Here is a 243,793-nt window from a genome sequence, read left to right as displayed (position 1 = left end):
GGAATTCAGCTGAAATTTATTCCAGACAATAACACCCACCTTGTTTTTACGAACCCACTTTTTACTGGAATCAGTTGCTGTGACAAAGTTGTAAATTTGTTTTTCATCTTTCACTTTCTATGCATTACATATATATTCAACATCTTTTTAAAACATTTACAAAAAAAAATTAACCCACCCAAAGCTGGCTCTACTCGCTGCAGCTAGACCAAAAAATATATGTGCAAGTAAATAAGGGCAAAAACTCACCTATCAGCAGCGCAAGTTAGGGCAGGATTGCAGCTCAGCGCTTCAATACTGACTTATTTCCAAACCTGAATCAGAGGTTCAAACATGGTGCTCTTTCAGCGTGCATGTGCATACATGTTGTCTCAACACGCATGTGCGGGGTACAAACAGCTTTAAACCCACATTCGGCCCGGAAGTTACTTCAGTTTGGTTTAGGTGAATGCATGGTAATTAGGGTTTACGACATGAAAGCAAACGGGGAAACTGGGTTGTTGCTTAACAAAACGGGGCTGCTCTAGGACAGAAGATGCTTTTGAATTAGTTTTAAACTAATGTCAGAGAAGCTAGACACAGCGAACAAGATTTCCCCCCAAAATACTAAAAGGTCCCAAAAAACCAGAGAGTGGGGACAAAAGTATGTCAGGAGGGCAGTTAAGCTAAAGCAAAGAGCAAGAAGTTGAAGTAGTTTATGTTCAGGAGAATTCAAATAAAAAACAGACAGTTGCAAGAACCAAATTTAAAGGCACTTCGATGAGAAGCCCGACATCCAAGGTGAATCAAACCAGAGAGAAAGCTTTGTTTGAGGGAAGGTACCAAGCACATTCTTCGACAGTGGAGTTTGAAAGTACTCACGTGAAAGCCTGTGAGGCTTTCCAGTGAGTCAAGTTGGCTCACAGTGTGGCACCTGTCACTTAGTTTCAGAGTGTGGTGTGTCTGATCACAGCTGGCCTATTGGTTTATATGAACTGTCTACTTACTGAAAACATGAGTAAAAGGTAGATTTTGTAATTTGTGTTATCCTAACAAATCTGTTTACATCTTTAAAGATATCGGTGGTGTGAAGTAGTGTATGATGGCTAATATTTTCTTGGTTAATTAACATTTAACAAAAGAATAAAACATGTGTCAACAGTCCTGCAACTCCACATCTACATCTCTAAACAAAAAAAAATCATGAGGTACTCAGCCAGGGTTCCACTCTGGAACCTGACTGTCCAATATCAGCTAGGAGATAACATGCCGAATGGTACACTGTTGTTCTCATCTTTCTGTATGCTATGACACAGTTGTGTAGGTAGCCGTGAGTGTGACTAAGCAAGTCATTGCAGAAGGAAAAAGGTTGAAAGATGGAAAAAACAAATAGTGGAGGCATGTCAGGGTTAGTTCAAGTAAAGGCCAAAGCCACTGAAATGCTGATACCTAAACTACAGCAGAGGTTAGGAAGCAAGAGATTATGGTGAGAAGTGTGTCTGGAGGTCAGATTCAAAAGGTATCCTTACAACAACTGTTTTAGCAATTCTTAGAGTTATTTTCATGCACATGCTTTTCTTTTATTAAAACACAGTTCTAAATGCACGATTTTGGCATTCAACATATGCATCGATGCAAATGAGGTGCAACATTGAAATGGTTTAAAGAAATTCAAATGTCTGATGAGCAATTCCTTACAAGTTTATTTAAAATTAAATCCAAATTAAAATCACAGCGTAATCTTACCAACAACAATGTAGGCGCCAACAGATTTAAGGACAGGAAACTGCTCATCATGTTTGTTGAGAATATGAAAACTTTGTAAAGTAGATTGACAGAACAATGTTCAGCTACAGAATGTTTACAAATGGATTCACAAACAATGAGTTTCTGGCATACTGATTTTATAAATTACCTCCAGAAAAAAAACACTTGGCAAATTGGTGGAAGATACAAAATGGACATTTATTTCTAAACATTATTAGAAATAAAACGTAAAAAAAATAAAGTTTATTTATTAGTCACAAGTAGGCTTACATTAATACTGCAATGAAGTTACTGTGAAAATCCCCTAGTTGCCACACTCTGGCACCTGTTCAGGTACACAGGGAGAATTTAGCATGGCCAATGCACCTAACCAGCACATCTTTCAGACTGTGGGAGGAAACCGGAGTACACGGAGGAAACCCACGCAAACGTGGGGAGAACGTGCAGACTCTGCACAGTGACCCAAGCCCGGAATCGAACTCAGGTCCCTGGTGCTGTGAGGCAGCAGTGCTGACCACTGCGCCACCCGAGAGGTACTTCATCAAAACCTTTGAGCCGATCTTTGGACGTGTCTCCTTTTATTTATAATTTATCATCCTCTTTGCTCTCTGCCCTCAACTGCAACTAAAATGTTCCACATGCAGCTAGTTCCTGGGCTGCCTCTTTAAAAAGCTATGGGAAAAAGGCAAGAATTCTCCCTTCTAATGTTTTCTCTGTTTTGCGCTCTTCTCTCTCCCGACTCTCCCAACAAACTGGCAGAATATCCATACTCAGCTCATCATCTAACTCACAATGACTCAGACAGACACTTCAATTGTGTTTATTCCTGCTTGATCTCCGAGCACAAGCACATTATTTGTAATCTTCAAGTTATAGATAGCATCATTTCTTACGGATGTGCAAACTGGATGCATGAATTGTTCACAGCGTAGTTCACCTAAAAAAAACCTATGAAAAATAAACATCTCTGCTGGAGTCAGAGGAGGAAGGGAAAGGGTAAACTTAATATTCAACTGTACACCAAGCATTATTGCTGGTAAAAGGCACACCATATACACAACCACTTGAGGGAGCTAAAAGTATTGATTACACAGCCAATGGTTTACCAATATCCAAGTTATGCTAGTTCTTTCACAAGTGAAATGCCAGAAACTCAAGTTAACAATGAATGCTTAGTAAAATGGATACAGCCTCTGGAAGAACCGTAAACATATTTGAGTGTAATCTAGAACACTGCACACTGCCAATTAAATGTTATTGAACACCAATCTTTTTATCCAAGCAAAATATTGATGCCTTAAATAGCAAAGTGAGTCATCACACACTGCGATAATGTTATATATTAAAATGTAACAATTTCCAAAACACCATGCAAGTAAAAAAAAAACTTGTGGTTGTGATTTCGGATTGTGATTTACAGAAACCTGTTTAATGCTCAGCACAACTTGGAATAAAACACACACACACGGACAACTGACAAAGTATCCAGTAGTGAAAGAATTCAAAAAAATACTTTAATTATATGGATGATGCGAGTAACATTATCCATGTATCCCTATTTTGTAAATATTGTTATCCTTTAGTCCCCAGGACACTATCAAGAATATTTCTCCTTCCCGGAAGTTAACATTTGCAACATTTTAATTTAATCAAAAACCCATAATTCACAAAGGAGGTGCAATACAGTATATGCATTTTGTACAATGATATTTTCCCTCTTAGGAGGAAGCTTACAGAAAAGTCACTGAATTAGAGAACATTGTACAAAGTTGATAATTTTAACAGTAAGTAACATTTGCTTATAGAATTTAATTAACATGCAAAAAAAGTTACCAATAATAAGCAGGTATGGCCATGTGATTGGTGCAAAAGGTTCTGAAGGACGTAAAGAGGCAGAAGTTACAATCAGAGCTGACCACCCATGCCTTTTTTTAAAAAAATTACCAGATAGTTATAAGTGACTTCCAAGCATTTTGTATTTTTTTTTTAAACTGACAACTGCATGTCCTGCTTGCTGCTGAATACGCTTGTCAAAACATTCTCAGTTTTATCAGGGCACACAGCACACGACATAATAAGTTTCGCATCTTTTCTGCAAACACGTGCCGTGTCCCATATTAAAGAAACTTTAGCTGACAAATTCTACTGCAAAGTTTACAAAGTGTGAGTTGTTAATTTTTTTTGATAGTCTGGAGATTTCATCTTTAAGATGGTGGGATTTGCTTACTTTCCAAGAATCCAAGCTTTAAGCTGCTGAGCACATCCGATTTACAGAAGATTTCGGTTTCCAAAGATATTGTTGGGATCCACATACTGCTTAACAGATTTCAGCATCCCAACACCGACATCAGAGATGCTCTCCTTCAACCATCGTTTTCGTAACTTACCCACTAGAAGAAAGACACAAAATGCTTGAGTACACACTTTATGTTGAGAGATCAATCTTTTGAGCATGGCAAATAAATAGTGTGATAAATGATTTTATTTAGAAAAGGAGAAATGCAGTGTGTCATATGATTTATTGAGCTCCACGGACTATCAAGCTCATTAAACTCAGTGCTCCCCAAAAGAGTACAATGCTGCACAGTCCACAAGTTTGGTGCAAAATGCAGAATTAATATGTAGAAAATGCAAAAGATCTCTGAAGGATTAATGAAAACAGCAACACTTACTCAAACAGATGAAGCCACTATTTTACTACGGTGCATCTTTTGGTCACTGGGCTTGGTCTAACCAGCTTTTAAATGATTAAACATGGGTGTTTATTTTGGTACTCCTTACTGATTTGCAACTCGCCCAGCTGATTGCAAACCTATGTTGTACCCTTCAGCTGTGCAATTTATTGAATTTTCTTGACTCAAAGGCACAATTTTGTACTTGGATTTAATAGAAATGCATACTAAAATAGTTGGTGTGCAACAATGTCAATTTTAATCAGGTAAAAATTCTTTAAAAAAAGAACTCACTTTTTCATTCATGCAGCACAATAACTCATGGTGTTCTCAGCAAATCACCTTAAAACATCACTGCACAAACCATAATGCTGAAACTCTCCTCTCCTGCAGTGTGTAGAACAGTGTGTAGAAAAGAGAGACAGTTCTACACACTGCAGGAGAGGGGAATTTCAGCATTATGCTACTTTCAAGAGCAGACATAAATATCACCAAATAGCTACTGTAGTTACAAATCTGATTGTCCAAAAAAAGAACACAGTACTTGACTGGATGCAACATATTATTGTCACTATAGGGTGTACAAACTAACAGGCGTGCTTGACTGCACACCTCCAACACAACTGAACTCCATGTGGAATTGTACTGACGTTTGAACAGCCAGAAAACAAACATCCCTGCATAAAAAATGAAGCTGCTCAGAGCTCCAAAAGCAGAAGGTACTTGGGAGTGCATCATTAGCTTTGTCAGAGTGTTAATTTGCACATCCATCTTGTCATATTTCTTCAGTTTATATTTTTATCATAGTAAATTGAATATTCATTTGACTAGTGAGCTGAAAACCTGCAGGTCACGTGGCTGCCATATTTGCAATCTTGCTCAAAATGTCTTTACCCCATCACCTCTAATAAACAAAGTCATGTCCACTTTTCACTAAATCAGAGACAATAGAAGATCAAGTTTACAACCTGGTAAATGATCTGGGTTTTGGGGGAAAGAGTGCAGCGGTGCTGGGTAAGATAGAGGCTAAATAATAAGTGAAATTGATGCTTCTACTGTATTGTTACAAGAACAAACTCTATCTCAATATGACCAAGCCTAGTTAAGCACATATTTCATGAATACATCCTAATGTTAATCGGAAGTGACTCTATTGGCCAGAAACTAATAAAATGATTGAGCACTTGAAAGCACAAAGCCCCATATTAGCTGCAACATGACAAGAGTTCCTAGAAGAACTAATTGTTTGCTACATTATATGCCAATGCATACATTTTTACTTCAATACTTCAAACCAGTGAACATTGTTAAAAGGTCAAAACATTAGACGGCCTAGATATTTTGTTTTGCCCCAGGAATAATTATCCAAAGGAAAACGCAGAATCTTGTGCTATGAAATAAAACACAAGAGAATTGAGAGCTAAACAGTCAGCAGGAGCACCTGGCTGTCATGAATTGATTTAGCTTTCCACCCAATGTTGTGTCCATCAAAGTACAAGTAATGAGTTCGTGGCTTGAAATTTATTGCTATGAAAGTCATGGTTCTTTGTGACATACCAGCAACAAGGGCCATTTAAAGACCTGTTTCGTTCACAGAAGTTAGACTGCCATTTTTGGATGTAAGCATTATTTTCACAATTCCAGGATGGCAGCCTCTACTGAAAATTTGCTTCCCCATATTTGCTTTCTAATCTTTGAGCAAGAGCTCCAGCTTCCTTCCCCGGTTAATATACTTCACTCATTATTATTTCTGCAATAGGCTAATTATTCAATGTACAGAATACCCCAATATCTATTTGCACTTGGATGATAACAGAATGCAATTTCACACAGCATTCCTACAGAACGTGGAAGATACTAAATAGTTGCTGATCAATCCCATGTTATTTAGAATTAGCATTCTAAAATGATCCTTTGTTCGTGTTGGTTCTAAGTAACGTGGTTCAAATTCCACAAAGGGACAGCAGCATAGCTCTACATTGCTGGAGGTGCTATCACTCAAACTAGACGTGAAAAACAAGACGCAGCGGTTAATTCAAGTGTGCATTAAGGATCGCATACTGTTATTTGAAAGATATGGAGTTCTTGCAGTATTTGTGCCACTACTAAAAAATAGATTAGTTTGTGCAGTTTGCCACGTTAGCTGCATGCAAAATGGCTGTTGTTTTTGCCTAAATAAAAATGCCCAAATAAAACATTGGACACAAAGAATTGGGATTTCACATCGTGCTTACATAAATCCAGCTTTCAACAATACTCACTTCAGCATAACAGACATCTTATGAGTGAAGTTTGTACTTCTTCCAGTCTTCAACCTTAAATTACATCAGTTTTCTTCAATGCACCAATGGACAAGTAAAAGAACTCCATTTATCACAAAGTAATTGCAAGCAGACAAACTAGTCTGCCTCTCCCCAGCTAACTATTATTAATCACAATTACAGTTGAGACAGTGCAAGAGAAACAATCAATTTTTTAGACGGCATTAAATTCTCAATAGAGTATACAAGGGCAAGACCTCAAGGTCAGTAAATGAAATGGATAACAATAAGAAAATTTGGCACAGTACATCTTCCAGAATAATTTATTATGGCCGATACAATTGTGCAGTGAATATTTGTCATATTGTGTTCCCAAAATAAACCCTCAAGTTCAACAACCATTTAGTTTCATGGCTGCAACGCATTGCATGCATCTATGGTATGCATCTTCCTTTAACTGCATTAATTCAGAAGGATTAAATCATGTTTGAAAAAAAATTCATTTGGGATCAATGTTTTAAAGTGGCTGGGGGAACGGAAAGCTTTATTAATCAGTTTACAGTTTCAGTGACTAAAATGGGAAATCGTGGCAAGAGTTATGCGAGTTGGGTGTAGGAAAAGGGAAATAATGTGCAAAAGGTCAGATTCAGAAGTCTGAAGGATGTGGGAGGAGACATGGTTGGGATAGTTGCAGGAGTTTAGCAAGACCATGAAAGAATTTGAAGAGTTTTTTTTAAATTTAATATGCTGAAAGGCATTAACCTAAATTGTTGATGATGAGAGTGACGAATTAGTGGAACTTTGGGCGAGACATGGCATGAAAGGCCACGTTTTGGACAAGTAGAAATATATGAAGGGAGGAGGATAAGCAGCAAAGGGCATTGCCATTCGAATATCAAGGTGACAAAGCATGGAAAAGACTAAGTAGAGATGAAAATAAACTTCAGTGATGGAGAGGAAAATAATTAAAACTCAGCTTTGCAGTAGAGAGGACAGTGAGGTTTGTGTCTCTTGGTTCATTTAGCAATGAAATGAAGTGAAATGGATTTAGCGGCAAGGGAGTGAAATTTAGGGCCGGAACCAAAACTTACATTCTTCCTGATGTTCAGCTACTACTTATCCAAGATATCAGACATGCATTAAAGTTTTCATAGGGTGGTGGGGAGGTAGAACTGCCATTAGCATACATATGGGAGCAGATAATGTTACTGATGGGGCAGCATTTAGGTAAGGAAGAGAAGGAGATTTACAATGAATTATCGGCAAACTCTCCAGCTGATGGGACGGTCAGAGGTTCTTTTTAGAGACGTGCTAAATGCATCAATTTTAGCAACCAAACTCACTTGCAACCACTACCATAATCAAACAAACAGGCAAGGTCATCTAAAGGTACCTAACGTTTCTTGTTTCCTGAAGCAACTTCGAGACAGCTGCAACCAGTCTCGACATAAGCCTACCCCACACCAAGCTAGGGTTTTCTTCTTGTTGATATAGTTTCACTGCCTGCTTCTCTTCAACAAAAGTTAGGGTTTCTGGCTGACAACGAGATTAATGGTTCTATGTCCCCTCCCCACATACAGGTTTCCTCGGCAGAATCCAACTGCACACTGGCTCTCACAATCCCCTCCACTCATTATCTTTCCCCTCGCCCTCCCCATTATCTAATTAACCCCACCCTTAAAGACCTGGCCTGAATACAGTATTCTTCCCAACAATCAGCTGGATGAAGTTACTACTCATCCAAGATATCAGGCAAACATGAAAGTTTTCATAGGGTGGTGGGGGAGGTAGCACTGCTATTAGCATACATGGGAGCAGGTACTGACAGCAGATGTTACTGATGGGACAGGATTTAGATAAGGAAGAGGAGGTGGTTGACAATGAATTATTGGCAAACTCCATCCCAAGTGCAATGACATAGGTAACCAGCTCATGTATCACATAGATATTACAACACAAAGAGGCTAATGCTGCTTATTTATTATGAGCAGCATTGCCAGTCCCATGTACCTGTACCATGTCCTGATCTCAGCCCTTCATTCCCACCTCAACCACGTACCTAACTTATTCTGAAATATGTCTCTGCTTTAATCTCTTTCATTTCATCTTGGATATAGTTCTGGATTCCTCAATCATTAGTGATAGACTGCTTTGATTTGGTACATTTCTTTCATAATTTTAAAAATTTTGATCAAATCACTCTTTTACTTCCCCTGAATCAATGGAAACAGTGCTAACTGCTCAGATTTTCTTTGTATTTTTATTTCTTCATACTAGGCAGCATCCTAATGAATCTGCACCATTCCAGTTCTACTACCGCAATGACTTTCATATTGAACTGTGCATGTTGCATCATTATGGTCTAGCTAAGGTGTTATATAGGTCCACAATTACACTCGGATGTATATTCTTGGCCTTATGCAATTGAGATGCTGCTTTTAATATCACATGAATCTGAAACCCCAAATTTCACAGCTTGCCTGCAAAGTGCAAGTACTTCTTCTAAAAACAGAAAACTACAGGCCAGTTAGCCCAACATCTGTTGCAGGGAAATGGTTAGAATCCATTATTAAGGAGGGTACAGCAGGATACTTAGAAAATCAAATGTGATCAGGCAGAATCAACATGGTTCACTGATTATAGGTCCTTGAGGAAGTAACAAGCAAAGTGGATAAAGGGAACCTGTAGATGTGGAGCTCTTGAATTTCCAAAATCCATTTGATAAAGTGCTACCACCAAGGTTAAAACACAAGGTAAAAGAACATGGGTGTAGGGAGTGACATATTAGCATGGATAAAGAATTGGTTAACAGGAAGTAGAGCATGGGAATCAATGGGTCTTTTTGGGTTGGCAAGCTGCAATTAATGGAGTGTCACAGGGATCAGTGGTGGGGCCTAAATTATTTACAATCTACATCAATAACTTGGATGAAGGAGCAGAATGTATAGTAGCTAAATTTTATGACCACAGAGGTATATGGATGGGTTAAATGACTGGGCAAAAAATTGGCAGATGGAGCATAATGTGGGAAAATGTGAACTTGTCCATTTTGGCAGAAAGAATAGAAAAGCAGTATACTATTTAAATGGGAAGAGAATGCAGATTTTGGTGGTACAGAGGAATCAGTCCTGGTACAAAAAGTTAATATGCAGGTACAACAATTGATTGAGGTAAATGGAATGCTGTTTATTGAAAGGGGAATGGAATATAAAAGTAGGGGAGGGCATTGGAGAGACCATTTTGGAATACTGTGTATACTTTTGATCTCCTTATTTGAAAAAAGATATAATTTTCTTAGAAGCAAGCTTAGAGGAGGTTCTCCCAACTAATTCCTGGGGTAAAGTGCTATCTTATGATGATAGATTGAACAGGTTGGGCTTACACCCAATGGAGTTTAGAAGAATGAGAGCTGATCTTAATGAAACATGCAAGGTCTTGAGGGGACTTCATAGGTAGATGTTTCCATTTTTGAGGGAAGAATGGGGGGGCGGGGGGGGCAGTTTAGTAGTTTCCATTTTGAGATGGCGATGAGGAGAATTGATTTTCTCAGAGCCGTTAGCAAGTGGAATTCTCTTCCCCAGAATGCAGCGGAGGCTGAGTGATTGAATTTATGCAAGCCAGAGTTCAACAGACTTTTGATAGTTAAGGTAGTCCATGCTTAGTGGGGGCAGACAGGAAAGCAGAGCAAGACGACAACTAGATCAGTCATGTTCTCACTGAATGGAAGAGCAGGTTCAAAGAACCAAGTGGTTTAATCCTGCTCCTAAATACCATGTTCCTATGTTTATAAAGCAAAATATACCACCTTTCATCTACTAATGGTGAATTCCATTTGCCAAATTTTTCACATTCCATCATTATCACCTTATCCAGATCATGATTTTTGTTGCAGCATTGCCTGCAGATTTGAACAACATTCCATTTAGCACTACCTCCAACTTAATGTACACATTTCAGTCACAGAACAGAAACTTGAGGAACACTACTACCTACGTCCAACCACTCTGAGAAACTGCTTTTAACCTCCATTGTTTGTTTCCTCCCCCAAATAGTTTGTTAAAAAATAAAATTTACTAACATGCCATAATTCCGCCCCATCCACCTGCTCAAAACATTTAGAACAGTACAGCACAGAACAGGCCCTTCGACCCACGATGTTGTGCCGAGCTTTATCTGAAACCAAGATCAAGCTATCCCACTCCCTATCATCCTGGTGTGCTCCATGTGCCTATCCAATAACCGCTTAAATGTTCCTAAAGTGTCTGACTCCACTATCACTGCAGGCAGTCCATTCCACACCCCAGCCATTCTCTGCGTAAAGAACCTACCTCTGATATCCTTCCTGTATCTCCCACCACGAACCCTATAGTTATGCCCCCTTGTAATAGCTCCATCCACCCGAGGAAATAGTCTTTGAACGTTCACTCTATCTATCCCCTTCATCATTTTATACACCTCTATTAAGTCTCCCCTCAGCCTCCTCCGCTCCAGAGAGAACAGCCCTAGCTCCCTCAGCCTTTCCTCATAAGACCTACCCTCCAAACCAGGCAGCATCCTGGTAAATCTCCTCTGCACTCTTTCCAGCACTTCCACATCCTTCTTATAGTGAGGTGACCAGAACTGCACACAATATTCCAAATGTGGTCTCACCAAGGTCCTGTACAGTTGCAGCATAACCCCACGGCTCTTAAACTCCAACCCCCTGTTAATAAAAGCTAACACACTATAGGCCTTCTTCACAGCTCTATCCACTTGAGTGGCAACCTTTAGAGATCTGTGGATATGGACCCCAAGATCTCTCTGTTCCTCCACAGTCTTCAGAACCCTACCTTTGACCCTGTAATCCACATTTAAATTTGTCCTACCAAAATGAATCACCTCACATTTATCAGGGTTAAACTCCATTTGCCATTTTTCAGCCCAGCTTTGCATCCTATCTATGTCTCTTTGCAGCCTACAACAGCCCTCCACCTCATCCACCACTCCACCAATCTTGGTGTCATCAGCAAATTTACTGATCCACCCTTCAGCCCCCTCCTCTAAGTCATTAATAAAAATCACAAAGAGCAGAGGACCAAGCACTGATCCCTGCGGCACTCCGCTAGCAACCTGCCTCCAATCCGAAAATTTCCCATCCACCACCACCCTCTGTCTTCGATCAGACAGCCAGTTACCTATCCAATCGGCCACCTTTCTCTCTATCCCACACCTCCTCACTTTCATCATAAGCCGACCATGGGGGACCTTATCAAACGCCTTACTAAAATCCATGTATATGACATCAACTGCCCTACCTTCATCAACACACTTAGTTACCTCCTCAAAAAATTCTATCAAATTTGTGAGGCACGACTTGCCCTTCACGAATCCGTGCTGACTATCCCAGATTAATCCGCATCTTTCTAAATGGTCGTAAATCCCATCTCTAAGGACCTTTTCCATCAATTTACCAACCACCGAAGTAAGACTAACCGGTCTATAATTACCAGGGTAATTTCTATTCCCTTTCTTAAACAGAGGAACAACATTCGCCATTCTCCAGTCCTCTGGCACCATCCCCGTGGACAGCAAGGACCCAAAGATCAAAGCCAAAGGCTCTGCAATCTCATCCCTTGCCTCCCAAAGAATCCTAGGATACATTTCATCAGGCCCAGGGGACTTATCGACCTTCAGTTTATTCAAAACTGCCAGGACATCCTCCCTCCGAACATCTATTTCCTCCAGCCAATAGCCTGTAACACCTTCTCTTCCTCAAAAACATGGCCCCTCTCCTTGGTGAACACTGAAGAAAAGTATTCATTCATCACCTCGCCTATCTCTACTGACTCCATACACAAGTTCCCACTACTGTCCTTGACCGGCCCTAACCTCACCCTGGTCATTCTTTTATTCCTCACATAAGAGTAAAAAGCCTTGGGGTTTTCCTTGATCCGACCCGCCAAGGACTTCTCGTGTCCCCTCCTAGCTCTCCTAAGCCCCTTTTTCAGCTCATTCCTTGCTAACTTGTAACCCTCAATCGAGCCATCTGAACCTTATTTACTCATCCCTACATAAGCTTCCCTCTTCCTTTTCACAAGACATTCCACCTCTTTCGTGAACCATGGTTCCCTCACTCGGCCATTTCCTCCCTGCCTGACAGGGACATACCCATCAAGGACACCCAGTATTTGTTCCTTGAAAAAGTTCCACTTTTCATTAGTTCCTTTCCCTGACAGTTTCTGTTCCCAACTTATGCCCCCTAATTTTTGCCTAATCGCATCATAATTACCTCTCCCCCAATTGTAAACCTTGCCCTGCCGTACGGCCCTAACCCTCTCCATTGCAATAACAAAAGACACCGAATTGTGCTCACTATCTCCAAAGTGCTGTCCCGCAACCAAATCTAACACTTGGCCCGGTTCTATTCCCAGTGCCAAATCCAATGTGGCCTCACCTCTTGTCGGCCTATCCACATATTGTGTCAGGAAACCCTCCTGCACACACTGCACAAAAACTGCCCCATCCGAACTATTTGACCTACAAAGGTTTCAATCAATATTTGGAAAGTTAAAGTCCCCCATGACAACTACCCTGTGACTCCCACACATATCCATAATCTGCTTAGCAATTTCTTCCTCCACATCTCTATTACTATTTGGGGGCCTATAGTAAACTCCTAACAACAATTTATAGGATTTATTGAAATCAACATTGTTTAAAGTTCATTTATTAGTCACAAGTAGGCTTACATTCACACTGCAATGAAGTTACTGTGAAAATCCCCTAGTCGCCACACTCCGGCGCCTGTTTGGGTGCACTGAGGGAGAATTTAGCATGGTCAATTCACCTAACCTGCACATCTTTGGACTGTGGGAGGAAACCGGAGCACCCGGAGGAAACCCATGCAGAGACGGGGAGAACATGCAAACTCCACACAAACAATGACCCAAGCTGGGAATCGAACCCGGGTCCCTGGCGCTGTGAAGCAGCAGTGCTAACCACTCTGCTACCATGCTGTCCCGGTAAAGCATTGGCTGCTTCAAACTATTTTCCTATCATTTAGGTAATTCATTATTTCATTTGGAAGCCTCCAACATTTTCCCTAATACAGATATTGAATCAACTGAGCGGTAATTACTCTCTTTGAAAATAGATATTACATTGGAAACTTGCCAGTGCTCTGGCACATACCTATTCTCAACAGAACTCAAACCAAGGCCTCTGCTGTTTCTTACCTCATTTCCCTCAGGATCCTGGGATGTATCCAATCATGTCCCAGCACTTTTGTCATCTTTTAGCTTAACTAACTTCTCAAATATTAGCTTTTTATTTTGGAATCTATCATTTTGATTTTAATCTTTAAATTAATCCCATTAATCTTTAAATTAATGTAAAATTCCAAAATAGCAATGCCATTGTGGGAGTATATAACGAGAGATCTAAAGTACTACATAAATTATGATCTGGTAGCACTGCATGTAGTTATCCACGTACAGGAGATACATTGCACATCCCAGGTGCCCAAAGCAAATCAGCCCAAATACTCAGTCATTTTAGCATTCATTCAATTTTAAAGACATCAAGATACATTTTAGATACAATTTAAAACATTTTCTTTTATTATTTAATTCAAATCATTGGTTCCTACAGAATGCCTCCTTAAGTGCAAATTAAATGATAGTGAATTGTAAATTAATTGGAATGAATGTCACAATCATTCTTAACCAGGTTTCAATGAGGCACATATCATGGATTAAATGATCAGAAGCTGATCAAGTACAGTTGCATTGCCTTATTTGCCTTACTGTTGATTTGAACACAGGCACAGTAGTACAATTGTGAAGTACTTTTACAAGAGGTTTTCACAGACAATGGGCCCCAAATGTAACACTGTAGATGATGGGTTTTGTGTTAGAAATTGGGCCCAATAAATTTAATTGTTTGCAATTAGTTTGCCTAACCATCATTGAGGTTAGAGATGAGGTGATCATCCCACCTGTTGATCTTTACATAATCAATTTAACGATTTTGCCAACTGTTAAAGTTTGCATATTTCTTTTCAATAAGACTTGAACTCTTGCTAAGGTTTTTAAATTCAATACTTTTCTTTTGCCAGTCAAACCACTTGCCCAGTTCCCAAATACCTATATTTTTGAAACATTCCAAATCCCTTGCTGCTGTCCAAGTGTTTTCCTGAAGTATACAGCTGTTTCCATTGGAAATATTACATTTGTAACTTTGAAGAAAAAGCTCCATTTTAAGTGCTAGGGCACACTTGGCTGGATATGCTTTTTAAAGTTCATAATGGCAAGTTTCTACAAGATGCTTGTGTGGAAAAAATGACATTTTACATAGGAAAGCAGTGCACTGAAAAAGATACAGCAATCTAATGAGCTGGTCCCAACTATCAATATGCCTCAATCATCCACTTAAACATTAATTCAATTTTCCTATTTTTCAAACATACACCACTTTCAAATGTTCACTCTCAATGTAAAGTAGAAAAATCTAAACTCTCCATGATTGGACAGCACTTACTGAACAATGCTGAGTGTGCTAATTATAGTAACAACCAATTTAAAATCAGTGAGGTTTGTAATGTGGTTTACACTTGCTAGAAGTTACATGCATTCATATGTAGGTGGTACCTGTCCACTAGAGGAAAAAGAAACACATCCAGACATTGCTCCTTTGCTGAATTAAACAAACACTTGGGGACAATAGTTCTCTAGTGCATTCTGCATGACAACGTACATTCTCCATTGCAACACCTCATCCAGAGTCCACTGGCCAACCAATCAACACCTTTTCCTCAGATAGCATGAATTGTTGCTCCTTTTGAAATCTGGCATTCTTGCATCTGTTGTGATGACTACAAGTCGAAAAGCTTCGATAGCATGTCTTTTTTTTTAAGCAATACTATCAAAACAGCACAGTTCAAAAGGCTATTTGTTCACAGTAAGTAAGCATGTTGTCACACTGTGTACCTTTGCAAGTTTGATCTCCCTGCCATTAGCTGGCCTTAGCTACTAGGGTCCTAAAGTTAACTTAACTTCAGCGGGCAAGATGAAGAAATTAATAAGGGTGCTGTCCAAAGATAGATTGGACTTGAGGCACCTCTGCCTCCATTTGCATTGGGAGGACAGCTGCTTGACTGAAGCATCGGAAGCCTCTGGAATAATATTATATTACAAACCTGGAAGAACAAGGGGAAAAGCACATGAGGAAGTGGACTCACCTCCATGATGATGGGAAAGGCTTCCTCCATTCTCAAGTATTTCCTCTCTGGCTGAAGCCTAATTTAATAAAAACAAATAGTTACCATTAGTTAAGTACATTCAGCAACACATAGCTCAAGTCATTTTTGATTATGTAGAATCAAAGCTATTAACACTGCTATCCTTCAAGCTTTCCCTGTATATTTTAATATTAATTATAGCTAATAGTTATAGTTTGGTAGTATAGAACTTGAACTTTGTTGAAAAGAGAGATATTTTGTCAAAGTTTTTCATCTTGCACTATTTAGGACAAATGCAAGAATGCCAAATTTCAAACGATCACAACAATTTATAACACAGGAGAAAAGGAAGCCATCCATGGCAACACCTCAGCCAAAGGGGAACTATAATCTCCCAGGTAATTAAAAAAAAACAGCACCAGTTGAACATATCCCTTTTAATAACAAAGGACAAGTACCTGCATAGGAATGTAGGTCACTCCCAGCAAGCATAGGTGAGCCATGTTGCCAATTCGATTGATTATCTTAAATTTGCTGTTAGTATAGTTATTAGCCCACTCAGGATTGTTCGTCAAATTGCCTAATCGCAAAATCACATCTAACAGTAGACCGTGTATTTTGGATTTTGAAAAATGGGCCTGTTGAGTGTGGTCTGTATTCCGCCTATAACAAACAACCAAAGGAACCTATTGTTTGAATCAATTAGTCAATCGCTGGCATGTAGAGTCTATGTAACTAGGCATCATATCAGCACCAAAATTCACGCACATCATTGCTGAATTGTGTGGTACGCAGAACGTCTTTTCAAATGATGGTAGCATCCTGTTCGTGAAAAATACATTTGCATAACCACTGCACAGTAACAGCATGAAACAGCTTGCATAACCTATCCAAATTTTTGAGGTGTTTTACCTTTCCAGGGTAATTTAAATTAGACAAACAGCTTTCCAGGTCTGACAGTGGCAAATTTTGGCGCATTTGCACAACACAATTAGTTACCAAGTTCAAGTTCAATGAATGTTGATTCAAAAAATGGTGTCATGTCTATATAACCACGAGAGCGTGACACGGCACAAACTTTGATGGTTTCCTTTAGTGGCACGTTCATAAATAAGCTTGGTTGAGCTAAACTCAAGTGGTTTAGTGAATGTTGACAGCCAGTTCTTAGTGAATTTTCAGCATACACGGTGAAGGATTCCTTCATTTTTGCAAGACTGTACTTAGCCTACATACTGATGCCTTGTCTACGTGCTTATTCAACGTTAGGAGCTTATTTACAAATGTCCAACTGAAGGAAATCATTACTGTCTATCATAAACGTGCCCTTGCTAGTCAATGCACACATTGGGATTTATACAGCTCCACCTATTATAAGATTGGCCTCATCAGTAACCCTGTTAATAGGACCTTAGCCATTTGCTCAGATTGCAAGGTTGACAGAAATAGGTGTTTCAGAACTAACCTGCAGGCCAATGGCCATCTTGTTCAGATCATATTTTACTGTGTATCGTGCAAACTTGCAAGTGGGCCTAAGGCCACCAGTTTTATACCCAACAAGTATCCAGTCTACCTCAAATTACCCTGGAAAGGCAAAGTATCTCTCAGGTTAAGCAAGCCATTTGTTTTACGTGGCTCCAATGCCATAGATATACATTTGCTATTTTCCAGTAAAAGGATAGTGTCATCAGTCCAAAAAGATGTTCTGCCTACCACACAATATAGTGTCATGTATGAACTTGAGTGCTGGTGTGATGTCAGGTACGTAGGCCATACATCCCAATAATTAGCAGATCAAATCAAACAACATGGAAATCCTTGATGGAAAAGGATGAGTGGTGTCCCAAGGGTAAGGTGTTGGATTGGGGGAAGGCTAACTTTATTGGGATCAGGCAGAAATTGGCAGCTCTTGATTGGGAGAGGCTGTTTGAGGGTAAATCCACATCTGGCATGTGGCAGTCTTTTAAGGAACGGTTGTTAGGGCTACAGGACAAGCATGTGCCTGTAAAAAAGAAGGATAGGAAGGGTAGGATTAGAGAACCGTGGATAACCAGGGAAATTGAAGGACTGGTCAAAAAGAAAAGAGAGGCGTATGTTAGGTCCAAGCAGCTAAAAACGGAGGGAGCTCTGGAGGAGTACAATGAAAGTAGGAAAATACTCAAACGGGGAATTAGAAGAGCAAAAAGGGGTCACGAAATGTTCTTGGCAGACAGGATTAAGGAGAATCCCAAGGCATTTTATTCATACGTTAGGAACAAAAGGGTTGTTAGGGAAAAAATCGGACCTCTCAGGGACAAAAGTGGGGACTTATGCTTGGAGCCCAAAGAAGTAGGGGAGATCCTAAATGAATACTTTGCGTCAGTATTCACAAAGGAGAGGGATGTGTTGACTGGGAGTGTCTCGGAGGGGAGTGTTGAACCGTTGGAGAAAATCTCCATTACAAAGGAGGAAGTGTTAGGTTTGTTAGAGAATATAAAGACTGACAAATCCCCAGGGCCTGATGGAATCTATCCAAGGCTGCTCAGGGAGACGAGAGGTGAAATCGTTGGGCCTCTGACGCAAATCTTTGTCTCGTCACTGGACACAGGTGAGGTCCCAGAGGATTGGAGGATAGCCAATGTGGTCCCGTTATTTAAGAAGGGTAGGAAGGATAACCCGGGTAATTATAGGCCGGTGAGCTTGACGTCCGTGGTGGGGAAGTTGTTGGAGAAGATTCTTAGAGATAGGATGTATGCGCATTTAGAAAGGAATAAACTCATTAACGATAGTCAGATTGTGAGAGGGAGGTCATGCCTCACTAACCTGGTGGTATTTTTTGAAGAAGTGACCAAAATGGTTGACGAAGGAAGGGCCGTGGATGTTGTCTATATGGACTTTAGTAAAGCGTTTGACAAAGTCCCTCATGGTAGGCTAGTGAAAAAGGTTGGATCTCATGGGATAAAGGGGGAGGTGGCTAGATGGGTGGAGAACTGGCTTGGTCATAGAAGACAGAGGGTGGTAGTGGAAGGGTCTTTTTCCGGCTGGAGGCCTGTGACTAGTGGTGTACCGCAGGGCTCTGTATTGGGACCTCTGCTGTTTGTGATTTATATAAATGATCTGGAAGAAGGAGTAACTGGGGTGATCAGTAAGTTTGCGGACGACACAAAACTGGCAGGACTTGCAGATAGTGAGGAACATTGTCAGAGGCTACAGAAGGATATAGATAGGCTGGAAATTTGGGCAAGGAAATGGCAGATGGAGTTCAATCCTGATAAATGCGAAGTGATGCATTTTGGTGGGAATAATGTAGGGAGGAGCTACACGATAAATGGAAGAACCATAAAGGGTGTAGAGACGCAGAGGGACCTGGGTGTGCAAGTCCACAGATCTTTGAAGGTGACATCACAGGTGGTGGTGAAGAAGGCATATGGCATGCTTGCCTTTATAGGACGGGGCATAGAGTATAAGAGTTGGGGTCTGATGTTGCAGACGTATAGAACGTTGGTTCGGCTGCATTTGGAATACTGCGTCCAGTTCTGGTCGCCACACTACCAGAAGGACGTGGAGGCTTTGGAGAGAGTACAGAGGAGGTTTACCAGGATGTTGCCTGGTATGGAGGGGCTTGGTTATGAGGAGAGATTGGGGAAACTGGGGTTGTTCTCCTTGGAAAGACGGAGGATGAGGGGAGACTTAATAGAGGTGTATAAAATTATGAAAGGCATAGATAGGGTGAACGGTGGGAAGCTTTTCCCCGGGTCGGTGGTGACGTTCACGAGGGGTCATAGGTTCAAGGTGAAGGGGGGGAGGTTTAACACAGATATCAGAAGGACATATTTTACACAGAGGGTGGTGGGGGCCTGGAATGTGTTGCCGGGCAAGGTGGTGGAGGCGGACACACTGGGAACGTTTAAGACTTATCTAGACAGCTATATGAACGGAGTGGGAATGGAGGGATACAAAAGAGTGGTCTATTTGGACCAGGGAGCGGCGCGGGCTAATTGTTCCTTGTTTCTCGTTTCAAGGCTTCATTCTATGATCATCTTGCTGGTGCCAGTACAGAGCGAGACTGCGGATAGTTGGGAACCTGTCTCGGGGGCAGGGAATTCATATGGTGTTCGTGGAAGTGGAAATGACTAGGGTTGGGAAGCATTTTCCGATCAGGGCCAGTGTGATCTCCTGGACTCGTTTCGATCGCCTCAGGGGGTCGGAGAGGAATTTCCCAGATTTTTTTTCCCCCACATTGGCCCTGGGGTTTTCACTCTGGGTTTTCGCCTCTCCCTGGAGATCACATGGTCTGGAATGGGGGGGTGGGGGTGAGTTAATAGGTTGTGATGAACAAAGCATCGTAGCTGTGAGGGACAGCTCGGTGGATAGGATATTGGTATGTAGATAGGCTGGAAAATTGGGCGGGGATCCTGGATTCAGGATTCAATCCTGGACCGGGGAGCGGCGCGGGCTTGGAGGGCCGAAGGGCCTGTTCCTGTGCTGTATTGTTCTTTGTTCTTGTTCTTTGTTCAACATGTTCCTTCGGTTGCCACAAAAGGCACAATACAGACCGTACTCAACCAGCCCAAAACAAAATGTCTGCAAGATGAGATTCCACGATTGGGCAGCACTTGATGAACAACCCCAAGGGTGCTGACAGCTCCACTAAGAACCCATCCAAGATATTCAGCCAAGCTTTGAACATGGTATATTTATGTTTGCTAGAAGTTAAATACATAGAGAACCATTATCTGCAAACAAACAAAAAATGTCCAAGCTCTGCACCCTTTTTGAATTATCTTGGAGCTTGGGAAGCCTATGGTTCCCCCTTGCTTTCTCCATGGCAATGTCTCAGCCAGAGTTGACTGGCCAACCAATTGGCATCCTTTTCTCCTGTAGTATAAATTGCTGTGATCATTTGAAATTTGGCATTCTTGCATTTGTCCTAACGAGTGCAAGACGAAAAGCTTTGGCAACATGTCTCTTTCTAATATTCAATTTCTGTACCACCAAGCAACTGTTTGTATACTGCAGTTTGTTTCCTTTAGGAAAGCTCTTCTGGGATAGGATAGTGGAACTTTTTAATTGCTCAATATTAGCTTCAGTAAGGATAGGCCAAAATAATTACCTGGACCTACAAGTCTGTTTTAACAATTAGATTATGGACCAACAACAAATCTTCAATTTTGTGTAACCGTAGCAAACTTTATGTATGGCCTTCAGAATCTTACACCCATTGTAAACATACATGTAGGTGATCAGATGTATTTCAAAGAGTTCAGGAAAATGACATGGGCAAGTTGCACAAAATAGAAACCTGTCACCATATTACTGTTCTCATTTTGTAAATTATCATAGAATCAAACAGTCCGCACCGAACACAATCCCTCCCAGGCCCCATCCTCATAGCCCCATGCATTTACCCTAGCTAATCCCGCTGACACTAAGGGACAATTTTTCATGGCCAATCCACCTAACCCACACATCTTTGGAGTGTGTGGGAGGAAACCGGAGCACCTGGAGGAAACCCACGAAGACACAGGGAGAATGTGCAAACTCCACAAAGACAGTGACCAAAACCAGGAATCGAACCTCGGTCCCTGGTGCTGTGAGGCAGCAATGCTAACCACTGCGCCACCTTGTCGCCCTATTTAATAAATCAATAAAACTTTACAATCAATTCAAAATATCTTCAAACAAAAGTTGATTTTTTACATTACACATAGCCTTCAAATAAACGATAGCTCAGAATAAGTAGGAGGGTGCAGGAGTACTTAGACAACGTTACCTCAATTTGCTCAAACACAGTAATTGGGTCACTTATACCCCTGTAATTAAAAGCAAAGTAGAAATAGACACAAGCCCCAGCATCATATGTTTGGGTAACTCTGGAAGAGAAAAGAAAAAGTTATGTTGTATAATCACACAAATAGCTTATCATATTGTTCTTGCATTTAATACAAGTTCATTGATTGAAATTTAAGACCTGGTTCTGTATGGGGGTGCTGCTGTAAAGCAAAACCCAGAAGGATGAGTTTCTTGCGAATGCCCAGAATTTACCTGTTGGGCTGTTTACATTTCTTTTCTGTGGAGTTCCCATCCACAGACAGTTGAATTGACAGGCTGAAGGCCTCTTGGGCTGGAAGTGGGGAGCGGGCAGGGGGGAAGAGACAGTAGTCAGATTGAAGGAGGCCAGGGTTGGGGCTAACATGGTAGCATGTTGGGTCTGAAGGAAGTATTCCTGCCCAAAAACAGTGCTGTAAAGACACTCATGGATTTTTTTTCCCTTCTCCCCTCCATTCAACTGTCGAATTTCATGAGCACAGGAAGCCCAGCTGCCTGTGGTTGTTGCCTCATTATAAACATTTAAATGTTCAAGCCACTTCCAATGATCAGGATGGATGCCTGCCCCTTGTCCCACCTCTAATAAAACCAGAATTAGACAGGTTTGGTTCCTGTTCCAGATTTTTCTTAATTTAAACCAGACAGCCCCAACCATCCATTTTTGGGGAGCTTACATCTAAAGCACAGACTGATTTGCAGTCGAAATTAATGGTTTGACCAAGTTGAACTTCAATGCTCCATCTTCTAGTCACCATGACCACCTTAGCCCTTTCTCACATTGCCAGTGAAACCCTTGAAAGCTTGATGACTCTAATCCTCTACTCATGGGCCTCTGAATTTCCATCCTTCAAAAAACTACAACTCAACTAAACTCCACTTGCACATTCTATCCAACACTAATTCCTGCCCTTCCATCACCCAACCCTAATTTCTTTAACAAGTCCCTTGGTAGTCTTGCCCCACGTTACTTTGCAAGCTCTTCTAGCACCATGTGTCAGCACATCTTCCACTCTCATGGCTCTGGTCTCCTTTGCATCCCCCTCAATTTACACTAGCTATCGCCTCCGAACTTTTAGCCACTCACACCAAAATGCTTTTCCCAAATTCTTTCACCGTCGTAAAAACCCCTGTTGTTTTTTGTCACCTACTACAATCTCTCTCTCATCATGGTTTGGTATTCAGTTGTCTCCTCTGAAGTTTATGATTAGAATTGTGCTGAATTTTATGATTGACTCCATCTCTTATAATATTGCAACAGTTACTGTTGGTACCATGTTAGCAATTTTCAAAAAAAGCTGCAGTAAGGCATTACATCACTACTACACAGATATTATAAAAGGTAAGCGTGCACCATTTCTGCCTTCAGAGTAAGCAGAACTCACCTCAAGATGTGGTTTTCCCCAGTCACCTATGGAGGTAGTACGAGTAAAGCAAAATTAACAGCCAACCTGGGAGGGGCAGGTAGCCATTTGTCCTATTCAAAAATGGGCAAAGCACTCAACTTGCTTATTTCAGCAATACTGTTTGCCACAAAACCTTCACAAACATCAGGGAAGGTCTGAGGGCTGATTAAACATTGTAACTGTGAATTTAAAATACTTAAGAGTGCCCCTGTTATTTATTGTACAGCTGAATAAAAATAAATGCATCCAAATGAATTTTTGTTTATTCAGAGTACTGCTTCTCAATGCAAGTTAAAGAATAAAGTAGAATTCTAATAATTACTACTACAAATGCTTGTTCAGGACTGGGCTTGGTAACACAGTCCCTGACTCACTGCAGGCAACACTTGCAGAGCTCAAATGATCAAACACATCTTGCCTTGTTGCCCGATAGGTACATAGAAAATAAGTTCCATCAAATTAAGTGATGCATTTCGAAGTGTTTTATTCATCAAAGTCAAATGCAAACATGTTGGCCAGTGAGTTATTCCCAAGAAAGGACAAGATAGCCAATTATGCATTCACACGGACAAAGGATAAAACAGTTGTAAATCATAGGTTTGGGTATTTTAGAGGACTGAAACCACAAGAACCAAACATTTCTGAGAGCAGGATTTAAAAAGAAATACTTACCTACACGTAGCAAGAGGGGGGAACTGAACACCTCTTTCTTTACATTCTCTTACTAGTTTCTCTTTCACATTCCTGCAGAGGTCAATCACCCTAAAATACATATTCAGAGTAAAACTTTAGGCCTATTTACAGGTGGAAACAGTTCTATCTGCTTAACACATGCTGATAAAAGACGGTTTAAAAATTGTCTGTCTGAACCAATTCTTCTGCAATGCCAAAAGTAACAAAAATAAGTGATTTTTTAAAAAAAGATCAAAATACTGTGCCATGTACACTCATTTTGTATTGTATTCATTCAACAGCATGCATCACATATGCATGTTAATTATATAGTAACATAGTTGTACCAACATAATTGATCACAATGCTGGACAACTAAGTGAATAACTATACTAACTATATATAACTAAGTTAATAACTATTAAGTTAATAACTATACTGGTTGATACTTTGTGATAATGATGATCCAATATTAAATGCAGTCTTCAGGTCTAGTAGGATGAAAGAGCAGAGCATGCAGACTTAATTAAATTATAAATTTATATATTTTGTCCTTTTTATATATTTTAAATACTTATAATAGCAAAATGCTTTGCAATTTTGTAAAGTTAATTGAAGCAGAGGAATTCATGCAAAACTAGCCAAGGAGCTTAGAAACGTGAACGGAGTCGCTACCACACCATTACTGGCAAGGTTTAATTATAGTACAAGTTTACTTGAGTAATTTTCAATATGAGTGTGGACATATAAATTTATAATGGAAAAATCTAGCAAAATGTTTTGGCAATAAGTTGACAAAAGGTAGTTATATAGACAAAAAATTCATACAGGTGTAAAATTTAAAATATATTATTGATAATGCATTGAATACCACATACGGTTTCACTTTTATTCCCCAATTCTTCATAATAACATTGGACAATTGTAACTGTAAAAAACTGTGACTGCTAGATCTAAACTGAAGAACTTTAGGGGATGCTAGTAGAGGTGGACAGTTCAGTTTTAAGGGCATGATATCTATTATCATATTTAAGACAGTCTCCAGATCATGAGAAAGTCTGCCAAATTAGATTATGTATTTGAGACTAAACACCTCAAGAGGTACGCAAGATACCATAATCACTGTTTTGACTAGGTCACGTGACAAAATTAGTACCAAAGATCAATTTAAATGTTCTTTTCCTCAGACATCCTTCTGTAAAGAAAGACTGCATTTAAGTAGCATCTTATTACATTCTCAAGATGTCTCAAAACAAGTGTAGCAACTCATTTGCACACTGCAAAAGGTCCACAAACAGCCAGTTTGTGGTTTTTTTAAAAATTAAAAAATTCAATGAAGAATGATGGTCTGGATAGAGAACAATCCCTTTTCTCCTTAGTGCCAGAGCATCGTTTACGTTCACCTGAGCCAACAATAGTGCCTTATTTGGAAGACTATTCCTACAATGATGCAACAATGTCTCAGTATTGCACTGAAATGCCGGCCCACAAGTTCATTGTATGGTTTGAATGAAACTCCAAAGCAAGAATGTTAGAAATTGAGCCAGACTAAAACTTAGACTATTTCCATAAATATAAGTTTAAAGAGCCTATTACTGCTCTTAATTCTGTTGTTTGCATGCAAGAAAAATAAAAGCATCAGAAAATGCAAAAAATACAAAGAAAGAGCTTTCTGGTGGCCCTAGAACATTAAAAAAGAAAGTGGTAAGAGATTGGACACATGAAAGTTAACAAATTTCTCAAAAGCATGCTTGCTAACACAAAAGTGCACTAGCACACTGAAATAGATAGTAAGTGGACAACGGGCATTTAACATGTATATATGTATCTAAATTTACCAACCCTTGGTAACTGATAGGGCAGCACAATAGCACAGTGGTTAGCAGTGCTGCTGCCTCTCAGCACTAGGGACCCAGTTCAATTCCAGCCTTGGGGGATTGTGTATAGACTTTGCACATTCTCCCCGTGTCTGCGTGGGTTTCCTCTGGGCACTCCAGTTTCCACCCACACTCCAAAGACAGGTTAGGTGGATTGGCCACATTAAATTACACCTTAGTGTCCCAAGCTGTTAGAAGGATTGACCATGGTAAATGTGTGGGGTTACAGGAATAAAGTGGGGGAGAGAGGGCCTCGGTAAAGGTTAAGGGAGTTCTCCAACCCAGCTTGCCACACCACAAGTAGCTGAAGTATAGAACAAATGTCTGTTGATCCTCTATGAAGTGGCTCGCATGACAGTAACTGGCATGTTGAGAATTTATAATCTGCTTAAACATTCCAACAGAAATTCAACATTAAGGACTGAATTTTATGGCCCCTCTCATCAGCAGGGTCTTTCGTTCCCACCAAAGTCAATGGAGTTTGAATACCGCTTCACATTTCATGACCCCACCCCTGCCACGACAGGGACGCAAAATTCTGTCCTAAGTTTGGGTTCTGTGTTATCAATAATAGTGCACGATAACGGTAGATATTTATTCCTAATGTCTGTTCCTGGAGAGACTGCAGATTACCAGAATGCCATGGTAATTTTAAACTAGCATTGGACCTATTTCAGTGACTATCATCATGGCCAATGAAGGAATATGCAACTTGGTCTCCTCGGCAATGGATGCAACATGAACAGATATTGGTGGTGTTGCAGAGTTTAAAAATGAACAGTTTTCTTTAGAGCTGTAGAAGCTAAAAATTGCATTTATAATAAAGATTAACCAACATATAAATACTACAGAACAGAATAAAAATGCTTTTCAGTAAGAAATGTTTACAAGAATTCTTTACCGGTCCCAAGGAACAGAGGTTTCAAATGATTCTCCTATAATGTAATAGTCCATGCCCAAGTCCTAAGGAACATAAAATGCAGTATTAGAGATGATATTTCTTATACTACTAAACAGAACCCAGATTCTAAAACATTAAAAAAAAATTTCCTCATTATCAGAATAAGCAGCACTTTGGCACCATCAGCTATCAAAATAGTGGCAGCCCCATCTTGTATGATGATGGCTTGCACCATACTGGGCGACTGTGTTAACCATTGCCTGAGAGCCCGAATCTAACATAGCAGTCTCTGCCACAATTGTTACAGAGGAACATAGTGGACTGAGAAGGTGCATGATTCACTGGCCTCTGTTTTCTCTAAGCCTTCTTCTTGTCCAGCTGAGATTTTCATTTCTACAAGCCATTTCCAACGCCCTTCCAAACAGCCTACCTCCAGAGGTAGCAACCATCTCCTAGTTTGCCACGTCAAGATCCATTATCTCATATCTCACTACAAGTGCTCTTGTAGCAGAGATATGAACTCTGGAATTTGACCCAGTCGCCAGTTTAATGTACTGGTGGTCTTTGGGAATACGACTATCACTCATCTGATGAACATAAAGCCAGTGCAAACATAATTCATTTAGCAAAAGTGCATGCTGATGGAATTAGCACAGTCCAGGATCTTGGAATTGGCGATGTTATCCTGCCAGGAGACAGTGAAGGTGGAAATTTTAGCCTTTTCTCCTGCTTGGCATTTTGTCCAGGTCTCACCACAATGGAGCATGTGCGCTGAGGATGCAGGCTTGCTAACTTGCAGCTTGGTGTTCTCAGTCAGGTTGCTGGTGTTCCACTCTCTTACTCAGCTTGGATTTAAAAGCTTAGCTTTTGTGATGTGTTGATTTCAGCATCAAGTGACAAATTGCTGATGATTGTAGAGCATAGATTTGTGAAGCTATCAACAAACTCCAGTGTCCCATTGTCAATACTGATAATAGCTGAATGGCAACATCCTGGACCATGATGTTCGTCTTTCTGATGTTAATGGTCAAACCAAACTCTTTACAGGTGAGAGAGGCTGTCCATTTGTCACTGAAGGCGTTCCTCAGTATCATCAGTGCAGAGCAACTCACTGAATAGGACTTGCCACACTTCTGTCTTGGATCTCAGGCAGGCAAAGTGAAACAGATTTCCTTCTGTTCTGGTGGGTAAGTAGACAACCTGAAAGCATATGACAGCAGCAAAGAGCGACCAAAGAGTGTCAGTGCCAGAAAACAACCATATTTGACACCACTTGCACAATGTTGACCCATCATAGTTGACTTTACTCATGTTGTCATAGAAAAAGGAGATCACATTCAGCAGTTCAGCAAATTTTCTCCAAAACTTAAATAGATTACCTATGCCCACATGGTCAAATGCCTTGGTGAGGCTGATGGAGGTAACACAGTGGTTTCCTTTGTTCACAGCGTTTATCTTGCAGTTGTCAGACTGAGAAGTTCATGTCAATTGTAGATCTTCCAATCATGAAGCTTCACTGGGAGTTCAAATGAATGTATTCTGCCGTCTGACACAGGCAACATGGGTAAATGCTTTTTCCACAATAGTCAGCAGGGAGATGCATCAATAGTTGTTGGAATCGCTGTAGTTGTCACTGTTGTATACAGGGTCACTCATATCCTGGGGCATTGCCTGCTCCCTCCGGCAAAGACAGAGGTTTGTCCGGATGCTGCAGGAGTGCCGGTTTCCTGTGTTTGATGAGTTCTGTGTTGAGCGGTACAGCATCAGCACTGTAGCTTTGCCCATTGCAATTCAGACAACAGCTTTGCTCAGCTGTTCCACTGTATTCAATATCCAGCTCTACCATGACAGACAGCTTACTATGTTGTCTAGTGTCCTCGGTGGCAGCGTTCTCCCGGAGTACAAGTCAAGATAGTGTTCCACCCATTTCCCCAAGTATTTACTGCAGTCGGTAATAACCGTTTGTTTGCAAATGGACTTTTCGTTTATTTCTCCTTCGTACATGCCCCTTGCATTTCCTGTGTTGATAAACATCTGGATATTCTGGCAAAGTTGTAACTAGTAGTCACTGGTGAACCACCTAGCAGTCTGTTGGACTTTACTTTGAGTGGCTCTTAGTGCATTCAGAGTCTACTTGCTCGGATCTCTCTTGTAATTAACAAGAGCGAACCACATGGATTTAATGACAGGTTCCACGAAAATGACATTAGCCTTGAACCAGTCAGCATTTCTATGCTTTTGCTTCCCATGTATTGAGAGTGTGGCATTGTGGGTGGTTTCTCAAATACATTCCATTTTGTTTCTGCACTGTGCTTGGTTATTCCAAAAAGGAAATGTTCAATCAAATCAAGGGCCTTTGTTTTTTTTATCCGAGTAGGTAGTATGATTGATGTTGAAAGGTGGGCAGCTATGAAGAGAGGTGGTTGTTTTCCTTGGAACAGAGAAGGCTGAGGGGAGACCTGATTGAGGTGTAAAAAATTATGAAAGACATAGATAGGAAGAATGTTTTCCCCTTAAAGGGGTCAGTAACCAAGGGGCATAGATTTAGAGGGGATTTCAGGAAAACATTTCACGCAGAGGATGATGGGAATCTGGAACTCACCACCTGAAAGGCTGGTAGAGGCAGGAACTCTCAACTTTTAAGAAACATTTAGATGAGCACTTGAAACGCCTTAGCCTGCAAGGCTATGGACCAAGTGCTGGAAAATGGGATTAGAATGGATAGGTGCTTGGTGGCCAGGTCAGACACAATGGGCCAAAGGGCCTCGGAATCTATCTCGCCATTGAATGCAAAAACTTATAAGGGTTACATCCTAACACTGGTCCACACTAGGGAGTAATCTACATCACAGTCTGTGCTGTGGTAGCTGAGGTGTGTTGAGAATGCCGTGAGTCACGTCTGGTGATAATCAAATCCAGCTGGTGTCAAAGCTCTGATCTTAGATGTCTCCAGGACATCTTGTGGCATTTTCTTTCTGAAAGGTGTAGTTACACAAAGCTCAACTAGTCTCTGGCTGTTCTCACTGATCTTTCCCAAGCCATAATGTCGGAGGCAGAAGGGTTATGCCTCATAGTTCACACCAACTCCTGCATTGAAATTCCCCTGTAGGTAGATGTCCTGACTTAGGAATTCTGCTGATAGCAATGGCAAGATCGTCAAAGAACTTGTCATGGAGCACAACATCAGGGTACAGATACTCATGAGGTTAACTGCACCAGAGTTGAGTGGTGGATGGAGGGAACGCATTCTGAACCATTTGTTTGGGCTGGGAGGCTTCTAACATCAAGAATAGCAATTTCTTTACAGCAAAACCTGCACCACGCTCACACATTTCCTCTGGACTCTTCCCCTGCCAGATCCTAGAGGAAGTTGCCAATCATAGAATCCCTACAGTGCAGGAGGACATTCGGCCCATCGAGCCTGGACCGACAACAATCCCTCCCAGGCCCAATCCCTGTAATCCCATGTATTTACCCTGCTAATCCCCCTGACACTAATGGGCAAGTTAGCATGGCCAATCAACCTGACCTGCTCATCTTTGGAGTGTGGGAGGAAACTGGAACACCCGGAGGAAACCCACGCAGACACGGGGAGAACATGCAAACTCCACACAGACAGTCACCTGAGGCCAGAATTGAACCCGGGTCCCTGGTGCTGAGGCAGAAGTGCTAACCACTGCCCCGCCCACAAATGAACGTGTAATATCTTTCTTTCAATGACCTGCTCTTGGCAAGCCTGGTCTCTTGTAGAAATACTGGTGTTTGTTTTTCCACTATCAAACCAGTAATCACAAATAAGTTTTAACAATTCACATCCTTTGCACTAGATGGGACATCCATGCTACGAGAAATAAAATTGTTTACACAAAGAGAAATGACCACCCTGCCATCCTCGATGAATAATTAGCTTCTAGTTACAACAAGGAACTTTCAGCTCCTCATCAAGTTAAATATTAATGGTGCTTAAAAAGTTAAGAATTTACACCAAAGAAAACATTGTTTTAAACTAAACAGGCCTGTTAAAAATTGTTGACTAGAAGCATGTTAATGTGAAACTGTTAGTGATGGTTCTGTATTGAAAATTGCCATCAGGGATAGACCTAGGGGCAGCACAGTGGTTAGCACTGCTGCCTCACAATGCCAGGGACCTGGGTTCAATTCCCGGCTTGGGTCACTGTCAGTGCGGAGTCTGCACGTTCTCCCTATGTCTGCGTGTGTTTCCTCCGGATGCTCTGGTTTCCCCTTCAGTCCAAAAGATATCCTGGTCAGGTGCATTGACCATGCTAAATTCTCCCTCAGTGTACCCGAACAGGCACCAAAGTGTGGCGACTAGGGGATTTTCACAGTATCTTCATTGCAGTGTGAATGTAAGCCTACTTGTGACACTAATAAACAAACTTTTTGAAAAACTTTAAACTTCTCAACCAGTTACATTTTTAATTTTTCCTCAAATTCATCTCTAAAAGTTTTCACTGTCTAAGGGGAAAATACACCAAAATTACTGAATTGAAAATGAAAATGCAAATACATCTACAAGCAACATACCCGGATGTAAGCAATAACAAATGTTAGCATGTAGCCCCGCTGCCCGTTATCTTCTCCAGCTGCCAAGCCCCTGTAATCAAAAACATTCATTTTACCAGAGACAAGGCAACAACTCATCAAAATCAAAAGTAGTATTCATGAAGATATTAGGTGAGTTCATCATTTTAATTGGAGGGGGGCCAAGTAATCAGTACTCTTTTTGCATTTTAAAACATATGCGTGGGCCTCTGTTTTTCTATACTTGACATTGGTGAACAGATGATAAAAAAAAATCACTGGGAGATAATTTTAAAAATGCAAAGTCAGTTTGATTGGAGGAGCAGCGAACATCAGCAGCAGTAAGTTCAAGGTTCAAGGCCTGGGGAGCCAATAGCCAAGGAGCGGGCCCAGGATGAGATGGGCATGGGGTAGGGGGTGTGCACAAGGTGGAGAGGAACTAGAATGTGCCAATGGGTGGGTGGGGGCACATGCGTGTGGACAGAGTGTGTCCAAAAGTCTGCCTCGCTCCCAGTATCAGGGCCCTCATTTATCCCTAACCACCCACACTGTCAGGCACTCTGATTCACTCTCACACTTGGGTGTGGATGAGAGAGAGAGTGAGCACCCTGATACTGGGAATGAGCCAGAAAAACACGCACACCCTATTACACGCTCATCCTCATCTTTACTTATTACTCTTTTTTTTGTTCATCAAATTGATGTCAGGTTTTTTTAAAAAATCACAGTTAATGTTGCACCAAACTTTATCTGTTTGAAATTTGCTCATTGGGCCCTTGAATAAGAAAAACTTTGAAATGTCCCCTCCCCAACACAATGCACCCAACCTTCATCGATCAAGAATCATCATCCACCCAGAGTTAATTGAAAAACAGTCCAGGTAGTAATCCTGCTCATTACAGGCAATTAAAAATTCCAACTGGGGTAAGTAAAACTGTAAATTAATTAGTAAGAATAGTAGCACAGAACAGCTTCACCCAAGTACATATTTCACCATAGGGTAAGGAAACTGCTAAAGTGAGATTAAGAGGAGCTACTTGATATATTTTAAAAATCTACATTATAAAGGGTTCAATGAGGACTGTGGATTAGATTACAATAAAAACCTTAATCATCTGACTTCATTTAATAAAATAAACAAGATTATGCAGATTAAAAACAAATTGACAATTGAGTGACATTTCAAAACTTAAAAACATAATTAGGTAAAGAAAAAAGATGATGGAGCAGTTATGTTTTGCTGAACTAGCATGTGGGAATTGGCGACATCAGTGTGACTCACAATAATCACATCTGCATTAAGTGTCTGCAGCTCAAGGAACTTTAGCTTAGGAGTCGGTAAGGAGTCACGCTTTGGACTCTGCAATTCATCAGGAAGGGAGGACGTTAACAGGACACTCGTTCTCGGAGGGAGACATACCCCAAAGATTAAATGCTTCAGATCTGTGATCAGGGACAGTGGAGGGTGTGACTATTAATGAGGCTTGATGTGGAGATACCGGCGTTGGACTGGGGTGGGCACAATACGAAGTCTCACAACACCAGGTTAAAGTCCAACAGGTTTATTTGGAATTGCTCCTAAAACTCACGATTCCAAATAAATCTGCTGGACTTTAACCTGGTGTTGTGAAACTTTTTACTATTACTGAGGCAGGCATGGGGACCCTGAATGTAGCAACGTAGGAGTTTCATTGCTTGCACTTGTTCAAACAGGTATGACGTTCTTGCAGCTTGTTTGGATGAGACAGGACTGCAGGAAGGACAAGCAAACTGACCACCCTACTTGTGGTACAGGGGACCATTCAAGCTGTAGGGAGTAAAAAGCAATGTAGTGGTGATTGGGGATGATAGTTGGGGGGGGATCGATTCTGTTCTCTGCATGATGCCCAAAGGCTGCACTGCCTGCCCAAGGTTAGAGACATCACTTCCGGACTGGGGAGGAACTTGCTGGAATTTAGTTGTCATATTCCACTTTGTACCAATGACAACGAGGTAATGACATGAAGCAAGACTATGAGAGCACCGACTCGCTGCACCCCCCCCGCCCCCCCCACCCAACTCCATTCCAATCTTCCTCAACCCAACTAGCACTCCAAACTCTCCCCCCTCACCCACCCCAACAACCCCTGATCTGACCTGACTAGTCCCCACACCTGAAAACACATCACCCTATCTGCCTACCTCACCCACCCTACCCCCTTCACACCTACATCACTGACCCTACCCCTTCATACACCCTAGCGTCTTGCAACTTAAATTTGCTCTGTAGTTTTTCCAAAGCAACTTTGGGACATTTAAACTCTTACTTATCAGAATATGACAGTTACTGCTGTAGTTTCCATGTGGTTCCTCTCTGTTCCTACGCAGACTGAATTCTTCAGGAGCCTCCATTGGAAAATTGACCAGAAAAATCAGAGGAAGGTAAGTGTTATTTATTTTTGTCTGACCAGGGTTGGGAATAGGGATCTGTCCCTGAGCAAAAGATTTGGGCCTATAGTCCAGTTAACCTAACATTCCCCATTGGGAAAATGCTGGAACTGATTATTAAGGAAGTAGTCGTACTATTTAACACTGGTCATTCAATATATTCAAGGCTGAGATAAACAGATTCTTCAACTGCCCGAAAGCTGAGGGTTATGGGGGAGGCACAGGAAAGTGCAGCTGAGTTCAGGATCAGATCAGCCATGTTCTTATGAGTTTGTTGACTTGCTGATCAGGTTCAAGTGGCTAAAAGGCCCATTCCTGCTCCTATTTCTTATGCTGTGTTTATGCAGCAAAGATTAAAGCAAGCGGGATGCAGATATTTGTAAAAAGGCCAAAGTGGCTGTGGACAACTTTAACAGCTATTGATTTTATTCTCCATCTCAGATACAATAACTTCTCCTTTATGTTCACTTCTCCATTGTATGTTATTATAGAACTTTATAGATTCTTAATGTCTTCATGGTAGTCATATGTAACAGTATCGTATATAATTGGAAATAGAAAAGTAACCTTTTGAACTCACTAGACAGTCTACTTTTATTTTTTGAAGTCTTACCCAACTTTGGCAGCAATATCGTAAACATGCTTTTCCTGTTGAAGAACCTTTTCTCGACTACCCTCAAAAAGTAGGGTAGCTACACACAACTCATTGGGATCAAATCCCTTGAACTGTGGAAATAAAAGTATGAGATTATTAAACAAAATTTGAAGGCGTAAGGATGCTGCATCTAAAACCAGATATATTTTAAATATTTACACTTGAATAGTGTAATTAAATGCATTTTAAAATAACCACCAGGTTCTAATGACACATTTAGGAAGGGGAAACATCTCCAATTCCATGAAAAGGGATTAAATCAAATCTGGAAGGAAATCTGCCATCCTTACTCTGTCTGGCCTACCTGTGACTCCAGATCCACAGCAAGATGCTTGAATCTTAACTGGCCTCTGAAATGGTTTAGCAAGCCACTCAGTTCAAAGGTAATTAAGGATGGGAAACAAAAGCTGGCCCTGCCAGTGGTGCCCACGCCCCATGGAGAGAATTTAAAAAGTGCAACAACATTGAGTTTTTAAACCAAGATCATAAAAGATGAATTATCAAGTTAATCACACATTGGAGTTATTACACACTAACTGATAACCAAGAACTTAGTTCCTTTGACAGATTTTTAAAAAATAAATAGGTGGATAACAGGTTTTGCTGAGCACCTTCGGTCTGTGTGCAATCAGGACCCTGACCTTCCGGTTGTTTGCCATTTTAACACACGATCCTGCTCCCATGCCCACATGTCTGTCCTTGGCCTGCTGCAATGTTCCAGTGAAGCTCAACGCAAGCTGGAGGAACAGCATCTCATCTTCCGACTGGGCACTTTACAGCCTTCTGGTCTCAACATCGAATTCAACAACTTCAGATAATTTGCTCTACCCCACCTTGACCCTTTTGTTTTCATTCTATTTTGTTTAATTTTTTACTACCTTTTATTTTTTTTAATTGTCTTTCTTCATTTTTCCCCCCCCCCCACCCCCACAACTCTTACCCCCTACCTTGCCCTCCTTCCCTTACTTCTCCTTTTCTACATCTTACCTCTGTCCCATCTACTTTCCTCCCCCCCTCCATCTTCCTTTGAGCTTCTCAGATGTTTGTTCATTCACACCCTTTATTCTCTCTGTGGACAGCTATTCGCAGTCTTTTCCCCTTGTTTCTGTGGCTATGACTCACCTTTCATTCCCTCACCCTGCAGTATAAATATCTCCCACTTTCTATGCCTTTTAGCTTTGACAAAGGGTCGTCTGGACTTGAAACATCAGCTCTTTTCCCTCCTTACAGATGCTGCCAGACCTGCTGAGATTTTCCAGCATTTTCTCTTTTGGTGGCTAACAGGTGGTGGTTTTCTCATACATTTGCTTCCCTTGTCCTTCAGTGAGGTAGAAGTTACAAATTTAGAAAGGTGCTATCAAAGAAGCCTTGGTGAGTTACTGTAGTGTTTCATATAGATGGTACGTAATGTTGTCACTGTGCACCAGTGATGGAGGGAGTGAGTGTTGAAGGTGGTGGATGGGCCGTGTTGTCCTGAAAGCTGTCAAGGATCTTGAGCATTGTTGGAACCGAGGAAAGAGGAGACTATTTTATCACACTCCTGGCTCATGCCAGGAAGTTTGTGGAAAGGGTTTAAGGAGTAAGGGCGAGAGTTTTCCATTGCAGAGTAACAGGCCTCGGACTTGTTCTTGTCGCCATTATTTGCATAACCCATCCAGTGAGATTTGCGGTCAATGGCGACCACAGGATATTCATGGTGGGGGATTTTAGCGACAGTAAACCACTGAATGTCATGGGGAGGTAATTAGATGCTCACTTATTGGAGATGGTCATTCGTACCATAGTAATTCCAGGTAATGTTACTTGCCACTTATTAGCCCAAATCTGACTTATACAGGTCTGAGTGAGAGCACAGACAGTTTCAGTGTCTCAGGAATAGAAATAAATACTGTGCAATCATCAGTGAATGCTCCCACTTCTGACCTAATCATGGAAAAAAGGTAATTGATGAAGCAAAGGAAAATGGGCTGAGGACTCTGACCTACGGATTCAATTTCACTCGGGCTTCTCGATGTCCCACACATTCAAATGTCGCTTTGGTATCAAGGGCAGGGCAGTCAACTCTCACCTCAACTTATAATTCGGGGTCGGGCAAAGAGCAAGCAAGCTGTAGTAATAGGGGATTCGCTAGTTAGAGCCACAGACAGGCATTTCTGTGGCTGCGATCGAAACTCCGCGATGGTGTGTTGCTTCCCTGGTGCCAAGGTCAAGGATGTCTCTGAGCGGTTGCAGAACATTCTTAAGGAGGAAGGTGAGCAGCCAGAGGTCGTTGCACATATTGGTACCAACGACATAGGTAGGAAAAGGGATGAGGTCCTGAAGTGTGAATATAGAGAGTTAGGCAGAAGGCTAAAGTGCAGGACCTCGAAGGTAGTCATTTCTGGACTACTACTGGTGCTACGGGCTAGTGAGGGTAGGAATAGGAAGATTTGGCAGATGCATGCGTGGCTTGAGAGCTGGCGCAGGTGGCAGGGAATTAGATTTTTGGATTATTGGGATCTCTTCTGGGGAAGGGGGTGACCTGTTCAAGAGGGACGGGTTACACCTGAACTGGAGGGGGACTAATATCCTGGTGGGGAGATTTGCTAGAGCCACTCGGGAGGGTTTAAACTAGTTTGGCGGCGGTGGCGGCGGCAGCGGGGGGGGGGACCCAAAACAGTAGGGAGACAGAAGAGGAGGTTGAGGACAGCAGATTAGTAGTAAAGGCAGTGTCAGTAATCCTAGTACCAGATAGATCAGGCAAAAGCAGGGCAGAGAGCAAGGAAGTCCAGATTAAACTGCATTTATTTCAAAGCAAGAGGCCTGACAGGCAAGGCAGATGAACTCAGGGCATGGATGGGTATGTGGGACTGAGATATTATAGCAATTACTGAAACTATGGCTAAGGGAGGGACAGGACTCGCAGCTCAATGTTCCAGGGTACAGATGCTATAGGAAAGATAGAACAGGAGGTGAGAGAGGAGGGGAAGTTGCATTTTTGATTAGGGAAATCATGGCAGTACTGAGAGGGGATATATCAGAGGGTTCGGCCACTGAGTTTATATGGGTAGAACTGAGAAATAAGGGGGAAATCACTTTGGTAGGGCTGTACTACAGGCCTCAATAGTCAGCAGGAAATTGAGGAGCAAATATGCAAGGAGATTACAGATAGCTCCAAGAAAAATAGGGTGGTAATAGTAGGGGATTTTAACTTTCCCAACATTGACTGGGACAGCTATAGTATTAGAGGTTGGATGGAGAGAAATTTGTTGAGTGTATTCAGGAGGAATTTCTTATTCCGTATGTGGTTGGCCTGACTAGAGAGGAGGCAAAACTTGACCTCTTCATGGGAAATAAGGGCAGGTGACAGAAGTGTTAATGAGGGATCACTTTGGGACCGGTGACCATAATTCGGGGGGGGGGGGGGTTAAACACATTCCTCTTCGAGTGAAGGAAGGGCAAGGCTGGCAGACGTCGGGAACCCTGGATGACTCAGGATATTGAGGCCCTGGTCAAGAAGAAGAAAGAGGCACATGACATGCATAGGCAGCTGGGATCAAATGAATCCCTTGAAGAGTATAGGGGGTGTAGGAGTAGAGTTAAGAGAGAAATCAGGAGGGCAAAAAGGGGACACAAAATTGTTTTGGCAAATAAGGCAAAGGAGAATCCAAAGAGCTTCTACAAATACATAAAGGGCAAAAGAGTAACAAGGGAGAGAGTAGAGCCTTTTAAGAATCAACAATGTGCGGATCCACAAGAGATGGGTGAGATCCTAAATGAATATTTCTCATCAGTATTTACTTTTGAGAAAAGCATGGATGTCAGGGAACTTGGGGAAATAAATAATGATGTCTTGAGGAGTGTACATATTACAGAGAAGGAGGTGCTGGAAGTCTTAAAGCGCATCAAGGTAGATAAATCCCTGGGACCTGATGAAGTGTATCCCAGGACATTGAGAGGGGCTAGGGAGAAAATTGTGGGTCCCCTAGCAGAGATATTTGAATCGATAGTCACAAGTGAGGTGCCTGAAGAATGGAGGGTGGCAAATGTTGTGCCTTTGTTTAAAAAGGGCTGCAGGGAAAACCCTGGGAACTACAGGCCGGTGAGCCTCACATCTGTGGTGGGTAAGTTGTTGGAAGGTATTTTGAGAGACAGGATCTACAGGCATTTAGAGACACAAGGACTGTTAGGGACAGTCAGCATGGCTTTGAGAGTGGAAAATCATATCTCACAAATTTGATTTGAGTTTTTTGAAGGGAAAACAAGAAGGTAGACAAGGACAGTGCAGTTGTTGTCTACATGGACTTTAGCAAGACCTTTGCAAAGGAACCGCATGGTGGGTTGTTGCATAAGGTTAAATCTCATGGGATCCAGGGTGAGGTAGCTAAATGGATACAAAATTGGCTTGATGACAGAAGCCAGAGGGTGGTTGTAGACGGTTGTTTTTCAAACTGGAGATCTGTGACCATCATTTATATTAATGATTTGGATGAGAATATAGGAGGCATGGTTAGTAAGTTTACATATGACACCAAGATTGGTGGCATAATGGACGGTGAAGAAGGTTATCTCAGATTGCAACGGGATCTTGATCAATTGGGCTGACAACTGGCAGATGGAGTTTAATTTAGATAAATACGAGGTGATGCGTTTTGGTAGATTGAACCAGGGCAGGACTTACTAAGTTAATGGTAGGGCGCTGGGGAGAGTTACAGAGCAAAGAGAGCTAGGGGTACATGTTCATAGCTCCTTGAAAATTGAGTCACAGGTGGAGTGTGGTGAAGAAGGCATTCAGCATGCTTGGTCTCATTGGTCAGAACATTGAGTTCAGGAGTTGGGATGTCTTGTTGAAGTTGTACAAGACATTGGTAAGGCACACTTGGAATACTGTATACACTTCTGGTCACCCTATTATAGAAAGGATATTATTAAACTAGAAAGAGCGCAGAAGAGATTTACTAGGATCCGACTGGGATTTGATGATTTGAGTTATAAGGAGGCAGGATAGACTGGGACTTTTTTCTCTTGAGCAGAGAAGGCTGAGGAATGATCTTATAGAGGTCTATAAAATAACGAGAGGCAGAGATCAGCTAGATAGTCAATATCTTTTCCCAAAGGTAGGGAGTCTAAAACTAGAGGGCATAGGTTTAAGGTGAGAGGTGAGTGATACAAAAGGATCCAGAGGGGCAATTTTTTCACACACAGGGTGTTGAGTGTCTGGAACAAGCTGCCAGAGATAGTAGTAGAGGCAGGTACAATTTTGTCTTATAAAAAGCATTTAGGCAGTTACATGGATAAGATGGGTATAGAGAGATATGAGCCAAATGCGGGACTAGTTTAGGGGTTTAAAAAAAAAAGGGCGGCATGGACAAGTTGGGCCAAAGGGCCTGCTTCCATCCTGTAAATCAAAAAAAAAATTCAGCTCTATTGTCCATGTTTAGAGGTTTGAGGAACCGAATGAGGTTTGGAGCCAAGTAGTCCCAGTGAAACTCAAGCTGAGCATCAATAAAGTGCTTACTGATGATTAAGTGATGCTCAATAGCAGTGCTGATGAAACTTTCCATCACTCTGATGATTGGGAGTAGACTAATTAGGGTGATGATTGGCTGGGTTGGAGTTGTCCTGCTTTTTTATGCACAGGACATGCCTGGGCAATATTCCACTTTGTCAAATAGATTCCAGTGTTGTAATTGTATGGGAATTGATTGGCACGGTGTGAGACTAGTCAGGAGAACAGGTCCTCAGCACTACAGCCAAAATATTGTTAAGGCCCATAGTTTTTGCTGTATGAAGTGTACTCAGCTGTTTCTAAATATCACATGGAGTGAAACTAATTGACTGAAGAATGTCTTATAAAAATGATGTGATGATAGGGACCTCAGGAAGAAGCCAACATGGGTCATCTACCTGGGACTTGTGGCTGACGATGGTTTCAAATGCTTTAGTTTTGTCTTCTGCACTTACATTCTAGGCCCCATCATCATTGTGGGTAGAGATATTTGTGGAGTCTCCTCCATTGTTAGTTGTTTAATTGGAGGTGGAATAAAGGGAGTAAAGCTGAAAAATCACAAATTGTTTGATCTCAACTTCCCATTAGTAAACAGGAAATAGAATGAATGCATTCAAAGCAAGGCATCACTTTTAAACTATTCAAAACGTGCAAAAACGACATGCTTTTCAATATAATTTAGACAGACTACAAATGCCGCAGTAGCAATTTGTACTTTCACATGGGCTGGATGTGGATGTGCCATGATCTCTACTGGGACAAAAACCACTTGACTTTTATGGAAAAAACACCTTTCTTTAAAATTCAAGAATATTGTCAACAATAAAGTTAGTTCTGCATGTTTATGCTAAATGTTGCTCACTAGCTTCTGCTGAAACGTACTCACTTCACACTTTTCTGCACTAAATTTCACCTGCCATTTGTCCACCTATTCCACAAATGTGTCTGGGTTTTTGAAATTCTACACTATCTTCTTCATAATTCTTTCAAGTTGCATATCATTTGAATTTTGAAATTGTGCCCAGTACATCTAGTTGTAAGTTGTTAATATGCATCAGAAAGAACAGCAGTCCTAACATTTATCCCTGGAGAACTCTACTATATAAGCCTTGTTCCAGTTCATAAAACAACCATTCACCACTGCTGTTTCCTGCCACTCTGCCAATTTTGTATCCATGTTCCTATTATCCCTTGTATTCCATAAGCTCTATCTTTGCTCACAAATATGTTGTATGGAACTTCATCAAATGCCTTTTGGAAGTTCATATACACCACATCAACACAAAAATGGGCTGGATGTGGATGTGCGCGAAAGGGGATTTTGTGACAAGGTCATTAGATACCATACTATATGCAATGAAAGCAAATTATTACGTTTTAGTAAGGTTAATGGTGGGCAGAAGCTGAGACCGTCTGACTCACCTTAAATTGTTCTTCTTGGTGGTAATTTACAAATATCCTAACAATTTTGACAAAAGCTGCATAATGATTTAGAAAACATCATTGTTTGTGCTGAAATTTTAGCTTCCATGAGTTATTCCTATCTTATTTTTCTAAATTTATTTAGAATTACTTTACAATGTTAAGAACTGAAAAATTGAACATACCTTAGTAATGTAGAACTTTTTCAGTCCATCCAAAAATGAAGTAAAAATTGAGGCCACTTGTGGTTTTAGTGCATGTCCTGTTTTGAAAGATCATATTTTAATTGGAAATGCCACATTCATTTGGATTTTAAATAACAAACCCATCTATATGGGCTGATAATTTGACCAACATATTTACAGTGCTGATAATGAATTTTGGCAATTGCAGCTTTTCCATTTGATTGGGAGCACTTAGCTGACAATTTGCAAGAATTGAACACAAAAATGCTTACAAAATTGTCATAAATGAAATATTACAAACCTTCAAGGAAGCACAAAAAAATAAATTTGATAAAGCTCCATTCTCCTAATTCATATTATTTGTTTGGACATTGTTCATTATTGGTCTCCAAGTCCTCCTCAAAGTAATATCACACTTTACTTAGTATTAATTATATTCTGGGAACGCCCAGAAAATACAAATACAACAAAGCTTAAAGGAATAATCATTCATAGGGACAAAAGGCACATTAAAGTTGAAAACCCATTCTTGTCTGCCTAACTATTACAGTACTGAAAAGCCGACGAAAAGGTGAAAGCAGTATAAATGTTCATTAACTGAGCCATGTCAGACATCTATGTTTTAAATATACTGCAATGATTGACATTACAATAATGTAATATTCAGAGTTGATCATTGCTTAGCTCAACTTTAAACACAGTACAGGTAGTGAGCAGTTAGAGATTAATCAGCTTTTCAGTCTATTTAAACATTCCAGCCCAGCATTTTAGCATAACATGTGCAAAAGACCACAGAATTAAATGTAAATTTAATGCAATGAGTTTCCACAATCTTTCACGTCAGCTTTAAAACAGTGTGTTAGAAGCAGGCTCACAAAAACTGGCCATGCCCCGAGGTGAACCATCAGCATTGGAGCTCCCTGTAATTGCACTTTTTAAAAAAAAACAGGCCTTTGAGTAGGTTCAAAAAAACTATTGGCTGCAGTGACACCAATACATGTGTTATGCATTTTTATTTAAGAAGCTCACTACTGTACTGTATCCAACTAGAAAATGTTTTGGTCTATTACCATTTTTAGCAACTTAAAATAGTATTTTGCGTGGTATTGCACGGATTTAAAAATCCTTATTTCTTGTGATAAACTCATTTTCAGCTGTATTAAACAGCACCAAGTTATCACTCTTAAATCCACAAGGAACATTTCTTAAAAAAAGCAAAGATGACATTTTTTTAAATTAAGTTTTAAAACACTGCTGATTGCTGGTTTGTGGGAGATTTTGTATTCAATGATATGCAAATTAGTGACTAGAAATGGGGGCAGGTGAAGACTTCTCAACACAATTTTAGGTGCGATCACTGATGGTACCCAAAGCAATAACTCTACTTTTAAAACCACTGTTAGTGTTATATATTTAAACGGGTTGCAGGTTCATTTAAGAGTGGATCACATGATTTGATGGTGATGTCATTAGGGCGTTTGCACAGGCTGCTGTTTTACTTTGTTTTGTATTCTGTGAAGAGCCAAGAATATCTCTTTCAATAAAACCTGCTGTGTGTTAGTTTGAGTCTACGTGTGCAAACCACATCTTTTCCTTTTGTGCAAATACACACATCCCTAAATGAAGAAGTTTCTCTTCATGCTGCCTTTGAATATTTTATCAGTCATTGTGTCTTCTGTTACACTCGCCCTTCCATTTATGGGGAAAGTTTCTCTCGATCTACTTTGTCTATGCCCCCCAAGATTTTCAGCATCTCTATCAAACCTCCTCTTTCCAGAAGAGCAATTACCCTACCTTCCCCAATTGAGCCACATAACTGAAACTCCTCAACCCCAGGAGCATTCCAATAGATCTTTTCTTCACTCTCTAAAGCCTTTGCATCCTTGCTATTGCATGGTGTACAAAACTTGACATTGTACTCTAGTTGAGATCAAACCAGTGTTTCATAAGTATTTGCTTTCGTACTCTATGCCTCCAATTAGAAAACCCAGGAGCTGATTTGTCTATGTGCACCGATTTGTGCACTTAGGTCTCAGTGTTCTTGCACCCCTTTAGAATTTCACCCTTTAGTTTATATTACCTATCCTCTTTTGTCCTTTGTTTTTATTGATTCATGTGATTTCAGCATCACTGGCCAGGCCAGCATTTATTGCTCAACCCTACTGTCCTTGAGGTGGCGGTGATGAGCTGCTTTCTTGAACCACTGCGGTCCATGTGGTGTTGACACACCCACAGTGCTGTTAGGGAGGGAGTTCTAGGATTCTGACCCAGTGACAGTGATGGAACAGCGATTAACTTCCAAGTCAGGATGGTGGGCGACTTGGAGGGAAAAATCCAGTTGGTGGTGTGCCCGTGTCTTCCTATATGGTAGCAATCGTAGGTTTGGAAGACGCTGTCTGAGGAGCCTTGGTGAGTTCCTGCAGTGCATCTTGTAGATGGTAGGCAGCGTTGTCACTGCATGATGGAGAGGGAGTGGATGTTTGTGAATAGGGTGCCAATCAAGAAGCCTGCTTTATCCTGAAGGGCGTTGATAGTGGAGCATTCAGTGATGGTAAAGGCACTGAATGTCAAGGGGCGATGGTTGAATTCTCTCTCGTTGGAGATGGTCATTGTCTGGCGCGAAGGTTACTTGCCACATGTCAGCCCAAGCCCAGGTATTGTCCAGGTCATGTTGCATTTGGATATAGGCTGCTTCAATATCTGAGGAGTCACGAATGATGCTGAAAATTATTCCATCATCATCAAACATGATCACTTCCAACCTAATGAGGGAAGGTCCCTGATGAAGCAGCTGAAGATGGTTGGGCCTAGGACACCACTGTGAGGAACTCCTGAAGTAATGTCCTGGGACTGAGATGATTGAGCTCCAACATCCAGAACCATCTTCCTTTGTGCCAGGTCTGATTCCAACCAGCCGAGAGCTTTTTCTCTACCAAAATCCATCAGTTCACAGTTCCTTGCTTTAAAATTCATATGCCACTTGTCCACCCATTCCACCAGCCTATGTCCTGATGGAGTCTATCGCTGTCCTCCTCACAGTTCAACACTTCCAAATTTTGCATCATTTGCAAATTTTGAAATCATGCTATGTCCAAGTCATGAATATGTATCAAGAAAAACAGTGGTCCCAGTACCAACCCCTGAGGAATACAAAGGTATACCTTACTCTGGTCTAAAAAAAACAACTATTCACCACATTCGATTTCCTGCTCCTCAGTCAACTTCATATCCATGTCCCCTTTATTCCTGGGTTCCAACTTTGCTAGCGAGCCTGTTATGGTGGCACTTTATCAAACACGAACATGAAAGTTTATAACATTATTAATTACATTGTTCTCATCAACCCGCTTTGTTGCCTCATGATAATAAAAAAATCAAGTTGCTTAAACACAATTTGCCTTTAACAAGTCTTGTGCTAGCTTTCCTTAATTAATCTGCATTAAACGAGATTGCTAATTTTGTCCTGGATTATTGTTTCTAAAAGCTTCCCCTCGCAGAGGTTAAACTGACTGCCCTGTATTTGCTGAGCTTATCCTGAGGCTTCTCTGAACAGGGATATTTGCAATTCTCCAATCCTCTGGGACCACCCCTATATAAGAATTGGAAGATTGTAGCTAGTTCTTCCTCAACTTCCACTCGTTTCCCTCAGCATTTCAGATGCCTCCCATTTGGTTCCAACTTTAAATACAGCACGATTTTCTAATACATCCTCTTTATCGATGTTTATTTAGCCCATCCTGCACCACCATTCCCACTGATGTTTGCAGCATCATCGTCCTTGGTAAAGACAGATGCCAATTACTCATTTAGTACCTCAACCATACCCTTTGCCGCCATGTTCAGGTCTCCTTTTTTGGTGATCATGCCCTCCTCTTGTTATTTATGTCGATAGAAGACCTTTAGATTCTTCTATGTGTTAATTGTAACTATTTTTTTCCCTCTCTCCTTGACTCAATTTCCTTTTTCACTTCCCCTCTGAACTTTATATCAATTCAATCTGGTAGCCACATGTGTTATTAAACTATAAACTGTAATACACGCCCTTCTTGTGTTTCATCTTACTTTCTATCTCTTTCATCATCTAGGAAGCTCTGGCTTTGGTGACCCTACCTATTCTCTCATGGGAATGTACCGTGATTGTACCTGAACCATCTCCTCTCTAAAGGCAATCCTTTGATCCGTTACAGTTTAGCCTCCCTGTCATTGATTCAGATTTATCTGGGCAAGATTCATTTTTAATATACTGAAATTCCCTTCGCATCTTTTTACACTAGATTGCTCCTTGTCCTTTAACATGCCCTCGGATCCTAGTCTCTCCTACTAATGAAAACAATATCTCCATGTCCACTCTATCCAGGCCTTTCAGTATTGTATAAGTTTCAATGAGATTTTCCCCTCATCGTTACAAACTCCATTGAGTACAGACTCAGTCCTCAAACGCTCCTCATATGTCAAGACTTTCATTCCCAGGCTCGTTCTTGTGAACTCCTCTGAAGCCTCTCCAAGGCCAGCACCTCCTTCCTTAGATACGGGGCCCAAAATTGCTCACAATATTCCAAATGCATCTGACCAGAGCCTTATAAAGCCTCAGCTTTTGTATTCTAGTCCTCTCAAAATGAATGCTAACATTGCATTTGCCTTCCTAACTACCAACTCAACCTACAAATTAACCTTAATAGAATCCCAAGCCCCTTTGCGCTTCCAATTTCTGAATTCTCTCCCCATTTAGAAAATAGTCTGTGCCTCTATTCTTCCTACCAAAGTGCATAACCTCACACTTTCCCACGTTGTATTCCACTTGCCACTTCTTCCGTCTACTCTCCTAACCTTTCCAAATCCTTCTGCAGCCTCCCTTGATCCTTTAAGCCATTTTGCGCAACTTTTAGTTACTTAGACAAAAACAAAATAAAAACATCAAAAACATGAACTTGGAGTTCATTTGTTCAGTGAACCTTTCTCCTCACCAATCTCAATCAGACAATACCATCCAATACTGAAATAAAGTTTTTATACTTGACATTTTAAACACTTAGTGCTCATATGCAGTATTTTTGCTCTGTAGTGATGGAACACGAAGCAATTTTGGGCCCCTATATCATTAAAAGTGATGTGCTGTTTTGGAAAACTACAACGGAGGATAATCGAAAATCTCCGTTATCATATTTTGAGAAGTAAAAAGTAACAGAACACTGATTATTTTGTCATTATGGATTATTCAGATTGGGTAGAGTCTGGTAGTAATGTAGACTCAGTAACTGAAACACAGTATTCGGTAACTATTGAATGGTTTTATGTATTCATTTATGATGTTTGCCATTTTATATCACACCTTACTCAATATACAGAAAGCTGTTCACACCAGGAGTCACGTCACTTAGAATAGGAGAATATGGTGTTCGTGAATGCAGTGTCTAATGGATTGCCTGATCACGTTTCTTTCCTTCATGCATGTTGGTAACAATTTACAGACTTCCACACACAATTTTATGAAGTGGAAAAAGTTCAGAAACTTTGCAGAGATTACAGTCATACAGTGCTTTAGCGTTGCATTGATCTGGAGGCATAAATTAACAAACCATAGAGAGTCCTTTAAACAACAAAATGTATAAACCAATTCGACAAATGACCAGCACTTTGACGTTTGGGGGGCAGCGCAAAATTGAATGGACAGGCTTTCCCGCCCCCAGAGAACCTGCCCACCCAAACCCAGATGCGATTTCACACTAGGGCAGGCAAGGCCTTGGATGGGAAACCCACCCATTTACCTAACCTATTACCTTTTCCCATCCAGCATCAATTTTTAGGCTGGTGGGAGTAAGTGGGGTGGGAAAGTGACATTTACAATTATCCCCATCCAATCAACGCTCACATGGCAGCGAGAGTTTGAGAGTCAGTGGTTGCACGTTAGATGCCGACTCTCAGGCTGGCAAGCTCCGATCGCTCCCCATCCTTAAAATTCCACCCTTAAATATCTTGAACCCTCTGCAACCAGTGCTGGATCTGACGTCAGGTAATCTCAACAGGATGCAATTTAAGTCAATAAAACTAAGTTGGGATCGTAATAAGCCATTGAACAGCCTCAAGACAGATTTCAATGGATTAATATCTACTATTCAAGGAAGATACTTGTAGCTTAAAATGGCTAGATTGGCTTTACATTTTGGAACTGAAGGCTCAAAGCCAGAGATGAGAGCAAAAGCAATTTTTTTATTTTAAAGAAAATATGTATTTATTAAAAGAGCATAACAGGAGCTTTGTCAATGTGATTAGTTGGATTTAGCCACAATTTTAGCCCATGGCTAAAACAAAACAGATAAAAAGGATTCCTGATAATCAACAATATGCATTATGTTTGACAGTATCATTTAACTTGGCAGTCTCGGCCTTACGCTTTCAATGTCAATTCATGTAGTACTGAATTATTACATCCTTACATCCGTAGGTCATACAATAAACTAAAATACAGACTTAAAAATTAATGTATATCATTGCAAATAAAAATCTATTTCAAGAATTCATATTTGCTTACCAAACTGGAACTGTGTATTGTCCATTAGACGGATTGATGCAGGGGCACATCTCTGCAGAAATGAAAATATAAAGCAAATTCATTCCCACGTAGATATCAAAATAAACATGATGATTTTGAGGGGCAAGAAATTTGTGGTTTTACTCATGCAAAATATACAATATTTCAATTTTTGGTACAATACTTTAGCATTGGACCTAGTATCATACCAGTTCCTAAACACAAACTTCTCTTCGAAACAAAAAAGGGAAATGCACAGCAAGTCAATGAACAATTGTGAAAAGACAATTCATGACCAGAAATTATGTAACCAATCTTTTCTCTTTAACTGATCTACATATTTCCAGCATTCTCTGATTATATTCCAATCGACAATTTAATTTGTGAAGAACTTCTTAAAAGCATTGCATCTTACCTAGCACCCAGCTTGGCACAATACAAGCAAAGTTTGAATGTACTACAGTTTATGGAGGGTGAAGAATGCCCAGAACATTGGAAGAGTCAAGTTTCAAGACAACAAAGATAGAGACCAAGATTTCAGCAGTTGATGGACTAAGCCTTTTTACATGTAGAATCGTCGTGACAGTAGACAATTACCATTTGGCTTGTTGTATCAGTGTAGTTCTCTGCCTTTTCTCTTTGGCTTAGCAAATCCTCTCTTTTCAAATAATCTGATTCCCTTTTTAAGGCCACTTAAAACCTGCCTCCACCACGCTCAGGATGTGCATTCCAGATCTCATTATTCGCTGCATTAAGCTTTTCCTCATGTCGCCTGACTCTTCACCCAATCACCTTAAATTGGCTTCCTTTGGTTCTTTATCCTTCTGCTAAGGGAAAGTTTCTCTATCTGCTCTGAATAGACCCCTCATGATTTTGAGCATCTGTATCACATGTCTTTCCCATCTTCACTCTTGCAAAAAGAGTAGCCCTAGCTTTGACAATCTATCCATAACTATAGTTGCTCATCCTTAGAACCATTTGGTAAATCTTTTCTACGCTGTCTCCAAACCCTTCAGCCTCTTTCCTAAAATGTGCAACACAGAACTGAACACAATCTTCCAGATGAACCCAAACCAAATGTTTCAAAAAGATCCACAATAGTTTTCTTGCTTTTGTACTCAATGCCTCTATTTATAAAGTTTAGGGTTCGATTTGCTTTTTGAATTGTTTTCTCAACCTGCCTTGCCACCTTCAATGATTTGTGCACAGAAACACCCAGGACCCTCTGCTCCTTCCTTCCCTTTTGAACAGATGCTTTATCTTGTATTCCCTTTCCTCATTTTTCCTAACAAAATGAGTCATTTCATAATTCTCCACGTTAAATTTCATCTATCACACCATACTCCTCCAAAAATGTGTTTTTATTTGCCCAACATATTGGGATTGCTCTTACTTGATTCCACTCTCAATCATCCAGTGATAGCATCCACAGGGATGGTTGAGGTTCCTGCCCATTATCTCCACAGTGACCCAAGGAGTCATCCCCTCCTCCTCATCCATGTTATCCTTTGTCAACTGCATCAGCAGACATGGGGCCAACTTCCACATGTATGCTGACAACTCCAAACACAATTTTTCCACAATGTTGCTTGATCCCTCCTCTACCTTAGTATTGGAAAAGCAGTTTGACATTACAAAGTCTTTGACTAATCACAATTTTCTCCAGTTAAATAATTGAAAGACTGAAGCCATTCCCCATAATTCCTGCCACAAACTGTGATTTGCATCCTATCCCGAAGTTCCACTCGCCCAACATCCCTGTCCAGTTTTTCCCTACATTTCCTCTACATCTTTTAAAGTTTAATACAGTCACCATCATCTTTAAATCTCTTCATGCCTTAACTCCATCTATACCTAATTTTCTAATATTTATAATATGCTTCCCCACAAAAGTCTCCATTCCTTTCATCCGGGCCTTTCAATCAGCTTAAAATTTCAAAACTGTGACGGCAAGGGTGTGAGGGTAAAGGTAATCAAGATGGGTAAATTAAGTTACAAGAACCATGGTGCAACAGGCTCAAAGCACTTCTATTCCTATCATCCATATAATACCTTGGAACTTTTTTTGTAAAAGAGCAGCAATATGAAGGCAATTTACTGTTAAGCAAGGGAATATCACATCCATCATTAACTTTTGTATGAGGAGGAAATGAGATAGAATACTGGAAATACTTTCACAAGTACAGCTAGAAAAGGAATGCAATGATGGATGATTAACATTAAGGATTGCACAAATAAATAAAATATATATAAATGGAATGTACTGGTGACCAGAGCATCATCTTTTAAATCCGATTTAAATTCAATTTGGAATTTGAATGCGACCAGTCCACAGCACAAGATTCTCAAGGGAAACTGTCTTCAGCACAACAGTTACACATTTATACAGATGCACAAGACAAATCTGTCACGTGGTACAGTTAGAATTGTAAAGGATGGATTGCTGGCATGGTCACCGTGTTTGTTAAGTTACTAAAATTATTCATTGTATTGCTGTCTATGTTTCCATAAAGCATGATTTCTAATCCCTCAGAAAGGGATGACAAAACTTGTTCTGCAATTGCCAGATTTCCAACTGTTCAGTACTGGGTACAAATATAGCTGTTTAGTTGGAGTAAATGTTCGGGTGAATGCAGGAATGAAGAATTAATTAATTACCTGTCGTGCTACCTCTCGTAAACAGGCCACTCCATGTTCAAAATTTGGAAACACAATAGAGCCATATTTCTGATATTCAGGCAAAGCCCTGATTTTTATTGTGACCTCTGTGACTACACCAAGTGTTCCTGAAATGAGAGAAAATAATCTGAAAAAAGGGGAAACATACAGGAATTACAATGTTTTTAGCAGTTAAAGAACCTTATATCATCATCTACTAACTCGGTTCCAAGCTAAATGTACAGTTCCTATAATATCCCTTTTGGTCTAAGTCACATAGTACATAATACAAGGTTTTTCTATATAGTACATTAACTGGCTTCCTCAGAATGCTTGAATGTTGGGTCTATTAAGACAGCTATACATGGCAATTATTTTAAAATTAACAGAATAAAATTATTCAAACTGTCAGCATTTAAGTCTGCACATCCAAATATTTGGGTCACTGCACACGAGTGCCAAGTAAGCAATTTACCATCAATAATGTTAAAACGTTCCAATCTAGTCACTTCAATGCCTTCCTGAAATACCATTTATGCAAAATAGGGTCAGCTATTGTTTATGCAAGTGAGATATTACAATGCCACAAGGTCAAGAATATTACTCCAACCACAAGAACTCTAACTGACAAACTATAGATTTAAAAAGGAGAAAAATATAGTCTCCCTGGATATATTAAAAACAGAATGACAGTGAACAGAATAAATCTGTTAGCAGCACTTTATTTCCCTGTGGCAAGCTTCCAAACTTGATACCACGAGGATAGCTGCCAAATAGAACACAGACAAAGTATCTCACTGCTCCCCTTCAGGGAAGACCAAAAAACAGTGGGTTATCCCCCCAATCCTTGGGCTACTCTTATCTACATCTAACTAGGCCAGGAGAAATGTATCAGCAGAGGCTTGTCAGACTTCCAACCAACTTTGTTGCCTTGCAGGGGATCACAATTCACTCTGGCGATGCAACATATAGCACTGCAAACTATGGACATTTTCAAAGCAAAAGCAGCCAACAGATAGCTCCATATACCAAATGCTCAACATTTGTAACCATGGTGTACAACTGTCTGGCATTTATACCTAAAGTCATGTACAATGGAGACAGGAAAATATCAAAAGTAAAAATCTTTTAAGAGAACATTTCTGATGAAAGTTCCCCACCAGGGCTTTGGGTTCTTTGGACTTTCTCAACAAAATTGCCTGAAAGACACTAGCACCATACTGAAATGGTGGACACAGGCAAACAAAAAGCAATTAGATTTGGCTAGGACAGACCACAGCCAAAGCTTCTGCTAAAAGCAGACAGATACAATTAGTCAATGACAACTACTGCTGATACTCTTTCTACACAGACATCAAGCAATGGCTAATTTTCAGCATTGCAGTGCTCAGTGGCATAATTCAAACAATAGAACTCCTAAAATCTTTGTAAGTCATGATCCTAGTTATGCCTTGCAAGTAGGCAACAGTCAGGAATAAATGCAAAAAATGCTAGACAAAGTTAACAGGTCTAGCAACAGCTTTTGGGAGAGAAGTTAAAGTTTCAGGTCAATGACCTTTCACCAGAACTAATGAAAGGTCAGACAAAAGGACATCAACCTGAAACGTCAACTGCTAAGCTTGATCAGCATTTCCAACATTTTCTACTATTTCAGATTTCCAGCATATGCAGTATTTTACTTCTGTACTTGGTCACAATCGGGATTGGAGCCTTCATAACCTTGGAGTTCCTACTCCTCATGCCTAAAGTGTCACTAGTAAGCCAAATAAATGGGCATGCACACTGGCTGGGGTTGACAACCCTCCCGGAATGGCTGGGAGCTCCCCCAGAATTGGCCTCAAACTCCTGGTGGCCAAACAAAGCATTCTGGGACCGCGTCAGTCAGGACCGATTACTAGCCAATCACAGCCCATGCTCAGGTACCACCTAACCTCTCTTATGCCAGGAACCTTTCCTCCCACCCACAGAAATAGACCTACTCCGCATTAGCGGACCCCATTTCATAGAATTCTTCGAATGGCTTCCAGGCCACATAACCAATTGAGGTGATGCCCAGTCAGACTACAGAAGGAGGAAAGGGCGCTGAATTTGAGCCAAGGTTAGACTGGGCTGAATCTGGCCAGATGTTGGGATAATGATTAATTAGCGTTACTGATGTTCATTATTGTCAGGTTGAATTGTTGCTAACTGGCCAGACGGCAGTGTACTGTGGATTTCCATTCCCCCGAGAGCAACTGGAATTTAGTGAAGACAACTTCATTCCCTCTCACTCATTGTCACACCGAATCATGCTGAGTTTATGGATACTGCCAACGTGACCATGAAACCATTGTCAATTGTCGGGAAAAACCCATCTTGTTCACGAACGTCCTTTAAGGAAGGAAATCAGCCGTTCTTACCTGGTCTGGCCTATATGTGAATCCAGATCCACAGTAATATAGTTCACTCTCAACTACCCACTGAAATGGCCTAACAAATCTCTCAGTTGTGCCACTCACTCATGAGAGCAGCAGCGTTTCAAGACGACAGCGCACCACCTTCTGAAGGGCAATTAGGGATGGGCAATAAACGCTGACCAGCCAGAATGACTTCCTATACAGTGGTCCCATGGTCAGTTCGCTCATCCACCCGACTGTCCCCACTCCCATCCATACAGGTTGCAAGAACCTTGAATCTGCTGGACAATTGCAAGGGCTGACGTTCCTCCACATTTACCTTGTGGATCCCCTTACTTGCCTCATGCGCAGTCACACCCTCCTGTCCCTGACCATGGACCAAATCAGATGACTCAACCCTAAAGGATGTGACTGTTTTCTGTAACAAATGTCCAGGTAACATTTCCCTTCCCTGATGTGTTGCAGTGTAGTCTCCAGTTCAATGATTCTGAGCCGAAGTTCATACAGCTGCACACAGATGTTTTTGCCTTGAATTACTCAAGTGCCCATGAGCTCCCATGTTCTGCAGTCACCACACATCATCTACTCTGCCATCTCTATTGTATTTGTTTAATTATTTTACTGATTAAATTTTAACATCTCTGGTCCTGTATGTGCTTCTATTCTTATTATTTCAATAAATGTTCTACTTACCCCATTGAAATTCCCTAGTTGGAAGGCAAGTAGGAAATACTCACCAGCCAATCTAATAAGCATTACTACTATTAGTAAATGATACAACTACAAACAAAATGTTACAATTATCAAAATTAACTTGAATTTTGATAAATGAGAAAAATACTCACCAATCAACTACCTCTTTTCCCATAAAGCACATCTTGATTTTTCTCAGAATGTGGACAGTCCACTGTGGAGCCACAGATTGGATAACTCTTTTAGATGCTGCTGCCTGTCTCCAGATCCTCAAATATATACAAGGAGGACATATTCCTCCTTAAATAAGGATATCAAATTGCACGCAGTACTCTAGGTGCGGTCTCACCCATGCCCTGTAGAGTGTAGCAAGACTTCCCTATTTTCATTCCTAACACTCATGCAATAAAGGCCAATTTTCATTTGACTTGCTTGCATTAGCGTACTAACTTATTGTGTTTCATATACGAGGACACCCATATCTTTCTCTACTGTAGCAGTACGTAGTCTATCTCCATTTAAATAATATTTTGCTTTACTATTCTCCCTGCCAAGCGTATAATCTCACATTTTCTACATTATACTCCTCTGCCAGATTTCTGCCCACTGACTTATCTAATTTGCAATTTCGGTGTCCTCCTCACAACTGTTACCAAATTTGACTACAACACACTTAGTCCCTTCATCGTAGTCATTAATATAAATGATAAATAATTGAGGCCCCATCACTGATCCCTGTGGCACTCCACTCAGATTGCTAATCTGAAAATGTCCCATTTATCCAGACTGTTTGGGCAGAATTTTACAGCCTCGTTCATTCCGAAACCGTAAAATCCCACCCGAGGTCAACGGAGCTTTCCATTGTCCGCCCCTTGTCCACACCGATTCCTGTGGCGGGCAGGGCGGTAACATTCTGCCCTATGTTTTCTGCTAGCGCGTCAATTCTCGATCATCGCCGATATTAAAAAAAACCATAAAGTCTTTCTCGTGCAGCAATCTTTTTACGCAGCACTTTATGAAATGCATATTGGTAATCCAAATACCGACATCTATTGATTTCCCTTTGTCGACCCTGAAGTCCAATAAGACTGTATTACTACTTCAATGATGTGGAGATGCCGGCGTTGGACTGGGGTAAACACAGTAAGTATCACAACACCAGGTTAAAGTCCAACAGGTTTATTTGGTAGCAAACGCCACTAGCTTTCGGAGCGCTGCTCCTTCGTCAGGTGAGTGGGAGTTCTGTTCACAAACAGCAAACAAGCCCCGTTTGCTGTTTGTGAACAGAACTCCCACTCACCTGACAAAGGAGCAGCGCTCCGAAAGCTAGTGGCGTTTGCTACCAAATAAACCTGTTGGACTTTAACCTGGTGTTGTGGGACTTCTTACTGTTACTACTTCAATGTCATGAAACTGTGTTGATTCTGCTTAATTGTATTGATTTTCTAAATGTCGTGGAACTACCTCCTTAATGACGGATTCTAGCATTTTCCTACGACAGATGTTAGACCCATGGTTTCTTGCTTTCTGTCTCCATAATTTCTTGAATATAGGTGTTACATTCGGAGTTTTCCAATCAGCTGGGACCTTTCCAGAATCTAGGAAGTTTTGGAAGATTATATCAATGCATCCACTACCTCTGCTGCCACTGCCTTTAAAACGTAGGATGCAGGCCATCAGGTGCAGGGGACTTGTCAACCTTTAGCCCTCAGTCTTTATTAGTTGGCCTTGTACTCATTCTCTTGGGATAATGCTTTGTGTTAAGATCTTCCTTCTCTCCTGCCCCGATTTTCTACTTTTATTGGGTTACTATTGTCATCTTTTATGAAGACAAATACAAAACACTTGTTCACAGTCTCTGCCATTCCCTAATTTCCCTTTATTAATTCCCTAGTCTTATCCTCTAACGAAGCAATGTTTACTATAGCTATTCTCTTGCGTTTTATAAACTTGAGGAAGCTCTTACTATCCATTCTTGTATTTCTTGTTGGTTTACTTTCAATCGGTTTTCTCCCAATTTTGTTTGATCATCCTTTTCTGGTTTCAAAAATGTTCAATCTTTTGGCCTACGACTGTTCTTTGCAATATCGTATGCCTTTTCTCTCAATTTGATTCCTGGTAACCATACAGCTTCATAAGATGGAATTAACGCCTGTAAGGGAAGACGGGCCTCTACGATGACACTGAAGCTGGAAGATTCTGATAGATCCTACTCCACCCACTACTGGGGTGTCTTCGTTGGTGTGCTCCATCCCAAACTCGATATGCAGACCCAGGTGTTTTTCCCAACTCCTGCCCACCACATTGGTCCAGATGTGTTCAGGAATCAAGTACAGAAAGCAAGGAGGAACTGATCACATTCTCCTATGCATTCAGGAAAAGTCCAAAATTGGATTTTACATTTTTTTCCCTAAATCAGACACTGAGGATGTTCAAAATAACACATTATGCAAAATGTTTTCCAATGCTGCCCAAACTCAACTACCAATTGTCAATATTAATAAAAACAGAATTACTCAACATTACGCTTTAAGTTACCTAGACTGTTAGTAATGTGCAAGAGTTAGACCAAATTTCAAAAACTACTTATCATGCAGAAGACATCCTCAAATCACTTGTTACAGAATTTTACAACACAAAACAGGCCATTCGGCCCAACAAATCTATATCACTGTTTATGCCTCAGTGAATCTCATTACACCCATTAACATATTCTTCAATTCGTTTCACTCACTTACTTAATTTTCCCATATTGAAACCTGCACAGGGTAAAACTAAAATGGTACCTTCAGATCCCATAATGAAGTGGTAAATATCAGGGCCGGTTGACATTCTTGGACCTTGACAACTTTTCTCTACTATGCCCCTTGGTGTAATCATTTTTATATGCACAACCTGTTAACACAGTAAAAGCCACAAATTATTTGCTATGGTCCACTTCATGAAAACATTGTGAAGTTAAATTTGATATTCAGTGATGACTGAAAAGGAAAGCATGTTATTAAAATGCTTCATCTTGTAATTACTGGGCCAAATACAAGAATGCCAAATTTCAAATAATCACAACCATTTATACCATCGACAAAAATGCTGCTGATTGGTTGGCAAGTTGACTCTGATTGACTGAGGCATAGCCATGGATAAAGCAATGGGGAGCTCTTGGCTCCCCCGCTTCCGGATAATTCAAAAAGCGCAAGGCTTGAACATTTTCCTTTTGTTCAGAGTGGACCCTGTGTATGAATGTAGGTCACTTCTAGCAAATGCAAGTGAGCCACATTACGAGCTCAACTGATTATCTTAAATTGAGTGTTAGTGTAGTTATTAGCACATTCAGGATTATTCAAGAAGTATGGTCCAATAGTGGAATCACATCTGACAGCAGACATTTTGTTCTGGGTTTTTCAAGTGCGGAATGGTTGAATACAGTCTGTACTCTTCCTATTACAAAAAGCTGTTGCTTTTTCCTGAGCAATGCCTCAGTCAGATTCACCAACAGATCAGCACCCTTTTTCTCCCGTAGTACAAGTTGTTGCAATCGTTTGAAATTTAGCATTCTGGCATTTGTCTTGATGAATGCCCTATGAAAAGCCTCAGCAACACATCTCACTTTTCAACAATATTCAAATTCTGTACCATCAAGCAACTATTCAGTAATTTTTCAGAGTCATGTTTCTTTTCAATTCATTGACATGGGCATTTACGATAGTGTAATCCAAATGGTACTTTATTATTCCCTGACCAATTTGAATTTTAGGACAGAACATGCAGATATCAAGTCAGTTTTAGATTTGTTTCGGAGCTACAACTTCGTAAAGATCAGACACGGAACAGCCATCATTATTCCTCCAAGTCATACAGCATCCTGACCAAGACACCTGTCCCAATGTTTTTGTCATCGCTGAATCAAAATGCTGCTATTTGCTGCTAAATCCACTGTGGGAATATCAACAGCATAAAGTCTGAACTGGTTCAGGGCACCAACCCAACATAGCCATGTCTGGACAAATGGAGATGAGCAATAAATTCTACACCTCGATAACAAATTAAAATATTAAAGTTCTGCTTGATTACAGCCAATCAAATTCAATGTAATTACACAGTTTCAAATACTCACCAGATCTTCAATGTTACCGTAGATATTTTTTTTCATGCCGGATGCCCTCGTCGCTACCCAGCCTCCAAGGCTGCTGAACTCCATCGAATCTGGTTCATGTCCTGTGCAGTAGCCATGTTCACTGAGCTTCAGCAAGAGGAGTGAGTTGGGTTTGCAAAAATAAGAGCAATGGAATGTTACAACAATTTGTGTTTCCTTGAAGCAGCTTTTATGTATACTCCATATACAGCACGCTATCCTTCACTGTTTGTAGAAGTCAATTAAACAGTCCAGCAAATATGTTATATACAAATTGGCAATGACTATTATTCAAATGTTTATTTTTTAAATTCAGCCTTTACATTAATTCCTTCAATTGAAATGCAGTTTTTTCCAACTGAAAAGGGTTCAGAATTCATCATTAGCTATTACAGGAGAGTTTTTAAGCTATAAAAATGGCTGCCATCTCCAACAAAATGTCAGATCCAATTCAAACATGAAAACTGCTAAAAGGAGATATATATTGCCAAAACATTTCATCTTATACTCATCAGGACAAATGGCAGAATGGCAAATTTCAAACAATCACAACAATTTATACCACACGAGAAAAGGGTGCCAATTGAAACAAGTCTACTCTGGCGGAGATGCTGCCACGGTGAAGCAATGGGGAAATCAATGGCTTCCTATGCTTCTGGGCAATTCAAAAAATGAAAGACTTGTGGGAATTTGAAGTTTGGCATTCTTGTGTTTGTCCTGATGACTGCGAGACGAAAAGTTTCTCTTTTCAACAATATTTAAGTTCAAATAATAAAATTTTCATAAAGCTACTGCTTTCAGAACAGAATCAACAGCTTTGAGAATTATTTAACTTCAGAATTATTAATAAATTCAACAATGTCGATATTGCACTGCACTAAAATTAAAACCGAACAATTAAAGATAACGATTACCACAGCATAGTAACCACAAAGTTACCGTCAATTAAAGCAATTGGCCAATAAAAATGGGGACAAAAGTACTTTCAATAAGAAGGTTCTCCGCCATACAATTTAAATTTATAGGCTCCTCCTGCAACTCATTCTTATCCAGCGTCAGTGTGGATTATACACACATGTACAAACCCAAGATTTTCCCTTGGGCAATATTATTTTTCCCAAGAGTCATAAATAACGCAAAACAAATTCCACACAAGTCTGATCGGATAAATAATAGGCACGGAAGTTTTGCATGTTATTCCACATGGATACTCAAAACTGAATCCAGAGCATTAAGAACATAACTAGGAGCAGGAGTAGCATTTGGCCCCTCGAGCCTGCTCCACCATTCAATATGATCATGGCTGATCTTTTCGTGGACTCAGCTCCACTTAGCCACTCGCTCATCATAACCCTTAATTCCTTTACTATTCAAAAATCTATCTTTGCCTTCAAAACATTCAACGAGGTAACCTCAACTGCTTCACTGGGCAGGGAATTTCACAGATAAATAGATTAAAGTTAAATAAACGTAACTACAAGGGTACGACGACAGAGTTGACCAAGTGAAATGGGAAAATAGGTTAAAAGGAAAGATGATTTAAGGAGATATTGCATAACTCAAAGATACATTCCACTGAGAAAGGAAGATTCTATGACAAGGGTGCACCCTCTATGGCTAACTAAGGAAGTTAAGCATGGTATCAAATTGAAAGAGGAGATGTACAATGCTGCAAGGGCTAGTGGTAGACCAGAGGATTGGGAAAATTTTAGCAACCAGCAAAGAATGACAAAAAAATTAGAAAGAAATTGAAGAAAGAGAAAACTAAGAAGAAATATTAAAAACAGAGTAAAAGCTTCAACGGGTATATATAAAAAAAGGAGAACAAGCAATGGAATTAATTATGGAAAACAGGAAAATTACAGAAATTTTGAACAAGTATTTTCTGTCTTCGCAGAAGAAAACACTAGAAGCATCCCAAGGAAATTAAGAGGCAAAAAGGATGGAGGAACTTAAAACAATCACAGTCACTAGGAAAAAAGCAGTAGGAAAACTAATGGCACTAAAGGTTGGCAAGTCCCCTGGACATTATATCCTGCATCCTAGGGTTTTAAAAGAAATGACTGTAGAGATTGTGAAAACATTGGATGTATTCTTCCAAAATTCTCTAGATTCTGGAAAGGTCTGAGCGGATTGAAAAATTGGAAATGTAACACCTTTATTCAAGAAAGGAGGGAGACAGAAAGCAGGAAATTATAGGCCAGTTGGCCTAACATCTGTCATTGGGAAAATGCTAAAATCCATTATTAAGGAAGTAGTAGCAGGATACTTGGAAACTCCATGTGATCAGGCGGAGTCAACATGATTTTGTGAAAGGGAAATAGTGTTTGACAAATGTAATAGTTCTTTGAGGATGTAACAAGCAGGGTGGATAAAGGGTTACCAATAGATGTGGTGTATTTGATTTCCAAAAGGCATTCAATTAGGTGCCACATAAAAGGTTACTGTGAAAGAAAGAAGTTTGTGTTGGGGGTGATATATTGGCACGGATAACTAGGTAGGCTAACTAACAGGAAACACAGGAGGTTGGGATAAGTGGGCCACCAGGTCAATTCCTGGGATGGCGGGGCTGTCTTTTGAGGAAAGGTTGAACAGGTTGGGCCTATGCTCCTTGGAGTTTAGAAACATCAGGTGATTTTGGCAAAGCACAAGATTCTAAGGGGGTTTGACAGAGTGTATACTACGAGGATGTTTCCCTTCATGGGGAATCTAGAACTTGAGGGCCTAGTGTAAAAATAAGAGGTCATCCAATTAAGACAGAGGAGGAGGAAGAATTTCTTCTCAGAGGGTTGGTAATCTTTGGAATTCTTTTCCACAGGAAAACAGAGGAATTTGGGTCATTGAATACATTCAACGCTGAGTCGGACAGATTTTGGTTGAACAAGGGAGTCAAGGATTATGGGGCGCTGGCAGGAGAGTGTAGTTAAGGCCACAATCAGATTAGCTGTGAGCTAAATGGCGGAGAAGCTTGATAATGTGAATGGCCAAATTCTGCATCGATTCCTCACGACTTTATTTCATGTCTGACCAATCTTTTGAAATTAACAATCTAAATTTAAGCAGATTAAAATGTGTTTTCATATTTTCTATGCCAAGTGATCTGTTCGTAATAGTTGAAGTCCATCAATTTTATAAAGAAAATCTGCTTACCATATGGTGGATTTACAGTAGCAATATGACCCTCACTTGCAGAATTTGTTTAGTTTTTGTTGTCTACAGTAACCAATAGCAAATTTCACAAGTCTTTTTCATGGAATCCCTACAGCGCAGAATTCAACCCAGCGAATCTGCACTGACTCACATCCAGGTTTACCCTATAACTACATTTGTTTACTCTGCTAATTCCTCAAACCTATATATCTTGGGACACTTAGGGGCAATTTAGCATGGCCAATCCACATTACCCGCTCATCTTTGCATGTGGGAGGAAACCGGAGCATCTGGAGGAAACCCACACGGACACGGGGAGAATGTGCAAACTCCACACAGAGTCACCCAAGGCCGGAATCAAACTCGGGTCCCTGGCACTGTGTGGCTAACCATGATGCCACCATGCTGCTCCTATGCTTAATTGAGTCACATAGTTTAAAAACTGAATTACATTAGCTCCATTACGATAGCTGAAACATTCAAGACAAGAAAATCTAACTATTACAGATGCTAGTGGATCAGGGGTTTGGATAGTTAATCTTTAGTTGAAAATACTGAAGAACTAATCGGAAAATGGTCTCTGCCTCTGTAACTAAAATAAGTGCTGGCTTCACTGGTGAGAAATTATTGAAACACTGCTCTTGGATACATATATACTGCAACCCCTAAATGGATTTCTGAAAAAACTCCCTAGTACAAGACATTAATACAGATGTGGGTGGGGGAGTAAGGTATATGCTCTCACTGGAATAACTGGCAAAATTCCAGAATTCTATTCAAAAAATGATGAGTTTACATAATAGAGCTATAGTTTAACCAGCATGACAGCAGATTACCATCCATAAATATTTATACATGTTCCTAGATACACATCGCTATTGGTTGTAACCAATAGAAGTCACCGAACAGCAAAAGTCCAAAAAGAGCTATGCTGCAAAAATGAGTGGTTAAGCCAAATGTATATGGCTATCACGTTTAACTAAATTGCATTAGCAGTATCACATTGCATGAAAATACCACGGTAATGTGTGCTCTGATCTGTAAAATGTCACAAACTACTTCCAGATTAAAAATTTATAAGAAAGTAGCACTTAGAATTCTTTTGCATATTACATTTTGCAAGCAGGATAGATTTGTGTCATGGCAATTGGCAGAAAACATTTGTAAACTGCCTGCAGTAAAACCTCTTAAGAAGTGATATATCTTGGAACCATCTGGCAGGAAAAACACTGATCCTTTATGAAACGCATCAACATCTACTTGAGATGCAGCGCAAGTATTCTGGCACATCGGCTGATTACTAATTCCTAATTTTCAGAATTTACTTTGTTATTCCATCTGCTCAACACCAGAGTCTAATCACCTCAGAAATTAAAAGGAGCATTTGGGCATTTTCTCAAAGATAGTTAAAAATGCTGAGATCTTGCCTATGTTTATATTCTGGAAGTGCTGTATTACACAAAAATACTGATTTACAATCCACTCAGTACTAAACATGCTCTGCAATATATACCAGTGTTTTCCCATGCCTTTAGAAATAGAATTTTGCATTGCTCGGATTCCCATGATAAATGGGTCGACTGTGGTCTTAGTTAACAGCAAATTTCGTCCCAAAACAATATCAGGCACCCAATTAAAACCCAAGTTCAAAATGCTTGGTTTGCTGAATCCAAATATCGTGTCCTCTTTTATTCAGCAGGGTAAGAGATGCTAACACCACAACTGAGATTCAACCCATAACAATAAAATTAACAAAGTTGGTGCAGTGATTTTCTTAATGCAATGAAACTGCAGATAGAGGGCTAACTTCAGAACTACCTTTCATTATCCCAGCATTTTCCAGATTTAAATGTCATAATTCAATCTTTTTAAACTATAGAAAACTGGACTTTAATACAGGATGGCTATGATTTACAAATTTAACATTTAAAATGCAAAATTGTCTCAAAGTTTGATGGCACGATACCCATGAATGATGTTGTGAGCCTAAAGATATATTTAAATCAATGGAACGCAAGTTTATGCCCTTCTAACTGTTGTACTTAAACTTGGCCACAGAGTGGCACTGTAGTAATGCATTTTTATCAAGAATTGTAGAGGCTTGCCAAAGACAAGTCTGATGTTCTGATAAGCCCATAGGAACTTTTTCACATGTTCCTCCCATGTTTTGAGTCAAGTGACTTGCCAGCCTATTCAGTTCCTGCTAAATTAATGCTCCATCTGTGCATCTCTTCTCTTGCTCAAATGTCTTCCCTGGCCACTGGACTGTTCTGCCGAGCACTGTTCGTTGCTCAGCTACCCTTCCAGGTGCTTAGTGCCTGCCCAGTTCACCAGCCTTGTAAAAATGCTACGCGGTCACTATTAACGCTGCCCCAGAGGGGAAAACAGTCGTCCATGCTGCTTTGCCTCATCACTGTCAGTTTGTCGACTATTTCTCATTTGCTTTTCTTTCTGAAGCATTAAAATTTACCATCCCAGACCTTGAATTGCAATCAGTTAACACTATTTGCAAAGCATGTTTTGTAGTTTAATGGGCTGGAAAGTCAGCATGTGTTCCCAGTACAAAGACACTGGGTGGAAGTACTCATCACAGGAACGCAAAAGGACAATAGGCAAAGAGTCAAAGAGTCAGAGGTTTACAGCATGGAAACAGGCTCTTTGGCCCAACTTGTCCATGCCGCCCTTTTTTTAAAAAAAATCCCTAAGCTAATCCCAATTGCCCGCATTTGGCCCATATCCCTCCATACCCATGTAACTATCTAAATGCTTTTTAAAAGATAAAATTGTACCCGCCTCTACTACTACCTCTGGCAGCTTGTTCCAGACACTCACCACCCTCTATGAAAAAATTGCCCTTCTGGACACTTTTGTATCTCTCCCCTCTCGCCTTAAATCTATGCCCTCTAGTTTTAGACTCCCCTACCTTTGGGAAAAGATATTGACTATCTACCTTGTCTATGCCCCTCATTATTTTATAGACCTCTATAAGGTCACTCCTCAGCCTCCTACGCTCCAGAGAAAAAAGTCCCAGTCTATTCAGCCTCTCCTTATAACTCAATCCATCAAGTCCAGGTAGCATCCTAGTAAATCTTTTCTGCACTCTTTCTAGTTTAATAATATCCTTTCTATAATAGGGTGACCAGAATTGCACACAGTATTCCAAGTGCGGCCTTACCAATGTCTTGTACAACTTCAACAAGACGTCCCAACTCCTGTATTCAATGTTCTGACCGATGAAACCAAGCATGCCAAATGCCTTCTTCATCACTCTGTCCACCTGTGACTCCACTTTCAAGGAGCTATGAACATGCACCCCTAGATCTCTTTGTTCTGCAACTCTCCCCAACACCCTACCATTAACTGAGTAAGTCCTGCCCTGGTTCAACCTACCAAAATGCATCACCTCGCATTTGTCCAAATTAAACTCCATCTGCCATTTGTCAGCCCACTGGCCCAATTGATCAAGATCCTATTGCAGTCCAAGATAACTTTCTTCACTGTCCACTATGCCACCAATCTTGGCGTCATCTGCAAACTTACTAACCATACCCCCTATATTCTCATCCAAATCATTAATATAAATGACAAATAACAGTGGGCCCAGCACTGATCCCTGAGGCACACTGCTGGTCACAGACCTCCAGTTTGAAAAACAACTCTCTACAACCACCCTCTGGCTTCTGTCAAGAAGCCAATTTTGTATCCATTCAGATACCTCACCCTGGATCCCGTGAGATTTAACTTTATGCAACAACCTACCATGCGGTACCTTGTCAAAAGCCTTGCTAAATCCACGTAGACAACATCAACTGCACTGCCCTCATCTACCTTCTTGGTCACCCCTTCAAAAAACTCAATCAAATTTTTGAGACATGATTTTCCACTCACAAAGCCATGCTGACTGTCCCTAATCAGTCCTTGCATCCCTAAATGCCTGTAGATCCTGTTTCTCAAAATACCTTCCAACAACAACCACAGATGTGAGGCTCACTGGCCTGTATTTCCCAGACTTTTCCCTGCAGCCCTTTTTAAACAAAGATACAATATTTGCCATCCTCCAATCTTCAGGCACCTCACCTGTGGTTACCGATGATTCAAATATCTCTGCTAGGGGACCCGCAATTTCCCCCCTAGCCTCCCACAATGTCCTGGGATACACCTCCTCAGGTCCCGGGGATTTATCTACCTTGATGCTCTTTAAGACTTCCAGCACCTCCTTCTTTGTAATATGTACACTCCTCAAGACATCACTATTTATTTCCCCAAGTTCCCTAACATCCATGTTTTTCTCAAAAGTAAATACTGATGAGAAATATTCATTTAGGATCTCACCCATCTCTTGTGGATCCGCACATAGATGACCTTGTTGATTAAGAGGCCCTACTCTCTCCCTTGTTACTCTTTTGCCCTTTATGTATTTGTAGAAGCTCTTTGGATTCTCCTTTGCCTTATCTGCCAAAACAATCTTGTGTCCCCTTTTTGCCCTCCTGATTTCTCTCTTAACTCTACTCCTACACCCCCTATACTCTTCAAGGGATTCACTTGATCCCAGCTGCCTATGCATGTCATGTGCCTCTTTCTTCTTCTTGACCAGGGCCTCAATATTCCAAGTCATCCAGGGTTCCCAACTTCTGCCAGCCTTGCCCTTCACTAAGTGGAATGTGTTTACCCTGAACCCTGGTTAACACACTTTTGAAAGCATGTCACTTACCAGATGTCCCTTTTCCTTCCCATAGACTCTCCCAATTAACTTTTGAAAGTTCCTGCCTGATACCATCAAAATTGGCCTTGCCCCAATTTAGAATTTTAACTTTTGGGCCAGACCTACCATTCTCCATAGCCATCTTAAAACTAATAGAATTATGGTCACTGGTCCCAAAGTGATCCCTCACTTACGCTTCTGTCACCTGCCCTTCCTTATTTCCCAAGAGGTCAAGTTTTGCCCCCTCTCTAGTCGGGCCATCCACATGCCGAATGAGAAATTCCTCCTGAATACACTCAACAAATTTCTCTCCATCCAACCCTCTAATACTATGGCTGTCCCAGTCAATGTTGGGGGAAAATTAAAATCTCCGACTATTACCACTCTATTTTTCTTGGAGCTATCTGTAATCTCCTTACATATTTGCTCCTCAATTTCCCGCTGACTATTTGGGGGCCTATAGTACAACCCTATCAAAGTGATTTCCCCCTTCTTATTTCTCAGTTTTACCCGTATAGACTCAGTTTGTTAAAATGTAAGATACTTTGAGAAAAAAAACCAAACATAATGCAGTTACCCAAAATTAAACCTCTTCAGCTTGACTGCAAAAAGTCACCCATTTGCAAAGTTAGCTTTGCTAAATTTCACTTCTCATTCCCCAAGGTTGTCAAACACTGAACAGAGCCAATCTTACCTGTCTTTCAAGATCTTGCCCAGTAATGCCAGCCTCCACATGAGCTGTCAAATTCTTTTCATCAATCCACAATATTCGATTCTGTTTTTTGTGAAAAATTAGAAAATAAATACACCTATTTCAGTCTATTAACACTTTTAAAATCTAATGTTCAAAACATTTCACAAGCTTCTCCTTGTATTTGAATCTAATATCAATATTTACAATTAAAGAATTACATATTTTCTTGCTGGATAAGGTTCCATAAATGCACAACACCCTCCAGTATCTTACATTCATTACTCATTCTTAAGCATCTGCAGAGAGACTTCCTGAGAGCTGGGAGGGGGCACATCACGGCCAGGTTCAATTCTTTCCCCACCCGCAATCCAAACAAACACTTCCAGCAAGGATCAATAGATAAACAATCAAGAATAGGAACCAATCATTACTTCAGGGGCACAGAGGATAACTAACAACGGCAGTACTACACTTGGTTGAAGTTAGTTGACTCTCAGACCACAAATCATTGCCTTCAACGGCTTAGCCATGGTAAAGCCTTACAGGTCATAGCAGTAACATTACATACATTAAACTTCAGATGTCCAAAGGTTTAAACACTTTATAATAAAACGGTTGATTAGAAGCAACAGTAGAATTCAGTTGACCAGCATCGACTGATGTCACCAACAGACTATGTGGTCTCTTCCACTCTGTAATCAGGATGTCTGTATGCAAGGCGAGTGTATTGCCTTATCTTCAATGACTTTTCCTAATTTTAAAATAAAATCCAGCAGCAGGCTTTTCTGATTTTAAAAATAAGGAAAGTTAATTAACACATACTTTCCCCAGGTGTTCAGATTGTGACATCTCAATCACTCCTCTGACTCATACTATCACACACACACATTATATTCAGATGAAGCCAAAACTGTAACTTTTAAAATAAAATTTATCACAGTCTCTATATCGACGCAGGTCCAACATCTTTGTAGTTGAGTTAATACTCCTGTTGGCGTAATGGCCTTCGAGGGAAAAGGACTCATGAAGCTGCAAGCCTCTTGTGGATGAATAGTCAGAAAATTGGTTCTCAACTGGACTTGGAAGCTGGATCAAGTACAGTATTTGGGTTGCAGCTATAATAGCTCAGCTATTTCTTGGTGCTCCTGATGTTACCCTGCTGGATTTGCTTAGCTCAGGTTATTTTAAACTGCAGTCCCTAAAAGTTAGTTTCAGTCACATGACTGAAGGATTAATACAACTGGGATCCAGACCACCATGATACAATGGCAGTTGACAATGGTTATTCACCCTCATATCTGCCCCAACTCGAGCTCAAATATTTTCCTTTGTTCCATATGGCATTCAGAGACCAGAAATGCCATAATCCTCAAATGTCAATTTAGCCTTAAACAATGTGATGTGTAAATATCACAGGTGGCTGCGAAGTACCCTAATTCAGGTCCAAGTCAAGCTTTCAGCCACAGAATAAAATCATGTGACTGTAGCCAGTAAAGGTTATAGCCATTTAAAAATATTTTGTAGCTGCTTTCACAAGGTATGGTCTTATAGTCCATAATAGCCAATATCTTCATGCTTCTCCTGAGCATAGCACTGACACACAACAGTAACACAGCAAAAATAGATTAATGCCATTCGTGCAACTTCACTGCATTCCAAGAAGTAATCCTAAAGTGAGAACATATTAAATCACCTCCCTTTAAAAGGTTTTGTGACATCATGATATCATATCAGCAGAGCTGTCCCTATAGGAATCCTCCCAGTAGTATACATCATAAAGTATCTTCTGACTCTGATCAGAAGCCATTGTTGTGCTTACACACACACCCATATTGCATCTGCCCACACATGCTTAGTTTGCCCATTGGGACATCAACAAAACGCGCCTGCCAGCTGGTGCCAGTACCAGTTTTGCACAGCTAGAGTGCATGCATAGTGATGTCAAAAGCACCATCAAGTGCCACTCACTCACGGTGCACTCTGAGGGGCACGATGTTTGAAACTTTCCGGCTGCAAACTCCACCAAAACATGGAATTGTTTCAGAAGTGAGTATTTCTAAACATTCATCTACAATTTAGAGTTTTCAATAAAATACTATGTTACTTGCAAGAGGTTCTAAGGCTCTGGAGCTGGTGTGAACCTTTACTGTGGATCGGAATTCTTGCCCATAAACTATGTTCCCCTCTGCCCTCTCCAATTGTCTCTCTGCCATTGCCCAAGTTCTTCTGCTTCTAACCATGGGTGTATTTTAACCACGTGTTACTTTCACTGAGCTTCCACTGCTGCTCATCCACCGACCATACAGCAGCTTTATCTTCCTATGGTATTGCTGCTGCACTAAAGCAGCTGATGACAGCTTGGACACACTCTGGAGGAGATTTAACAGAATGGAATGATAGCAAACCGCATCAATTTCTTCACACTTATCATACCAATTAATTCCTATCTGAAAGCTTTTCCTGGACAGCTTCTCATTGAGCAACAAATATGGTTGTCCTCTGTCAGGTGGTGATGCAGGATAATTTTGGCAGGGGTACAGCTGTGTTCTGCATTATGTTGAGGAATGAGATGGCTGAGATAACGGATCAGATTGAGAGTGTGTTCGTTGCAGGATCCTATCATTTCATCAATTACGTGAGGCAATGGAGAGGGACATCAATGAGATAAATGCATTCAAACAGCATCTCCCAGCTATCATGCTGCTTTTGTGACAATTCCATGTTCATCAGAGCAGGAGGATATCAGCTTTAGATCACCATCCCTGAATGATAAGGATCCAACCCTTGGCTTAATGGGAACTTGGACTAATATAAATGCCTGCCTGCACATCGCTCCACTTCCCTCATCTGAGGTCTCTTCTCAGTACCGTCACACTGGGAGAGCAGGACATGTTACAGACCACAACAATGGAAGAAAACAATGACAACAGTTTCCTTGTGGGGTCCCACCTCTGAGACAATCATGCAAAGTCTCCCAATTTTCCAGTTTGTCAGCTGGTGTCCATCAAATAACAAAGACGGCTGAAAGGATGTAATCTGGGGAGCATAATCTATGCAATCAGCCTACTCAGAGTCTGGTTTATAACTGATCGATTGGCTTTTAAAGACAAAAGTATCATTCAAAGTTACTGCTCGAGTGAGTGCTGTTTGGCCAGTGGGCATTCGAGCAACATCCAGCTTAATTGTAATTCTCCGTAAAAAGTATACAGATACTGATAGAATGTCCAGTATATATGCAGTAAGAGGATCAAAACTAGAGGGAAGGAGGAAATCAAAAAGGGAGCATTTTTGTTGGAGAAAGTCCATATTTCACACTTCACATTTGCCAGAGTTCAAGTTGGAACAAAAAGGGGATGGTTTTCACCATCATTAAATGAAATGTGGAAAGTTCCAACTTGTCAAAACAACAGATGAGGGAAATCAAATGTAGTGAGCTTTGAATAAGGAGTTAATGCATATTGCTCACTACAAAGCCCATGTTGATTTTATTAAATAATTCACTTTCTTTGTTGCAGTCCTCCTCAGTACTGACTGGTTCACCAATTTGATGTCTTCTGCAAATTTAGAAATTGTGATTATGATTCCAAAGTCCAAACTTAATGTAAATTATGAACAGCCGTGGTCCCAACACTGATCCTTGTGGATCATCTCTCACCTCCTACTACTGAATAACTACCCTTTAGTTCCAATCTCTGCTTTCCATTTTGAAGGCGGCTAACAATTTTGTCACCTGACTCCACATTCTCTTATCTTATTCATTAGTCTATTATGGGACACCTTAGCAAAGGTGTTTCAAAATCCAGATAAATTACATCTAATTTAGAATTACCATGTCTTCTATCTTACTTCCTCAAAAAACTTCATTAAGGTTAGACGAGCAAGATCTTTATGTTGTAATCCATGCTGGCTAATAATTATAGCTTTCCTTTCTAAATGTTCTTCAACTCTCAGCTTTGGTCAGGATTCCATTATTTTTCCTCCCATTTGTAACAGATTAACTGGTCTATAATTCCCAAGTCATGTTCTCTCCCCCTTCATAAATATAGGAATTATTTTAGCTATCCACCAGTCCTCTGGTATTAAATATTTCTCTAACCAATTATTAAAATGTGCGTGTCGTCACGTCACTGCTATATTCTGTGATGGAAAGGGTATTATTTTGATATTTTAGGGGTTTGTGTTTTGCTGGGAAGCAGGCTTGGGTTCAGTTGTTGTGCCTGTGTCCGTGACTAATTTAGTTAAGCTGGGGACTGAGTATCTACAAAGTGAGGACATCACAGGGGCTAGGTGTGGAAGGCAGACATTTGAAGTGAATAAGATGCAGAAATTAGGAGGAAAAAAACGTTTGTTGTATTGAGTTGTTAAATTTCAAAGGGAAGTAAAAAGGGGTTTACAACTTGGAAAAGATCATAAATAAATATTGCAAGGTTATTAAACTTTATTTTACTAAAAGTGGCGATCATAGAAAAACATAAAAGTTGCTTATATTCTGGGAGAGGAGGATAAGGACAATGGGAAAATACAAAAGAGAAAGTACACTTGGAGAGAGATGAGAGAGCTATGTTGGAAGTGGCCACATGAGACCTCTGGGGCAGAACTGCAAGTGAAGAAAGTGAGTAGCCTTCAGCCAACCCAGGAAAGCGCCTGTTTTTCAGACAAAAGTGTTTTGCTTTGAAGTTCTTTTGACTTTCTGCAGCAGAGGTGGAAGAGAGACAGAAGCTTGTGACATTGTTCCCCTACAATAACATTGTAGTTTGTGACATTGTTCCCCATCATCGTTCCCCTACAATACAATGTTTTGTAATATTACTGGAATTGTTTTGTAGATTAAATATCTGTAAGGGACTGTTGCCGACAAGGTATTTATTTGAGAGTCTAACCAAGAGGAGTCTTTTTGGAGGAATGTTCTGTAAGACTAATTTTAACTGTGTAAATGTAATTTTGTGTGTTTAAGCTTTCTTTTAATATTTAAAATCTCCAAAATACTGAAATTTGTGGATCCTTACTTTAGTACACATACCTTCACATTATAAATTTTTTTTAAAAATTGTTGTGATAGCTTGTCAAGTTTCCATTTATGATTTGGTTTGCACACCACTTGCCACCTGCCAGATCATAGCAAATCTTTTAAAATGTGCGATGCAATCCACTTGGACCAAGGTTTTTATCCTGAGTTTACTTGGTTTATTTAATATATCTAATTTTTATTTTAAATCCATTTATCTTATTCGCCTCATCACCCATCCCATTATTCAACCTCATGTCGACCTGCTCTACCTTCCTGATAAATACGAAAATATAATCATTTTTCTATCATTACCTGTGGTATTTATCCTGTTCATCCCTTAATGGTCATATTCCCATCACAACATGGTTCTTGAAAAATATTTTACTATTTTGTTTAATGTTCCTTAATTTAATTTTGTTGTTCCTCTTTCCCTTCTGAATTGTTTTTTGACTTCTCTCCCAGTTTCTTGATATTTCATTAAGCCAAACCCTTCCAAATCTGGTTGGAGAATTTGGTGTAATATTAAACCTCCCCGCATAATATTTTGCTATGCTTTCAGAATCAGGAAAGTTATTGAAAAACAAAGAAATTTGATACTTCACAACACAAAATCGTTTAGCCTCCAAATTGATTTATCAATGTTCCTGGAGCAGAAATATTGAGCAGCTGATTGCCTAAGGGTGCAAAGGGGTCTATGGAATGCAAGTCTGGAAAATGCTCTTCATATCCCATGTGAATTTTTCATTTACGTAAGAAAACACAAAGTTACTCAAGAGTTACAAATACATTGTTCATTGCAGCTAAGTGCTGAGTGCATTGCCCTGGTTAAAATGGACAAGTAGCACTGCATCTTAACTAATCAATGATCAGGTCAACCCCATTTCACAAATCATGGTTTGGACAATTTTAGAAATCTCCTTTAAGAAAATGGTTAAATCTTTGGGACAATAATTATGTGCCACAATCAAGCAGAGAACATGGAACGGTTGATTTTCTATCCTGACTGATCCAAACCCAAAGAGATATATTTCTTTTACATGGTAACAGACCTATGCTTAGTCAATAACTCATTTAAACCAGTTTTCCAAGTGAATTTTTCAAAACAATTTCAATCTTTTGAAGAGGGAGCACAAATTTTCACTCAAAGTCCTCCAAACAGACAGATAATCCGTCTTCATCGAATCATAGAAAAGTTATGGCACACAGAGAGACCACTTGGCCCACTGTCTCTGCGCTAGCCAAAAAACGAGCCAGCCAACTTAATCCCACTTTACAGCATTTGGTCTGTAGTAGCCCTGAATGTTACAGCACTTCTGGTGCACATCCAGACATCTTTTCAAGGAGTTTAAGGCTTCTGTCTCTCCTATCCTTTCAGGATCCCTACAACCCTCTGGGTTAAAATATTTTTCCTCATCTCTTCTCTAATATTTCTACCAATCAACTTAAACCTATCCCCCCCCCACCCCAAGAGACTGAGTGAGCTCTTTGCCAATAGGCCCTTCTCCTTCACTTAATCCAGGCCCCTTACAATATGGTACACCTCAATCAAATCTCCCCTCAGCCTCCTTTGTTTCAAGGAGAACCACCCCAGCCCATTCCATCTTTCCTCATAACTGTGTTTTTCAAGTCCTGACAACATCCTCAAATATCCTCTGTACCCTCTCTAAAATTACATCCTTTCTGTAATAAGGTAAGCAGTCCAAAGATGTGTGGGTTAGGTTGATTGGCCAGGTTAAAAAAATTGCCCCTTAGAGTCCTGGGATGCGTAGGTTAGAGGGTAAAATATGTGGGGGTAGGGCCTGGGTGGGATTGTGGTCGGTGCAGACTCGATGGGCCGAATGGCCTCCTTCTGCACTGTAGGGTTTCTATGATTTCTATGATTCTATGATCTGCACATAGTACTCAATGATTTGTATGTGTCCAGCATAATCTCCCTGCTCTTGTATCTATGCCTTGGCTAAGAAAGAAAGGATTCCACACGGTTTCTTAACCTTATTGAACTTCCAATAATCTGTGCACATTCATTCCAAAGTCCCTCACTTTCTCTACCCTCTCAGAATCCTCCCATTTATTGTGTATTCCTTTGTCTTATTTACCCACCCAAATGCATCACTTCACACTTCCTCGGGTTGCATTTCATTTGCCAATTTTTTGCTCACCTTACCAATTGATTTATATCTTCTTGCAGTCTACAGCACTCCTCTATGCTACCAAGCACGTGGCCAATTTGTGTGTTATTTTAGTGATGCTCATTGAGGAATAAAGATTGGGCAGTATCCACTGGGAAAACTCTTTCGCGAAAGTGACATGGGATCCTTTACGTCTACTGAAGAGAGCAGAAGGGGCCTCTGTTCAATATCTCATCCAAAAGACAGCACCTCCAACATAGTCAGCCTAGATCGTTTGTTCTCATCCCTGAAGTGGAACTTGAACCTACAACCTTGTGACTCAGAGGTGAGAGCGTTATCACTGAAACATGACATCAACTGAAAGCTCAACTGAACAATGGGTTTTGAAGAGGCATAATGACTACAGACATTTGAGGGAAGGGATTGTCTACTTGGTCTGAAAATCCAAATGCTACTTTGTCTTTCCCCTCTCCAAAACGAGATATTGAGAAGTGCTTATAATTAAAGTGTATTTAAAATTAAAAACTAAAAAGATTAAAGAGAATCTCCCACAAGCTTAGCTCTGTTTGTGCAATAACTATAATCTCCCCACTCAGCTTGTCCTGTACTGATGTTTAATGTCTCTGCAATACAGATGAAGGAATGCTGGACACACTTACAGCATAAATTGCAAATTCTCTATGTATTGATTTGTCCTCATGTCACAGGCTTATAACCAGAACTGTTCAATTCAGTGATCAAACATCACCTAAGCAACTAAGTTGTTTAATACAATCCCCACAGAGCAGAAGGCGGCCATTCAGCCCATCAAATCTGCGCCAACTCTCTGAAAGAGCATTTTACCTATTTCTGTAATCCCACATTTACCCTGTTAATGGCCCTAACGTACACATCTTGGGACACTTAAGGGGCAATTTTACCACGGTCAGTCCACCGAACCTGCACACCTTTGGAGTGCAGGAGGAAACCGGAGCACCCAGAGCAAACACACGCAGACACAGAGAGAACGTGCAAACTGCACACAGACGGTGACCCAAGGCCAGAATTGAACCTGGGACCTTGGCACTGTGAGGCAGCAGTGCTCACCACTGTGCCACCCTGCATGAGCAGTGCTGTCGCTTGCCCAGTCCTGTTCATACTCTGCCCCCTTGCCGTGCTGCTCACTGGCTGCTGCAAACCACCTCGCTCTCCCAGTTGTTGCTATTTACACTACTAGCAATTCATACTCACAACCACCTTATAGTTACCAATCCTTCTGGGCACTATAATATTTCAGCATTATTGCCTTATATATATTGGTCCCCCAGCACCTGGTTAATGGTCACAGGGTGAACTGTATCAGTCTCCCTGGCAGTGGTGATGCCCAGTTATTTCAGGATAAAAGATTTTTTATAATTTTAGTGTGTTCATGAATTCAGAGTAATATCATCAAAATAACATCTCAATTGATGCGTGGCAAACATGGCATCTATCACGTCAGAATTATTGACAAAATTCTAGTGCAGGAAGTTGCACAGCAAAAGTTTGTGAACAGGTTTTCAGTCTGGGAAATAGTATACAACAATGTTTATCCCTGTCAGCAGAGTTTACTGACTGCCATTTGGATTGTTTCCAACTGGACTAACGTGACACTAATCCAGAGAATATTCTGTATATCTGCTTCAACTTTTCTATGGGTCTGCTGTATTTTAATAATTTAGAGTTCTTCAGACGTTACAGGCAGTTCACCTACATTGCGCAAGAAGTGCGCCCCCTGCAGATGTGGCATCACCAAACTCAATTTTAAAAACTCACTTCCAATTGCACGAATAAAAAACACCAAACGAATTAACGTTTTTGGAGTTCGTCTTTTCAGGTATCAGCAGCAGAGCGAAAGTTCAAAATAGTGACACAAAAACTCAAGCTAACTTCAATTAAACCCAGGCCTGGTGGCACAGTGATTAGCACTGCTGCCTCACAGTGCCCAGCACTGCTGCCTCACAGCACCAGGGACCCGGGTTCAATTCCCGGCTTGGGTAACTGCGTGTGGAGTTTGCACATTCTGCGTGGGTTTCCTCCGGGTGCTCCGGTTTCCTTCCACAGTCAGAAAGACGTGCCGGTTCGGTGCATTGACCCGAACAGGCGCCGAAGTGTGGTGACTTGGGGAGTTTCGCAGTAACTTCACTGCAGTGTTAATGTAAGCCTTACTTGTGACTAATAAATAAACTTTAACTTGAAGGAGCAAACAAGGATTACACAGATCTCCAAAAGCATGAAGTTAGTGATCATGCAGAAACTAAAAATTAACAGGGCCATGTGCGCTTGTGATCATGTGGCAGATGCAGATATCATCCAACACATTCTCCATCTTCACTTTGCTGGTCACTACCATTCTGCAACTAAATAAAACATTTGTAAATACACAAGTTATGCTGTGATAAGCTTCACACAAGGATACCTCAGGTATTCTGACCCACTGTGTCATAATTTGTTGGCAAAACAATGGTGTTTAATGTGCACACAATTAGTTTATGTGCAAATCGTAATTTTTGATGAAGAAATACTCCATATCCACAAACTAATGAAAATGGGATTTGACTGTCCCCCCTGCGCGAGTTATTACTGCAATTGCACAGTAATTACTAATTAAGCTGGTCACAAAGCTAGGGCAGCGACTCAAACACTCCAATAAGAAAGGAAACAACTGAAACTGCGGACTGTCATTCCTGAAGTAGAGAGATTTTAATTATTACTTTTACTATTTGTCTCTACCTTAATCTCTTTCCACCTACCTGTCCTTTCTGTACCTGAATTGCCTTCTCTGTAATTCCTCTATCTCTTTCCCAATCCTCAAATGTCATTGGTTAAGGAAATAGACTCTCATTCACCAGCTCCCAGACATCACCACACCAAAACCACTTGCGCTTCTAGCCATTTGCAGCACAAAGGGTTCAAATTAAAAGATGAGGGGGAATAGACTCACTAACAGAGCCTGCAAGAGGCCTTACCCATGAAAATTCTAGTCATTAACTTCACAAAAACACAATGGGAAGTGACCCCTTTTATTTTCTTCCTTTTCTGAGTTGGTGCAGGTTCACTGCAGTGGTGGTGGTGGGGGGGGGGGGGGGGGGGGGAGAAGTACGCTGAAGAATAAGCAGCTAGTTGATCAGCTCCCCAAAGCATGGTTTTGATTCTCTTCCCTCATTGTCTAAGAATCTGCTCCATTAATGACCAATTCCACTCTGTTGAAGCTTCACCGTTCACCTCTCCTCACTCAAAAGTGCCTCTCAGCTCTTACTTCCTCATCGGAAAAAATGATTTCTATTGACACGCACAGTATTTGCCAAACTAAAATTACCATGTGAATAAAAGGTGTTTTGTCTGGGTTTTGAGGAAACAATACAAAACCTATGTTTGCAAATGCAAAATGTTGGGCCTTAGTTTATTTTCATACAACAGATCTGATGGACAATTACTTTTTTTAAACAAAGTGCATCACACAATAACTGTGGATTAAACTCCTTCTTTATAGGTTTACATTCTGATTGGCTTTAACAATTGCTATTTATTCAGTTGAACATACAGATTTATTTGAAAGCTATCACTAGATTGGTAGTGCTAAATTTTCTACCCCATCTAAATAAGAAACAAGCAGTCCTCTGCATTCCCAACTCTACCTCTGTTACTGCTGCCAGATCCCGTAACTCCAGTGCTACCAGATCCCAGACCCACCCCCACACACTCACTTCTCCAACAACTGTCAAGTACTAACAGACCTCATGACTCCACCATGCTGTCTGATCGCAGCACTTTCACCCGGCAGACCAAAGAATTCCTAATGCCCTCCGGTTGGGAGCTGACACAAGCAATCACAAGGATCAAAGGTCTTTTGGTGCATTTCCAGATGCGCCAATGTAACAAAACCTAAAAGCAATCAGTGGGTGATTGATATATGGATGAGCAGGACAGAGTCAAGCTGCTGATGTATCCAAATGCTTGAAAGACATTATCTTTTGCTCATGTTGCATCTACAGCACCATAACAAATTTGTCACTGGTCAGGCAAGGTCTTCTTAAAAGGGTTTTGCACTTTTGCTGTTCAAATGCAGAAAGCTAGTGAATCAAAACATACCAGTTGTGCACACAAGCATAGAACAGAATTAATGAATGGAAATGTCATGGAATATTTATTGAAAGTAACTACCTCAAAATGCAAAGCACAAGAGACTGAACACAAATGCTAACTTGTCTCCTGGAAGCTCATCAAGAATATGGGCAATGTGGCAGTAGGCATAAGCAGCAATGGTTGTTCTCAAGAAACCAGAAAATGCTCTTTTACATGTAATAGATCTAGAAAGGAAGACTCAGACCACAACAAAATATACCTGGAAGAAACAAATTTCAAAATAGTCCAAATGTACTACAGTCAGGTCTATGTTTGAAAAAAGACCTCTTTCAACATGTAAGCATTGAAACTCATCTCCAAACTCCGTGGCCTGGGCCTCTGCACCTCCCTTGCGACTGAATCCTGAACTTTCTAACTCACAGAGCATAATCAGTAAGGATAGGCAGCAACACCACCTCCACAATCATCCTCAACACCGGTGCCCCACAAGGCTGTGTTCTCAGCACTCTACTATACTCCTTATACACCTATGACTGTGTGGCCAAATTCCCCTCCAATTCGATTTTCAAGTTTGCTGACAACACCACCGTAGTGGGTCGGATTTCAAACAATGACGAGACAGAGTACAGGAATAGAACATAGAACAGTACAGCACAGAACAGGCCCTTCGGCCCACGATGTTGTGCCGAGCTTTATCTGAAACCAAGATCAAGCTATCCCACTCCCTATCATCCTGGTGTGCTCCATGTGCCTATCCAATAACCGCTTAAATGTTTCTAAAGTGTCTGACTCCACTATCACTGCAGGCAGTCCATTCCACACCCCAACCACTCTCTGCGTAAAGAACCTACCTCTGATATCCGTCCTGTATCTCCCACCACGAACCCTATAGTTATGCCCCCTTGTAATAGCTCCAACCACCCGAGGAAATAGTCTTTGAACGTTCACTCTATCTATCCCCTTTATCATTTTATACACCTCTATTAAGTCTCCCCTCAGCCTCCTCCGCTCCAGAGAGAACAGCCCCAGCTCCCTCAACCTTTCCTCATATGACCTACCCTCCAAACCAGGCAGCATCCTGGTAAATCTCTTCTGCACTCTTTCCAGCGCTTCAACATCCTTCTTATAATGAGGTGACCAGAACTGCACACAATATTCCAAATGTGGTCTCACCAAGGTCCTGTACAGTTGCAGCATAACCCCACGGCTCTTAAACTCCAACCCCCTGTTAATAAAAGCTAACACACTATAGGCCTTCTTCACAGCTCTATCCACTTGACTGGCAACCTTTAGAGATCTGTGGATATGGACCCCAAGATCTCTCTGTTCCTCCACAGTCTTCAGAACCCTACCTTTGACCCTGTAATCCACATTTAAATTAGTCCTACCAAAATGAATCACCTCACATTTATCAGGGTTAAACTCCATTTGCCATTTTTCAGCCCAGCTTTGCATCCTATCTATGTCTCTTTGCAGCCTACAACAGCCCTCCACCTCATCCACTACTCCACCAATCTTGGTGTCATCAGCAAATTTACTGATCCACCCTTCAGCCCCCTCCTCTAAGTCATTAATAAAAATCACAAAGAGCAGAGGACCAAGCACTGATCCCTGCGGCACACCGCTAGCAACCTGCCTCCAATCCGAAAATTTTCCATCGACCACCACCCTCTGTCTTCGGTCAGACAGCCAGTTACCTATCCAATCGGCCAACTTTCCCTCTATCCCACACCTCCTCACTTTCATCATAAGCCGACCATGGGGGACCTTATCAAACGCCTTACTAAAATCCATGTATATGACATCAACTGCCCTACCTTCATCAACACACTTAGTTACCTCCTCAAAAAATTCTATCAAATTTGTGAGGCACGACTTGCCCTTCACGAATCCGTGCTGACTATCTCGGATTAATCCGCATCTTTCTAAATGGTCGTAAATCCCATCCCTAAGGACCCTTTCCATCAATTTACCAACCACCGAAGTAAGACTAACCGGTCTATAATTACCAGGGTCATTTCTATTCCCTTTCTTAAACAGAGGAACAACATTCGCCATTCTCCAGTCCTCTGGCACCATCCCCGTGGACAGCGAGGACCCAAAGATCAACGCCAAAGGCTCTGCAATCTCATCCCTTGCCTCCCACAGAATCCTAGGATACATTTCATCAGGCCCAGGGGACTTATCGACCTTCAGTTTATTCAAAACTGCCAAGACATCCTCCCTCCGAACATCTATTTCCTCCAGCCTATTAGCCTGTAACACCTTCTCTTCCTCAAAAACATGGCCCCTCTCCTTGGTGAACACTGAAGAAAAGTATTCATTCATCACCTCGCCTATCTCTACTGACTCCATACACAAGTTCCCACTACTGTCCTTGACCGGCCCTAACCTCACCCTGGTCATTCTTTTATGAGATAAAGAATCTGGTGAACTGGTGCGGCAACAATAATCTCTCCCCCAGTGTCAACAAAATGAAGGAGATGGTCATCGACTTCAGGAAGCGTAAAGGAGAATATGCCACTGTCTACATCAACGGGCACAAAGTAGAAAGGGTCGAAAGCTTCAAGTTTTTAGGTGTCCAGATCACCAACAACCTGTCCTGGTCCCCCCATGTCAACACTATAGTTAAGAAAGCCCACCAATGCCTCTACTTTCGCAGAAGACTAAAGAAATTTGGCATGTCAGCTACGACTCTCACCAATTTTTACCGATGCACCATAGAAAGCATTCTCTCGTTGTATCACAGCTTGGTATGGCTCCTGCTCTGCCCAAGACTGCAAGAAACTACAAAAGGTCGTGAATGTAGCCCAATCCATCACGCAAACCAGCCTCCCATCCATCGACTTTGCCTACACTTCCCGCTGCCTCGGCAAAGCAGCCAGCATAATTAAGGGCCCCACGCACCCCAGATATTCTCTCTTCCGCCTTCTTCCTTCGGGAAAAAGATACAAAAGTCTGAGGTCACGTACCAACCGACTCAAGAACAGCTTCTTCCCTGCTGCGGTCAGACTTTTAAATGGACTTATCTTGCATTAAGTTGATCTTTCTCTACACCCTAGCTATGACTGTAACACTACATTCTGCACTCTCTCATTTCCTTCTCTATGAATGGTATGTTTTGTCTGTATAGCGCACAAGAAACAATACTTTTCACTATGTTAATACATGTGACAATAATAAATCAAATCAAAAAGGTGAAGCTGTTGCAGAACACGGCATAGTAAGATTTAAACTGGGACTGAAAAAGAACATACTGCGAAAAGAAAAGACTTTACTGGAATGATGAGTTCTGTATGAAAAACACACAAAATATGAAACGAATTAAATACTTGGATAATGCACAAATTCCAAAGGAACATCCTTCAGAATCAATAATAAATCTCTTTGCTGTCCTGATCAACATCAAAGGAACTCGTTGTGCATACTTACAAATGATATTATTCTTGGTATCTGCAAAATATTCTTAAGAAAATTTCTTACTGCACAAGAGTAACCAATTAAACAGGATGCTGAGCTAACCTAATTTTCCTTCAGGTGCGCCAACAAGTGCACTATTGCCCCAAAGAGGACACTTGCTTCCATATGTTTCAACTGTCAATCAATAAATGTTTAAACCTATAGATTTGGAATGAGTTGTCTTTTGATGAACCCTCCCTTACAGTGGAGAATGCTCAGATTTTCATTAAGTACCTCAAACAAAATTGTTGATGCTGACATATATGTAACTAGAGACACAGCCCCACATGATACTAATCGATCAATATGGATCGTGTTGCCAGATTCCAATTAAGGGACTATAATTAATGATAGCCAAATAAAAAATGTTGCAGAGCTACAACCTAATAGCAATGTCTGCTAAGACAGGAAAACTTTTGATAGTTAATCAATATTTCTAATCTTAAAAAAGAACATTTTAGATTATTCTGAAACTTGAACAAAAAGAGGTACATTTCTGAATTTTAAGATTTTAAATGGACTGTATCATTGAGAAAATCCAATGGTTTCAATGGCAATGATGTCCTATATTCCTGATTGGTTATCCAGTGTTTTCATTGAGCAAAGAGCGTCAGGTTAGATATTCTTCATTTCTTTGAACACTTGTTCAGAAATCAAGTTGGAAGAATGTTGTTTCTAGCTAGAACATTTGAAACATTATTTTACGCAGTTTGATAGGCCATGTAATTGTCAAAATTAATCAGAGCACTTAACCAGTGGGAAAAATGTTTGGAGGAAGATGGCAATATCCAGATATTGAACACCTCACGTCACAAGGTGTAGGATCTGTACATTTCATGTCGAACATAAAAGAAATCCATTGACGTGAATCATAAAACTCGGGTTACTCCACTTCAGTTCACTGGAGATCTAAACTCCATTGAAAATTCACTTTGGAAGACTTGCATCCAAAGACCCAGCCACTTTGTACAAAATAGATTCTAAAAACACTTTTTAAAAGGATCCCATTTTTATGAATTGTGCTAGAGTACTTTGCAGTATCAGACTGTTTTGATGTAAAGGTAAAATTACCATAGTCCCAGATGACCATTGGCTGCTCTCCCCTTTTGAGGGAAGAGCTGACCAATGGTGATTTTAACCTGAGGATCAGCACACCACAGGCGAGGGGCAAGGTTGAGAAGATAGGGCCTTCGTGAATAACCTCAAACCCGTGCTGGCTGTCATCCAGCCAACGAGCACAGAGTGAGCTAATTTGGAGATATGACTGGTTTACGGAAACTTTCCCTTCATTGTCAATACAGGACAAAACAAAAACAATTTCCATTTCAACTTGCACCCGAAAGCAGTGCAAGTAGTTTGCTCAAGATTGAGTTGGGGAAATTCTTCCATTTTTAAAAAAATCAAAATTTAGCACTCAAATTTGCCCGTTTGAAGAGAATTCCTGCTCAGGGAGATTACAGCTTGCTAAAATTCACATTTAGAAATTCAGGCACAGGTTTTGAAAAAAATTACAAAGAATTGCTCTCATATGTATAATCTAATACTTCAGCTACAGTGTGTTGTGATCCTGCAGTACATTTCAGGCTGTTTAATTAACTTTGGAAACTGTTCACGAAACCGCGTCGCGTGCTGGATTTTTTCACTGGGAAGATTTATGGGTTGGAATGTAAAAGTGACAGCTTTCACATAGCAGAGTTCTGGGAGCAGTTTAAGCATTTCTGAAAGACAATTATTTAAGAAAAGCATGTTCAACTACCATAACCCTTTTATGATCTCTCATCAATCTAGTCAAGGAGGTTTTCCCATCTTAAGTGACGAAGCAGATCAAATTATTTTGATTTCGTGTGTGGAAAGCCATCATAGATTAAAATTCACCAATGTAAAACAATAGATGACATTAGTTTAATAAATGCACTTGAGCTTACAAAATCTGAAATTATACGGAAAGGAATAGCTTAAAGGAATAATCTTGCTTTATCAGTGTTTTGTTCAGGTCAGTGTGCTCAGTGCATCTATAATGTGTTTGCTGATTCATTAGCCTCCATTCAAAGGTTTAAAAAAGAGCAACCCCTGTTGCATCCAACAAATCTCACTGTGCTCAATTTAGTTTTAACATATAAATAAAATCAATTAGAATTATTTCAAATATAAAATGCTGACATTTATGAGGCCACGTCAGCTGTGGTTCAGTTCATAGTACTTTTGCACCAGGTTGTGGATTCAAGTCCCGTTAGGACTTCAGCGCAATGATCTAGGTTGGCACTCCAGTAAATGACTGAGGGAGTGCTGCAGTGGCAGAGGTGCCACCTTTCAGATGAGATCCCACATTTGTCACATTACAATAGTGACTTCACATCACGAGTATATTATTTCCATCAACCATTAAGTGGTCATGAAAAGCACTGTACATATGCAAGTTTTTCTTTATGGGACAAATCCAACAAACAAGGAAAACCACATGATTCACTTTTGATCAATATTCAAGGATAATTTAAGAGTCTAATAATTTAATATTTTACTAGTGTTCAATTTCTTACACTATATAAAGCAGATTGATGCTGAGAAAATAAGACCAACCAACACCCATGTTTTCACAAAGACTAACCTAATATACCTCAAGTTAACATACTTAAAAAAAACTCTAACAACCTACACAATCCAATATAAAAGTCAAGCTTCTTAATCAATTCAGTACCTGTAATCACATCAAATGGAACACAAGATATGTTCTTAGCTGCGTGAGGAAGGTACAAAGCTTCTTATGGATGCTTTGGTCAAAATAAGCATGACAAGAGGGTTGGACTTGGAAAGGTTTAAATTAAATTTTTACTTTTATTGCCATCAGGAGTCTTTTCCCGAAAACTTTATTACATACCATCTGTGAAGTATCCAAAGAAAGTATGGTTCGTTTTTCATCTGTGGGACACTCCAGAGCATCGGAAACACTTGTCCCTCCTGCAAGTAAAGGAAATTAAATGACTGATTTTATAGTGGTTTTGCTTTTCTTTGTTTTACAAACACTTAACACTGATGGTCTCCAGACAACTCACGCAGATGTGCTCAGCAGGACATGGACTGCCATTCAGACTGTGATAATATTAGGGAAGTGTTGACAGAACTGCACATTGAATTACTTGTGATATATGCAAAGTATTGGTGTTATTCAACATTTAATACAAGAGATCACTGCAAAAACAGATGTCACGAAGTATGCAAAGAACATTGAACTTTCAATTTATATCACTCAACTCAAAGGACAAGATTTCAACTATAAAAATAAGGCCAGACTATTTATGCACGGAAATAGCAGGCAATATGGAAGCACATCATATTATAGAATGAATATGTGCCATTCAATGGAGCATAGTCAACCTCAGGTTGCTCATCTCTATGGAGAAACACTGAAAATGAACCAACAGCTTTCCCAAATGTTTCAGGAGCTTCAATGCAACTCTACACAGGTACATAGGTTTGTTATTCCACCCATTATACTTTGAAGATGTGGTGGAACAAAGTAGTGGGAAAATCTCCAGGACACTTAAAGAAATTGAGCAGCACTATGCTAAAAACAGGTTTGGTTCCATTATAAAAAGAGTCCTTTTCAGTCTGTCCCAGAGAACTCTGCAAGCCAATATCCAGAATGTAAGCTATCTGCTTACACTGTTGCGTAGCAAGTTAAACTGTATAATTTTGACTGGTTAATGTTATCAGGACCACATGCATGTATTTAGGAGTTCCAAATGTCGACTCTTATCAACCAAAGTCTAATCTCATTTCCCTACAGGAACAATGTATATATTCCACATCAAGCAAAGTAAAGCTCTCATGTATGAATTTCTTAATCTTGGTTTGAATCTGCTGAGCATCATGATCAGTTCTGTCAGACATTCAGCTGACCAAAAAGTAGTGCTTACTTTACTGCAGTATAGTTTCATGGGTCTCTAGCATCACAATCAAACAGCATTTATTCATACATCAGAAAAAGGTTTAGACAGAGTCCTATCCTGATGTCGAAACAGGCACATTTTCAGCAGCAGTCACTGGCCGAGGATCAGGAATGAGGACTGTGATCCATTTTCTCCCTGCCTAATCCAGAAGTGCGAAAGTATGTTCCTATTACCCCAACTGAAATGAGAGGGGAGGACATTAGTGGAGTACTGGCAGAAATCAATTTATTGTGTGATTGTGAAACTGGGATAATCCTAGACATTCTTGTATGCAAGATTTTCTGAAAATGCCAGTGTATAATGTCAGAGATCCAATGCATCTAATTTTCTTCCTTTTGTACAAAATAAAGGTAAATTGCACATCGTTGTCCCGCTTTGTACACTTTCAAGTGAGCTCAAGCAATACAAAACACCACCTATAGACCTCTCCATCCAATATTAGTTTAATTAAATCGGCAACATACATACATTTTAAAATTTAAAAATATACGATTTCAGATTACATAGGTCATTATCTATAATAATGCTCAATTTTTGTCTTTCCAGACTATTTTGGTCAATTTAATGGTCATGTCTGTAGGTGGGTTTATTTGATTGGCACTACCTGGCACATGCAGAGGAGTGGAATGAGTGACTCATGTGCAGCTAGTGAAGAAAACAAAATACAGCAGAAGAGATAGGTGCCCAAAGTTGCCCTAGCTGGTGACCTTGGGCAGGATTCTCCAGCTGTTCAACCTAGTGGGATTCTACCATCCTGCTACAATGAACTGAAATTTGGCTGAGCACCAAACTCTCCGCCCTCTCTGGCAGCGATGGCAGTGTGTGAATGGCCGGAGAATTCCAGTCCTTATTTCTGTGAGGGATGGGGTAGATTAATAGGAGGGATAAGGATGGCAGACAAGGGATGGGGATGGTATCACAGGGATGGATGGAATGGTACGAGTATGGCATAGGAGTGGTGAATGAGATGATTGAATTGGTTAAGTGTGGCAACATGGCAGGGAAAACTACTTGATAAAAATTTTCGAAAGCTATCTGAGCTAATATTGAAAATTCACTAAATTTGAATGAAATGGTTTTAGAAAAGCTGTCAGATGAATTAAAAGAATATATCAGAATGGATTCTATAGGTGAAGAATTGTCTATATCCTATGTGGTTTCTATACAGGCCAATTCCAAAGGGGATGCCATTGCACAAACTGCTCATGTATATACACAACTGCTCAGGAAGCAGCAGTTCTATTACTGCTACAAAACATGAATCCGAAACAAGGACTTTGTCATGAGCAAGACTGGTAGTTTGGAACCTGTTTTGTTTGATGACAGATTTCAAGAGAATTGAGTGTTTAATTCTTGAATAATAGAGTCCATCAGATGTTAACCTCCTTTTTCAACTGAGAAAACAGTTCCCTTTTTCTGTGACTAGAAACACATCATAAGGTCAGACTCTTGACAACGTTTGTGTTTATATTCCTAGGCAAGCTTTTACACATTGACAGCTTTAGGTAGCTTTTCCGGAGAAATTTTGATCCTGTTAAGATCTTTGGCGAAAGAATAACTAGAAATCCTCTATTTAAAGTAGTACTTTTGCAATAAATGTGCTAATGAGACAGCAAATATTTTGTAGGTCTCTGCTAGTTCCTGTGTATACCTTTAGATATGGGCATCCATTCAAAGATTAGCTGAAGTTCTTGAGCAGGTAGGCTTTTTTGTCAATTCTACAGTTTCCCACATATCACTTAAACAATCAGCAAAAAAAGATAAATTATTGGGAGTACCAAGTTTGAAGATTAGGTAGCTTCAAACTTAAATCCTTATCTATCTGGTTCAGAGATAAGTATTCTATCATTTCTGCTGCCAGGTCATTCAATCAAACTATTGGGCTTCGAAGCCAAAACTAGTGAAAAAGGGTATATGTAACAATCATAGATAGTGTCCACATCACATGCATCAATAGAACTGCTACAGAATGCTAGTCTTCCTATCAAATAAATTATGAAATGTGGCGACAAAAGACAACAAATTAACACAGGAATTATTTAACTCTTAGTCAAAACAAACGTTTTTGAAAACAAGAGTTAAATTTTACCCCTCCACACGATGTTTCATGGGTACGGAACGTGACTAAGCCAACCATAACTACATAATGAGAACAGAAGAGTCCAGAAAATATACTAACCAAAACTTCAAACAGTTAATGAAAAATAGATTGCCTACAAGAAGCTGACTGGCTACTTCAGTGTCCAGCGGAGACACAAATCAGATTAATGTAGATTCTGAATAAATTTGAGAGCAGGATTTTTAATTGTGCTTTAAGAATTAGATGCACTTTAATTGAAAACTGTAGTGTTACCCATTGAAACAATTCTTTTTCCATTAATTTCCTCTCCTCCCCTCCTAAATAAATTATTTCTTCATTATTGCACAATTCCAAGGAGCTTTGATTAGGGGTTAGCTTCTAGTATACCCAATGTGATCATTCTTGTTAGCTTAGGTATAATATAGTCAAACTCAATTCTGTCCCCATCTGGTCTCCACACTTGCATATTGACAATAATCAAAACTGCAAACATTGGCTGATTTTATCCTGCTTAACACTATTAACTTAGTAAAATTAGCCACCTTTGCACAAAGCAGTGACTGAACATAACTTTCTTGGTTTATATTAGTTGTTAGCCTCGGCTCAGTGGTAATTCCCTTGTTTCAGAGTCAGCAGATCCTGGTTCAAAGTCCCACTCCAGTGACTGAAGTACATAATTTAGACTGTCACTTCAGTGGTGTGTTAAGGGAATGCAGTGTTAGAGGCAATACTTTTCAAATGATATGTTAAACCAAGATCTGTCTGCCCTCTCAAGTGAATATACAAAAGCTTTGTGGCATTATTTGAAGAAATATATCCTAGCCAAATCAAACAACATGCACCAGTTGATACTCAAGTAGTTCCACATTTTAGTGTTTATATAGAACCTGCCAAATCTTAACATGCCACTTCTCAAATTTGCTCAAAAGCTGGATTCTTTACAAGCTTGCATAAACCTCACCTTTTGTAGGTTTCATTATTAAAAGCTGAACTGATACCAACTTTCAATCTAACCCAGTAGCAGCTTTACTGGTGTGCTGTTATACTCATTACTCCCAAGTGCCTGAAATAAAATCACTGAAAGCACTGCAACCAACAGCAGCAAGTTACTGATCCAAATGAATAGATTGAACACTCTCGCTAATAAAAACAGATGTTATAAACCCACATTTGTTCTGAAATCTCCTGACTTCTTTTATTAGCATTTCCTAAAATAACTAATTGCATTCAAGCAGACACTGATTTTCTTCATTTGCTGACTTCTGAACAAGCTACCTTTCAATGAACAAAACTTTGTAGTTCACTGCTGCATGCTTAAGTTTCACTTCAGACTCAGAGCTCCTGTTTCTATACCCTGCTGTTGGAGCCCAGAAACCCAGTGATACCATAAATCTCTCCAGAGTCTACATTTGCTATTTTCTGCTGTGTTACCCAAGTCACAAGCAAAGGATTAGAAACCAACAACAATAGAACATAGAACATTACAGCGCAGTTCAGGCCCTTCGGCCCTTGACTTTGCGTCGACCTGTGAAACCAATCTAAAGCCCATCTAACCTACACTATTTCAATATCATCCATATGTTTATCCAATGACCATTTAAATGCCCTTAATGTTGGCGAGTCCACTACTGTTGCAGGCAGGGCATTCCATGCCCTTACTACTCTGAGTAAAGAACCTACCTCTGACATCTGTCCTATATCTATCACCCCTCAATTTAAAGCTATGCCCCCTCGTGCTAGTCATCACCATCCGAGGAAAAAGGCTCTCACTGTCCACCCCATCTAATCCTCTGATCATCTTATATGCCTCTATTAAGTCACCTCTTAACCTTCTTCTCTCTAACGAAAACAGCCTCAAGTCCCTCAGCCTTCCCTCATAAAACCTTCCCACCATACCAGGCAACATCCTGGTAAATCTCCTCTGCACCCTTTCCAATGCTTCCACATCCTTCCTATAATGCGGTGACCAGAACTGTACGCAATACTCCAAGTGCGGCTGTACCAGAGTTTTGTTCAGCTGCAACATGACCTCATGGCTCCGAAACTCAATCCCTCTACCAATAAAAGCTAACACACCGTACGCCTTCTTAACAACCCTATCAACCTGGGTGCCAACTTTCAGGGATCTATGCACATGGACACCAAGATCTCTCTGCTCATCCACACTACCAAGTATCTTACCATTAGCCCAGTACTCTGTATTCCTGTTACTCCTTCCAAAGTGAATCACCTCACACTTTTCCGCATTAAACTCCATTTGCTACCTCTCAGCCCAGCTCTGCAGCTTATCTATGTCCCTCTGTAACCTGCAACATCCTTCCACACTGTCCACAACCCCTCCGACTTTAGTGTCATCTGCAAATTTACTAACCCATCCTTCTATGCCCTCATCCAGGTCATTTATAAAAATGGCAAACAGCAGTGGCCCCAAAACAGATCCTTGCGGTACACCACTAGTAACTGAACTCCAGGATGAACATTTCCCATCAACCACCACCCTCTGTCTTCTTACAGCTAGCCAATTTCTGACTCAAACCGCTAAATCACCCTCAATCCCATGCCGCCGTATCTTCTGCAATAGCTTACCGTGGGGAACCTTATCCAACGCTTTACTGAAATCCATATACACCACATCAACTGCTTTACCCTTATCCACCCCTTTGGTCACCTTCTCAAAGAACTCAATAAGGTTTGTGAGGCACGACCTACCCTTCACAAAACCATGTTGACTATCCCTCATCAAATTATTTCTTTCTAGATGATTATAAATCCTAAGTCTTATAATCCTTTCCAAAACTTTGCCCACAACAGAAGTAAGGCTCACCGGTCTATAATTACCAGGGTTGTCTCTACTCCCCTTCTTGAACAAGGGGACAACATTTGCTATCCTCCAGTCTTCTGGCACTATTCCTGTAGATAATGGCGACATAAAGTTCAAAGCCAAAGGCTCTGCAATCGCCTCCCTAGCCTCCCAGAGAATCCTGGGATAAATCCCATCTGGCCCAGGGGACTTATCTATTTTCACACTTTCTAGAATTGCTAACACCTCCTCCTTATGAACCTCAATCCCGTCTAGTCCAATAGCCTGTATCTCAGTATTCTCCTCGACAACATTGTCTCTTTCCTGTGAGAATACTGACGAAAAATATTCATTTAGCACCTCTCCTATCTCTTCAGACTCCATGCACAACTTCCCACTACTGTCCTTGACTGGCCCTAATCTTACCCTAGTCATTCTTTTATTCCTGACATACCTCTAGAAAGCTTTAGGGTTTTCCTTGATCCTACCTGCCAAAGACTTCTCATGTCCCCTCCTGGCTCTTCTTAGCTCTCTCTTTATTTGTAACTCTCAAGCACCCCAACTGAGCCTTCACGTCTCATCTTTACACAAGTCTCCTTCTTTCTATGCACAAGAGTTCAACTTCTTTAGTAAACCACGGTTCCCTCGCTCGACCACTTCCTCCCTGCCTGACAGGTACATACTTATCAGGGACACGCAGTAGCTGTTCCTTGAACAAGCTCCACATTTCAATTGTGCCCATCCTCTGCAGTTTCCTTCCACATCCTATGCATCCTAAATCTCACCTAATCACATCATAATTTCCTTTCCCCCAGCTATAACTCTTGCCCTGCGGTATATACCTATCCCTTCCCATCGCTAAAGTAAACGTAACTGAATTGTGGTCACTATCACCAAAGTGTTCACCTACCTCCAAAACTAACACCTGGTCTGATTCATTACCCAGTACCAAATCCAATGTGGCCTCGCCTCTTGTTGGCCTATCTACATACTGTGTCAGGAAACCCTACTGCGCACATTGGACAAAAACTGACCCATCTAAAGTACTCGAACTATAGCTTTTCCAGTCAATATTTGTAAAGAGCCAAGCTTTTAGCTTAAAATGCAAGTTCACTAATTTAGAATTTACTTTATTTACATGAAACAAATATTACAATTAGATTAAAAATGATATTATGGCCTCTATTAACCTAGGTATAGCTTAAAAGAAAACAAGATCTCATTCAACTGAAATACAAAATACACATTCAAAACATTCTAATTTATGCTTGGATTATAACTTTCATGCAATGGGAAATCTGAATTAGGTCAATATATGTACATAAACAAATATTATCTAGATTTATGTTTTCATGACTCTCTCATGGAATTCATAAAGTATATAAAATGATGAAAAATAAAATTACAGCAACTAAAACTTAGCTTAACACTTTGGATAAGCGTCACTACTAACATTCAAGAAGCCTCACAACAAATTCTATAAAGTCAGATTTTTTGCTACTTTCCTGTAATTAGCTGTAATGGAAAACAACTAAAATTACAATTAATAATCTATGAAGTGAAACTTTACTTCCAATAAATATAAAGTGCCATTCCACATATCTAGAATTCCCATCTACTTTTTTCACTAAAGTGTGTGATCAGGCATTGCCATAACGCTTTTCGCTCTCAATTACAGATATACACTAGCAAAGCTACACTTACTGCCCACTCCTACTTGCTCAGGTATGGCAATGGCCTTTGCTGAACTATTGGGAGCTTGCGTGTTAATTGAGCTTCCATAATGTAGGGAATTTGGGGATTTGGACCTGATGATGTTAAAGGAATGCAGAATACATCCACGATAACATGACAAGATTTGGAAGAAAATTCAAGTGATGGCATTCCCAATATCTTTGTTGCTTTTGTCTTGCTCAGCATTTCAGGAGAAATTAAATGTGATGAATTGTTGCAGTGCATCCTGTGAATAGCAAATCTTGGCAACTAGTCTGCTGGTGGATATTGAGTTCAGTGGGAGAGCTGATCGAGTGAACCGTTTAATTGAATTTCAGCCAACATCACAGATTCATCTATAACATCCCTGGGTTCTGTACTGTTCTACCACCAAGACAAACCATCAGAGATGAAGGTATAGTGCTAAGATTTGGGTAGATATGAATGTGGAGAATCCTTAACATGGGCTCTGGATCCCCATGGTTTCAGATCAAATAATGCCAAAGAATTTTGTTGATTACGACTTACCTCCCATAACTGACAGATCAGTATTCCTCCTTGTTAAACACCAGTTGGCAGCACTGAGGCAAACAAGGTACAAAATACACTGCGAACTCACTATCAAAAGTGGATTGGTTCCACCACCACTGGCTGAATATGTCATGTTGTAAACCACGATGGCATTGAATAGCCTCAGGTGAAAACAACAAACAAAATGGAATAACCTGCTTCACCTCCTCAAATCCAATCATAGAAGAGACCACCAAATAGTCCTTAAGAAAAAAGTATATTTTTTGCAGCGAGATCTTGCTCCCTCAAGTAGTGTAGCACTAGCACACCAAGTTACAGGCCTTAAAACCAAACATCCAATAGGGGATAACAACAGAATTGTGCACCATCACAATCTGTCACTTCAGGGCTCAACATCCCTCATTCCTCCAGATCAATCAAACCAAGATATCAACTTTGGTTCAATGAATAAGTTTACAAAGGCACATCATGAGTAAAAGCAGGCATACCTCAAAATAAGGTGCTACAACATGGGGTTAGCTGCACAAACACTAAAAGGAGATGCATAGAGCCAAATGATTGCAAAACCAAATGGATCAACACAGTGCCTTACCAACTCTAGATGAAAATGGCAGTGCTCTATCAGCCAAAAGAAACTCAATGAAAATCTCAACTTCAACCATTTTAAGGTTTTGCATGAATGCAAGAAACAGGACATGGGTTTGCAAGCACCTTGAACAAAAAAAAACCAATGAATGATTATACTCAGCTTCTTCCTAAGCCTCGTCACCATGGATGTTAGTAGCATCCAGCTGATACAATTCACTATGTAACAGTAAGAAGTTGAGTACACTCAGCTGGGCTCAACAAAAGTTATAGGTTGTGGTAATATTCTGACTGTAATGAAGACTTCCATATTAAAGTTTGCTTGCCAAAGTTTATAGTGCACTTATGCTTCCGGCAACTATGTAGCAATGGCATTGCTGACCAGTGGAACCTATTCACAAAAAAAAAATCAATCTAGCCATAATATAACAATCCTGTCAACCTCCACCCAATCACATTGTAATATTTCTTGCATTAAAGGGTAAAGTCACCATATTCCCAGATGACCATATGCTGCTTTTCCCCTTTGAGGGGGACTTTACTGGTAGTGATTTAATCTGAGGATCACCACATCTCAAACGAGGGGCAAGGTTAAGAAGGCTGGCCTTTATGAATAACCTCAGCCGGTACGGGAATGGAATCCACACGGTTGGCATCACTCTGCATTACAAACCAACTGTCCAGCCAACCGAGCTAAACTGATTTGGGATGATCCTGAAGCTGTGAAAGATATTATATAAATGCTGGGCATTCTTTTCAAGGTAGTACACCATGGAAAAATGGCCAGCAGTGCCACCTCATAACTCCAATAGCCTTACTTCCAAACACAGTTTAGATTCCACTGAACTACTTGGTTAGACCTTGTCATAGACTTCATCCAGAAATAGACACCAGATAAATACCAAGAGAGGCAAGGGTAACTGTCCTTGACACGAAGGCAGCAACTCAACCAAGTGTGGTTCGAGAAGCCCTACTGTGATTGGAGACATGCAAGATGATCATTGTGGTTGTCAGCAATCAATCACCACAACTTCAAACATCTTTGCTGGAATTCCTCAGGGTAACATCATTTTCCTAACCATCACCAGCTGCTTCAATGACCTTTGCTCTGATACAAGGTCAAGCATGGGACAGATCACTGCCTATTCTATTTCACAGCGAGATACCCTCAGACAATGACACAATAGGACATAGGACAACATTCATGTTGGGCTGATGGGCAGCAAATATTACCAGACATCCAAGTGCCAGGGAACAGTGATCTGCAACAAGAAGCAACCACATTTTCTGACCTGCAATGGCACCAGCATCAGGGTTCCCATAACCATGCTACAGAGCAGGCAACAGACAAGATACATTGCAACAAGTGGCTCACTTCCTAATCTTTGAATGCCTCTGTAGCATTTACATGGGTTAAGGCAACATGGAATGCCATTGACTAAGATGGGCGCAGTTGCAACATTCTAGCAGATTGACACCATCCAAAATAAAGCAATCTGCTTGATTGAGCAACTGAACACCACATCCGGCTCATTCAGCAGAGGTGCACAGCGATTGAAGTACATAGAGTCTACTGCAAGCTTGTCTAAACTCCAGCCTACAGACTGGGTGCGGTCCATGAAGTCCCCCAACCCGGTCCCCAGAGATAGTTTTCAAAATGTCAGTAAGTGCAGTGGGAGGTTCTTAAAGAAACTGCTCCTCCAGTCACAGGCTGCTCCGCTCCAACATTTGCTGCTCATAGGCTCAAACATGCCTGTTGGAGACTGCCTGGTTAGGGAAGGAGGGAGGGACATGATCCGGGCCAAGGGAATAGAGGGTGATTGAGAGCGAGACTTGCTCTGGGCCAGGAGGATCATGATGTGGAGATGCCGGTGTTGGATTGGGGTGAACACAGTAAGAGTTTTAACAACAACAGGTTAAAGTCCAACAGGTTTATTTGGTAGCAAACACCATTAGCTTTCGGAGCGCTGCTCCTTCGTCAGATGCAAGATTCCACTCCATCTGATGAAGGAGCAGCGCTCCGAAAGCTAATGGTATTTGCTACCAAATAAACCTGTTGGACTTTAACCTGGTGTTGTTAAAACCCCAGGAGGATCAAGCATGAGAGCCTCACCCTGAGAACGCCGCTCCAGGCCAGAAGAGGCTGGACACATTGATGTTGACCAGGCGTATGGGTGAGAGGAAGAGAGCAGGAGAGCTCTTGTCTCGCTCACTCTTTGTCTCAGGATTCTCATTCACTCTTAGCCCCAATTATCAGGCACTCTTACCCTGGATGACGATGAGTGAGAACCCGGAGACTGGGAGTTATCTGAACATTCACACACTCACTCTTTTACCCTCTTTATTATTCTTTTTTTTAAAAAATGTATTATTGTGACTTTTTTTGCTGAGCAAGTTGATTTTCTTCATACACAGCTCTTTAAAAAAAAAAATCCATCTTTAATATTGTGTTAAACACCATCTCTCTGAAATTTGTTCATCGAGTGTGAGAAAAATTGAAATGTGGCCCTCTACTTTAACGGTTGGACAAGCCTGGTCTACAAGATGCACTTCAACAAAAACTCCCATCCTCTTGATCTCTACCAAGGGCAAGGAGACCAGGGAAGCCACAAGATCATCAGCTCTATATTCTTAAATATTCTAATTTGGCCACATTCCACCATTAGTCTCTACTGGGTCAAAATCCTGCCATTCCTTGCCTAACACCACCAGATGAGGAACAAGGAATCTGGCATTAAAAGATAATGTACCATTACATTCTGAGGATAATCTGCAATGAGCAATAAATGTGATCTTTCCAGAATAACTTACAACCTGGGCACAAAAACTAAAATAAAAACTTGGTGAGTAACTATTTGTGGCCAATATGAATGATCCAAACCTGCAATTCTTTTAGCCGTGGGGAGAGGAAATATGATACTTCATTGCAGAGCCCAACATGTACAACTATGGGTCTGGCATACTTGAAAAGGGTATCAAGTTTTTCCTTCTGAATTGTGAAGCCATGAATTTAACAAATTATTTAGTGTTGGGGAGGACATGCATTAACACTGTTGGCTTCCTGAAGCACCAAGCTCACACAGAGAAGTTTTATAATTAAATGCTTACCAATAACCTAAGTGCCAATATACAGCAGATAAAAACATTTAACACAAAATGGAAAGCCACAGGGGACTCACCAAGAATGACTGCCAGGAAGACCTGTTTTAGTAGTCTCTCTAAGTGGCTGCTGGTTTTAACGAGTACTGGCTGTTTTGCATTTGGCTTGCAGCCAGCTACATGAATCCCTCACTTCAGAAACCCAACAGCAATGATGCAATAGAAAGTTAGAATCTCTAACTCTTAAGAACAGTCAGGGTCAGATTATTTAAGTCATCAATATTACAAGGTAAGCATATGGATTCAAGGAGCCACTGCTGACATGACTTGATGAACATTGGCATATAGCCTCACTTTCCTACTTTGATGCACGCTAACATCTGCCTAAATGTTTGTTTTTTGATCCTTCTCTTTCCAGTTTATTCCTCCATTTCTCTCCCAGTCAGTCCCCATCTGTTTTCTTCTCCTCTAGTTTTCTTCTGGCAAAACAACTTGTACTTTATCTTTTCACTTCAGTTCCCCGTAAACAGTGTGATTCACATTGTGACCACATAACACAGACATGCATGGACCCAGCATTAACAGCATAAAGCTGCCAGCCACTTGCATACAAGAGAATACATTAACCACAGCAGGTCATATGGCACAAAACAAACACGTCACAATTAGCTGGAAGTTATGAAAAACATTGTGATGCTGCCAACATTACATACTGATGTTTGCGCAGCTCAAGTTAAACAGCCATTGCCATTTACTTTCCTTAACATAAACATGATACTCTTCCTGTAATTTGCTTCAAGTCAAATGGCACAGCTTAACTACAATACATTTTTCAAAATTAGAAGCTAAAAGCCTCCAAACAAAGGGATTTGAAAATTATTAACTTATCTGACAAGGGAATAGTAAACAAAGATTAAACAGAATTATTGGCTTTATTTAGAACCCAGGTGGTCATGAGCAGTCTTTTAAAAAGTCTGACTGAATGGACTTTTTGCAGTGGTACGTTGCAGCATGAACAGTGAAAACAAATGGCCAACATTAAAACCATTTTAAACACACTGACAAATTAGAAACAACTTAACAGTAGATCTCCTAAAATGTAAGATGGAGGAACATGACCAATCAAGAAGAATGCAACTGAAGTATCGATTCCAACCTGCGAGAGAACAGGAAACTTAACTCGGCTGTCAACCACAGTTGTATTTTTCTGCACAATTACAACGATTGATGTTGATATAGTGCCTGTAACACAATTAACTTTCCAGCGGCCTTTTAAACAGGCTCTAATGTGAATGGTAAGTGTATGCAAAAACAGGCCGAGAGAAATCAGAATAAATTTCATGTTTCAAGCTACATGAAGGACGTTGTAATACAGTGTCAGTCTTCTGCCTCTTACAGATACAGTGTCTCAAAATCAGCAACTTCAGGACCCAGATTTCCGGTCTTGTTAGTTTTCTGTTTGGGTGGTCTGACTATGCAGAGTGTTCAGAGCATGATTTTTAAGTAAGGATTGCAAAGGGCAATTTTGAAAGAAAGAAAGACAATGCTACAAGAAGAGCTACAAAAATCTTTGAAGCTGCTTCAGATCAGTATTTCTTTACCAGAATTGTGGCAGAAGCTCTGTTTATTCATTTAAATGGAGTTCCCGCTGCATTTCAGTGAAGTGTTGGTGGTGAAGCGGGAGCAGCTCCAAGGAATTTCCCAGCCAACATAGAATCATACAGTGCAGAAGAGGCCCTTTGGCCCATCGAGTCTGCACAGACACATTTGAAACACCTGAACTCCCACCTAATCCCATCTGCCAGCACCTGACCCATAGCCCTGAATGTTGTGATGTGCCAAGTTAAATGAAAGATATCGGTGAGAAGGCAAAGTCAGGTTGGCAACTTTAAAAAAAGTCCGGTTTTCCGATAGTTGGACTTGAGACACAGTATCTGGATTGACATTTGGTACTGCAAAAACAAAATCCAAGTTAGATATCTGGAAACACATTCTAGTTCAAAATATCTTCAGGCTACAATACTGCATGTTCAAAGCTTCATAGAACCATCACAGAATTCCTACAGGGCAGAAGGAGGCCATTCGGCTCATCAAGTCTGCACCACCAACAATCCCACCCAGGCCCTATCCCCAGAACCTCTCATATTTACCTCACTAATTCCCGTGACACTAGGGGGCAATTTAGCACATCTTTGGACTGTGGGAGGAAACTGGAGCACCCAGAGGAAACCCACGCAGACACGGGGAGAACGTGCAGACTCTGCACAGACAGTGACCCAAGCTGGGAATCAAACCCAGGTCCCCGGAGCCGTGAAGCAGCAGTGCTAACCACTGTGCCACCATGTCAAAGCTTAATTCGTTACTTCCTTGAAAAATTCTGTGAAATCAATTTCTCTTCAGTAAATGAACCTTTTTCAAGATTGATTCTATCTGAAGTTCAGTTAATTCAATATAAGTAAAGTCGAGCAAAACTACAATTTAGTTTTGTAATTAAGTATTTAACATTAATTCAAGTATACAATTAAAAATACTTACCACCAAATGGAATGATGCAAACATTGTGCTTAGAAGCCAGCTGTACTATCTTGACCACATCAGAATGACAGCCTGGAATACCAAGGAACTTTGATATAAAAACATATACTGTACAGGGCTAAAGATGCAACACTCCTGGCTGCAATTAGTTATTCAGACAACATAGAATATTGCAAGAGAAAAAATGCACATGTAATCTGAGCAGAGTTGTCCTTTAGAAACATATTTTTCATGTTTAGCGAATTCTAGGTTCATTCTATATATTTACCCAAACATATGCCAGTTTGTGTTTTTTTGCTGTCACTTTCAAACTACTACACTTACTTGGCCAAATTACAACATCTGGAACTCGTTCAACTTTGCCTTCACGGAGAGCAAAAATCTCATGTAAGCAATGGCCTGCATTTAAAAGAAAGTGCAATGGTTGATCACAAAATAGTTTGAATATTTTATGTCGATATTTTTAAAAAAAAATCAGATTTCTTACCGTGGGACCGTATTAATCTATCCTCTGGATCTTGTGAAAATGGGATACCCAAGTCCTTTAGTTCCTTCAGGCATTCTTCATTTAGAATGGACAATGGGAGATCTTCCAAATTTGGTGTAGTCTTCAAAGTGAAAAGTGTCATTAGCTTCCATAAATTATTTAAAGTTTTCTAAAGTTTAAAGTTTATTAGTGTCACAAGTAGGCTTACATCAACACTGCAATGAAGTTACTGTGAAAATCCCCTAGTCGCCACACTCCGGAGCTTATTCAGGTACACCGAGGGAGAATTTAGTATGGCCAATGCACCTAACCAGCATGTCTTTCGGACTGTGGGAGGAAACCGGAGGAAACCCATGCAGACATGGGGAGAATGTGCAGACTCCACACACACAGTGACCCAAGCCGGGAATCGAATTCTGGTGCTGTGAGGCAGCAGTGCTAAAGACTGTGCCATTGTTGTTCAACTGCAAAAGAGCATTCACTCAAGTTAGCATTCTTGCCAAAAACTAAGCACATCTTAAAGCAAGAATGCATTTTTTTTAAATTGCTAGGCCAAACATTTTCTAATTTTTCAAAATTTCTCACTTAAATACCTAAAAAGGTTCATAAATCAGACCAATATTTGAGCACCAATATTTTGTACTGGGAAAAATAATTTTAAAAACCAAAACCCAAGTTGGGCACTTCTTTTGCTTTTTCAGGTTCAATAAATCATACAGAATCTGTTGCTTATTGTATACGAGATATCAAAGGAATGTCAAAGAACTCTCGTGCGTAACTTTCTTACCCTTGGGGTCGTTCTGTGCTCCAAACTTGCTCCAAAGGATTTTTCCATCCACTCCTTCAAAGCTGGCAGTACCATGCCACTAAGTCGATATCTGAGCAAGAAACTTTCACTTATCAGTTACCATGAACTGAAGTGCCATATTTTACACAAACCCTCATGTCCAACAAAAGAATCCTGACCCCATGCATTGTAAAGAAATTTCTGAGTAAACGATTAATGTAACAATGTATTTGAATGATCCCATGTACACAAGGAGGAAATGGTGTTTTTGACAAGTTTAAAATACTTTCCTATTTTTATGAAATTATGCTTTAAGTGAATTTGGAAGCTAGACATAGCCCTGCAGAACTTTAAATGTTCAATATTTTAAATACTTACTTGTTCTAGGGAGAAAATTCTAAAACCTACAAAATATAGTTCTGGATTTAGGAACTATCTGATACGCTTTAAAAGTCAATTAACAGATACCAAATCAATTATCATAGAATCCTTACAGTGCAGAAGGTGGCCATTCGGCTCATCGAGTCTGCACCGAACACAATCGCACCCAGGCCCTATTCCTGTAACCCTACATATTAACCCTGCTAATCGCCGACACTAGGGTCAATTTAGCACGGCCAATCAACCTAACTTGCAAATCTTTGGATATTTAATATTAAATGATGAAGCTAACTCTCTCCAGTTTCAAAAAATATTCTAAAATCATATTAACGCAAATTGTACATCAATTCCAAGAAAAATAAATATACTTCACTGGAACTCTTGCCATATTCATGTTTAAAGGATTCAAAGCATAAATGTCAGGTTAGGAAAATGCAGATAATTATTCAATTGGAAAACAATAAATACTTCCTTCCTCGACTCCTTTTCAAACTGTTAAAGGACTGGGTTGGTTAGTTATTCATTCTGATCTAAATTGAGCTTAGCTGCTGTATTCCTTGTTAGAACTTCAAAAGGAAAATTGTTAAGAAGAAACAGTTTGAAGACAATCACTTGGAGTAGTAGAGGATAATTTCAATTTGTTCCAAAGATTTATAAATATTAATGTGCAGGGTTTACTTGAACAGCAATAACTATAACGTTGAATGCGTAGTGAGAGAACTTCACTGAATAAATTATTACAATCTGTCTCAGACATGCAGATTTAGAAAAGTTAAGAGAAAATGAAATCTTAAATACCATGATATCTACTTATTGTAGTGCACAGTCACAAAAGATGTGAATTTCTCTCCAAAGGGTTTGCTGAAGAGCATTGATACAAGGCACTAATGGAAATATTTCACCTGTTCCATTATGAAGTCTGACTTTAAACCGTGCGTTAGTCTGTGGTTGTCATTGTGAGAGTGGTGTCAAAATTGCCTATTAGTGATTTTGGCCTGATCTTAGAACAATCGAGCTGGAGACCATGGAGTCCTTCCAGTCATTTCCACAAAATCCACTGAAGTTGTTAAAGAGAAGGATGAATCAGCAAGATCAATGGACTTGAAAAACACATACCTGTCTCTGAATCTATTGTAAAGAACAATGGCTTGACTCAGGTAGCGTCCAAAGAGTCAAAAACTCAAGACTTCCAAGATCAAAAAGACACCAAAACCTCAGATTGACAACAATAAGTTAAAAATAACTTGAACAGTCTGAACTAAGCTTGCTGAAAGAACCTAAGCTACAGGTGCACAAAGCAGAATACAGAAATGGCAGTCCAGGTTGATGGAGAAACAAAGGAAGATAGTGCTTTGAAACAAATGACTTGACTGCAATTAATGCTGATCCTGTGGAACTACAGAAAAGAATTCAAGTTCTGGAACATAAATTAAATCTTCAGAATGACAAAGTGGTTGCTTGTGAGGGAAGAATTGAGCAAAATGTGTGCTGAGCGGGGGAAAAATTTAAAACAATCCATGACCTAGCTAGAAAAAGAGTATGAGGATTTCCTGACTGAGCATCACTGTGACCATAAGGCAAACTCCTGGAACAGTGAGAGAGAACCATAACCCTGCATTTAAAACAGAAGAGGGCAATTCAGTTATTTGACTGGCTGAGATTCTTTCTTCCAATTTGGATAATAAAAATTAATATCCAAATTTAACTCCAAAGTTAAAATCCAAAGATAGTTATCGACTTCAGAAGTGTAGTGGAGGACATGCCCGTCTATATCAATCGGGATGAAGTAGAAATGGTCGAGAGCTTCAATGTTTTTAGGTGTCCTGGTCCCCCCATGCTAATCTATAGTTCAGAAAGCCCACCAAACCCTCTACTTTCTCAGAAGACTAAGGAAATTTGGTGTGTCCACTATGACTCTCACCAAATTTTACAGATGCAGCATAGAAAACATTCTTTTTGGTTGTATCACAGCTTAGTATGGCTCCTGCTCTATCCAAGATCGCAAGAAATTACAAAGGGCCATGAACGAAGCCCAGTCCATCACTCAAACCAGCCTCACTGGTTTGAGTGATGAACTGGGCTTCGTTCATGGCCATTGCCCATTGCCACTGTCTACACTTCCTACTGTCTCAGAAAAGCAACCAGCAGAATTAAGGACCCCGCACACCCCAGACATGCTCCCTTCTACCTTCTTGTCGGGAAAAAGATACAAAAGTTTGAGGACACGTACCAACCAAAATACAAAAGTCTGAGGACACGTACCAACTGACTCAAATACAGCTTCTTTCCTGCTACCATCAGACTTTTGAATGGACCTACCTCGCTTTAAGTTTCTCTACCCCCTAGCTATGACTGTAACACCACATTCTGCACTCTCTCCTTTCCTTCCCCATGTACAGTATGCTTTGTCTGTATAGCATGCAAGAAATAATACTTCTCACTATATACCAATACATGTGACAATAATAAATCAAATCAAAAACCTGAACAAAGTGGTTTACAGACTGTTAAAATCAACAGTCTGTAAATTAGATATTACATTGTCAATATAACAATGTAATATCTAATCCTAAAAAACAAAAGGGCATAATTAAGCCACCAAAGAAATGGAGTTGTGACAGAGAATTTGGTCTCGATTTACAGTTTATACCTAATGGAATGCCAAAATCACAGGATTGTCAGCAATGTTACGACATTGTAGTGCTATACAAAGTGACCCACATTGAACCATTTGTGCCACCTTTAACCAAGGATACCAGAAAAATGCACAAACCGTGCAAAAGGATGATGTTCTGTGATGCAGAACGGAAAGTGAAGCCACCAAGAGTAAAGCAAATTCTCACTTATTAAAGAACTTTAAAGCTTGGGACGTGGGGCGGCATGGTGGCACAGTGGCTAACACTGCGGTCTCCCAGCGCCAGGGACCCGGGTTAGATTCCCACCTTGGATCAGTCTGTGTGGAGTTCGCACATTCTCCCCATGTCTGCGTGGGTTTCCTCCGGGTGCTCCGGTTTCCTCCCACAGTCCAAAGATGTGCAGGTTAGGTGGATTGGCCATACCAAATTGCCCCTTGTCAGGGGGACTAGCTAGCATAAATGCATGGGATTATGGGGATAGAGCCTGGATGGGATTGTGGATGGTACAGACTCGATGGGCCGAATGGCTTCCTTCTGCACTGTCGAATTCTATGATTCATAAAGGTGAACTTTAAATCCTGTTACATGCAGGTGGTCGTGATGGGTTAATCCATTTAATAGCATTGATATGAATAGTGTACTGATCAAATGGGACAAAGGGAGGAGACATAAATATACTGGCTGGAATTTTACCGCCCCGCCCACCATGGGAATCAGAGTGGGCGAGGGGTGGACCATGGAAAGGTCCGTTGACCTTGGAGCTGGATTATAGGGTTTCGGGACGAGCGAGGCCATAAAATCCCCCCCCTCAGTATGCAAGAGCTTAGTTACAACTACATTCTACACATTTTTAATTGGTTATATTGTATAGCTTTTTAAAATTTCATTATTTCGGTGATGACATTTTGTATTTTGGGAGAGGCGTTACAAATATGAAGTTTGTCAGATTGCCATGTCTTGAGGGATTGCCTTCTTAATTTAGAATGAAATGGTGGTTAAAAGATAGTCATGGGACTGGTTTTTGAACTTAAGCAGCAGCTTGGGTGGCTTGGTTGTTAAAAGTTAATGGGGAGCCCAGGTTGTTTTACTGGGCAGAAGTTGCAAAACTATTCATGCTGATCTACAAACCTAACAGGGATTGCCAGGAATATCAGGTGAGCAGTTACATTTTTGTGGGCGGCACGGTAGCACAGTGGTTAGCACTGCTGCTTCACAGCTCCAGGGACTTGGGTTCGATTCCCGGCTTGGGTCACTGTCTGTGTGGAGTTTGCACATTCTCCTCGTGTCTGCGTGGGTTTCCTCCGGGTGCTCCGGTTTCCTCCCACAGTCCAAAGATGTGCGGGTTAGGTTGATTGGCCATGCTAAAAATTGCTCTTAGTGTCCTGAGATGCGTAGGTTAGAAGGATTAGTGGGCAAATATGGGGGTAGGGCTTGGGTTGGTGCAGACTCGATGGACCGAATGGCCTCTTTCTGTACTGTAGGGATTCTATTTTAAAGCTTCTTACAAGAAGGCATTATAGGATTAGGCATCCAAATCGGGTGGGCAATACTCAGTTGAGGAGCTGGGGAAGCAAAAAAGCTGCATAGGAGTAGCATAGGTTGGAGGAGATGCAGCCAGAGAGAGGCTAGCAAAATCCTTGTCCCCAGGGATCAATAGGGGCACAGAAAGCTCCCGGCAAATTTAAAAAGCGCACACCCGTGCTGGATGAGCAGGAGATCAGGCTACTCAAACTCACATTTGCAAAGGGGCGGGGGGGGGGGGGGGAGAAGAAGAGAGAGAGAGAGAGAGAGAAGATTTGCTACCAAATAAACCTGTTGGACTTTAACCTGTTGTTAAAACTCTTAGTGTTTACCCCAGTCCAACGCCGGCATCTCCACATCATATTGTAACTTAACCAGCTCTTTAACAATAAGAGCAGTTCTTTTGTCCTGTCTGTCAGCTATGACATGGTCAACAAGGGTACAGATGTTCCTTCTGCCAAATGGTGACTGGTGTCACCTTTAGTTTCTTTTTTGAGATAGTGGCATTGGTGGGATTCTTGCCAGCCCACTGTCCAGGTAGGTGAAGTGGACGACGTTGAGGCCACCTTTTCTCCTTCAGAGGAAAAGCGAGCAGTGTGGTCCTGAGAAGAGCCTCTCAGTCTCTAAGGGAGCTGCCGAATTCCATTTCTGCTTCCTTCAAATCAAAACATAACCCTCCGGCCTGAACCACCTGTGTGCAGGTTCATGGCTACAGCGCCCCGTGATCCACACCTGCTGCTACATCGCTTGCCCATCACAACTTGTGACAGACTGGTGATAGATGACAGGTGATACAATGATGGACATGACATTCACATGAATTAGATTATAGCATGGGAATATTTCACATCAGCCTCAATCTCTTGTCCTGACCTATCTTGGCCCAGTGGCATGACGAGCCTAGATGGCTAAAGATAGATAGAGATAGTGTGGTTGAGCAGAACATCTCCCATGAGCTCCACGTGTTCCATGACTCAATGCTGACCCATCTTCAAGACCATTGGGTATTTAGATTGGTCTCATCCACCCACTCCCCAGAGGCAAGGAGTGATGGAAGAGCAAGGAACAAGGTTTTGTCAGGACCACAGAAAGAAATGGGCAATTAGAGATTGCATGCTGACTGGAGAGCTCACTAGTATTTTAGATGTTGCAATTTTAGCAGGTCAATTTAGCAGACTCGCAAGAAAGGTAATTGTTGATAACATAAACGATTGGACCAAGGACCTCATTCAAAGGAACTCCCACAATACATGCTCCAAATGGACCATGTCATTCACCTGCATTTTATCAACAAAAATCTTTCTTGCAGTCCATCTAAAAACCAGGGAAAATAAACCAAACTTACAATAGGTTGTGGCATTTGGGTGGAAACCTTATAGAGCCTCAATTTGTCAAGTTTAGCAAAAAAAAACACACTGTGCATTACAATTTGCCATTAAGGTTACACTTCTTCTCTTGCAAATTTTGAAACCCTCTTCAGTAAGGGATGAATGCTATCAGCAGATGTATGGTTCTATAGCTGCTCGTTACCCTCCGAAACATTGCCCAAGTAACTGCCATCAAGAGCGAGTCTCAGACTTGTCTTTGGGCACCAATGAGTCATGAAGGCACAGAATCAGTGCTTCCATCTCATTTCAAGACAACCAGCAAGTTAAAGAGGCATGCAATCTGTTGGCACCGAGTGACATTAGAACCATAAGTTCAGCTCTTTGTGCACATTATAAATGATTATTCTGGCAGCAACAAATCCAGATACAAGCCTGAACCACATAATTAAATGGCTCTCCCAGTCTCAGGACCCAGAACACCTACAGAATACTTTTCCTTAAGCGCTTTGGAAACAGATGTCACAGCTTCTTCCACTTAAGATTTAAACTGTTCATCCAAAACATGACCATCACATCACGTTAAAGCAGGTTCTGACTCCACCAGATCAGAAGTTTCCTTTTTTTAAAAAAGAAATAGTAAAACTTGCAATGGTCTACTTTCTGCTTGAGTTTAGAAAATACATTCCAATGAAAAAATAACCACTGGAGTGCTGTCAAACTTCATTATACATATTTGATGAACAGATGAGTGCACTTGACTCTGGCAAACTCAGTTTGCAAAGGGATTACAACAAATAAAATTTCTTATTTCTCTTGTAGCCATTTACAACCAGTTTGTAAACCCTTGCAATTTCAAGTTACACAGGCTTAAATTCTACAATGGAAATGACAGTAAATAATTCTGTTCTACTCTTATGAAAACAATCTAGGATTAAAGTTTGGAAAAAATGCCTTCCCTCGTGCATTTTTACTTTCACTTGCGTATTTTGCATAGCATGCTTCTAAACACTAATTAATCACTAACTCTCCAGCCAAACAGCACTGCAGCAGGCAGTACCACAGCTCGAAGGCTACAGTGATTATGACTTGTTTTTAAAATCACTTTTACACTGCAAAAATCAATGTCTTCAGGTCATATGCTAAAGGCAATAGACGACAACATTAGTGTCTGGTCTCTGTTGAGGAAAGCTGTTGTCAAACATTCAATTTTCTGTCGGAAATCATTTTTCACACTGCTTGAAAACAAAATGATAACCTTCTGCAGAATTTCAACTTGAAGCAATTCTTACAGATGACGGGGAAACAAGGGGGGCTATTCTTCTAAAGCTGTAAAGATAATTTTAATATATTTTTCTGCCATTATAGTATGTTAAACATTATTTCAAACATTTAGGGCCAGGTCTTTGCAGCACAGTTTAAAGATCGAAGCCATGAACTGGGTGGCACTTTAACTGCAATGCCACACACTAATGAATGCTGTGATACAAGTCTGTACTCTGATTATTTATGCAAGTTCCAGACATCATCCATGCCAATTGTGAGGAGGAGGAAGAAGAGAGTCAAAAGCAGAGCCCACCTCTTTCCAAGTCAATTTCATATGCTTCCTGATGAGGGAAAGCTAAAAAATAATCATACTGGGAATAAGGTTTGAAGTCCTACACCTAATTCTAATAAGTTTCAGTCAGTTATCTTTGGTGGATGTGTGAAAACTTTATTAGGGAAGGAAATTTGCCACTCTTGTTGTCAGTTTAGCAAATGTTCTATTATCTAGGAATGATTTCAAATAAAGCCAGCCTTGAGGTATCATTGCAGCAACTTCTTCCTGAAAATTCAAATGTCGGTTCTTTTGGTTGGAAAGCTGCTACTTCAATACAAACATATCCCAGCTGCATAGACTGGGGAGATTACACGGCTTCTAATCAGACATATTTATGAAATATATGAATGAACTGGTACTGACCAAGTGAGGGACAATGTGGGGCTTTGTAAAGATTTTAATGCATTGAATCTAAACAAAGTGATTAAATATCTATTACTTAGCATGATTTTGTGAGAATATTCCATCCATTAATCATTGTAAAATGTGAGGATGTTATTCAAGCGCAACATATAACTAAGGTATTATTTGTAATAGAAAAATCAGCAGTATTATTTTGAGAATATCTGTAGACATGACTGAAAGAGTAAACAATGCTGGGATTCAGACATAGGAACTTGACCCTCCAGGCTCTGCAGTTGAGTTTATTCATCTGCAGGCCAACAATTTCATGAGTTGGCAAGTGCATAAATTGCATCAAGATCAGTGCATCTGTGACGTAACTATGCTTTATCTTCATAATCTTGTCTTACCATTCACTAGAAAATTGGTTTCCGATCGATTAAATACATTGCTCTCATCTTAGTTAGATAGTTGGCATAAGAAAATAGATGTGCAAATTGACATATGAATTGCTAAGTATTGCCAAATGCAAAAGAAAATCCTTACCTTTTGCCTGTAAATTCACCTTGCCCTTTCTTATTAAATGTAAACTTGGAGTCATTGTATCCCCATCCATTCCACTTCAGGATCTCCTGCCTTAAAATAAAGGAATAACTTCAATAAGCAAAGAATTAAATATTCAAGATTTCATGAAGCTAATTAGCTTGGTATTTAAAAACTATATTAATGCCCCTGCAGATCACGTATCTGACACATGGTGTACTGAGAGCAGCAAAAGAACAACTTGAACAGAAGCTTAAAATTGATTCAACAACTGATAGTTATAAAGAACCTTTAAAGGATTCAACATTTCACAGGAGCATTATAAAACAAACACCAAACCACATAAGGAGATATTAGGTCAAATAACCAAAGGTTTGGTTAAAGAGGTAGGTTTTAAAGGAGACAAGCAAAGTTGAGAGTTCAATATGTGGAGGGAGCAAATTCCAAAACTTTAGGGCTTAAGGTAACTGAATGCAGAATTGTGACATTAAGCTTACATCTGGTAGAATATGGAAAACTAGCCAGGAACGTGTTAGAATAGTCAAGTCTAGAAGTAGTAAAGGCACGAATGGGGGTTTCAACAGCAAAAGAAGCAGGGGTAATTTCAGGTGTCATTACGGAGGTAGAAATAGGCAATCATGGTGATGGCTTAAATATGTGGCTGGAAGCTCATTTCTGGATCAAACATGACACCAAGCTGGTGAACAGACTGGTTTAATCTCAGACTGTTGCAAGGGAGGGGAGTTCGGAGCTGAGATTAAAACAATGTCTTAAGAATCCAGCTTAAGCTAACAATTTAGCCTTGTGTAACATTGCACATCACCAACATAGACAAGACAGAGTCAAAATGGTTCAAGTTGCTTCACACAACCAATCGCTACTCATTCATCTGCAAAGTTCTTTCCATTGCGTTCACTTTCCACATTTCAATTGCAGGAAATTTCTGCTTATCCCTTACTGGATACCAGATCAGCAATCTGATAAATTAGCAACAGTGAATGAGTGGAGAGGGGTATTTTTTTTAAAAAATGTTTTCATGGGATGTGGGCGTTACTGGCAAGGCCAGCATTTGCTGCCCATCCCCAAATGGCCTTGAGTTAAGAGTCAATCACATTGCTGCATGTCTGGAGTCACATGCAGACCAGACAATAATGGCATATTTCCTTCCCTGCTGAACAATGACAACCATTGTTTAAATGGCAAAGGTAGTTTAATGGTTACTAATACTGAGACTAACTTTCCATTCCAGAATTTAATTTCCACCAGCTGCCATGAACAACTGAACCCATGTCCCCAGAGCCTGGGCTCTGGATTACCAGTTCAGCAACATTTACCACTACACCACCATCTTCCAAGGTAGTGCTGGGTGTCATTAGCATACAAGTGGAAACTTATACTTGCTTTCGGATTATAGCGTTATGAGGCAGCCTGTTGCTGAGAAATAGGAGAAGTCCAAGGATAGACCCTTGGTGAGTACAGAGGCAACAACTCAGATTAGTGCATTTAGTTTAACCTTTTCTCTTGACCCTCACATTGTATAATAAATTATAGGTTTAAAAAAAATCAAATTCTTAGTCCGATTGATAAGATTGTATAATTTACAAAATGGGAAAGCCAGATTTAACTTTTGATTGATGGGAAAAAAGCTAAAGAGCTAAAAGTAACAGTATAATAATATTTTATTTTACCTTTTTAAATGGTAGTTTTGATTACCAATTTAAAATTAGCCAAGTCTGAGATTTTAATTTGACTTTGTATATCACTTTTCAATTTTGTAGCAATCAGCTGGCATTTGTCGCACTGAAGGAAGCAGCAAAAATAATAACTTTGAAACTAATTAGAACTTCATATATGCAAGAGATGCATTTCCCTCAAGAATTTAACTGCTCTGGAGAAAACGACTACCATTAAAATTCAGTATTTTCCTTACTTGGCTTGTTACCATAGTAGTTACGCAGGACTAGCAGCCTTTCTTTGCAAGGTTACAGCCAAAGCAAAGTATGTTTGCATGGCATTGAGAAAGTCAGAACACAGCAGCTATCACAAATTATTTCCACTAGGTCCACAGCTAGTTTTTAATGCTTCAATGAATAGGTGCTGAATTCATATCTACACAGTACTTGGAAAGGCTCAACTTATTTAGAATGACTGTTCAGAAGCAGTCCAACCCATCTTTCTCACGTTGAATAGCAATATTTAAAGCATGCACACATGTAACACCTGTGGAAGATCATGGATGACAATGTTCTGAAGTGTTTTTGAATTTCACTGCTATACTTCAACACAAAGGATTGCTTATAACATCTGCCTCACAGCTGGAGAGCTAATAAATAATGGATTATTGAAATCACAGTAAGGAGTCTAACAACACCAGGTTAAAGTCCAACAGGTTTATTTGGTAGCAAACGCCACCAAATAAACCTGTTGGACTTTAACCTGGTGTTGTTAGACTCCTTACTGTGTTTACCCCAGTCCAACGCCAGCATTTCCATATCATTACTGAAATCACACCAGTGAATAATAAGCAATTCTGAGTAAAGCACCATTGTCCATTATTCACAAGGCACTGATTTACAAATATTTGTTACCCTGAAATTTTGGATGTTTCCAGCATGTCCTCATCTATGCCTCTACAGCTCTGAGGACACAATGAAAGTTTTGACGACTGACATACTATAGTCTGTTCTAGTGCTAAGAAGCTAGCTTGACTGGGTCCAAGTTTAACTGAAATAAGCTCCAAAGAAAAGTGAAAAGGAGGGGACCATGTCTAGGGAAAAAAAACGAGCAGTACAAGATTGGAACACCTCACTGAAGAATATTTGCACCTACTGTGAAAAGCTTTAGCAAACTGCTTTTCCCACACCCCTATTTAACACCTCATGGAAAATAAATATTAAAATGTATTGGGTAACTTTTGACTAAAGGTTGCTAATTGGTAAGTAATACCAGTTCTGTGTCATAACTGTAGCTTAGATATTGTCAAGAATTTTAACTCGGCAATAAATCTTCAGTATAACGTCAAATTTTCAGTGTAATATATTAAACTGTAGTACTGTAAACTGTAGTTTAATATACAATGTTACTTTTTTTTTTAAAACAAGTTATGCTGATGTTGCCTGGTCTGTTAACAGGTCACTTACTGCATACAAGACCTAGAAATTATGAAGCTGAAGGAAGAATAGGTTTTAATCTTTGCTTTTCCAAACTTTACTAATAAACACTGCTTTTTACAGTAAATTGCTTGGAATAATGTACCTAATTAACTTCCAGTCATTGATCTCCCTTGATCTTGCTCACGCTGTAAACATTAGGGGTTAGTAACAACGGATTAAGCACCTTCTGGTCCGTTTGCCTGACAAAAGTATACCACTTAGTATGTCTGAATATGCTGTTGGGCTCCGATGTCTCTCTTACTCAAGTGGCATTGGTTGAGAGCTTCGGAAGTGCAGTATTGGAATTAAATATATTTAGAGGGAGTAGCTTAAATATATAACCGGGTATTTTTCATTTTTCACAACTAATTTTTAATTTAATGAACATGTACAATGTTATATTAAGTAAAGCAAGCAAAAACATGAAAGGGAGCTCAAGTTATTTGGCATCAGAGCCTCATTTCTGGATTTTTGTGTTTGTATTCTTTCATTCAAATCTTAGTTTTTGAGATAGAAAAAAAATTAAATTTGCATTTTAGCTTTGCATGTTTGTTCTAGTTAAGTTTATTTTTTTAACAATTAACAGAATTTCACTTCTCAATTGAAAACCCTACATGAAAAACATATACGTTGCAACAGTTTGAGTCAGCTCAAGAGTGTGGCCAGGGAGGTGGATGGAATCAGCACCAAGGAAACAGAGCTTGTTGTAAGGGCCTAAGACAAAGAAGGACATTGAATTGACAACGTTCTTTTCTAGAGGTTTTGAATTGAAAAGCAGATGTTTACTTAGCCTTTAATTGAAGGAAATTGTGGCTAATCCAAGATTGGATGTTGGGCAAGCAATGGAACAACGTGGAGGCTTGCACATAAATAAATGCTGACAGTGTTGCCAAAATTCATATTAATGGGCGACATGGTGGCACTGTGGTTAGCACTGTTGCCTCACGGCGCCAGGGACCCAGGTTCCATTCTGACCTTGGGTGACTGTGTGGAGTTTGCACATTCTCTCCCTGTCTGTGTGGGTTTCCTCCCACAGTCCAGGAATGTGTAGGTTAGGTGGACTGGTCATGTTAAATTGCCCTTCGGTGCCCCAAGATGTGTAGGTTAGGGAGATTAGTGGGGTAAATATGGAATAGGGCCTGGGCAAGGTACCCTATTGAAGAGTTGGTGTGGACTCGATGGGCCAAATGGGCTCCTTCTACACTGTAGGAATTCTATGATTTCCCAAAGTCGTCTGAAATGGTACTAAAGATTTCAGGTCATTCTTGATAACTTTGCCAAAGCGAAGCTGAAGGTTTGAGACTTCTTTTCAGACTTGAGCACTCTTGAGAAATGTGACAGAAGTCAAAGTCATAAAACCACTGGGAGGATGTGTGCCGGACAGTAAACCCAGCAGAGGTCAGTCAATCTTTATGAAGTTAGGATATAAATTAGAAAACAGGAAAATATTCTGAAACATTTCTTTAAAAAATTGATATTACTTGAATCCGAGCCCAAAAATAATTACTATCATTTGTGCCCAATATCGCAATGAAAATGACATCTGTTCCTGAACTACGGTAAGCCCATATTTGGATCTCAGTTTACCACATACACATAACAGATTAAAAACCTGAATCAGTACTATATCCTAGATAAATTTTGCAAAGGCACATGAAGGTTGGGAGGAAGGGATTTGATAGTGTAATTCAATATGCTGCTCTGACAACCAACAGCAATTTGGTTACAGTCATAAATTTATAACTCAATATTTCTTATTCTTTATAATTATTCCTCAATTTAAAAATAAACATGCACAATACTACATATATTAAGCAAACAAAGCAGAAACATCGAAACAGATGAGGGAATTCATAGAATCCCTACAGTACAGAAGGAGTCCATTCAGCCCAGAGTATGCACCAACTCTCCAAAAGAGTATCTTGTCCAGGTCCATCCCCCTTCTCTATTCCTGCCGCCCCACCCATTTACCATGGTTAATCCACCTAATCTACGCAATTTTGGACACTTAAGGGGCAATTAGCATGGCCAATCCACCTGAGCTGCACATCGTTTTGGACTGTGGGAGGAAACCCATGGAGACACAGGAAAACATGCAAACTCCACACGGTCACCCAAAGCTGGAACTGAACCTGGGTCCCCAGTGCTGTGAGGCAGCAGTGCCACCATGCCGCCCATTTTGCATCAAAATGTTGTATTTCTGGCAGAATATAATGAAATTCTGGTTAAATGCCCCAGGTTCCCACAAAGGTTTTAGGAAATTGCCACCATTTGTAAAAATATCGCATCATCTGTTGAGATAAGATGGTGGGTGCTCACGCAACAGCATCCAAGTGTTTTGTTGCTTTCTAAAAATTGAGATAGGGATGTCATTTGATAATAAATCATTACTTATAGCAAATTACACTTGCATAGTGCTTCAGCACAAAACATTCCAGGGCATTTCAAGGCGGCAAAAACAAATAAAAATCAAGGACTGATGAGAGAAGATTCAGGTGCAGAAGCTAAAGTGCAATTTCAAATTTTATGAATGACACCAAATTGATGTTGCAGTTAACAAAGGAAAGATGCAACACTATACAAGACAGTATTAATAAACTAGCAGAATGTCATTAGTGGATTCATTTCAATATCAGTTGTACATTTTGGTAGGAAGAATGAGGCCACATACTGCTTGGATTAGTCTAAATGGGGTAAAGGAGGGAATGAATCCAGCAGCATAAATTCACAAATCACTGAACTAGCAACGCAGGTTAATAAATACCATATAAAAACAAACGAGCACCAGAGTTCTTTTCTAGAGGTTTTGAATTGAAAAGCAGATGTGTTAAATTTGTATCAACCCGTGATTAGACCACACATGGAGTATTGGGCACAGTTGTGGTCTCATGTAATAAAAGGGAGGGAAAGGCACCGAAGGTGGTAAAAAAAAATTACAAGGATGACACCAGAGCTTAGGGGGTATAACCTCCAGAAAAGGATGAAAAGGTTGAGAGGTGACCTAAGAAAGATCTATAATGAAAGAGTTTAGTAGGGTACACTGAAAGAAGTGGTAGTGAATTCCATATTCTAACCAAAGGTGTAACTAAGGCGAATTACATAGATACATTGAGAAGCTGGATAAAACACAAAGTACTAAGGGATCAAAGAATAAACCAATAGGTTTTAGAGGAGGGAGGCTAAGTGGAGTAGAAATGTTGGACCGAATGGCCCATTTGTGCTGTCGACCTGATTACCAGCTATGTCCCTCCCAACTTCATATGCATTTCTTTAATATCAAAAACTTACTTCTAAAATGGCCTTGAATAACCCATAAAAAGTGCAAAATCTAACTCCAATGGGAAATCTTGGCACCATCCTATGTGTTTGCTTAGACAAAGACAAAAACTAAACCAAATTTGTTGCACTCCCAAAGTAGTAGTGTTGAAGTTTCAAAAAAAGCAAAGGGTTTTACTGAGACAGACAAGCATGCATTTTAAATAGAGTCAGAAACACATGACTAAGAATTGCAAGGAAAATAAAGCCAGAGGCTGTTGGTATTAATTTATGGAATAGACTGCCACCCAGTGGGAAATAGGTGACAATCCTTTTACCTCCCAGCCACAGGTCCAAATCCAATCCCAATAGACTCTTTTCCTCCAGTAAATTGAGATTCAGATACTGTTCAAAATCAACATGACTATCAGACAAAGCTGTCCACTACTCAACATTAACCATGAATCTGATCCAAGAAGGTACAAGGATGGCTGGTGTATATAACTGACTGGTACAATTGGTCCAAAGATGTGCGGGTTAGGTTGATTGGCCAGGTTAAAAAAAAAATTGTCCCTGAGATGTGTAGTTAGAGGGATTAGCGGGTAAATATGTGGGGGTAGGGCCTGGGTGGGATTGTGGTCGGTGCAGACTCGATGGGCCGAATGGCCTCCTTCTGCACTGTAGGGTTTCTATGATTCTATGAATTGGACTTTGTCAACAGAGCAGGAACTTATGATACTGCAAAAAGTAACTCGCTTTAACATTTCTCTGACACTTAAAAATGACTGCAGTAATTGCTGAATTTAATCTAATTTTAAGCTTCTATATAGTTCAGGCAAAAATCCAGTTTCTACATCCCAGAAATAGGTTAAAAAAATTGTGCTTTCAAATTTGAATCTTGACACTAACATCTTAAATTTGCCTTTGACTGTATCAACTTTTTCCAAGAGAATCACTTTCTTTCACCTTTTTGGTTTTTTTTCAGTTCTGCTAAAATCACTGCATTGATTTTAACTTCATAATATTATAATATATTGGATTTTCAACTTCATTAAGATACAAAGTCCATGAATTAATACAGAAAGTCTTCCTTTGCCTGCTGGGGTGGATTAAATTGCAAGTGCGGGTAGGAAAGAACGAGTCCTGTAAAATACTGCTCATTTTTCCATTTCAAAACACTGGATAAGAGCAGGAGCAGTAACGTTGAAAGAATTTAACGTTACTGCACTGTTGCATATTAGTCATATAAACACCATTAAACAGAAGCAGCAAATGAGATACAGAGCACCAGAAGAAGGGCAGGTTGCCAACCCCTGGTTTATGCAGATAAGCCTTTGGGGTTGGGCAGTCAAAAAGCAGAGAAACAAAAAGTACAGAAAGGTCACCATGGTGGCAAAGGAACTGGAGGGGCCAAGTTTTACAAGTTTCAGGCGTGAACCGCATTGTATGAGAGGGGGAAGCAAATTTCACACCATACAAATAATAATCTCTAACCAATAATCATTGTCTAACCATCACACCTGGAAATATGATGACATTTATCAACATTGAACCCCCGAGCAACACTGTGGAGGTCACTATTAGCCAGAAGCTTAACTGGACCGGCCACACAAATTCTGAGGCTACAAGAACAGCTCAGAGACTGGATATTCTGCAATAAGTAAGCAACTTGCCTTCAGTCCCTCCTACTAAGCCACTGTATGACATGCAAGGTGTAAATGAGGAATGTGATGAAATACTCTCCAATGGCCTGGATGAATCCATCTCCAACAACACTCTGGCATCCTATTCACCACTAGCATTGTATATGAACACCATTTACAACGTGCCAAGACTTCAACAGCAAACCATTCTACCTAGAAGGTCCGAGGGCAGTCAGTGCATGGGAACACCACTACCTCCAACTAAGTGATACCCCATGACTTGGAAATATATCACAATTCCTTAATTGACACCAAGTCAAAATCCTGCAACTCCCTCTCTGAGCATTGTGGGAGTACCTTCACCGTATAGATGGCAGCAGGATTCAACAAGATGAATCACCACCACCTTAGAGAGCAATAAATGCTGGCCTTTGCCTGGTGATGTTTCAATCTGTAATTGAATGCAAGAGTCCTACCTGCTTTAGAAACTGACATTGGAAAAGGAATGCAAGAGTGAGATCAAGAGAGAAATTATAAATTAATAAGTTTAAGTACAAGGGGCAAATGTGACATAGCAAACAGAAATTAACTGTCACACTTACAGTAAGTGCATACCGTTGCAAGTAGAAGGGGGACTGATTACATTGCTCACAGGTGATCAACCAATGTCCAACATGACAATTGAACAGGTCAAATTATCTGTTTAGCATTGTAGAGTATAGTGATGCACACCATCGAACTTTGAGTATATTTGTGCAAAAACTTCAAATCAGTAGCTTTGATTATTAAAAGTTTAACACTTATGTTTTTAAATCTCAGAAGGTCAGAAGAAGGTTTAATTATCAAATGGAATATTGGGTGATGTGGATCACTGGTGTGAGGGATGATAGTACTCTGCTCAAGTTGGTGTCAGCAGGTGTAGAAGTAATGGATTAGGATGCAAAAGTTAGGGAGAATTTAGAGGCAAGTTATAAAATAATAGGGGTCAGATATGATATTCAAATGCACGGTGAAACAATTTCTAGGTTTAGGAAGTGAGGGAGAGGAGTGGTGAGCAGAGTAATATTGGGAGCAGTTTTTTGAAGAATCAAGGACAAAACTACACTAATAGGGGTCTGGGTCAGATAAAAAGAGTAAAACCTGCCTTAGTACTTGGTGCATTTTTTCTAAATTATGCTATTTATTAGTAGGTACCCATATGTTATATCCACCCCTCATTGAGGTGCTCATAATTATGATCAATTTTGACAGGGTAAAGGAGGATATTCTGTTGATAAGTCAGCAACTAGTGGGTCACAATTTAGTAGGTCAGCAAGACAGCTAGGAATGAGAGGAGGAGAAACTTTTTTATGCACTGAGTTGTTGGGATTTGGAATTTGTTGCCTGGGAGAGTGCTGGAGGCAGATTCCAAAAAATATATTTGAAAGAGATGATTTTAAAAGGCTATGGACATAGGGCTGGAGAATGGAGCTAGCTGGGTAGCTGTTTAGGAAGCCAGTGCAGAGACGATGGGCCAAATCTTTCCTTCTATTATGTAAAATTCTACGATTCTATGTTCAGTTGATTTTTATTGCTTCATGTATATTTGAGCAATCAGCTGCATGTGGCACACTTCACATAAGAAATATTTTCAAGTATCATGGATATGTTAGATGTACACATATTTGTAACATAATAAGGGGTACCGTACTTTCCGCATTTCTGACAGGCAGGTTCTGTGGAAAAATAACTTCTCTCAATTGCCATTGAAATCAAATGGCTGCAAGTAGCTAAAGAGGCAAACTATTTTGTACAGCTTCACCTTAGCAGCAGAATAATGCATTGTGAACTACAGTGCGAAACACTCCTTTCTCATCATCTTACTTCCCAAATACAATTTATAGAAGATTGCAGTGTTCATTTTCTTTTAAAACCTTGTAAACCCCAAACTATAATCATAAAACACAACAATTCTCAGAATATAAGACAACTTTCTTTTACAGCCAGAGTTGAGAAATTACTTTCCTTCACTTCGCTTGACATTTGGGTAAACAGAATTTGCCATGATCTTAAGTCGCTGATTACTTTGGCATTAACGTGCGTTGCACTACGGCATAGCAGTATCAAAATATAGTAAAAGTTACATAAATGTCGACCTAGCATTTTAAACAGCAACATCCCTCTACTTATCCAGACGATGGCAGCGTTGCACTACTAGATCCGACTCAGTTCCCAGCTTCTTCACTTCAAGATTAATGTGTGCGTGTGTTTGTGTGTATGTGAGCGTTGGGGGGGGGGGGGGGGGGGGGGGGGGCTGGTGGGGAGGAGAAACAAATCAAAGTAACCTTTTCTAGACAAATCAGGTTAATAGCTATTTAACCAAATCCTAGATAAAGAGCTTTAACTTGTCACAAGTGCATACATTATAAACTTAATTTTTACAAAGTATTTCCAGTGTGAAATCTTTCCACATTAAAGCTGGTACTTCAAAAGTGTGCTTCATGCTTACAAGTACCAGAAAATTATTTTAAACTAAGTTACTGCATATAAAAGAACATTAAGTTCAATTTGTCATTTGAAGGACAATCTAAATATATTTCACAGACAGTAATCCAAGATTAGAGACAGGGTTAAAAAGTTACTTAAAATTTGGGCAATTCAGTTAGTTAGGACACTACTACTGATCAACAATTTAAATCAAGTCCAATCTGATTAAATAAAAAAGTTTATTTTTCATTGCTGGTCAAAAAAGTAATGGATGACATTAACTTCGATATAGTTGTTGAAGCCATCCATTGCACAAAGCTGCTAATTTATACAAAATTAAGAACAACCTTTGTGTGGACACAGGTCTGGTTGTTTCAAGAAAACTTGCACAATCTGACAAGGAAGTGTCACAAAATTAAAGATATACTATCAGGATGAAATAATGGAAACGTGACAATAAAAATCACATTCCTGCATCTCATGCTATCATCTTTTCAAAAATAAGGACATTCTTAAAAGACAAGTTCAAGCCATACAAAGTAGAACACAAAAATGCAGTGTTTCAAGGTAGATTCATATTGGACTCGAAATGCGAATTCGGTTTCTCTCTCGACAGCTGCTGGGGTTAGGGGTGATTTATGATTATACGGTGCATTGAGCAAACTTCTCTCTTTAGAGTTGGAATGCTTTTACGAAGATTACAGCAATTTTAGTATGGATTTATAGGTTCCCTCCAAGGCAATATCTAGTTTTTAAAACCACAACTCAAGATCAAAATTTCCCCAGAAAGAGATCAATGCAGCATGCTTACAGTCCAGGCAGACAATTAAACTTTAATTATTTTGAAAACACATTTCAAAGCAATCATACATTTACAGTCATCACTAAATCATTGTGCAGCACAGAAGAATACTTATCTTGTAATTGCCTTAAAACAAATCAAAGAATGTAATGACCCAAGTATAAACCTGTTTTTGTATTGCTCTTTGGCTGCAGACTCTTTTAGTGCAGTTTCTTGGGACCTGAAATTTAAAACTCAAATTTATTTTTTTTAAAAAGCCATCCACGTTTTGGATAGAATCGGTCAAGTTTTTCTGGAAGTAGTAGCTATTATGTCTGTTTCAGATTTACATCATGACATTGTTTCATGATGTCACTGTGTAGAAATGTTTCTACTTTAGTAATCATGACAAGCTGGCAACAATGTCAGCATCCACATGCATTAAATATTGAGCTTGGAACAATTATCTGTCTCTTCACCCAGCCAACAACGTAACAGCAGCCACAACAATGTAACAGCAGCCAGAGATGACAGTACCAAACACCCTAAGCTCTTTAGCTCCTAATCTCAGTTTATTACTGTCCTCTCAACAGTACCTAAAATTTTGACACTTACATTCCCAATCTCAAATTTCTCAATTTGTACATGTAATGGTGGTAGAACTAATTGCAAAATAATTGTTTTAATTTTCAAACTCTAGTGAAACAGTGACCATGTAAATTCCCGGAAAGCAGGAAATTTGATTTAATGAATACACATTAAGATAGACAGCCAAAACACCAGAATTACTTCAATTAATGCTCAGAGTATAAATCTGCATCCTTTCTTTTAGCAGAGAGTAATGAGTGATAAAAAGTTAATCTTCTCTTGTGATGCTCAAATGTAGCATTATACTTTCTGGCTAACTTGCAATAAAGTGGCTAAATACAACATCACCAGTACAGAAATAAACAAGAAATCCTAGAAACAAACACTCAAGGAGAGCAAGGTAGGGTTAGCATTTAAAATTCATGGCCCATGTTTTGAGCTGGAAGTTGTTATGAACGGTTGTAAAGAACAAAGCCAGAAGGCCAGACAGAAGTATTCCCAGACAGCAAACATGAACGCTACCTTTATTTTTTTCTCTACAGATGCGGCCTGATTTTCTGAAGACTTCGAGCATTTTCTGTTAAGACGCCCGGAATCCTTTTGTCTTCATTCACAAGTACAGAACTGCATCTGGAGCAAGTTTTATTCGCCATCGTTAGTCAATGTATAATATTACCTCACCTCATCAGAATGCTCCCTAGTTCCACCCATCAAAAGACTGAGTGTTCCAAAAATCCAGTACATGTGTTAAAGGGAATGCACTGTTACACTCCAGACAATGGGCCAGGTGAATCACCTCCAAAATGTAAGTGTGTTGGGATCTGCTGACAGGGATCACTAACTCCACCAAACCAAAGATGGATTTGTTAGGAATTTGTATCAATACTCACCTTATTGTTTAAAAACATGGAAAATTCTTATTTTTCAGTAACACTCCATGCAGCACACAAATTAGCATAATGTGTTACTTGTGTCATATACAAGACTGTGTGCATGTTTGTGATAACATCAAAGCATGGCACAGGCTATGGGACCTAGTTTACAGTAGAGTTCTCATTTGCAGGTCAAAGATGTTTTACCTGCGCTGCTACTGCCCTCAAAACACCAAGCCTGGTCAGTCATGAACAGTTAGGTGCATTGATGAACAGTGAATATAGAATAATATACTTACTTGCTGTGGTTTGTGAACTCTCATCAGCACTTCGCATCAAATTCTATTGTGGTAAGATTACTGTTCATACAAGATTTCTGCAGGAGGTTTACCAAATGCAAAAACAATTTGGGTATTTTACAAAAAAAGGAGAAAACTGAATAAATAATTTGGGGCTGCAATTTAACTGTGCTTTTTTTCTGTCTCTTACTCATTTCCTTTTCAACAATGGTCAAAATAGAAAAATGATCTTTGCTTTTTCTTGCTCCAAGGTCCATCTCACCCTCAGTTTCTCTCATGTTTGACATTAAAACATGAACCAACCATGCAAACCAATTCACCAGATCACAACATCGTCCCCTTCCAAATCCATCCCAAATGCTAGTGACTAGAGAGATTTATTGTAGATGTTAGCAAAATTTACCCCAATAATCCATTTCATTTTGTCATAATTAACTGAAAACAAGACTGATGTGTCTATAAGTTTGTGGTGGCGTCTGCTTCACCATTTATGAATATGAATATTAGCCCTTTTCCAATTCTAAATTACCAGAGACAGCTCATATACATTAGCTATATATATATACAAAGGACAATAAGTTACAAACATCTCGGATCTAAAAGCAAGACATCTGGATATAAATTGTCCCATTGGCAAGACGCAGCATGGGTTCATGAAGGGAAGATTATGTTTGACTAATTTGGTGGAATTATTTGAGAACATTACATGTGCAGTGGACAATGGGAAACCTGTGGATGTGGTGTATCTGGATTTCCAGAAGGCATTTGACAAAGGGCCGCACCAAAGATTGCTACATAAGATAAAGGTGCACTGTGTTACGGGTAATGTATTAGCATGGGAAGAAGATTGGTTAACGAACAGAAAGCAAAGAGGGGGTAAATGGGTGTTTTTCTGGTCGGCAATCAGTGACTAGTGGTGTGCCTCAGGGATCAGTGTTGAGACCGCAATTGTTTATGATTTACATAGATGATTTGGAGCTGGGGACCAAGTGTGGTGTGTCAAAATTTGCAGATGGCACGAAGATGAGTGGCAGAGCAAAGTCTGCAAAGGGATATAGATAGTCTGAGTGGGCGAGGGTTTGGCAGATGAAGTACAATGTTGGTAAATGTGAGGTCATCCATTTTGATAGGAATAACAGTAAAATGGATTATTTAAATGGTAAAAAATTGCAGCATGTTGCTGTGCAGAGGGACCTGGGTGTCCTTGTAGCAGGTAATTAAGGAGGCAAATGGAATTTTATCCTTCATTGTTAGAGGGATGGAGTTTAAAAGCAGCGTGGCTATGTTGCAGCTGTATAAAGTGCTGGTGAGGCCACACCTGGATACGGTGTACAGTTTTGGTCTCCTTACTTGAGAAAGGATATACTGGCACTGGAGGGGGAGCAGAGGAGATTCACTAGGTTGATTCCGGGGTTGAGGGTTGGCTTATGAGGAGAGACTAAGTAGACTGGGACTATACTCATTGGAATTCAGAAGAATGAGAGGAGATCTTATAGAAACATATAAGATTATGAACAGAATAGATAAGATAGAAGCAGGGAGGTTGTTTCCACTGGCCGGTGAAACTAGAACTAGGGGGGATAGCCTCAAAATAAGGGGAAGCAGATTTAGGATCGAGTTGAGGAGGAACTTCTTCACACAAAGGGTTGTGAATCTGTGGAATTCCCTGCCCAGTGAAGCAGTTGAGGCTACCTTCATAGAAATCATAGAAACCCCACAGTGCAGAAGGAGGCCACTCGGCCCATCGAGTCTGCACCGACCACAATCCCACCCAAGCCCTACCCCCACATATTTTACCCGCTAATCCCCCTAACCTACACATCCCAGGACTCTAAGGGGCAATTTTTTAACCTGGCCAATCAACCTAACCTGCACATCTTTGGACTGTGGGAGGAAACCGGAGCACCCGGAGGAAACCCACGCAGACACGAGGAGAATGTGCAAACTCCACACAGACAGTGACCCGAGCCGGGAATCGAACCCGGGACCCTGGAGCTGTGAAGCAGCAGTGCTAACCACTGTGCTACCGTGCCGCCCAACCTTGTTGAATGTTTTTAAGGCAAGGATGGATACATTTTTGAACAGTAAAGGAATTAAGGGTTATGGCGAGTGGGCGGGTAAGTGGAGCCGAGTCCACAAAAAGATCAACCATGATCTCATCGAATGATGGAGCAGGCTCAAGGGGCCAGATGGCCTACTCCTGCTCCTAGTTATGTCATGTTCTTAATACAATCATGTTGAAAATACACTCAGCACAAACTACACACTTAAATACATTGTCCCCATCTTCAGAATAACTGAAATACACCAACTTCTTCCTATCAAGAACATTCATGATATAAATACAAAAGCTTTGCAATCCAGCAAATTAGTTTAATCTACAAGCTGCAATGGCATGTAGAGTAATTTGAGGACAAGAATCCAGTCCTTCAAGATTTGTTTTCTTTTTGTAGAATAAATTTTCTTACAGAAATTGCCTTAAAATGTTTTTTCAATAAAACATCTATAAGTATTTCTGAGAGATGTATTTTTGTGGTATTATTTGGAGCAAATTTTGAGAATGGATAAGAAACTGGATGAAATCTGGCTAACTAATTAGATGAGTTATATTCAAGTTGGAGAAAAGAATACTGACTGCAATTTTAAGTGCTGAAGCCACCTGGTTCTGTTGTCGACAATCACTAGGCAAGACTGTTCTCTTCCTATTGGGGAGCACTTCAGCGGTCACGGGCATTCGGCCTCTGATATTCGGGTAAGCATTCTCCAAGGCAGCCTTCGCGACACACGACAGCGCAGAGTCGCTGAGCAGAAACTGATAGCCAAGTTCCGCACACACGAGGACGGCCTCAACGGGGATATTGGGTTCATGTCACACTATTTGTAACTCCCACAGTTGCGTGGACCTGCAGAGTTTCACTGGCTGTCTTGTCTGGAGACAATACACATCTTTTTAGCCTGTCTTGATGCTCTCTCCATTCACATTGTTTTGTTCCTTAAAGACTTGATTAGTTGTAAGTATTCGCATTCCAACCATTATTCATGTAAATTGAGTCTGTGTCTTTATAAGCTCTGTTTGTGAACAGAATTCCCACTCACCTGAAGAAGGGGCTTAGAGCTCCGAAAGCTTGTGTGGCTTTTGCTACCAAATAAACCTGTTGGACTTTAACCTGGTGTTGTTAAACTTCTTACTGTGTTTACCCCAGTCTAACGCCGGCATCTCCACATCATGACTACCATCTATTTTCTAAGACAGGCAGGTTTGTCCAAAAAAGTCAATGTGATATGTCAAGTGTGTGGATGAAGGGAGTTAGCATGGTTTTTAGTTGTATGTGCAAGTTTGCTTATTTTCAGCCTACACTGCAGGCTATCTGCAGTGTGAAAAAGAGAGCAAAGTATGCAAGTCTCTCTCTATCACTACACAGCCTCGCCATCTTCAACTCCTCAACTGCACAGAATAACACTGGAATAAAACAGAAGACTGCTTGTATTTATAATCTGCTGCTGTTCTTTGCTCTGTAAGCTGTGGAAAAGATCTTTAAAAATCTGGATCTTGATCTAGATAGTCTATCAAACTTGGCTTCAAATACCTGGTCTTCTCCTGACATCACAAAGATACAACTTCCAATAACTGAAAAGGTAATAGAGATAGAAATTCTCAAAACATTTAAAAATACTTAAATTTGCATTAGAAGTGCCATAACCTACAAATTTATGGACCAAGAACTTAAGGTGGGATTAAGTTAATAACTAATTGTCTATCAACATGAACAAGGATGAGATTTTTAAAATTAAGACGTTGCTCCACCAGGAGCCAATATAGTAGGTCTCTGAGCACGGGTAGATGAATGGAACCTGGTGCAAGTTAAAACACAAGCAGCAGAGTTTTGGATGATCTTAAATTAACAGGTAGTAGAATGTGGATGACCAGCCAGAAGTCTTGGAATAGTCAAGTATAGAGGGAACAATTTCATGAATGACAGTTTTGGCAGCAGATGAGTTGAGACAGGGGCGATGTTCTGGAGTGGAAAATAGGTTCTCTTACATAGAGATAGCACAAATGAGGTTGGAAAGCTATCTTTGGGTCAAATATGACATCAGGTTGCAAACAGATTGGCTTAATTTTAAACTGTCACCAGGGAAAGGGATGAAATTGCTAGCTAGAGAATGAAATTCAGAGGGGGGGCTGGAAATGAAGGCTTTGGTCTTGTCAATATTTGAATGGAAGAAATTTCTGCTGATCCAGTACTGGATGACAGCTAAGCAGTCTGAAAATTTAGCAACAATGGAGAGGAGATGGGAGGTAGAGATGGGGTCATCAGAATACAAGTGAAGCAAAGTTTAAATTAGTTTGGGAAATGTCAGTTCAACTCTCTGTGAAGATTGGTTAACAGTAAAAACCTGCCCATAATTTGGCTCCAAATTCCTATCCCAAATATGCATTTTTGGATAGTTAATGTGGAAAACGGAACTGTCCTACTAGTGCAAGTGGATTTCGAAAATATTTGCTGCAGTTGGGTTAAGGCATACTGATGGAAAAATAAATTTCGATGCAAGTGACTTGTTAACCAATTAAAATATAGAATAGGGCACATTCTTAATGCTGCCAAGCAAGGGGTGGAGGTCCAAAAGGATCTTGGGGCTACCACAGACCCAGACATAAAATTAGGAAAATACCAGGTGATGGAAAGCTTTGGGAATCATTGGTTCAATTTCAGCTATTCCTTCCATGCATGCTACATTTGTCATGTCTCAAGTTACTCATACTCTATCCCTGATTATCTACTGAAACACAACTTAAATCTGTATTTGAATGAATCTATTCTCGGCTTTTGTTTCCCTCGGGAGTATCTGTAAAGACTGATCACTTACTCCCTGAATGCTTCTACAGATAAGTTTTAAATGCCACTACATCAAAGGTAAGCTGCCATTTTTCCACCCAATTAGCAAGAATATTCAAATTCTACAATAACACAAGAAATAGAAGGAGTCGGCCACTAGGTCCTATAAGCCTGGTGGCCTACTCCATTCAAGCCCTGCCATTCAATACAATCATGGTTGATGCTTGCTGGCTTCAACTCCTTTTCTGTGCCATTTCCCCATCGCCCTCTACCCCTCGATCCATCAAATATTTATCCGCCTCCACTTTAAATACTTCTAATGATTCAGACTCCACTACCCTTTGGAGCAGAGAATTCGAGATTCATTACTCTCTGCGAGAAGACATTTCTATGAACCTCAGTTTTAAGTGACTTGCAGCTATGTCTCCTTGTTCAAGACCTCTCACTAGTGAAAACATATCTATCCTGTCAAGCCCCCTCAGGATCTTGTGTGTGAGAGAATAAGGTCACCCTTCGCGCTTCTAAACTCCAAGGAACAACAAAGAATATTTAGTCTCTCTTGATAGGACAGCCCTCTCATCCCGGGAATTAACCTTGTGAACCTTACAAATTTGGTGGAGTTTTTTGAGGAAGTGACAAAAACGGTTGACGAAGGAAGGGCCGTAGATGTCGTCTATATGGATTTCAGTAAGGCATTTGACAAAGTCCCTCATGGCAGGTTGGTTAAGAAGGTTAAGGCTCATGGGATACAAGGAGAGGTGGCTAGATGGGTGGAAAACTGGCTTGGCCACAGAAGACAGAGGGTAGCAGTAGAAGGGTCTTTTTCCGGCTGGAGGTCTGTGACCAGTGGTGTTCCGCAGGGCTCTGTACTGGGACCTCTGCTATTTGTGATATATATAAATGACTTGGAAGGTGTAACTGGTGTTATCAGCAAGTTTGCGGATGACACGAAGATGGCTGGACTTGCGGATAGCGATGAACATTGTCGGACAATACAGCAGGATATAGATAGGCTGGAAAATTGGGCGGAGAAATGGCAGATGGAATTTAATCCAGATAAATGCTAAGTGATGCATTTTGGAAGAACTAATGTAGGGGGGAGTTATACAATAAATGGCAGAGCCATCAAGAGTATAGAAACACAGAGGGACCTAGGTGTGCAAGTCCACAAATCCTTGAAGGTGGCAGCACAAAGGAGAAGGTGGTGAAGGCGGCATATGGTATGCTTGCCTTTATAGGACGGGGTATAGAGTATAAAAGCTGGAGTCTGATGTTGCAGCTGTATAGAACACTGGTTAGGCCACATTTGGAGTACTGCGTCCAGTTCTGGTCGCCGCACTACCAGAAGGACATGGAGGCTTTAGAGAGAGTGCAGAGAAGGTTTACCAGGATGTTGCCTGGTATGGAGGGTCTAAGCTAGGAGGAGAGATTGGGTAAACTGGGCTTGTTCTCCCTGGAAAGACGGAGAATGAGGGGAGACCTAATAGAGGTGTACAAAATTATGAAGGGTATAGATAGGGTGAACAGTGGGAAGCTTTTTCCCAGGTCGGAGGTGACAATCACGAGCTCAAAGTGAGAGGGGCGAGGTATAACTCAGATTTCAGAGGGACATTTTCTGACACAGAGTGGTGGGGGCCTGGAATGCGCTGCCAAGTAGGGTGATGGAGGCAGACACACTGGCATCGTTTAAGACTTACCTGGATAGTCACATGAGCAGTCTGGGAATGGAGGGATACAAACAAATGGTCTAGTTGGACCAAGGAGCGGCACCGGCTTGGAGGGCCGAGGGGCCTGTTTCCTGTGCTGTACTGTTCTTTGAATCTCCTTTGCACTGCATCCAATGTTACTATACCCTTTATTAGGTAAGGGGACCAAAACTGCCCACAGTATTCCAGATGAGGCCTCACCAACACTATACAATTGCAACAAAGCCTCCCTATTTTTAAACTCCAACCCCTTTGCAAAAAGGCCAAAATGCAGTTTGCCTTCTTTACTTGTTGGACCTGCCTGCTAGCTTGTGATTCATGAACTAGAACATCTAGATCCCTCTGTACTTCATTCACCTACAGTCTCTCTACTTAGATAATATTCTGCCTTTTGATTCCTCCTATCAAAGTGCCTGACCTCACCCTTTCCCACATTAAATTCCATTTGCCAGGTTGTCGCCAAGTCATCCAATCTATCCATATCCTGTTGCAGGATCACAAAATCCCCTTCCACCTATCTTTTTAATCAATTGGCAAATTTGGAAACCTTAAAGTGAACAATTGAAGTCTGCCATCCTCATCAGCTCTGCAGCATCAGTAAATTTAGTAACTGTGTTCAATACAACTATCACCCACTTTAAAAAAGAAAAGCATGTACTTTCAAACAACACCAACAACTTTTATTTAGATATGTAGTATCTTTAATGCACTTCACAGGAGCTTAAACGAAATTTTAAACTGAGCCACATAAGATGTTAAAATAGATTGCCAAAAGCTTAGTCAAAAAGTTAGGTTTTAAGGAGGATCTTAAAGATGGAAAGAGAAATGGGAGATTTAAGGAAGGGAATTCTAGAGTTTAGGGTCTTGACAGTCAATGGCACAGCAGTCAATAATGAGCCAATTGCAAACCGCGGGATGCTTAAAATGCCAGAATTGGAGAAACGCACATCTTAGAAGATTGTAAAGCTGAAGGGCAAGGCCATGGAGGAATATGAAAATAAGGATAAGAATTTTAAAATCAAAGTGTTGCTTAATGGACACAAGTTGATCTGGTGAATGGGACTTACTGAAGTTAGAGCGTGGGTTGCAGTTTTGGGTTACCTCAACTTTACAGTGAGTAGGATGCAGGAGTTCAATCAGGAATGTGCTAAAATAATCAACTCTAGAAGTAACAAACAAATGGATTGAGGGTTTTAGCCTATGAGCTGAGTCAGAGGCAGAATTGAGCATTATTACAGAGATGGAAATTAGCCATTTTGTTGATGGTGCAAACATGCAGTCAGTAACGCATCCAAGTTGTCTTGTCACACATCAGACAGTTACCAAAGACAGAGACAGTCAGTAACTAGGGAACGGAGTTTGGGGCGAGGATCAGGAAAAAAATTAGCTTCAGTCTTCCCAATAGTTAATTGGCAGAAATTTCTGCTCAAAATACTGGATGGCAGATGAGCAGTTTGACAATGAGAGCGGAGAGAGGTGGTGGTGGAATGGCAGTCACCACAAGCAGTACAGACTCTGAACAGAGTGGTGAGAAATGTTTAAACAAAATATATGCAAAACTGTTTTGTTTAATGTAATTTAATAGAATGACTTGTAATAATGTAATGCAGTGTCCATACATCGAAATTAATACAATCACTTCAAAACCTCAAGTTTTTTTTATATAGGCATTGAAATTTATTTTCCTGCAAAGTTATGATATAAATAGTAAGTTGGCACATTCTCAGGTGTTTCAGTGAGAACAGTGAAAGTGTACACAAAGCTGCTTTAGTCAAGGTGATCAGACAATTGAAACGCAACAAGATAGAAAAAGTTCAGGAGAAGAATTTCAGAATGGGGGGGGCGGGGGAAACAAGTTTAGTCCATTTTTGAGATACAAACATCATTACAACTTGAGGACAGTTTTCATTACTAGCTTATCCTTTAAAAAATGCTGCAATGAAAGGAACATTATTCATTTTAAAATTAGACTTCAAACATGTTAAGCAACAATCTAAAAAGGGAGCAGTCGTTAACAAGTGTGGGGTTCCCCAGTTTAGCATAGACAGTTTATAGTTAATCTTGAAGATTTACCCAATTACATTATTTTAGTTATAGAAGGGACAGCTTCCTCATTTTATTGACCTCAAGCCCCTTTCCGCAAAGGATAGCAACAGTCCAAACCAAGGAAAAAATATCGATTTTGAAATGGCAAAACTGACAATACACCAGCATTGTCTCAAGTCACTGTCCATAGTATATTTACCATAAACGTTACCTACTGTATTGTAAATGTAAATTAAGGCCTTTGCTTACACTCAAATTTCCACTGTAGTTAAGATATACAGCACCAAAGTTGGGAAGGCAATGAGAAAGAGACCCAGGGCAACAATCCACAACAGACTCTGACCAATTAATTTCAGGCAACTATTATTTTCACAACTAATCGCCAAAAGCGTTTACTGCAATGTTGCCAGGGTCGTCTTAGAACATAATGTACTATTAACTGATACATCCCAAGCAGAGAACAAAGGGGATACTTGAGATAATAAACTTGATAAGGTGGCATAAATCCATAAATATGACAATGTTAGAAAATTTAATTTCATGTTGTTAATGACTATTGGCTCTTCCATATTGTTGCTCATGGTAAGTCAGAGGATATATATTGGCTTAGAATGATGGGAGCATTAACCATGAATGAAAATATGTTCAGTTTATTAAAATATAAATGCATGAAATCAAAAGTCCTATGATTGAACTTACTGAAAAAAATACAAATTGAAGACAACTTGAAAGCAAGGGGTAAAATCAGAGAAAAGCTATGAATGCAAAAGTGCAGGGTAATGCCACACAATTGGAAATTATAACTTTTCCCCGTTGTAACTACTCAAGTTAAGAATGATGACACTCCAACTCAACTATTAAAATGTCAAAACAAACTATAGGATTTAAAAATACAGATGAAAGGGAAAAGTAAAAGTTTTTTTTAAAACTATTGAATTTGAAACAACGTAGCATGCAAAATCAAGATGGTCAAAAAGCAGCACCACACGAGCAAACAAAGCAGTAAATAAAATTGAAGGAAAAAGTTGAAAACCATGAAATAAGACAAAAATAAATCAGCTGACTGAAACTGCCACCTGACCCTAAAATATTAGCACATCAAGAGAAATGTTACTACAGCATACCTTACTCCAGTCCTACAGATCCTCCCACTCAAACTCATGTCCAGTAAATGGTGTTTTTTTAATATGCATAAGCTTATTGCTTTATGAAGTTCCGCAGTATACGTTACATCATACAGAAACGAAGGTGTTTGACAACGTAAAACTTCTGGCAGATGTTTTGCAAAAGCCCAAATGGACTACACGATGCTGCAGCAAAGGCCTCATCCAACTTCCAAAACAAAATTTAAAAGTACAATGGCAACTCCATCAAATTCAGACATTTGCCATAATTGAAAGGAAAGAACTACCCATTGACAGTGTTAACACCCCAGCACATTGCAAAGCACTTCATAGCCAATCCTGAAGCGTAGACGCTGTTATAATCTATGGAAACACAGCAAACAATTTGCAAAGTCCTATCAACAATGATGTACATGACCAGATAATCTATTTAATGATGTTGGCCAAAGGAAAAATATTAGCCAAGACACTGGGAGAATGGTGAATAGTGCCATGGAACATTTCAAGTCCACTTCATGGGTGACTGTTTACTGCACTAAAATGCTAGGTGGGATTATATGCTCAAATCTCTGGAGTAAGACTCAAACACAAACTTTTAAATCGGAAGCAAGAGCACTGAGGCCAAAACAAGTACAATGAGTGATGCAACAGGTCTAAATATTTACTGTGAGGGAACAGGCTCACAAACTAACCCCCCCCCCCAAAAAAAGTATTGTTTTGAACAGCCATTGACAATGAGAAACATGGAAGGTTAGTCAGGACGTACTCCAGGAATCAAGTCAAATAGATTGTTAATTAAGCCCAACAATTGCCTTGAGCATTGAAATAAATAAGGAAAGATGACCAAGGATGTAAGTGCAATGTCTGCAAGACAATTCTAATATTGAACAGATTCTTTTTGATAGAATAAATAGTAAACCAACAATAGAGGCAAAACTTCCAGGAGAATTCAACAATTCTCTGGTCAGTGTAATGAAACACAGACTATTACATAGCAAATAAGGGAGAAAGCAAGAAAAATGTCAGTGAGACTAGAGACAAATATTTAAAATGTGCCCAGCTATTAGGTCGCACTTTTGTACAATCAAGTACATAATATTTACCTCCCATTAAAAAATTGCCAGGTCTCCTGATCTCAATCAGAGGAAAAGTTGATTTTCAAATCCTTAAGGAAATTCCATTTTGGTTAACAATTTTCTCCATTCATTCTCTTACCTATATACAACTGTATTTGCAAAATGAGAAACTAACATTTTTAGGTGCTGCTCTAAGTTGAGCAATATAGCCAAGAAGCTTCCTTACTGAACATGATCTTGTTCCATTCCCACTGATTGTAACTCCAGGTAATTTAAAACCTTTACTCCGTATCTATTTTTTATTACAGGTCATCAATAAAACAGTAATTAGAGGAAATCGCTCTGCATGAACCATATGTGACTGTGAATGAAGATTTAGCTTCTATTTTAAATGTATAAATGTGCAGAAATTTGAATCAAAGATTAGAGTCACTTATTCCACATATTTCATGATTCCATTCGTCAAGGAGACCAGGACCAGGCAGAAAATACTTAATTAGAAGTCATTTTCAAACTATTGTTTTCCAAACAATTAGTACTTTTACATGAAATGTACTTGCAACCTGAAGTTAATACATCCTTACAAACTTGTGAACATTTCTATTGCTCGTTTTAAGTATATAAGGAAATGCACTTTAACCATTTACGAGGAAAGAAGTTTTATTTGAAATCTATACACAAAAAGTAACAGATTACAGTTATATATTTTTGTTATTCATTCTCAGAATGTGGGCACTGACAAGGCTGGAATTTAATGCCCATTCCTAGGTGTTCTTGAGCAATTGACACTGAGTTTGCCTCTTTTAACCACTGCAGTCCATGTGGTTAAAATGCTCTCAACGCAGTCAGGTGAGGTCTTCAAGGATTTTGGCTCAGCTACTATGAAGGATCAAGTGTTGAATATCCAAGTTAGAATGGTGAGAGGCTTGGGGGGAAGTTTAGATTAATTTGTTCCCAAGCACCAGTTGCTCTGCTTCTAAGTGGTAGAAGTCATGGGATTGGAAGATGCTGCCAAAGAAGTCTCACTGAGTTGTAGCAGTGCATTTTGAAGATAATTCACACATGCAAACATGGTATTCCATTGATGGAGGAAATGGCTGCTTAACCTAATCGCATAGATTCTGACCAATTATTGTTTTGTTTATTTGCTGGGATATGGACATCCTTGACAGGACAAGCATTTGTCACTCAGCCCTAATAGCTCTTGAACTGAGTGGTTTGTTAGGCTGATTCAGTGAGCTGCATATAGGCCAGACGTGGGAAGCGAGGACATTAACTAATTGGATGGGCTTTATTGACATTGTCAACAGTTACATGGTCACATTATTGAGACTAGCTTTCAAATGCAGATATTTAGTGAATTTTAATTCCACCATCTGCTGTGGCGAGATTTGAACCAGTGTCCACAGAGAATGAACTGAGTCTCAGAATTATTAGTCCAGTGACAAATCGAGCAGATTATTTTGTCTTATATAGTGTCAACGCTTCACGTGCTGCTGCAACTGTATCCATCCAAGCAAATGGACAGGATTCATACACCAGGCCTATGCTTGCAGAGGGACTTAAAGGAGTCAGGCGGTCAGCCCTCAACAGTCACTTGGGACTAAGGACGATTTGTTTCTATTCCAGCTCAATGGGTTCTGAGATTCCTTGAAGGTCAATACATGATATGCAAACTCTGTCCAATGCAGGCAGGCGGTGCTTGAAGGGTTATGCAGGTGTGTGTGCACTCCTTCCAACATCTCAACTCTGCCTCAATATGCTCCTGAAATCTTTCCACATGTTCAGCGACTTTTCGAATAAACCTTCTTCATCATCAGCGGTGTGCCTCAGGGATCAGTGCTGGGTCCACTGTTATATTAATGATTTGGATGAGAACATAGGAGGCATGGTTAGTAAGTTTGCAGATGACACCAAGGTTGGTGGCATACTGGACAGTGAAGAAAGTTATCTCAGATTGCAATGGGATCTTGATCAATTAGGCCAGTGGACTAACGAATGGCAGATGGAGTTTAATTTAGATAAATGCGAGGTGATGCATTTTGGTAGACTGAACCAGGGCAGGACTTACTCAGTTAATGGTAGGGCATTGGGAAGAGTTACAGAGCAAAGTGATCTAGGGGTACATGTTCATAGCTCCTTGAAAGTGGAGTCACAGGTGGGCAGAGTGGTGAAGGTATTCAGCATGCTTGGTTTCATCGGTCAGAACATTGAATACAGGAGTTGGGACGTCTTGTTGAAGTTGTACAAGACATTGGTAAGGCCGCACTTGGAATACTGTGTACAGTTCTGGTCACCCTATTACAGAAAGGATATTATTAAACAAGAAAGAGTGCAGCAAAGATTTACTAGGATGCTACTGGGACTTGATGGATTGAGTTATAAGGAGAGGCTGGATAGACTGGGACTTTTTTCTTTGGAGTGTAGAAGGCTTAGGGGTGATCTTATAAAGGTCTATAAAATAATGAGGGGCACAGATCAGCTAGATAGTCAATATCTTTTCCCAAAGGTAGGGGAGTTTAAAACTAGAGGGCATAGGTTTAAGGTGAAGGGGGAGAAATACAAAAAAGTGTCCAGAAGGGCAATTTTTTCACACAGAGGGTGGTGAGTGTCTGGAACAAGCTGCCAGAGGTAGTAGTAGAGGCGGGTACAATTTTGTCTTTTAAAATGCATTTAGATAGTTACATGGGTAAAATGGGTATAGAGGGATATGGGCCAAATGCGGGCAATTGGGATTATTTTAGGGTTTTTTAAAAAATGGACGGTATAGACAATTTAGGCCGCAAGGCCCGTTTCCATGCTGTAAACCTCTATCTTGGTCAGTTGTCTGAACTGTCAGGGAGGACATCCATGAAAAGATTCCACTGTCCTCCTGAGAATCTTTTGCCACGACCAAGTTCAAAGTAAAACCACCACTTCGGGAGTCTGGTGTCAGGCACATGAACAACTTATCCCAATCAACTGAGCTGACTCTGAGTGATCATCGCCTCGATGCTCAGCAAGTTGGCTTGGGAGAAGACGCTGCTGTTGGGTTCCTTTTTGCCACCAGATTTAGAGGATCTTGTGAAGGCACAACTGCTGGTACTTCTGTACTTGGAGGTGCGTGTAGTAGCACCTGCTCTAGTATCCACAGCATTTAGGAAGCTAGTTAGGTTTCTGATCAATAGTGACTCACTATGTTGATAGAGGGAAGCTCAGCAATGAAATGCTTATTAAAAAGGGAAGATTAAATGCTTTCTCTTGGAATTGACAAGTATATGATCCGTTACTCATTGATTAAGAGCAAGAGCCTAATATTATCCAAATCTTGTTGAATGTGAACACGCACTGCTTCATTGTATGAATATAAATAGAATGCAGTTTTTTTTGTTCATTCATGGGACATGGGTGTCACTGGCTGGCCAGTATTTATTGCCCATCCTTAGTTTCCCGAGGGCAGCTGAGAGTCAACCACATTGCTGTGGCTCTGGAGTCACATGTAGGCCAGACTAAGTCAGGATGGCAGATTTCCTTCCCTAAAGGACATTAGTGAACCAGATGGGCTTTTACAACAATCGACAATCATTTCATGGCCATCAATAGACTTTTAATTCCAGATTTTTATTAAATTCAAATTTCACCATCTGCCATGGTGGAATTTGAACCCAGGTCCTCAGAACATTAGTTAAGTTTCTGGATTAATACTCTCGCAATAATACCACGAGGCCAGTGCCTCCCCAGTTGGTGAACAGCCCACATTTCTGATCTTATGAGGAATTAAAATTATCTGTTGAAGCAGTTGATAGTTTAGCCAAAAATGTTGCCCGAGAAACTTCTGCAGTGATGTCCTGGGATTGAGATGCCTGAACCTCTGCCAACCATATTCCTTTGGGTCAAGTATGACACCAACTACTAGAGAGCTTTCCCTTTCAATCCCACCGACGTCAGTTTTACTAAGGCTCTGGTACCATATTTGATCTAATGCTACAACTCATCTTGTTACTGGAAATCAGTTCACACTTGGGTTTGGATCAAGGCCTGGAGGGTGTCACTGTACTTGAGTGCTGTTGGGGTTTCACTCATGCAGGCAAGTGAGAATGTTCCATCACACTCCTGAATTCAAACGCTGCCTTGATATCAAGGGTAGTCACTCTCACCTCACCTTTTTTGTCCATGTTCAGACCAAGGCTGTAATGAGGTCAGCTGAGAAGCACAGGCATATCATGAACAGAGGGTCAGAGAGCAGGTTATTGATGAGCAAATGTCACTTGCTAGCACTGTCGATGACACCATCCATCATACCACTCATAATTCAGAGTAGACTGATGGGACGGTAATTGGCTAGATTGGATGTGTCCAGCTTTTGCTGGAGCAGACATAGCTGGGAAATTCTCCACATTTCTATCCCATTTAGCCCAGTGGTAGTACCACACAATACGACGGTGGATATCCTCAATGTGAAAGCAGGACTGTGCCTCCACAAAGGCAATGTGATGATTACTCCGACCAATACAGTCATAGACAAATGCATTTGTAACAGGTTGGTTGGTGTGGATGAGATCAAACAGGCTTTTCTCACATTGGATCTGTGGCAGCTATGGAGGGAACCAGTCAAGCAGCTACATCCTTTAGGACTCAGCTAGCCTGGTCAGTAACAGTGCTACGAAGCCTCGCTAGGTGAAAAACATTGAAGTCCCCCATCTGGGGTATATTTGGTGCCTTTGCAACTCCCACTGCCGATGGGACAGGACATACTCAGAGATGATAATGGTGGTGTTGGGGACATTGTTCATAAGGTACGTCTCTGTCAGGCTGTTGTTCGATGTCTGTGGAACAGCTCAGACCCCACTGAAGTGTGGAATAAATTGCTTGTGTGAAAACATGCTAGCTCAGTAAGTGAATTGAAATATGTACCATGTCAATTGACATGAAATTATGTTTTATACTGAACCTAATGCACAATTGATTAAACTACATTGCTAATTCTCAATGTTCTTTTAATTGTTAATCCCAATATATAATAATTCAAGACCGATGAACTGAAAAACCAATGTTATTATAAAACAAACTGGAATCCAGATTTTTGACATGCCAGAGTATGATTATGTGATTATCAGGATTTAGTTAGGAACCACAGCATCCTCACATCAGTCAGCTGAATGTTGCATGCTGTATTTTTGTAATTAAAGTGAATATCATTTCATTAATTACTAGTCATTATGTTACAATTCTTTATCCTTCACACATCAATTACAAAGTAGCACTGACCACATATCCATCACAACAGAGGCAAAAAAGCAAAATTAATCTGACAAAATTTGTGCACACTTCATTATAGAGCTGTAAAGGTTTAACCTTAATCCACAAAAATGAAACTCAAATAATGTCAACAAACATCTGAACCTTGGAAGATTTTCATGCCTTGAAATGCATATAAAATTAAGTGATAATCTACATCATAACTGAACAAAGAAACCTTGCCACATGCATTGTTTTTTGCCATTGGCCCGACAAGACCACAAATAACACCAAGTTCATTGGTTAATGAAGGGGCTTCCATCTATTAATGCAAATATACCACATAAACAATATTAAATACAAGATTCAATCAGTCTATAAACTACTCTCCTGTAGTTTATCCCAACATGTATTTTGTCATCCCTATAAATCCATTTTCAGCTTAATCATTTTATTAATCTAAGTAGATACAATGTCGAAATGTTAATCTGTGTTTAAAATCCCTGTCCAGCTTTGTGGAAATACATTTTATAGATGTATCCAATTAACAGTTAATTTGTTTCATAAATAGCTTATTGTTAAATCTTCTGAGCACGAAATGTGCATCTTAGAACAGCACTAGTGCCTACTTCCAGTTGTGATTAGATACTCCAGGGGAATCTGAAGCGCCCTACTGTTTCAAAGAAAACAAAGTCCCCAAAGAGAATGTACCACTAGATGTCACAGCGTAATGTCAGAAAAAAAAGTTACGTAGGCTGGAGAATCAGACCACCAATCACCCCATCCTATCACTACAAGCCAACACTCACTGGCGTACAAGTGTCACTTTTCCATGTTATCATAGTTCACAATACTGATCCAAAATATTTCATCAAATCACCGATTTGAAACTTTGCAACTGAACAATATTACGCAATGTGATAAATTAAGAGAGTTGGTTGTACAAATGCTTGGATTGCTGCAGTTTTTACTACTTCTGGTTCTCTCAATCAGTAGTTACCCTGAACTTGTGCAGGAAGCAGCTCCCACACCACATCTGTGTATTTATTATTTAGACATGTCACTGAAACCGAGCCTGGGCCCGAGCTGCAAACTCTCAGCGCAATCACCACCCCCTGATTAAAATAAACCCCTCTCTCCTGTGAGACTGGCCCGGAAAGCGGCCTCAGAGGTGGACACCTCCCTCCCTCCCTCGCCAGCCCGGCTCCTTCCTCACTCCCCGGTCCCGCCGCGCCCCTTCCAACCGCCGCCACCGCCACCCACCTCCTCCTGGGGATGGTCCCCGCTGGTTTCGCTGCGCTGCCCGCGCTCCCCGTCTCCAAGGCCCGACACTGGCTCGGTACGGGTGGCGGTGCCGGCTCGGCTCTCCGCAGGTGCCCCGCCATCACCCGCAGCCGCTGCCGGGCACGGGGCTCCGCGCGCTGTTCCGCCGCCATTCTTCCGTGTTGTGGCTGCCAGCCCGGGTCAGAGGTCACCTGGCAGCGGCCGTCCCGACAAGCTCTGCGCTCACTCAGCAACAGGTGGGGGAGGGGACTGGGAAGGGGGAGGGGCCGGGGGAGGGGACTGGGAAGGGGGAGGGGCCGGGGAGGGGACTGGGAAGGCGGAGGGGCCGGGGAAGGGGGAGGGGCCGGGGAGGGACTGGGAAGGGGGAGGGGCCGGGGAGGGGCCGGGGAGGGACTGGGAAGGGGGAGGGGCTGGGGGGGGGGGGGGGGGAGGTACGTTATCCCCATGTAAAATGCATGGCAACACAGCCTTTCATAGACTGTCAGCCAGAGAGATGAACTTACTCACATGGCAATACTGGATTTCGCATAAGACCTCGGAGCAGAATTAGGCCACTCGGCCCATCGAGTCTGCTCCGCCATTCAATCATGACTGATACTTTTCTCATCCCCATTCTCCTGCTTTTTCTCTATAACTCCTGATCCCCTTATTAATCAAGAACCTATCCATCTCTGTTTTAAAGGCACTCAATGACCTGGCCTCCGCAGCCTTCTGTGGCAAAGAGTTCAAAGACTTCAACAAAGTTCCTCACTTAAAAACTCTTGTTCAAAACGACACCCACCATGGAATCATCAGGGAGGGTATTTTTTTAAAGTTTATTTATTAGTGTCGCAAGTAGGCTTATCTTAACACTGCAATGAAGTTACTGTGAAAATCCTCTAGTCGCCACACTCCGGCACCTGTTCAGGTCCACTGAGGAAAAATTTAGCATGGCCAATGCACCTAACCAGCGTGTCTTTGGGCTTTAGAAGGGAGCATTGTTATCAAATTGGATCTGGCATTTCCTAACCAGCAGATGCCAAAGAGCAGTGTGTGAGAATCGCCCTCTCCTAGAGATGTCCTCTCCAAGAGCACCCCAGGGAGCTGTGTTGAGATTCTTATTCTCCCTGACAGAGTGGGCAGGATCTTGTTGCGCTCTCCAGGCTCTCGCTTTCAGCCATCAAGAGATTGCTGCTGTCTCTTGTCAGCGAAGTTCCTTTGAACCACACACCAGTCAGGCTGTGGTGATGCCAGCGGTAGGCTTTCCCCTGGAATCAGCACTCAGGGGCACAAAGCTCATCTACCAAGCACTACCAGCCAATCAGAAGCCAGCAGCTCTTGTGTACTGGGGAGACTGTGACTGCTCCAGAAGAAACAGGAGCAGAGAAAGAGGCTCCAAGTATAAAAAGGGTTGCGATTGGCAGACCTTAAATGGAGAGGGCTCGGAAGAAGCCATGGCAATTGAAGAGTGCTCAACAAGAGAAGTCCTGGTGATTAGAAGAGGCAGCAGAATATTGGTAACTCCATGCTGCAAGCCACTGGGGCAGAGGTAACCTTTTGAGCTATAGTGTTTAGCTCAGTGTGTTCAAAGAGTTGAAGTTGTGCTTGTGAGGTAGTGCTGGAGTGCAGATCCAGGTATTTTCAAGAAACGAAATTGAAACCCTGTGAGGTGGATTGTCATTGATGCTGTCCAAATTGGAGCGACTTTTCAGAGAGAATTCCAAGTCAAAATCGTCAAAGGTGAAAAACAAATTACTGCGGATACTGGAATCTGAAACCAAAAGAGAAAATGCTGGAAAATCTCAGCAGGTCTGGCAGCATCTGTAAGGAGGGAAAAGATCTGATGTTTCAAGTCCAGATGACCCTTTGTCAAAGCTCTCAAATGTCCTCAAAGGTGAAGGCTGGAATGCCTCATGACAGAGACAAGGGGTGATCTTACAAAAAAAATTCTAAGCACGAACAAGCATAAAAACGAGAGAGAATCATGCCTATTTTTTCGGCAAGAGAAAAAAATCAAATCTTATCACACTTAGAACAAAAAATGAGGCAAAGTGAGATTCTCGGCAGAAAAGGGAGTATACGAAGTATATTCACACCAGCAAGCCGGTTGCTGACTGCTAGAGGGCGCCATTGTGCATGCCCATTATCTCCCACTGCACTATGTGAAAGAGTACATAGGGCATTGGGAGATTGTCACTACCCCCACCCCGCTGGGCATCGTCTCCCCCACCCCCCCTCGATCGCTCGCTCCCCCCTCCCAATCGTATGCCCCTGATCACCACCTCTAATCGCAGCCGCCCTGGCCAATCGGCAACCCCAATTCCCCCCGAGTCACCATCCCCCCGGTTCACCCCCCCCGCACCCCCCCCCCCCCCCCCCAGGTCAATCACCGCCTTCGTTTACCCCCAACTGGTCAATCGCTGCCCTGGCAATTCCCAATGCAGAGTGCATAGCCCGCCACACGGAGCCTCACCATTCAGGTCCAGCCCCTTCCCTGAGGCCCCACCCACTCTTCTTAGGCCCTGCTCCTTGGCATAGCCCATTGCCCAGTGGGCACTGCCGGATGCCAGGCTGGCACTGACCAAGGGACACTGGCATCCCTACCCCCGACCACACAGGGGGCATCAATGACCTCCAGTCCGATTGGTGAGGCCATCACGTCTGGTCCCCATTGGTGGGGGAACCATATGTGATCCTCACCAGTGAAGACCTCCACGGGCGGGGCTGTTAAGACAAGTGAGCTGGACAATTACATCCCGAGCTCACTAATAATATTAAGATGAAGTGTTGAATATTATAATTAGCCTTGCACCTGGTGGCATTTCAATGCCAGTATCATCGTGAGAGGCGAGAATTTAACCTCTCTCATGATCTTATCGGCTGGCGACGCCGATCGACTGGTGTGACAAGCCAGTAAGATAGCCCCCTCAGAGTTTCAACAAGATTGTTTGACTCAACAGCTTTTACTGACGTCTTTGATTTGATTTGATTTATTATTGTCACATGTATTAGTACACAGTGAAAAGTATTGTTTCTTGCGCGCTATACAGACAAAGCATACATAGGGAAAGAAAGGAGAGAGTGCAGAATGTAGTGTTACTATCATAGCTAGGGTATAGAGAAAGATCAACTTAATGCGAGGTAGGTCCATTCAAAAGTCTGATGGTAGCAGGGAAGAAGCTGTTCTTGAGTCGGTTGGTTTGAGATCCGACCCACAACGGTGGTGTCATCAGCAAACTTGAAAATCAAGTTGGAGGGGAATTTGGCCACACAGTCAAAGATGTATAAGGAGGGGCTGAGGACACAGCCTTGCGGAGCACCAGTGTTGAGGATGATCGTGGAGGAGGTGTTGTTGCCTATTCTTACTGACTGCGGTCCGTGGGTTAGGAAGTCTAGGATCCAGTTGCAGAGGGAGGAGCCGAGCCCCAGGCCTCGAAGTTTGGAGATGAGTCTCGTAGGAATAATGGTATTAAAGGCTGAGCTGTAGTCTATGATTGGAGTCTGACATAGGTGTCTTTGTTATCTAGGTGACCCAGGGTTGAGTGCAGGAGATGGCGTCTGCTGTGGACCTGTTGCGGCAATAGGCGATCTGTAGTGGATCCAGGCAGTCTGGTAAGCAGGAATTGATTTGTGCCTTTCGAAGCATTTCATAATGACGAATGTCAGAGCCACTGGACAATAGTCATTAAGGCACGCTGCCCAGCTTTTCTTTGGTACCGGGATGATGATCATCTTCTTGAAGCAGGTAGGTACCTCAAATTGGTGTAAAGAGAGTCCGTCTGGATCGTTGAGAAATCTGTGGAATCTGTCTTAATTGCATCTGCCATTTATTGTGCATTGTGGTGAATTCACCCATGGTTTGCCTGTTACTTCACATGTACCTCATATTAACCTTGAATGTTAATATAAAATAGATATTGCAAATTGCTTTTACTTTCTGACCTTGTATAGCAAGATTTATTTTTGTTTGCTCAAACCCATCTAATCTTGTGGCCTTATTATTTTACAAAGTGTCTTGGATCTCAAACTTTGTTTACTTTAAGCAAAAGGTTACTGGTCCCTAACTGAGTCTTACCAAAAAACTGGGAGTTTGTCCAGGATCATAGCAGAGGCCATAGGTAATTAAAGTTATATGGGAAGAGGGGCTTCACAGTGTAGGGTTGTGGGGAGAGAGGTGTTGGTAGGTTGGTAGCAAGGGCAAGGGTGTGGGACTCAGCTGTCCTCTTCCTGATGTCTAGTCCCTCAATCATACACTGAGTGCCTTTGATCAAATGTCCTCCCCCCAGAGGTGACAAGCTGACGGCATATTTTATCGGTCCTGCATGCTGCACATTAATAGGCCCGCAACACCAAAGGGATGAGGCTTTTAACTGATCTTAAAGGTCAACCTCAGGGCCTCAAGAGCCAGCTCAGCAGGAAAGTTAATCATGGGCCTTGCTGCCCAGAACTTAATTCATTTAGGATCATTAAATTCCCGCAGTGCAGAAGGAGGCCATTTGGCCCATCAAGTCTACAATGACTCTCTGAAGTGGGAAAAAATATACAGATGAGTGCACTTAAAAAAATAATAACTGCCTGGCACATAAACAGTCACCTGGGAAAGAGACATTAAACAGGCACTGACTTTTAGTACAGACAGACACCTGAGATTAAAACATAAAGGACAGACAGCTATTCAGAGTTAAACATGCAGGAATCAAATCCTGCAGGAAGCCAGCCAGGGCTTGAGGCACTCTTTAGGATAAGGACAATAGGGTTGGGTAAAGAGATTAGCTACAGGTGGGATCAGGAATACATAACTGCAGGAAAACCAATTACTGTAAATTATTATATGAATAGACCGAAACTAAAACCATTGATGGTCATTGACGTAGGAAATGTATCCATTCATAGAACAACGCGATGTTAACATGCTTATGTCTGTATTTGTCTATAACGATGTGTTAACGATCGATCACCTACTTGATTATAACGATGTGATAATGGCTAGATGTCCGATCCATCTATTGTGTAAAGGGTATAAAGATGGACTGCTCCTATTGTCTCGTTGAGGGAAGGTTTGCTGCTTGTTAGTGCCTTGTCTCCACGAAGCTTTGTTAAAATAAAACTGTATTCTTGAAACCTTCAAGCCTGACTCAGTAGTACATTTCCCACAACACTCTCCAATAGAACATCATATCCAGACACCCCAACCCTATCAACGTAACCCTGTGCACTTACCATGGCTCATCTCCCTAACCTGCAAATCTTGGGACATTAAGGGGCAATTTAGCACGTCCATTCCACCTAACCTGCACATCTTTGGACTGTGGAAGGAAACTAGAGCAGCTGGAGGAAATCCACACAAACACAGAGAGAATGTGCAAACTCCACACAGACTGTCATCCAAGGCTGGAATCGAACCCGGGTACTGTGAGACAGCAGTGCTAACCACTGTGCCATCATGCCGCCCATTAATTCTGGTGGAGATGGGAAGGCAGCAGGGCTCCAGTACACCAGCATCCTGCCTAATTAAATGCCCTTCCCATCTCTGAGCTCACCGCCAGCGAAAGCAGAAGATTTTGCCCAGTGACTGCCAGAGAAAAACCTAAAAAATAACCCAAGGCAATCTTGGGTCAGACATTTGTCAGGTTCCCTTGAATGCCCAAAATTGGGCTTCATTGGTTCATTAAAGAGCGGCAAGGTGCAATTTCTATCCTTATATTTCTAATCTTTATTATCCTTATTTACAATGCATCAAGAGCCTTCAAAGAGGTCAAATAAACCTAATCTGCTCCTTATTTTGCCTCATCATCAGAAAGTACTGATTCCCAAAAGTCACTGAGTTGGGACAATCAACTCCCTCCAACTTGGCTAACATCTCCATTTCAGAGCACCTTTGCTCTTCTTCATTTAACCCTAGCATGTGACAGCTGAAAGTTGCTTCTTCAGCCACTGCCTGAGGCAACTTTGTACATAAATTAAAATTTGATTTACTGTGTTGCAACATTTATTTCTCAACAACCTTCTCATGAGTTACACAAAAACAGCTTTTAAAAAAAAGAACTGTGAGAAAAAAGTTTCAGAGTTTAAATTCGAGCAGCACTGATCTTTGATCTTTTAAACATGGTGTACAAAATTAACGACGTGCAAACCCTCTGATACGAGGATTTAAATACTTAATGGATGATTTGGTGAAACAAGATGCACATCAGTAATCAAGTTACATACATATTGTTACAAATCCAGAAGTTACTTCCTCTTCCTGCTATTTAAATATAATTCTGTACACCATAATATTTCAAAATTCTCTTGTTGCTTGTGGGTTGACTCTCTATGAAGTTAATACCTTCAGTAATGGCCACACCCTAGATTGCAGCACTTGTAAATCTGATCCCGGGTTCAAAAGCAGATTCTGTGCTTCAGCCTCAGTTACTGTCAAAGACAGCAGGCCTTGATCCGACACAATTTACAGATTGGTCACCAAGCATTAGAACCCTTGGCAACATCCTTCCGCGACTAAGCCCAACAGGTTCTGATGAAGGCCCAGCTGCAGACTTCAACATCCAGGCCGGTGCCAGGCAGTCTGGCCCTGCTGGGTTTCCTGCGCGATCCCAGGCATTGGTTGAATGGGTGACAAGACAGCAAGCATGTTGTTACCCTGGGAGATGGCAAAATATGCAACTCCCATTGTGCCACTGCCACTTCAATGGGACTGTGGCTCATCCTTCCTGCTGATCTGCGGGAGATTTAAGTTATGGGAAGAAGACTTGGGTTGTTTCCGTTGGAGCAGAGAAGGCTGAGGGGCGACCTGTTCAAGGTGTACAAGATTATGAGGGGCATGGACAGGGTGGATAGGGAGCAGCTGTTCTCCTTAGTTGAAGGGTCAGTCACAAGGGAACACAAGTTCAAGGTAAGGGGCAGAAGGTTTAGAGGGGAAGTGAGGAAAAAACCTTTTGCCCATAGGGTGGTGACGGTCTGGAATGCGCTGCCTGGGAGGCTGGTGGAGGCAGGTTACCTCACATCCTTTAAAAAGTACTTGGATGAGCACTTGGCACATGAAAATATTCAAGGCCAAGTGCTGGTAAATGGGATTAGGTAGATAGGTCAGGTGTTTCTCACTTGTTGGTGCAGACTCGATGGCCCAATGGGTCTCTTCTGCGCTGTGTGTATATGTCTCAACAAACCAAACTGTTGAAGTTGATGGAAGCAGTAGAATCTCAATGGCACCTGTAGGAGCATTGATCAAAGCTGCAAGAGCTGATGTTACGGACTCCTATGCAGAGACACCCCACTGAGGTTACCAAAGGTACCATGATGGACTATAGACTGTGAACGTCAATGGCCTCAATGTAACAAATTGTGAAAATACTCTTTCATACTCTCAGATATGCTGTACTTACTTTCTAAATAGGCTGTCCAATATCCAAAACAATTCCTGGGGCAAATTAGGTAGCTTCCTTTTGTAGGCTGGTCCTCAAAAGTCTATGGTCTGAACTTTACTCTGCAGGAGCATGTGGGTTTGGGAGCTAAAACCACCCAAACCGACAGCCTCTCAGGAAACCAACTCCAACCCACGAGCTTAAAGGTTTCACTGCAGTGCGTTACACTGTGTATGAACAACGACCGCTTTGGGACAGACAGGTTTCTACTTAATGAGGGCGATTCTCCCATCCCACTGCATTAATTTGTGAGTGCAGAGGGCCGGGGAGAATCTCGCGGCGGGTGATGTGCAAAATTTGCGCATGCGATCCTGCCGCGATAGTTTTTCCCAGCGCCGGATTTCTGGCGGCGTCTGCTCCACGCCAGAAATCGGCGGGGTAACTATTTAAATGCTCACTTTAATCTAATTTAAATGCTATTAGTAGGCCTGGGACTAAAGTCTCCGGGCCCACTAGCATCTACCACCATCCCACCCTCCCCCCGCCCCCCCCCCCCCCCCCCTCCACCCCCCTCACCTCCGCCAGAGTGCTTCAATCCAGCGGGGTTTAGAGTAGATCCACACTTTTGGGTAACTAGCGGCCCAACCCCACTGGAATGAAGGGGGGCAATCGAGGCCCCCCCAGAGGGTCAGCGATGGGAGGTGGTGCCCCTTGGACATTGGCAAGCCTGGGCCCCCTGGCACTGCCCAAGGGACAACGTGCCACTGCCCAGGGGTTGCCTTGGCCCTGCCCTTCGGGCCTAGGAGGCAATCAGTGGGGGGTGGGGGGTTCCGCTAACACTCTGCATTGGGATCGGTGGGGGAAGGATGAAGGCCAGCAACTGGGGTGGGCTGGGGTGGGGCAGCTGGGGGGGGGCTGACACTGCAGGGGGTGGGGTCAGGACTGCAGGAGTGCGGGATACTGTCGGGGAGTCGTGATCGGAGAGGGGGTCTGAAGATCAGAGTGGGCCGGGAGGAGGGAGAGTGAGGGCTGAGCCTGGGAATGGTCGGGGGTGGTTTCGATCGGGCCATGGGGGGGCAGAAAGCCAATGTTGTGGGAGTCGCAGAGCTGGCCAGCAATCGAGCTGGCCAGCAATTTAGAGGCCAGGAGCGTGGGGTTGCTGCGTATGCACGAATCTCGGCACTGACAGATCAACACATGCGAAGTAGCCCGCTCAACACGTTGATTTCAGCCTCTCCAGTGGGGATAGGCCCTGCCCCCTGAAATTTAATGATATACATGCTGGTGGCTTCTGCAGTGCACAGAGTGTGGGAGATTCTTCTCTGAACTCCCACTGAAAAAAACAGTGTGAATTACTCCAGTTTTCACCCAAATTTGACACAAATAATTTTTTTGGGAGAATTCTGCCTACATTTGTGAACTGCAACATTAGAGTGATAGCACAAGGCATATTTTCAACTTTAACTTTGGGTCTGTGAGTGGGTCTGCCAGTGAAAACAAGGTAAGAATTCAGCAGCAATTGAGGGGTTGAAAGCATGTCAGGGGAAAATGCCAATAAGTACTCAGTTCTCACAGTTGCTTTCTTACTTGCTCATGGGTAAGAGTTTGTTCAAAGTACTTGTGCTGAGAGGTTATTTACTGAGGAGGTTTTTTTAACAATGAAGGTTTTGAGATCTAATTTGCACTTTGGATGTCCAATCTATTAGATCAGCCTGGATACTGCCAGTGCTGCCTTAGTCCGCAGATCAGGACAAATAGTTCGAACAGCAATGGCTGCAGCTTGCTGCTCACAGACCTCTAGGTCCACAAGAGAAAGAGAAGCAACAGAGAGGTGCAGCTCAGAGGAGGCGCAGCTCACAGAAGGCATAGTCAGCACAGAGTCTACAGGCAGGGGATAAGCTTCCTTGACATGTTTCAGGAGGCTCAGGTTGTCACTAAAGTTGGTGACGGGCGTTTGAAGCCTTCTGGAAGACCTGCTGCCAGTTGGACCTGGTTCAACAGTGGCTGTCAAAGTTACCACCTCAGCTTCTTTGCCTCTGGATGCTCCAAGGCTCTGTCAGGATCTTGCAGTCAGTGACATAAAAAGTGCATAAAACACGGCATGCTTCCCGGGCCCAACAATTATATTAACACTGCCTTCACTGACGTCAATCGGAAGCATGGGCGTTCAGGTTTTCAGCTGTAACTGGATTTCCAGGGCTGGAGAAGGTCATTAACTCTATACACGTGCAAACAAAGGCATCCATCGATCACCCAGGAATGTTTGGCAACTGCAGGGGCCTCCATTCCATCAACATGCAGCTATTTGCAACCAGAATAAGATCGTTATGTGCTCAAGATTCTTGAGCAGTTCCCATGATGCTCTCATCATGTAGCAGTCTTGCTTCCCAGATGTCTTTGTACCTGGAAGCAATGTTACTGGCTGGCTGCTGGGAAATGAGGGACATCTAATTAAAACATGGTTCAGGGGAGAAGGCAGAAGATGAGGAAACAGAAGCTGTTGCAGGCAATGCACCACCATCAGCACACAAGATGCCTGGGCTGCCCTGATTATTGCAAGGTCCACTTAATTTCCACTAGTGCACCTATCTAACAATGACATGACACGAGCTTAAAGCAGTCCTGCAAACAGCCAGCATCTCTTTCACATGGACCTTCACCAGGAAGCAGTAGAGGCAGAGGGAGAGAGTTTTGAGGTGACTGATAGGCCCTAGATCATTCCACAATGCCAGGCTGACTGGGTTGAGATCAGATTGGCCACAGCTCAGCAGTGGAGGCATTGCCACTAGGTTCATAGTCGGGCTGGCCACAGGCAGAAGTCCCTGGCCTGGAGAGAGAGACAGAGAGACAAATAGGGAAAGGGCAGGGGAAGACACTGCCTGGACCTTGGTGCCAGTGTGCGAAGCAGTCTTGGAGAATGGGAGCTCACAACACCATTCATTGCTTTCACATGTCCAATTGGGGTCATAACCCACAGTCCGGCAACCACAGCTCAGGATAGGAGGATTCCCCAGTGTAAATCTTGTACATTGTATTTCGCTATTAGAATATTGTCACAAACCCAGCTGATGCTATCTGCGGGGGTGCCTCAACTTGGAAACACTGGTTTGTGATGGTGTTTGTTTTGTCTACAGGAATGGTGTACGGAGCCACAGCGATACCCAGTGAAAACAGTAACCAGTCCAATGGTAGTATAATATTTATTAAAGACTATTTATTACAATAAAGAAATGACACATATACATGAACAAGACTATAATGATCTAAGATCATTAATTACAAGAGACTACTAAACACACTCACACAGTTTAAGTAGGAATTAGCATTTTGATCCAAAGTATTTTTACAAGATCTGAACTTTTTCAGGACTTCCCTCTTCCCAAACAACATCTAATCCAATAGATCTGTAAGTGAAGGCCAGCTTATAGTTACCACACTGTACACGATTGAGTTGTTATTCTGGGAAATGTCTCTTGTTCGTTCAGCGAAGATGTGGGTTTTAACTGCCTCCGTGAAGATTTTTTGCACTCTTGCTTCTGGTCTGCCAGAACCAGTTTACAGGTTGCTAGGTGGAATCTGCCTCCTGCTTCTATGAAAAGGTTGCTAGTTAGATAATTGCTTCCCTTTGAAGATTCTCTCTGTTTATTTGGCTGTCTATCCTCCCAGCTTCTGTTAGTTCTAAAAGAATGATATATGTCTTCCCTGGATGCTGCAATAGTCTACCCAAAGTGTTTGCTATGAGCATGATGATGATTTAGTTTGGTCCACAACTGCTAATCTCATTATTGGGATTCACATCCTGTTAAATACCTTTTGAAATGCTGGTGGCTTTGAAACTGCTGGCACATTCATAACAAATGTACTTGGCCTTGTGACAGGTTGCAGCTTTATTAAGTACAGTGGTTCTTTTGGTGTCAAATTACTACAATCAACAACAACATTTTAAGGCTGATAGAATTGTTTCGGTTTCAGGTCGCAAGACTTAATTATATTTTAAGTCACTCAGATAAAATTATTTATTGGGAATTTATTTTTCTTTAACAACACTATTTATGGCATACTTTACATAGGATCTGAATTTGAGTACATAATCTAGATAGATAAGTCAGTGCAGTACTGAAGGAGTGCTGTGTTCCTTGAGATGTCATCTTTTGGCTGAAGCAAATTGATGCTCAGTTTAACTGTTGAGATGGAAGAACAGGGAATTTTCCTGGAGACTTGTTCAATGTTCACACCTTAGCAAACATGATGAAAACAGATTGATTTGTCTTATTCGTACGTTATGGCACCTTGCTGTGCACAAATTAACTGCCCTGTTTGTCTACATAATGGTGTGGAGATGCCGGCGTTGGACTGGGGTAAACACAGTAAGAAGTTTAACAACACCAGGTTAAAGTCCAACAGGTTTATTTGGTAGCAAAAGCCACACAAGCTTTCGGAGCTCTTAGCCCCTTCTTCAGGTGAGTGGGAATTCTGTTCACAAACAGAGCTTATAAAGACACAGACTCAATTTACATGAATAATGGTTGGAATGCGAATACTTACAACTAATCAAGTCTTTAAGAAACGAAACAATGTGAGTCCACTCTTTATAAGCTCTGTTTGTGAACAGAATTCCCACTCACCTGAAGAAGGGGCTAAGAGCTCCGAAAGCTTGTGTGGCTTTTGCTACCAAATAAACCTGTTGGACTTTAACCTGGTGTTGTTAAACTTCTTACTGTGTCTACATAATAACATGAACTACAAGAAGTATTTAATTGATTGCAAAGCACTTTGGAATATTCTGAGGACATGAGAAACACTATATAAAAGAAACTTGAAACCAATGTTTGTGTTTTAGGTATTTAGATTTAATCCAGCTTTAGTATTCATTTTTGGCAGTAATTATTGAGTTAAAGCAAAAAACCCTTATCGTGGTCCTGACAAATGTAAAGTTTCATCATGTATTCAGTTTGAGCACATTTCAAATTAACTGTGAAGAAGTGTTCATTTAACCAGTACTGACATGACTATACTTTCACTTCCCTTTTATTTAAATGCATTTGGAACCTACCATTAAAAGGTATGTTAGCCTAACAAGCAGCTATCTTGATAAATACATGCATTTCTGAAAAGACACATCACCAAGAAATCTGCAACATCATTATATCAACATGATGCTCATTTGGAAAGTTCGTTTACTGAATTTCTGGCCTCCAGATAGTCCAGCAAATAACTCTTCAATCAATGAGGTGGAGATGCCGGCGTTGGACTGGGGTGGGCACAGTAAGAAGTCTCACAACACCAAGTTAACTTCCAATAGGTTTATGTGGAATCACGAGCTTTCGGAGCGCTCCAAATAAATAAACCTATTGGACTTTAACCTGGTGTTGTGAGACTTCTCACTGTCTTCAATCCATGGCAGTGGATATTGATCAGCGCACTATACTGGGGTAATCAACATCTTGAGATCTCCATATATCCTTACTGAGCTATCAGGTTTTAGTACAGTCATAATTGGTGTAGTCAAATCACTTGCAGTAACTGGTAGACACAATGGACCAAATAGCCTCTTTCTGCCCCATAACAATTCTGTGATTCTGTGAACATAGTTTTCCAGATTATGGAATGGACATCACTGAACAGCTAGAAAAGGAGGCAAAACTTCAGAAAAGCAACGTTATACTAGTTAATCTTTAAAATGTGTTTGGTGTGACAGGTAGTATTTGGCACTTAAATTGTGGATTGCTTATGATATATTGGCACTTGCAATTACACAATTTAAGTACCATGCTGCAATTTTCAATTGCTAATGTACATTAATGTTCCTAAATAGAAAATCCAATGTTCTCCTCTTTTCCACTCCTGGAGGCACTGAAAAGATTCATAGAAATTTACAGCACAGTAGAGGAGACCTTTGGTCCATTGTGTCATTGCCACCTCTTTGCTCGAGCAAGTCAAAACTAATCCCACTAACTTACACTCTCCTCATTGCCCTACTTCAAAAATTTATCTATTCTTCCTTTATTATAGTCCTTGCCTCAACCACTTCCTGTGGCAAAGCATCCTATGCTTCAATAATTCTTTGAACAAAGTAATGTCCTCTAACCTTTCTCATTACTCTTAGTGATAATGTTAAATTGATTTGTCATTGCCATTACCTCCCCAGTTTTAAAAGTCCCCAAGTGGCTTACGAATCTCCATTTATGAAACTATATTATGAGTGTTCGTGTTATGTCTTTAAAGCGGTTGCATCTCTTCTGGTATAATTTTAAAATTTATTTATTAGTGTCTCAAGTAGGCTTACATTAACACTGCAATGTAGTTACTGTGAAAATCCCCTAGTCGCCACACTCCGGTGCCTGTTCGGGTACACTGAGGGAGAATTTAGCATGGCCAATGCGCCTAACCAGCACATCATTTGGACTGTGGGAGGAAACCGGAGCACCCAGAGGAAACCCATGCAGACACGGGGAGAACATGCAGACTCCACATAGACAGTGACCCAAGCTGGGAACCGAACCCAGGTCCCTGGTATAATGTACTTTGATCTGTAGTGATGTAAGAAGAGAGATTTGAAGGCTTTGTGGCTCTTCCATCTTTGACCTGGAACTGACAACGCCTTCTTAATAAACTTGCATCATGTTTTATACAACCCACTAGCGTTGCACCTCATTATTTTTCTTCCTTGTGGTAGCTACCGATCGATATGTAACAAAAAAGAAATTGGCGACGAGAGTCAGAGAAAAAAAATCTTTTCGACCGATTCAGAGAAAACGAAACCCAGCAGTTCGGATTGAAAAGTTGATCGAAGGCAATGCATGACAAAGAGGTTGAAATACAAAACCGCAAGTAAGCAAGAAACAAAGGTTAAACTTACTTACTGTTCAACAAAGTGGATAGACTTCCATACTGCAGAGAGTACACACGGTGGTAAAGCGAAATGGGCTGTGGGAATGGAGACTCACAGAAACAAAAAGCCTGTGGGATCTTAAAGAGAAACCATTACTTGGGCGGCATGGTGGCACAGTGGTTAGCACTGCTGCCTCACAGCTCCCGGGACCCAGGTTCAATTCACGGCTCAGGTCACTGTCTGTGTGGTGTTTGCATGTTCTCCCTGTGACAGCGTGGGTTTCCTCCGGGTGATCCGGTTTCCTCCCACAGTCCAAAGATATGTGGGTTAGGTACATTGGACATGCTAAACTGCCTCTTAGTGTCCCGGGATGTGTAGGTTAGAGGGATTAGCAGGGTAAATATGTGGGGTTACGGGGATAGGGCCTAGGTTGTATTGTTGTTGGTGCAGACTCGATGGGCTGAATGGCCTCCTTCTGCACTGGAGGGATTCTATGAAATTCTATTCTATGAAAGGAAAAGGGAAACAGTGGCATTGTTAACTACGGTACTCTCTTGTATTGTATGAGGAAGGGGGGAAAAACTGAAAAAAGTATAAACCTAGGAGCTGATAACCAAAAATGGCAGGAAAAGCTAGTGCATGGATGTATTTGATGAGGATTGTGAAACTTGGAACTCATACGGAGAAAGATTCCAATATTATCTCCAAGCAAATCAAGTACCAGATCACCTAAAGTTGTAACCTAAAGGTGGAGAAGGTGGTGAAGAAGGCATATGGCATGCTTGCCTTTATAGAACGGGGCATAGAGTATAAAAGTTGGGGTCTGATGTTGCAGATGTATAGAACGTTGGTTCGGCCGCATTTGGAATACTGCGTCCAGTTCTGGTCGCCACACTACCAGAAGGACGTGGAGGCTTTGGAGAGAGTACAGAGGAGGTTTACCAGGATGTTGCCTGGTATGGAGGGGCTTGGTTATGAGGAGAGATTGGGGAAACTGGGGTTGTTCTCCTTGGAAAGACGGAGGATGAGGGGAGACTTAATAGAGGTGTATAAAATTATGAAAGGCATAGATAGGGTGAACGGTGGGAAGCTTTTCCCCGGGTCGGTGGTGACGTTCACGAGGGGTCATAGGTTCAAGGTGAAGGGGGGGAGGTTTAACACAGATATCAGAAGGACATATTTCACACAGAGGGTCGTGGGGGCCTGGAATGTGTTGCCGGGCAAGGTGGTGGAGGCGGACACACTGGGAACGTTTAAGACTTATCTAGACAGCTATATGAACGGAGTGGGAATGGAGGGATACAAAAGAGTGATCTAGTTTGGACCAGGGAGCGGCGCGGGCTAATTGTTCCTGGTTTCTCGTTTCAAGGCTTCATTCTACGATCATCTTGCTGGTGCCAGTACAGAGTGATACTGCGGATAGTTGGGAACCTGTCTCGGGGGCAGGGGATTCATATGGTGTTCGTGGAAGTGGAAATGACTAGGGTTGGGAAGCATTTTCCGATCGGGGCCATTGTGATCTCCTGGACTCGTTTCGATCGCCTCAGGGGGTCGGAGAGGAATTTCCCAGATTTTTTTTTCCCCATATTGGCCCTGGGGTTTTTCACTCTGGGTTTTCGCCTCTCCCTGGAGATCACATGGTCTGGAATGGGGGGGTGGGGGTAAGTTAATAGGTTGTAATGAACAAAGCATCGTAGCTGTGAGGGACAGCTCGGTGGATAGGATATTGGTATGTAGATAGGCTGGAAAATTGGGTGGGGATCCTGGATTCAGGATTCAATCCTGGACTGGGGAGCGGCGCGGGCTTGGAGGGCCGAAGGGCCTGTTCCTGTGCTGTATTGTTCTTTGTTCTTTGTTCTTTGTAACATTGCTCAGTTTAGTTGGACACAAAACTTTTACGTGACTGCAAAGTTTAGTCCATTCAGCAAAGCCAGGAGTTAAAACCTACAATGAACTAATGCAAGTCCTAAAGAACATTTCTCACCAAAACTGCTCACTATTACAGAAATATTTATGTTCCATCGCCAAAGCCAGGATGAAGGTGAAAGTATTTCATAGTTCATGGCAACCTTACAAAGGCTAGCTAAATATTGTGAGTTTGGTGCAACGCTTGATGATACTCCTCACAATTGGTTGGCATGTAGACTCTGGAATGAAACTATTCAGAGAAAGCTGCCTACAAAAAGAACACTGACCCTGAAATTAGCAGTGGGCATTGCAATGTCAATGGAGCTGGCTGTGAAAGAAATTTCGCAGGTAGGAGTCAGGGCGAAGATCCACAAAATGGAGACCACTAAAAACATGTCTGCCAAACAACAGGCATGTCACCGATCTGCACTAGTTGGACACTCAGTGGGGAATGGTGGAGTGGGGAAAACAAGAATTGTGGAAAAAAGGACCATATTACAAAGAACAAAGAAAAGTACAGCACAGGAATAGGCCCTTCGGCCCTCTAAGCCTGTGCCGATCATGATGCCTGCCCAAACTAAAATCGTATGCATTTGCGGAGCCTGTATCCTTACATTCCCATCCTATTCATGTATTCATCTAGTTGCCCCTTAAATGCCGCTATCATACCTGCTCCCACTACTTCCCCAGGCAGCGTGATTCAGACATTCATCACCTCTGTGTAAAAAACTTGCCTCGCACATCTCCTCTAAACTTTTCCCCACGCACCTTAAACCTATGTCCCCAAGTACTTGACTTTTCTACCCTAGGAAAGAGCATCTGACTATCTACTCTGTCCATACCACTCATAATCTTGTAGACCTCTATCAGGTCACCCCTCAACCTCCACCTTTCCAGTGAGAACAAACCGAGTTTATCCAACCTCTCCTCATAGCTAATACCCTCCAGACCAGGTATCATCCTGGTAAACCTCTTCTGTACCCTCTCCAAAGCATCCACATTCTTTTGGCAGTGTGGTGACCAGAATTGAACACAATATTCTAAATGAGACATCACTAAGGTTCTGTACAGTTGCAGCATGACCTGTCAATTTTTATACTCAATGCCCTGACCGATGAAGGCAAGCATGCTGTATGCTTCCTTGACTACATTATCCACCTGCATTGCCATTTGCAGTGATCGGTGAACATGTACGCCCAGATCTCTCTGCCTGTCAATACTCCTAAGGGTTCTACCATTTACTGTATAATTCCTACATGCATTGGACTTTCCAAACTGTATTATCCCACACTTGTCCAGATTAAACTCCATCTGCCATTTCCTCACCCAAGTCTCCAACTGGTCTATATCTTGCTGTATCCTCTGACAATCCTCTTTACCAAAGAATGCTAGACACAGCAAACTTCCTCTACACCAAAAATGTGAAACAAAAAGAAAATACCCAAGTCTGCAGGAAAAATCTATCAGATGTCAGGTTAAGATGAAGACACCTTAGAAGACAATATGCCAAAACAAGTTCAAGAGTTGGCAGTAGGAGTTTTAACATATCCCTACAGTGCAGAAGGAGGCCATTCAACCTATTGAGCCTGCACCAACAACAATCTCACCTAGGCCCTATATATCCCTGTAACCCCATGTATTTACCCTGTTAATCCCTCTGACACTAAGGGGCAATCAACCTAACCCACACATCTTTGATAGATGTCAGACACAGGGAGAACGTGCAAACTTCACACAGACTTGAGGTCGGAATTGAACCAAGGTCCCTGGTGCTGTGAGGCAGCAGTGCTAACCATTGTACCACCGTGCCACCGTACATGGTGGTTCGCATTTTTGGGTATTCCGAAAACTTGATGGTAAACAAATGAAAATGGAGGTGGATAACGGTGCTGTGGTATCATTGATATCTGAGGCAATTTATAAACAGAAGTTGAGGCATTTACCATTGAAACCATCAAATATGATCCTAAGGACATACACAGATGAGGTTGTACCATTAAAAGGATACATTATCGTAAAAGTGGAAGTGAATGGACAAACAGCGGAGCTGCCTCTCCACTTTGTTCACAGGAACTCCCTTGAGTTATTTGGAACAGCGTGGGTGGGGAAAATCAAACTCAACTGGGGAGCTGTAAATCAACTGGTTGATAGCAAAACTGACCTACAGCAACTTCTGTAAAAGTAAAGAAGTGTGTTTGAAAAGGTCGCTGGCCTCAATGGCTGGAGTTGAAGCCCAACTCAACATTAAGCCAAATAGTATGCCAAAATGTCTAAAAGCCAGAACAGTACCATATCTGATTTGATTTATTGTCACATGAATCCGTAGACAGTGAAAAGTATTGTTTCTTGCGCGCTGTACAGACAAAGCATACCATACATAGAGAAGGAAGGGAGAGAGTGCAGAATGTGGTGCTACAGTCATAGCTAGGGTGTAGAGAAAGATCAACTTAATGTGAGGTAGGTCCATTCAAAACTCTGATGGCAGCAGGGAAGAAGCTGTTCTTGAGTCAGTTCGTACGTGTCCTCAGACTTTTGTATCTTTTTCTCAAAGGGATAAGGTGGAACAGAGTATGCCTGGGGTGCGTGGGTCCTTAATTATGCTGGCTGCTTTCTGAGGCAGTGGAAAGTGTAGACAGAGTCAATGGATGGAGGCTGGTTTGAGTGATGGACTGGGTTTCGTTCACGTACCTTTGTAGTCTCTTGCGGTCTTGGACAGAGCAGGAACCATTCCAAGCTGTGTTACAACCAGAAAGAATGCTTTCTACGGGGCATCTGTAAAGGTTGATGAGAGTCGTAGCGGACATGCCAGATTTCCTTAGTCTTCCGAGAAAGTAGAGGCATTGTTGGACTTTCGTAACTATAGTGTCGGCATGGACCGACCAGGACAGGTTGTAGGTGATCTGGACACCTAAAAACTTGAAGCTCTCGACCATTTCTCTTTTGTCCCCCTTTATGTAGACACCCCTGTCTACATCCCTGTCGACACCCATGTCCACCACTACACTTCCTGAAGTCAATGACTATTTCCTTCGTTTTCTTGACATTGAGGGAGGGATTATTGTCGTTGCACCAGGTCACCAGATTCTCTATCTCTTTCCTGTACTCCGTCTCGTCATTGTTTGAGATCCGACCCACTATGGTGTTGTAATCAGCAAACTTGAATATCGAGTTGGAGGGGAATTTGGCCACACAGTCATAGGTGTATAAGGAGTATAGTAAGGGGCTGAGGACACAGCCTTTTGGGGCACCGGTGTTGAGGATGATCGTATTGTTGCATATCCTTACTGATTGTGTCTGTGGGTTAGGAAATTCAGGATCCAGTCACAGAGGGAGGAGTCTAGCCCCAAGCCACAGAGTTTGGAGATGGGTTTCATAGGAATAATGGTGTTGAAGGCTGAGCTGTAGTCAATAAATATCACTCTGACATAGGTGTCTTGTTATCTAGGTGTTCTGGGGATGAGTGCAGAGCCAGGGAGATGGTGTCTGCTGTGGACCCATTGCGAAGGTAGGTGAACTGTATGGGTCCATGTAATTTAGGAGGCCGGAATTGATTCGTACCATGACTAACCTTTCGAAGCACTTCATAATGATGGATGTCAGAGCCACCGGCCGATAGTCATTAAGGCACACTGCCAGGCTTTTCTTTGGTACCTGGATGATGGTTGTCTTCTTAAAACAGAAAGGAAACTCAGACTGTTGTAAAGAAAGATTGAAAATGTCTGTGAATACCCCCACCAGCTGATCCACGCCAGATCGTCTGTGGACCCCATATGGGCCAGTCGCTTTTTGTGGATTGACCTTCGGGAAGACTGCTCTTACATCTGCAATGGTGACCTCGGATACAGGTTCGTCTGAGGCTTCCGGGGTAGAGGGCATGCTCTCACTGAACTCTTGCTCAAAATGGACATAGAATGCTTTGAGCTCATCAGGGAGGGGTGCATTGGTGCCGGCGATTTTACATGCCTTCATCTTGTAGCCTGTTATGTCTTGCAGACCTTGCCATAGTCGACGGGGTCCATGTGGCTAGTCTGGGACTCTAGCTCGGTCTGGTTCTGTCTTTTGGCACCTTTGATGGATCTTCTTAGATCATATCTGGCTTTCTTGTATAGGTCAGGGTCGCCTGACTTTAATGCCTCAGACCTGGATTTTAGCAAGCAGTGGATATCCCTGTTCATCCATGGCTTCTGGTTGGGAAACAGGCGGATTTGCTTCTTTGGCACACAGTCTCCTACACACTTACTAATGAAGTCAGTCACTGTAGTGGCGTACATGTTGAGGTTCGTCGCAGAGTTTTTAAATACTGGCCAGTCTACTGACTCTAAGCAGTCCCATAGAGATCATCCGATTCCTCAGACCAACATTGTATGACTTTGATGGATTCTCCCGCTTCAGTTTTTGTTTGTAAGCCGGGAGCAGGAGCACAGCCTTGTGATCTGATTTGACAAAGTGTGGGCGGGTGATAGAGCGGTAGGAATGTTTGATATTTGTGTAGCAGTGGTCTAGGATGTTTGGGGCCTCTGGTGGAACTGGAGACATGTTGGTGGAATCTTGGTAGGACGTTCTTGAGCTTGGCCTGATTGAAGTCACTGGCCATGATGAACAAGGCCTCGGGATGTTTCATCTCAAGGCTGTTTGTGGTGGTGTATATTTCATCCAGTGCGGTCCTCACATCCACATGGGGTGGGATGTAAACAGCTGTCAGGATAACAGAGGTGAACTCCCACTGAAGGTAGGGGCGGCATTTTAGCATCAGGTATTCTAGGTCCGGGGAGCAGAAACTAGCCAGTGTTGCTACATCTAGGCACCACGAGGTGTTGATTAGGAGGCAGACCCCTAGCCTTGCCTGAGGCCGCTGTACGGTCCATTTGATGGATTGAGAAGCCCTCTGGGTGTAGGGCACAGCCCGGTGAAGTAGGAGTGAGCTATGTCTCCGTGAAACAGAGTACGCAGCAGTCCTTCTATTCTCTTTGTAAAATGAGTCTGGCTTTAAGTTTGTTTAGTTTGTTTTCCAGAGATTGGACATTTGCCAGGAGTAAACTGGGGAGGGGGGCTAAGTGATATTATCGCTAGACGATTAATCCAGAAACTCAGCTAATGTTCTGGAGACCCGGGTTCAAATCCTGCCATGGGAGATGATGGAATTTGAATTCAATAAAAAAAATCTGAAATTAAGAATCTACTGATGAAAATGAAACATTGTCAATTGTCAGAAAAACTCATCTGGTTCACTAATGTCCTTTAGGGATGAAAATCTGCTGTCCTTACCTGGTCTTGGCTACATGTGACCTCCAGAGCCACAGCAATGTGGTTGACTCTCAGCTGCCCTCTGAACAAGAGCAACTAGGGATGGGTAATAAATGCTGGCCAGCCAGTGACACCCATGTCCCACAAATGAATTTTTAAAAATTCTCAGCTGCAGGCCTGATCATTTCCCACACTTCCTGGAGTGGCTCCTTCTTTTCAGGCCTGGGAGACAGTGAGAGTAGTATGTGGTGTTAGGGGTATAGGTGCATCCAATGAGGTTCTTCTCTCTGGTCGGCGTGTGGATGGGGGATTTGTTGTCTTGTTTGCAATATGCCATCAGACCAAAAGTCGAAGAAGAACTAGAAAAACTAGTTCAAACAGGAGTCATTGAACCAGTTACTACAAGTGATTGGGCTACACCAATCTTGCCTGTACTAAAACCTGATGGCTCAGGAAGGATATGTGGAGATTTCAAGACATTGATTAAGCCGGTATTGTGTGCTGATCAATATCCACTGCCATTGATTGAAGACTTATTTGCTGGACTATCTGGAGGCCAGAAATTCAGTAAAATAGATTGCTCACTAGCATACTTACAAATGAACATGGCTGCAAGTTCATAACCATTACTCATGACTGTGATACTGGAGATTACCATTCGGGATGATCTCTGCAAATGCGCTATTCTCGAGATTCATGGGTCAAATTTCTGAGTGGGTCAAATGGAGTACAGCTGATATTCTTACCCCAGGTTCAAGTGAACAAGAGCACTTGAAGAACCTGGAAGCTACATTGGGACATCTGCAAAAACATCAGGCAGAATTTTACCGGCTTGCCCTGCCCATCGATGGGTGGAGCGCGCCGGCAGAATCGCGTAACAACCGAGGAATCAGGATCGCGCCCCATTTCTCGGCACCCGCGATTTTCCGAGAGCCGGATTTCCGGCGAGGTCAGTCTCTCACCACAAATGGGCGAGAGGCTGAATAATTTATTTAAATATATTATAATGTTAATTTACATGTGCTTAGTGAGCTCGGCGCTCAATCGCCCGGGCTCACTTGCCTTTATGGCCTCGCCGGGAGAGGTTCTCTCTGGTGAGGAAATTTCCTGCTTCCCATGAATGGAAAATAGTTGTGTTGGCCTCACCGGTGGAACCGGAGGCCATTGAGTCCCCCCAGGGAGGCCAAGGGCAAGGGGGTTGCCCCTTGAGGAGTGCCAGCCTGGCAACTTGGCACTTCCAGCCTGGCACCTGGGCAATGCTCAGCAGGCATCTTGGCACTAGGGGGTGGGGCCTATGGGGGAGGAGCATATGGGGTGGGGTCTGAAGGGTTGGGTCCAATGGGCCTGAAGGGGTGGGGCATGAAGGGGCAGAACATGAAGGGAGCAGGGTATGAATGGGGTGACCCGATCCAGGGGGAGAGGGAGCTTGATTAGGGTGGGGGGGGAAGGCTGCTCCCACTCTGCAATGGGATCGGATCAGAGGTGGCGCAATCAGCCTGGGCAGCGGGATGGTGGTGGATGCTACATGTCCGTGCGTTGCAGGGCTTGCGATTGACCACGGGCCCCTGCGATTGTGGGGGCGGGGCTGGGGGGTTGATTCAGGCTCGCTCCAGCAACAGGGGCCTGACAGCTCTCTATCTGTCAGACCCCTGCTGCTGAAATTGCGCATGGGCAGCATCAGAGGTCTGCACATGTGCAGTAGCTTCCTTTACAGGCCGGCTGGCGAATTAAGCCCAGCCCATTGCCTGCAGCATCTAGAAACAATCTACACCATTTTTTTCAATGACCAAGTACGTAAGATTGGGCATGAAAACTCGCCTAAAAAACGAATCAGGAACTCTCCCATTTCTACGCTAGCTGGTCACTTAGAATCATTCTCGTAAAATTCTGCCCATAATCTCCAAGTGAAAAAGGAAAAGTGTGACTTTTTCCAAAGATGTGTGGGTTAGATTGATTGGCCGTGGTAAACTGACCCTAGTGTCAGGGGGATAAGCAGTGTAAGTATGCAGGGTTATGGGAAGAGGGCCTGGGTGGAATTGTGGTCGGGGCAGACTCGATGGGCCGAATGGCCTCCTTCTGCACAGTAGGAATCCTATGATTCTATGATTCTATGATTTTCAGGGCATCCATAAATGACATGGGTCACATCACTGACAAAGATGGCTTGCATATGGAACTGAAAACGATGACAGCAATTTTGGAAGCACCACATCCTCAAAATGTGATGCAACTGAAATCATTTCTAGGAGTGATCAACTATTATGGTAAATTTGTTCCAAATTTAGCAACGCTATTTGAAGTCAAAGCCACACTTTGCTATGTGTCATATAGGCATGGCACTGGACAAAAGAATGAGAAAGAGCGTACAAATATGTAAAATAAGCCTTAAATAAGTCAGAGCTGTTGGTCCATTTCAATCCCTGGTTGAAGTTGCAACTTGGTTGTGATGCATCACCTTATGGGGTAGTTTGCAGTTATCTTGCACATAATGCCCTCGGGAGAAGATGGACCAATCGCCTTTACTTCACGAACACTCACTCGAACAGAAACGATTTATGCTCGGTTGGAAAAAGATGCTGTGTAAAAGTGTAATATTTGGAGTAAAAAGATTTCATTACTACCTTTATGGGCGTCATTTTATACTTTTGACAGACCTTAGACCCTTGACGTCAATTTTCAGGTCGTATAAAGGTATTCCTTCTGTATCAACTAGTAGCTTACAGAGATGGTCTTTGGTATTATTGGCACACACCTACAATATTAAATATCATCAATTGGAATGGTCCTGGCTGATTATGTGGTTGTTGTTCTATCCCACGTAGGCGATGAATTCTCTATAGAGTTTTGAAGATAGTGGAGACAAACAGAAAAGTGTCTATGAAAGACATCTTGTGCATGATTCTCATCACCCTGGTCAAAAAGCAATGTTGCAATTTGCATTCCTCTATGAATGAGAGGGTTATGCGTGAGGTTGTGGGGATAGGGCCTAGGCAGAGTACTCTTTGGGAGGGTAGGTGCAGACTCAATAGGCTGAATGTCGTCTTTCTGCGCTATAGTGATTCTATGGCAGCATCCATCTCTGATCCTCCAGGATGTCTTTTACCTGGAAGGGGTGGGGTGAGGATACCATGTCTAGACAGAGACTAGGTGTAGGATTTCGTATTTACCTGCAGCTTTGAGATGAAGGGAATCCTGTAACAGACATGCTCACAATGTTTCACTTCATTCACACACCCACGGAGGTGTTAATGATACAGGCAGCAGGTAACCCTGCTTTGGTAATGGCTCTCATCCAGATGAAGAAAAGGAGGACTGGCCATCATTTGACACAAAGGGCTGAGCAGCAAGAGGCAGCTGGGCCTCTACTAAAGTCAAGGAGCTGGAGAACATGAAACACTTTTACAGCTGCACCATAGAAAGCATTCTTCCAGGTTTTATCACAGCTTGGTATGGCTCCTGCTCTGGCCAAAACCGCAAGGAACTACAAAAGGTCGCGAATGTAGCCCAATCCATCACGCAAACCAGCCTCCCATCCATTGACTCTGTCTACACTTCCCGCTGCCTCGGCAAAGCAGCCAGCATAATTAAGGACTCCACGCACCCCGGACATTCTCTCTTCCACCTTCTTCCGTCGGGAAAAAGATACAAAAGTCTGGGGTCACATACCAACCAACTCAAGAACAGCTTCTTCCCTGCTGCTGTCAGACTTTTGAATGGACTTACCTTGCATTAAGTTGACCTTTCTCTACACCCTAGCTATGACTTTAACATGATGTTCTATACTCTCTCATTTCGTTCTCTATGAATGGTATGTTTTGTCTGTATAGCGCGCAAGAAACAATACTTTTCACTATATGTTAATACATGTGACAATAAATCAAATCAAATCAGATCAAATCACAGCAATGGCGAGCATTGGCCCAGCTATGGCTGTATCGCAGGCAGTGCTCTTATCTAGAGGTGAGCCAATGCCAGGAGCACCCTCATACATCCTTGGATGTGGTTGCTCACATCAGTGAGCTTCTCCAGTATGAGTTGCAGCCACAAGGACTCTGCAGGAATAGTGTGGGGCTCCTGGTCTGCAATGAGTGAATGTGTTTCTGGGTACCCTTTAGATATGGCACCAGGACCATCTTTGCCATGATTTAACAGCAGGGTGGCAGACTTTCTGCACATCCTGCCACAAGATTCGCTGAGCTCCTTGTAGTTCCATAATTAATGAGCTGAAAAGTGAAAGCTCATACATGTTTAACTGCCCCACTGCCTAGCGGGAATTATGCCAACTTTCCCATCGGCACTGTACCCAGTCTCCAGGATGGAAAATTCCACCTTCGGTCTATCGGTCTCACAGTCATGTGGAGAAATGTAAGAAATACATTCGCTGTTATTTTGAGTCTAAAGTGTGATTATTTCTAATTTGCGGGAACCAGGAGACATAACAATGGAAAAGCACCAATGAACATGTAACTCTTTTTTTAATAAGCTGAAATTACAGAATGTTTCTCTTGGACCTGTAAAGCAGAACCTATTGCAGGTCAGATTTGCAGGGATTTAGTGTTCTGTGGTGATTAAAATTCGTATAAATTGTGACCATTGCTGTAACTGCAAAATGTCGTCACCTACCTCTTGTGAAATTAATACAAACCAGAATTTCCAGTAATGAAATGTGATAACTAGGTCAAAAGTTCTACATTCCAAACCTTGGGAGGGGATTGAATTTGGACAGAAAACATGTCATTGCTTGTAGCCAAAATAACTGCTGGTTTTAAATGCAATTGAAGTGATGCTTATGCCCCATATCTAATTTAAGCTGATAAAAAACATCTTTGTTAGTCAAGCTACAATGCTCTGCTTCTGCTTTGGCTATGTTGACATTAGAGACTAACATCCATACTCCGCCAACATATTCCACCAAGCATTCTCCTCTTTATCATAACAAAAACTATGACATTATTTTCAAATCAAGGCATATTTGAATTTCCAGAATAAGCAGACTTTTCTCGGAATTCAAAATAAAAAAGCTAAACAATGTCAAAATAAACTCAGTATTTTCTCAGCTGTTGTCATTCTTTTCTTTCAGCTTCCCTTTGCTACAGCTTTCCACTCAGCTGCGAATATCATTTTAACAGCAGCCAATTTGAGAGCATGGCCATAGATTTTGGGCTTTGCTGGGCTGGTCAGCTGTTGTAATGGTTTTTCAACAAGACAAGCAGCTTCTGAGTTTTCTTTACACAGCCCTCTGAATAGTTCAGATTCTAGAATCAGAAGATCACTGTGCTCAGACCTATTTGAATATGTATCCAGGTATAAAACCTATTCTCATTTTCTGCAGTACTTCACCACAAGGTGGCTTCATCGTGATTGTGCCCTTCTGAATCTTATTTACAATTAAGGGAGGTGTCTCTCTTTGCACATGTCTAATGATTTTGGACAATTCTAGCTTTTTCTGCAGGAGTCCAGGTATAAATACATTGAATAATTGAACCTGATTGTTCAACAAGTTCTGCTGATTTGGAAGCGGTGGATAAACTATTTTTTTCTAACAGGAGTGAAAAATACTTCACAATTTGGTGCACTCTTACTGAGGGTCTTTAACATGGAATATGATTCCACTTTCATCTTTGATTTGTCTTTCAAAGACTTGACTATGTCCTTCATTGTTTTAAAGCTTCCTTCTCCAAAATGACTTTCTTAAGTTAAAGGCAAAATACTGCAGATGCTGGAATCTGAAACTAAAACAGAAAATGCTGGAGAAACTCAGCAGGTCTCACAGCACCTGTGGAGAGAGAACAGAGCCAATGTTTTGAGTCTGGATGACATTTCACCAGCTGTGACAAAGGGTCATCCACCTTTGACAGATAATAGCTCAACTTCCAAAGGATATAAAACGGAAAAGAGTGGCTAAAGTAAATGTTGGTTCCTTAGAAGATGAGAAGGGGGATTTGATAATAGGAAACGAGGAAATGGCCGAGGCCTCAAACAAGTTTTTTGTGTCGGTCCTCATAGTGGAGGACACAAATAGCTTACCAATAATTGACGGTCATGGGACTGTAGGGGGTGAGGACCTTAAAACGATCACTATTACTAAAGAGGTAGTGCTGGGTAGGCTAATGGGACTAAAGGTAGACAAGTTCCCTAGTCCGGATGGAATGCATGCCAGGGTACTAAAAGGAACGGAAGAAGAAATAGCAAATGCATTAGTTGTAATTTATCAAAAGTCACTGAACTCTGGGGAGGTGCCAGCTGATTGGAAAACAGCTAATGTAACGCCACTGTTTAAAAAAGGAGGTAGACAAAAGGCAGGTAACTACAGGCCGGTTAGCTTAACATCCGTAGTTGGGAAAATGCTGGAATCTATCATTAAGGAAGAAATAGCAGGACACCTGGAAAAGAATGGTTCAATCAAGCAGACGCAGCATGGATTCATGAAGGGAAAGTCATGTTTGACTAATTTACTGGAATGTTTTGAGGATATAACGAGTGCAGTTGACAGAGGGGAACCGGTGGATGTGGTGTATTTAGATTTCCAGAAGGCATTCGATAAGGTGCCTCACAAAAGGTTGCTGCATGAGATAAGTTGGGGGTAAAGTGTTAGCGTGGATTGAGGATTGGCTACCTAACAGAAAGCAGAGAGTCGGAATAAATGGGTGCTTTTCCGGTTGGCAATCAGTGACTAGTGGCGTGCCGCAGCGATCGGTGCTGGGGCCTCAACTATTTATCATATACATAGACGATCTGGAGGAGGGGACCGAGTGTAGGGTAACAAAGTTTGCGGATGACACAAAGATGAGTGGGAAAGCAAATTGTGTGGAGGACACAGAGAGTCTGCAGAGATTTGGATAGGCTAAGTGAGTGGGTAAGGATCTGGCAGATGGAGTATAACGTTGGTAAGTGTGAGGTTATCCACTTTGGAAAGAATAATAGTAAAATGGACTATTATTTAAACGGTGAAAAATTACAGCATGCTACTGTGCAGAGGGACCTGGGGGTCCTTGTGCATGAATCACAAAAACTCAGTTTGCAGGTGCAGCAGGTAATCAAGAAGGCAAATGGAATGTTGGCCTTTATCACGAGAGGGATGGAGTATAAAAGCAGGGAGGTCATGCTGCAACTGTACAGAGTACTGGTGAGGCCGCACCTAGAGTACTGTGTACAATTTTGGTCCCCTTATTTAAGAAAGGATATATTAGCTTTGGAGTGGGTACAGAGAAGGTTCACCAGGTTGATTCTGGAGATGAGGGGGTTAGCTTATGAGGAGAGATTGAGTAGACTGGGCCTGTACTCATTGGAGTTTAGAAGGTTGAGGGGAGATCTTATAGAGATATTTAAGATAATGAAGGGGCTAGACAGGGTAGAAGCAGTGAGGTTATTTCCACTTACAATGGAAACAAGAACTAGGGGGCATAGCCTCAAAATACAAGGGAGTCAATTTAGAACAGAGTTGAGAAGGAACTTCTTCTCCCAGAGGGTAGTGAATCTTTGGAATTCTTTGCCCAATGAAGCAGTAAAGGCTACCTCGTTAAATGTGTTTAAGCCACAGATAGATAGATTTTTAACCATTAAGGGAATTAAGGGTTATGGGGAGCGGGCGGGTAAGTGGAACTGAATCCAATATCAGATCAGCCATGATCTTATTGAATGGCGGAGCAGGCTTGAGGGGCTAGATGGCCTACTCCTGCTTCTATTTCTAATGTTCTTATGTTCTTATGACATAAGTTACTATTTAGTTATTTTTCCTTCTAACATTACAATTCTGCATCATAAATGGCTTTTATAAAAGCCATTTTATCATACTGGTGCTTGTGATTTTCCATTTGTTTTATGATTTCAGGAATCTTGTTTCAGCACATAATCTCAGTTTCTTTCTTTGCAAAGTCCCTCTAGAATAAGGGTAAGCAATGAAAAGGGAAGAATGATTAAAACCTGGAACAGCACATTTGCATTCTGTACTCACATGATTGTCTTGACATTTGCCAATACAAATGACAGTTTATTTGTTCCTTTCTCATTCACCAAGATTTACATTCCTAAAACACAACATCCTTCTGAAAACTAAAACATGGGCTAGTAACATTGTACCAATTAGTGGGGGATATTTACAACCCTTCACTATTACTGATGCACATCAAAACTAAATCAGACGTCTTTTCCTTGAAAAATAAATGTGTATATGTAAATAGGTATTACCAATTACCTGTGCTGAAAAATATCTCATCTGAATTTAACGTAAAAGAATGGTACTTTTTCCACTGTGATTGTTACATCAAACACAGTATCAGTTGTGGTCTATGATCGCTTTGCTGAGAAATAAACTAGAAACTTCCCAAAACAGAGTTCAATGACACAGTGACAAGTAATAATCAGAGCCTAAATGAGTTAGAGAACTTCTGACTGAAAGCCTTTGCTTCATCTTAAATGCTTCTGGATTTTCCAGTTTTCTTGTTAGATTATTTTACAACATGAAAGTTTATTTTTTGTTCAATGGCAGTCACTCGCTTCAACACTTATTTAATCCGTAAATGTACCTTGGTATGTAGATGTGTGTGTATAATTAACAGGCGAGACCTGATGCCCATGATTGTTTTTGAGATTACGGCAAAATAAAGTACAGGATCTGATGAAATGCATATCTGTGAAATGGGTAATGTGAGATGCTTTGATACAGCAACAATTTTCTGAGTAATTCCTAATGCTCATTTACGACAAAGAGATGCATTGAATGACTAAGCCCATATCTACTGCAGACCAAAGGTGGTTTCATAGGAAATGCTCTGGTGATCAATTCAGCTATGCTCATTTTCAGGTAAGGGTTTTAACAACACCAGGTGAAAGTCCAACCGGTTTATTTGGTGGCAAATACAATTAGCTTTCGGAGCGCTGCTCCTTCGTCAGATGGAGTGGAAATGTGCTCTCAAACAGTGCAAACAGACACAAAATCAAGTTACAGAATACTGATTAGAATGCGAATCCCTACAACCAACCAGATCTTAAAGATACAGACAACGTGGGTGGAGGGAGCATTAAGCACAGGTTAAAGAGATGTGTATTGTCTCCAGACAGGACAGCCTGCAAGTCCAGGAGGCAAGCTGTGGGGGTTACTGATAATGTGACATAAATCCAACATCCCGGTTTAGGCCGTCCTCATGTGTGCGGAACTTGGCTATCAGTTTCTGCTCAGCGACTCTGCGCTGTCGTGTGTCGTGAAGGCCGCCTTGGAGAACGCTTATCTGAAGATCAGAGGCTGAATGCCCGTGACTGCTGAAGTGTTCCCCAACAGGAAGAGAACAGTTTTGCCTGGTGATTGTCGAGCGGTGTTCATTCATCCGTTGTCGTAGCATCTGCATGGTTTCCCCAATGTACCATGCCTCGGGACATTCTTTCCTGCAGCGTATCAGGCAGACAACGTTGGCCGAGTTGCAAGAGTATGTACTGTGTACCTGGTAGATGGTGTTCTCACGTGAGATGATGGCATCCGTGTCGATGATCCGGCACGTCTTGCAGAGGTTGCTGTGGCAGGGTTCTGTGGTGCCGTGGTCACTGTTCTCCTGAAGGCTGGGTAGTTTGCTGCGGACAATGGTCTGTTTGAGGTTGCGCGGTTGCTTGAAGGCAAGAAGTGGGGGTGTGGGGATGGCCTTGGCGAGATGTTCGTCTTCATCAATGACATGTTGAAGGCTCCGGAGGAGATGCCGTAGCTTCTCCGCTCCGGGGAAGTACTGGACGACGAAGGGTACTCTGTCCACCGTGTCCCGTGTTTGTCTTCTGAGGAGGCCGGTGCGGTTTTTCGCTGTGGCGCGTCCGAGCTGTTGATCGATGAGTTGAGCGCCATATCCTGTTCTTATGAGGGCATCTTGCTCGACTCATCGATCAACAGTTCCGCGCGCCACAGTGAAAAACTGCATCGACCTCCTCAGAAGACAAACACGGGACACGGTGGACAGAGTACCCTTCGTCGTCCAGTACTTCCCCGGAGCGGAGAAGCTACGGCATCTCCTCCGGAGCCTTCAACATGTCATTGATGAAGACGAACATCTCGCCAAGGCCATCCCCACACCCCCACTTCTTGCCTTCAAACAACCGCGCAACCTCAAACAGACCATTGTCCGCAGCAAACTACCCAGCCTTCAGGAGAACAGTGACCACGACACCACACAACCCTGCCACAGCAACCTCTGCAAGACGTGCCGGATCATCGACACGGATGCCATCATCTCACGTGAGAACACCATCTACCAGGTACACGGTACATACTCTTGCAACTTGACCAACGTTGTCTACCTGATACGCTGCAGGAAAGGATGTCCCGAGGCATGGTACATTGGGAAAACCATGCAGACGCTACGACAACGGATGAATGAACACCGCTCAACAATCACTAGGCAAAACTGTTCTCTTCCTGTTGGGGAGCTCTTCAGCAGTCACAGGCATTCAGCTTCTGATCTTCAGGTAAGCGTTCTCCAAGGCGGCCTTCATGACACACGACAGCGCAGAGTCGCTGAGCAGAAACTGATAGCCAAGTTCCGCACACATGAGGACGGCCTAAACCAGGATGTTGGATTTATGTCACATTATCAGTAACCCCCACAGCTTGCCTCCTGGACTTGCAGAATCTCACTAGCTGTCCTGTCTGGAGACAATACACATCTCTTTAACCTGTGCTTAATGCTCCCTCCACCCACATTGTCTGTATCTTTAAGATCTGGTTGGCTGTAGGGATTCGCATTCTAATCAGTATTCTGTAACTTGATTTTGTGTCTGTTTGCACTGTTTGAGAGCACATTTCCACTCCATCTGACGAAGGAGCAGCGCTCCAAAAGCTAATGGTATTTGCTACCAAATAAACCTGTTGGACTTTAACCTGGTGTTGTTAAAACTCTTACTGTGTTCACCCCAGTCCAACGCCGGCATCTCCACATCATTTTCAGGTGAAACAGGTGGTGTACACATTGCATGTGCCAGAAGCTGGGGGCATGAAGGCCACTGAAAATTGTGCCTCAGGTCTCAATCTTAATCGACAGTTCTGACAAAAGGTCACCAATCCGAAGCATTAACAATGGTTTTGTTTGCACTGATGCTGCCAGACATGTTGAGCATTTGCAGCATTTTCTCCTTATACTTCAGAGGCAGCTTGCTGTTTTGGTGCCCTCTATTTCGGGCCAGCTGCTGCATTGGCATCAGTTGTTAGTCCACTGTGTTGGAGGGTGTGGGGAGGTGGTGGTATGGGTAGTGAGCTACAACCCTTTGTTTAAGTTTAAGTTTATTTATTATTGTCACAAGTAGGCTTAACATTAACACTGCAATGAAGTTACTGTGAAAATCCCCTAGTCGCCACACTGCGGCACCTGTTCGGGTACACTGAGGGAGAATTTAGCATGGCCAATGCAATCAACACATATTTTGGACTGTGGTCTAATTAATTTTTGACTTCAGTAATATCCTAATTCTCAAATCCATTTCAACTCACATCTGATCTCCATGTTTTAAAACTTTTTTTAATGCCTTAATATTTCTGTTCATTATTTAACTGAGATTATCTAAGGTAAATTTGCTTGCTGCTACTATGTTTTGAACCCTGATACTCTGGGTTATGTAAATAGAAGGTGAGTGTACCTAAACAAGGAAGTTATCGTGGCTTCCAAAAGCGAATTGGATAATTATCTGAAGAGAAAAGATTTGCAGTGAAGAGTTAGGAGGATGACATTAGCTGAATTGCTCTTGCAGAGAGGGTGTGATTGCACATTGTTCGACCAGAGCAAGAGAGAGAGGAGCGACTGGTGGCTAGAGTGAAAGGGTAAGAGATTGGCTTTGTTTTACTTTATTTTACTTTATTTTACTTACTTTTTCGCGGGGTTTCTTAGTCTAGCAGTTTAAGGGAAAAACGGAAGTAGGCTGACCGCGGGGTGACCTGGGAAGAAAATTTGTTTTTCTTTTAGCGCGCGGGAGGTTTAAAAGCAGGCCGCACTATCCGGCGGGCAGCGGAGTGAACAGGGAGCAGAGTGAGAGCTAAAGGGCTTTGGCTCAACGGGCTTTGGCGTACACAGGCAGAAGCAGGGTAGGCACTATTCTTCATTCATCCAGTAATTTAAAGGAAGGGGTAATTATGAGTGGGAGGCCAATTTTTTGCTGTCGGTGTCGGATGTGGGAGTTCATGGAGTCACCTAGCCTCCCGGAAGTCCATATCTGCGCCAGGTGCGTCAAACTGCAGCTCCTGAAAGACCGTGTTAGGGAACTGGAGCTGCGGCTTGATGACCTTAGTCTAGTCAGGGAAAATGAGAAGTTAATAGATAGAAGTTACAGGCAGTTCATCACACCAGGGCCACGGGAGGAAGGCACGTGGGTCATGATTAGGAAGGGTAAAGGTCACGTACCAGAGAGTACCCCGGTGGTTGTCCCCCTTAACAGTAAGGGATGGGTGTCAGACGGGAGAGAGGAGGGGAGAGAGCAGTCAGTGATGGGATCTCCTGTGGTTGTCCCCCTCCAAAATAAGTCTACCATTTTGGATACTGTGGGTGGGGATGACCCTCCAGGGGTGAGCCACGATGACCAGGTCACTGGCACGGAATTGGGCTCTGTGGCTCAGAAGGGAAAGAGGGGAACCAGGAGAGCAATAGTAGTGGGGGATGAAATGGTTAGAGGCAGAGACAGGAGGTTCTGTGGGCGCGAACGAGACTCCAGGATGGTAGTCTGCCTCCCTGCTGTCAGGGTCCTGGATGTCTCTGAGCGGGTAGGAAGCATCCTAAAAGGGGCGGGTAACCAGACAGACGTCATTGTCCACATTGGTGCAAATGATGTAGGCAGAAAGAGCAGGGAGGTCCTGCGAGAGCAATTCAGGGAGTTGGGTAGTCGGCTAAAAAGCAGGACCTCTAGGGTAGCGATCTCTGGACTACCCCCAGTGCCACAAGCGAGTGAGGCTAGGAACAGGGAGACTGCACAGCTGGACGCGTGGCTAAAGGACTGGTGCAGGAGAGAGGGTTTTGAATACATAGATCACTGGGAAGTCTTCAAGAGAGGATGGCACCTGTACAAGAAGGACGGGTTGCACCTAAACTGGAGGGGTACGAATATCCTAGCTGGGAGTTTTGCTAGTGTGGTTCAGGTGGGTTTAAGCTAATGTGGCGGGGGGGTGGGGGATCAGAACAATAGGTCAATAAGCATAGAGGCTGGGGACGAGGTTGGGGCCAAGACAAGGCTATCTAAGAGGAAGAGCATTCTGGGGGAGGATGACCTCAGTGGGCCTGGAGGTCTGGAGTGCATCTGCTTCAATGCAAGGAGCGTTACGGGCAAGACAGACGAGCTTAGAGCCTTAATGCTTGCGCGGAACTTGGATGTGGTTGCAGTGATGGAGACTTGGTTAAAAGAACGACAGGACTGGCAGCTGAATATTCCGGGGTATAAGTGTTTTAGGTGAGACAGAGGAGGGACGAGGAGAGGTGGGGGAGTAGGAATGCTGGTTAGGGAGCATATTGCAGCGGTACAGAGGGTGGACAATATGGAAGGGTCAGATAACGAGTCACTGTGGGTGGAGCTCAGAAACAGGAAGGGCGCAGTCACTATGCTGGGGGTATACTACAGGCCTCCCAACAGCCCATGAGAAGTTGAGGAACGGATATGTAAGGAGATTCTGGACAGGTGCAGAAAAAATAGGGTTGTTGTAGTGGGAGACTTTAATTTCCCTTGTGTAGACTGGAAATCGCATAGGGCTGGGGGCCTGGACGGGGAAGAATTTATAAAATGCGTACAGGAAGGCTCTTTGGAACAATATGTTGACAGTCCAACTAGAGAGGGGTCTATATGGACCTAGTACTAGGGAATGAGCCCGGTCAGGTCATCAAAGTTGCAGTGGGGGAACATGTGGCAAATAGTGACCACAATTCTGTAAACTTTAGGATAGTAATGGAAAAAGATGAGTGTTGTCCAATGGATAAGGTGCTGAATTGGGGGAAGGCTAACTACAGCCGGATTAGGCAGGATTTGATGGCTGTTGATTGGGAGAGGCTGTTCGAGGGTAAATCCACATCTGGCGTGTGGGAGTCTTTTAAGGAGCAGTTGATAGGACTGCAGGACAGGCATGTGCCTGTAAAGAGGAAGGATAGGAAAGGTAGGATTCGGGAGCCGTGGATAACCAGTGAAATTGTGGGTCTAATCAAAAAGAAAAAAGAGGCATACATGAGGTCCAGGCAGCTAAAAACAGATGGAGCACTGGAGGAATACAGAGAAAGTAGAAAATAACTCAAACAGGGACTTAGAAGGGCAAAAAGGGGTCACGAAATGTCCTTGGCAGACAGGATTAAGGAGAATCCTAAGGCATTTTATACATACGTTAGGAACAAGAGGGTTGTTAGGGAAAGAATTGGACCTCTCTAGGGACAAAGGAGGGGAATTATGCTTAGAACCAAAGGAAGTAGGTGAGATCCTAAACGAATACTTTGCATCAGTATTCACAAAGGAGAGGGACATGTTGACTGGTAGTGTCTCAGAGAGATGTGTTGACCCGTTAGAAAAAATCTCAATTACAAGGGAGGAAGTGTTAGGTTTTTTTAGGAAACATTAAGACAGACAAATCCCCAGGGCCAGATGGCATCTATCCTAGACTCCTCAGGGAGGCGAGAGATGCAATTGCTGGGCCTCTAACAGAAATCTTTGTCTCTTCACTGGACACAGGTGAGGTCAGTAAGAAGTCTCACAACACCAGGTTAAAGTCCAACAGGTTTATTTGGTAGCAAATACCATAAGCTTTCGGAGCGTGCTGCTCCTTCGTCAGATGGAGTGGTTATCTGTTCTCCAACAGTGCACAGACACAGAAATCAAGTTACAGAATACTAATTAGAATGCAAATCTCTATAGCCAGCCAGGTCTTAAAAGGTACAGATAATGTGGGTGGAGGGAACATTAAACACAGGTTAAAGAAATGTGTATTGTCTCCAGGCAGAACAGCTAGTGAGATTATGCAAGACCAGGGGCAAGCTGTGGGGGTTACTGATAATGTGACATAAATCCAACATCCCAGTTTAGGCCGTCCTCATGTGTGCGGAACTTGGCTATCAGTTTCTGCTCAGCGACTCTGCGCTGTCGTGTGTCGTGAAGGCCGCCTTGGAGAACGCTTATCTGAAGATCAGAGGCTGAATGCCCGTGACTGCTGAAGTGTTCCCCAACAGGAAGAGAACAGTCTTGCCTGGTGATTGTCGAGCGGTGTTCATTCATCCGTTGTCGTAGCATCTGCATGGTTTCTCCAATGTACCATGCCTTGGGACATCCTTTCCTGCAGCGTATCAGGTAGACAACGTTGGCCGAGTTGCAAGAGTATGTACCGTGTACCTGGTAGATGGTGTTCTCACGTGAGATGATGGCATCCATGTCGATGATCCGGCACATCTTGCAGAGGTTGCTGTGGCAGGGTTGTGTGGTGTCATGGTCACTGTTCTCCTGAAGGCCGGGTAGTTTGCTGCGGACAATGGTCTGTTTGAGGTTGTGTGGTTGTTTGAAGGCAAGAAGTGGGGGTGTGGGGATGGCCTTGGCGAGATGTTCGTCTTCATCAATGACATGTTGAAGGCTCCGGAGGAGATGCCGTAGCTTCTCCGCTCCGGGGAAGTACTGGACGACGAAGGGTACTCTGTCCACCGTGTCCCGTGTTTGTCTTCTGAGGAGGTCGGTGCGGTTTTTCGCTGCGGCGCGTCGGAACTGTTGATCGATGAGTAGAGCGCCATATCCTGTTCTTATGAGGGCATCTTTCAGCGTCTGGAGGTGTCTGTTGCGATCCTCCTCATCCGAGCAGATCCTGTGTATTCGGAGGGCTTGTCCGTAGGGGATGGCTTCTTTTACGTGTTTAGGGTGGAAGCTGGAGAAGTGAAGCATCATGAGGTTATCCGTGGGCTTGCGGTATAGTGAGGTGCTGAGGCGACCGTCCTTAATGGAGATGCGTGTGTCCAAGAATGCAACCGATTCCGGAGAGTAGTCCATGGTGAGTCTGATGGTGGGATGGAACTTGTTGATGTCATCATATAGTTGTTTCAGTGATTGCTCACCATGACTCCAAAGGAAGAAAATGTCATCGATGTATCTAGTGTATAGCATCGGTTGAAGGTCCTGTGCGGTGAAGAAGTCTTGTTCGAACCTGTGCATGAAGATGTTGGCATATTGAGGTGCGAATTTTGTCCCCATGGCTGTTCCGTGTGTCTGGATGAAGAACTGGTTGTTGAAGGTGAAGATATTGTGGTCCACGATGAAGCGGATGAGTTGTAAAATTGCATCTGGAAACAGGTGAGGTGCCAGAGGATTGGAGGATAGCAAATGTGGTCCCGTTATTTAAGAAGGGTAGCAAGGATAACCCGGGTAATTATAGGCCGGTGAGCTTGACGTCCGTGGTAGGGAAGTTGTTGGAGAGATTCTTAGAGTTAGGATATATGCACATTTAGAACTGAATAATCTCATTAGTGATAGGCAGCATGGTTTTGTATGAGGGAGGTCATGCCTCGCAAATTTGCTTGAGTTTTTTGAGGAGGTGACAAAAGCGATTGATGAAGGAAGGGCCATGGATGTAGTCTATATGGATTTTAGTAAAGTGTTTGGCAAGGTCCCTCATGGCAGGCTGGTGCAAAAGGTTAAATCTCACGGGATAAAAGGTGAGCTAGCTAGATGGGTGGAGAACTGGCTTAGCCATAGAAGACAGAGGGTAGCAGTGGAGGGGTCCTTTTCTGGTTGGAGGTCTGTGACTAGTGGTGTTCCGCAGGGCTCTGTACTGGGACCTCTGCTGTTTGTGATATATATAAATGATTTGGAGGAAGATGTAACTGGTGTGATCAGTAAGTTTACGGATGACACGAAGATTGCTGGATTTGCGGATAGTGATGAACATTGTCAGAGAATACAGCAGGATGTAGATAGGCTGGAACATTGGGCAGAGAAATGGCAGATGGAATTTAATCCAGATAAATGCGAAGTGATGCATTTCGGAAGATCTAATGTAAGGGGGAGCTATACAATAAATGGCAGAACCATCAGGAGTATAGACACACAGAGGGACCTGGATGTACAAGTCCACAGATCCTTAAAGGTGGCAGCACATGTGGAGAGGGTGGTGAAGAAGACATAGAACATAGAACAGTACAGCACAGAACAGGCCCTTCGGCCCACGATGTTGTGCCGAGCTTTATCTGAAACCAAGATCAAGCTATCCCACTCCCTATCATCCTGGTGTGCTCCATGTGCCTATCCAATAACCGCTTAAATGTTTCTAAAGTGTCTGACTCCACTATCACTGCAGGCAGTCCATTCCACACCCCAACCACTCTCTGCGTAAAGAACCTACCTCTGATATCCGTCCTGTATCTCCCACCACGAACCCTATAGTTATGCCCCCTTGTAATAGCTCCATCCACCCGAGGAAATAGTCTTTGAACGTTCACTCTATCTATCCCCTTCATCATTTTATACACCTCTATTAAGTCACCCCTCAGCCTCCTCCGCTCCAGAGAGAACAGCCCTAGCTCCCTCAACCTTTCCTCATATGACCTACCCTCCAAACCAGGCAGCATCCTGGTAAATCTCCTCTGCACTCTTTCCAGCGCTTCCACATCCTTCTTATAGTGAGGTGACCAGAACTGCACACAATATTCCAAATGTGGTCTCACCAAGGTCCTGTACAGTTGCAGCATAACCCCACGGCTCTTAAACTCCAACCCCCTGTTAATAAAAGCTAACACACTATAGGCCTTCTTCACAGCTCTATCCACTTGACTGGCAACCTTTAGAGATCTGTGGATATGGACCCCAAGATCTCTCTGTTCCTCCACAGTCTTCAGAACCCTACCTTTGACCCTGTAATCCACATTTAAATTTGTCCTACCAAAATGAATCATCTCACATTTATCAGGGTTAAACTCCATTTGCCATTTTTCAGCCCAGCTTTGCATCCTATCTATGTCTCTTTGCAGCCTACAACAGCCCTCCACCTCATCCATTACTCCACCAATCTTGGTGTCATCAGCAAATTTACTGATCCACCCTTCAGCCCCCTCCTCTAAGTCATTAATAAAAATCACAAAGAGCAGAGGACCAAGGACTGATCCCTGCGGCACACCGCTAGCAACCTGCCTCCAATCCGAAAATTTTCCATCGACCACCACCCTCTGTCTTCGGTCAGACAGCCAGTTACCTATCCAATCGGCCAACTTTCCCTCTATCCCACACCTCCTCACTTTCATCATAAGCCGACCATGGGGGACCTTATCAAACGCCTTACTAAAATCCATGTATATGACATCAACTGCCCTACCTTCATCAACACACTTAGTTACCTCCTCAAAAAATTCTATCAAATTTGTGAGGCACGACTTGCCCTTCACGAATCCGTGCTGACTATCTCGGATTAATCCGCATCTTTCTAAATGGTCGTAAATCCCATCCCTAAGGACCCTTTCCATCAATTTACCAACCACCGAAGTAAGACTAACCGGTCTATAATTACCAGGGTCATTTCTATTCCCTTTCTTAAACAGAGGAACAACATTCGCCATTCTCCAGTCCTCTGGCACCATCCCCATGGACAGCGAGGACCCAAAGATCAACGCCAAAGGCTCTGCAATCTCATCCCTTGCCTCCCACAGAATCCTAGGATACATTTCATCAGGCCCAGGGGACTTATCGACCTTCAGTTTATTCAAAACTGCCAAGACATCCTCCCTCCGAACATCTATTTCCTCCAGCCTATTAGCCTGTAACACCTTCTCTTCCTCAAAAACATGGCCCCTCTCCTTGGTGAACACTGAAGAAAAGTATTCATTCATCACCTCGCCTATCTCTACTGACTCCATACACAAGTTCCCACTACTGTCCTTGACCGGCCCTAACCTCACCCTGGTCATTCTTTTATTCCTCACATAAGAGTAAAAAGCCTTGGGGTTTTCCTTGATCCGACCCGCCAAGAACTTCTCATGTCCCCTCCTAGCTCTCCTAAGCCCCTTTTTCAGCTCATTCCTTGCTAACTTGTAACCCTCAATCGAGCCATCTGAACCTTGTTTCCTCATCCCTACATAAGCTTCCCTCTTCCTTTTCACAAGACATTCCACCTCTTTCGTGAACCATGGTTCCCTCACTCGGCCATTTCCTCCCTGCCTGACAGGAACATACCTATCAAGGACATCCAGTATTTGTTCCTTGAAAAAGTTCCACTTTTCATTAGTTCCTTTCTCTGACAGTTTCTGTTCCCAACTTATGCCCCCTAATTCTTGCCTAATCGCATCATAATTACCCCTCCCCCAATTGTAAACCTTGCCCTGCCGTACGGCCCTATCCCTCTCCATTGCAATAACAAAAGACACCGAATTGTGGTCACTATCTCCAAATTGCTCTCCCACAACCAAATCTAACACTTGGCCCGGTTCATTTCCCAGTACCAAATCCAATGTGGCCTCACCTCTAGTCGGCCCATCCACATATTGTGTCAGGAAACCCTCCCGCACACACTGCACAAAAACTGCCCCATCCAAACTATTTGACCTACAAAGGTTCCAATCAATATTTGGAAAGTTAAAGTCCCCCATGACAACTACCCTGTGACCCCCACACATATCCATAATCTGCTTAGCAATTTCTTCCTCCACATCTCTATTACTATTTGGGGGCCTATAGTAAACTCCTAGCAACGTGACCGCTCCTTTCCTATTTCTAACTTCAGCCCATATTACCTCAGTGTGCAGATCCCCCACGAAGTGCCTTTCTGCAGCCGTTAAACTATCCTTGATTAACAATGCCACTCCTCCACCTCTTTTACCAGCTTCCCTACACTTAGTGAAACATCTATACCCCGGAACGTCCAACAACCATTCCTGTCCTTGTTCTACCCACGTCTCCGTAATGGCCACAACATCGTAGTCCCAAGTACCAATCCACGCCCCAAGTTCATCTACCTTGTTCCGGATGCTCCTTGCATTGAAGTAGACACACTTCAACCCACCTTCCTGTCTACCAGTACCCACCCTTGACCCTGATACCTTCCCCAATACCTCACCACCCTCACTGACTTCTGGACTACAACTCCCTTTCCCACTCCCCTGACAAATTAGTTTAAACCCCCCTGAAGAGCCGTAACAAATTTCCCTCCGAGGATATTGGTGCCCCTCTGGTTCAGGTGCACCCCGTCCTGTTTGTACAGGTCCCACCTTCCCCAGAACGTGTTCCAATTATCCACGTATCTGAAACCCTCCCTCCTACACCATCCCTGCAACCACATATTTAACTGCACTCTCTCCCTGTTCCTCAACTCGCTATCACGTGGTACCGGCAACGTACCAGAGATGACCACATGTTTCGTCTTGGCTCTCAGCTTCCAGCCCAGCTCCAGAAATTCCTGCTTTAAATCCCCGTCCCTTCTCTTACCTATGTCATTGGTACCAATGTGCACCACGACTTGTGACTGTTTCCCCTCCCCCTTCAGAATCTGGAAAACACGGTCCGAGACATCACATATGGCGTGCTTGCCTTTATTGGACGGGGCATAGAATATAAAAGTTGGCATATGATGTTGCAGCTGTGTAGAACGATGGTTAGGCCACATTTGGAATACTGCGTCCAGTTCTGGTCGCCACACTACCAGAAGGATGTGGAGGCTTTGGAGAGAGTATAGAGAAGGTTTACCAGGATGTTGCCTGGTATGGAGTGTCTTAGCTATGAGGAGAGATTAGGTAAACTGGGGTTGTTCTCCCTGGAAAGACGGAGGATGAGGGGCGACCTAATAGAGGTGTATAAAATTATGAAGGGCATAGATAGGGTGAACAGTGGGAAGCTTTTCCCCAGGTCGGAGGTGACGAACACAAGGGGTCACGGGTTCAAGGTGAGGGAGGCAAGATTCAACACAGATGTCAGGGGGATGTATTTTACACAGAGGGTGATGGGGGCCTGGAATGCACTGCCAAGCAAGGTGATTGAGGCGGAAACGCTGGGATCGTTTAAGACTTATCTGGATAACCACATGAACAGACTGGGAATAGAGGGATACAAAAGAATGGTCTAGTTGGGCACATGAGCGGCGCAGGCTTGGAGGGCCAAAGGGCCTGTTCCTGTGCTGTATAGTTCTTTGTTCTTTGTTCTTTAGAGTGGGCACAGAGGAGATTCACCAGGATGTTTCCCAGGCTGAAGCGTTTCAGCTATGCAGAGAGGCTGGTTAGGCTGGCGTTGTTTTCCTTAGAGCAAAGAAGTCTGAGGGGTGACATGATTAAGGTGTACAAAATTGTGAGGGACATGGATAGGATAGATAGGAAGGAGCATTTTTCCTTCGTAGAGGGGGTCAGTAACCAGGGAGCATAGATTTATAGTAAGGGGCAGGAGATTTAGAGGGGATTTGAGAAAAAACCTTTTCACCCAAAGAGTGGTGGTAACCTGGAACTCACCACCTAAAAGAATGGTGGAAGTGGGAACCCTCACAACATTTAAGAAGCCTTTAGATGAGCACTTGAAACGCTACAGCAGACAAGGCTACGGCCTACAGAAAATGGGATTAGAATAGATAGGTGTCTTGATGGCCGACACAGACACTATGGGGCGAATTTTCCCTGCCCGCCCACCACGGAAATCGTAGCTGCAGGGGACGGATCATGCAAAGGTCCATTGAATTTGGGTGGGATTTTCTGGTTTTGGGGCAAGCACGGCTGGAAAATCCCACCCAATGGGTCGAAGGGCCTCTTTTGTGCTGTAAAACTCAATGGGTGGGATTTTACAGCCTCGCTTGTGTGTGACCAGAAATTCCTGCCCGAGATCAATGGAATTTCCGTTGTTCTCCCCTTGCCCGCTCCGATTCTGTGGCGGCGGGCGGTAGAATTCCAGCAAATGATTCTATGAGAGACAGCACGAACACCATAGGCCAAATGCCCTCCTTCTGTGATGTGCCCTTTCTACGATTCCAGCTTGATTCTAATCACATATTTTGGTGTTGTTTCTACCCAATCACTGGTAAAAATATTATTCGCTGCCTATGGTTCGATCCAGTCCATCCTAACATTTCATAGAATCATAGAATCCTACAGTGCAGAAGGAGGCCATTCGGCCCATCGAGTCTGCCCATCGAGGCCATTCGATTCGACCCATTGAATCCCACCCAGGCCCTATCCCATGCATTTACCCTAGCTAGTTCCCCTGACACTAAGGGGCAATCCACCTAACCTGCACATTTTTGGACTGCACATCTTTTCTTTCTTGATATGCCTGACTGCTGATTTCTCTTATTTGAATTCTGTGTTCTGGAAAAGGCTTTTCTGGGCATTTATTTCTCATTGGTATAAAGATTACTATTAGTACTGTGAGATATGTCCAAACTATTGAGATGGATTTATCTGTTCACAATGCGTCCCAGACTTCATAGTTTGAGCTCTGATGAAGGGTCATCCAAACTCCAAACGTTGGTTCTATTCTCCCTCCACAGATGCGGTCAGACCTGCTGAGATTTTCCAGCATTTTCTGCTTTTGTTCCACAATGCATATTGTGCCTGGAAAGAAAAGTTTGGAACACTAGTATATATAGACACTCATGAAGTTTCTATCATTCACTTTTGTCCTCGTGCGGAATTTGATTTCTTCTAATCAAAACTTTGGAAACTAGTTGTTTTTCTTTACAAGAAGAAAATAACGTAAATCAAAAGTAGAATACCTGCTGAATGTTTTCTACCATTTTCTGTTGCTAAGAAAATTCATTATTCTTCCCGTCAGCTTGTTCTCGTTTGGACTTCAGTACTGAATTAATGAACACTGCATGTTGCAAGTTAAGGTTACAACCCTGTACTTGTCACAGTATTCTCCGCCGATGCGATAAAGAAATCTTTGCCTATGGTCGTCAGCAATGTTCAAATATTTTGGCTACGATTGAATGGTGTGGAATTCACCGCGGCTCAGAAAGGAACAAATATAATTTAAAATTACCAGAAAGAAAACAACCAGCCGAGAGATATAGACTGTTTCAATGTGCGTTTCGTAGGGGATGTAGCTCAGTGGTAGAGCGCATGCTTTGCATGTATGAGGCCCCGGGTTCAATCCCCGGCATCTCCACTTTTTGGGAAATATTTTCGCGGAGCTGCTGAAAACATGCTGCAGAATCGTTTCCACTGCAGGCAGAATTTGCACATTGTTCTGAACGCAAATGAGAACGGTCAAAACTAATTCTATCAATCATTTTTAGACAACATTGTCGCATAGAAACAATAAATAACGCAGCACAATGGCGTTTTACTAAGTTTAAAGAAGTATTTACAGAGACTGTACAGCAGGAGGGGATGTAGCTCAGTGGTAGAGCGCATGCTTCGCATGTATGAGGTCCCGGGTTCAATCCCCGGCATCTCCACAGATTTTGCTTAACATTTGAGAGCAATTTACCCAAAACTTCGTTTGAGAATTGTAATTTGAACAATACGCCAAATATTATGTGGAATTACGACTGTCTATATTGTGCTGTATGTAGACTGTCACAGAGAGAAAGTGATAGACAGAAAAATTAACGACCAGCGTCAGATAAGGATTGAGTGAAAAATAGGATGAAAGGGAAAAGAAATGTTGAAAGTGCTCATTCACCTAAATGCTCAGAGCATTCGAAACAAAATGGATGAATTAGTTGCACAGATAGATAGATAGATGTAATGCGGTATGATATAGTTGGCATTACGGAGACATGGCTCTAAGGTGACCAAGGATGAGATATCCAAGTTCTGCACACATGAGGACGGCCTCAACCGGGATCTTGGGTTCATGTCACACTATCTGTAACCCCCATGACATGCCTGGGTTTGCAAAATCTCACTAACTGTCCTGACTTGAGACAATTTACACCTCTTTAACCTGTACTTAACCCTCTCTTCACTCGCATTATATGTATCTGTAAAGACCTGATTACCTGTTAAGAGTCGCATTCCAACCATTATCTTGTAAATTGAGTCTGTGCCTATATGTCCTCTGCTTGTGAACCCAACTCTTCACTCACCTGATGAAGGAGCAGCGCTACCAAATAAGCCTTTTGGACTTTAACCTGGTGTTGTGAGACTTCTTACGGGAACTAAACATTGAGGTCTTTTCAGTGTTTAGGAAGGACAGACAGAAAGGAAAAGGTGGTGGAGTTGCATTGTTGATCAAAGATGATATTGATGCGATATTGACAAAAGTGTGGAAGAGGCAGAAACCCTCATGACATTTAAGGTGCATTTAGATGAGCACTTGAAATGCCATAGTATACAAGGTTACTGACCAAGTGTTGGAAAATCGCTTCTCGGCCTTTTGGCTAGGATCAAGTGTAGTGTGGACAGGCTGCACTTGGTTGAGGTCATTAGGTTACATTTAAGCTTCATTTGAAGCAATTTTTTAAAGTGGCATCTCGGCCTTTTGGCTAAGATGCAAATGAGATCAAGCCTTGGAGGAGGTGAGTCTGCACCTACTCCAATCAGCTTGGCTCATGTAGATCAGGCCCAAGACAGGAGTGTCTTGTCAGCTTGAATCGGAAATGTCTCAACTTGTTGAGACTCTGAATTGGACTTGAGTTGATTGAATTGGAAAAGTATATTAAAAAAAAGTGTTGGAAAATTGGATTAGAATAGTTAGGTGTTTGCTGGCTTGCGCAGACACAATGGGTGAAGGGCCTCTTTTTTTGTGCTGCAAAACTCTGAGTCTCTGACTAACATGGGGCATAGACTGTGGTCTGAAATTATTGGAGATGAGCCAATAAAGTTGTAAGCATCCAATCAAAAGATGTGGTGCAGTTCTTGAGCGTATGTTGAACTTCATTGTAACACTGCAGGAGGCTGCGAATAAAGAAGCCAGTGTGAAAAGAAGGTGGAGAATTAAAATGACAGGCGACCAAAAGCTCGGGTATGCTGACTGACAGAGGTGTTTCGCAAAGCAACCACATATACTCATTTGGTCTTTCTAGCCTAGAGCAGACAGCAATGATAGCAGCGAATACAGTTTACAAATTGAAATAGTAAATTGATTTTTCCTGAAAGGAGTGATTTGATTTGATTTGATTTGATTTATTATTGTCACATGTATTAACATACAGTGAAAAGTATTGTTTCTTGCGTGCTATACAGACAAAACATACCGTTCATAGAGAAGGAAACGAGAGAGTGCAGAATGTAGTGTTACAGTCATAGCTAGGGTGTAGAGAAAGATCAACTTAAGTCCATTCAAAAGTCTGACAGCAGCAGGGAAGAAGCTGTTCTTGAGTCAGTTGGTACGTGACCTCAGACTTTTGTATCTTTTTCCCGATGGAAGAAGGTGGAAGAGAGAATGTCCGGGGTGCGTGGAGTCCTTAATTATGCTGGTTGCTTTGCTGAGGTAGCGGGAAGTGTAGACAGAGTCAATGGATGGGAGGCTGGTTTGCGAGATGGATTGGGCTACATTCATGACCTTTTGTAGTTCCTTGCAGTCTTGGGCAGAGCAGGAGCCATAACAAGCTGTGATACAATCAGAAAGAATGCTTTCTATGGTACATCTGTAAAAGCCGGTGAGAGTCATAGCTGACATGCCAAATTTCCTTAGTCTTCTGAGAAAGTAGAGGCGTTGGTGGGCTTTCTTAACGATAGTGTCGGCATGGGGGGACCAGGACAAGTTGTTGGTGATCTGGACACCTAACAATTTGAAGCTCTTGACCCTTTCTACTTCATCTCCATTGATGTAGACAGGGGCAAGTTCTCCTTTACGCTTCCTGAAGTCGATGACAATCTCCTTCATTTTGTTGACATTGGGGGAGAGATTATTGTTGCCACACAAGTTCACCAGATTCTCTATCTCATTCCTGTACTCTGTCTCATCATTGTTTGAGACCCGACCCACCACGGTGGTGTCGTTAGTAAACTTGAAAATCGAATTGGAGGGTGTTCAGAGCATTGAACGAAGAGGGGAAAGACAAAAGGACAGGTGTTGATTCTCTCTTGCTTGCATAAATAGATGCCATGTCAGTGGCTGGGGTGGGTGTCTGATGGTGATTGAGGAATGTACCATAGTATGATGGAGGGATCGTCCCTTTAGGATCCTGAAAGGGGAGGGTAGATGTGTTTGGCCGTAGTGGAAATAGAACATAGAACATTACAGCACAGTACAGGCCCTTTGGCCCTCGATGTTGCGCCGACCAGTGGAACCAATCTAAAGCCCCTCTAATCTACACTATTCCAATATCATCCATATGTTTATCCAATAACCATTTGAATGCTCTTAGTGTTGACGAGTCCACTACTGCTGCAGGCAGGGCATTCCACGCCCTTACTACTCTCTGAGTAAAGAACCTACCTCTAACATCTGTCCTATATCTCTCACCCCTCAATTTAAAGCTATGTCCCCTCGTGCTAGCCATCACCATCCGAGGAAAAAGGCTCTCACTATCCACCCTATCTAACCCTCTGATCATCTTGTATGCCTCTATTAAGTCACCTCTTAACCTTGTTCTCTCTAACGAAAACAACCTCAAGCCCCTCAGCCTTTCCTCATACGATTTTCCCACCATACCAGGCAACATCCTGGTAAATCTCCTCTGCACTCTTTCCAACACTTCCACATCTTTCCTATAATACGGCGACCAGAACTGCACGCAATACTCCAAATGCGGCCGCACCAGAGTTTTGTACAGTTGCAGCAAGACCTCCTGGCTCCGAAACTCAATCCCTCTACCAATAAAAGTTAACACACCGTACGCCTTCTTAACAACCCTATCAACCTGGGTGCCAACTTTCAGGGATCTATGCACATGGACACCCAGGTCCCTCTGATCATCCACACTATCAAGTATCTTACCATTAGCCCAGTACTCTGTATTCCTGTTACTCCTTCCAAAGTGAATCACCTCACACTTTTCTGCATTAAACTCCATTTGCCACCTCTCAGCCCAGTTCTGTAGCTTATCTATGTCCCTCTGTAACCTGCCACTTCCCTCCGCACTGTCTACAACTCCACCGACTTTAGTCTCATCTGCAAATTTACTAATCCATCCTTCCACGCCCTCATCCAGGTCATTAATAAAAATGACAAACAGCAGTGGCCCCAAAACAGATCCTTGCGGTACACCACTAGTAACTGAACTCCAGGATGAATATTTCCCATCAACCACCACCCTCTGTTTTCTTACAGCTAGCCAATTCCTGATCCAAACCACTAAGTCACCCTCAATCCCATGTGTCCGTATTTTCTGCAAAAGCTTACCATGGGGAACCTTATCAAACGCTTTGCTGAAATCCATATACACCACATCAACCACTTCACCCTCATCCACCTTTTTGGTCACCTTCTCAAAGAACTCAATAAGGTTTGTGAGGCACGAACTACCCTTCACAAAACCGTGCTGACTATCCCTAATCAAATTATTCCTTTCTAGGTGATTATAAATCCTATCTCTTATAATCCTTTCCAATACTTTGCCCACAACAGAAGTAAGGCTCACCAGTCTATAATTACCAGGGTTGTCCCTACTCCCCTTCTTGAACAAGGGGACAACATTTGCTATCCTCCAGTCTTCTGGCACTGTTCCTGTAGACAATGACGACACAAAGATCAAAGCCAAAGGCTCTGCAATCTCCTCTCTAGCCTCCCAGAGAATCCTAGGATAAATCCCATCCGGCCCAGGGGGCTTATCTATTTTTACCCTTTCCAGAATTGCTAACACCTCCTCCTTATTAACCTCAATCCCATCCAGTCCAACAGCCTGCATCTCAGTACTCCCCTTGACAACACTGTCCCTCTCCAGTCTGAATACCGACGAAAAATATTCATTTAGTGCCTCTCCTATCTCTTCAGACTCCACGCACAACTTCCCACTACTGTCCTTGACTGGCCCTAATCTTACCCTTGTCATTCTTTTACTCCTGACATACCTATAGAAAGCTTTAGGGTTTTCCTTGATCCTACCTGCCAAAGACTTCTCATGTCCCCTCCTGGCTCTTCTTAACTCTTTCTTTAGGTCCTTCCTGGCTAACTTGTAACTCTCAAGTGCCCTGACTGAGCCTTCACGTCTCATCTTAACATAAGTCTCCTTCTTCCTCTTCACAAGAGATTTAACCTCCTTAGTAAACCACGGTTCCCTCACACGTCTGCTTCCTCCCTGCCTGACAGGTACATATTTATCAAGGACGCGTAGTAGCTGTTCCTTTAACAAGTTCCACATTACAATTGTGCCCATCCCCTGCAGTTTCCTTCCCCAACCTATGCCAGCTAAATCTCGCCTAATCGCATCATAATTTCCTTTCCCCCAGCTATAACTCTTGCCCTTTGGTATATACCTATCCTTTTCCATTGCTAAGGTAAACGTAATCGAATTGTGGTCACTGTCACCAAAGTGCTCACTTACCTCCAAATCTAACACCTGGCCTGGTTCATTACCCAGTACCAAATCCAATGTGGCCTCGTCTCCTGTTGGTCTATCTACATACTGTGTCAGGAAGCCTTCCTGCGCACACTGGACAAAAACCGACCCCTCTAAAGTACTCGAACTATAGCTTTTCCAGTCAATATTTGTAAAGTTAAAGTCCCCCATAACAACTACCCTGTTACTTTTGCTCCTATCCAGAATCATCTTTGCAATCTTTTCCTCTACATCTCTGGAACTTTTCGGAGGTCTATAAAAAACTCCCAACAGGGAAGAGGATGATCCATTGAAATGCACAGACTGTTTGTAATATACATAAATGATTTGGAGGAAAATATAACTGGATTGATTAGTAAGCTTGCGGATGACACAAAGGTTGGTGGATTTGCGGATAGCAATGAGGACCATCAGAGGATACAGCAGGATATAGATCAGGTGGAGATTTGGGTGGAGAGATGGCAGTTGGAGTTCAATCCGACCCCTCTAAAGTACTCGAACTATAGCTTTTCCAGTCAATATTTGTAAAGTTAAAGTCCCCCATAACAGGTGAGAGGGGCAAGGTTTAAAGGAGATATACGAGGTAGATTTTGTACACAGAGAGTAGTGGGTGCCTGGAACCCGTTGCCGGGGGAGGTAGTGGAAGCAGTAGTGACTTTTAAGGGGCGTCTTGACAAGTACATGAATAGGATGGGAATAGAGGGATATGGTCCCCGAAAGGGTGGGGGTTTTAGTTAAGTCGGGCAGCGTGGTCAGTGCAGGCTTGGAGGGCCGAAGGGCCTGTTCCTGTGCTGTAATTTTCTTTGTTCTTTTTTGTTCTTGACTGTTGTGGTGAAAGGTAGGAAGAGACTTCTAACATGGATATGGGAGGGAGAGAAAGTGGACGGATATGGTTGAGCACACTGTCAACTATGGTGGTGGGTTTATAATAAATCTTCATTGATAACCTGTTCCCAGAGATGGAGAAGTCGAGGACAGGGAAGGAGAGATGGAGATGGACCATGTGTAGGTGAGAGAACAGTGGAAATTTAAGCAAAGTTGATGAAATTTTGTAGTTCAGGGTGAGAGATGGAATGGCACCGCTAAAGTCATCGATGCACTGGAAAAGATGGTGAGGCACTGATTGGGAGTGGAGCAAAGATTGTTCCACATATCCCACAAAAAGGCAGCCATAGCAAGGACCCATGTGGATACCTATAACAATATCTTTTATTTGGAGAAAATGAATGGAATTAAAGGAGAAGCTGTTCAAGGTGAGAACAAGTTCCAGCAGGTGGAGGAGGGTGTGGTAAATGGAGATTGGTTGTGCCTCTGATCAAGGAAGAGGCAGTGAGTCCTGCGGGTGGAGATGTAGAGAGATTGGAAGTTCAATATGAAGAGAAGGTAGTTAGGATCAGGAAATTGGAAACTGTTGAAGTGACAGAGGGTTTTGGAAGAGTTGCGGATGTAGGTGGAAAGACAGGGGACAATGGGAGACAAAGAGAGAGTGAACATAGGAAGAAATAATTTCAGCGGGGCAGGAACAGGCTAAAGCAATAAATCTCCCATGGCCCTGTTTCTGTTTCTTGGAATACTATGTCTCCTGTCAACATAAAATGAGTGTTTGTCCCCACGGACATCACTGTACTCAATTGGAAAGCCATTAATGTCCTGCTTACACACAGAATATAATTCTGGTATAGGATGGTGGGCCATGATACATTTAGTATTGAATAATTGGTACAGACTTGGTTTGTAATCTAATATCACAGTAAAATCAAATTCAATTTGAAATTTGCAAAGGAGAAACCATTTGAGAAGGAGTTACAGTCTAATCTCAAGCAACCTGTAGGGTACAACTGCAAATTGAACATCTAAATGTACCAATGCCATAGCTCCCAGTACCATCAAACCAGATTTCTGTAAGGTAAAGGTCAGCTTGCCAAACAATACCAGCACCACTTTTGTCAGCAGGTTAGGTCACAATGTTAAGGTTGGACCTGTGAGAACTGAGTGCTGCAAGTTCTGAGGGAGACACATTAGATTGACTGAGGGGAGCAGAGAAATTGAGATAGTCAGTGACACCAGCAGTCCTTGATGAAATGATCAAGAGAGAATAAGAGGCCAGAGGGTGTGTTCAAGGTGGAGGGAGAACTGGAGATGGACAACGGAAATTGCTGTGCAGGGGTAGAGTTCCTGACCATAGAAGTTCTCGAAGGGAAGGAGGTGATGAAAGAAGAGCTCAATGTCCTGCCAAGATCAAAGTTCATTGAGGTGGGCCGTAAGGAGACAAAGCTGAGCACTTTGTTAAGGCCATATTGAGAGGGTTCAGAAAGGGGAAGATTGGAAGGTATTGTGAATACACGACAAGGGATAAGGTTAGTAGAAGGGATGGGGGTCAGAGAGAAGGAAGGAGAGGAAATATCCAGAGGGGTGTTGCTACCCATGAGTTGTTGGAGCTTATGATTCTACACATGTGAAAGGAAGAAGAAAATTATTTTTGAGAGTATTGTATGAGATGAGTTGAAACTCGGAACCAGGGCTGCTTTGAAATGAGTAAGTTGGTGCTGCTGAAGAGAGAGGTTGAGAGCGTGCATGTGGCAGCTTGTGGCAGAGTATGGATCTCATGGTGTGACAAGAACAACAGTTTGAGGAACACTGATTGCTTTGCAGATTATTCTAACCTTGGGTAGATCCAAAACGTAAAAGGTGGAGTTTCAGAAACCTAACTGGACCGAACACATAAATACTGTGGCTGCTGGAACAAGTGAGAGGCTGGGAATTCTGTGGCAGGTAACTCACCACTTGACTCCCCAAAGCCCGGCCACCATCTAAAAGGCAGAAGTCAGGAGTGTGACAGAATACTCTCCACTTGCCTGGATGAGTACAGCTCCAACAACATTCATGACGCTTGACACTATCGAAGACAAAACAGCCTGTTTGATTGGCACCTCATCCATCATCTTAAATATTCATTTTACTACCATGAACAGGCACTGGCAGCAGCATGAACCATCTACAAGATACACTGCAGCAACTCATCAACATTTCTTCAAAAGCATCTTTCAAATCTATGACCGCCACCAACTAGAAGGACAAAGTCAGCAGACAATATGGACAATGTGTAAATTTTCCTCCAAATCACACACCATCCTGACTTGGAACTATATCACTTTTCCGTCACTATGACTTGGGCAAAAATCCCGGAGCTCCCTCCCATATGGATGTAACAGGTCAAGAAACTGGTTCACCCCCCCCCCCCCCCCCCCACCTTCTCAAGGACAATTAGGGATGGACATAAATGCCCATTCAATTCAATTCAATTACTCTGGCTCCCAGTCCTGAGCAACAACCTGCCCTCTCACATAGGAGGGAGATTGCAGCAAGAAAGCTCCCGGAGAAGGTTTACACCAACCCAAGCTTGCTGCAACCCTAGGACTTTGCCAACCCACCGGCTCCTTGCCTCCCATCATGCCAGCCTGTATGGCTAAGACCACCATGCCAAGGAATAACATTGAGGCTCGAAGGCAGCAGGAATGGAACCAACATGCCATCATTAAAAACCACTTCCTCATCACAAACCCCACAGCCCCGCCCACTTGGTTTCAACCTGCCATGCACTACTCAACCATTTCTGCACTGATCAAGGCTTTGTGCAGCAAATCAGCACAAATGGGGTCACACAGGGAACCTGGATTGCAGCTGTGGTGCATCCCAATCAATGACTCGCATCACTGAAGATTGCCCCCTGATGAAATTCAGCCGAGGGCTCAGAAAGCTCCATTTAGCCATTGCGGAAGCTGTTGCCTGGATTGGTGATTACCGCACACACCGAGAAAACAAGTTTGTGCTCTTACATAATTCTACTTTTACATGTTTCAGCGCAGCCAGATCATCTCCAGCATTAGCTTCCCTTTCCCATACTTGGTCATCTCTAGTGTTCCCCAAGATTGAATCTTGGTCACTTCCTCACCCCTATCTACATGCTGCTCCCAAATATGTCATAATTAGGTGTGGAGTCAGCTTCCATACATTTCATCCCTTTCCCAGTGGTTGTACCACTGAAGCTCCAATGAAGCACTGTTTGCTGGGGTTAGTTTTTCTCCCCAGTATGTGGTCACAGTCTTGCCAAATGCCAGTCAACCAGGAATAGTCATTCTGTATTCTTGAGATACCATGAAACAATAGAGTAAATTTATCGAATCGTCACAGCTGCGCTTCAAGGTATCATGGGTCAACAAAATAGTGGCACCAATTCACTTAGCTCATAGTTCCTTCAATCATGCCTCCCTATCAGCCGTGGCTCAGTTGATAGCTCTTTCACCTCTGAGTAATAAGGTTCCAAATTTAGGACCTGCTCCAGGGCAAAAACCTACACTGACACTCCAGAGCAGTCCTGAGAGAGTGTGCACAGTCACGGGTGCTGTCTTTCAAATGAGATGTTAAACTGAGGTCCCATCTCCCTGCTTGGTTGAATATAGAAGATCCCACAGCACTATTTTGAAGAAGCCAAAGAGTTACTCCAGTGGCCAGGTCAATATTTATCTTTCAACCAATATAACTGAAAGAGATAATCTGGTCGTTGTCACATTGCTGTTTATGGGATTTTGTGGCGACACTTCAAGAAGTATTTCATTGGCTGTGAAGTGTTTGAAGATATTAAAAGTTTTAAAGTTTATTTATTAATGTCACAAGTAGGCCTACATTAACACTGCAATGAAGTTACTGTGGAAATCCCCTAGTCACCACAGTCCAGTGTCTGTTCGGGTACACGAAGTGAGAATTTAGGATGGCCAATGCACCTAACCACTCCCTCCTTTCGGACTGTGCGAGGAAACCGGAGCATCAGGAGGAAACCTATGCAGGCACGGGAAAACGTGCAGACTCCGCACAGACAGTGATCCAAGCCAGGAATCGAACCTGGGTCCCTGGCACTGTGAGGCAGCAGTGTTAACGGGCAATATTAAAGGTGACTGGTGCCAGGAGGAAACCCATACAGACACGGGGAGAAAATCCAAACCCCACACAGTCAGTGACCCGAGGCCAGAATTGAACCTGGGATCCCTGGTGCTCTGAGGCAACAGTGCTATCACTATGCCACCAGGCCTACGTGTGGTGGTTGTAAAAGGTGCTATATAAATGTACGTCTTTCATGTTGCTGCTGGGACTGTAGGTTCACTAAACTTAACCTGTAGCAGCAACATCAAATGCACTTTGCGATTCAGTAATTCAATGACAACACAAATGGGTTTCATAGGGTCACACTCCTCAGTACTTCCAAAGGTTTTTCTTCAATCAATTTATTTGAAATAAAAAGATCTAAAACACTTATGTACTTTAATTTCATATTATTGAATCACTGTATTTACATGAGTGAAGATTACTTTTAAAGAAGCCTCATATTATCTACATTTATTCTAAATAATTTTTTGAATTGCAATTCGAACTCAAACTACATTGAGATGTCATCAGTTACCAATTCTTTTTACAAAAATGAAAAAGGTTAAAGGGAACAAAATACAAGAAAGCACCTTTAATGATGTACATTAAATTGGTAAATCATTGAGTTTGTCTTTTAACCTGTTTTTCATTTTTCTAATTGTTTTTACCTTTTATTCCATTTTTTCAACTAATTCAATGACTGGCAGTTATCCTGTGTTTTATGAGGTCTTTCTTTCCCATCATGAAACCTATAGAAATGTAATAGTAACTGCTACATCATACTGAGAAGGCATGAAAATAAATTAAAAATTGTTTCTTTTATATTCTCTTGCTAAAATTCTATTTGGGACAAAGGCTTACTCATCACTCTCCTGGACTATGACTTGTATTATATGAACATTCCAGCCAAGCAAACACTAGTAGACGGGACGTCTACACCAGCCAACTCTGAAGAAAGCTATTGTGAAAGGCTACGGATTCCAAAGTTATTTAATCCAGGGTCCTTAAAGTACTTTGTTAGCTGAATGGCTCAATATGAAACCAAATGACTGAGACTTGAACTGTTTGAATTGCTTTAATTATACAGCTTTTCAATTCTGTCATTATAGAATCACTGCAGAAGGAGGCCATTCAGCCCATCAAGCCTGCACTGACTCTAAACAAGCATCTTACCCAGATCTCCCCCCCGCCCCCTCCTGCTACCCTGCACATTTACCAAGGCTTATCTACCTAACCTACGCATCTTTGGACATTAAGGGGCAATTTTTTAGCATGGCCAATCCACCTATCCGGCACTTCTTTGGACTGTGGGAGAAAACTGGAGCACCCAGAAGAAACCCATGCACAGCGGGAGAACATGCAAACTCCACACAGAGAGTGACTCAAGGCCAGAATCGAACCTAGGTCCCTGGTGCTATGAGACAGCAGAGCTAGTCATTGTGCCACCGTGTCACTCAACAGTTGCAGTTCAACCTATGAAGAGAAAACCAGATTCCAGGCTAGCAACCTGCAGAAGGAATCCTGTATCCCAGCTACAGAGTGACGAAAAGAATAACTTGTTGCATCTTCAACCATCTCAACCAAGTTCCTAGGGCAAAGACCAGAAACTCTGCCAGACAAAGCCAAATGAAAGAACTGTGTTATGTCGTAGAGGTTGACCCCCTTTTGAGAAGTAACGCCGACTCCCCCAAAGAGGAATACCTCGCCTTATAATCTGTTAAAAGTGTATGGGAAGGTGAACTGTTCTTCAGTAATGTTTAGTGGTTAACTAACAGAAATACCTGACCCTCACTTCAAAATGAACGCTTAACAATTTATTTATTTAACGAACAGGGAACTTAAACTAAACAAGTAACATACCGAATAAAATAAGATTCTAATGGAATGCTGATCAAATAAATACAATATCCATTCATTAACAAAAAAATATAATAATAGAATTCAGTCACTCTCAAAAAAATACAACTAGGTTTTGTGGCTTTCGGAAACTTTTTGAGTTCCTCTGCTGATTCCTCAGTATGTAAGTTCTTTTTGATTTGGTACCTTTAGCTAGTTAGATGGTGCGTTCTCTTAAGAGATATCTGAAGCTGGCAGAGTTGAGAGCTGTTCTCTCCCTCTGCAGCTTGAGAGGTGGCAGGCCTGTAGTTGCTCTCCCATTTTTTTCCCCGCTGCACTCTCTTTTATACCTTTGATGACCTATCAATTGTCCTACGATAGGATTGGTCTGATGTTGTCAACATCATCAAATTCAAATCTTATAGGTTCTTGGTAGCTGAGTGCCTGACCTTAAACCTATGCCCTCTAGTTATCTTGTCAAGACTACTGCTTGACTTTTTGATACAAATGTTTCAGCTTGGACTCTGGATGGATTTTCCATTTTAAACCTCCAAGCAGTGAAACAAACCACCAGCTTTTAAAGGGAACACGCAATGTTTTATCTCTCTCACATTTTTACAATTTTTTACATCTTTACCGACATCAAATTCCAACTTCACAAACTCAACTTCGCAACAACTGTCATTGGACAGTGACATACTGGACTCTACTCATAATGAATTAATGCCAATACTTTTTTTGATTCTTTTAAGTAACTTGCAATTTATAACTTCCTTCCCTTTCTCTGCCTTTCTAGCTTGTATGCTTATGAGTGTGAATATTGAGTCGCATCCATCCCCTGGGTTTTGAATATGCTAATAAATCCTAGTTTAGTTTCATCTTAGAGAATTTGCTGTGGGGTAATTTATAAACTGGAATTTGGATACACTCCAATGCTCATTTCAATAAGGGAAAGGATGTGAAAGTAAACAAATTAAATTAGAAATTAAAACTACCACATCACGGGCAGAGAGGGGAACAGTAATAGTGATTCAATTCACCTCGCCCACATGTCGATAACAGTTATTTCAAAACTATCTAATCAGTCTGTGAATATAATCATTTTCTGCAGATAGAATTGGAGCAAATGTCATCTAAATATTTTTCTTAAATTTAAACTGGAATTTATCTCTCTTCACTTTGATATTTCACGATTATAAATTATTATTATTTTGGAGGTTCTGTCTAAGTCATGGATCCTCCGTAGATGTGTGCTCATTCCACAAAACTGAGGTTCCAACATAGAGGTTTCCAGCATGGAAACAGGCCCTTCGGCCCAACTTGTCCACGCTGCCCTTTTTTTTTTAAAGCCCTAAGCTAGTCCCAATTGACCGCATTTGGCCATAGAACCATAGAAGCATAGAAAATTACAGCTCAGAAACAGGCCTTTTGGCCCTTCTTGTCTGTGCCGAACCATTTTATGCCTAGTCCCACTGACCTGCACTTGGACCATATCCCTCCACACCCCTCTCATCCATGAACCCGTCCAAGTTTTTCTTAAATGTTAAAAGTGACCCCGCATTTACCACTTTATCCGGCAGCTCATTCCACACTCCCACCACTCTCTGCGTGAAGAAGCCCCCCCTAATATTCCCTTTAAACTTTTCTCCTTTCACCCTTAACCCATGCCCTCTGGTTTTTTTCTCCCCTAGCCTCAGCGGAAAAAGCCTGCTTGCATTCACTCTATCTATACCCATCAAAATTTTATACACCTCTATCAAATCTCCCCTCAATCTTCTACGCTCCAGGGAATAAAGTCCCAACCTATTCAATCTCTCTCTGTAACTCAGCTTCTCAAGTCCCGGCAACATCCTTGTGAACCTTCTCTGCACTCTTTCAATCTTATTTACATCCTTCCTGTAACTAGGTGACCAAAACTGTACACAATACTCCAAATTCGGCCTCACCAATGCCTTATATAACCTTACCATAACACTCCAACTTTTATACTTGATACTCCGATTTATAAAGGCCAATGTACCAAAGGCACTCTTTACGACCCTATCCACCTGTGACGTCACTTTTAGGGAACTCTGTACCTGTATTCCCAGATCCCTCTGTTCAACTGCACTCTTCAGAGTCCTACCATTTACCCTGTACGTTCTTCTTTGGTTTGTCCTTCCAAAGTGCAATATCTCACACTTGTCTGCGTTAAATTCCATTTGCCATTTTTCAGCCCATTTTTCTAGTTGGTCCAAACCCCTCTGCAAGCTTTGAAAACCTTCCTCACTGTCCACTACACCTCCAATCTTTGTATCATCAGCAAACTTGCTGATCCAATTTACCACATTATCATCCAGATCATTGATATAGATGACAAACAACAAAGGACCCAACACCGATCCCTGCGGCACACCACTAGTCACAGGCCTCCACTCAGAGAAGCAATCCTCCACAACCACTCTCTGGCTTCTTCCATTGAGCCAGTGTCTTATCCAATTTACTACCTCCCCATGTATACCCAGCGACTGAACCTTCCTAACTAACCTCCCATGAGGGACCTTGTCAAAGGCCTTGCTGAAATCCAGGTAGACAACATCCACCACCTTCCCTTCATCCACTTTCCTGGTAACCTCCTCGAAAAACTCTAATAGATTGGTCAAACATGACCTACCACGCACAAAGCCATGTTGACTCTCCCTAATAAGTCCCTGTCTATCCAAATATTTGTAGATCCTATCCCTTATCACACCTTCCAATAACTTGCCCACCACCGACGTCAAACTTACTGGCCGATAATTTCCCGGATTTCTTTTGGAACCTTTTTTAAACAACGGAACAACATGAGCCACCCTCCAATCATCCGGCACCTCCCCCATGAATACTGACATTTTAAATATGTCTGCCAGGGTCCCTGCAAGTTCAACACTAGCTTCCCTCAAGGTCCGTGGGAATACCCTGTCCGGTCCTGGGGATTTATCCACTCTGATTTGCCTCAAGACAGCGAGCACCTCCTCCCCTTTAATCTGTAAAGGTTCCATGGCCTCCCTACCAGTTTGCCCTATTTCCGTAGACTCCATGCCCATTTCCTCAGTAAATACGGATGCAAAAAACCCATTTAGTATCTCCCCCATCTCTTTTGGTTCCATACACAGTCTACCACTCTGGTCTTCAAGAGGACCAATTTTATCCCTCACTATCCTTTTGCTCCTAACATACCTATAGAAGCTCTTTGGATTTTCCTTCACTCTGTCTGCCAAAGCAACCTCATGTCTTCTTTTAGCACTCCTGATTTCCCTCTTAAGTAGCTTCTTGCAATTTTTGTACTCCTCGAGCATCTGATGTGTTCCTTGCTGCCTGTACATTTCGTACAACTCTCTCTTCCTCTTAATCAGTGTGACAATCTCCCTCGAGAACCAAGGTTCCTTATTCCTATTTACTTTGCCTTTAATCCTGACAGGAACATACAAACTCTGCACTCTCAAAATTTCTCCTTTGAAGGCCTCCCACTTTCCATTTACATCCTTACCAGAGAACAGCCTGTGCCAATCCACACTTCCCAGATCCCTTCTCATTTCATCAAATTTGGCCTTTTTCCAGTTCAGAACTTCAACCCGAGGACCAGATCTATCCTTATCCACGATCAGGTTGAAACTAATGGCATTATGATCACTGGATCCAAAGTGTTCCCTCACACTCACATCCATCACCTGCCCTAACTCATTTCCCAATAGGAGATCCAATATCGCATCCTCTCTAGTTGGCACCTCTATATACTGATGTAGAAAATTCTCCTGAACACATTTTACAAACTCTACACCGTCTAAATCTTTAACAGTATGCGAGTCCCAATCTATATGTGGAAAATTAAAATCCCCTACTATCACAACTTTGTGTTTCTTGCAGTTGTCAGCTATCTCTCCGTTGATTTGCTCCTCCAGTTCTCGCTGACTATTGGGTGGTCTATAATACAAGCCCATTAATGTGGTCATACCTTTCCTGTTTCTCAGCTCCACCCATAGGGCCTCTGTAGACAAGCTCCCGAATCTATCCTGCCTGAGTACCGCTGTAACATTTTCCCTGACCAACAATGCCACCCCCCCACCTTTTATCCCTCTGCCTCTATCCCGCCTGAAACATTGGAACCCTGGAACATTGAGCTGCCAGTCCTGCCCCTCCTGTAGCCAAGTTTCACTAATGGCTATAATGTCATATTTCCACGTGTCTATCCACGCCTTCAGCTCATCTGCCTTCCCTACAATACTCCTGGCATTGAAATAGACACACCTCAAAAAATTATTTCCACCACACTCTACCCTTCCATTTGTGATTTTGCTTGAACTAACCTGTCTTTTTACCCCTGCTCCACTATCTGCTCTGGCACTCTGGTTCCCACCCCCCCTGCAAATCTAGTTTAAACGTTCCCCAACAACACTAGCAAATCTCCCTGCAAGTATATTGGTCCCCTTGTAGTTTAGGTGTAACCCGTCTCTCTTGTACAGGTCCCACCTGCCCCAGAAGAGGTCCCAATGATCCAAGAATTGGAAACCCTGCCCCCTGCACCAGTTCCTCAGCCACGTGTTTATCCGCCCAAGCATCCTACTCCTGCCCTCACTGACATGTGGCTCAGGTAGCAATCCTGAGATTACTACCCTCGGGGTCCTGCTTTTTAACTTCTTTCCAAGCTCTTTGTACTCACTCTTTAGGACCTCCTCACTCTTCCTTCCCACGTCATTGGTACCGACATGTACCACGACATCTGGCTGATCACCTTCCCTCTTTAGAACGCTGTGCACGCGATCAGAGACATCGCTGACCTTGGCACCTGGGAGGCAACAAACCATGTGGGAGTCTCTGTCCCGACCACAGAACCTCCGGTCCGTACCTCTGACCATCGAGTCCCCTATCACTACTGCTCTCCTCTTCTTCATCCCACCCTTTTGCGCTGTAGAACCAGACTCAGTATCAGAGTTCCGGCTGTTGCAGCTTGTCCCAGGTAAAGCATCTGCCACAACAGTATCCAATTCAGTATACCTGTTGTGGAGGGGTATGTCCACTGGGGAAGCCTGCTCTGCCTGTCCTTTCACACTGCCATTTCCTCTCCTTACAGTAACCCAATTTCCTGTGCTCTGCTGCTTAGGTGTAATATCCCTCTATACCCATCTTACCCATGTAATTGTCTAAATGCTTTTTAAAAGGCAAAATTGTACCCAGCTCTACCGCTACCTCTGGCAGCTTGTTCCAGACACTGATCACGCTCTGTGTGAAAAAATTGCCCCTCTGGACCCTTCTGTATCTCTCCCCTCTGACCTTAAACCTATGCCCTCTAGTTTTAGACTACCCTACCTTTGAGAAAAGATATTGATTATCTAGCTGATCTATGCCCCTCATTATTTTATAGACCTCTATAAGATCACCCCCCAGCCTTCTACGCTCCAGAGAAAAAAGTCCCAGTCTATCCAGCCTCTCCTTATAACTCAAATCATCAAGTCCCGGTAGCATCCTAGTAAATCTTTTCTGCACTCTTTCTAGTTTAATAATATCTTTTCTATAATATGGTGACCAGAACTGCACACAGTACTCCAAGTGTGGCCTTACCAATGTCTTGTACAACTTCAACAAGGTGTCCCAACTCCTGGATTCAATGTTCTGACCAATGAAACCATGCTGAATGCCTTCTTCACCACTCTGTCCACCTGTGAATCCATTTTCAAGGAGCTATGAACCTGTACACCTAGATCTCTTTTGCTCTGTAACTCTCCCCCAATGCCTTACCATTTACTGAGTAAGTCCTGCCCTGGTTCAATCTATCAAAATGCATCACCTCGCATTTATCTAAATTAAACTCCATCTGCCATTCGTCAGCCCACTGGCCCAATTGATCAAGATCCCGTTGCAGTTCAAGATAACTTTCTTCACTTTCCTCTATGCCACCAATCTTGGTGTCACCTGCAAACTTACTAACCATGCCTCCTATATTCTCATCCAAATCATTAATATAAATGACAAATAACAGTGGACCCAGCACTGATCCCTGAGGCACACTGCTGGTCACAGGCCTCCAATTTGAAAAAAAGTCCCTCTACACCCTCTGGCTTCTGTCGTCAAGCCAATTTTGTATTCATTTAGCTATCTCACCCTGGATCCCATGAGATTTAACCTTATGAAACAACCTACCATGCGGTACCTTGTCAAAGACCTTGCTAAAGTCCATGTAGACAACATCAACTGCACTGCCCTCATCTACCTTCTTGGTTACCCCTTCAAAACACTCAATCAAATTTGTGAGACATGATTTTCCATTCGCAAAGCCATGCTGACTGTCCCTAATCAGTCCTTGCATCTCTAAATGTCTGTAGATCTTATCTCTCAAAATACCTTCCAACAGTAACCACAGATGTGAGGCTCACTGGCCTGTATTTCCCAGGCTTTTCCCTGCAGCCCTTTTTAAACAAAGATACAACATTTGCCAACCTCCAATCTTCAGGCACCTCACCTGTGGCTATCAATTATTCAAATATCTCTGCTAGGGGACCCGCAATTTCCTCCCTAGCCTCCCACATTGTCCTGGGATACACTTCATCAGGTCCCGGGGATTTATCTACCTTGATGCGCTTTAAGACTTCCAGCACCTCCTTCTCTGTAATATGTACACTCCTCAAGACATCACTATTTATTTCCCCAAGTACCCTAACATCCATGCTTTTCTCAACAGTAAATACTGATGTGAAATATTTAGGATCTCACCCATCTCTTATGGATCCGCACATAGATGACCTTGTTGATCCTTAAGAGGCCCTACTCTCTCCCTTGTTACTCTTTTGCCCTTTATGTATTTGTAGACGTATCAAACATCACAAATCTCTTTTAGACTGTACCTGATTTTCCAGTCATTGTTTATCCTGAATGAAGTCAGCCAGTTAGGTTGGCTGAAGGGCATTCAAAAGGCCACAGTCACAGGAATAGAGACTTCTGGGGTATAGTACAGCTGGATGAGTCCATGAAAGGAATTTAGACGTGAAGACGAGATTATTAAATTAGAAGCATAGGGAGATTCCAAGACTTGGGAATGTGGTTGCAAATTTACAGCATGTGTTGCTGTGAAGTATTGACATAGGGTGATATTATCTAGCCAGACTAAGTAATCGATGGCTGAAGCAGTTTTATGTGAGATAGTTCAAGTCTGATCCCCTTAAACAAGAGGTTTTACAATGAACAAGGGCATCAAAGGTGAAGTTAAGGGAATGGTTGAGCTTGAGCAGGGAAGCAAGAGGACAGTGGCAGAAAAATAGCTATGAAAATAAAGAAGTCAGATGTTCTATGTCGTAATCGCTGGTCGCTGTGTTGGGCAATAATGTTGGGTATATGGTCCTCCATCTTTCTCAACTTGTCTTTAGGATGACAATAGAATGCCAATTTGCCAAGGCTCACTCCTCCCCATGTGACATTTGTGGGTATGGGTTACAGAGCCAAAATATCAAAAGCAGCGTCAAACAATCAGAATGTTAGATATACATTAAAAAAACAGAAAATGTAGGTTGGTGTCAAGTAAAATAATCATTTCTTTTTTGAAATCTGCTGCAAATTTCCAGTATTTCCTGATTTTAATTTTAAAGTACTTGAACTTCCTCAAAAGGAACAAAAATGGAAAATAAGTATGCAGTTTTTTCTACTTTAATTGCTCTGGAATTGCACCTAAATAATTACAAACCTCATATTTCACTACAACACGCCTTGGAATATTTGATTTGATTTATTATTGTCACATGCATTATCATACAGTGAAAAGTATGGTTTCTTGCACGCTATACAGACAAAACATACCGTTCATAGAGAAGGAAATGAGAGAGTGCAGAATGTAGTGTTACAGTCATAGCTAGGGTGTAGAGGAAGGTCAACTTAATGCAAGGTAAGTCCATTCAAAAGTCTGACAGCAGCAGAGAAGAAGCTGTTCTTGAGTCGGTTGGTACATGACCTCAGACTTTTGTATCTTGAAGGAAAAAGGTGGAAGAGAGAATGTCCGGGGTGCGTGGGGTCCTTAATTATGCTGGCTGCTTTGCTGAGGCAGCGGATGTGTAGACAGAGTCAATGGATGGGAGGCTGGTTAATCTTAGTTGGAAAGTATTTCCAGCTTTATTCATCAGTTTTGACGTTATGCAGCACACTTTTTTTTCCACTTTGGAGTAAGCAGGTTGTCAAAATATCGTAAAATTCAGATTGACAAGAATCGTTTCAGCTAAGAAGGAGGCCATTCAGCCCGTCGTATGACAGACATTCCCTTTGGCATAATATATTCAGATTTAAAATGCCAAAGAATGTTCTAAACCAAGTTAAAGGATGAAAATACCAGCGTGGGTGTAAGTGTAATAATGCAATTGCAGTAGATTTAAAAGATTAATTTAGCCTCAGATATGGAGAAGAGTCCTACTTTGAAATAGTGGAAATAGCACCATTGCGCAATTTCAGGCACGTCATTTAAAATGGGACTTTTCGCTTGTGAATGTTTTCCAGTTCCTCAGGAAGCTTCTGACTGAGGCGAAGGCCGGCCAGACACAATGTGATGGATTAGCTTTCATCAAAGTGCTTATTTTAAAAAGCTGTTCAACAAATACTGCTGTCAATTCCAAATTAAAACAGGTATGCTTTACTGAAGTTATTCACACAACCCCGTTGGATGAAGTGCTTCTGTCCGTTGACATATTTTTCCAATGTGGATGATTAAAACGAGAAATATTTACTCATCGTATTTTAATTGCAAGATGTTACGTGACTATTTCCAAACTTGTGTTTAAAAAGATTTTAAATGGTAAGATACTGGCCAAGTATCAAACTTTCTGGGGGAGGGGTGCACACCATAGTGTGGGAGGCAGAGCACAGGTCATTCCATGTCTACAGCGGCAATATATATTTTTATCTTCTGATTCTATAATGGCCCGCATTATTAGTGATACGGGTGATTGCATAAAAATTAATTGCGTACTTATAGTTGAAGATTGTAAGCTCTCAATTGTTGGGCGTGGGTTTCCTTGTGATTGTGAATTGGTGGCTATGGATGAGGTGATTTGGGTTGAGGTCAAGTGAGAAGTGCAGACATCCCAGCCGGTATTGACTCTGGCTGGCTGTCTGTCTGGCTGTCACCCCCCCCCCCCCACCCCAGTCTCAGTGCGCAGACAATCAGGTTGCGCCGGGGAGGGGGCCACATTTTGATCGACATGATCGGAAGACGGGATGACTGACAAGGACGCGGGCGGGCTGGTGGAAGAGATGGATGATTGACAAAGGGCCACGGGCGAATGGAAGAGGGAGGGGGCGGGACAACGAGGAGTGACTGACAGGCGGACGCGGCTGTCGGTTGGGCCGGCCGGCGGGCGATGGGCGGGCTGGCGAGGCGAGGCGAGTCTCGCGCTGCTCGAGGGGGAAGTGTGCGTCACAAGAGCTGGGAAGATCAGGCCGGGTGGCGCGTGATCAGCAGTGACTGGGGGGACAGCGGTGATGGAGATTGAGCGGCCGCCGGTACAGCAGCAGCAGCAGGTACTACCCGCAGCAACTCCCTCACCCGTAGGGTGAGGAGCAGGACAACAGTTTGGAATAATTCGAGTGGGGGAGACAGAAAACACTTGGCAAAGTAGTAAACTTCCAAATAGTTTAGTCCGATCGCCTGACACCAAAGGTCCTCAATGTGGCAGAGACCCATTTACATTAAAATGTACAGGTTCTTGTGGTTAAAGCAAGTTGGGTGAGTAGTTTGGGATCGGTGTCATTCCTCTCTCCCCACTCCCATTCTGCTCGTTAGATTTAACTTCCTCCACACTCCCCCGACATATTTTTTTTGAACCTGGGCTACTCTGGAACATTGAAAGCTGGGCGTTCACCAGCAGCGTTGTTTCCGATCCTGCGCCAAACTTATGGCAAATTGTGCAAAGTCATTCTAGTGTAACCTTAGTAATAAGAGTACTACTGTATTGTGAAAAGGTTGACTGTAAGGTGATTGTGGGGTTCCTCATGCTTCACCCAGCTATGGTAACTTGTGTGTGGTTCGGTGCAGTGTTCCTAGTCTTGTGACTTCTCTGTAAGGCTTTGGAGGTTGGCTGTCGCCTGACCCCTTGAGGTTTCCAGCTGATCCCAGGCTCTGATCTTGTCTCCACCCACTGGTCTTTACTGTAACCGAATGGCAGGCCAAAAAAAAACAGGCTTGTCTGAAAAGGTTCTGCTTATCAGCTATTCAGCAAAAGTAGTGATAAAGACATTCTTACTCCTTCAAACTCTCTCCCTCCACCTCCTCCCATTACCTGTCAAACCAATTGTTCCTCCCTTATTTGCCCTGATATCACAATTGATTGAGCTGTCACGTGCATGTTACATTTGTGTTTGGCTAAGATTCCTCTGACCCTTAGTATGAATTACAGCAATTGTAGGACAACATTTTTTCTGATAGTTAATGATTAATGTCTTGACTAGTTTGTGTGATATTGTGAAATATTTTCTGTACGGCGAAGGTCATGAGCTTCAGATAGAAATCACGGAAAAGTTGCAGCACTGATGGAGGCCATTTGGCCCATCTCATCCCTACTGGATCTATAGATTTAAAATCAATTCTGATTGGATAAATAACTACCAACTCAACTCCCTGTAATTATCATATGAAGTAACGAATGAAAATGGACAAAACAAACAACAAAAAAGTTTATAAAGAATGGAAGAGGCTTTATGTGCATCCTATTATTTACTGACTGACCAGGAAAGGTATTTTAATTTATCAGTTTCTCCACCCCAGAAAATTTTTAACCTTTGATTATTTTTGATCTTGTTGGAAGATTCACAGTTGTTCCAAGTTTACCTTGGCTAAGTTACTATGTAAGACTTGAGAATCGGTCATGTTGGCATTGGTTCAATGCAGAATGTGTTCAACTATGTTTTTTTCCCTTTTTCAATCAGAAGGATTTGTACAGGTTAAATCTTGTATTCAGATTGAACAACTTGGGACTTTTACCAGTAACTCAGTTCACTTGTCCTTTTTTTAAAAAAAAACTTGCCTAGAGGGGTCAGAAATCAGTTTGCATGCTTTTATCCAGCACTAACAATTTGTAACTATGCAGCATCTTTAATGTAATAAAATATCCCAAGGTGCTTCACAGGAACATTGTCAACATAATTTGACATTAACCCCATGAGATATTAGGACAGGTGGAAATTACATAGGCTCTGGACACAATCATTGCTTATTACAGGGCAATCATCGGTGGGGAAATCTTTTAGCGATATTAATTCAGGACAATATTAATTGGCACCTGGAAAAATGAGTTAGTAAATGAGAACCAGCACAGATTTGCTAAATCCAAATCATGTTTGACCAACTTGAGCTTTTAGTTGAGTAATGGAAAGGGGCAGATAAGGGTAATGTGGTAGAGGTGCACGTACCTAATGGCCTGCATCCTAGGTTTTAAAGGACATGGTTGCAGAGATAGTGGGTGGATTGGTTGTAATCTTAAAATTCCTAGATTCTGGAAAGGTTCTGGTGTTTTGGAAAACCACAAATGTAACACCTCAGTTCAAGAAAGGAGGAAGGCAAAAAGCAGGAAACTATAGGCCAATTAGCCTAATGTATTTTCTGGGGTAAATGCTGGGAGCCGTTATTAAAGATTGTGGGCAGGACACTTAGGAAATCATAATACAATCAGGCAGAGTCAACATGGCTTTGTGAAAGAGAAATTGTGTTTTCCCAATTTATTAGAGCTCTTTGAGGATGTAACAAGCAGGATGGACAATGGCAAACTAGTCGATGTAGTGTATTTATATTTCCAAAAGGTATTCGATAAGATGCCATGTACAAGGTTCCGAGACAAGAGAAGAGTTTATGGTGGTGAGGATGATATATTAACATGGTTGGAGAACTGTCTAACTAACAGGAACCAAAGAGTTGGATAAATGGGTCACTTCCAGGATGGCACACTGTAACTGTTGGAATGCTACAGGGATCAGTGCTGGGGTCTAGACTGTTTGATTTATATTAATTTCTTGGATAACGGAACAGACTATATTGTGGTCAAACTTCCTATGTACAGTTTTGGTCACCTTACTTAAGGAGGGATATACTTGCATTGGAAGGAGTTCACTACTGCCTACTCCTGCTCCTAACTGTTAAATTTGAAGGTTCACTAGGCTGATCCTGGAAAGAAGGATTTGCCTTATGAAGATAGGTTGAGCAGGTTCGGTCTGTACTCATTGGAGTTTAGAAGAATGAGAAGTGATCTTATTGAAACATATGAGATTCTGAGGGAGCTTGACAGGTTAGATGCTGAGAGGATGATGCTAACAGGAATCGGAGAATTCTTATAAAAACAAGTTTGAAGGGGAAAAGAGTGGGTCTAAGATTAATATCTTAAACTTAAATAAGAGCAAATATATGGGAGTGCAAGATGAGCTAGCTGAAGTGAATAGGGATACTAGGCTACGAGGTAGATTAATAGAGGAGAAGTGGCAAACTTCGAAGGGGATACTTCAGAATACTCTGAATAAGTATATTCTGATTATAAAAATTTCTTAAGGATGAACCCACCATCAGTGGTGTAAGTAATGTGAATGTTGGACCTCTAGTAGATAAAGGATATAAAAAATACAAAAATGATAGCTGTAAATGAAGAGATGCAAAGGAGAGGGAATCTTGGTGAAATTACAATCACTAGGGAAGCTGTACTGATGGCAATACGGGCTGATGAGTCAGCTATAGATGAATCTCTGGGTCCTGAAGGACATCATCCTACAGTCTTAAAAGAGATGGCTAGATAGTAGATGCATTTGTGTTAATTTTCCAAAATTCCCTAGATTCTGGAAAGATTCCATCAGACTGGAATGTAGCAAATATAAACCCACAGGAAGGAGTCCATAAACAGGAAACTATCAGCCAGTTAGCTTGACGTATGTTGTGGGGAAAGTGCTAGACTTGATTAAGGAAATTAAAGCTGGACACTTAGAGAATCAAGGTAAGCAGGAAGAATCAAGCATGGTTTTGAGATTAAAATCACGTTTAGTCAATTTATTGGCATTATTTGAAGGAGTAACTTGCGCTGTGGATAAAGGGGATCCTGTAGATGTACTGTACTTGGATTTCCAGAAGGCATATGATAAGGCGCCACATCAAAGGTTATTTTGGAAAATAAAAGTTCATGGTGTTGGGGTAACAGATTGGCATGGATAGAAGATTGGTTGGTAGAAAAGAGTTTGCATAAATTGGCCTTTTTCTGATTGGCAGGATGTGACGAGTGGAGACCTGCAAGGGTCTCAACTTTTTAGAATTTCTATATATCAATGACTTGGATGAGGGGAATGAAGGCACAGTAGCTAAATTTTCAGATGACACAAAGAAAGGTAGGAATGTACGTTGTGAAGAGGACTCAAGATTGCAGATCAATACAGATGAGACTGGGCAAAAATCTGGCAGATGAAGTATAATGTGGGAAAATGTGACGTTCACTTTGACAGGAAGAGTAAGGAAAGCAAATGAAGAGTGACGGCAGAATTCTGAGTTGCTGGGGATCTAGGTGTTCTAGTGTATGAGTTAGAAAATGTTAGTGTGCTAGGAAGCACTTTTAAAATTAGGGGTCACTGTTTTAGGACAGAGATGAGGAGATTGTTATGCAGCTTTGGACTCCTCTGCCTCAGAAGGTGGTGGAAGTGGGGTCATTGGTTATTTTTAAGTTGAGGTAGCTGGATTCTTGTTAGGTAAGGGAATCAAAGGTTATTGGGCAGGGGTAGATGGGAGTAGCATTTGAACACAAATGGATCAGTCATGATCTTCTTGAATGGTAGAGCAGGCTTGAGGGACTGAATGGCCACCTACTCCCATTTTGTAAGTTTGTCTATAAGTAGAGGAAAAAAAACAATGTATTTTAAAAAAAAAGAACACCATCTCTCCAAACTGATCTGATGATGAATGAAGTCTAACTTGTGGAAAAATAATTTTCATGGCTGGTCTCTATAGGATTAGAGGGATATGAGCCAAATGCAGGCAATTGGGATTAGCTGGGAGGGCACCATGGAATGGTTGGGCCGAAAGACCTGTTTCCATGCTGTACTGCTCTCTGACTTTATGGTGGGATATTATTAATAACCATGCACTGTGGTTGGTCAAGGTTGATTTGTTTTAGCGAAAAATATTATAGTAGGAGATAAACCTATCCAAACATAGCTTGTTGTAAACTACATGTGCTAGCAGATTTTACCAGCTAAATCAGCTTGATCAGATTTCAATTCCAATCCCATTGCTGGGTATGTATGTCTAGTTATTAGCCACTTTTATGAATTTGAACTTAGTGCAGAGCAATCTTGTTGCACGCAATATGTGAACTTTCACCTACAGACTTAAGTGATGGGTGAGCACGTATCGGGTTATACAATTTAATTACATGGGTGACTTGCCCCAATGAACAGTGCTTTTTGTGTTGAATGTAAGTCCTGTGGTGTTGCTCTTCTAAAAATAAATTGATAATTGTCAGCTTATACTTATCCTTTTTATATTAAAGGAACATTATTAGGCATAGTTCGGACATTCTTTGCCTTATCTGTCTTGATATTGAAATCAAAAAATGGTATGGTGGGAGCTAAATGATTCTGTTCATAGCTAGTTCTAAATTACACATTAGCAGATTATACCAGCTACCAGTTTGTTCCTGATGTCTCCCTACATTACAACAGTGACTATACTTCAAAATTATTTCATTGGCTGTGAAGCGCTTTAGGATGTCTGAAGTTGAAGTTATTCTTTAATGGGATGTAGTCATTGCTCGCAAGGTCAGCAATTATTGCTGATCCTTAACTGTTCTTATGAATGTGAGCCATCCTCCTGAAACACTGAAGTCTGTGTGATGAAGATACTCCCACAGTGTTGTTAGGTAGGGGGTTCCAGGATTTTCACCCAGTGACTAAATTAAAGGGTGGTGGTATAGTGCAAGTCAGGATGATGTGTGACTTGGAGAGGAACTTCCAAATGGTGGTGTACTCTTATCCTTCCAGGTAGTACTGGTCATGGGTTTGCAGTATGCTGTTGAAGGGGCCTGATGCAGTGTATCTTTGTGCTTCGGTGGTGGAGGGGCTGAATGCTTGAGGTAGTAGAAAGGTTGCTAATCAAGTAGACTATTTTGGCGTCTCGGCCTTTTGGCTAAGATGCAAATGAGATCAAGCCTTGGCGAAGGAAGACCAGCGCCTCCTCCAATCAGCTTGGCTCATGTAGATCAGGCCCAGGACAGGGTAGAGGATTGCATGCCCTGTCTTGTCAGCCTGGATCGGAAATGTCTCAACTTGTTGAGACTCTGAATTGGACTTGATTTGATTGAATTGGAAAAGTATGTAAAAACATTTTTTTGCCATGGATGGTGTTGAGCTTTGAGTATTGTTGAAGCCTTACTCACTTAGGCAATTGAAGAGTATTTCATCATGGCGTTGATTTGTGCCTACTATGGTGGAAAGGCTTCTGAAAGAGTTGGGAAGTTAGCGAGTCAACACAGAATACCCAGCATGCTTTTGTAACCACAGCACTTTCATGGCTGGTATAGTTAAATTTCTGATCAATGGCAACCTGTAGGATGTTGATGGTGGGGAATTGGGCAGTAATGATGCCAGTGAACATCAAGGGAAATGTTCAGATTATCCCTTATTGAAGATGGCCATTGCCTGGTACTTGTACAGTGCAAAATTTACTTGCCACTAATAAGCCCAAGCCTGAATGTTGCCCAGATATTATTGGAGGCAAGTACGGACTGCTTCAGTATCTGAACAGTTGAAAGTAGAACTGCACACATGCAAGCATCAAAGAGCATCCCCATTTCTGACCACCTAATGGAGGGATGATCAATGAAGAAGTGATTTAAGATGGTTGGGCCTTGTACACTGCCCCAAGGAACTCCTGCAACTGCATTCTGGGGCTGAAATGAGTGGCCTCGAACAACAATGGCAGGTATTAAGTCCAAGTATCATAGAATCCCTACAGTGCAGAACGTGGCCATTCGGCCCTTCGAGCCTGCACCAACAACAATCACACCTAGGCCTTGCCCTCAAATCCACGTATTTACCCTACTAACCCCTGAGCCTAAGGGGCAATTTAGTATGGCCAATCCACTTAACCTACACATCTTTCGACTATAAGAGGAAACCGGAGCACTTGGCGGAAATCCACACGGACGTAGGGAGAATGTGCAAACTCCATACAGACAGTAAGCCAAGGCCGGAATTGAACCCGGGTCCCTGGCATTGTGAGGCAGCAGTGTTAACCACTGTGCCACCGTCTTTGAGATTTTCCCTGATCCTCATTGACGTAAATTTTACAAAGACTGCTTGGTTAAATGCTGTCTTAATCTGAAGGTTAGTATCCACTCTTTCTTTGCCCCTGGAATTCAGCTCTTTTGTTCATGTTTAACAAGACTGCAGAGAGCTCTGGAGACAAGTGGTTCTGGTGGAACCCAAGCTGAGCATCAGTGAGCAGGTTAGTGCTAAGTGCTGTTTGATAGTACTTGTTGTTTTTAAAAATACAAGGGGAATTTACACTTTAAGTAGGTGTCAATGTTGTAGCTGAATTGGAAATGCTTGTCTAGAGATGCAGCTAGTAAATTGGCAGGATGTTGTCGGGGTCCATGCTCTTGCTGTATACAGAGCACTCAGCCATTTCTTGATAACACATGGAGTGAACTAAATTGACTGTAGGTTGATGATGGTGGGTACCTCGGAAGGAGGCTGAGATGGATTATGCACTATGCAATTCTGGCTGAAAATAGATATGCATGCTTCAGTATTCTCTCACTTGCTAGGTTCAGCCATCATGGAGGATGGAGATGTTCATGGATGCCTCATCCTTCTGGCAGCAGAAAGATTGGTAAGAATGCGATCAGGTAGGTTTATCCCTTCCCACAAGCTTCAGTTGGGCAGATTTGTCTTTCTGGCTCTCAGTGGTGGTACAACCTAGATAGCTCCTACTCAGAGTATGACTTGTGCCATTGCTATCCTCTGTGCTTCTTCCAAGTGGTTCATCATCTGAGGAAGAGTGGTACGAGGTAAGCAGCAGGAGTTTTCCTTTTCCAAGTTGACCTGATGCTACGGGTCTGCAAAGGGCCTGAAGACAACGTTGAACTTCTGTGCCTCTCCCTTATACAACTACACTGCTGCCTCTGGTGGATCAGTCCTGTTTGCAGGACAAAACATTCCCTGGGATGATGAAAGAGTCCAGTTTGTTTGTTGGTTGGTGGGTGTTTAGTTGCAACCACTTGTTTTCTTTAACTATCTCTACTGCATGTTCATAAGCTCAAAAGATGTTAATTTTTTTTGATAAAAGCATTACTATACTATCCACCAACTGCAGTGAACCCTCAAGAACTCCCAAATAAAGATTCTGTACATACTATTTAATGTGACATTGTTCCTATTTTCTTATTGAAAGCCAGTGAATAAAAGTGAAGTGCAGAGCTGAAGTTTATTCTTGCGAATAATTTGAACTTGTCCGGTGTAAGGAAGTGATGTGACAGTGGAGATAAGAATCCTGTGTTTGAATTGCTTGCTGTTGAGATGAGTTTAATTATTAGCAGAGTTCTTTACAACTGACACAATCGAATTTAAATGGAAAATACTTGCACCTGTTTTAAGCTTTACTCTTAATGTTTTGTTCCCACTGAAGCTGTTACGAAGCAAGCCTTCAGGTTTATTGAAGTAGGTTATGTATAATTGGAGAGAACCCCTGAAGAAGATGGTGGTTTGCAACACAGTCATGACTCTATTGACACCTTGCCACCCCTTAAGCAGGATGCTTACTCAGCACTCCACATTCAGAGCAAATAGTCCAAGTTCATTACATTCAGGCTGTGTCTGTTCTGATAGTTCAGGTGATATAATTCATCTTTGGCTGGAGCCTCTCTGCATTTTCTTTTATATTCATTGTAATTAAATCAGATAAAAATATCACAGATGCTTTTCATCTCATGCATGCTTGAGATACTATACAAAAAGATTAAATTGTAAGCAAGTTTATTAATTACATTTGTGTTGAATTGAAACATTTCAATATGAGCTTTACCATAGTTGTGTGTTTACAAGATACTTGTGGTAAGTTTGAAATGTCTGATTTTTGCGAGTACAAAGGCAAACATTGACATTTTCAAACATTTGTTGCAGCCGTCAGATGAGATTTTTGTTGTATCTTTCTTGGGTCAAGTATGTATGTATCTTGCACCTGTAAAGTATCTGAGAGTTGTTATTGTGGGAGTTGCTCACTGCTGAATATCCACTTGTGCAATGGTACAACCCAGGGATGGAACAAAGCACCTGCTGTTACCGGAACAAGATATTAATTTCTTCTGCATTTCTCTCTTGTGAACAGAGGAAACATGGTCAAATAAAGCCAGACATGAATTGTTGAGCTGATTTATTTTACAATATGGTTACATATATAAAATAGCTGTACTGAACTCACTCCATTTAATCCACGCCATTTATCTGTGTGTAATTAAACAAAATAAAGAATAAACCACATTAAGCCATGTCAGTCGGTCATCTTGCTTGATTTGAGAGATCACGGCTTCTAACTCAGTCAACGTTTTTAACCTCTTTGCCTCAGTGAAACCGTCACAACTTTCCCTTTGACAAACTTGACCACCTACCCTCACTCTTCCTCTTCCAAAAAATCTTCTGTTATTTCCTGACATTTATTGCTAACCCAAGTGGAATTTCCCAGCCTAAGTTGGAAATTGCCCCAACTGAGTTTGTGAAAAGTTATTGCAGCGACAATAAGTGACAAATTACTAGAATGTTAAACTATCTTCCGCCTTCAGCATGGTTTGAAATCTAATCTTTATTTTGCAGCTCTGCTGTTCCACAATTGTAACTCTCTTAAGGTCTGGTTTGTTAAGATATCCCAAAACCTAATAGTTTTACTGTTTTGAATATTATTGTAAATAGATTGTCTGGAGAAAATATTTGTACCCAGCATATGTGAAAACAATTGTTTTTAAATTGAGGCAGAATTATGAAATTGGATTGAATAGCTGGATTAGCCACAGAAATGCTAGAATAGGTCAGAGGCTGGAAATTTTGTGGAGAGCAACTCCCTAAAGCCATGTACAAGGCACAAGTCAAGATTGTGATCGAATATTCTTCATTTGCCTCTGAGTGCAGCTCCAACAAAAACTGACAACATCCAAGGTAAAGCGGCCCATTTGAATGGCACCCCATTCACCACCCTAAGCATTCTACAGACTGTACTACAGCCACTTTCCAAGGCTCCCTCAAAAGCAATTTCCAAACCTATGACCTCTATCACCTAGAAAGGCAACAGCACATATGGGAACATTGTCATTTGCAAGTTCCCTTTCCAAGTTGTATGCCGATTATGACTTGGAGCTATATTACTGTTTCTTCAGTGTCGTTGGGTTAAATCCTAGAATACCCTTCCTAATGGCACAGTGAGCATACCTGGACCAAATGGTCTGCAGTGGTTCCAGAATGCAGCTCGCCACCAACTTCTCAATGGCAAATAGAGATGGGATGTGAGAGTTGCTGGCAAAGCCGACATTTGTTGTCAATCTGCTTGTGCACACAGAATGTAGATTTATCTTGGAAATATAGTCTAGTTCATTTATCTTTAAATTCTAAAAGCATATGGCCCAATATTTTACATGACACATTGCCAAATTTTAGATAGAAACCCTACAGTGCAGAAAGAGGCCCTTCGGCCCATCGAGTCTGCACCGACCACAATCCCACCCAGGCCCTATCCCCATATATTTTACCCACTAATCCCTCTAACCTACACATCTCGGGTCTCTAAGGGGCAATTTTAGCATGGCCAATCAACCTAACGAGCACATCTTTGGACTGTGGGAGGAAACCGGAGCACCCAGAGGAAACCCACGCAGACACGAGGAGAATGTGCAAACTCCACACAGACAGTGATCCAAGCCGGGAATCGAACCCAGGTCCCTGGAGCTGTGAAGCAGCAGTGCTAACCACTGTGCTACCGTGCTGCCCAGGAGTGCTTCACAGGAGTGCTAGCACCTGTGCTTCACAGGAGTATTTTGTTTGAAAATACTCCTGTGAAGCGCCTTGGAACATTATTTTACATTAAAAATGCTATATGAATACATACCTTTCCTGCTCTTGCTGACACAATTATTCAGGGTTATGTGAATTAATAAGAATACTAACTGATCACTGCCAGCAGATCAGACTTACGAAGAAACATTCCTGCTGCCAGATATTGGCAATTTTCAGTCGTCTTCCCATTGGTAGCAGAGCCTGCCACCATTGTAAGTATGTCACTAGAGGCAGAGGTAATTAAAAACACAGCTACCATGGGCTGAATCACCACTGCCTTCAACATCAAAACAAGGCAGAAAAGCTTGTGAAAACTTTCACAAACAAGTGGGAAAGGTTTCCACCTCAGTGGATTGATTGTATATGCATGATTATTTTAAAGTGGATCGGATTGTTGTAGAAAGGCCCACACGGTGAAATAAAATGCTTGAGCAGCAGTGTGAATGGCAGCTGATATGGTAATGTGTTAGAAAGTGCTTTTACTGAAAAAATATAAAATCAGTTAATGTTCTTGGTAATTTTCATAACCCTGAATAATTATATTAATAGCAACCTGTATTTGTATAAAGTAGTGAAATGGCTTTTAAACTTGTATCCCAATATTTACGCCAGGGCCACTAAGAGGAGTAATGGGAGAAGTCCCTCTACCGGAAATCTGGAAGTAAGGGCTTTTTATTGATGTGCACCATTTAATTGTACACTATCTTTTAAATGTTTTCTGTCAATTTCCAGCCTGAAAGCAGGTAAGAGATGGGAGGGGTAGCTGGAGATAGCTGAGGCGTATTAAGGTAAGCTTGTTGGGTCTGCAAGAAACACACCGTCTCTTCCAGGTCCACAAGTAGTGCTGCAAATGCACTAACCTGGAGAGTCCAGCCAGCTTGCTTGCCTCCTCTTTGCCTGTGGTTTAAGATTTCAGTGTCCACCCACTTCTGAGAGCCACTTGGTTGCTCACCCAGAACACTTGGAATTTAAAATACTTCCCATTTGACCCAAAACCATCCGTTCTTGAGAATTATAAGAATCCCATATGACCTTGTGCTCCGAACTACTCTGAAAGTTTGAGGCTCACACAAGTTGAATACTTGTTCTGTTTCTCTCCTGCTCCTCCAGAGTAAATATTCAGGGACAATCCAGTGCCTCCTGCCCCAACACCTATAGTGTTTAATATATTGCTGTCATCCTTTATTAGAGCTTTTGAGAGTTAGTTTCAGTCACTTTCCCATGGTGGTGTCCAGGTAATTCCAGAGAAACGATCGTGTTCTAGTAAAGTGGTGACTTCCTTTCACCCAGACTCAACTTCAGAAATAATCAATACTTGACTTAATAATTGCATCTTTGGAGACTGAAGAATAGATTATTCACACTACCAAATAACATTCCTAAATGCATGATCCATATTTTTCCCTGGATATTTGGGATATTGGGTGTTTTTCCATTACACAGGAATGTAGTAAGTATTGAGAGTTCCAGAGGTCTTCACAAAGGCTTTGTATAATAAATCAACACCCCATTAGCTGTGATCTGTTATGAAGGTTCAATTCTGTGTGCCAGATCACCACTGCAGGTCACTTGGAGAATTTGCAGCACGTGTCCTCCACATGACCCAAAGCAGTTCATGGATGACTAAATACTTTTGAACTATCAGCTGTGTTATAATGCAAGGAAACATGGCAGTCAATTTATAGACATGAAAATTTCACAGAACAACAATAAGATAAGTGAACTAGATAATCTCTTGTTAGCTTTGGTTGCAGGATAAATATTGGCTAGGACATTTTATCAATTCCAGGCTCTACTTTCATAGTGACATGGGATCTTTTATGCCAACCTGATCATGGATCTCATTTGAAAGATGGCACAGTTGACTGTGCAGCACTCTCTCTCTCTCTCTCTCTGTACCACACTTGAATATCAGTCTAGGTATGTGTAGAAATCTTTGGAGTGGGACATGAACCCTCAACCACCTGACTCCGATGACTGTGCTGTTACTAAGCCGAGCCTGAGTTAGCTGTGAAGTATTTTTGAAAAAAGTTCCTGTTGTGTGCTGTTAACTGCTGTTGACTACAATGTGAAGTTACATTAGAACAGATTTACCTCAACTTGGCTTTAATTGTTACATTCTCAGAAAAAGACATGTTTAAATGTTAAATTTGGAGATCCAGATTTAGTTAATCAGTTGAAGAGTGTAAAAGAAAATCCTTTAACAGGCATTTTTCTCCCTCACCCAAGCATCCAAATTACAATATATTTCGGAATAAGGTTTTGAAAAGTTTTATACATTTATTTATTAGTCTCACAAGAAGGCTTACATTAACACTGCAATGAAGTTACTGTGAAAATCCCCTAGTTGCCACACTCCGGCGCCTGTTCGGGTACACTGAGGGAGAATTTAGCATGGCCAATGCACCTAACCAGCACGTCTTTCAGACTGTGGGAGAGAACCGGAGCACCCCCACGCAGACACGGGGAGAATGTGCAAACTCCACACACTGACCCAAGCCGGGAATTGAACCTGAGTCCCTGGCACTGAGGGGCAGCAGTGCTAACTGCTGTGCCACCATGCCGCTTTGAATAGGAGATAAGAGGGAGTGGAATGGACTTGACTGTGATCGGAGAGTTTTGTCTGAAGACCATTTTAAATCTGAAGAAATCAGTTGCGCTGTCATTACAGTCATTATTATCATCAAACTTAATGCAGCAGCTGATATGTTTCCCTTGTTTAAACGTGGTGCTTTGTCCTAAGAGATATGCGTGAACGAATTTTGTTACCTCTGTTCATTTTCAGTATGTTTTCTGTTTGCAAAAGGCCAGCTGTCTATTGTTGTAATGCTCTTGCTTACATTCTTTAAGTAAGGCAGGTAGAGGTGAATGTTCTAAATATCTAGCTTTCCTGTTCCTTCAACTTTATACATGCAGCATTTTTTGAACCTGGACTGGTAGTTTCAGCCTTCATTAAATATTTTAAATATCTTTTGCATCTGTAAATTTAGTTACCTTGAGTGACAAAGTCGCATGCAACAATTCGAGAAGCATAGAAATTTACTGCCTGGAGGAGGCCATTTGGTGTGAGTGCATATCACTGAAATCAACAAAATTTATTGTGCTATCCTTGATTTTTGGTGAACATTGGTTAATATTCTATTCTTTAGGAAATTCTAAATCCCTGGAACTTCTGAGCTGTGACGAAATGAGACTTTTTACCACAATATTGTGAGGGATCCTGGATTAAAGCTAAAACAAATATTGTCAGTAAGGTATATGACTATTATAGTTGGGTCATATAAACTACACAGAATACTCTATCTAGTTTTGGTCTCTATTTAGTGATGGATATTGAGGCTCTGGATGTGTGTTGAGGATAGTACTAAACATGGAATCTATTAGTGAAAATAGGTTAACGGAGTTAGTTATGCACTTTGGAGAAACATGGAACAGATGTAATTAGTGATGTAAGGTTGTACATATCAATAGTAAGACATTACTGTAAAATACATAGACAAAATGTGATTGATGCAGGAAGTATCTTTTCCGGAGAGTTGTCATGTTTGGTGAATATAGTACTTTTTCAGTGTCTTCTGGTTTAAACTATTTCCTAAACAAGAGGATGCTTGGATCTGTCACGAGAGACATGGTTAATTATGGCTACCTGCTCTAAAAATTAAGGGAGTTGCAAGGCCATAGAGATTTAAATGTGTGGCCAGCACAAGGGTGTGCAAAGCAAGCATGATGTGATGTGGTTTGGAAAGTGTGAGCAACAGGAGTTTTGAACAAGCTGGAGTTTATAAAAACCTGTGAATTAGGAGTAGGCCATTTGGCCCCTCAAGCCTGCTCTGCCAATTTGATCTCCACTCTACTTTTCTGTAGAAGTACTTAATCAGAGGTTGGGCTTTACAAAACTTCATTAAAAGAGGAAAGAGAGCTGGAGAGGTTCAGGAAAGGAATTCCAGAACTTGGGGCCTCGGGCAGTGGAAGGCAAGGTGCTCGTGGAGGTATGAATTTGAAATCACAACTTTTATTTGTAAATCAATTGGAATTTAAACACCAATCTGATATCTTTCATGGTGATCTTCCTTGGTGCCAAACCACGATTTATCAGGTCTATTGAATTTAATTTCACAACTGGCTATGGTTGGATTTGACCATTCTCAGATATTTCTAGAACCAGGGCTCACTTTGAAAATAAGGGATCTCTCTGGGATGAGGAGAAAGTGTTTCTGAGGGTCTTGGGTCTCTGGAGCTCTACTTCAAAAGGCATGGAAACAGAGTTTTTGAATACTTTTAAGGCAGAGAGATTCTTGATAAACAAAGAGATGAAAGGTTTACCTGGGTTATGTGGGTTGAAGTTACAAGCAGATCAGCCATGACCTTATTGAATGGTCGAATAGGCTCAAGTGGCTGAGTGGCCTACTCCTCCTCATTTCTATGTTTGCATTTTCTTGCCTCATTTGGGCCTTGCATGTGATTGTGATTTCTTTATTTTAAAAAGAATTAGCTATCAGAATACGGAGGGCAGTTGCCTGGAAAACAAGTTTCTATACATTTCTGTGCAGTTTCTTCACTCTTCCCTCTGGAACAGTACAAGAATTTGAGGTCAATTCAATTAGGATGTGCTATCATACACTGGCTTACAGACTGCAATGGTCAGCTAACCTCCCATACAGGAGGCAACACCATAGTCGGGGTGGGGGGCGGTGGAATAGCTCAAATCTAATGTTGTGCTGCAGTTTGAGTTAGCAGATGCGCAGAACAGGTATCTGCTTGTTTTTCTTTTCTCTTATTCCTCCTTCCATCCTAGAGGGTATGCAAATCAACTCATTCTTGTGGTTACAGGGCAGAGTGGGCATTTCCCTAGTGGGCTAAGAGACAGTCAGAACACTGCCTCTCTTCCAGTAAGATGATGCAATATATTGAGCAATCAAGGAAATGAAGATGCCTTCTGTTCAGGCTTTCATAATACATGAATTGTCTACTGTTTCCTTTTAGCTGTAAATGGCATGGTTTGCATTAGAGTATTGGCTTACCAAAGAGGAATGGAGTACAGGTGAACTGTATATTGTGTATTTTTCATGAAAATGCTTGCCTCTGTTCATGTTAAAATACTAAATGTTTGAAATGTACATTTTTTAAAGTTTCCAATTTTTCAACACAGGATATGTTATGTGTATATATTTTTAAAAACTTGCAATGAAGTTAAACAGGGTCTAGTTACTGCAGCGCACGCAGGACTGAGTTTAACAGGAGTACCTTTGGTCACCCAGGTGACCAGATACTTGGAATACAAAGAAAGCTTTTGTATTTCATGAGTTATAGCTCCCTGCTCCCTTATTTTCTCTAAAATGACATGCTGTCATTTTAAATATTAATTGCTGCACTTGCTTGTCAAATCAAGTACTGAGGCTAGTTTGTGACGGTTTTAAAATCCTATTCTATCGGAAGCTTTGAATTTTATTTTCAGTTGGCTCTATGGAGGGAGAAAAGGTTTATTTACTTTAGAGTCTGAAAGTACTAGACCTGACCTTTTTGTATTTGAAGTAATGTGAAGTGCCAGTTCCTTTATATACATTTTACTATAGCTCTGCATGTGAACATTTAAAAGTGCTTTAAATTAGGAGCTATTTGCTTTCTGCTCAGAAACATTGACTTTCATAAATTGCATACCACATGTGTCTCTTTGCTCTCCGCTCTCACCAAAAATATTTTTTAGTTCTTGCTCACATTGAATCTTAAAAATAATGGCTGTCGATTTCATCCCTTGCAACAGCATGCTGTATGCCCTTGGCTGTACAATCCTGGAGTCAAATTACAGACCTGTTAAAGTATTTGGAATGAATTAAGAAGGCAAATACTTAAATTTGAAAAGTAGAAGTCATAAAACTTGAATCAATTCCTATAGATTGTGGGCAATGTCTGCACATACTGCAAATCAGGGAAAAAAAACTTTATTTGAGTTTGTCACCCAAAATTGATGCAATTTAAAAATGTTTATTGACAGAAATTCTTTGAGACACGGCTGTGCATTTTTGGATTGATTTTTGTTTGAGACTGAAAATCGTGGGTATTTCTATCTGATGCACTACAAGGCATTTTTATTTTGCTTAGCAGCCAATACCTATGTGGCTACTAATCCTTGGTATCGTGGGAGTGTCTGAAATAGAACAGAGAAAATTACAGCACAGGAACAGACCCTTCGACCCTCCAAGCCTGTGCCGACCATGCTGCCCGACTGTACTAAAACCCCCGACCCTTCCGGGGACCATATCCCTCTGTTCCCATCCTATTCATCAAGATACCCCTTAAAAATCACTATCGTATCTGCTTCCACTACCTCCCCCGGCAGCGAGTTCCAGGCACCCGCCACCCTCTGTGTAAAAAAAAAAAACCTGCCTCGTACATCTCCTTTAAACCTTGCCCCTCCCACCTTAAACCTATGCCCCCTAGTAATTGACTCTTTCACCCTGGGAAAAAGCTTGGTTATGAAATGGTTAAGTATTTCCACAACCATCAGACTGATATATTTATAACCAACCTATGGGGTTATTTATGTATTGTACCTGTGACGCAAATGCATTGATGCAGTTCACTCCAGCACTTTTTTAATTTGACTTGCTTTTTTTTTTATTCTTTTAAACAGAACATTGATTTAATTGACATTCTGTGGAGGCAGGACATAGACCTTGGCGTTGTCCGTGAAGATTTTGATTATAACTACAGACAAAAGGAGTATGAGCTAGAGAAGCAGAAGAAAGTTGAGAAGGAAAAGCAGGAGCAGTTGCAGAAAGAACAAGAGAAGGCTCTCCTGGCGCAGCTGCAGCTAGATGAAGAGACAGGCGAATTTGTTGCCATTCGTCCAGCAAAGCACAGTGAACCTGAAATCCCCAGAGGAATTACAGAACCTGCACAGGTACAAAGACTTTAACAGCTCTGTATGAAGCACAGCTCAAACCTGAGGAACTACTTTGCTGTTCCACTAGAGCTAACTTAGTAGTACATCTAATTCTTAGTTCTCTAAATACACAGAAACATCATATTAAACCTTTTTCTTCTTTCCCCAAACTTTTTATATGAAATATTTGGTTGCCGACCAATTTTAATTTAGACTGCAAAGACAACAGAGAGAGATGATGGAGCTTTGTCGTTTGATGAATGCATGCAGCTTCTCGCAGAGTCATTTCCATTTGTAGAGGACATAGAGGTGAGTCTTTTTCTTATCAGTCCTATCGTCTAACTGAAATTCCTAGAAAGGTGCTGTTTGCTGGACTCCTAATATTTTAATATAACTGTGTATGAAGTGTTGATAATGTTTGTTCCTGTGGTTACAAAGCATGTGATTTTAGTTGCCTTGTAAGAACAGGCATTAATATACAATTTGGATGTTTCTGAAGTAAGTAGCACTTTGGCTATTGGTGGATTTATAGAAATGCAAAACTTTTACTGTATAACTTATGGATACAGGACAGGATTTATCTTGTTTTACTGATCCTGCCATAATAACCGAAACACTGGAAGCTTTTGAGGAAATGTGGCCATAGGAATTCAGGGAACTTAAATAGTTCCACTAAAATGTTTGCAACATAACTCAGGAAATGTAGGGTTTACAGTAAGGGTTGGGCAGCAACAAAGTGAACTTTTTAAGTTTTAAAAAAAAAAAATATTGTTTCTAGTCTCGTACAGTTGCACTTGAACCTCCAGTTCCAGCTCCGAGCAGTCCGCAACCAATGTCTCCTCATCAGACACAGCAAGGAACTACTTCAATCCTTACATCCACATCACTTGATTCCGACTCTCTGGAGGACCTGGAGCAAACCTGGCAAGAGCTGCTGTCAATCCCAGAACTTCAGGTACGTACAATAGCTGAATTCAGCACTTGATAATAGAGGGAGCATGGATGTAACAAACACCCAAAGAATTCAGACCTGTAATAAACCATTTGTTCACAGAACAAACCGGTCATTGTTTCTAAGGATATTAATCTGAAATTCAGGGTTCGGCTCAGTTTACTTTTTTTCTTCAGATGTATATTATGTGACCCTAATTTGCGTGTGTGCATGCTCCTAAATGCAGATAACTAGACATTTTAAACAGTGAAAGCTTTCATCCTGCAGAGTGTTTCTACATTTGATTTGCAGGATTTAATCATAATGTGTAGTACTATTTGAGACAATCAAGAGGGGTGGGGGGGATGGGGAGGCGATTAGATGGTTATATACAGGCTTTACCGCCTTCTGATTTACAGAAGCTACATTTTTATTTTGAAAGTTGAGACCAGGCCATACTAAGTTGATAGCACAACAAGTATAATTATTTAAAGGGGAAGGAACACGAGGATGAGAAATATTCTGGATTTATGTTTAGTCTTTGTGTCTTAATTATAACTTTTCAACATTAAAATTAGGTCCCTGGGAAAACCTTTCACACTCTTGATTTGAGAAACACATCCAATGCAGTAAAATCACCATTTGTTATTGGCTGTCAGTGGCTTTATGCATTTGCTGTAGAAAACTTTACATTCTTTTATTATATTAACATAACCAAACTAATGGCGTCAGGATCTTCTAACATTTGAATTTTTTGGGGCTAATCATTTATTGTATTCTTAGTATCCTTGACAAATGGATGTTTATTTGAGAACGTCCTTGTTTCTTGCACTTGCCCTTTTAAGCAGGACAACAATTTTATTTATTGAATTTCAGGCTGTTCCTTATTTTGCCTTTGGAAATAGCCCTGTCTGGTAAATATTCAGTCTGAATATAGAATTCCTACAGTACAGAAGGAGGCCATTTGGCCCATCGAGCCTGCACTGACAACAATCCCACCCAGGTCCTATCCCCGTCACCCCACGCATTTATCCTGCTAATCCCCTGACACTAAAGGGCAATTTAGCATGGCCATTCATAAGAACATAAGAAATAGGAGCAGGAGTAGGCCATCTAGCCCCTCGAGCCTGCCCCGCCATTCAATAAGATCATGGCTGATCTGATAGTGGTTTAGTTCCACTTACCCGCCCGCTCCCCATAACCCTTAATGATCAGAAATCTATCTACCTGTGACTTAAACATATTTAACGAGGTAGCCTCCACTGCTTCAATGGGCAGAGAATTCCAGAGATTCACTACCCTCTGAGAGAAGAAGTTCCTCCTCAACTCTGTCCTAAACTGATTCCCCCTTATTTTGAGGCTGTGTCCTCTCGTTCCCTTTCTAAGTGGAAAGAATCTCTCTGTCTCTACCCTATCCAGCCCCTTCATTATCTTATATGTCTCTATAAGATCTCCCCTCAGCCTTCTAAACTCCGAGTACAGGCCCAATCTACTCAATCTCTCCTCATAAGCTAACCCCCTCATCTCCGGTATCAACCTGGTGAACCTTCTCTGTACTCCCTCCAAGGCCAATACATCCTTCCGCAAATAAGGGGACCAAAATTGCACACAGTACTCTAGTTGCGGCCTTACCAGTACCTTGTACAATTGCAGCAAGACCTTCCTGCTTTTATACTCCATCCCCTTCGCGATAAAGGTCAACATTCCATTTGCCTTCTTGATCACCTGCTGCACCTGTAAACTGAGTTTTTGCAATTCATGCACAAGGACCCCCAGGTCCCTCTGCACGGTAGCATGTTGTAATTTTTACTATTATTCCTTCCAGAGTGGATAACCTCACACTTGTCAACGTTATACTCCATCTGCCAGATCCTCGCCCACTCACTTGGCCTATCCAAATCTCTCTGCAGACTTTCCGCATCTTCCACGCAATTCGCTTTCCCACTCATCTTTGTATCATCCGCAAACTTGGTCCCCTCCTCCAGATCGTCTATGCACATCTTTTGGAGTGTGGGAGGAAACCAGAGCACCCGGAGGAAACCCACACCGACACGTACAAAATGCCAAGTCCAGAATTGAACCTGGGTCCACCATGCTGCCTTGATTTTTTTTTTTTGCTGACTTTTTGACTAGATGGAGCAGTTTCTATTTAATTTTCTACACTACCTTGCACAGAAACAGGTCTGAGCTGCTCTGTGCAGGGATTAATGCTGCATATGGCCTTCCTCCCACCATTTCCTCGATCCGTGTCTCCTTCATATTTTTATGTAGTTTCCCTCAAATGCATCTATGCTATTTGCAGAACCATGAGGTAGTGAGTTGCATAATCTAACTACTCAGTAAAGACATTTCTGCTGAATTCATTAAGATAGTAACTAATAAATACAATGTAATGGTCCCAAGTTTTAGTCAAGTAGAAAACTTTCTCCACATTTGCCCTGTTTAACACTTTCACAAATCTTAGACCCTTCGGACAACATTCTTAAGAGGTGAGGGGTGAAATTTGAAACTTACGTGTTTGTGTTCTTCCCCCACAGTGTTTATATATGCAGAATGAGAACGTTATTAGTGTTGGATCTACTGGATATACTTCCAAGAGTAAAACTTCTGAAGTGCAAAATGACAGCTTCGGCTTCAGTGCGACTCTGCCAGCTGATCATGTGTCAGGCAGTAGCACCAGTTTTCTCTCTCTCTTTGATGGTCCCTATGAAGAGGTACTGCCATCCGAAAGCCTCACACTCTTCCAGCCCAAAACAAATGTCTCAGATGGCTTGAACCTTTCATTCAATAGTAATCATTTCAATGACTTGCTTTTCTCTACATCCCTGAATACTCAGAGAGGTAGCAACATTTCCCAAGGTAACGATATGAATGAGTCACTTACTGGCATTCTAGATGACCCTCTTCTTGAACAAATCAACATATCTCAGTTGGAGATGAATAAAGATTTTGATTGTAAGCAGCCACAAAATGTGCCTGAAGTTCTTGATTCAGACTCTGGCTTGTCTATGGGCTCAAGCCCTGGTGGAGCCTCTCCAGGTAATTCAATGCAGTCATCTCTTTGTGGAGATGCTTCTCATGGTTACAGTGATTCTGATGTGGATGACATGGAAAGCAGTTCTGGGAGTGTTCAGCCTGAATTTGCTGAGCTGTACCCAATGCAGTTTCAAAATGACAGTAACTATCAGGCACCCTCTCTTCATGATCTTACACAGTCAAATACTAGTCTGAACCTTTACGACAAAGGACCAAAGGATGATCTACCAGTGGGTCCTGGTCACAATAAAGCCCCATTTACCAAAGACAAGTATTCCAAACGAATGGAAGCTCGACTCACCAGGGATGAGCAGCGGGCTAAAGCACTGAATGTCCCTTTCTCCGTCAGAAAGATTGTTAACCTTCCTGTTGATGATTTCAATGAAATGGTGTCCAAGTATCAGCTGGGTGAAGCCCAGCTTGCCCTCATCCGTGATATCCGTCGCCGTGGCAAAAACAAGGTGGCAGCTCAGAATTGCCGCAAGCGCAAACTAGAAAACATAGTGGGTCTTGAACATGATCTGGATCAACTTAAAGATGAGAAGGAGGAGCTTCTGCAAGAAAAGGGGGAACATGCCAAAAACCTGCACCAAATCAAACAGCAGCTGAACAATCTGTATCATGAGGTTTTTAGTATGCTCCGAGATGAAGATGGAAAATCGTATTCTCCCAGTGAATACTCGCTGCAGCAGACCAGTGATGGCAGTGTATTCCTCGTTCCAAGGAGCAAGAAACTTGAGATAAAGAGAGAATAAAATTCCAAAGGTTTTGTTTTATTGGACCCTTTTTTAAAAAAAAACAAACTCGTGCGAATTGCAAGTGAGACCTTTTTAATGTTAATGAGTCTCCTATGCAAAAGAAAACTAACTAAAGCTATTTTTAATGGCTATTGGTGGCTTAGAGATGAAACAGAGGTAATGGCTGCAAATTGACTCTAAATGATTTTTTCTCCAGTGTTTTTATTTTGATTATTTCTACTGCTTATCACGCCTCTTTTCTGTTAGTGTTCCTGTATAGTTTTGTAAATACTGCACATTTTATTTATAAATGCAGATATCTTATTTGCCATTAAATTGAAGATCTTTCATAGAATTAAAGATTGTATTTGAGTCAGCTAATGTTTCTTCTGTTGCAAGTACCGTACTTGTTTTATAACTTTATTACATTTGGCTAGTCAAAATGAAAGAATTGAAAATGTATTATGATTTGTTCATTTCCTTTGCTTTATATAGAAAATAAATAAAATGTAACTTCCTTTATGCAAGAGTGTTTGACTGTGTTGTGAAAGTATGGTTTCTGTAACTTCAGTATTTACAATAGTGAAAATCCAAAAACTGTTCCCGTTTGGATCTATTTCAGTGATTTGTATAATTGCTGGTCTCCCGCATACTATTTACTCTAGATAGATAGTCCTGTAACTCCTCGAGTTCTCTGGTCTGACCGCTTTTGAAACTCTTGTATATTATATTGTCTGCACTGTTTGCTCTAGTTCTCCAGAGTTGTTTCTTCGAGTCACTTAGAAACAGCCTGTTCTTGGAGAATTAATGAAACTGAGAAGAAAATCTATTCACAACTTTCAGTGAGTCTATGTTCCTACTGCTTGTTTTCACTTTGCAGAGAATTGCTATCTTGGAAGGATGTTTATAACTCACTTTTTAGGAGTATTTATATGTAATTTAAACACTGGTTTGTGGGAGCGAAAATCAACACTCTGACTACCTGTAAATAAATAAGAGAACCACCTTCCAAAACTGGCTTCCAAAAACTTGACTTGGATAAAAAAGTTGCATATAAACTTACCTATGCAGTTACTAGTTTATTTGCTAAGCATGTGCATTTGAGTACTACTTACTTTTGACTATTTCTGAAGCAACCTCCTAAAACATATAACAAATGGCAAGATTAACATATGTCTAGAACATCCTTGTTTGAGTGCTGACTAGTTTATTCCAGTCTTGCACGTATCAAATCTTCTGCAATTATTCAAGTATTTTTGAGTAAACGCTAGGTTATCTTTTCAATGATTTAAAATTAACTTTTTCTGATGCAAGGAAATTCCTAATTAATCTGTCCTCTTTGGACATTTTCCATCAGCGCAATTATAGCTAATCATTTTTCAGAGATTCTTACGCTAATTGATATATTTTCAAAAAGTGGATTTTATTTGGTCCACTATGTGCATGTTTAAAATGTAATGGGAGTAGGGTGTTCAGCCCCTGTTTAGGTAATTACCTATCACCACGAGAACTCGTATTCTATGAGTCCTAGATTCCCCATGTAAGTCCTGGGGGTTATCACAAAGAGTAACTGAAACTTCAAATCTGTGTCAAAGTACCTAAAATTTTACTTCTGTGAAATCTGTTCTATTTAAATTATGTATCCTGTCACATGGAGCATTTCCAAGGTATCAGCTTATCTGTTTAGTAATCACAGTGGTCAACTACGCAGGGTTTGTTTTGTGAAAAAATCACAGTGGCACAGTGGTTAGCACTGTTGCCTCTCAGTGCCAGGGACTCTGGTTCAATTCTGGCCGCTGGTCAGTGTCTGTGTGCAGTTTGCACATTCTCCCCGTATCTGCGTGGGTTTCTTCTGAACGCTCCGGTTTCCTCCCACAGTCCAAAGATGTGCAGGTCAGGTTGATTGACCATGTTAAATTGACCCTAGTGTCAGGGGGGTCAACAGGGTAAATATATGGGGTTATGGGAATAGGGCCTGGGTGGGATTGTGTGGTCAGTGCATATTCAATGGGCTGTATGGCCTCCTTCTGCACTGTAGGGATTCTATTCTATGATTATATAAATTACCCCTTAGTGTCAGGGGGATTAGCACAATAAATACGTGGGGTTACGGGGATAGGGCCTGGGTGGGATTGTTGTCGGTGCAGGCTCGATGGGCCGAATGGCCTTCTGCATTGCAGGGATTCTATGATCATCTCAGAAATCAGCAGTGGTTTGAGATGGAAAGAAATAATGAATTTCAGCCAGGTGATTGAAGAAGTTTTTTGAGGGACTATTTAGAAAACAACCTCAAGGCAGAGAAAGTGTTAAGGGAAATCTGAAAGGTTGTGAAAGAAATCAGATGTTCACTTTATACTAATGAGTTGCACTGATGTAATGCCACTGATGCAATGGCAATGAAAATGGTTTGTGCTTAGAACGAGTTCTCCAGAATCTTAGTAAGTGTTTCCTGGGTCACCATTGCATGCTGATTGGAATAAATCCCATGTAAAAGTGGATGGAATTAGTTAGGAGTGCATGAAAACCAGGTGTAGTCACTAAGAATGTTTGACCTGCACATGTCAGTAGCAGCTGGGCAGCAAGCCAGTGACAGAACAGTATTTGGTTTACTCTTAACTCTTCTGCACGATTCCAGCACAACAACTTTTCTAGATGGGAGCTGGAACTGTGCATAATTATGACCAATAGTGTTCAATATGGGATCTGAAAAAGAGATAATTCTTGACGTGAGATTAGGAGCTGTGGTGCAGGGAAGGGGCTTTAGGTAGCTAAGCGTGTAAATCAAGTTAATACATATGCACAAAACGTAATTAAAAAGGTTACTGGCTTGTTTTAGCACAGAAGGATGGAATATGAAAGTAGAGAAGTGATGCTTCAGTTGTACAGAGCCTAGGTTAGAGCCTGAAATAAACACTGAAGTCTGACAGCATTCGTGGAGAGAATGCAAATGAGCTGAATTGAATCCAGTCGCTCAAGGCAGGGGAGGTGTTGGTCAGACCTACCTCACAGGAAAGGCTGCACATAATTTTCTCATCGACAGGGAAAACTCCCATCAATAAGTCGAAGGCAGATAGGGGCTGATGTGAGAAACTTGCTTGTTCATGGTGGGATGTCAAATTCATTAATGACATGAATTATCCCTGATTTCACTGAAATTTTGAGATGGTTCATGAATTAAATGGGCGTCACGTGAATTTCCTGTTTGGTTTGTCAGTGGTCTGCTTTTGGAGGGGTGGGGGTGGGAACAGGTTGGAGTGGTCCTTTGTCAGGCAGTGTCCAATTGAGAGACCTGAACTTGGTAAGGTGGGGAGATTGCTGAAAATCACCCCTTTCCCTTTGACTCACACCACCAGGTTAAAGTCCAACAGGTTTGTTTGGTAGCACGAGCTTTTGGAGCTACCAAATAAATCTGTTGGACTTTAACCTGGTGTTGTGAGAGTACTTGCTGTGCCCCAGTCCAACACCAGCAACTCCACACCTTTGAATCGACCCCCCCCCCCCCCCACTTTCTGTAACACCTATCCTGCCCTCCGTCATCTGTATCCAAGGATCGAGTGATGACCTGTCAAGTTCAGTGACATTGCTCCCAGTATCTCTGTCAACAATACAAAGATGCTAGATTTTGGCCAGTAGCACTCATTGAGGTCCTAAAACCCAGGGAAGGCTCAATGTTGGCCAGTTAAGTGCCCGATAAACAGTTCATTTGGCGAGACCCCCCGCATGGAAGTGACACTGGCTTCCCACTGGTTCTCCACACAATGTCATACAGTGCAGGAAGGACCCTTTGGCCCATCGAGTCTGCACTGACAACTACCACTAAAGGCACGCTATGATGTTTTAAGTGCTCATCCAAATACTTCTTAAAGGTTGTAAGGTTTCCGGCCTCCATTACCTTCCCAGGCAATGCTGCCCAGATTACCATCACCTTGAGTGAAAATGCTTTTTTCTCGCATCCCTTCTGAATCTCGTGCCCCTCACTCAAAAACAATGTCCCCTCATAATTGACCCGTCAACCAAGGGGAACAGCTGCTCCATACTCACCCTGTCCATACCCCTTACAATCTTATACACCTCAATCATGTGCCCCCTCAGCCTTCTCTTTATAGAAAACAAACCAAGCCTATCTAGTCTCTTCTTTATAGTTCAAAAACTCCCTTCCAGGTAACGTCCTGGCGAACCCCCTTGTTGGAGGGAATGAATGAACTGAGTCTTCCGAGACCATGTAGAACTTCAACAAAAATGGCTTTATTCAACATGCATGAGAGAGAGCAGTACTCAGCTATAATTCCAGCTTGTTCCCAAGCTACTCTGCTAATGGGTTCTCACACATTTTAATATTTTTTCATGTTACAAAGCGCTACATTTCGATTAGGTCATCATATTGTTACTTTAAATTTGTTAAAGTTCTGTTTTGATCACATTATGCTGATCCATTGTCCTGTGTACTTTATCTTCATTTTCTGAACATATTTTGCCTACCTGTTTGCAATATCAAAGCACTGTGGTTATCAAGCCGATTTCAACAGTGTGTTAATTGTCCCCATTTCCCTGATACTTGATTAGTTTTCCAGAGGCACAATGGCTCCTCTAGACGTTATGGAGCCTCTAAGTGGTATCGATTCTCTTATTGTTGCTGTAACCTTGGAAAGATCTCACCTGGGGTGTATTTGTTTAGTGCCATCAGGGGTGCAGTTATTTGTAATTTGTCGTGTATCTGCCTGCAGCAAGTGTGGATACTACAGTCAGGCTGTCTGTTTAACCCTTTCTATTCTTTCCCCTCCTGCTGCAGCCCATGCTCCCTAGGTTGCCCTACTACTCACCTTGTTAGGCAGAATCTCCCTCTGACAAAGCAATGCTGACTATCCCTAATTAACCCATGCCTTTCCAAGTGGATATTAATTCTCCCCTTCAGAATCTTCTCCAATAGTTCCTTTACCATTGATGTGACTCTTACTGGCCTGTAATTTCCTGGTTCATCTCTACCGCACTTCTTGAAAAGTGGAATCACGCCTGGCAGGAGTTTGTAAAATCAAGCCCAAGGTTTAGATTGGCAATGGAAAAGGACAAACAATCCAGGATAAGTATTAACCGGAAAAACCAAATTCAATGGGGTGAGAATGGATCAGATAAAATGGTTACTGAACAATGGGCTACCTTCAAAGAAGAGAGAAATCAGTAACAGTCACGGTATCTGTCCATGAAGGGGAAAGGTGTGCCAAACAAGTGTACTGATGATGGATACAACCGAGAACCAGGTTAAATATAGAATGTTCAGAGGAGAAATTAAAAAGCAAATAAGAGAAGCCAAGGGAGAGTATGGAGAGAGACTGGCAGCTAACATAAGAGAATCCCAAAGTCTTCTCTAGGTATATAAATAAGAGGGTGTAAAATGAGTGGGACTGAATTGAGGCAGAGGACATAGCTCAGGTATTTAAACAAATACTTTGCATCTGTCTTTACCAAGGAAGATACTGCTGCCCAGTCACAAAGAAAGAAGAGGTAATTCAGGACACTTGAAGGTTTTAAAATTAGTAAGGAGGAGATATTAGATAGACAGTCTGTGCCTAAAGTTGATAAGTCACCTGGACCAGATGTGATGCATCCAAAAATGCTGAGGGAAGTGAGTGGAAATTATGGAGGCAGTAACTAGAATTTTCTAGTCTTTGTCAGACTCCGGGGTAGTGCCAGAGGCCTGAATAATTGCATCTGTCAAACCAGCGGTTCCCAACCTTTTCCTTTGTGAGGACCACTAGATTGTTCAAAAGCTATTGTGGAGCACAACACATGCAAGCTGTTTTAAACATGTTTCTTTGCATAGCCTATGTATGACAGGAATCAAACTTGTATATCAGCAACTATTAAAAATGTCGCTATTTCTAATAGTTTATGGTGCACATTCAGAAATACATTGCACTTGTCACAGCACATTTATCTGCAGTAGGCCTACCAGTGGAAACAGATAATACTTCCCTAATGCGAAGGTTGATGTTGTTTCGCAGACATCTATTTTACCTATTTGTCAGTGAACTTAAAAAGCAAAATATTTCCATATATTAATGACCTGGTGGTGTACAGGCACAATTTCAAATTTTTCAGATGACACAAAACTTGGAAGCATTGTAAACTGAGGAGGACATGGATAGGTTGCTGGAATGGGAAAATGGCTGATGAAATTTTAATACAGAGGTGGGAAGTCATTTGTTTTTGTAGGAAGAACAAAGAGAGACAATATAAAAAGGGTACAATCATAAAAGGAGGCGCAAGAGCAGAGGGACCTGGAGGTATATTTGCATAAGTCATCAAAGGTAACAGGAGAGGTTGAGTGCATTTAATGAAGTACACAGTATTATTTGGCTTTATTAATAGATGCATGGAGTACAATTGCAAGGAGATTGTGTTAAACCTATATAAATACTGGTCTGACCTCAACAGGACTATTGCATCCAGTTCTTGATGCCACATTTTAGTAAAGATGTGAGAAGCATTGGAGGGGTTTCAGAAAAGAGCCACAAGAATGGTTCCAGAGATGAGAAACTTCAATTATGTAGATAGATTGGAGAAGTTCGACTGTTTTTCCTTGAAGAGAGAATGTAAGAAGAGATTTGATAGAGGTGTTGAAAATCATGAGACCTGGATCAAAGTCCCAGGAAGGTATTGAGAATGTTGGGTTGTTATCAGCTATACTTTAAATTGTCCATTTACTTCCAAAATAAAAGAAAGTTGTGCACTCGAGGATAGCTGATCAGAATCTCTACTTGGATACAAGGCCTGTGTGATTTATGTTGCAATGGAGATGTACTTAAAAGAAGAAGAGTTTCTAAGATATCCCTGAAACTCCCACTGTCAGTATTTAGGAGAGGGGGAACAGCTAGGGCCAAAAGTCTGTCTGGAATCCAACGTAATGCTTTCATCAACCGTGAGTAAAACATGAAAAACATTGCACCTGTAATTTACAGACTATAAATGATACCCTAGTGGTAATGTTACGGACTGATACTCTGAGGCCTGTACTAATGCTCCAGAATGATTGGATAAATTTAATTTGATCAATTAATAAATCTGGAATTTTAAAAAGCTAGTCTGTCATAATGACTATTTTACTACTGCATTGCCATAAAAACCCATCCAATTCACAGATTTTCTTCATAGGAGAAAATCTGTTTACACGTAACTCAAGATCTACACAATGTGGCTGACTCTGAATTTCCAACTGAAATGGTGTAGCAAATGACTCAGTTGTGCCAAACAGTTAGAGAAAAATACTTTGGATGCACCATGCCACATGGACTGCAGCAATTCAAGGCAGCAGCATACTTCATCAATATGAATTAGAGATGGTCAATAAATGCTGGCCTTAGCAGTGATGTTCACGATTCAAGAACTAATGAAAAACAAATGAGCACACCCCATAGCTGGGGGGGCAATTCTTCCCAAAACATTTTAAATGCCGAATTCACGTAAAAACTGGAGTAACTTCTGCTGGGTTTTTTAAGCAGGATTTTCAGAATGAATGTCCCACACTCTGCAATGCTCAGAGTGTGCTAGCATGATTCACACTACAAATATGGGCGGGGCCTATTCCTGCTGGAGTGGCTGGCAGCATAGCGCTGACTGGCCACTGTGCATATGCCGATCTGTCAGTGCGGAGATGGGTTCATGCAGTGGCCCTGCACTGCTGGCCTTCCGATCATTGAAATGCAAATTGAGATTTAAATATTGAAATCGGCTCCATGCCAATTTCTGGCGCGGAGCTGATGACTCCAAAGAACTTGGAGCCGGAGACATGTGGAGGCCATGGCACCCAACAGGGAGCTTGCTCAACAGCCTCTGCTGATGTCTCCTGGCCCGCTGCGCTGCTAGAGCAGTGCAGTGGGTTGGGAGCATCCCACCCGCCTCCCCCATCTTTGGCGAGTGATGCACACACTTGTAGCCTGGACCTGCATGGTTTAAGTTTAGAATCCTAATGTCACATCAGTCCGTTGGCCTGTGTGCTGTCGGGATGACGGTGATTCAAGGTGTTCTGGTGCTTGCCAAGGACACCCCTGTTTGTACCCATTCTCCAGCAATGCCACATGGGCTACACACAAAGCAGCTGGCATCATGTTTCTTTGGTCCCATTTGCAGAGGATGATCTCCACGTTCCAATCTTGGATGTATTGCAGTAGGCATACTTGGCTCAAGCTCTTATTATATAGCTGATTAACATAATGTAAGAAGGTGCAGCAGAGTACAAACATATAGGATTGCAATGCTGCATTCAATTTGCTGGAATGGATACCCTTAACCTGGCATCAAATTCGTAGACACAGATTTTCATGGGAAGAACAAGGAGAAACAATATAAAGGGTGCAATTCTAAAAGAGGAGCAGGGGGACTCGGAGTAAAGGTGCAGAAATCATTAAAGGGTGGCAGGGCAGGTTGAAAGTGTGTGGTTATTAAAACATACTGTATCCTGGGCTTTATAATTAAGGGTAGAGCATACAAAAACAAATAAATATGTTAAACTTTTATAAAACCTGTTTAGCCTCAGATTATTGTCAGTTGTAAGCACCGTGCTTTAGAAAGGGTGTGAAGACTAGGTGTACAACATTCATACATATTCCAGGCATCCCAATCCCTTCCTATTCACATTTTCACGTACCAGGGGCACGATTTTACCATTTTGATTCCAAGTGCTGAATCTGGGAGTGATCCAGATCCAACTTGTAAACCCGTCCTCCGGCGTCCCATACGCAATCTGCCTGAAAAAAAAGCAGCGATTCTGAATCGTGCTGCAGAAGCTGTGGGCGGGGCTCCGATTGGAGTTTTCAATTGCGCATGTGTAGTAAATAAAATAGAAAACGTTCCCCTGCCACGTCGCTCCTGAGCCCAATAATGCCTCCCCTCGGCTCCCACAGATATCGCCCCACCACCACAACATAACTGTCCCCCTTATCCACCCAGCCCCGCTACCCAGACCAATCGTGGCCCCCTGCCCCACTCTCCACCGCCCCCACCGATCACCTGCAGAGTGGCAGCAGACCCCCCTTTCTCCCCCCCCCCCCCCCCCCCCCCCCAGAGAACGATCCGACCTGCCTCCCTCCTCCCTGCCGCCCCCACCAGAGATCCATCTGACCCACCTCCCTCCCCTCACTGGAGATTCATCTGCCCCACCTCCCTCCCCCCTCCCTCCCCCAACCAGAGAAGCATCTGACCCACCTCCTTCCCCCCCCCCCCACCCACCGATCTGAGTCAGAGAGGAGCCACTGGAAGCTCTGAACTTACGTCCTGAGAAGCTAGAGCGTCTGAAACAGACCTTTGCTGAGCATGTCTGTTTCACGCCGAATCTGGACAGGCAAACCACGGTGGTAAAGGAGAAATGCAGATGAGTTTGGGCGTCCAGTTCATTAAGTCAATTTGAATACATGCAAATGCATTTAAATTGACATCGTGCCCGTTTCGGGCACGGTCCCGATCACAGTCATTTTAGTCGCTTGGTAAAGGGGAACAGGTGTGGAGGTGGACGTGGATTGCACTACTCGCATCACGACCGACTTTACCAAGTTTTCGCACCCAAAAACGGGTGCAACTTGTTGGTAAAATTGAGCCCATGATGTCCAATCTCAAGGAAGGTTTGGGACATTGCGCCACTAAGGGCCAGGCAAAATTACTGCCAGTCAAGAGTTCACTGCCATTGTAGTTTCATAGGAGTTTTGAGCATCCTATTTATCCAAAGCGACAAACAAACGCTAAGCTATCCTAGTGTGGAAGGGGATTTCTAACCAGCTAATAAGACTTATAGGCAGAATGCAGTCTTTCAGAGGACAAGGAATCAGTGAAGAGTTAGATGATTATTGGGCAAACTAACACAGATAGCTTACACATATGCGAATGCAGTAAGTGAATCAAAACAGGTATGCTGATATTTTAAATGTAATTCAATGTATTGTACATTTTAATCAAGTGAAGTTACTGGAAGGCATGACGGTAGAAGTCAATACTTTAAACCAAAGGTCTGGGAACAGGTCAGTCAGCAAGTGTAATTGGGTGGCATTCCTAAGAGGGGACATATTATGCAACATTAATGAGCAGGTGCATTCATTGCCCAGACACAGGATAGATATGAACCTGGACGCAGGAACACATGTCTATTCAACTTGGCAGTGAGCCGGTGGGAATGTCCATTTTGACCGTGTGGTAGTATCTGCTGTTACCAGGCGACAGGGATGTAGTTAGTGCCAAGAGGGGAGAATTTGTCTGGAATCAGTTGGACGAATAAGATATCACCATGCTATTAAGTATCTTATGGTTGGTTGAGGTACTTGACAAAGATTTGTATTGATGTCACTGTCAAATGAAATTGATTTTAAGCCAATGAAAGACAGAATTATTGATGATGAAAAAGTATAATTGTCTGTATTTGACTGTGTACTTCAGTTCTTTTGGAGAAGTTCTGTCGCTCTGTCCGTAGAGCTATTTAACCCTTTGTGAGACTCTGGTCGGCTGTACGTTTGTATTGTCTTGTTTTATGTTTTTAATGTTAAATAAATGTTACGTCTTTTGCACAGAGATATTTGCCTTGCAAGTTTTGAATTGTCTTAGTTTAAGACAGAATGGCCACCTTTTGAAATTTCCCCACAACACCTAGCAACTGAGAGACCAAGTTCGAGGTGAATGTACAAAATCTAACTGCCTTATTTGAATGAGCTGAAGGGAGTTCCCAGTGATTAACCCAGTAAAATTAGATAAACTGGCAATTTATCTTATTTGCTTTCAGGCTGTACACAAAATGGCTGCTATGTTTGCCTACAGGAGAACAATGATATTTCTTCAGTAATTTCTTGTTTGTGAAATGCTTTGGAGTGTCCTGAGTATGTGGAAAATGCTATTTAACTGTGGCTTCTTCCTTTAAATATTATCAACATTGCCCTCCTTTTTGTCCTCTCTACAGCCTTAATATCCACCTCCACAAACACACCTGGATTTCACAATAGTCCAATCTTGCAGAATTCAACGTTATTGATTTTAGTTCTATACTTTATGACTTGAAAGTATTTCCAAGGAACATTTATTCCTGATTGACTGTTCACTAACATAGTGTATAGCTATGATGACCTGAAGTTCCTTTCATGTCCCAATAGATAGCTATGCTTTTGAGTTGCCTTGTATCAAGTGCAAAATATAACGCTTCCCCCATTAAATAATATTTAGATGTTTGTATGTGAGCTGAAAGAATATATTACTGACACAATCTGACAAATTCTTCCAGTCCTCATCCAAATACGTTTGAAAAAAACATTTGAAGAAGTGTTGAGCACTGTGCGTGTTGAATGGGAGATTACATGGTTCGACATCTGGACAGTGTTCCAGGAAGCAGTCACACACCTTAGATTAAATACCTTCAATTTGGCCAGTGGACAGGGACAGGAGGGTGTGGCTGAGAGCGAGGCAGGTAGAGGGATCCAGGAGGTAGAGTTGCAGGAGCCTCAGTCCCTGAACTTGTCCAACAGGCTTGAAATTCTTGCTCCTGTGTGGACGGGAACGGGGACTGCAGGGAGGATGAGGAAACTGATCACGGCACTGTGGTACAGGGAGCCCTTCAAGTGGGGGAGAGAAAAAAAATGTAGTCGTGATTGGGGATAGTACAGTTTGGGGCATTGACACTGTTCCCTGTGACCAGGATCGAGAATCCCGAAGATTGTGTTGCCTGCCTGGTGCTCGGGTTCAGGATATCTCATCTGGGTTGCAGAGGAACTTGGAGTGGGAGGGTAAAGATCCAGTTGTCATGGTCCACGTAGATACCAATGACATAGGTAGAACAGGAACAAAGGTTCTGCTAAGGGAATATGAACAGCTCGGAGCGAAATTAAAAAGCAGAACCAAAAAGGTAATAATCTTTGGATTACTATCTGAGCCACGAGCGAATTGGCACAGGGTCAATAAGATTAAGGAGGTAAATGCGTGGCTCAAAGATTGGTGCGGGAGGAATGGGTTTGAATTCATGGGACATTGGCACCAGTATTGGGGAAGAGGGGACCTGTTCTGATGGGATGGTATTCATCTGAATCGTGCTGGGACCAGAGTCCCGGCAAATCGTATAACTAGGGGGGTGGAAAGAGGGTTCAGTTGTATGGAGAATTATAAAATCAAATTTAAAGGAAAGGGTAGAAGTGCAGGTTAATGGAGCTGGGGGCTCAGGAGAGGTTAGTAAAGTTTCCAGACCACATAATAGAACAGAGAGTATAGAAGGTGGCAGGAATCTAACCTCAGGCAGAGCAAAAAAGGTGACAAGTATGAGAAGGCAGGTGGTCAATGCAGGACTGTGTTATACCTAAATGTGCTAGTGTACGGAACAAGGTAAATGAGCTTGTTGCGCACATTGAAATTGGCCAGTACGATATTGTGGACATCAGAGATGTGGCTGCAAGGGGACCAGGGCTGGGATCTAAATATCCAAGGATATGTGTCCTATCAGAAGCCATGATGTAGAGATGCCGGCGTTGGACTGGGGTAAGCACAGTAAGAAGTCTCACAACACCAGGTTGGACTTTAACCTGGTGTTGTGAGACTTCTTACTGTCCTATCGGAAGGACAGGCAGATGGGCAAAGTGGGAGGGGTTGCATTGTTAGTAAGGAATGAAGTGATATAGGATCAGAAGGCATAGTATCTCTGTGGGTAGAGTTGATGAATCGTAAAGGTAAAAAGACCCTGATGGGAGTTATGTACAGCCCCCTAGCAGTAGTCAGGATGTGGCTCAGAAAATAAATCAGGAGATAGAAAAAGGATATAAAATCATGGGGAAATTCAAGATGTAGGTGGATTGGGATATTCAGGTAGGCAGTGGATCCCAAGAAAAGGAATTTGTGGAATGTCTAAGAGATGGTTTTTTGGAGCAGCTTGTGACAGAGCCTACTAGGGAACAGGCAATTCTGGATTTGGTGATGTGTAATGAGACAGGCTTGATTAGGGAACTTAAGGTCCCCTTAGGAAGCAGTGACCACTATATGATAGAATTTACCCTGCAGTTTGAGGGGGGGTGGGGGGGGGGGGGGGGGGTGGGGGGGAAGCTGGAATCAGATGTAATGGTATTACAATTAAATAAAGGTAACTACAAAGACATGAGGGAGGAACTGGCCAGAGTTGATTGGAAAGGGAACATCGCAGGGAAGTGGAACAGAAATGGCAGGAGTTTTTGGGGGTTATTCGAGAGGCACAACAGAAATTCATCCCAAGGAGGAGGAAACATGCTAAGGGGAGGACGAGGCATCCATGGCTGACGAGGGAAGTCAAGGACAGCATAAAAGCAAAAGAAAAAGCATACAAAGTGGTGAGGATTAGTGGGAAGCCAGAGGATTGGAGAGCCTTTAAAAGCGAGCAGAGGACAACTAAAAAGCAATAAGGAGGAGAAGATGAAATATGAGTGTAAGCTAACTGTAATATAAAAGATGATAGGAAGAGTTTTTTCAATTTATAAAAAGGTAACAGAGGCAAAAATAGTTCGCTGGAAAATGAGGCTGGAGAAGTAATAATAGGAAACAAAGCAATGGCAGAGGAACTGAACAGTTACTTTGCATCAGTCTTCACGTGGAAGACACCAGTGGGATGCCAGAGCTCCAGGAGAGTCAGGGGGCACAGGTGGGCGTAGTGGCCATCACTAAGGAGAAGGTTCTGGGGAAACTGAAAGGTCTGAAGGTGGATAAATCACCTGGACCGGATGGACTACACCCCAGGGTTCTAAAAGAGATAGCTGAGGAAATTGTGGAGGCATTGGTGGTGATCTTTCAGGAATCACTGGAGGCAGGGAGGATCCCAGAGGACTGGAAAGTAGCTCATGTAACACCGTTTTTAAGAAAAGAGGGAGGCAGCAGATGGGAAACTATAGGCCTGTTAGCCTGACATCGGTCATTGGCAAGATTTTAGAGTCCATTATTAAAAATGAGATCGCAGAGTACTTGGAAGTGCATGATAAAGTAGGACTGAGTCAACACAGCTTCGTCACGGGGAGGTAATGTCTGACAAATCTGTTAGAGTTCTTTGAGGAGGTAACAAGGAAGTTAGATAAAGGAAAACCAGTGGACATGATTTATTTAGATTTCCAGAAGGCCTTTGACAAGGTGCCACAAAGAAGACTGTTAAATACGTTAAGAGTCCATAGTGTTAAGGCCAGGATCCTGGCATGGATAGAGGATTGGTTGACTGGCAGAAGGCAGAGAGTGGGGATAAAAGGGTCTTTCTCAGGATGGCAGCTGGTGACTAGTGGTGTGCCTCAGGCGTCGGTGCTGGGACCACACCTTTTCACAATATACATTAATGATTTGGAGGAAGGAACTGAAGGCACTGTTGCTAAGTTTGCAGATGATACAAAGATATGTAGAGAGACAGGTAGTATTGAGGAAGCAGGGGGGCTGCAGAGGAACCTGGACAGGTTAGGAGAGTGGGCAAAGAAGTGGCAGATGGAATACAATATGGAAAAGTGTGAGGTTATGCACTTTGGAAGGAGGAATGGAGGCGTAGACTATTTTCTAAATGGGAAAATGCTTTGGAAATCAGAAACACAAAGAGACTTGGGAGTCATTGTTCAAGATTCTCTTAAGGTTAACGTGCAGGTTTAGTTGGCAGTTAGGAAGGCAAATGCAATGTTAGCATTCATGTTGAGAGGGCTAGATAACAAGAGCAGGGATGTACTTCTGAGGCTGTATAAGGCTTTGGTCAGACCCTATTTGGAGTATTGTGAGCAGTTTTGGGCCCCATATCTAAAGAAGGATGTGCTGGCCTTGGAAAGGGTCCAGAGGAGGTTCACAAGAATGATCCCTGGAATGAAGAGCTTGTTGTATGAGGAACGGTTGAGGATTCTGGGTCTGTACACGGTGGAGTTTAGAAAGATGAGGGGGGATCTTATTGAAACTTACAGGATACTGCGAGGCCTGGATAGAGTGGACATGGAGAGGATGTTTCTACCAGTAGGAAAAGCTAGAACCAGAGGCACAACCTCAGGCTAAGGGGACGACCCTTTAAAACAGATGAGCAGGAATTTCTTCACCAGAGAGTGGTGAACCTGTGGAATTCTTTGCTGCAGAAGGCTGTGGAGGCCAGGTCATTGAGTGTCTTCAAGACAGATATAGTTAGGTTCTTGATTAATAAGGGGGTCAGGGGTTATGGGGAAAAGGCAGGAGAATGGGGATGAGAAAAATATCAGCCATGATTGAATGGTGGAGCAGACTCGATGGGCCGCCTGGCCTAATTCTGCTCCTATGTCTTATGACACCAATGGGAGTGGGTGCTCTCCACTCAAAATTTACGTGGACTCCAATATTCTTATTGATAGAAAGTGAGGAATGGATGTTGAGCAGTGAGGAAAAATACATTATTAAGAAATTGGATCAGAATTTCAAAGGATTGGAAATTCTTCAATTGGGAATTTAAGGAATCACTGCCAAATCATCTCATCTACAGTTCCACATAGAATGAATCTTTGGTGCCTTCACGTGCCCATTGGAAACCCTAGTGCTTACCTACCTGTGCCTAGACTGCCACACCCCAGCCACTTTGACCCACACTTTTGCAAAGAAAACTGCACTTGACTGACCTGAACCCCACATGTGGGACCCAGATTACTCTTGGAGATCTGTACACTTCCACGTACCTGAAGTGCCGTTCACTAATGTGTCAGACTCCCTTTCAGCCCAATGAGCTTGCACTGCTATTGAAGAATTCCTTGGCCTTGGCAGACAAACATTCTGCCCCTTCCTAGGAAACCAGAAAATCTCTGGAATCAGTGTGTATCTGTGCAGACTTTTCACAACGGGGCTGTTCCTGGAGTTTCTGATACTCCCAGTGTTAAGGTGTCTGGCAGAGCTATGATGACATTTCTTGGCCTTAATACTTCAAAATTGTAACTTGCTATTTTAATATAATTCTAGCATAATTTTGCTAGCCTTTAATTGTATCAATTAAATCAAATATTTTAACTGGAATTGAATTGGACTTTTAACTATTGATAATAAACATTTTCATATCTTATCTAACTGTCAGTAAACTTAAAGCAAACTACTTCAATATGTACTTAACGTGTACTTTTCTTAAATATTTAATCTTTTCTTGATTACAATGTTAATACATTGCCACACAGATTACTAATGTCATTTTTAATCTAAGAACCAGGAGTAAACAAAGTTTCACTGACCTCATATTGTGATGAGACATTTTAAATACAAATGAATTCACATTGCTACAGTCCAAATGGAAATGCAACCAAAATGAAAATTTGACTTTGCTCCCCTTCTTGGTCAGTGGGTTTAACAGCAAGTAGCTGACTGTAGATGTTCATGAAGACTGCTCACCGTCACTTTCTCATGGGAAATTAGGGATGGGCAATAACTGCAGGCCTAGCCAGCGAGGCCCCAAATCCCATGAATGAATAGAAAAAAGATTCACCACCCTCTGAAAAAATTCCTCCTCCAATGGTCTGTCCTCTATTCTGAGACTGTATTCCTTGGTTTGAGGCTCACCAATCAGGGAAACATTCTATCCACATCTACCCTGTCTTAAGATCATAAGATATAGAAGCAGAATTAGGCCATTCGGCCCATCGAGTCCACTCTGCCAGTCAATCACAGTTGATATGCTCCTTATCCCCATTACAATTAAAAATCTGTCTAACTCCTCAAATTTACTCACTGTCCCAGCATCTATTGCACTTTGGGGTAACAAATTCCACAGATTCACAACCCTTTGGGAGAAGTAGTTTCTCTTCAACTGTTTTAAATTTGTTACCCCTTATCCTAAGACTATGACCTCATCCTAAAATGCCCCACAAGAGGAAGCACCCGTTCCACGTCTACTTTATCCATTACTTTTATCATCTTGGATACCTCAAGTTGATTTCCCCTCATTCTTCTAAATTCCAGAAAGTATAGGCCTAAACTGTTCAATCTCTCTTCATACGACAAACCCCTCATCTCTAGAATCAATCTAGTGAATCTCCTCTGAACTGCCTCCCATGCCTCTACATCTTTCCTCAACTAAGGAGACAAGAACTGTGCACAATACTCCAGGTGCGGCCTCACCACAATGCCTTGTATAGTATTTCCTTACTGTTATATTCTATTCCTTTAGCTATAAATACCAACATTCCATTTGTTTTCTTTATTATCTGCTGTGCTTGCATGCTCTCACACGCTGTAAGAATTTGGAAGTTACAGTGTGATCACCTCTCATTCTTTGAAACTCTAGGTAATACAGGCTCAGTTTCCTTAATCTCTCCTCTTAAGACAATCGCACCATCCCAGAAATTAATCCGGAAAACCCCCATTGCACTCCCTCTATGGCGACTACATTGTTCCTTTGATAAGGTGACCAAATCTATGCACAATTCTACTTATGCAGTCCACCAAGCTTCTATACAATTGCAGCAAGGTATCTTTACTACAGTACTCAAATCCCATTGCGATAAAGGCCAATATATTATTTGCCTTTCTAATTGTTTGCTGCACCTGTATGCTAGCTTTTAGTGACTCATGAACAAGGCCATCCAGGTCCTTTCAGACATCAACACTTCCCAACCCCCCTCCATTTAAGAAATATTCAAACTGTTTTTCTACCA

At 41.8% G+C, this 243,793-nt stretch overlaps 2 protein-coding genes and 2 non-coding genes across 12 annotated transcripts; 3 read left to right on the top strand and 1 right to left on the bottom strand.

Annotated features, from left to right (window-relative positions):
* Positions 1-1,541: 1,541 nt before the first annotated feature.
* agps (alkylglycerone phosphate synthase) lies at positions 1,542-138,411 on the bottom strand. 5 transcript variants are annotated; one of them, XR_013499551.1, is made up of 22 exons: positions 138,166-138,384; positions 107,843-107,932; positions 99,492-99,582; positions 98,705-98,825; positions 98,542-98,616; positions 98,218-98,289; positions 83,803-83,882; positions 66,228-66,308; positions 57,664-57,789; positions 56,336-56,444; positions 50,461-50,588; positions 47,803-47,854; positions 41,274-41,350; positions 34,137-34,249; positions 31,100-31,169; positions 26,555-26,616; positions 23,777-23,866; positions 21,646-21,745; positions 15,897-15,954; positions 6,680-6,752; positions 3,974-4,136; positions 3,240-3,621 (listed from the first exon to the last, which is right to left on the bottom strand). XR_013499551.1 is itself a non-coding variant. In XM_078228480.1 (21 exons), the coding sequence occupies exons 1-20, from the start codon at positions 138,336-138,338 to the stop codon at positions 4,015-4,017; spliced, it is 1,890 nt and encodes a 629-aa protein (XP_078084606.1). In that variant the 5' UTR covers positions 138,339-138,411; the 3' UTR covers positions 1,661-3,621; positions 3,974-4,014. The 5 variants fall into 5 exon arrangements, 3 of the variants coding, with proteins under 3 accessions (XP_078084605.1, XP_078084606.1, XP_078084607.1); XM_078228480.1 differs by lacking the exon at positions 6,680-6,752 and having other exon boundaries at positions 1,661-3,621; positions 138,166-138,411; XR_013499550.1 differs by having other exon boundaries at positions 3,151-4,136.
* Positions 138,412-182,466: 44,055 nt separating this feature from the next.
* Positions 182,467-182,538, top strand: trnaa-ugc (transfer RNA alanine (anticodon UGC)). Its single transcript has one exon. It is a non-coding gene; the product is annotated as a tRNA-Ala (tRNA).
* Positions 182,539-182,758: 220 nt separating this feature from the next.
* trnaa-cgc (transfer RNA alanine (anticodon CGC)) lies at positions 182,759-182,830 on the top strand. The gene has a single exon. It is a non-coding gene; the product is annotated as a tRNA-Ala (tRNA).
* A 21,134-nt stretch (positions 182,831-203,964) lies between these two features.
* On the top strand, positions 203,965-226,728 carry nfe2l2a (nfe2 like bZIP transcription factor 2a). 5 transcript variants are annotated; one of them, XM_078228475.1, is made up of 5 exons: positions 203,965-204,088; positions 221,256-221,525; positions 221,721-221,816; positions 222,286-222,462; positions 224,976-226,728. In XM_078228475.1, exons 1-5 carry the CDS (start codon positions 204,050-204,052, stop codon positions 226,227-226,229), a joined length of 1,836 nt encoding a protein of 611 aa, XP_078084601.1. In that variant the 5' UTR covers positions 203,965-204,049; the 3' UTR covers positions 226,230-226,728. The 5 variants fall into 5 exon arrangements, with proteins under 5 accessions (XP_078084601.1, XP_078084599.1, XP_078084602.1 ...); XM_078228473.1 differs by having other exon boundaries at positions 203,991-204,104; positions 221,254-221,525; XM_078228476.1 differs by having other exon boundaries at positions 204,019-204,293.
* Positions 226,729-243,793: the final 17,065 nt, after the last annotated feature.

This window comes from Mustelus asterias, chromosome 14 (assembly GCF_964213995.1).
Source record: "Mustelus asterias chromosome 14, sMusAst1.hap1.1, whole genome shotgun sequence".
NCBI classification, from domain to species: Eukaryota; Metazoa; Chordata; class Chondrichthyes; order Carcharhiniformes; family Triakidae; genus Mustelus; species Mustelus asterias.
Note: the sequence above shows the minus strand (reverse complement) of the source record. Positions and strands in the feature narration are given on the sequence as shown.

Coding starts and splice junctions, on each gene's coding strand:
- nfe2l2a (XM_078228473.1), top strand. CDS start 204,050: ATGGAGATTGAGCGGCCGCCGGTACAGCAGCAGCAGCAGGTACTACCC. Junction 204,105..221,253: donor GCAGGTACTACCCGCAGCAA/CTCCCTCACCCG, acceptor ATTCTTTTAAAC/AGAACATTGATTTAATTGAC. Junction 221,817..222,285: donor CATTTGTAGAGGACATAGAG/GTGAGTCTTTTT, acceptor TATTGTTTCTAG/TCTCGTACAGTTGCACTTGA.
- agps (XM_078228480.1), bottom strand. CDS start 138,338: ATGGCGGCGGAACAGCGCGCGGAGCCCCGTGCCCGGCAGCGGCTGCGG. Junction 83,883..98,217: donor TTGCATCATTCCATTTGGTG/GTAAGTATTTTT, acceptor CTTTACTTGCAG/GAGGGACAAGTGTTTCCGAT. Junction 56,445..57,663: donor ACGGTAACATTGAAGATCTG/GTGAGTATTTGA, acceptor CTGTGTTAACAG/GTTGTGCATATAAAAATGAT.